This window comes from Brassica napus, chromosome A5 (genome assembly GCF_020379485.1).
Source record: "Brassica napus cultivar Da-Ae chromosome A5, Da-Ae, whole genome shotgun sequence".
NCBI lineage: Eukaryota > Viridiplantae > Streptophyta > Magnoliopsida > Brassicales > Brassicaceae > Brassica > Brassica napus.
The window spans coordinates 23030820-23263739 of NC_063438.1; the positions used below are offsets into that span (position 1 = coordinate 23030820).

The 232920-nt window shown below is 35.4% G+C and overlaps 33 protein-coding genes, 4 long non-coding RNA genes, 1 other non-coding gene and 1 pseudogene across 59 annotated transcripts; 17 read left to right on the plus strand and 22 right to left on the minus strand.

Annotated features, from left to right (window-relative positions):
* LOC106452215 (transcription factor KUA1) lies at positions 1-1459 on the minus strand. Its single transcript, XM_048779773.1, has 2 exons — positions 794-1459; positions 1-116 (listed from the first exon to the last, which is right to left on the minus strand). Exons 1-2 carry the CDS (start codon positions 1176-1178, stop codon positions 16-18), a joined length of 486 nt encoding a protein of 161 aa, XP_048635730.1. The 5' UTR covers positions 1179-1459; the 3' UTR covers positions 1-15.
* Positions 1460-2082: 623 nt separating this feature from the next.
* Positions 2083-9978, minus strand: LOC106454062 (ABC transporter G family member 29). The gene is made up of 19 exons (XM_048779772.1): positions 9440-9978; positions 8786-8995; positions 8616-8700; positions 8384-8543; positions 8171-8301; positions 7514-7604; positions 7126-7427; positions 6081-6679; positions 5477-5637; positions 5298-5407; positions 5063-5216; positions 4712-4878; positions 4289-4621; positions 3631-4005; positions 3424-3557; positions 3123-3350; positions 2883-3054; positions 2550-2804; positions 2083-2452 (listed from the first exon to the last, which is right to left on the minus strand). The coding sequence occupies exons 1-19, from the start codon at positions 9739-9741 to the stop codon at positions 2180-2182; spliced, it is 4242 nt and encodes a 1413-aa protein (XP_048635729.1). The 5' UTR covers positions 9742-9978; the 3' UTR covers positions 2083-2179.
* Positions 9979-31111: 21133 nt separating this feature from the next.
* LOC106345373 lies at positions 31112-32008 on the minus strand. The gene has a single exon (XM_013784575.3). It carries the CDS (start codon positions 31926-31928, stop codon positions 31305-31307), a length of 624 nt encoding a protein of 207 aa, XP_013640029.2. The 5' UTR covers positions 31929-32008; the 3' UTR covers positions 31112-31304.
* Positions 32009-32530: 522 nt separating this feature from the next.
* LOC106399782 (cell division cycle protein 27 homolog A-like) lies at positions 32531-37198 on the minus strand. Its single transcript, XM_013840235.3, has 16 exons — positions 36855-37198; positions 36546-36618; positions 36359-36456; positions 36242-36288; positions 35966-36063; positions 35576-35877; positions 35297-35416; positions 34950-35127; positions 34612-34790; positions 34426-34491; positions 34153-34272; positions 33894-33970; positions 33547-33666; positions 33242-33461; positions 32852-33133; positions 32531-32765 (listed from the first exon to the last, which is right to left on the minus strand). Exons 1-16 carry the CDS (start codon positions 37173-37175, stop codon positions 32709-32711), a joined length of 2358 nt encoding a protein of 785 aa, XP_013695689.2. The 5' UTR covers positions 37176-37198; the 3' UTR covers positions 32531-32708.
* A 600-nt stretch (positions 37199-37798) lies between these two features.
* Positions 37799-40169, plus strand: LOC106452216 (nuclear pore complex protein NUP35). Its single transcript, XM_013894273.3, has 4 exons — positions 37799-37953; positions 38214-38830; positions 39443-39554; positions 39658-40169. Exons 2-4 carry the CDS (start codon positions 38253-38255, stop codon positions 39970-39972), a joined length of 1005 nt encoding a protein of 334 aa, XP_013749727.2. The 5' UTR covers positions 37799-37953; positions 38214-38252; the 3' UTR covers positions 39973-40169.
* A 203-nt stretch (positions 40170-40372) lies between these two features.
* On the plus strand, positions 40373-41259 carry LOC106345375 (CASP-like protein 3A1). The gene is made up of 2 exons (XM_013784577.3): positions 40373-40662; positions 40745-41259. Exons 1-2 carry the CDS (start codon positions 40376-40378, stop codon positions 41094-41096), a joined length of 639 nt encoding a protein of 212 aa, XP_013640031.2. The 5' UTR covers positions 40373-40375; the 3' UTR covers positions 41097-41259.
* A 1078-nt stretch (positions 41260-42337) lies between these two features.
* On the plus strand, positions 42338-46324 carry LOC106452217 (probable inactive ATP-dependent zinc metalloprotease FTSHI 2, chloroplastic). The gene is made up of 11 exons (XM_013894274.3): positions 42338-43781; positions 44023-44195; positions 44328-44429; positions 44519-44683; positions 44764-44904; positions 45109-45267; positions 45345-45430; positions 45522-45600; positions 45689-45811; positions 45886-45942; positions 46027-46324. The coding sequence occupies exons 1-11, from the start codon at positions 42464-42466 to the stop codon at positions 46237-46239; spliced, it is 2616 nt and encodes an 871-aa protein (XP_013749728.2). The 5' UTR covers positions 42338-42463; the 3' UTR covers positions 46240-46324.
* Positions 46325-48081: 1757 nt separating this feature from the next.
* Positions 48082-49202, minus strand: LOC106345377 (ethylene-responsive transcription factor ERF036). The gene has a single exon (XM_013784578.3). It carries the CDS (start codon positions 49014-49016, stop codon positions 48294-48296), a length of 723 nt encoding a protein of 240 aa, XP_013640032.1. The 5' UTR covers positions 49017-49202; the 3' UTR covers positions 48082-48293.
* A 1242-nt stretch (positions 49203-50444) lies between these two features.
* LOC106452218 (protein MODIFIED TRANSPORT TO THE VACUOLE 1) lies at positions 50445-54369 on the minus strand. Its single transcript, XM_013894275.3, has 6 exons — positions 54163-54369; positions 53778-54085; positions 52302-53042; positions 51992-52147; positions 50959-51900; positions 50445-50846 (listed from the first exon to the last, which is right to left on the minus strand). Exons 2-6 carry the CDS (start codon positions 53982-53984, stop codon positions 50805-50807), a joined length of 2088 nt encoding a protein of 695 aa, XP_013749729.1. The 5' UTR covers positions 53985-54085; positions 54163-54369; the 3' UTR covers positions 50445-50804.
* A 1048-nt stretch (positions 54370-55417) lies between these two features.
* On the minus strand, positions 55418-59887 carry LOC106452219 (tRNAse Z TRZ4, mitochondrial). Its single transcript, XM_013894276.3, has 10 exons — positions 59401-59887; positions 59212-59301; positions 59099-59143; positions 58961-59015; positions 58842-58885; positions 58151-58767; positions 57915-58059; positions 57409-57459; positions 56309-57304; positions 55418-55897 (listed from the first exon to the last, which is right to left on the minus strand). Exons 1-10 carry the CDS (start codon positions 59776-59778, stop codon positions 55541-55543), a joined length of 2778 nt encoding a protein of 925 aa, XP_013749730.2. The 5' UTR covers positions 59779-59887; the 3' UTR covers positions 55418-55540.
* Positions 59888-62625: 2738 nt separating this feature from the next.
* Positions 62626-64186, plus strand: LOC106452221 (photosynthetic NDH subunit of subcomplex B 3, chloroplastic). Its single transcript, XM_013894279.3, has 6 exons — positions 62626-63100; positions 63295-63405; positions 63489-63545; positions 63694-63756; positions 63856-63918; positions 64011-64186. The coding sequence occupies exons 1-6, from the start codon at positions 62873-62875 to the stop codon at positions 64098-64100; spliced, it is 612 nt and encodes a 203-aa protein (XP_013749733.2). The 5' UTR covers positions 62626-62872; the 3' UTR covers positions 64101-64186.
* A 4610-nt stretch (positions 64187-68796) lies between these two features.
* Positions 68797-71101, minus strand: LOC111215512. 2 transcript variants are annotated; one of them, XR_002664410.2, is made up of 2 exons: positions 69688-71101; positions 68797-69491 (listed from the first exon to the last, which is right to left on the minus strand). It is a non-coding gene; the product is annotated as an uncharacterized LOC111215512 (long non-coding RNA). The 2 variants fall into 2 exon arrangements; XR_007339536.1 differs by having other exon boundaries at positions 68797-69494.
* A 7-nt stretch (positions 71102-71108) lies between these two features.
* Positions 71109-73577, minus strand: LOC106452220 (aquaporin TIP2-1). Its single transcript, XM_013894278.3, has 3 exons — positions 73318-73577; positions 72977-73227; positions 71109-71600 (listed from the first exon to the last, which is right to left on the minus strand). Exons 1-3 carry the CDS (start codon positions 73442-73444, stop codon positions 71232-71234), a joined length of 747 nt encoding a protein of 248 aa, XP_013749732.1. The 5' UTR covers positions 73445-73577; the 3' UTR covers positions 71109-71231.
* A 5085-nt stretch (positions 73578-78662) lies between these two features.
* On the minus strand, positions 78663-78769 carry LOC125609788. Its single transcript, XR_007339933.1, has one exon. It is a non-coding gene; the product is annotated as a small nucleolar RNA R71 (small nucleolar RNA).
* A 12689-nt stretch (positions 78770-91458) lies between these two features.
* Positions 91459-93244, plus strand: LOC106345378 (putative F-box protein At3g16210). The gene has a single exon (XM_048779775.1). The coding sequence runs from the start codon at positions 92069-92071 to the stop codon at positions 93158-93160; it is 1092 nt and encodes a 363-aa protein (XP_048635732.1). The 5' UTR covers positions 91459-92068; the 3' UTR covers positions 93161-93244.
* Positions 93245-95528: 2284 nt separating this feature from the next.
* On the plus strand, positions 95529-97913 carry LOC106452222. The gene is made up of 4 exons (XM_013894280.3): positions 95529-95967; positions 96537-96981; positions 97069-97184; positions 97274-97913. The coding sequence occupies exons 1-4, from the start codon at positions 95556-95558 to the stop codon at positions 97693-97695; spliced, it is 1395 nt and encodes a 464-aa protein (XP_013749734.2). The 5' UTR covers positions 95529-95555; the 3' UTR covers positions 97696-97913.
* A 79-nt stretch (positions 97914-97992) lies between these two features.
* On the plus strand, positions 97993-99508 carry LOC106452223 (probable inactive nicotinamidase At3g16190). The gene is made up of 5 exons (XM_013894281.3): positions 97993-98121; positions 98204-98317; positions 98575-98812; positions 98892-99008; positions 99229-99508. The coding sequence occupies exons 1-5, from the start codon at positions 98002-98004 to the stop codon at positions 99300-99302; spliced, it is 663 nt and encodes a 220-aa protein (XP_013749735.2). The 5' UTR covers positions 97993-98001; the 3' UTR covers positions 99303-99508.
* Positions 99509-103960: 4452 nt separating this feature from the next.
* On the plus strand, positions 103961-107986 carry LOC106452225 (protein NRT1/ PTR FAMILY 1.1). The gene is made up of 4 exons (XM_013894283.3): positions 103961-104221; positions 104318-104535; positions 106091-106653; positions 106980-107986. Exons 1-4 carry the CDS (start codon positions 104122-104124, stop codon positions 107878-107880), a joined length of 1782 nt encoding a protein of 593 aa, XP_013749737.1. The 5' UTR covers positions 103961-104121; the 3' UTR covers positions 107881-107986.
* A 422-nt stretch (positions 107987-108408) lies between these two features.
* On the minus strand, positions 108409-112413 carry LOC106452226 (malonate--CoA ligase). Its single transcript, XM_048779776.1, has 15 exons — positions 112114-112413; positions 111718-111887; positions 111450-111632; positions 111105-111276; positions 110893-110978; positions 110605-110727; positions 110408-110515; positions 109992-110090; positions 109771-109863; positions 109584-109661; positions 109295-109481; positions 109128-109201; positions 108838-109017; positions 108702-108755; positions 108409-108624 (listed from the first exon to the last, which is right to left on the minus strand). The coding sequence occupies exons 1-15, from the start codon at positions 112280-112282 to the stop codon at positions 108580-108582; spliced, it is 1821 nt and encodes a 606-aa protein (XP_048635733.1). The 5' UTR covers positions 112283-112413; the 3' UTR covers positions 108409-108579.
* Positions 112414-115031: 2618 nt separating this feature from the next.
* On the minus strand, positions 115032-116614 carry LOC106452227 (probable isoaspartyl peptidase/L-asparaginase 2). The gene is made up of 4 exons (XM_048779777.1): positions 116355-116614; positions 116052-116285; positions 115872-115958; positions 115032-115778 (listed from the first exon to the last, which is right to left on the minus strand). Exons 1-4 carry the CDS (start codon positions 116514-116516, stop codon positions 115287-115289), a joined length of 975 nt encoding a protein of 324 aa, XP_048635734.1. The 5' UTR covers positions 116517-116614; the 3' UTR covers positions 115032-115286.
* A 4408-nt stretch (positions 116615-121022) lies between these two features.
* On the plus strand, positions 121023-122275 carry LOC106452229 (photosystem I reaction center subunit VI-1, chloroplastic). The gene is made up of 3 exons (XM_013894286.3): positions 121023-121370; positions 121762-121888; positions 121976-122275. Exons 1-3 carry the CDS (start codon positions 121240-121242, stop codon positions 122153-122155), a joined length of 438 nt encoding a protein of 145 aa, XP_013749740.1. The 5' UTR covers positions 121023-121239; the 3' UTR covers positions 122156-122275.
* Positions 122276-122312: 37 nt separating this feature from the next.
* On the minus strand, positions 122313-124435 carry LOC106452228 (rop guanine nucleotide exchange factor 13). The gene is made up of 6 exons (XM_022719664.2): positions 124177-124435; positions 123726-123997; positions 123564-123638; positions 123231-123503; positions 122809-123138; positions 122313-122720 (listed from the first exon to the last, which is right to left on the minus strand). Exons 1-6 carry the CDS (start codon positions 124433-124435, stop codon positions 122313-122315), a joined length of 1617 nt encoding a protein of 538 aa, XP_022575385.2.
* Positions 124436-125059: 624 nt separating this feature from the next.
* On the minus strand, positions 125060-126202 carry LOC106452230 (dynein light chain 1, cytoplasmic). Its single transcript, XM_013894287.3, has 3 exons — positions 125665-126202; positions 125424-125567; positions 125060-125332 (listed from the first exon to the last, which is right to left on the minus strand). Exons 2-3 carry the CDS (start codon positions 125559-125561, stop codon positions 125189-125191), a joined length of 282 nt encoding a protein of 93 aa, XP_013749741.1. The 5' UTR covers positions 125562-125567; positions 125665-126202; the 3' UTR covers positions 125060-125188.
* A 2088-nt stretch (positions 126203-128290) lies between these two features.
* LOC106345379 lies at positions 128291-136212 on the plus strand. 2 transcript variants are annotated; one of them, XM_048779779.1, is made up of 4 exons: positions 128291-129001; positions 129124-129178; positions 134555-134593; positions 135811-136212. In XM_048779779.1, the coding sequence occupies exons 1-4, from the start codon at positions 128579-128581 to the stop codon at positions 135951-135953; spliced, it is 660 nt and encodes a 219-aa protein (XP_048635736.1). In that variant the 5' UTR covers positions 128291-128578; the 3' UTR covers positions 135954-136212. The 2 variants fall into 2 exon arrangements, with proteins under 2 accessions (XP_048635736.1, XP_048635735.1); XM_048779778.1 differs by having other exon boundaries at positions 128298-129001; positions 134555-134685.
* Positions 136213-137716: 1504 nt separating this feature from the next.
* LOC106452231 (60S ribosomal protein L37-2) lies at positions 137717-138848 on the minus strand. The gene is made up of 4 exons (XM_013894288.3): positions 138721-138848; positions 138482-138617; positions 138025-138126; positions 137717-137942 (listed from the first exon to the last, which is right to left on the minus strand). The coding sequence occupies exons 1-4, from the start codon at positions 138721-138723 to the stop codon at positions 137893-137895; spliced, it is 291 nt and encodes a 96-aa protein (XP_013749742.1). The 5' UTR covers positions 138724-138848; the 3' UTR covers positions 137717-137892.
* Positions 138849-140003: 1155 nt separating this feature from the next.
* BNAA05G23600D lies at positions 140004-140658 on the plus strand. Its single transcript, XM_013784581.3, has one exon. The coding sequence runs from the start codon at positions 140073-140075 to the stop codon at positions 140529-140531; it is 459 nt and encodes a 152-aa protein (XP_013640035.2). The 5' UTR covers positions 140004-140072; the 3' UTR covers positions 140532-140658.
* Positions 140659-140766: 108 nt separating this feature from the next.
* Positions 140767-144863, minus strand: LOC106452232 (kinesin-like protein KIN-13B). The gene is made up of 12 exons (XM_048779780.1): positions 144502-144863; positions 144141-144353; positions 143649-143825; positions 143418-143519; positions 143245-143322; positions 143067-143148; positions 142618-142777; positions 142226-142528; positions 141902-142120; positions 141476-141821; positions 141327-141392; positions 140767-141249 (listed from the first exon to the last, which is right to left on the minus strand). The coding sequence occupies exons 1-12, from the start codon at positions 144643-144645 to the stop codon at positions 141070-141072; spliced, it is 2070 nt and encodes a 689-aa protein (XP_048635737.1). The 5' UTR covers positions 144646-144863; the 3' UTR covers positions 140767-141069.
* An 890-nt stretch (positions 144864-145753) lies between these two features.
* LOC106452235 (G-type lectin S-receptor-like serine/threonine-protein kinase CES101) lies at positions 145754-152076 on the minus strand. 4 transcript variants are annotated; one of them, XM_048779784.1, is made up of 14 exons: positions 151245-152072; positions 150879-151101; positions 150645-150743; positions 149329-150510; positions 149122-149247; positions 148972-149028; positions 148654-148889; positions 148371-148581; positions 148061-148298; positions 147830-147983; positions 146725-147752; positions 146340-146395; positions 146110-146151; positions 145754-146003 (listed from the first exon to the last, which is right to left on the minus strand). In XM_048779784.1, exons 4-11 carry the CDS (start codon positions 150128-150130, stop codon positions 147432-147434), a joined length of 2145 nt encoding a protein of 714 aa, XP_048635741.1. In that variant the 5' UTR covers positions 150131-150510; positions 150645-150743; positions 150879-151101; positions 151245-152072; the 3' UTR covers positions 145754-146003; positions 146110-146151; positions 146340-146395; positions 146725-147431. The 4 variants fall into 4 exon arrangements, with proteins under 4 accessions (XP_048635741.1, XP_048635739.1, XP_048635738.1 ...); XM_048779782.1 differs by having other exon boundaries at positions 149329-150743; positions 151261-152076; XM_048779781.1 differs by having other exon boundaries at positions 149329-150743; positions 151245-152076.
* Positions 152077-152380: 304 nt separating this feature from the next.
* LOC106452233 (MAR-binding filament-like protein 1) lies at positions 152381-155278 on the plus strand. The gene is made up of 4 exons (XM_013894290.3): positions 152381-152734; positions 152833-152882; positions 152985-153128; positions 153345-155278. The coding sequence occupies exons 1-4, from the start codon at positions 152467-152469 to the stop codon at positions 155043-155045; spliced, it is 2163 nt and encodes a 720-aa protein (XP_013749744.3). The 5' UTR covers positions 152381-152466; the 3' UTR covers positions 155046-155278.
* On the minus strand, positions 155196-160322 carry LOC106452236 (probable sulfate transporter 3.4). Its single transcript, XM_013894293.3, has 13 exons — positions 159183-160322; positions 158717-158765; positions 158426-158633; positions 157848-158019; positions 157672-157737; positions 156968-157081; positions 156777-156893; positions 156561-156687; positions 156187-156473; positions 155924-156114; positions 155756-155841; positions 155596-155672; positions 155196-155528 (listed from the first exon to the last, which is right to left on the minus strand). Exons 1-13 carry the CDS (start codon positions 159507-159509, stop codon positions 155379-155381), a joined length of 1971 nt encoding a protein of 656 aa, XP_013749747.2. The 5' UTR covers positions 159510-160322; the 3' UTR covers positions 155196-155378.
* A 12721-nt stretch (positions 160323-173043) lies between these two features.
* LOC106345382 (TSA1-like protein) lies at positions 173044-178460 on the plus strand. 11 transcript variants are annotated; one of them, XM_048779786.1, is made up of 27 exons: positions 173044-173205; positions 173321-173372; positions 174018-174157; positions 174247-174316; positions 174439-174516; positions 174594-174641; positions 174743-174808; positions 174913-174960; positions 175047-175112; positions 175191-175238; positions 175286-175372; positions 175456-175503; positions 175587-175655; positions 175747-175794; positions 175871-175933; positions 176016-176063; positions 176157-176222; positions 176296-176343; positions 176446-176514; positions 176595-176642; positions 176754-176798; positions 176883-176933; positions 177037-177072; positions 177159-177218; positions 177302-177331; positions 177417-177520; positions 177598-178460. In XM_048779786.1, the coding sequence occupies exons 1-27, from the start codon at positions 173131-173133 to the stop codon at positions 178297-178299; spliced, it is 2313 nt and encodes a 770-aa protein (XP_048635743.1). In that variant the 5' UTR covers positions 173044-173130; the 3' UTR covers positions 178300-178460. The 11 variants fall into 11 exon arrangements, with proteins under 11 accessions (XP_048635743.1, XP_048635744.1, XP_048635745.1 ...); XM_048779787.1 differs by having other exon boundaries at positions 177162-177218; XM_048779788.1 differs by having other exon boundaries at positions 177040-177072.
* Positions 178461-180630: 2170 nt separating this feature from the next.
* Positions 180631-181652, plus strand: LOC106452238 (nuclear transcription factor Y subunit B-3). The gene has a single exon (XM_013894296.3). The coding sequence runs from the start codon at positions 180893-180895 to the stop codon at positions 181403-181405; it is 513 nt and encodes a 170-aa protein (XP_013749750.1). The 5' UTR covers positions 180631-180892; the 3' UTR covers positions 181406-181652.
* A 2497-nt stretch (positions 181653-184149) lies between these two features.
* LOC106406851 lies at positions 184150-187150 on the plus strand. 7 transcript variants are annotated; one of them, XM_013847588.3, is made up of 6 exons: positions 184150-184299; positions 184460-184545; positions 184731-185696; positions 185792-186606; positions 186680-186736; positions 186817-187150. In XM_013847588.3, exons 3-6 carry the CDS (start codon positions 184766-184768, stop codon positions 187057-187059), a joined length of 2046 nt encoding a protein of 681 aa, XP_013703042.2. In that variant the 5' UTR covers positions 184150-184299; positions 184460-184545; positions 184731-184765; the 3' UTR covers positions 187060-187150. The 7 variants fall into 7 exon arrangements, with proteins under 7 accessions (XP_013703042.2, XP_022575388.2, XP_022575387.2 ...); XM_022719667.2 differs by having other exon boundaries at positions 184161-184299; positions 184460-184534; XM_022719666.2 differs by having other exon boundaries at positions 184165-184317.
* Positions 187151-187749: 599 nt separating this feature from the next.
* On the minus strand, positions 187750-190186 carry LOC106405157 (annotated as a pseudogene).
* Positions 190187-192030: 1844 nt separating this feature from the next.
* On the plus strand, positions 192031-192859 carry LOC125609031. Its single transcript, XM_048779797.1, has one exon. It carries the CDS (start codon positions 192079-192081, stop codon positions 192577-192579), a length of 501 nt encoding a protein of 166 aa, XP_048635754.1. The 5' UTR covers positions 192031-192078; the 3' UTR covers positions 192580-192859.
* A 3831-nt stretch (positions 192860-196690) lies between these two features.
* LOC106405478 lies at positions 196691-198787 on the minus strand. Its single transcript, XR_001281365.3, has 2 exons — positions 197091-198787; positions 196691-196966 (listed from the first exon to the last, which is right to left on the minus strand). It is a non-coding gene; the product is annotated as an uncharacterized LOC106405478 (long non-coding RNA).
* Positions 198788-203196: 4409 nt separating this feature from the next.
* Positions 203197-203912, plus strand: LOC106405704. Its single transcript, XM_013846234.2, has one exon. It carries the CDS (start codon positions 203197-203199, stop codon positions 203695-203697), a length of 501 nt encoding a protein of 166 aa, XP_013701688.2. The 3' UTR covers positions 203698-203912.
* Positions 203913-210171: 6259 nt separating this feature from the next.
* On the minus strand, positions 210172-211584 carry LOC125609032. Its single transcript, XR_007339537.1, has 2 exons — positions 210810-211584; positions 210172-210685 (listed from the first exon to the last, which is right to left on the minus strand). It is a non-coding gene; the product is annotated as an uncharacterized LOC125609032 (long non-coding RNA).
* A 1719-nt stretch (positions 211585-213303) lies between these two features.
* LOC125609033 lies at positions 213304-219105 on the minus strand. The gene is made up of 2 exons (XR_007339538.1): positions 218791-219105; positions 213304-218220 (listed from the first exon to the last, which is right to left on the minus strand). It is a non-coding gene; the product is annotated as an uncharacterized LOC125609033 (long non-coding RNA).
* Between the last annotated feature and the right edge of the window lie 13815 nt (positions 219106-232920).

The window sequence follows — 232920 nt, forward strand, 5'->3', positions numbered from 1 at the left end:
TTGGTGTTCTTAAGTTCAAGTCACATAGTTTCTTGAAATACCACGCCAATCTCCTTTGCCTAGCTTCTGGAGACCCACTAAGAATAGCCTGTGCTCCTCCTCAGTCCAAGGAACACCTAATAAACCCAATGTAATATGCCAATTATATCCAATTTAATAAAAACCCAATATAACCATAGACTTAAGTTCAACACAAAGATCCACAATTAAGATAATGTCAAAACAACTATGCACCCATCTGAGGATGAATAAAACTCTGTAAAAACTCTTGTCATGCATAAGCTTTATCTAGTTCCCCCCACCCCAAACAATTTCAATAACCGGTAAGACCCAACCATCTGCAATAACCGGGATCAGTTTCAACAATATAAAAAATCTCATGTGAATAAGAAATCATCTCTTGTTTCACCAAAGGATTGAAACAGGTTCAATCCCAAAGTTTCATAACCTTGTAAAAAAATTCAACTCCAAAGTTCAAAACTTCATAACAATTTTAATTCCAAAGTTCAAAACTTTACAACAATTTTAATTTAAAAGTTCAAAACTTTACAACAATTTTATTTTAAAGGTTCAAAACTTCACAACAATTTCAATTTCCATTCCAAAGTACAAAACTTTATAACAATATCAATCCCAAAGTTCAAAACTTTATAACCATTTCAATCCCAAAGTTCAAAACTTTATAACAATTTTCAATTCCAAAGTTCAAAACTTTATCTATCTATTAGCAATCAGACTAACACAACACCAGATGAAATGTTAACCCCAATCAACAAAAGACAATCCCTTTTACCTCTCTTCCTCTCCACACGACGGTGGTGGATAGACCCAGAACCATGACCTGGATCATCCGACAAATACCCTCCCTTCTCTTGACTAGAGTACCTCCCATGATCCGACAACGGCGAGTCGTTATGATTCCCCGTCGCCAAAGGAGACGACGGAGACAAGCGGTGGTGCACGGCCAATGCCGAGAGGTTACCCATACTCGCACTCTTCTTGATAATCGACCCATCCGTTAACCTCACGCCGAACAGCTTCACGGCAGAGGAGGAGGAAGAAGAAGCAGAAGATCCTCCTCCGTTTCCACCGCACGTGCCACCACCACAACCCCCACGAGTCGGGCACGTGCGGGAGTTATGCCCATTATAGCTACAATGCGAACACCGACGAGTCATCCGCACAAACACACAACACAAAAAGCCAAAAACACTTTAATCTGTAATAAAAGCTCCTCCGTATATACACAACAAGTTCGATAGAGAGAGATGTGTAATTTTGTTTTTTGATTTTTATTATGGAAAGAAGAAGAAAGACCGAGAGGATTATGGGGGATCTTACGTTTTAATCCGTGTTTTAGTTTACTAATTATATACTACTAGCTTTTTATTTATTTATATCTTATCTTCTTACCTGGATATTTTCGTTTATGACAACAAACTAATCTTATACATACATACACTCATCTTTTTGTTTAGGATAATTTAAAAAATTATAAAATATGCTACCGACAAATACAGTTTTCATAACCAAGATAATCATATTAAATTATTTAAATGTTGATGATAATATTTTTTTAATATAAATCTGTAGTGAAAACGAAATAAGCAAATACATTTTTCTTTTGATCCACTTGTGAAGCGATCTATCCACATATGATAAGATACACGTTTTTAATATGAGATGGTGGATCAAGTGGTCTAGACGTAAAGAGGCTAAGATATTATCACAAAGATTAAAAGCATATAGACAATTTAGTCTCTTAGCAACCATAAAATGTGACGTGCATGAACAAGCTTCAGAGTGTTTTTTTTCTTTTTGTAAATATCTTCAGAATGTGTTGTTCCCTTGTTTGTTTGTGTATTTCAATTTTTTTTTTAATATGTAATATTTACTGATATTTAAATAACATATAAATGAATTAATATTAAAAATTTAGATATTTTCTTCAGATTTAATTCTTTGTATTTTTAACAAATAATCTTTTATATTTACTCACATCTATTTAAAATCAAATGTATTAACAAAATTTTCAGATTGAACATTAAACCAATAATACTTAATTTTAGCAAGAAATTTAAAAAGCATAAAACAAAGTAACACTGAATTTAGTTTGGAATTCCAGTTCTACTAAAATACACCAACAAAATAATTCTTTGTCATAATTCTTCCAAACACTCTATCTCTGCTGGAAGTTTAACATTTTGATGCCGAAGGCAAACATAAAAGCGAAAAACACAGTGAAGCCCACTAACACAGCAGCAATAGAGCCCATGAAATTCGGGTCGTACCCGTAATGATTCTCAATGTACCATTTTATCGTCGGATCTTCCATCATACCCGGGACTTTGATCGTATCCTCTTGGTCACCGTACTGTGAAACAATCAATCCATACACAGTCCATGCTACTGGACAGATCCAGTAGTACCATATCCACCATTTCGGAATCCTCTGCGGAAAAGTAAAACCAACTTATAACACAATCAAAAGATTAAAATAAACCCCTTAGGGGTTACGTTTCTTGCGATGGACGAAACAAAAAACTAACCGGTCTAGGGATGAGAAAACCAGAAAAGAGGTTGAAAAGACCGTAGAACGCTCCGGCGAAAATAGCAGCGACTTGCTGGTTCGGGGTGATGGCGACAGCCATCATCCCGTAGTATGTGAAGTAGAGGAAGGAGAAGAATGAGACGAAGAAGAACCAAAAGAACTTCACCACGGTCCATTCGAAACACATCATTGCGTATGTAATCAACGTATAATAAGTAGTCTGGATCAGCACAAACGGTATTTCACACACCACCTGAATCCAATGAATTTTTTTTTTTAATTAATTACCAACCCGAACACTTTCTTGTTGATCAAGAAAGTGAAATCTCACCTGTGCTAGGGCATAGGGTAAAGCCGAGTACATTTCAGCAGCTCTTTCTCTATAGAAGACAGTTCTTTCCACTGCTACGAGTGGCTGGACAGATGTGGCATTGTTTATTCCCACGAACAAAACAGCAGCATACATTGCTCCAATAACCTTTGTCAGATCATTAGCACTGTCCCTGTTCATACAAGAAGTTATATAGGGTTTGTGTAAGCACGAACTCATTTACTGGCTTTCAGGACAAACCTTGTTGTGCCAACTTTCCAGAAGATTGATCCAACCATGAGAGCTGCAAAAAATGTAAAGAAAAATCTGGCAAGATTGTAGTCTGGAGTTCTCCAGTAAGTTATCCACTGTTTCCACAGACAAGACTTGAATTGTCCTAAAAATGATTCTGAGAACTGCGTCGAGAAATAGAGATCTTTTGCTCCTCGTGGCGGTGTGCTTACTTCCTTTACAAGCTTCTTGTTTTGTCTACACCAATATTTGAGTTCTAATAATTAGCCTAAATTCTCGTGAATGATTTAGGTTTTTTTTAGAGTCTTACTGATATAAGGATGATGTTACGTAATGCTCAGCAAAATCTATATCAAGCTTAGCTTCTGCAGCCACTGAGCTCACTTCTAGCATCCATGTCGCCGGATTATACTTTTCTTTAATTTTCGGAACTCCAGGAATGGCCTGTAGTTTCTTTAACTGATCAGGAAGTTCCTATTTTCAATGTGAGATTCCTAAACAAAATTTAGAATCTAACCTGAAAATATTCGATAATCTTGTGGGAGTTTTGGCCTAAAGGACCAGCGTAAATAACTTGTCCTCCTCTCTTCATAAGCAGAAGTTCATCAAACGCTTCAAAGATGTCAATGCTAGGCTGGTGGATTGTGCAGACAACAGTTCTTCCTGTGTCAACTGTGTTCCTCACTGTCCTCATCACAATAGCTGCAGCCCTAGCGTCAAGCCCTGAAGTAGGCTCATCCATGAAGATTATGGATGGGTTTGCGACTAACTCAACTGCTATAGTAAGTCTCTTCCTCTGTTCTGTTGATAGCCCTGAGATCCCTGGAAGCCCCACTATCCCATCTTTTAGACTCTTTAGTTCTACTAACTCCATCACTTGGTCCACAAATCTCTACAAAAGTCGGTGTATGAGAGTTAGACTAGTGGTCTCATATGCAGAGCCGAGAGCCGGTTCTAAACATAGGCAAGTGAAACATTGGCTTATCCCCCCCCCCCCCCCCCCCCCCCCCCCCAAAAATAAAAATTTAAGAGGTAGTTTGTAAAAACATAGACTCCTAAAATTGTTTAAAAATAAATTTAACTAAAATCTTTACTAAATTTTTTATAGCCTTCAAAATATCACGACCGGCCCTACTCATATAGTTTGAAGTTGTGAGAAGAAGCATTAGTATTACCATTTTCTCATCTTTGGTAACTTCTTTTGGGAGACGAAGGAAGGCAGAGTAGATGAGAGACTCTCTGACAGTGACTTGTGGCGAATGGATATCATTCTGTTCACAGTAACCAGAGACTCTGGCAAAAGTTTCTTGTCTTTTGGGAAAACCAGAGATTCTGATGTCGCCTTCGATGTATCCACCGGTCTTTCTACCAGCCAAAACATCCATTAAAGTGGTTTTACCAGCTCCACTTACTCCCATCAGAGCTGTTAACACCCCTGGTCTAAACACCCCTGTCACTTCCCTTAGCAGCTGAAGCTTATCCGTTGCAACTTCTTGTTCTCTCATTTCCTATTTGTTGTGTTATAGTCATTTAACATTATTGTTGCAATTTCAACGTTCAACACATTTGATGTAATAAGGATTTGGATTTGGTGTTACCTTAGGCATGTCCACGTAGTAGTTGACCTTGTCGAAGGACATTGTGTAAGGAGTAAATGGTAGAACCATTCCTCTTTTCACGTAAGTGTTTTTACCCTCTGACCCATTCGTGACTATGTTTTCCTCTGCACCCTCTTTAGAAACGATGGCTTGAGGTTTCTCAAGTGCTGACATATCAAGAAAAGATGATGTTAACTTAAGAAGAAACCAAAAGAAATGTTGACGTTCATGTGTTTCCACATTAAAACTTTTTTCCACATAAAACAAATTTGGTATGACTATAGTTTTATATCGTTTATATTTTGAGAAACTATATGATAAAAACAAACAATGTATATAGATGACCCTTACGGTTTAGATATGCAAGAGCGAGAGTAGCTAGGATGTTAAAGAGAATCGTAAACCCGAGAACGGCTCCTACACCGATCCAGTACCAGCTTGGATCCGTGAACACATCAAAAATCTCAAGAACAGCCAACCCCAACCTCGTGGAGTTATCAGAAGACTGCAAGGAAATTTAAAGCATAGCAAGTCGTGTTACATAATCATTCGATTTAAATTACAAGATGGAATCTGTTAGAGTTACCAGTTGATCCATCCATCTAGGAGCAAGCATTTCATTGACAGTTAACGCGTCGTAAGTGTAAGTCATTGGTGAAACCCAATAAGCCCATTGCCACCATGTAGGAATCTCACCTGTTGACATATATCATCAAAACATGTATGTTTCTTTAAATCAGTTTCATAGTGTCTTTTGATGTATACCTCTAGGAACAATGAACCCTCCAAGTAAGAAGAGGAGGAGAACAACTAGAGATCCTCCCGTATTAGCAAGTATCATTGATCTACAAGTTGTTGCAATGAATCGGAAAATACTACCAGCCATTTGCTGTGTAAGAAATATCACCAGTAAATGCTTGAAGAACCTGCCACAAGCACACACACAAAAATTCAAGGAATTACTTTTTCATAATTAAGAAATTTGGATCCACTGGAAATGTTAATAGCATTGATTATTGAACTCTAACTTAAGTCTCTATTGATGTTTGGCATCTCAGATCACCAGCGTTGAAAACATATCTGGAGAAATATGCATTAAAATAAATAGACAACCCAAATATCATATCGAATATTAGACCCAAAAGAAGTCTAATATACAAGTAGAGTTGACTCTACTTAGTATGACGTTTTTTGGGGAGTAACTTTTCCAAAAACATCTATGCAAGTTTAGGCTCAAATCGAACAACATTTTACTAAACGAGGAAGTTAGACATCTGATGATGACGACGGACATCTGATTCTAGTAGGAGATTTGTCTAGGAAGGGCATTTGGTCCGTCACAATATATGGTTAAAGAATCATAAGTCACCTGCTGGGTTCTGGAGAAAATCCGATTAAGTAATACGTAATGCTGACCCAAACAACGGATTCGAAGATGGAGATAGGAATGCTCAAGAGAAACGTTGGAAGAGTGAAGGTCCAAGAAGGGTGAAACAAAAGGTCTCGTTGCTTGTAGAACACGGGAAGTCTTTGAATCATCAGAGAAAGCTCCGCGAACCCATTGAACATGTTAGCGATCATGGAGAACATCAGTGCACCGATGTAGACGGCTCCGTCATTCTCGTCCTTTGTTCCCATCCCTGTCCTCAAGTACACGGTTGACGCAATCAAGGCCATTATAATGATCTGAACGGTCTTGAAAACGTAGAAGAAAGCGTTGCGTTTAATGAGAAGCAGTTCCCTGTCCCAACAGATCTTGAAGAGTTGAGATTTGGGAACGGACTGTTTGTTGAATACGAGAGAAGCTGGATGTGATCTGAATCTGTCGTAAGGGACGGACAGGTCGTTTTCAAGTTTGGCTCCGACATGGAAGGTTCTGAATTGTTTGGAAAATCCAGAGACAGGAATGTATCTGTACGGTTTTGTCGTGTCTGCCCAATACTGTTCTTGGTCTTTCCTTGAAGTTACCTGTTTAACAAGGCAAGTTGGTCAGATCAATTTTCTTCTACAATATTATAATATTAAGTGTCAATTCTTTTGGTTAAATGTTGAAAGATAGAAACTAGCCGTTGCTGTGACAAAAAATAAAAAAACTAGCCCTGCGGTTTTGGTTTAATCTGGTTGGGTATTTTGGTTTCGGTTAGTTCGGTTCAGTCTCAATTCCACAGATGTAAACCGAAAAATTAGGTTTGGTTTAGTTTGAGTATATTTTGGTTTTTAAAAATCCATAAATAACCTAATTTTGGATTTAAGTTAGATTTAGGCTTCATTTTTTTAAAATACTTTCAGTTAAATTCATTTATTTTGGTTAATTCAGTTAAATCGGTTCAGTTATTTCATTTATTTCAGATAATACGGTGCGATTCAAATCCGCATGGCCAATGTAAACTATGCAAAAAGGATTAGATATAGACCTCTTGCAAGAAATCAGCGGTGCCTTTGCGCTCGGGACACTTGAAACCGCAAGTCTCAAAGAAGGAAAGAATATGGTCACGTGGACCTTGGTACACGATCTGGCCTTCCGATAATAGAATAATATCGTCGAAGAGCTCGAACGTTTCAGGTGCTGGTTGTAACAAGGACATTAAAACCGTTGCATCCGTGAACCGAACCATTTCTTTAAGGCATTTCACTATTTGGTACGTTGTTGAACTGTCTAGACCTGTAGATATCTCGTCCATAAACAATGTCTTTGTTGGTCCCACTATCATTTCTCCTGTTTTTTTGAGGGAATAAAAAGGTTGTATTAATCATGGAGTTATCATGGAAGTATAAGTAAGTAAAAAATGGTGAAAACTAGACCTGTTGTGACTCTTTTCTTTTGACCACCCGAAATTCCTCTGATCATTTCGTCCCCGACCACCGTATCTTTGCATATGTCAAGCCCTAATATCTGAAGAAAAAAAATAATTACCCAAAATTGGCAAGTAAAATCAAGTAAGTAAGTAAATTGCCAGTTACAAAAAAAAACGAGTAAGTTGCCTAATTTTGGAGCTATTGGGTTTGTTTGGTGAAAACTGCATAGAATCTTAACTTTTGGGTAGAAAGTAGAAGGGAGTAGGTAGATCTAAGGTCCACTAATTGCGTGAGTTGGTATTTACATGTGATTATTAGTTCTTGTTAAATGATTTTGTTTCTATTTTTCCTAACGGAGAATCTTGGGATTTCTAATATCTCTCTACTTGTTAGTTAATCATACAAAATACAAATATTGACAAAAGAGTTCAGTGCCATATTTGGCAAAATACTATATCAGTTAGGGGAAGACATTTACATAAAGTCTTAAACCCATATTTCCTAGTTTTTTTTCTTCTTTTTGTTAAAGGCTTTTTATTTATTTAAATTAAAACTAAAACTCTAAGTGATCACATTGTAACCTTGCACACCTATAATCATGTGATGTACATATATTAAATCTATATACCATGGTCTACTATAGGTTAAAAGTGAGGCCATTACTTTGAGAGTGTAATCTGTGATTAGACTGCTCTTGACATTCTCAGCTGCGATGGACTTCATGAAGAGATCCACTTCCGGTTCGGGTAAGATCCCTGCGTCCTTCTCTCTCCTCACCAACTCACTTAACAAATCTATTAAAATCACAATTTAATTTGATCTCCAATCTGAGTAACTTCGATTATAAATTACTATAAAAATGTGATAATTAGTTACCGTATCTAGTGCCGATGCCTTGGCACCTAGCAGAAAAATCAAGAGTCTCTTGGACAGTCATGACTCCAATATGAACATCGTTTTGGCTTATGTAAGCTGATGTTTTCTGTGGTACAATCTCTCCTAATCCATATCCATTATATGTTACTCTTCCTGTCACCTGTCCATTTCATTAATTACTATCATTGACTCCCTCTAATATGTAATTTATAGTTAATCATTGCTATCTAACCTTTAAGCTTGGGTCCAATTTTCCAGCTAACGCCAACAAAAGAGTTGTTTTCCCTGATGATGGTGGACCTAATAAAAGTGTCATTCTATAACCCACCAAAACCATACATTATATACAAATAATCAACACTAAAAAGATAGAAAACATAGATTGAAGTTTACATAATTTACCTTGAAGGTTTAATGATACCAGAAGCGTCTCTAAGGATAGTGAGTTTAGTGGTTTTAGCAAAGTTAAAACCAAATAAACTAAGGCCTCTCCCAGCAATGTTTAATGCAACGTTAGGTAACGTCGGAAGAGCTCTTTTTCCGATGTGACAATCCGCCTCTATTGTCAATTTCTCGAATCTCACTTCCACGGTCGGTAACTTTATTCCCACCCTGTCATAATAGTAATTATTAAATGTTTAGAAATTTCACATTTACAAGAAAAAAATGCAACTAGGACTTGAAATCTAGTGGTTGGTGACGCTGATGTTACTTTGTCACCATACATGTTCAAACGTAAAATATTTACATCCATGACTGGTTCTTGGCACTGTCTGGTGTAACTTCGTCTTACCTCCAAATTTTAAAGAGCTATAATTAATAGGACGTATGCCCTTAAGATTCCAAAATAATTATTAAAATTTAACTTTGAAATTTTTTAGCTTCTTAACTCCCAGACCCGGTTATCTTTAAATCAAAACACATATGTTAAACCGAATGTTTCAAGAAAATGGAAGACCAAGTTTACATAGTATTCAAAAAAAAAATCAGATTCGTAACACTTTGGTTGGATCGGTTGCATGTCTAAAACGTCGTGCCAAAGACTAAAATAAATACCTATCGATTCGTTTCCTCAACTTTTTCAAGAACTTCTCGTTGTCTTCCTCGGTGACTTTAAAGATAGAATCAATGAACTTCTGACGATCATCAACGCGGAGTTTTGTGACGTCAACGAGATCATGAGGTTGGATGATAGTGGTACGAAGACGAGTGAAGGTTGAAAGTTTCTCAAGAGCAGCCCATTTAAGAGCTTCCTCATCATGATCATCGATAGAATCGCTTCTCCTTGAGAAATGATTACTACTGCTTGTTAAAAACTCTCCTAAGCTCTTGCTCAGGCTTCTCGACAACGTTTCCATTTTCTTGAAGAATGTAGGGAAAATGAAGAAGGATTATTTAAACGATTTTGATTTGATAGTCGACGAAAATGTTTCGGGAAACAAAAAGAAAGAGTGGGGAATCTCAGCGGGTTTGAAGTGGGTGAGAGAGAGCAAGTAAATGTATACACAAAGGGCTAGTAAAGAGATCTATGTCTCTTTTTATATAAGAAAATTAAATTAGGAAATATATACTATGAAATTTTCTTCTAACTATACAATATATTTGTTTTACCTATACGATAGTCTGTATATTAAATACAAAAAAATAAGTAAATTAAGAAAAGTAAAACAGGAATCATATTACTAGATTATTTAGATTTTTTTTTGTTCTTGCGCTTTGTTTCTTTGCTTGTTCATAGGTTGGTTTACGTATACAGATATATTGAAGGATATATCACTTTAGTTTATTGATAAAATCCAAAACTAATTAAATAAGACCAAAAACCTATAATTGTACCATACACGCTTAATAATCAGAAAAGATGAGATAACTGATCAAAATTATTAACGCGTCTCTTTAAGCCCTCGAAAATCGACACGTGAATTAACAGAGCAAACTATGTCATCTTGAGAATATACATATTTTGGTCCAATATACTTCAATAGAACTTTAAACTCTATCCCTTTACGTATCCACTATGCTCTATGCACTACATAAGTTCCATCATATACCATAAGTTCCATTTATGTGGAAAGGAAGATGTTGACAAAATATTTGGAATTTTAATATCCAAAGAGCATGAGATTTGGAATTCTTAATTAAGAAACTAAATCAAAACATCTTAAAATTACAATAAATCTGCTTATAGATTGTGTGGGATAGATACATAAGTGAATAATAAGGATCATGGTGGCTTTGCTCATTACGTCTTTTCACATTCAACAGATCTCACAGTTTTTATGTATAGAAAATTTACAATTTTTAACTGTTTCCTGTTAGAAAGATAATAATAATAATATACTTTGGTTCAAATTCTTGTTTAACTTTTTAGAAGGGAAAATTTTGTTAACATTTCATAGAGAAATTTAACTCACAGAAGGTATTATTCATTAATATTGATAAAATTATAACTTTTCAAAATCTCAGTAAAAGGAAGTTTAGAAAATATAATTTTCAGAATCTTTTTATTATTATTTTCAGTGACAATATAAGATTTTAGAATCTTTCTTTATCTGAAAATTTCATTAAAACATAGAATAATTATATTTTAAAAAATTAAAGCATAAAACTTTTGGTATAGTAAACCCCCGACGGATAACTAAATATTTTCGGAGATGAAAGAACTTTAAATTACAACACATAAAAAGTGTGTTGGGATTGATCACAGAATCAATTTCAAGAGTAATTGATGATATAATTTCACTAGAGTTGGTATGATGGGATTTGCACTCACCAACTCCAATCTTTGCAACGTGTGTGGCGTTGAGCAAAGTAGACCAAACTTCCAAGGCTCAAATGTCAAAAGAGCGTGAAATTAATCTGTATGTCTTCGACCGTTCACGGACCCAACACCAACACTAACTACTTATTTCTTCGTTTTTTATTACTTTACTCAGCACGTAGCGTAGATGCTTGAATTCATTATGTCACAAATCCGTCATACGATCGTTAAAATTTAAAACTAGACTCTTACACAACAACGTTATATCCTACTATATAAAATAGACTAAATTCAAGGCTTTTGGGATTATCCACCTCAGCCAAAATATTATCATCCAAAAAAAATTAGAAATAGACATCATTTAGAAGATAATTAACTAACATACGACTTTTGATATTTCTAGAAATTTCAAATTTGTAACTGCTAATTTATTAATAGAATCATATATCTATATTGAATTATGTTCTATTTTTAATCGTTAGACTTCAAGGGTAAATAAATTATTAATTTATAATATATATAGTTTATAACTTTATATTATAGTTATAAATAAAAAGAAAATAACCAGGGAGAGTGAAGAAGCTCATGTAAAATTATGTAATTAAAATGATAAAATGATGAGTATAATGAGGTGAATCTAAGAAAATTTGTTGTACAAATTATGGTGCTTTCTTCGTCCACTAAAATGATTTAAAATAAAATATATATTCACATAAATAAGTCAATATTTGTTGTTGTTTTTTTGTAAGATGTTAAGATTATCATTTTCTGAAAGGTTACACTGTTGTTTTTAAACAATTTATTACAGCAAGGAAACAAAAACAACCAACAACAACTCAAGGTAAAAAAAAGCCTTAAGAAGATCTTATACAAGAAAGATAAAAAAAAAGTAAAGAAGATGAGAAAGAAGAACTTGCCGGGTAAGAGAGGAGACGGTCACGCATCATTACGCTCTTTCCACAGCAGGTAGATGGCTGACTGAAAGTAGAGCTTGATGACTGGAGTAGCATGCACATCTGTGTTGACGCAAGGTTGATTGATCCAGGCTGCAACAGAGTGTAGATCAGCCGGAGTAGAAATCCAAACTTCAGCAGCAAAAGGCTCTCATATCAAGCGAGAGAAAGAGCACTCAAAGAAGAGATGATGGTGAGTCTCTATTTCCAGATTACAAAGGACGCACGTTCCTGAGACATTTAACCCCCAACACTTCAAGCGATCCTTGGTTGGCAGTCTTCTCCGCAAAGCCAGCCATGATATAAACACATTACGTGGAATATATTCCTTGAACCAAATAGTCTTGTGCCAATATTTGTTGTTGATAGTGTTTATATTCTTTTCTGACATTTGTATCCATATTTTTTAGTAAACTGATCCAAAGAGATTAGTTTGTGGAGCTAACCAAACAAGGATTATAGTGTTTACTTTGGAAAAAGTAATAGGTTGAATGATAGATGGCGTGCGTGCTTTTTCACATGGAAATCTGCACATATATTAAAATTGTAATATTTGAATCATAGAGAAAATATAGTGTATATGACTGAAGTTGGTCCATTCTGAAACTAAAGATGGCTAAAATTCTTCTTTGTCAAAATGCATAGATGTGAATCTTATATGAATAGAGTTCTCCATTGCTTATAGCAGTGTAATAAACTTCGTGTGTAAAGGAGAAGAAATGTTATATAAGTGAAAACAAAATTATGATTTTTTTTCTTGTGCCTATAGGCTCTTCGCAATTTGAAGAAGAAAGGACATATTGTGTGAAAATCTTTGGTTCGGTCAAATTTTATCCAGTTGTTTATAAAAACTGTTGTTATCTGATTCATGTAATTTTTCAGTGTTGATTTAAAAGCCCAAAAAATCCATCTATACTGACTTTTTGATATTTTTTTCTGTGATTTGAATTTAAAAAGAGATAAAACTTTCGATGAGTTATGTAAACTCAGAACAAGTATTTAGCTTTAGAAAGCATTTACATGTTTCAAACTTCTAATATGTACATATATAATGTTTAAAATTATGGAAGCACAGGTGGGAAATGAGCCAAGGAGGGGGCTCTCGGTACAAACCATTCCTCCTTTAGAGACATCAGGTCGATGGTGTTTTATTGATGGTTCATGGAAGGATAAAGAATTAATGTCAGGGCAAGGTTGGTATAGTACTTTACCAGGATTTGATAGTCTACTGGGGGCAAGGAATGTACGGACATGCCTCTCTTCCCTTCATTCGGAGATAGAGGCTTTGATTTAGGCAATGGAATGTATTAAGAATTTAAGACAGGTCCAGGTTACGTTTGCAACGGATTGTTCTCAATTGGTGAAGATGGTTTCGGAACCAGAAGAATGGCCAGCATTTGAAAGCTATTTGGAAGATATCAAGCTTCTCAAAGGAAGCTTACTCAACTCAGACATCGTACATGTACCTCGGACGGCGAACCTTCGGGCGGATAGCTTAGCACGTAGTGCACGCAAGCAACTGTCATTTGTCGTTCACATGGATGCGGAGTTACCAACATGGTTTGCAGAGTCAACATGAGTCTGTAAATTTCTTGCTGAAAAAAAAAATGTTTAAAATTATGCATATAAAACATGTGTACAATGTGCCTGGATATGTTTATCTTCTGTAATATGTTAATCGTACTATATATAACATTATTTAAAATTTCAAAAAGCTTATGTCACATACAAAAAACCATCAATAAAAATATAATTCTCCATCTACAACAAGAAAAATAAAAAATATAAACATATAAATTTAAATTAAGAAAAACTAACATTGGAAAAACAAGAAGTTAATGTAAAAAAAAACTGACAAATAATATTATAAATAAAATAAATTTAAAAGACACAATCCGCGCGAAGCGCGGAAAAAATCTCTAGTTGATATAATTATGATTACGTTTTGTTGTTAGGTGAAAACGATTTATGAATTATCTTCTTCTTCGTTTTAAGAAGAGAAAATATAATTGTCACATGAGATGGGGTGACAAAACAACGTCAAAATAAATTTAGTTTTAAGTTAAACTAAATCTCACATGAGATGGGGTGATAAACAACGTCAAAATAAATTTAGTTTTAAGTTAAACTAAATCTAATACCTTACAAAAAGAAAATCCAATACCTTGTGAACCAGCAACGAACTAAAATTTGGAAAAGTGTATTGTAGTAAGCACGAAATGAATTAGTTTTTACTCTTTGTGTGAAAAAGGTTCCTTTTTCCTTTCTCCTATCCTATCGAATTGGTAACAGGAATTTCTAGAGCATTGATAGGGAAAAAGAAAAGTCTTCATCTCTTGGTGTTCTTTACTGAAACTCAGATCTCTTGCATCTCAAGCTCAGATCTGTTGCATTTCAGTTCTTTCGGGTGCCTCTGGATAATGGCAGGTCTCAACTAGTTTCTGGACGGATTAAATCGTTTATACAACTAATATAGTAGTGTATAATGATTTACAAATTTGTTTTAAAAACTTGTAGGGGACACTTCAAAGAATCAGAACGGTAAGAGGATGCCCAAGGCTCAATCATCTGCTGTTTGCAGATGACACAGTGTTCTTCTGTCATGCGGACACCTCCTCTTGCAACAAGATACACATCCTGCAAGATTATGGGAAAGCATCATGCCAAAAGATAAACAAGATCAAGTCATTGATCTCCTTCTCATCTAAGACACCTAGAGAGACTAAAGAAAATGCCAAAGCAGTGCTAGAAATTTTATAAGAAGGAGGAGAAGACAAATATCTAGATCTACCAGAACATTTCAGAAAGAGAAAAAAGGATATTTTTACCTTTTAGTGGACAAAACCAGACAACGTGCATCAAGCTAGCTGGGCCACAAAACATCTCTCCAAAGCGGGCAAACTATCAATGATGAAGTCTGTCTTGATGGCCATTCCTACATACACAATGTCGTGTTTCCAATTACCAGTTAGTCTTTGCAAAATTATTCAATCAGTCCTAACAAGATATTGGAGGGATGGCTCTGATAAAAACGTAAAATGTGCTAGATATTATGGACAAAACTAACAAAACCAAAAGCATGAGAAGGCTTAGGAGTAAGGGATATACAATTATTCAATCAAGCACTGCTAGCCAAAATAGCAAGGATCATCACTGTCCTAGACTGCCTACTCGCAAAGATACTAAAGGGCAAGTACTGTCACATTAGGATTTTATGAACGCAACAGTACCATCAGTATGTTCCCACAGATGGAGAAGCATTCTACATGGAGAGATCTACTCAAACAAAATCTCGGAAAGGCTATTAGAAATGGACCAACTACTAAAGTGTGGCAAGATAATTGGATCTCATTAGATAAGATGACTATGCCATATGGTCCAATTTCTGAAACCTATCTAGATCTAAAGGTTGCGGACCTACTCACTACTGATCTAAAGTGGAACATGAACATAATCGAGGAAATACTACCACAAATGGTTACAGAGATTCAGCGTCTACAACCAAGCAGAGAAGGAGCTGAAGACTCTTTCATCTGGCAACCGCTCCAATCAAGCAAATACTCCACACGTTCTGGTTACTACTCTGTACAATGGACAACGACAGATCAGTAAATGCTCCACAAGAAGAATTCAACTGGATCAAAGACATTTGGTCAGGTTCGTTCTCACCTAAAATGAAAACTTTCCTTTGGTTTGTGGCTCAAAATGCTTTACCCCTTGGAATAAACTTGCAACAGAGAGGAGTAAGTATATATGCAAACAACCTGAAACGGCAATCCACACTTTCCTTTTCTGCCCTTTTGCAAAGAAAGTCTGGGATAACATACCTCGATTAGAAACACTTCACATAGTTGTTGGTGAGACAGACTTCAAAGACTTCATAAGGAGATTCTGAAAGTCTACATGTCTACCTCCAACTGGAGTCACAACCCAGGTTCTCCCCTGGATCTGTTGGATGATTTGGAAAGCTAGCAACCTCCTAGTTTTTGAGGCAAAAGACTCGACAACTAAAGAAACTGCAAACAAATGACTGATGTTAGCTCGAGAAGCGATCCATGCACAAAACCAAATCAAACAACAACCACATCCCTTACCGAATGATGGGAACCGACGACTACCAACATCAACAATCGCATGATAGGTTCTCTGTAAAATGGATGCGGCATGGAACAAGGAACACCAAACAACCGGACTTGCATGGACAGTCACTGGCCTCCCAAGTACAAAATCACTTCAGGGTTCTTGGATTCAAGACGTCGTCAGATCCCCTCAAATCGGAGAAGCCTTCGCCGTCCGCTCAAGCCTTTATCAGGCAGCGGCTCTTGACATCACAGCGCTCAGGGTTTGCTCCGACAATTAAACGCTCATCAGAGCTATTAATCAACAGCATCATGCAAAAGAGATCATATGAATCTTCAGCGATATCCTCCACATCTCCTCTGCCTTTGTAGAAATCTCTTTCTCACACATCCCTCGTGATCTGAATCGGGAAACTGAACAGTTAGCAAAAACTACCCTACGGGGATTTATTGCTTCTTTGTAATGGTTCCGTGTTAATTGGGCCTTAGCCTTTTAATGAAACTTTCGTGAACAAAAAAAGTTTTAAGAACTTATAAATATTGTAAAATTTTAAACAATGCATAACCGATACTAAATATTCTTAATATTTAATATTTTTAGTGATAAAATTCTTTAATTATTTTTGAAGCGGAAAAATCACTTAATTAAGTTTTGAACATTATAAATTTTCAACTTACAAACTTTCAACATATGTCATCTTCCATTACCATATTTTAGACGGAGAGTGACAGACATTAACGGAATTAAAGTTTAGTGTTTCTCTCATTAAGCTTTTAGTTGAAAGGTTATATTACAATCCAGTTTTAGTTGGGGAGGGGTTTATTACTAAAAATTAAACTAAAATTAATACCTTACAAACCACCAACGAACTAACATTTGGAAAAGTGTATGCAGTACAAAATGAGCAATAATTTATTGACTAATGATATACATGTGATATGACTGATAGTAGATGTGTTCATAGCTGTGCTCACCTTATCATTTTTGAGGCATTGGCCTAAGGATCCGCTCACATTAGTACATTTTATGACATTCATATCCATAGCTAATCATACAACTCAAATGATAATATAATCACTCAAAACCATACTATTTTAATATTTTTTAATAATATGATCATTTCTGTTTAATTGTTGTGAACATTATTTTTATTTTTTTTATTTTAAATGTCGATAACTGTTAAGGATACCTGCAATACTATCTCCTTCTAGTTATAGAAGTCTTTGTAAATGCTTAACTTTCAGGGTATTCCTCTTCTTTGTATAAAGCTCATGTATTGCCTCTGTTAAGAATCAATATAGCAATATCATTTACATAGTATCAGGCAGGTTTAATTTTTTTCTCCTTTTCTATTCATCGTTCTTTTCTTATCTACCTCTTTCTTCTATCATGTATACTACTTCTGCTGAAATCATCAATGTTACTCCTCAAATTCTCCTTAATGTTAAGATGTCTAATGTTACCAAACTCTCTCTAAACAATTACCTAATGTGAAGATCCAAGCTTTGCTTGATGGCTATGACTTCTCGGGTCATCTTGATGGTTCATTGCCGCCACCATTTCCTACTATCACTACTGATGGAGTAACGACACCCAATCCAGCGTACACCATCCGTAAGCATCAGAACCGGCTTATATATATTGGTCTCATTGGTGCCATTAACCCCACCATCCAGCCGATGTTTCTACTGCAAAGACTATTGTAGACATCTGGACAACCCTTGAGTCGACGAATGACAAACCGACCAGGGGCCATATCCAAGAACTCAAACTCCAATTAAAGGCTGGACAAAACACTAAGACCATCGATGAGTACATCGAAGAGTTTATAACAAGATTCAATCAACTCGCCTTGCTTGGTAAATCGATTGAGCACGAAGACCAAATAGATTACATTCTAGGAGGCTTTCCTGAAGAGTACAAACTAATTGCAGATCAACTCGAGGGCCGTGAAAACACACCTATAGTCATTGAGGCCCATGACAAGCTTCTCAACAAAGTAGCTAAGCTGCTCACTGCTTCGACTGAAACTGCACCAGTTCCGGTTACTGCCAATGTTTCTTCCGCTCAGACACAATCAGTATCAACGCACACCGCAAAAACCGCAGCAGTGGAACCACAATCAACAACCAATAACATATATCAAAAATGAGTTCAAAGCGGTTACCAGGGACGATGTCACCTTTGCGGTACACAAGACCATAGTGCGAAAAGGTGTCCTTAGCTTGGCCACCAAGGATCGTCTAGCAGCAGCAACAACACCTACCCTCCGTGGTAGCCTCACACAAACCTTTCTATAGGATCCTCTCATCTGACCAATGCCTTGCTTGTTGACAGCGGTGCTACTCATCATATGACGAGTGATCTTGACAATTTCGTGTTGCATCAACCATACCATGGAAACGATGTCGTCCTCATTGGTGACTGATCTCGACAAGCAAGCGGCTAAAAGAATCCTATGATATCTTGTTGCCACACCTTCTCACGGTATATACTTCTCCGCCAACAATATTATGTCTCTGTACACTTTCTCGGATGATGACTGGACATAGACTCCGACGACTACGTCTCCACAAATGCACACATCGTCTATTTCGGCAAGTAAAGGTCAGTAGCTAACACGTCTGCTGAAATCCGATGGATATGCAACCTTCTAAGTGAGCTCCGCATCACCCTCCAGACTCCACCATATAACCTTGGTGCCACATTTTTCTGTGCCAACCCGGTCATTCACTCGCGGATGAAACATGTTTCTCTTGACTATCATTTCATTAGAGGACAAGTACAACATGGGATGCTCAGAATTGCAAACGTCAACACAAAAGATCAGCTCGCCGATGCCTTGACTAAAACCCTACCACGCCTCATATACCTTGAGTTAAGAAACCAAATTAGAGTTGCTGACACTCTTTCATCTTGAAGAACGTGTTAAGGATACGTCATATACACATTTATTATTGCAACAATATTTTCTCTTTCCAATTATGAAAGTCTCTATAAATGCTTAGCTTCTACGGTTCTTTGTATAAAACTTGTCGTCTCTATTAAGAATCAATATAGCAAAACCATTTACAAAAACAATTTTTCTATATAGAATTTGAGTATATATCTATAAAATTTACAATTGTAATCAAAATAAAACTTTTGCCATTAATTTTCATAAGATTATTTTTTCTTAAAATAATGTCAAAATCTAAGATAAGAAAATAATTTATTTTGTTGTTCATATTAAAAGCATATTAATATTGTGATATAAAATAAATAGTTTTGCCTCCGGCCCCTCGTAGCTTTCGCACGGTGCTGGATGTGCTTCTCACTCGATGCTAGAGGTAGGCCAAGAAAGTAAGATTGTGAGGCCCAAACTCCAAAAACAAAAGATAAAGCTTAGTTGAGCCTCATAGGTCGTATGCAACAAGAACTATAGAACCAAACTAGGTTAACACCTGTGCCTTGCGCGGAATGAACATTATATATAAAAATTATTTTATATATTATATGTTTATAACATATTATGAAAGAATAAATATATATTGAATAATTAAGAAGTCATTATCTACAACTTATAAAATTAAATTGGTGCGAACATATAACTAAATTTTATAAATCGAAAAAAAAATTATATTTGATATGATATATAATTAAATTTAAATGATAATAACATATATATGGTATATTTTAATATTAATATTTATTAGATGATGCTTTTTACTCATATTTTTTTTTATCATTTGTATCTGTTATAGCAAATGGTCTAAATTAGTAATAACAAAATTTTCAATGTGGGATTAATGGTTTAAGTAATTTATAATATTTTAAAAAATTAAGTTGTCAATATTTTTTCAAATTTTTTATCAAAAAAATGTTCAAAGTAAATTTCAAAATTAAGATATTTATGTATTTTTATATGGCATATAGTTTAATTTAAAATAATAAATATATTTATATATCTTTTATTTTTGATACTTATTAAATGAGACTTTCAACTTATTTTTTTTTAATTATTTGTATCATGTCATAACAAAAGTTTTAAATCATAGATCACAAAATTTGAATGTGAAACTTTTAACAGTTTTAGTAATTTATACTCGTTTTTTAAAATTCAAAATATAATATATAAATAATTTTTTTAATTTTTATTATATGGTTAATATGATTGTTTAATTTATTTTAGTAGTTTAAAATTAAACAAATATAATTATATTACACACTTATTTTTATCAAATCTTTATTATTCAAAATCATTAATTGTCATATATATTTTAGCCACATTAGGCAATTCCGTAATCTTATTTACGGAAATAATGAAGCACATTAATAATGTATTTATTGTGGTTTAATAAAAAACTTATTATATATTTAGATGGACCAAACTATTTTTCTAAAGATTCTAAAAATTATTCTAGTGATGACACGTGGCTACAAAAAGATGTTGGAATGCTTCTCAAATAATATATAAGAGATGTCTATCAATCATGTTTTGCTTTAATTGTCTATCAATCATGTTTTGTTTCACTTCACACATCTTCTACTAAATCAAACCTAAAAGGGCAGACACTTCGCAAGCTTAATTTAGTTTATAAATGTTCTTCGCGAAGAGCCCTACAAAAATAATTGCATAAGTTTAAATTAAGCAACGTTAGTCTTCTTTTTTTTTATCTTTTTCTTTTGAGAAATAATTTACAAGGCAATTGTTTTTTACATTTTCAAATCAAGCAATGTACAAGACATTTTCCTTTTTGAGAAATGTTTTATTTTTTAATGCTTGCTTTTATTCATCTCCTTCTCTGAAAGAGACATTGTTTCCAAATACAAGATTGACAAAATGAATAAAGATGAATAAAGACAGAGTACAAGTTGATCAGAGATGAAAAGAGAGAACCACATGTGAAGCAGAAAAGAGGGATGATGAGAATCCTTTTAGAGGTGAAAGTGACGAAACCAAAGATGAAGAAACGTTTCCCCACTCCGGTTGGAAGGGGAGGGCGAAACGAGCCCGGGTTTCATCAAAAGGTCTCTATCCATACCAAAAAGCTTTGCTTTTAAAATCGCGCGAATCTACTCGAACTATGCAATCTCAAATTTCTCTCCTTCCACAAAGCATGCAGCACAGCCTGAAAGATCAATTTACAAATGGTTTGAAGCTTACTATATGATGAAGCAGAATGAACTCAAATCACCGCCGCTTGGAACTTTCGAAGTAAGTAGGAGGGGTAAGAGATGGTATCTTCTTGATTCATCCAATGCATCACAAAGCAAATATTTTGAGGAGTTTTTTTTTTTTTGAGGAGATAATTAAACCCTAACTCCGAAGTCTTTTCCTTGCTGGTAACATGGTCTGACCGTTACACAAGTTAGAAAAGCATGTTCGGATTAAACCCGACTGATTTAAACCAAGGGACAGAAGGAGGAGTCAGGTGAAGCAAATCATTTTCTTTTTTGACATGAGAACTTCTGGTATAAGGGTTTGCAAGACATACTCAGCAAGAAATTTCTAAAATCTGGCACAGCCATCAAACATTCAACTTTTTGTTAAACCAGTTGAACCGTTGAAGTATATGACATAACCTCAACTTTAAATTATTTAAAATGACGGCTATTATATTTTACTTTATAGAACCTCAAGAAAATAATTTATCCAAAATATCATCATATTAGTACTCTGTGGTTTAGCAAGTTTTAAGACATTTCCCGAAACATACAAAATAATGGTTGGATTAGCTAAACAGTAAGTACAGTGTAACTTAGAGTTGTATGTATTAGACATATAATTGTGTCAAATAACATGCTTAATTAAGCCACATAAATAAGAAGGGAACATGCACAAACTTGCTTTCAGTTTTTTTTTTAAACAATTCTAAATATATTGCATTGAAATAGACACTTTTACCTAATGAAAAGTAAGTTCTTACTTGGCTCCTATTTATTTGTTGAAATAGACACTATTTACCTAATGAAATAGACACTTTTATGAGTTCAAATAGTGAACCCCAACGAAGAGAGTTTCATATCTCGGTGTTCAAATATTAAACATAAAAGTTGAAAAGGAAAGTTAAAGAAAAAGGTTGAAATGAAAAAAAAAAAAAAAAAACGTTTCTTTTTCCTTTCTTTTGCATTAAGGAAAGAGCCAAACAGCTTGCATGCAACAACAATAGTCATTGTTTGATAGAAGCTTTTTCTCTTGTTGCATGCACGGTTATATATATATCATTTCCACGTATATCAAAAAGAGGAATAAAAATCTCTTGCAACAATAGTAATTTGAGCAGCCTTCTTAACAGCATCTTTTTTTTTTTTTTTTTTTTTTTTCTTAACAGCATCTTTCACGCTCTTACATCAAAAAGAAGAAAAAAAACATTAAATGTGTTTTTACTCTCTGTGTAATAATCATATATCAAGAGCCAAGTGAATGGCCCTTTTCAGTAACCACTGGACCACTATAGAGATTTATAAGATATTAAGTTATACTAGATCTCGACCCGTGCAACCGCACAGATTTTTGTTTTCATTTATTTTTATATAAACATTTTGTTTTCAATTTTAAATTGGTATATGTTATAATATATAATTGTCTATCAATTTTTAAAACATAATAAGTTTACGGTATATTTTTTTCATTAAATAGATTATTTCAAACTTTCACATGTATTTGTATTTTCTTCTATATATAATTTTTTTAGATTATTATTTCATTATTAAAATCGTGACTATATATATAAAGATTAGTAAAATATCTTTATTGTCATATTCAAAGATATTGTAACATTTCACAAATTTAGAAAGTTTTTAAAAAAATTAAACTTTTCGCTTCATAGATTTATATTATCGAGTAAATAATTAAACATTTAGTTTTTGTTTAATTTTTAAAATAAACTATATAGTTTTAAATTTGTTTTCATTGGTTTAAGATAGTAAATATTAATCATTGTTAGAAATATGATTTTTTTTATTTAAAAAAAAATCTTTATAATTTTAAAAGTTGACATCGACAAATATTTAAATAATTAACATATGGATGTATAATATTACAACACTAAATTATATTTATTTAATTTGTACTATCTATAAATCCAACGGATCATCTATTGTTTAAATCCAATAGATTTAAATCCAATTATTGATAGCCCAATAAATGTTTTTGGTAGATCCAAAATTTAAATGATAAGATTAGAGATTAAATATAATATGATTTTCTATGAATATGTCTATTAGATTCATTTTTTCAAAAAAAATATACATAAATCAATATTGTGACTTCTATTTTAATATATAAGATATATGCAGACGAGGGTCCCGAAAAGAATATATAAACATCTCAACTATTTCTTATTTGGAAATGTTGAACACAGACAAACAAACAAACTAATAAACTAGTAAGAACACTCCGTCATAATTAATCTTTTTAGATTTACTATGACACAACGTAACATAACTATAAAAGGTAACATCGATCAGATTACCACCATTGTTTATTTATTTGTAAACAGCAAAAACTCTCCAACGCAATTTCTTTCTGAGTTATCATCAGTGAATAGATTTTGGGTTTGATTTTTGATTGGCCGAAATGTCTAAAGATTTCTATAAGCAATTAGAGGGATCAGCCCTTCGACAATAGCATCCATGTTGGTGCCCCCAAAATCCTGTGATGGTACATTTGCACTGACGATAGCGTATTGTTTTGTTCTTTGAACGCATATCTTCGAAGCATTTCTTATTTCCGTGGAAGCCACATTTTCCCTCAGGGAATGTGATATAATCCCAACAGTCAGTGTCTCTAGCGTCTCCATCTATTTATTTTTATCAACCAAAATATTTTGTTAGGTTATACAAAGAAATATATAGTAGTACAACTTTCTCTTGGGTTTGTTTCCTTTTTCTTCCAAACAACATTTTTACTGTTAGCAATCAATAATAAATAAAAAGAATATTATGTTACCTTTACCATGACTCAGAATGTAAAATATGAAAACACAAGAAACCATAAACAAAGTAGTACACCTCATGATTTCAAAATTTGATAAAGCTTGTCTCTATGTAATGGAGGAATGTATTAAAACTTTTTTGTTGTCAATTAACACTTGTACTATATATACTAAACCCAAAGTAATATGTATGTATATAAATATATATATATATATATATAATTTTCTTGATTAAGTTTGAGAGAAAGAAACACAAGGATAAGACCAGTCAACATGATCGGCGGAATAGGTACATTCAAATTTAGAATCATTATTTTTAGTATATTTGAATTTTTATTTCGGATTTTCTTTTAGTTTTATTTTTCATTTTCTATTTGAATGAAGGTTTAAAAATAAAATTATTATAATGCAATTAGAAAATGAAGCTTTTATTTTGAAACGTTGGTTGTATATCAAAACAAAATTGTTTTATTACGCAAAAAAAAAACTATTAGTTAGCTATTCCATTATTCTGTGCAAAATTTCTGATTTATTATATGTTATATCAAATCTTTAGATTCCACTAATTCTATCTTTTTTGAAACACTTCTAGTAATTCTATCTAAATCTCGATTTTAATTTGATACAAAATCATATATAATTCATTTTTTTCAACGAGAATGTTCAAAGTCCGAAGGTCCGTAATTACCTTAGAGCATCTCCAATGGTGTTACCACCATTGGAGTCCTTAGCATTATTTTAGTAATTTTTTTTTTGTTTGAATAGTTAAGAATTCTAATAAAAAATGTTTGTCCAATGGTATATCTAATTAGGAGTCCTTAGATATAATCTTGTTCCATGTTTCCTTCACCTGAAAGAGATTTACAAGATAGAAATTAGACATCAAAAGTAATCAACTTGTTCTCCTATACAATCGAACTTGTTCTCCTATACATTCACAACATTAAAGAATATGACTTATAAACAATCTGAAAAGAATCTGAAACCGTAAAGAATTCACAACATTAAAGAATTCACAGAGCACACAGTAGTAATACTAATCTATGAGAAGAAGATAGTACTTCTGGGTAAACAATCTAAAGAACACAACACTCCAATCGTAATGAATCACAGAGTCGAAATCTTAACAACACAACACAACACAACCCTCTTTGAACTAGAAACAAAAATCGTTTTCAAACACTAACTACAAACGAAGACTTTCCCAAATCAATTCAAACACAAATCGTTTTGAAACCTTAATAGATTGACTCTTTCAAAATAAGAGAAGAAGATAATCCCAAATCGCATGAAACCAAGATCGTTTTCAAACATTAATGTACCTATGTCCACAAATTTTCAAACTAAGCAGGTTTAAGAATCATGGTTAGAGTTTAAAAAGAATTACTAATCAGATTTAAGAATCATGGTTATAGTTAAAAAAATTACTAATCAGGTTTAAGAATCATGGTTAGAGTTAAAAATAAAATTACTAATCAGGTTTAAAAATCATGGTTAGAGTTAAAAAAAAATTAATAATCTCAAACCAATGAGACAGCGCCAACACATTAAGGACTTCATCCTTTTAATCTTTAGTTAAGGATTCATTCTTAACTTTTCTTAACTGTGCACAATTTTTTAATGTTTGTTTAATGATAAAGTGCTAAGGATCATAGCTAAGGATTTGCTATAATCCACCATTGTACATACTCTAGAATCAACATGCGCTAATACCCCTTTAAATGGCGTAAAGTATTCTGTGGCCACGCTATGACATTTGATATGGCCGACATTCGTACCCGTGTCCTCTTGAATGATGGATTTTGCAGGAGAATCGTTACCACTCGGCCACTAACGGTGGTTTAAAATCATAATTCATGTTCTCTAACCAAAAATGTTTTTGTAATACAAAAAATTGATTTCGTGATTCTATTATTTCAACTTTTGATTCATCAACAACGATACAATTTTTGATTAGTGTGATTAATTTCATTTGCACGTCACCATAATTTTCCTTTGAATAGTGATTCATCAATAACGATATATGGTGATGTGCAAAGGAAACTAAAGAAAGAACAGTTTCAAGCTTGATTGGACGTCGAGAAAATTTGAAAACGTTTAGATGTAAAATTTTCAATTTCATAATTAGATATAAAATTTAATTATATCCTCAAAAAACTGTGACAAATTTGGATGCCAATGTACTATCCAAAATTCTCCAATATTTAGAGCACGATTATATAGTTTTAATTTGATAGATGAATTTCAGCGTTTGAACGTATGCAATAGAGATACCTAAAATGATAAAGCACATCGAGTTATGTTTGGTTGTAAAACGATACCAATGATACACGTACTTGGAGGAACTTATTGTTTGCATTACTCGTAATTAATATTAACACTTGTTGGTTAACACTTTGTAATAAATCTACTAACCACATACAAAAAGATTGTCCGACTAGTAAATTTAACTTTTATATTACGTTAATAATTATTTATGACTATTTTATCAATTTTTAATGGACACAGAATTATCATCATAATTAATTCTTACAAATGTGACTCATGATTTAATAAATGAGTTATTCTTATCTATAAATTCACCAACTAATATGAATTAGTTATTTCATATTCAGTATTTTCTTTTTAAAAGAAACAAAATATTGTCAATTTATATCATGATTTGGAATAAAAATAATAATATTAGTTGCAAAAAAAGTTTTTCAAAAAATAATTTTAACGCCGTCAGCAAAACATTAAACCCTAAACTCTTGGATAAACCCTAAACCTTTGGGTAAACTATAAACTTTCGATAAATCATAAATTCTAAATAAAAAACAATAAACATTAAATCTTAAAAACACTAAACCCTTAATCCTAATCCTTAAACCCTTGGATTTAGTATTTTTAAGATTTAGTGTTTAGTGTTTTTGATTTAGGGTTTAGAATTTATCCAAAAATTTATCGTTTACCCAAGATTTAGGGTTTACCCAAGAGTTTAGGGTTTACGATTTAGGATTTATGGTTTATTGTTTTGCTGACGGTGTTAAAAATATTTTTTTTTAAACTTTTTTTTTTTGCAACTAGTACTATTTTTTATTTTTTTTTTACTTTTTTATTTTAAAATCATTATATAAATTGACAATATTTTGTTTATTTTTTAAAAATTAAATATTGTTAAAATATTGGTGAGCCTATAAAATAACTCTTAAGAAATGCTATTCAAAATCTCCAATATTTCCCATCAAAACATATACATGGATGTTGAGTTACAAATAATATATATATATATATGTATGCATGGATATCAAAGTTAATATTTTCACACATACATACATAAATGAATTCATATATAGTTATAATCTCAACATTCGCATCGTAGAAAGTTCAAATATTGACATGAATTCCTACTTTTTGGATTTAGGAAAATTTCAAAGCTTTAACTAAAACACACAAACTTCCACTAAAGATATTGATTAAACACTTTTTAATAAACCTAGTAAATTAAAGTTTGTAGCATGCATGAAAAAAATGACAAGACCGTGGTATCAAATAAAACAGACAAAAAAAATTACGGGAATCACAGTCAATGAATTAATACATTATAATGGTACTTTGATACTCAAACCATGCGCAGTGCCTTGCCACAGTATAAATAAATGAAACATTCGCTTAGGGCAGCAAAAAAAATATTTAAATTAGTTATCAAAAAAAAAAAAATTTAAAGATCAAAGGCATCATGTATTACTTCAGAGGCATGATAAATAAGAATTTGAGTTTATACATTAAAACACTATGATAATCCTCATATACATTAAAAAAGAAGTCACTTTAGTGATTTGTGCTGACATGGCATTAATATAGAGTTTCTCAGAAAAATTGTTATAATTCTATTGGTCGATTTTTTTGAATTTTATTTTTCATTTATTTTAGTCAATCGCTTATGTAGATAAGCCCAAAACTATTGTCGATTTCGTTAAGCCCATATATAGCTAGGAGATAATAATTATCGATTTACTTTAGCATTGGGCAAAATTTAGAACTAAGACAAATATTAAAAATTTTCATTATTATTCAAACAGTAAACTTGCGCATGTTGATATCATATTAATTACATTTGCTTAGAAACTATTATAATGTTTCTAATTACTGAACCCGAAGGGATGGCGTTCGGGTACCCGTTCGGGTTCGGGTCGGATATTTTAGATTTTTGAGTATTTCGGTATAGAGGTGTAGAACCCGTTCGGGTATTTCTGTACTTCGGGTCGGGTTCGGCTATTTTTAGTTCGGATTCGGTTATTTCAGATCGGGTTCAAATATTTAGATTTTGAAAAAAAAAATTAAAATTTTCATTTCTCAAGTTTCTTATATTTAAAAATATAACTTTCAGTTAACTAATTTTTTTTTAAATAGATTGAATGGTTAATAGATTTAGACATAAAAATTTAAAACTAAAAAGGCATTAATTTAGTTATTTTTTTAAAAAAATTGGATGTATTAATTTTTTAAATAAAAAACTTGACATGCATTTTCGGATCGGATTCGGGTGCCATTTTGGATATCGGGTAAAGTGTCCACCCCTACTATTAGGCTGTTTGTTTTTAATAACTTAATTTTCTAATATAGATTACTTACGCAAGTTGAAATCATTAAATATGCAAATAACTTATTGACAAAATTTGTTTTTAATAACTTACCTTTCTAATATGGATTACTTGCGCAAGTTGAAATCATTAAATATTAAAATCACTTATTCACAATATGGATTACTTGCGCAAGTTGAAATCATTAAATATTATCGATTTAGTTTACCCGTGGGCAAGATTTAGAATTAAAAAAAATATTAAAATTTTTTCCTTATTATTCAAACGGTAAACTTGCGCATGTTGATATCATATTTATTACATTGCTTACAAAATATTTTAATGTTTCTAATTAGGTTGTTTGTTTTTAATAACTTACCTTTCTAATATGGATTACTTGCGCAAGTTAAAATCATATCATATGCAAATCATTTTTTGACAATACACATTTAATATCTTTTTTTAAACGATTTCATTATTTATTGTGCAAAATATTGTGCGTCATTAATATGAGAAATAAATCGACTGTATATATATATATGAGACACCCAAGGTCTTAAAATACAAACATTCTCTTTTCATTATTTAAAGTATTATTCACAAATCTCTACTCTCATACTATTAAGGTATTACGACGATGCTACTTGTGTGCTAAGAAAAATGTGTTTAGACGCAAAAGCTCCTCATCTTTCATCGACTCTGCCACCCACTTTGCCTTGGAAGTATTATATGCTACTTGATGAATCGACTCTGCCATCCACTTTCATCGACTCTGCCACCCACTTTACCTTGGAAGTATTATAAAAAGATTAACAATGTTTTATTTATTACTTTTAATATTTATAAACTATAAAATACAATGAACGAAATTTTATATAAGATAATTATAATAGTTTTATACTCTACTTGATGAATTATATTCGAATATAAATATATAATAACTATTTTAAATATTACAAAATCCAAAAATGTTTATTAATATTATTTTTAAATTATTTATCGTTGTTTAAAGAATAAATTTATCATAATTTTAAAATAATTTATAAAATGCTTACAAAATGCTTACAAAATGCAAGGCAAAGTTTCACTTTCAAGAGTTAAGTCGAGATCTGGATTAAAAATCCTAATAACTGGTAAAGAAGGGAAGCCACAGACAAAAATATTGAATGTTGTCTACAAACAAGTTTTTCAGAATATTTCGTAGTCACGGTACGTAATTTTAATCTACTTTTTTTTCAAATACAAATTTTAAAATGAATAAACTGTTGCAATTATTTATTTTTTGTATTTGCTAGATGGGCTGTGATGAGTTAGGAGACCGATGACGGTATGTCAATTTAATATTATTTCATGTTCAATAAAATTTAGAAATTTATAAATCTATCAAATAATGTTAACCCGTCAAATTGCTTACAAAATTTATTTAATTTTTTACAAGTTTCTAATTGAATTTGCTTTCTTTATCGAGAAATGTACTTCATAATTTATATTATTTATGGATAATATTTTGATTTTTATTATATTTTCTTTTAATATGTCTACATAAATGTTTGTTTATTATTTATGGAAAAATAATATTATTCACCTAAAATAAAGAATTATGAAACATATACAATTCTAATTAATGATAATATAAAATTTGTTACTTCTAAAACTATACACTATTTATTCCATTTTTTTGAATGAAAGTATCTTCGTAAACACACAAAATATTTTGTGACGTTGCAATTATACATACACACAATATCTGCCTCTTTATACTGATGTTACTGTGTTCCCTCTCGTGAGGTACGGACCGAGAGAGAACACATGGTGCGGACCGATCATGTTTTTATGCCCGCACAAGGTGCGCACCGGTCACCTAGTTAGGATTAAAAAGTTGGGCTTATAATGAAAACATGGATTTTCTAAGTAACAAACAATGTAGATAATTTTTAATTGTTAAAGAATTAGAATAATTAAATGCTGGATATTATAGTTTTGAATGCATTTTTGAAATATTAAAAAACTGAAGTTAAAAAAAATTATCTTTATTCAATTATACAAAACATTGAGTAATTTGATTATCTTGTCTTAAAAATAGTTACAAAATTGAATGATAAATACTTGATGAATTTTTTTACAAAAATAAACTTGTTATATAATTAATAATTTTGTACGTTATATTATTTATGTGTCTTCTCTATTGTAATATGTATTATTGTTTTTATTGAAAATAATTTTATTATTCGCTTCGGTAAGACATTACGAAATGACCGGCATCAAGAATCTAAGATTGCAAAGATAGTCTTCGTGTGGGTAAAGAAAACAAAGATAACCAACAAAAGAAAAGCGTTTTAAAGCCGCATTGTTTTTTGTTACAAATGTGTTTTAACTCACTTGTTCCTAATTTTACAGTTATTTAAAGATAGTATTTTAAATGTCCATTACACTTTCCATACTAATGTAGAGAATGGTCACCTAATAACTTTTTTATTCATGATGCATGGTAAATCTAATTTCATCAAGAAATGAGAAAATAATCCCCAACCCTCGCACCAAAAATATTATTACACTTCAGAACCAATGTAGCAGAAAAGAGAGAAAATATTTAAGAAGAAAAATGAAAAATAAGTTTTTTTTATTATTTTTTAAAACGAAGATTTTTTAATTAGGTGAGAACTCAATCTTCTTTTGCTGATTCAAGTTCTTGTAAAACTTCATTATAAACTCCTCCGCTGCTTTGTCCACATGTCCGTTAGCCACGTCGCCATCTTCCGTTAATGGGAACGGTGAGTCCGTCACACGTAAAGGTCTCACTGACGGAGAACTCCGTCCAAACCCGGGCAAGGTATAAGGAGACAACGCCGTCAAAGCCTCGACCGACAAAGCCGGCGTCTTACTACCGTGTTCTTTATCTCCTACGCCGTTGAGCAGCTCCAGCACGGCTAAGGAGGCGGAGGTATCGTCGTCGAGGGTCGGTGGCGCTTGACCACACGCGAAGAGACTAATGTGGTGACTCTTCTTCTTGAAAGCGGCCATGCTAAAGGGGAACGAGTAGTTTGGAGTGTCGCTGCAGCTAAACTCGTATTCTTTCCGCGGTTGGGACGCGGCGGTGGAGGAGGCGGCTGGGACGCGGCGGCGGTTGTGGAACATGAGATTCTTGCCGCGTTTGAGAGTGGCGTTAAAGTCGGCGAGTAGCTTTTGCTTTGAGATGCCTTTGTGTAACATGTACATGACAAAACGTACGACGTTCCATAGCTTCTTGCTTATTGGTACGTTCTTCTCCATCTCTAGCGTTAGAGAGAGAATGTGAATATTATTTATTTTTTGGCTTTGATTTTTTTGCTTATGGACTAAGGATCAATGTGTGTGCAGTTTATAAAGAGGGAAAGACAGAGACTTTTCTGCAAAGTACATCAACGTGGAACATAACATAACACATTTTTTTTTTAATTATGTTGTTGTTAAATAGCTTTAGGTTTTAAAAAGCCAAATAATGGAAAAGAAGAAGAAAATTTGGATTTTTTTATCAACTTTTGTTGTACTTTAGATTGCACTATGAATAAAAGCCATCTACATATGGATATTCGGTCGTGATTGTGCTATATAAAATAAATTAACATACATACAAAGTTAAACAAGTTGGGTTGTATAATTACATGGTCTTCTAGTATATCGCTTTAGAACTGCATCTTTTTAAAAACATTTTACTTTCTTGTAGGAGTTGAATAAAAACTATATATTATATTGCCACTGTGGCTAAACCTTTTGTCTTCTAACTCTTTACACTTACTTTTAGTTCGTCTTAAAGGTTTAAATCCTTCACCAGATAGTTACAATTGGTGTAAAGAGTACCAAAAATTTTAGGCAAAGAAGAAAGACAAGTTTAGTTCAACAACCCAACTTTATACAAATCTCTAAAATTACCCCTTATTGCTTAACCAGTAAGTGAAATTAGCAAAGTTTTAGGAATATTCCTATCACAAGACTAATCGAATAAAGAAGACTTTGGGTTATACGAGAAACATAATTGGGTGTGTATATGTATTTTATACCTGCACAATGATTCTAGAGATCCTCCTCTGTCTCCAACTCGTTTGGTACTGTTAACCTCTCCATGCAAGCCTGTAGTCACAATAAAAAAACTTCTATTAAACCCTAAACCGAAAATGTGACAATAACATTCAGCAATATAGTGAAGGGTATATAACCTTGATTTTGACAGTATCAGATGGAGACGGGTTTAAATCCAACGCAGTGCCGAAATTTAACACGGCCTTGTCGTATAGCTTTACTTGTTTGTAGATTTTGCCAAGCAACGCATGGACACTGCTCTCATGAGGAGCAGAATCTTTGAGCTCTTCCAAAACTTCCAGGGCTCTGTGATAATCACCGAGGTCAGCCAATATGTTAGCCTTAAAGTACTTCGAGAGTGGATTCCTAGCATCAGCAACTATAGCCTTCTCCATCATCTTCAACGCCTCATCGTTCCTCTGCATAAACATTACTTCAACCTTAGTGTCTCATATTTTACCTAAGAAGCTTAAACTTCACAGCAAAATCAGAACATCACAGTGTCATAAAGAGTAGTATATTCCAACCTTTGACTCATGCAACGCGATTCCAAAGTAACACAAGATGACTGAAGATCTTGGGTTTATTTGGAGAGCCATTTGAAATTGATGCTGCGCAAACTCGAATTTCTCCTGATGAAGGTAGGTCATTCCAAGACCATACCATGCATTGTAGTGTCTCGTGTCTATGCTCAGTGCCTTCCGGTAGCATCTCTCTGCCTCCTCAAAGTCTTCTAATGCAGCAAGCCTGTGAAGCAACCGTATTGTGTTAGCGTACATGTTTGGTTATTAGCAAGAGTGAGAACCAAGAAAGGCATCGAAAAGAATTGTACTCGTGACCACAAAGGGTATGTGCATATGTGAATCTATCGTTCAGTTGGATAGCTCTCCGAAACATCTTAAGAGCAGCTTCGTGATCTTTGCGCAAACTGTAGTAGTTCCCTGAAGCACACCTGCCATTCGCATTGCTAACACAGTCATTACAGGGGAAAAAAAGAAGCCCAAGCCAAAAGAAAAACTTTGCAGTTTCAGCTTTTGAAATAAGGTAGTAATAAGAGCTGGTTCCTGTTTACGGTTGGTGGTTAAAAGATGTGGATGTCAAAGTCTGTACTCAGACGTATGTGGTTGATCATGTCGGTTTCTTGAAACTAAGCTTAAATGAAGATTCTAAGAAGGATACCATGATTCTGGGGATAGGCGGTCAACTGCAATTAGCTCTTGAGCCAGATAGCCCAGCCTCATCTCTTCTTTCAGGTGCTTCAAAAACAAAGACACGAAATCACTAAACGCAAAACACTAACATAGAAAGCCTTGCAGTTTGATCAAAATCAAGCTCTGAGTGGTGGTATCGCAACAAGACAATGTTGAGAGTCAACATCATGGGATAATGTCTATAATGATTAGCAGAAAACTTGAAGATACTGATAAAAACAGCTCACATAAAGAACAGTGGAGTACGTATCCATTCCTTCCAAAGCATAAGGAGACTTTTGATGAGCGAGAGTAAAGACAGAGTCAGCGTTGAAGTAGTCTTGTAGCTCAACATATGCTTTTCCAACCTATGTCAAAACGTATCTCATGTCTTTTAGTGTGCGAATAAAACCAACAAAATGAAATTAGAAAAACAGGCGTTAATGAACTAATATGTTCACTTCAAGCTGACTTAAATTTCCAATATAACACACAGAAATATCCAGTCAATTTTTATATACCTGCATGAGAACCCAGTGTGTATTGTATTGTTTCTCAGATAGCTTTTGATATATCAACAAAGCTTCCTGCAGTAGTAGCCAGTTTTTTTTCAGTTTTGGCATTGACACCAATAGTTTAACGTTTAGGCAGAGAATTCAAGTTGAAGAATATATAAACCACGTAGGTACATTTTCTTGAAACAGTACCTGACAGTTGTACATAAGTAAATGCCTGTGGCCATCTCCAAGAATTTTCAGAAGGTTTAGCACTTCTGAAATTCCAGACATGAGACTGAAAGGATTCGGGGAAGATCCACGAGGGTTTGAGTTTTGCTCATCATCAACAGAGCTTCCAGTGTCGCCTATAGACTGGCCTGATGTCGTTGCTGCATCATTTACAGTAAGGGTATCGGGAACCCGAAACATACATATGTTCTAAGTCTTAGTACCAGAGATCTCGCTCTTTCCTCAAAAGTTCTTCCGAGAATGATACTCTATAGCCAGGTTTAGAGGACAGAAAGAAAAATAATAGAAGGAAACATCACCTTCCTTGCTGCTTTGGATTCTGCATTTTCCAATCATCGAGGAAAGAGAAGGTACACCGTTTGACTCGGAAGGTGAATGATGTAACACATGGGAATCTTTTCCATATGAGTGAAACAGAGGAATCTTTCTCCTTGCTGCTATTCTGGCACTCCGGCGACGCCCAGATTCTTCTGGAGCCTTCAAGATAGATGATGGGGGAGATTAAGACCAATAAATCAAGTATCATTAGATTGTCACTGTAATAACACAACCAGTTTGTTCCAGCCGTAGAGCTGGAAGAAGAAACCAGGTGGAAAAGCTCTATATCAAATATATATGCACAGAAAGCTTATTGCAGATAGACAACCTCTAATGACTCTTCTTCACTCATAAACTTTCTTCGAGACTCTCCATGTACATACATCAATCCCTCCACTTCTGGACGACGCATATTCTTATAGAGCATTGGCGGTGGAGCATCCAATACCTGAACGATATGGATACTTAGAGATAAGAAATCAGATAATAAACTTCTCATTACCTCATCAAGGAAATATAGTACTTACAATCAGAAAACTGAGAATTTTGAGCTAGTAACATCCATTAACTAATGCGTTTTTAATATAGCTTGATTTAAATATATCACCTGTGTAAGCACTGGAGAAGGTGTTTTCAGGTCCCATCCATTTGTATGAGAACTACCGTTACATTGCTTGTCACTATCTGGCGGAATCTCTGCTCCAAGCTGCTTGACTTTCAGATCTTGTTGGTTCTCTCCTGAAACATGTTCTGTTTGCCATACACATGTATCTTTTGAGACCTTATCAGAATCTATAAGATGGTCCATGGTTTCTCCTCCTGAGAAGTTTATTCTCTGTGAGACGTTAGTTTTCTGAAGACGCTGGGCAGCGACATTGCCGAAAACTACTGAGGCTTCTCCAGCAGCACCTGATAAGGTAATGGCAAATCTACTGTCCCAGATGGAATTACCAATAATAAAATGAAATAACAAAACTAATAGAGAGCTTTCACTTACCTAAACTACAAAGTTCTGCATATGCTTCCCAACACAATGGATCACATGACAATGCCATCCTAAACTGTTGTATCGAACTATTCTTCCTCCCCGCATATCTGGTAGCATGTAACAGAGAGTAACACACATCAAACGAACTTCATTTGGTAGTAAGAGACGCAGGGAACTAATAAGCATCAGTATACTAATATAGTGATGTAGTAAAAATCTAAGCATGCGAGGGTAAACAATATCTCATATAGAAACTTGGAAAGTAAAATAGGCATCAGGAGAAACCTATATATAAGACCAAGAAGATAATGCCCAGCTGCACCACCAGGAACCTGCATGTTAAAGAGTATACTAGTTAGCACTTGCCATGTAAAATGCTCATAGAGAGAAGTAATAAAGTACTTGTTCAGTGGACAACAATGCTGATTCAGCCTCTCCAAGAAGATCCAACTTAAAGCATGAGAATGCAAAGAGATACCGAGATTCAGGCGTTTTTGAACCTTAATATCACAATTTGAAATAAATAAAAAAATTAGTATTTCAAAAGAGATGTTACACAGTGTGGGGGGGGAGAGTGTAGTAAGTGTACCTTTGAGGATGTAATAAGCGCTATAAGGTTGGCTGTTACTTAAGTAACACCTAGCTAACAATTGCAGGTTCACCTGCATCATGTTTATCACCATCACATTCACAGGCACAAGTAATAACCAATCGATGTGATATTTGTAAACAAAGCCCAGAATTCGAAAATCTCTAATCCAGAAAACGAATTAAAACACACAAATAAGAAAAGACGAAGATAGAAGATCGGATCAGACAAATGATCTCTAGTTAAAAAAAAAAAAATCAATCACAGGAGAAACTGAAATTGGAAAATTGAGAGAGAAGGATTCGAAACCTCAGAGGGGAATTGGGCGAGGAGACGTTCGCAAAGGAAGATCGCATTGGAGAACATGAACTGGGTAAGGTTTTTCTCCACACAATTCGCCAGTAAAGTCTCCATATTCTGACGACGAAACTGAACGAGAAGAGAGGGCGCTGTGGCGTTGGGAGAGCAAAAAGATGGATGTGTGTGTGTGAGATTGTCGCGTAGCAGCAAATCGCGCGCCGCTAAGGGAAATTTCAAAAGCCTAGCCTTCTCACGCGGAGAGCGTGCCAAGTCTCGCAATCGTATAAAACGTTGTCGTTCTGGGTTTTGCACAAAACCAAAGATAAGCATCAATAGAAACTACCAGTTTCCATCATGATGATGAATGATGATGGATTGAGGATTTAGGCTCAGGGGGTGTTAGTAGGACTTAGATTTCTATAGGGTTTGATGATTTTAAAAGTTCAGATATTTGTTAAATTTGGAAAGAGATGTAGAAAATTTTGTATATTGTGAAAATCTATGAAAATAAAGTAATGTAATGATTCTAAGAATTCAAAGTAAACATGTAGTATTCTCAAAATCTTAATTTGTGAGTTAAAATGATAAGAATTCAACTCCCAATAACACTTACTTTAATAGATTTGGAGAATCATTAAAATCTAAACTTTTTGAATAACAAATGATTTTGTATAGAATTATAGAATCATCAAACCAATAACAATAGATTTTAATGAGAATATGAAAATCTATAAACCAATAACACTAGACTTAGAAATTCTAAGACTCATTATAAATCTCATCCCAACTAACACCCCCTTAGTTTATAGTACTACCTAGTGTTATGCAATTTTAATTTATAGAAACTTATGGGCCGACTACTCTCAACTAGGCCCATTTTTAGCCCACATAAGATTCGGCGCCTGTTCCCTGTTGTTTAAACGAGAGGCTATTTTCGTAAATCTCTTGAATATTTTTTAATATCTATTTTGCGTTTTCATTACATTGTTGGCTCTATTACTCTAGGGTTTTATTTCCTTCCCTCCGCTCCTTCTAAGCTCGAGCTGAGCTGAGCTTCTCCGGGATTCCCAGATCGGAAAACTCGAAAAACCGCCGTCTGCATCTTCAGGTATATCTAATTCTCTCTCTATCGATTAATCCAATAGTATGATTGTTCTTACTTCGTTATCGTTTTCGAATGATTAGCGTGAATCTCAACTGCCTTCTCAGTCGCTAACTTTAGATCATTTCGTTCCACTTCTTCGATTTCTTCTCTTTAGGATAGCTTTAGTTTGTAACGAACACTTGAGCTTTGAAGTTTTTGATCTAACGGCGTGGATTAGAGTTGCTGTTGATGAGTTTTTGTTCACCAATTTGTTGCCTTTGCAGAGAGAGATAGTTTAAAGAAGACTCTGTTCAGTAGCCATCATGAGTGCTCACAGGACTCCTAAAACAGGGAGGCAATCTCTCCTCTTTCAAGATTTAGCTTCTCCTGTCTCAGCGCGCCGCGGAAAGTTCTCAACCCCGGGGCAAGCAGCTGCTGTATCTGCACTATGGCGTGAGAATCTCGGAGGCTCCGATCTTCCGCCGCCTCCGATGTATACTCTCGATGACCGGTCTGATTTCTCTCCGGAGTCTGGCATTGCAGACTACTCCGCGTCTCCGGATGTCAAATCCGTGAGGCGGACGCCTTTCCAGAGCTCTGGGAAGAACGTTGTGACTCCCGGTAAAGGGAAGTTGGAAGCGAGTCCGTCTTTTTCGCTGCTGAGTGGGCAGCAGCAGAGTCAGCAGGTTTCCGGGAGTCCGAGTTGGTGGTCGCAGTCGAAGGGAGGTGGGAGTAGTGCGGAGCAGGAGGATAAAGGGAAGGGGTCTCCTGTTGAAGGGGTGGTTCAGCCTGGTGCTTTGGTTACTCTTCCGCCACCGAGGGAAGTTGCTAGGCCTGAGGTTCAGAGGCAGGTTATACCCACAGGGAATGTTCAAGAGGAAGAGTGGGTCACTGTCTATGGGTAAGTTCATTCAAGCTTTCATTGCTTTGCTGGTGTAAATGCTCTTTATTTGTCAACCCTTATCTGTCTATGTAACTGTAGGTATGTAGTTTATGCTAATCAGTAATCAGATATGGCTCAGCCTTTGATTGTGATTTTACTTTTGAGCATTGTGAATTCTGACTCTTTACATGAATAGTGGGTACAGGGGTAGTTTTATTAAGTGCTTGTTTTGTGTTTGTCTCCCATTTTTCCGATCTTAAGAACTGATCTCTAGGTGCATGGTTGATAAGTGGTGTATTGGTAGTTTTATCAAGTACCTTATTGTGTCCTTGTCTCCCATGTGACCATTTTTTCAATCTTAGAGAACTGCTCATTTAACTGTTGCTGTTTTCGCTCTTTGTTTGTCAACTTTCATATATCTATGTAACTCTAGGTGCACCTGATACTTAGTTTATGCTACTCATTGCTCAGATATGGCTCACCCTTTGATTGTGATTTTACTTTTGGGCATTGTGAATTCTGACTCTTTACATGGATGATAACTCTGTGTTGTGGTACTGTTATAAAGTTCATTATTTTGTGTCTGTCTCCAACTTTTTCGATCTTAAGAACTGATCGTAATGCTTTCAGGTTTTCTCCAAGTGACACAAATTTGGTACTACGAGAGTTTGAAAAGTGCGGTATGATCGTGAAACATGTTCCTGGTCCAAGGAATGCCAACTGGATGCATATCCTCTACCAGGTTACTCTTCTTCTCTTCTAGGTGTATCATCAGACAAATATAATCGAACCTTCTGAATGAATCAAACTAAAAAATGAAACAATGGTGTGTGTGTTTGATGCAGAACCGGTCTGACGCACAGAAGGCCCTGAGCAAAACCGGGATGATGATAAACGGAGTGGTAATAGTAGGTGTAAAGCCAGTAGACCCGATACAGAGACAAGCGTTAAACGAAAGACTGAACAACCAAGGATTCATGCCTTTACCTCCACCATCATCCACCAGAGACACCGAGTTCAACGCAGCTAGGGGAGCCTCTTCTCGACCTCACTACTTGCAAAACGGAAGCGCCTTCTCCCCTCAACCAAATGGAGGTGCCATGGCCGTTCCATCAAAGTCGATGGTCTCAAAGTTCGTCGACCTGATGTTCGGTGTTTAAGGCCTGCTCTCCTTCGAAATTGGCATTTCACCAGTGATAACTTCCCATCCACAGATATTTCATGTTTTTGTGAGCAAAATGAGTGCTTAGGTAAATTCAGAGCGTGATCAAAAATTCAAATTGTGTCTTTGTATTGACGACAGCTATAACTGGTATAAATCCGATATTTTAAAAAAAATCATTTTTAGCAGTTTAAATTTTTGTTTGTATTTGAGAGTACACACTGATCATGCCTCGTGCAGAGCGACCACCACTGAGAAAACTTGAAAAGACACTGATTACATGGGAACCTGAGAAGCCTCACGGGTAGCGTTTTGAACTTCCAGTGTAGCCCGCCACGTATCCAGCAGCATGCGTGTTTATATTCCCCCTTTACTAGTAGTTTTGACTCTACAGAGACGCAATGGTGAAAGCAACAGAGCAGAAACAAAACTCTCAAACTGTGGAAGTCACGAAGCTTGATATCCGCGATGTGATTACCACAGCCACCAGGCCCACCACATACGGCGAGGTTAACCGTCACGGCGGCAAACGCAATGACGTGGCAATGTTTGTGTTACGAGCCATGTGCATGGCCGCATCCGCTGTGACTGTGTCGTTAATGGTGACAGCTCGTGAGACTAGCATGACAACTCTCTACGGTTTCGAGTTTCAGCTCCACGCCGTCTGGTCTCTCTCAGATTCCCTCATGTAAGCCACTTTCATAATCACACACGATACGTTACATAATATAACTAACTGTAAGAATCACGAGTGTTCGTTGATATTACAGTTATCTAGTGGCGGTTTCATCAGCAACGGTTATTTACTCATTGCTGCAACTGATTTTGAGCGGGACCAGACTAATGAGAAAATCTCCGGTGATTCCGACAAGAACACAAGCATGGTTTTGCTTCCTTGCGGATCAGATATTGGGATATGCGATGGTGAGTGGAGGATCAGCGGCTCTAGGAGTGACGAATATGAACAGAACAGGAATCAGACACATGCCTCTTCCCAATTTCTGCAAATCTCTAGGTTTCTTCTGTGACCATCTCGCAATCTCCGTCGTCTTCGCCTTGCTCTCGTTCCTCCTCCTCGCTGCTTCTTCTATTCTCGACGTTCTCCATCTATCCCGCAACTGATCTAGAGAATTATTACTGATTAACATTCCTGTTCTTTCTGTTTCCTACATCTCTGATGTTTAATCATCATACAATAATCATGTGTTGTTATGTTTTTTTCTTTTGGAATTTGTTTGTTTCCATCGATGTCAACGAATCTTCCAATTCCAAAGTTTTTCAATTTTGTTGACCGAGTCACAAATAAACGATAAAATTTGCCTCAAAAAAATATATTAAGTTATTCAAAAGCACCCTAAAAAATTCAAACCGAATCAAACAAAACTTACAAATATTCATAAAAATTCATACCGAGTTCGAATGGATACCCAAACGTATATACATAGCTTTTATCTCTTAACTGTGATGCCTTGCTCCTTGTTAATTCTCCAAGAATTGCTATGAAACCATCCACTGCACTACAAAGTTTTGGAGAAGAAGAAGAAAAGACACTTGTACATTTGCTGCGTTGAAAGAGGAAAATTAAGCCCAAAAATGCCCTAACTTGCGATATGAGTTGGTTTGCTATGTATACCATATATTCCAATAACATTGGTCAGTTTTCAACAAAACAAAGTTGCTATTATCCTACAACTTTGACCAGTATCCTTGTTTATTGGTACAAAACACTAGAGTAAACCAACTCTTACCGCAAGTTAGGGCTTTTTTTTTTAAGTAACAATCTATTTTATCATGCCGACCGATCACAAAGAGTAAAACTCAGAAACCACTGTGTCATATAATCACACACACACACATCATACTCAACTCCTTTGTATCACCACTAACCAATAAAAAAAACAAGCTACACACTAATGAAACAACTTAAAGGGACTAGACTCACACACACACACCAGAATCAACTCCTTTGTGTCATCAGTAGCCAATTTTCTTTAAAAAGCAAATGTCATGAAGGTAACTTAAAGACTGGACTTACACACACCAGAATCAAATCTTTTGTATCATCACTAACCAATAATAAAAAAAAACAAATGATACACACTCATGAAACAACTTAATGGGACTGGACTCACACACACCAGAATCAACTCCTTTGTATCATCACTGACCAATAATAAAAAAAAAAGCAAAGGCTACACAGTCGTGAAGGTAACTTAGACTAGACACACACACACACCAGAATCAAATATTGATGTTCCAAGTTTTGGTGTTAAGAAGAAAATGGGCCTGACTTCCTGTTATTGGGCTTTCAAGAAGCCCACTGATATCACAACTGTTATGTGTTTGTCTGCTGCTTCTATCCTCTCTAACCTGAGGAATGAGATTCTTTTCTGAGATTTAATGTTGCTCAATCCATCTCCTCGCGCTTGCTTTATCGCAATCCACTTCGTCTTCTTCATGTAAGTCTCCACCTCAATCAAATAACACCAATGGCTTATCGTTTCCCTCTACATTCACCATCTCCACACTTCCTCTCTCCCTCAAACCACCCTAGAAAACACCCCTCCTCAATCTCAATCTCATGCCACAACACAAACGATCCTCACCACGACGACGACGAAGAAAAATCCAAAATCAATCTCCTCGCAATACCAATCACACTCACTCTAATCTCCGCCTCTCTTCCCCAACCCTCCCTCGCCGCCGCCGCCGCCGCAACGAAGAAGAGATCCCTCAAGAAGCCTCAAGAAGCCTTAACACCCGAACAGCTCAAATCCTGGTCCAAAGACCTCCCCGTAGTCTCCAAACGCATCCCCTACACCGACCTTCTAACCCTCAAATCCCAAAACAAACTCAGACACGTCATCAAGCCTCAATCCTTAACCCTACGCCTAAAACCAGAGCCCGTGCTAATAGTCTTAGAAGACTCGCACGTGCTGAGAACCGTGCTTCCGTCAATAGACGGTAACAAACGGTTTTGGGAACAATGGGACGAGTTAAACATCGATTCAGTTTGCGTTAACGCTTACTCGCCTGCCGTTAAGAAGCCACCTGTCCCATCTCCTTACTTGGGGTTCCTATGGAGAGTCCCGTCGTACATGCTGACGTTAGCCAAGCCCAAGAAGGAGTCTAAACGGGCCGCGGAGCTGAAGCGGATGAGGGAGGATTTCAAGAGGCAGAGGAAGGAGGAGATGGAGAGGATGAACGAGGAGAGCGAGGAGATGGAGAAGGCCATCAAGGCGCAGAAGAAGATGCAGGAGAGGAAGAAGAGGAAAGCTCTCAGGAAGAAGAAGTACGAGGAGTCTTTAGTAGAAGCGAGGAGGAACTACCGTGACATGGGCCTTATGTGGGCCAGACTTGCTGAGGATTCGAATGTAGCGACTGCTCTCGGATTAGTCTTCTTCTACATCTTTTACCGTGTGGTTGTGCTGAACTATAGGAAGCAGAAGAAGGACTACGACGATAGGTTGAAGATCGAGAAGGCGGAGGCGGAGGAGAGGAAGAAGATGAGGGAGTTGGAGAGGGAGATGGAAGGGATTGAGTTGGATGATGAGGAGGAGGAGGAAGGAGGAGGAGGGAGTGGGGAGAAGAATCCTTACTTGCAGATGGCGAAGCAGTTTATGAAGTCAGGGGCGCGTGTGAGGAGAGCGTCGTCGAATAGGAGGATGCCTGAGTATCTTGAGAGGGGTGTGGATGTGAAGTTTACGGATGTTGCGGGGCTTGGGAAGATTCGTCTTGAGTTGGAGGAGATTGTTAAGTTTTTCACTCATGGAGAGATGTATAGGAGGAGAGGTGTCAAGATCCCAGGTTGGATGTTATACTCCCTCCGTTTTAGTTTTAGGTTTATACACATAGATTAAGAAAACATTAAATTTTTGCATATTTCTAAAATAAAAACACTATTACCTATACATCTGACCATATTTCAACCAATAGAAAAACAAATAGGAGAATGTTGTTTATAAATTTTGCATTGAAATTATAAAACGATATTTATTTTGAAACGAAAATTTTATGGAGGGAGTATAACCTTTGAAACTGTTTGCAGGTGGTATTCTATTATGTGGGCCACCTGGGGTGGGGAAGACGTTACTGGCGAAAGCTGTGGCTGGTGAAGCTGGAGTGAACTTCTTCTCTATATCTGCTTCTCAGTTTGTTGAGATATACGTTGGTGTTGGTGCGTCTCGTGTACGAGCGTTGTATCAGGAAGCTAGAGACAATGTAAGTCCTTGTTAACTTTGCTCACATGTGTTGAGCGTGGAGCTTAATTAAAGCAATACCTCTTGGTGTGTAGTTAGGATTCAGTTTGTTACTGTTACTGGATGCTAATTTTTAGGTATAATCTGACTGCAGGCTCCATCTGTGGTTTTCATTGATGAGTTGGATGCTGTTGGAAGAGAGCGTGGGTTGATAAAGGGATCTGGAGGACAAGAAAGGGATGCCACTCTTAATCAGGTTCCTGACATTATAGATTGTGTTATTGTTGTCTTCTTCGTTTTTTTCCATGGGATGAAAAATGTTTAATGGTTTTGTGTTTGTGTCAGCTCCTTGTTTCTTTAGATGGTTTTGAAGGAAGAGGAGAGGTGATAACCATCGCGTCCACAAATAGACCAGACATTCTAGATCCTGCGCTTGTGAGGCCTGGAAGGTTCGACCGCAAAATCTTCATTCCTAAGCCTGGTCTTATCGGACGTATGGAGATTCTGCAGGTAATGGCTTCGTGTCTGTAAAGTAAAGGGTTTGTCCTTCGGTCAAAGAGCTATATCTTTCGTTTGGTTTGTTTGTTAAGGTTCATGCTCGTAAGAAGCCGATGGCTGAAGATTTGGACTATATGGCAGTTGCTAGCATGACAGACGGCATGGTTGGAGCAGAGCTTGCTAATATCGTTGAAATCGCGGCTATCAATATGATGCGTGATGGAAGAACTGAGGTAGGATCTCTATTTTAAAGTCCATGTTACTTAAATGTGTATCTGCCTTTGGATGGTTTTGAGTTCAAATGATAGTATCACGTAGCATCTGGTTTCTGGTATGTGGTCTGTGTGAATTGGGCTAGCTTAGGCTTATAACAAGTCAAGAAGTTTGATATCAGCAAGTAAAGGACTAACAGATCATATATATTCTCTGTAATGCAGTTAACAACAGATGATTTGCTTCAAGCTGCACAAATAGAAGAGAGAGGAATGTTAGACAGAAAAGATAGGAGCTCTGAGACGTGGAGACAAGTTGCTATAAACGAAGCTGCTATGGCTGTTGTGGCAGTGAACTTTCCTGATCTCAAGAATATCGAATTTGTATGTTTCTTAAAATCTTTATTTTTCCCCTTCAAACCCCCTTAGTCTTTGACTGACATTTAAATGACTTTGATCAGCTGACAATCAACCCTAGAGCTGGTAGAGAATTGGGTTATGTCCGTGTGAAGATGGACCACATCAAATTCAAAGAAGGCATGCTTAGGTCTGTACCTTTATTAAAAAACAAATTTGATTTCTTGATTAAGCATGGGGTCTTTACGATCTTTGTCTCCTTGGTGGTTTATACTATGCAGCCGACAATCCCTGTTGGATCACATAACTGTTCAGCTAGCACCTCGTGCTGCAGATGAACTATGGTACGGTGAGGATCAGGTAAGACCAATATGATCTCCTTTAACATAGTAGATGTGACCTTATACTTTTTCTTTCTTAAAGAATCTTTGCTAATGATTTGTTCCAGTTAAGTACCATATGGGCTGAAACATCGGATAACGCAAGGTCAGCTGCTAGATCACTGGTTCTTGGTGGTCTCTCTGAGAAACATCATGGCTTGAATAACTTCTGGATGGCTGATCGAATCAACGTAAGACCACTTTATCTTGAAATGTCTAGAAACGAATATTATCATCATCTCATTTACTTTGATTTGATTTGCAGGATATTGATGTGGAGGCATTGCGGATATTGAACATGTGTTACGACCGTGCTAAAGAGGTATAGACCAATCTAAATTGACTTCTTTGTATCCTTTTTATATTGGTTATGTTTTAAGTGTGATTTACAAAATGCATACACCAGATTCTCCAAAAGAACCGGACGCTCATGGACGAGGTGGTAGATAAACTGGTTCAGAAGAAAAGTCTTTCGAAACAAGAGTTCTTCACTCTTGTTGAGCTCTATGGCTCTATTAAACCAATGCCACCAAGCATTCTTGAACTCAGGAAAATCAAACGGCTCCAGCTCCAAGAGGCCGTGATGAAACAGGACATGACTAGTGCAAGGAACAGTTGATAAGATGATTTGTGGCAAACGTAGACCTTGTTGTAATCTTAGTGGCATGTGAACGAGCTTCAATAAAAAAAAAATATTTTTTTCAGTTTTGAAGGAAATATCAATTTTAAATAATTTTGAAAAAAATAATCATGGATCTTTCTGACATGTGACATGAACGAGTTATGTAAAGCATGGGGTTATAAATTTCAATATAAAATAAAAAGGATTGGTTAAAAGACACTGAAAAATGACACATTTTCTTATGTATTTGATTTTTTTGGTATTTGTTTAGGTGAAATTGCAAATTGATTAGTAACCAAACCAAGAGTCCTAGGTTGGTCGGTTTACATAAAACAATTAGATTATATTATAGGGTAGATAACATTTGACTTACAAGATTCGACAACTATATGATATTTACACATTACCAAATTATTTACTTAAACCTCCTTATTGGTTAATTAGCCACCTTCATGACTTAATCTCTATTATTATTGTACCCACCCGATTCATTTATACTAAAATAAAATAGGATACCCTACCAGAATTATTTTATTATATGAAGTTCTTACATGCCTAGTTGTTTTATAGTATAGTTCACATATTGGTATATCAATCATTTGTTACACTAGATTTCAATAGTAATTAAGCACTAGACAACTAAACATAATTTTTAATTTCTTACTTATAATCTATGTAAAATAGTTCCACACGCTTCCTTCTCTTAGGTTCTTGTCTCGTATCAAGTGTCCAAAACTATTTATACAACGGTAAAATTTATATGAACTCGTGAAAGAAATTGACAAAAACAAACAGAAGTCCACAACGGCATTATTTGACTCTCCCCCTATCTGTTCATCGTTTCCCCCACTTCCCACGCCACCACCTTCTTCTGATTATCAAATGAAATTATTTGTTTAAGCTAAAATAAACACGTTAAAATACTATATATAAAAACACTCGTGTTTGAGAAGATTGATAACACGCTAACAACTTCAAAAAAAGAGATGTGAATATGGACTTTAAAATGCAATACCACTGTTCTTTTTTTTCACCATGTAATTGCACCTGTTCATGGAATATCCAAGTGCGTGTTTTATGTTCGAAGTATATATTATTTACTATAAACGATGAGCATGTCAATATATTTATTAGAACCAAAGAATCTGGAACATAGCAGCAGCGGCTACAGTCACTGTAAAACAAGAAAATAATTGACTTGTGATATGAATAATAAGATGGATTATTTAGGTTTGTTGGTGGAGACAACATACCGAAATAATATTGGGTATATATTGGTTTATAATTATTTGATCTTTGAAGATATCGAATGATAATAAAGTTATATAAAAGGTCAAAATATATTATTAGTGAAAAAAGAGTGGACGGTGCACCTCATTAGAATGTTTTAGCGTGTTCTGAGATACATCTCGTTTTAAAAGAGATTAGAAACATATATATTCCAACCTAAAATCTTAGAATCACCTAACTGTGTATATAAATGTTTAGCATCGAGAATCTTATCAACAAATGACATGGTTGATAATAATCTACAACCTTGTAAATTGGAGATAATATTGTAAGCTTATGAATATATTAGAATATAGTATCTCTGAAATTGAATTCTTAAGTTTGCCATGTGAGCATTGGAGAAGACTTGACTATTGAAAAAAAACAAAGAACAGCCATTGACTCCTTTAAAAACTATACGTTAAGAAGGAACACAAGAACATGTTTGCTTTGTTAATTCATAAACACAAGAACATGTTTGCTTTGTTTTTTTTTTTAAATGTTTGCTTCTTTTTTTTTTTTTTTGATAAAAAAAATGTTTGCTTTGTTCCATTCACAAACACAAGAACATTGCGTAACGATAGCTTTGATTTACCAAGTTACAATAATTGTATGATAAGTACAAATATAATTTAATTTTACAATAGTTGTATATTCTAGCCTTGGTACCGTATGTTACAACATATACTACCACTACAGTTCCTATACTACGTATCCGTACAAATAAAAACAACACAAATGTATTTATCAATACATGAATGCAACTTATTAATTAAACCTAATTAAGGATTAATCAGTTCCGTGTGAGGAAAGCTCCATAACTCCAAGAAATCGAACTCCAAGAACTCTTCATAAAGATCCATAACCGGAGGAGGATACACCCAACAATCCAACGGCTCAGAATAATCCAGGTCGGAGCGTGACTTCACGCTCATGTCATAACTCCCCTCTTCAATGTTAGGCAGCTCCACAATCTCCTCCAACCTCTCCTCCTCCTTAGACTCCGAAGATTCCGGCGACGGTGGTGCTTCCTTCATCTCTGTTTTAGCAGACTCTGACAATTTTCCGTCGACCACCATGGCGGCGGCTTCCGCAGCTGCTGCTTGGATATCATGCGGCGAAGATGACGCCGGACGAGGGAGGACAGAGGCAAGCTCCGGGAAGTTGATGACGGCGGAGGAGCCTTTGATGGCGAGAGCAGCGACGTCGTGAGCACGCGCCGCCATGTCTGCGGTGGCGAATGTACCGAGCCAGATTCTAGTCTTTTTGCGAGGCTGTCGGATCTCGGAGACCCATTTGCCCCAGCTTCTCATCCGTACACCTCTGTAAACAGGATGCTTAAGCTTTGAAGAAGAGGAACAAGAAGAAGAAGAAGAATCATTGCTTCTCTTTCTTTTGTTGTTTTTCGGTGAAGTTTCGGACAAGTGGGTGCTTGTTGTTGTAGTTACATCAGATTGGTCCGAAGACGATGATGTTGGTGATGAAGAACTGTTGGATGACGTCATTTTTTTTTGTAGTCGTTTGAGAGAAGAGAGACTATTTTGTTTTGTGTGTTTGCGGACGTGAGAGATGTATTTATAGACTGCAACATGATGTTCAATTCTTTTTTTCCTTCTTCTCACTTTTTGTTAATTATTAGAAAAAGAATTAACACGTTTTCTGGTATTTGGATCTCAGAATAACTAATAATATTGTAACCTTATATAAAATAGCAAAATAATTAATATAACAATTTCATGTTATAGAAAGAAAGTTTTTTCATGTTAATTTCAAAAATAAAATCATGCGTAATTAGTTTTCTTTTTGTTATGAAGGAAAAAAACCAATTATACACAGTTAAGTTGTGTTTCAATAATACATAACTGAATCAATGGTGATTGATTAGTGGGGGTATTATATCTCGGACTGTTCTTGTTTATTTAGACAATTCCTTTTCTTTTTTGTCAGCAAGTGGACTAGTATTGCTTATCTAGTTCTTGTTTCTAAGGTTTTATTTATTTTGGTGGAAATGTGACAAACAATCGAAGAAAATAAAATACCAAATTTGACTTATGGAAACTAGGCGCTCCATTTTAAGTGACACTTAGCCTACCCAATTTTCACATACCACGAAGCTTTTTCTTGTTTAAAAACAAACCAGAAAATTGCAACCATTAGTAGTTACATAAACTATCTAGAGATTTAATCACTCAGTAACCAAACTATTTAGGAACATAAGATAAAAGAATAAAAGGTTAAAGAAACAAGAGAAAAAGATTCACAGGAGAACGTTTCCGACTTTGTAATTATCATCTAAAATGCTATCGTTTCCTCTTTCAGAGAGACTAGAATCTAAAGTTACTCACGTGTGTCGCTATCAATCTTCCCGTTGAGATCATTTTTTATTTATTCATTTTCATATATACACAAAAAGAACACACCAATATTAATTACATTTAAACTTTTGAAGACGTCAATTCATCATTTCCGTTACCCATTTAAAAAAAATAAAAATAAAAGTAACTTTCAACCACTTTTTCATTCTTTTCTATCTTTACCGTTGGTAGAAAAGAAAATATCATAAAAGTTGGCACTCTTATCAAAAACATCAGTTAAAGACATCTACAAATGTAACATTGTGGTCCTATTCTAAGCCCTTTCATAAACTATGTAACGTCAAAACTAAATGAAACAAACGAGGCATAACAAGCAAAGCTGACTCAAAATAGACCAAGCCTACTTTCCCCAAAAGAAAGACCTAAACGTGTTAAAAACTATACAGTTAGGAGATATTGTAATGATTAAGTTGGCCATCAACAGGCGTCAGGAATCTGAACTGAGACTAGGCTGAGTAAGAAGCTGACTTGAAACAAACAAAAACATATACTTCGTTACATTCATTACAGGCTGTGCTCCCTCCAAGAAGAAATGGAGATTGTTAATGGAAAAGACTCTTTTGGTTCCTTAATTTTATTTCATTTCTTGTCTATTGCGATACACAGACCCAGTCTCTTCAGATATATATGTAGCAAACGAGAAGACGAAACACATTTAAAATCCAACAGGTGAAAACAAAAGCAATTCTAAAACTACATGTTCATTCCACATAAACAATGACTCCAAACATAAGACAACGACGACAAACAAAGAAGAAAAAGAGAGCAAAAAGCTTACCATATGATTCAAATCTATCAGAAAGTAAACCTCGTAATCTCCACATTCTCCTGAAGTCTCTTCCAGCTCTCATAGATAAACGCTTCCCTTTCTGTCCATATCTCATTAAATAACATGTAACACCGGATATAAGCAAAGCATCAAGATATTCTCTTTGTGTCGCGGGCAGATGAAAGATGATCCTGCACCCACATGAACATATATGTTGTTACTCTATATGTAAATCAGACAAGGGTGGCTGTAAAAGAAGATTTTTACAGCTCTATATTGAGTGAGATTGATTGTAAAACTTACGGAGATGAAGTCAAATGCTCTGGTATCTTCTTTTTTCGGACCATTCATTGTTGAGGTTGGAGCTTGATTAGCAAAACTTGGCTGGAATATATCAGGAAATGCTGACTGACTTCCTCCGCTAGTACCCATAGGGAGAACAGTTCCACTGCCCTGAGCGTTCATGTTGCTAAACTGCTGGAAGTTGGATAAATTACCAAGGTACTGCTGCTGCTGCTGAGCTAGCAAGCTTGCCATGGCAGCGTAATTCAAAGGTTGAGACGCAAAGGCTGGATTCATCATCATCCCAGGAGGGAAATTAAAGGGCATGACACCCCCAGGAACCATTGGGTTTTGAATAAACCCAGAACCTTGTGAGCCAAGAATGCCTCCAAGAGGATTTTCCGGTTCTTGGTGGCTGGTGGTGCTCGGCATTGCAAATATATTCTCTGGAAGGGTGCTTGATGACGAGCCTTTCTGACTTGATTTGGTTTCGTCAATGGAGAAGCTTCCCATTAGATCATTTATGCTTTTAGAATCTTTGGGCTCTGCTTCAAATGTTGTAGTTGAACCAAACATATCAAATAGCTCAGGCACTTGATTACCACCAGCAGTTGGATTTTCCCCAACATTCATTCCAGAGAAGAGGTCGTCTGCACTTTCTTTTTCTTCATTAGGATGAAATGATACATCTGCAAAAGGGTCATCATCATTTTTCTTCTCACTGCTAATCAATCCAGTGTCAGTGCTATCCCCAAACCAATCGTCATCCATCAATGGAGCTGCTGTCGTCACTGTACTGCCAGTATTAATAGCATTTGGCATGTTTAAAGTATCTTCTGTTGTATACTCTGAATCACCTGTATCGATCAAGTCAGGTAAATCAACAGCAGTCTCTTGCTTCACAGTATTCTCTGAGCTGCTCACAAAACCCTTTGACTGACCACCATTTAGAAGGCTCAGAACCTACACAAAGCCAGTATTCTGAGTTAACCATCATATGTAAATATACCAAAAACGAAAGCTTTGTGAATGCTTGCAACAAGGATAATCTTACCTTATTAGCCTTCTCACGAAGAGAAGACTGAGGAGAATCTGCGCATCGTTGTATGACATCTGTGTTTTCACTAAAATAAGTGTAAACAATTGACAAGTTACCATCTTCCTTCTTCCTCAAAATGGCCTCAAGGACACATAAAGCTTTCATTCGAACCTATCAAACGAATTTCAAAATGTCTTAATAAGTAAGCGTGGGAAGACCTTTTTAATACTACAGAAGGAACAAGCCAGGGAAGGAAAATACAAATGATAGAACCAATAAAAGGGCCATAACATTCGCATCAAACAGTTTCATATCATAAGCATACCTGCCACATTGGGGACTGGAGCTTCCCGTCAAGAGCAATGCTTAAAGCAACAGTGTCCATTTTCGCAGCCTCTAAAATGAATACATGAAGTGCATCCCGAGTTGGCTGCAGGCGTACACCACCAGATGTAACAACTGTTTCCAGTAGCTTTTCCTCACGGGTTTTGCTCTCAAGACGAACTGAACCCGAACTTTCACTTGCGGCCTCTCCAGAAACGTGCCCCCAAGATCCACCACTCGTGTTCTTAGACGCCCCATATTTACCATCACTCCCCAGCTTAACCGGATCATATCTACCCGAGTTCTCATTTTCCAAAGTTAAAGATCTGTGGAGATTCGGACCTCTGTAGCTGCTGCTTCCACTCTCATTCTTATTAGACAAATGACCTTGAGCAAAACTACTGATTCCTTGCTTTATCGATGCACTTCCAATACCAACCACCTCACTCAGGAACGACTTATTATCATTAACCGGCACCTGATAGTTAGTATTCCCGAATCCTTCTATGCGTCTGTTGATGCTTTCAGGAGCAGCTGGCTTACTACCATTCTCTTCCGAGAATATAGCAGAGATTGTCTCCTGAGCAGTATCTCGTACAGCCTTATTAAGCGCATCCCCTTTTAAAGGATCTGGATACCCCTTGTAATGAAATAGATTGCGAACTGCCACAGAGTTCCTTTGCATTTCTCTTCTGAACTCTGAGCCAGACTTCCCCACAGCATACTTTATCAGTCTAAGAGCCTGCATACATACAATTACAACAACCAGAATCAGCATAAACAGTCCCAAGAGAAATTTAAACCAGAAATAGACCATAAAGCTATCAGTTCTACGCCTCTTTATCAACTCTAGGCTATAATCAAAAAGAATAAAGAACTAAATCTAGATCTCCAAAGAGACATTAACCAGCAAACTAAATCAATACCTACAAGCAACATTCTCAACCAAAATCTTCACGGAGACAAACGATCTCACAAAGGAACAACAGCATAACAATCGTACGTTTCCCAATCAACTATATGCTATAATCAAACGAATAAAGAACTAAATCCTAAACTCCAGCAACCTAAATCAATCCCCACATGCAACATTCTCAATCAAAAACTTCATGGAGACAAACGATCTCACAAAGGAACAATAGCATAACAAGCAAACGTTTCCCAATCACCTATATGCTATAATCAAACGGATAAATAACTAAGATATGAATCTCCAAAGAGACATCAACCAGCAAACTAACTCAATCTCCACATGGAGGCAAATGATTTCACAAAAGGAACAACATTTTAATCAGTCAACCATCGGCTTAGCCAATCAAAACAGAGAAAAGGAATACAATTACAATAATCAGCAATAACAATCCTAAGCTTCCCTATCAACTCTAAGATATAATCCTAATCACAAAGCCAGTAAACTAACTCAATCCCCACCACATGCAACATCTACAAACGATCTAACAAAAGGTAACACCATCACCTTCTGCTTAACGATGGGGCTCTTGTTATCAAGACGTTTCAGAATGAACTCGGAAAACTCCTTGACGATGGAGACGTGAGAAGAACGAAGGAGGTCGCAGAGCTCTTCCAATTTGTAAACAGGAGCCACCTTGTCTTCGTCAGAGGTCACCGCATCGATCATCCGCGACCTCCAATACGATTCCACCGCTCTCCTGCTCGTGTCCATGATCGAGAATTCCCAAACGCACAGCAAATCAATCAATCAATCAATCGAAGGCTCTTATCGGATCAGGTCAGTTTCGCGATCGGGAGCTCGATTTCGCCTGCCTGCAATCCAGTAAAAGTAGAATCGGTTATGCAAATCGGAATCAGATCGAAGAGAAGCAGAGATCGTTGAAACTCACCGTCGGTGTGTGTACGTGACAAGGAAGGAAAGAAGGAGTCAATTACAGATCCAGAATGGAAGCGATTCACAACTTTCTTCCCAATTTTTTATTTTCTTTTTTCTCACACATGTTTTAATATTTATTACGTTTAATATATTTTTTATTTGTATAATTCTAACACCAACAAATTATATGTGAGGCTTTCTTAGTTGTCATTGTACAATCTTATCTGGCCTTTGGGCTTATAATTAAATGAATGATACTCTCTGGGTATCAGTTTAACTAGTGTTTAAGAATTTTAATTTTGTTTCAAAATAAGTGATATTTTCACAATTTTAAATAAAATTTAATATCATTTGAAATTTTTAACCAATTATAAAATACTACATCTTTTTTTTATTGGTTAAATTAATTTTATTCAATGTTATTTTCTGTAACTAAAGCTAATTACATAAAAGTTTATATTGTTTTAATATCTATGCAAAAACCTTAAACACCTCTTAAAATGATACAGAGGGAGTATAGAAAACGAAAGATTTATTACATGTTTTACTTGAAACACATCTTGAACCAATCCCTCTTTTTTTTTATACAATGTTTTAGCTTTAACACCATTTCCAACTCAAAACACTATTTCAGTGTTAGAATCACATTATTTTAATATAATTTTAGCATTAATTTTTTTTTTCCAACCATAACAACAAACTTTACACTAAAGATTATTTTATAATATTATATGTATTTATGTTTTATTTATAATTTATTTTATAATTTATTTTATTAATAAATTAACTGAATAATATTTTAGTGTGATGAATAATATGAAATTATAGCGTTGCACTAAATTATGTTATTTTTAGTGATGGACTGAAAAAAAATTTATGTCAAAATCACATAGAGTTAGGTTGGAGATTAATACACAACAACAAAAATAATGAAAAATTACTAATTATTGCTATTTTGAACTAATAAGACAAAAACAACATATTAACATTTAATATTTTAATAATTTTACATAAAAAGTTTCAAAACATTAAATACATTGAAACAAAAATATCTTCTAAAACATCGTATGAAAAAAAGAAGGGAGTATTTTACATCATCTTTGACATTCTATTATTAATGTTTGAATTGACTACTACACCTACGCCATTTTTAACTGTTTTATGAATATTCACGGTTGAGAACTTGAGATAATTCTATTTGCACCACATTTTTTATAAAGATTTTTTTATATTTTAATAATAAATCATTTTTCTACGAACTACTCAAATAAAGAAGCTTTCACATTCACATTTTATAAATTAATTTCTATTTATTTCTGCTACAAGAAAAATTCAATTAATTCGAATAAAAAATAACAAAGCAAACACCAAAAACTAAATAAACAAACATTCTAATTGCGGAAAAAGCTTGAGACTTTGTTGACACTCATCATCAAACCATCATCACTCTCTTCTTCTCCTTCATCATCTTCATCATCAACCACCACGTTTCTGAACAGGTTTTTGAAGTAAGGAACAACCTTTGGAAGCACATGCAAATCCGCCATGTTTATGCTCATCATATCGAAAGCAATGCATGTGTTGTGCATGTGAGACTCGTCAATCACCGGAATCTTCGGATACCTCTGGCTAAAATGAGTCAGTATGATCCGGTACACTCCTGCCGAAGATCCAACGTCGATTGCTTCTTTAGTCGTGCTATGGTTCTTTGCAACAGCTTCTTCTACCAACGCATCCTCAAACGTGGCCTGTGTAACAAATAGGAAGATGAAATTTAACTAGAATTGAATAAACAAGTCATGTAGGCCTGTGGTTTTGAACCGAACTCGCCGAACCAATATTTTTGGTTAGTTTGGTTACAAGTTCGGTTCTATTCAGCAGGTTTAGAAGAAACTTCGGTTTTCGGTTCGGTAATCAGTTAGCTCGATCTTTCAAAAAAAAATTGGTAACCAAATCTAGAACCGAATTAACCAAAATTTCGAACCAAATTAACCAAACTAACGAAATTACGGAATTTAATCAAATTTTTTAACTGAAATAAAATCGAAACCAAAAACTTCGGTTAGTTCAGTAAATTTTTTAAAAATCGAACTACCCAAACCCGCATGCCTAAAGTCATGTTTTAGAATAGTTATGGTTAAGTAGGAAGCTTCACTAACCTCATGTATAAGAACAGTTGCTCCTTTTGAAGCTTCAACCATTTGAGGACAAGGCCTTGTGTCGCCTGAGTAAACAGTTTTCCAACCCGGAATCTTATCTCCGGCCATGTTCTTTCTCTCTGCTGCTTTTAAAACAACCCCAAAGGCTTGAGGGCAATGCACAACAGGAAAACTAATCAAATCCTCTAAACCCATTTCTCCTAGAACCCTTTTCAGTTTCTTCAAGTACGGTAAAGCTGAAGCATTGTCCGTTACTGGGCTACTCGGTCTTTTGTATATACTCTGCATTGGACTTCCTTTACTAAACAAAGAACCTTCTGCACTACCGTTGCTGGTAGTTTTCTCAGGGCTGGTGGTTTCTAGAGAAGCCCAAGAAGTCGAAGTGGTGTTCCTACAATCAAGAAACTCCATATCCAAATCCTCAAGTCTTTGATACGCATCGAGAAAGTTCTTAAGCGGTCTTGGTCCAACCACAATCACCGGCTCACGAGCCCCTCCTTTCAAAAGCTCACGTCTACGAGCAAGGATTCTAGCAAGTCCCGTGTGGTGATCAGCATGGATGTGAGAGATCCATATACATTTCAATTTCTTAACCGCTTCATCAGCTCCTTGTAAACCGTATCTTCGTTTAAGCTGCCCCAAAGTGCCTTCCCCGCAGTCCAAGAGCATGCTACCTCTAGAGAACAGGTCGATGTAAACCGCACTGACGTTTCTGTATCTTGAAGGTTGGGACGAACCGGTGCCTAAAAGGACTATCTCCATGTCGTCTCGTCTGATGTTTTCAAGACAGCTTGGGACAGTGCTCTCGTTCAGCCACGGCTCTTCGATCATCATCTTGTTGTTGTGTGGTCCGTTCCATAAACGCTTGACTTCTTCGGTCTTGGAGCTGATCTCAGGAATCTCTGAGAGTAGCTCATCTATTACTCGTGAGGACGTTAATTGACTAGGGATACAAGATCTGTCTATCCCAAGGTTGACATGTGGACGCAGAGTGAACTGCGCACCATAAAACAAAGTTAGAGAGAGAAAGATTAAGAGCTAAACAAACCAGTGCACGAAAACAACAGGAAAGGAACCAAAAGCATGAGAAACTTCAATACCTTGAGAAGATTTTCAGCTGAAACGTTTTCACCAAGACTTGAACCAAAGCACTGACAAGCAAAGAAAAGAACACAGCTTGATTCAAAAATATCAGAAATTATCCAAAATACTTGAAAAGTAGCTAAAATTAAATATTCAAAAATACTAAATCTCCAAAAATAGGCTAAATTTCTATTGGTTCTCCAACCAAATATCTAAACTGAACCAATTTCATGTTAAATATGGATATTTATCATACACTAATCAAATTTATATGTTGTATATTATTTTTAGTTTTGGATTTTAAGGTATATTGAGATTTTTGAATTTGTTTACATAATTTAAATGGATATCCGACCCCCGAACCAAATATCAAATATCTGAACCGAACCGAACCCAAACCAAAATTTATAAATACCCAAATGGGGTTTAAATTTCTATCCCTTAAACCCCAAATAAATCTGAACAGTGGTACCGGAATGCCCACCCCTAAAAAAAATGTAGTATCAAGACAGCATTTGCCAACCTTGCTAGAAGAATCTGGATTTGTCAAGTCAGTTGCATGTTGAGGAGACCAAAATCCAGGAGCTGGAAAGAACTGTGGGCATAGATAGTTAAGTCTGGCCGTGATTCTAGAACTAGCTTTCAAGATGGGAAACTCCATATTCTTCCTGACCAAACACCAAAACAAACTATTAGAAAAATAAAAATCAACAACTTTTTTTGATAAGGAAAAAAAACAATTAACTGAGGAAGACTCACGTCTCATGTCCAGCGAGAATGTGCTGAGCAGAATGAAACCTCTTCATCCAGCTCTGGTAAGTCGCACTATTCGTCACAGAAGCTGGACTCAAATGTATAATACAATTAACAAACTTATCCCCATCTGTTGAATAATAACTCTTCATCGATGGAGTAGATAGCAGTTCCTCAGCGTGTGACTCCGTTGGACAGTCCACAAGCAAAACAACAGGACCAGGAACCGAAGGTCCCATCACATCACTCGGATGAACCGTGATATCTTTGAAATCTGACTTCACCGACTGTCCAGACTGAAGTTTACCGTACTTTGGACCAGCTCTAAGTCCAAGAGCCATGGCCTTGGCCGGATCAAATTTTCCATTGATTTCAGGTAACTCACAAACATACACAACCGACGTTTCACCAGATTTGCTTCCTGGTTCAAGGAGAATAGCGGAGATTTTCACAACTTCGTCATTAACAAGAACAAAGGGATCATCCTTGGCTTTACTCGAGCTAATCTGAGGAGTGGAGTCAGATGGGCCAAAACTTCGTGTGTGTACCATTGCTGCACGAGGGATGAATGACCTCATAGCATCAACTAAGTACTTGAGATCCGAAGGACCCCATACGTTCACCTTTTTTTAACACAAGAATCATTATAAGTTTTCAGCAATTCCATACAAAGAGATCATATGAGAAGAACACTCACGGATAAACCATCTTCTCCGATACCAGCTAGAGTGAGTAGAAGACCTAAAGCATTTAAAACATAAATGATTTAAAGCAGAAACACACATTGAAGCTGGTTCCAGGATCAAGAAAACAAACCTGGAAGTCCACCTGCTGTCTCTGAGCACACACGAGATAAAAATATATGATCCACCTGAAAAAAAAAGTTAACAAATCAAATCACATTTCAAAAAAATAACCTCATCATACACAAAAAAAAAGAGACACAAAACATACCTTTGATAACTTAATTTTATGTTCTGTACAGAAACGTTGCAAGCCCTACAAATTCAATCAACTTGCAAGTAAGAAGACTACATCTACTAACAAAAGCTGATCATAACACTAACCTCTCCAGCATTAAAGATGAATCTTTGTTTGTCAAAAAAGAGTAACACAGAAGGTGACGTGTCCTGTGTATCCATCCCCGTTCCAAGTATCTAAAATTTCAGACAGAACCGGAGAGAGAGAGAGAGAGAGATCAAGTTTCAAACTTTGAACAAAACCCACAACGGATTGAAAGTGGAGATTAAAAAAACCTGGACATAGGCAATGGTGTTGGTGGGATTAAGCGTGCGAGTGTTCCTCTTGAGACTCTTCTTAGGCTTATCGATCTTATCCTTTCCCTCAGCTCTCCTCTTGTTAAACTCGAAGGAATCTGAAGACGACGACATGCCTTTCCTCTGCCTACTCTTCTCCTCCTCGAAGCTGCTCCACTTGCGTCGCGGAGGGAAGCGAGGAGAAGGGTCGCTGCGTCGGTAACCGGCGGCGCGAGGACGGCGAGGAGAAGAGGGAGGAGGAGAAGAGGCGAGGATTGGGTAGAGAGAAAAGGGTCGGAGGAAGAGAGCGAAAGAGGAAGACTTTAGAGGAGAGAAGCCGAGGAGGGTTAGATTATGATGAGGCATTGAAGTTAACATCTTCGTACTGTTAATGTTAAGCTCCTTCTTCAGTTCCTCTTCTTCCTCGGAGTCTTCTCTCTGGATTGATATTTTTTTTTTCTCATGTTTTTACAAGAAAATGAAATCGTCACTTTAGCCCATGGGCTTTTATATATTATATACGGCCCATTAAGTAATCCATTGAGAGAGATCCCTTTGTACTTAAACTGCAGATATCTTCGGCCCATATCTGTACCCTTTTTCCAAATCTTTGGATTTAGTGATGGTTTATTTGTTACTGTTGAATATTTCCCTTCTACCATTTTGTCATCTTCCTATCACGGCCCAACCAAAACTATCTCTAAAGTATATTTTTTTTTTTTGGTAAAATCTCTAAAGTATATTTGTTACATGTAACGTCTCAATTTCTGGTATATAATAATTATGTATGATGTCAAAAAAAAGTTATGTACATGTAAATGTTAAAAATAATTGATTTTATTATACATGTCACTAAAATACATGTATCTCTCATTTGTCTAAATTTCATTTTAGAGTTAAAGACATATTTGAATTAGATTTCTTGAAAAATGGGTGCCCTTTCGTGAAACTAAAAATGGGTGACATTTTAGAGTTAAAGACTCATACAAAGATTATTTAGTGATTATAAAGTAAATAAAAAAGTTTTCGCATCTCTAAAAACTAATACAGTGAAATTTCTATAAATTAATAATGTTAGTACTACACCTAAACTATAATTTTTTATTAATTTAGAGATGTTATTAATTTATTGATATACTAATTGAATCAAAAATTCAATTTGAGACTATAAAATTATATTATTTTATAGAGATTTTTAGTGTATATTAATTTGTAAAGTATTAATTTAAAGAAGTTATACTGTACATGTGTAATTTACATACGTAGAACACAGTTGGATTATAGAATACTAGTATTATCCCCGGTGCTACGCACCTATCAATTTTAATGTCTTCTAAATTATCTGATCACAAAATAGCTATCAGAATAAATTATTATTTTGTTTATATATTTTTTTAACCTAGGTAAACATTAATACATAAACTTAGAAGTACTGAAACAATTTCTATGATGTAGTTTTGAAAAATATATACAACATACATGTTTTTGAAAGCTTGTTTCTATAAAAATAAGATATATGTTAACACATAAAAGTAAATATTAGAATACTGGTTTAAAATAATATATATTTTAATTATTTTCTTTATAAAATTCTAACATTCCATTTAATCAAAAATAAACATTTTTTAGTTAAATATTCTGGATTTAGATAAAATGGTGACGTAATATTAGAAGTGTTGTATTCAAACAAAATACTTAGAAGGGTTAAAACAATTATTATTATTAATATTTTACGAACATAGATAATAATTTTATAGAAAAAATAAATATAGTTAAATTTACTACATCTAATCCATTCACTTTTATCTATATTTGTTTTTAAAATAAGTCTTTAACAATATATTTTTGGAGTAAACATATCTATTTAAATATAATATTAGTAGGAAAAAAATTATGAAAGCATTATTATTTTATTAAAAGTACATATTGAATAGTTTAATATCTGAGATGCATGACAAAGATAAAAGGCCAAGTAAAAAAAAATACATTTCTGGATATTTTGTTTGAACTTACATTTTTAGATTCTACTCCATCGTTTTCCTTTTCCTCTGCAGTCATCAACAACCTGGAACTTCAATGATAGCAAAGAAAACATGTATAAAATAGTCAACTTGTATATAATAGATTCATAAACAGATATTTGAAAAAATAGTTGAATATGTTTTTTTTACTGAAAATAGTTGAATATGTTCAGTTATAAAAAAAAAGCAAAAATCTGTAATTAATCAATTTGTATATAGTAAATTAAGACATACTTACTGTTTACTTAAGTTGCTTACAAAGTTTTGAATTTTCTTTTTCTTCTTCTTTGAAAGAATTAAGTTTTCGAAATAGGAGAATACTTAAGTACCATCTTCAACCTCTCAACCTGAATCATGTAGAAAGAATTAGAGAGCACTAAAACTGAGAAGGAAACAAATAAATATGAATATAGGCAAGAGACATTTGTATAAATTTTTTTGCTACACTCGAGTACAAAATAAAAAATGAAGAAGAAAGATGAAAAACAAAAGAGAGATCTTTTGAATTGTGGAGTAATGGAATAATCCTATAAATAATAATATAGGACGTAAAACCTAAATGGTGATCGTGGAGGTGTTGAAAGAATAACGGACGGCTTGGTGAAGTAAAAAAAAAATATTTTTGATTTTATCTAGCAACTATGTAAATTGACACATAACTGTGAAACATGTTTCTTGCATCTTTCTTTTCTATTTTTTTCTTTTGTTTTTATTATTTCAAACTATTTTTATTTTATTTTAATGATGTTCATCTTTGATAGCGTAATTAAAATCATAACCATTGCAACAGATTGTGTTTTGCCTTTTTGATGTTGCTGTTGTATTCTTCGTTTTTCTTATATATTTTTTGAATTGGAAATTTTTTTTTTTCTTTGAACACCATGGATTGGAAATCTTCGTTTTTCCAGTTTGCAGTGTTGGTTACTTTAAACGTCTGGCAGTTAATGGAACGTAAAACTTGCGAAAGCAATGGATATTTTGTCTTTGTGATGAGGAAGTTATAAAAAGTTAGTAATTTGAAAATTTGAACTTCCCTCATATGCTAAACAAAAATTACGGAACGTGTTTTGCTTTTGCTATTTTTTTCTTTTCAATTGTTTTTATTTTTTTATTTTTTTAATAAAATTTTCCACATGTCATTTTTTAATTAGCTAGGCGACTTGCGCTTTAGTATATAAGGGATTTCCCTTTTATCACATTCCTCATTTCTTATCAGTCTATCATCCCAGCCAGAACTATTTGAAAGGTTTTTTGTACCATTTACTATTTCTCGTTTAGATTTCTCTTTTACCATTACCATTTGCTATGTCGTTTGGATAAGAGATAAGAGTAGGCACCACACACTTCCACATAAACCTCAAAAAGTGATATAAAACATTATCCCAATTAAAAGACCCAGCCCGTTTTTTGGTTCTGTTTTGACTTCTTTTATTTGTTAGGAGAGCAAGACTATGGGAAGTGTACAGTTGAGTGGTTCAGGCTTAGTAGCTTCTCTATCTCCAACTCATATCTTTAGCCACAAAACCAAACTTAGTAACCCAAAGTCATCTTTACGCTCAAAAGACAATGCTACCAGAACCAAAACCATCAGAGCCGTAAGCACCGCACCAGCGAGCCAGCCTCCCGTCGCAGCTGAGCCTGATGACGAACCTCCTGCTGTCGATTTTGCGTTCGTCCATGTAAGTAGTGATCTTAACTCAACGGTTATTTATACTCTTCTTAGTTATTATCGCTCACAAGGATAAGTCAAGTGATTAGAGAAATTAGTAGATTTTAATGTTGTTATACTGAAAAAAATATATTTAAAGCGAAACTTTGAACGGTTTTTTAATTAACAGAAAGTTACTTAATATGTGGATAATTTATTTGTTAGTCGGTGTTGTTACCGGACGGGACACCGGATGTGCATTGGAGAAGAGCGTGCGGTGGACAGAAACTTAGAGACATAATGTTGGACACTAACATCGAACTCTATGGTCCTTACGTATGATTTCAAACTCAGTTTGATAATTTCTCTTAATCAAAATAATTTGGAGTATCATTTTAATGTGTCATTTAACTTGGCAGAGTAAGCCCTTGTCAAACTGCGCAGGAGTAGGAACTTGCGCCACTTGCATGGTCGAGGTATACATATATCTTATGTAACAGTAGTAACTTCTTAATAAATAATCAACAAAACTTATAAGATTTTGATTTCTTCAATAAGCTTAACTAATAATTCAAGTGATGGTTTTTCAGATAACGTAATTTATTACCTGATCATTTTTGACAGATTGTAAATGGAAAGGAGCTTCTAAATCCACGAACTGACATTGAGAAGGAGAAACTCAAAAGAGTATATATTCTAATTTTAAACTACTAGAATTTAATAATCATCTATCATTTGTTTATACTTTATAGTACTCCTTAAGATTAAAAAGTGATTTTGTCACAGAAACCAAAAAACTGGAGACTAGCTTGTCAAACCAACGTGGGAAACCCAGACTCAACGGGATTGGTATTATAAATAACTCTCTCTTTACTCTTTATCTAGTAATCTCTGGTATAATGAACATGTGACTAATGTATATTTAAAAATGTACTGAATAGGTTGTCATCCAACAGTTGCCAGAGTGGAAAGCTCATGAATGGAACATCCCTAGGAATCTGCCTATTGATGATCCCGAACCTTCTACGTGAAACGATTAATTTGTATTATTTGTTATACTATATATATCATGAAAATGTAACAAACGATTTTTTATATATGTTGATAACTAGCCATACAACTACCTATTATTATTAATATAGAATGATTTTTAGACCAAAAAAAAAAAATAGAATGATTCATTATCAACCAAAGTAGCCTTCCATTAAATAATACTAGAGATTTTGCCCGGGCTACGCCCGGGTTTATTCAAATAACATTTAATTTAATATTTCTTACATTATATTACTAATATGTTATAAAAATTGAATTAGAATCGAGTAAAATTTACAATTTTTTTACTATCTAAAATTGTATGGAATTATCCAAAATATATTTTTGTATATCAATTAGGGGAGTTTTTAATATATTTTAGTCCAAAACTATGATCCAAAAACATTATTTTCTTATTACTTTTTTATTTCCAGTAAAAACATTCTAAAATCTTGTACTAATATCACAAATTGAAAATACAAATTATTTCTAATTCGATATAACCTTATTGGGGGTGACTGGTGACCAAGAGAATGAGGAGAAGAACACAACATTCCTTATAAAAATTACCATTTATGAGGTATAGCTGTGCATCTTCGCTCCTTTTCATTCTCTTTTTTTTTTTGTAGAGAATGATAATACAAAATTGTTTCTTGTTAATTTTGATAAAAAACCATCATTTCTCATCATTCTCAAAATTTTATTCCTATTCATTATTTTCTTATTCATTCTTAATGTTCTTGCGATGGTTACCAGTCATACTCATTATTTTAATTTCCATTGAAAAAATAGTGATTTAGTTTTTTTTCTTACTTCGTGTCTTTAATATTTTTTGTTAAAGTTCATACACTATATTACAAATAATGTTGTATTTAATAACTATATTACAATATATTACTTCTATGTTATAAAAATATAAATAGAAATTGAATCAGAAATGAGTAAAACTTACAATTTTTTTTTAATCCAAAATATTTTTTCTTACATATTTAGGTTAGTAGGAAAATATATTTGTAATCTCCACATCACATATTTCTTTGTTATATGTATTATTTATATCATATTTATTTTTTTTATTTTTATGTTATTTAATATTTTATAATATATTTTATTATTATTATAATCTATTTTTACAACTGTACTAAGTAAAGCTTATTTAAATACTCATTGCTTTAAATAAAAAACTTCTAAAATTTTTGCATGTGCTAAATACACTGAAAAATCTATGAAAATATTATTATTACTATATTTTTTCCAGCAATTATTATTACTATATTATTTGTTTAGTTATAAGCAAAAACAAATCTTAGAATCTAGCTATAGCTAAAATATTAATCTGGATTAAAACTCAATGTAAAGTGATAATCAAAATATTCTCAATATATATTCACAATTTATTTAAATTTTATTATTATATATTAGTTGATTTAAAATTACTATTTTTTTTAAATACAATCAGGTTATTACGCTGTTATCAAACATGAATTTTTGTATACTAATTAGAGGAGTTTTTTGTATACTAATTAGAGGAGTTTTCAATATATTTTTAGTCCAAAACTATGATCCAAAAACATTAATTTCTTATTATTTTTTCATTTCCAGTAAAAACATTTAAAATAGTGATTTTGTTTTTTTTCTTACTTCATGTCCTTAATATTTGTTTTGTTAAACTTCAAACACTATTTTTAAAAAACTTTCTTTACTTTTTATGAACAGAAATTTTAAAATGTCTGTTAGCCGTTATTGTCTAATGTGGTACACTATATCCCATTGTAAAATATATTATTAGTTAGGTGTATTACAAATATAGTTCGTGGAAATAAATCTATAAGAGTAAGCAAAGACTTATATAAAATTAGGTATGAATTTAAGATAAAAGTAAACATAAAAAATAGAATTATTGTTTTCATAATATAAATGATGAATATAAGATAAAACGAAACATAGGTGACATAATAATAAAATATAAAAGGAACAAATTCTAAGGAAACAAATCAGTTATTTATGATATATATAGTCATAACTGATAGGGTTTAGGCCACATGAATTGAGTCAATCAAATATATTCCATGGTGAAATTAAGAGGAAAAATCCCTACAATATCGTATATAATTTTAAATTGGTCATAAAAATTATCTATAAATTAATACTAACTTTTCTATATTAACCGAAACCAGATTGCACTAATTGTGTATATCAGTTTCCTAAATTTTATCTACTGCATAAATTACGGTCAAACGTAAAATTAGCAAAAAAATCAAATAAATTAAAGAAAAAAATATTATCGGATTTGATATTAAAAGACCCCATAAAGTCATATGATTTGATTGTATTTCTGTATATCGTTTCTCCATCCAAAACAACATATGATTTGTTGTATTTCTATATATTAAGAGGAGGATCAAATCATATGTTTCACCATTTACGTGTATGAGTGTATCCGAAGATACCTTTGACTAAACTTTAAGTTACGTAATCAAGCACCTCTTAATATGTCGAAATATTTTAGAACGAAAGGTTGAAATAATAATTATTTTCTACATTGTAAGAATACAACAAATCCATTAGAGCTCAAGTGAGGGAAAGCTCTCAGATGCCATAACCGAGTCTTCCTACGTGGAGTGTTAGTTAAAGAAGGGTTGAGCTTCTATCCTCTTTTTTTTTTCCTTCCCGTGAAGGTTTCTTGCTTGGCATCTACTGATGGTTTTTGCTTTCTCATTGTTGTTTTTCTCAAACTGGTACCTGGTTGTTATTTCCCCAGCAAGCTTTTGTCTTGCACGTTTGAATAAAAGTATTCATTGATAAAAAAAGAAGAATACAACAAATCATATGTTCCACCATGTACGTGTATCATTAAGTTTGTAACAGGGATTATACTATTTAGACGGCAGAAAAAAAACTATTTAGACAACCTTGATATCAAAATACCTATTTGACCTGCAAGAAATAGGTGAGAGTTTTGTTCTTGAGGAAGATAGAGACATTATATATATATGTAGACAAAGCAAGGATTATTGTTATTTAAGTGTATATATTTCAAGTATTTATAGTTATATAAGTAAACGTGTCCTTCAACTTCACATATTTTGAAACTATTTATTCAAAACAGTTTCAGAATGAGATATAATGATGAGGCATATAATATATGAACATTATAGTGGCATGAAAGGTAAATATTCTAGGCAAGGATGGACTTTTAAAATAATGCTCTAACTTTTAAATAATGCTCTGAACTGGAGTGTGAGGATGACACCTAAGCAATGGCATAGTTATAAATCACACATGAAGTTAATGTTTGTTTTAAAATGATCTCCTCAAATAATAGAAAGGGGATTCTGTCCAATTGAAGTATAAATATTTCTAACCTAATTCAACCAAATCATGTTTATTGTATTCATTGCATTATTTTGGTTTTCATCTTAGATGTGTATATATATATTTATGAATTGGCTAGTTGTAAATAGCCATAGGACTATGTCAATTTTATAGGACTTAGTAATTTGGTATATGTTAATTTTCAAAAATAAAATTATAAAAATAAAGTGATGACAACTACAAAATTGTATAAAAACATAATCGATACATTCTAAAAATGAATATTAATTCTTTACTTCAATATCAAGATTATTTTTCAAAACTTTCCTTTTTATGAAGTCACATTTTATATAAAAAATATTTTCGTTTTAAAGTTTTCTAAATATTTTATTTATCATATATGTTACTTGAAAAATATAAAGAGAACATAAAAATGATTAAATTAATTTTTCTTCATTAAAGCTATCTTAGTTTATGTTTTTAAATTATTTGATTTAAATAAAATGCTTAATATTTTATATTATGTTGTTTGAGATTATTTTTAAAAGGGAAGATTATTTCTTTACTTTAAAATCAATATTATTTTGTGAACTTTCCTTATTATGAATTACACTATATATAAAAGATATAATCATTTTTTAAATTTATAAATTTTCTTGATTATATAGGTTATTCGAAAAGAAAAAGAAAAAAGAAACCAAAATAAAAGGGAAAAATATAATAAAACAAATATCTAATAATAATAATTATATTTACAGTATATATATTTGATTCATTAAGGGTATCATCGTAATCAACCACCATGAGAGGTAACATGAACACGACACATAGGAAACTAACTTCTCAAATAATATTATAGAGATTTAAAAATAAGCGTTTCTACTGTTTTTATTTAAGTTAATAATCCTGATTGTTTTTATTTAAGTTAATGCTGATTGTTTACTATATCTGCATAATTTTTAACCACGTGTCTTTTAGTTTATCACTAGTGTTTGTAACACAACATATGATGCCCATTCACCCAGATCGGTTATGGAATATTTTGACTTTGTGTTTACATTGCAAATGCATGTCGAGATAAGAAAAACATAAATAATGGATAACAGTTAATGCTTTATTGAATTAGAGCATATAAAATCTTTCTCCTAGCTTCCAAGTTTTACTTTGTTAGTATTTGAAATGACATATATAGATGTCCGACAAAGAAATATAAGACCGCATATAATATGAACATATAATCTTTCATGTGACAATGATTTAACCAAAGAATCACTTTAGCTTAATCTTAAGACAAAATTTCCTTCATGTCTTCTTTCTTAGTCCCTATACCTCTTTCTCGTCTGTAGACTATCATTTTCAAGTCTGCATGTCAGACCAAAATTAGCTGAGAAAATATATTTTCTATCCAAATGAGAAAAGGATAAGTTGTTTAAAAGAAACAAAAAGAGAGTTTCATCAGTTCAAGAATGATTTATTTGTTCATGGCTTGGCTCATGTCCTCAGCCGTACTATGGTATATATCATGGAAACCTTGCTCATAGACACATGCATCTTCATAGATCTTTTCATCCTTATCTTAAGCATTCAAAACCTCTGGAGCTATAAGAGGAACATACTTCTTTAGTTCAGCTTGTATAAGTCTTTTCCCAGCTTAGAAGATGAATACACTGATCTCTTCGAAACCACTACATATGAAAACTGAAAAGAGGACTAAATGAGAAGTGATAGCCTTGGCTTTGCTAGTGTAATTTAAGATTAGCTTTGGCTTAGAGTTAAGCAACTTCTTGATCTTTACACAAACTTAAAGTTCCCAAAGCGCAGCTGCAATCCACATTGCTAAGACTGTCATTACATGAAAATATTAGTCCAAGACAAAAGAAAACTTTGCAGTTTCAGGGTTTGAAATAAGCTGATGCCAAAAACTGGTTCCTGGTCACGGTTGGTTGATTTTGATCATGTTGGTTTCTAACAAAGCTTGAAGAGCTAATAAAATTTTTAAAAGGATAATAGCAATGATACCGGAGAAAGGCGGCACACCGAAATCAGGCCCTGAGCCAGGTAGCCAAAACTCTGTTCTTCTTACATGTGAATCAAATACAAAGACACAAAATCAGTAAAAATAAACAATAAAATAGAAAGCATTGCAGGTTAAGGGGAAATAATAATCCGAGTGGTGGTACCGCAACATGACAATGTTGGGAGAATATGGGATAATCAATAATATTTATAACGATTAGCAAGAAACTCAGAAATACTAAGAAAATAGCTTACATAAAGAGAATCGGAGTACTGGAAGGAATTTTTTGATGAGCAAGAGTAAAGACAGAGTCAGTGTTGAAGTGTTCTTGTAGCTCAACATCTGTTCTTGCAATCTATGTCAAAATGTATCTCATGTCTTTAAGAAAAAGGTTACTAAAAAGTTGGACACGCACCTTCCTTGCTACTTTGGGTTCTTCATTTTTCTATCATCTAGGATTGAGAAGTACACAGTTTGACTCATAAGGTCAAAGATGTAGCCTATGAAATTTTTTTTTCTCTATATGAATGAATAAATGGGCTTCCTTGGTGGAAGTTACCTTTGCAATACAACCATCTCCGGCTGCAGAAAGAGAGACTCTTTTCATCTATCTTGCTCAGATTCTCATGCACCCAGTGTAGAACCGTCGATGCAGAACCCATCCGGTCAACCGATCATTTGTTTTTTTTTTCACGAGGTAAACAAACTCTTTCCCTGCAGAGAAAAATATATATCTTATTTCATTAAATTTGCATCCAGCCTGAGCTCAAACTTCCACTGCAAGTGACTTCTTTTAAAGCACATATTGCTATACACAATTAGGGCATGAAACAAAATATCCAGTTAGGTTAAACAATGAGGATCGAAAAGATAGAGATCATTGATCGTTACCCGAACACTCCTACATCGGACAATTTTACCAAAGGGAACCTAAAACAGTAGCATATGTTGTCAATAAACATATACAGCCATGCTATTCTTCAATAGAGGAACAAAAAACTATCTAACGAATCCATATATTTTCAGGAAAGCTAACCCTAAATTTCAATTCACAGCTTATATCAGCAATCCAGGAATCAAGCAAAAATTAACCAAAATGAGATTTTCTGACTCTTAAACTTAAAAATAAACAAAAGATGAAGAAAAAACAAAAGGAAGACCGACTCCGACCATAACAGCCGAGACAAAAGATCCAACATCAGTGAGAAAAAGCACAAAGATCCGATTGTGACAGTTTCTGAAACTCGGTTGATGAAGGCGAGAACACATGGGTTACGATGTGGTTGAGATTCTACGAAAGAAGGAGCGGCGGAGGGAACGGTTTGGGAAGTGGAGATTGGGAGGATATGAGAGTCCGTGGAATCCATTGTTGCAGAGTTTGCAGGTCTGAGAGAGAAAATATAGAAGATGAAGACATTTACATTAATTAAAGGAAATACAAAACGACGCAATAGAAATTTAACTCAGAGATTTTCCATGACGATTCGTTTCACTCCACATCGTGAAAGTCAATTGACCATCGATCGTTTGTTTGTGAAGAACAAATCGATCATCGGTGCAGAGCATGGAACCCAAACTACAAAACCAAAGACCACAAAAGCCCAAACCGCGATTCTATTGTCTGACGTGGAGGAAATGCTGCAACGTGATTGGCTGAATTTTCAGTCTGACGTGAATTCATACATAAATTGGATACAAGTTACAGTGAAGCCGGACCAAACTCCAAACAAAGCAACAGATCGATCGAGACCCAAAGAAACAAATTAAACACATAATATGAACCGTCACATTTTATTGCTTAGAAGTCAGAAGCAAGAGGAACATGTTCGGAAGTCATGAAGACATTTCCGTAGGTAATTCCAGCGAGTCCACCACCGATGAGTGGTCCGACCCAGTAGACCCAGTGACCAGAGAAGTCTCCTGCTGCAACAGCTGGTCCAAAGGAACGTGCTGGGTTCATGGATCCACCGGAGAATGGACCAGCAGCGAGGATGTTGGCACCGACGATTAGACCAATGGCCAGAGGAGCGATGGTTCCAAGAGAACCTTTCTTGGGATCAGCGGCAGTGGCATAGACGGTGTAGACCAAAGCGAAGGTGATGATGATCTCCATCACTACTCCTTCTATCGCTCCTACTCCAGCAGCAACGCTGTGGGTTGGAACAGCCTGCATTTTACCATAGTTTAAGTGTTTGTTAATTTTATGAGTTTCTACTAATTAAACAGCATCAGTAGTTGTATATTAGTGGAAAGGAAACCTTAGAAAATTCTAATAACGTTCATTTGAATTAGACAAAAACTTTAAACAAATCAGACAGAAACGGACAAACGAAAGCTATTAAATTAGAATATGAAGTTTTCTTTGTTGACCTTGTTAACTGTATATCTTCTCTATCAAAAGAGAAGTACCATTTTTATCTACTATAAAATAGTCATACTAGAAGTCTAGGTCTATATATTCAAATAACTTTTTTATTGTTTACATTAGTTTATTTAATGTATAACATTTCTAAATAATTATAAGGATATTAATAACAAATCCATTTTAACTATAAATTTAAATTTTAGTTTTAGGAATAACAAAATCTGTTGAGAAAAAATCTAACAAAATCTTTTAAAAAATTTAAATATTCTTTTAATTAATGCACTTATTAATTTCGCAATTAGTAGTATAATATTATTATAAATTAATTTTAATTAAATTTTTATTATAAACAAAATAATGAAATTATATGCTAATTTTATAAATTTTATAAGTATATTCTACATTATATTAAAATAGAAATAATTAATGAATTACATATTAAAATTATGTTGAATTGGTAAACCAATATATTTTGAAAAATAGTTTCATTAAGATAAATAAATAAAATATTATTCACCGTTTAAAGTGACTAAAATATCATTCACCTTTTAAAATGATTAATATTCATAAATTAAGTAATAATTTTTACAAAAAATAAAACTGTTAACATATGTTAAATTTTAATATTTAGAACTATATATCATGTGTTAAGTTATTTTTAAAATTGACAGCAATATATTATTATAAATTATTATATACAAAATAATATAAAATTTTATATCTATAAATGAAATGTTACCCGCACGGATGTGCGGGTTAGAATCTAGTTGTCATTATGTTGTAACCTAATTTATAAGATTGAGATTGTCTTCCAAAAACCTAGACTATGTTATTTTTTTTTTTTACAAAAAAGGGTGTTATGTTTTGTAGACCAACAACGAAGTTATTGAAGTTATGTCATTGTAGCCTTGTTAGTCTACAAAACATAACAAAAAGTCTACAAAACATAACAAAAAAAAAAATTAGAAGTTTGTTCAAAAAAATAACAAGGAAGTTATGTCATTGTAACTTTGTTGGTTTACAAAAGAAAATAATTTTTTTTTATTAAAAGGTTTATTTTGATAGAAATCATTAGTAGAGATTTAATTGACGCACTTCTTCTTCTATTAATTTTGACTGGTGGAAAAAAAAAAAAGCGATTTTATTGTCCTAGTAAGGACGTTGTGATGAGTACATACCAAACCACCGGTGACGTATTTAAGAAGGAAGCAAGCGGCGGTAGAGCCGAGAAGCTGAGCCACCCAGTAGAAAACTCCGGTGATTAGGGTGATTTGACCACCGACAGCGAGCCCAAAAGTGACGGCTGGGTTCACATGGCCACCGGAGATATTGGCTCCGACTGCAACCGCCACGAAGAGGGCGAAACCATGGCACACCGCGATGGCGACAAGCCCCGGGGTATCAAGAGCCGCATCTGACGTCAGCTTCGCTGTATACATAAATGTGACACATTCATTAAGAATAATGGACCCACTGTTACGGATTATGAAAGATTATTTAGATATGCTTAGTTACGAACCGTAGGCAATGGCGGAACCAACACCAGCGAAAACAAAGAGCAAAGTGGAGATGAACTCAGCCAGGTAAGCTCTTAGAGAAGCCAAGCTGAAAGAATCATCAAAAGAACCAAAGGCAAGTCCAGCCATTGTTTTAGATGAAAACTGAAGAAGAGGAAGTGTTTGAAGTTTTTTTTTTTGCTTAATGAAGAAGATGATAAGACTTTTTGCATGCCACTGTCTTTTTATATAGGCGTACCGTCATATATCCATGCATAATGTATATTTTAAAACTAATCTTCTATGAGTTTATTTTTGTGGTGGGTTGGATACAGATTAATAAATGATTTCATGTGTGTTTCCATTTTACTCTATAGTTGCCTAAAAAGACTAAAATAATAAAATTGATCTGGAATACTCTAGAGAAACAAATAGGAACATACATATTCACAGTTTCACACATAAATAGTAGTTCATTTTTATCAGAATGCAATCATACGATATAATTCATGACCTATTATTAGTCTTTACGAATTTTTCATTATCTAAACTAGCTACAAAGGAACATTAGTGCGACAAAAAGCGAATACTCAAGTTAAAATGAAAGTAGGGTTATCAATCAAATTGTTTCAAGTGATGATTGGTTCATTAGTTAAAATATATAGGAAAAATCTCAAAATACCAATTTTATGATTTAATTTACAAGATACCATCCAAATCCAAAATTTAGAAATATACTACAACTTTAAATTTATGATGTTTTAAAAAAAAATTCCAATGAGTTTCTAATCAGTTAGATCATGATTAATAGGGGTTCTTAGAATGAGGTTTTTAGGGTGGATTCTTAGCGGAATATAAAAAACTGTCTTTTAACTTTTAATTAAAAATGCTAAGAACCGGTTCTTAAATATCTTATTTAAAAATCGGTTCTTGGTTTTTTAATTAAAAATTAAGAGACGGATTCTTATATTCCGCTTAGAATCTCACCTTAAGAAACCCTCCATTAATCATGCTCTTACTAACTCTTTCTGAAGTTTTAAAATTCTTCTTAATTAGATTTAAAGTTTGTATGTTTTGGGAGTTTTTAAAATGTGATTTTTGGAAATGAAACTTATGTTATATTGTTTTCCGAATGAACTTTGAGCTATATATTAGTTTTTTTGTTAATAAAAATAAATTAACTGATAATGTTTTACATAGAGCGGCGGATGTCTCAAAAAATTAGTCAACAATTTGGATCAGATTTGTTCATTTTAGTAAAAAATGGCCGGTTTAAAATAGTGGCCGGTTTGAAGTGATTGAAATTAAGGTGGTGGTGGTGGACCTAAAAGACAGAGGAGCTTCAAAATTTGAAAAAGGATGTAGAACATAAAGATGAGATTGGACTCGAGGGACAAGAAAACAAATGGATACGAACGACAAGTATGAGCTGTAATCAATGTGTATGGGTGATAGATCAGCCAAAACATGATGTGGTTGCATGTGACATGCTACTCTTTTTTTCCCTGTGATTTGATCAGATTTTGAAGATGTGACCCATTTATGATTATATTCCATTTCACAATGTTATCTTGGGCCCCTCTACTATTTACCCATTCTATGAACATTCTCAATCATATTAATTGATTCTCCATCTTGTACATTCTTCACACTTATTGAATCCAGAGTTAGCTAGATGTTGTCGTTTCATCAAACTTAAAGATAAAATATATCTAACAACGTTAACATTCATTAACGTCAAATTTACACATTTTGGATTCTAAATTTGTTTAATCAGAAATTTTAGGTTTTATAATAAGAACATACGATAAATGTAAATATTTTGGTAATACAAAACAAAAAGTTGTTAGGTCTTTTAAATTATACGTTAGGGATGTACATTAGTCGCGACTATTTTAGAATATGCTATTTTCTTTATCATCAACTTTTTTTACTTCCTTTAGTTCAGAAAGAAGATTTTCAGCTTTCTCAAAAACAATCATATGTTATGTTTTACCAAGAAAAATCATGTGTTATGTTTTTTTGGTATGAATGTTAAGACAATATCATATGTTTTGTTGAGATGGGAATGGCATGTTTTGATTGTTTTACGTCTATATATACACTTTTCTTCAACTATTGTGGTTCTTACTACAAGAAACTCAAGACATCTTTGATTACAAAGTTCATTGCTGTCACCTTACCAAATATGCCAAGAGTCGTTAGATGGGATCATTATTCTCCTAATTAACTTTACCTGGATGTTAAGCTTGGTTAGTGGAATGATAACCCATTTTCAACTTATCATGACTATATATTATACTATATAACCAAACAATGATGGTTTGTGATTGGTTGTAGGCCGGTGGAATTATACGAATCTTAAGAGTTTAATAAGTTTGATTTTGGGTGTCTCGCCTCCATGCACATGAATCTTTCCAATTTTAGATCTGTTGACATGGTATGTAGCTCAATACTTAATCAACAGCTTTTAATAAAGCTTATTTTGATAAAGCTTATCTTAACAATACTATAACTAACCATTAGGTAATAACTCGCGCCTTGCGTACGGTGAGATTATCAATTTCGTTTTTCTTTTAGATATGAAGACATTAAATCTGACATCAGTTCGGCTTTATGTTGTTTTTTTGGTTTTTTATCTCCTAAAATATAATTATCATTCAATTTCATATTTATTTTGCTTTGTTCGGTTAAAATGATTGAAGTTTTTTCATTATTTTCGGTGATAAATCAATTTTTTTTTTGGTTTCATGTTATATGAATTTTAGACAGTTCTGATGTCGAATCAATGGTTTTGGTGATAAACAAAAAAACGTTGATATGAACTAAATGATAAAACAATCATGTTTAAAGTAAACAAAATAGGAAACTAATTTTTTTTCCTAAACAATTTTGTCGTGAAGAGCTCTGTCGAAATGAAGCGTCATCACACTAATTTTCAGAGTGCTGTGAAATTGTCACGTGAAAAATATAGTGTGAACGCATTAAAAATAAATGTTTCTCTTTTAATATATAGGAGATTTTTAACGAAAATGTACCATAGTTCCAATATGTTTCATTAATAAAATATATATCTCATAAAATGTACCATAGTTCCAATATATACTTTTAAATAAATAAACAAAAATACTTCGTTAATATATGATTTGTAAAGTATCATCAAACAAATTTCAACAAATATAAATTTTCAAAATAAAAATTATATACATAAAATTGATATTAGATATATATCTTTATAACATATTTTATATTTTAAATATTAATTTAAAAACATAAATATATTCGCACAGATGTACGGATTAATATCTAGTATATATTGATATCATGCATATTTCCAGTGTTTTATCCATCCATCCATATGCATTTTGATCATATAGATTAGGATTTAGTCATGTTTAGGTTGCATTTTGCATACATGAGTCCTTATCAGGTATTGGAGTATCACATGGAGTTCTTGGAGACGTTTGGGTGCATTTGGAGCTCAAAAGAAGTGTTTAAAGTGATCAGCGGACGAGCAACACACCGGAGCGACCTAACCGCAACGACGTCCTGAAGTCGCTGTGCCTTACCTCTCGGAGCGACCACGTTGGAGCGACGTCCTGAAGTCGCTCGCTCTTTTGACGAAACAGAGCTCAAAACTGAAGCCGGAGCGACCTCTCGCAGCGACACCCTGAGGTCGCTCCCGAAGCCCAGAGCGACGTGCTGGAGCGACTTGCCGAGGTCGCTGCGCGTCGCCTATCTGCTCGAATTCATGTTTTCTCAAGGGTCTTTTTGTCATTTTATTATGCACGTTTTTTATTCTGAAAACCTATGTTTTAATACTCTGTAAGCCACCAAGAGGGGATTATCTTTGTTCTTAGAAAAACCACCAAAAACCTTTGGAAAGTCATCTCTTTGAATCAATTGATCAGTTTATTATTGAAAATTCTGTGTTCTTATCTATTTCCTGTGTTTCTCTACATGATTAATCTGAAATCCAACATGGGTTTAAGAGGAATCATGGAGATTAGTGAGTAATCACCTTTTGAATTCATGGGTTAGGGAGATTGAGGGTGATTAGGTTAGAACTAGGATGTTTTAGTGTAGATCATTCATATTTCCTTGCTAGTTGAGTGAGCATAATGCATCTTCTGAGTTGGCCACTCAGTAGTTGAACCTTAGGCATTTCCCCCCGAAAGGTGTTCGAGGAAATGCCCGAGACAACTCTTCTTAGCTTTTAGCATACTTTGCCAAAGACATTTGTTGTTAGAGGTGCTAAGATAGCCATTGGACTTGCTAGTTATGATTGCTTTCATATTATTCAACCAAAGACATTTGATGTTTGAATTGTGTTAAGTAAATGAACATTCATCTAGACATAGAGTTTGTTTAGGATTGTGTCCAAGCTTAAGGTTAATAGATTGATTGATCGTTTGCCATCTTTAGTTCGAAACTTGATCACCCGAGGTCTAATCCCTATATCCATGAGTTCTCTTTTCCAATAGTTAAGAAAGTATCATTTAGTTATTTCTTTTAATTAGTCATAGTTTAAAAACCCATCTAAATCATTGATTGCACTTAGATTAAGTGATTACTTGCATTCTTGGTGCTTTGATATCTCTCAGAACTGGTTCGACAATCATTTATACTACAGCATTTGTCTTAGGAGCCTTGAAAACTCCTAACATTAAATTGGCGCCGTTGCCAAATTCTGAGTAGATTTGAACATTGAGATTTAGTCAATTGCTTGAGACTAAGTCATTTTTATTTTCTTTTGTTACTGACTCTTCTTCACCTCTCTTTAATCTACAGGTGTATGAACTTGAGGAGCAGGGGTCCATCAAACCTAGTTCCAAGAGCAGCAGACATCAGGGCTTTAGAGAGAGAGTGTGCTAGAAAGAGAAGAGAAGAAGAACATCAGGCTCAATTGCAGAGACTGAACACTGACATGGGAGACGTTCATCAAGAAGATGCAGGCGTCAATGGCGCTAACAACAATGGTCCACCTAACCAACAGCGAGCAGCTCGACCCATTGGCACTTACGACCGTCCAAACATTCATGGTCATAGATTGGGAATCCGAGCACCCGCTGTGGCAGCCAACAACTTTGAGATCAAGTCAGGACTCCTCAACGTGATTGAGAACAACAAGTATCATGGCTTGGCTCTAGAGGATCCATTTGATCACTTGGACAGGTTCGACAGCTACTGTGGGTTGTCAAAAACCAATGGTGTGTCCGAAGATGCCTTAAAGCTCAAGCTATTCCCTTTCTCTTTGGGGGATAAGGCACGTCAGTGGGAGAAGTCTCTACCCAGCGACTCCATTACCACTTGGGATGACTGCAAGAAAGCATTCTTGGAGAAGTTCTTCTCTACTTCAAGAACTGCTAAGCTGAGAAACGAGATTTCCAGCTTTCAACAGAAGGGCTTGGAAGGTTTCAGTGAAGCCTGGGAGAGATTCAAGGGCTACCAAGCTCAATGCCCACACCATGGTTTCTCTAAGGAGAGCTTGCTGAGCACATTCTACCGTGGTGCTCTCCCTAAGTACAGGGCCAGACTGGATACAGCTAGTAATGGGTTCTTCTTGGGGAGAACTGAGGAGGATGCAGAGGAGCTGGTTGACAACATGGTTAAGAGTGATGCAGTCTACAGTGGAGACCACGACAGAAGCAGTAGAACTGAGGATAAGCAAACGAGGAAGGAGTTGAAAGCTCTACAGGATAAGATAGACATTCTCCTTGCTGATAAAGCTACCCAAGAGCAGCTGCACTTTGTCGGCAACCCAAGCCAAGAGACACCAGTTGTTGTCCATGAAGTTGAGGGTTTGGAAGGTCAGGAAGAGCTGTGTTTCATCAACAACAATGGTAGCTGGTACAAGAAAGAACCCAACTTTCAGTACAACAACTACCAACAGAAATCCTATTCCAACAACCAGCAGAGTGGTTATCAGCCTCGGAACAATCAGCAAGGCAGCTATCAACCTCAGCAGAACCCTCCTCCTGGTTTCAACAACAAGGGCAACCATTCTTCCCAACAACAATCTAATCCCTCTACCTCCACTCCTCAAGTCAGCAGCACTGATGCTCTACTGAAACAAATCCTGGAGTCTCAAACAAGAAGTGAGAAGCATGTTGGCTATGAGTTGAAGAATCTTCACTCAAAGATTGATGGGAGCTACAATGAGCTCAACAACAAGTTCAGAGCTTTGGAGAACCAGTTTGCTGCCATGAACACTCAACAAAATCGCCAACAAGGTTCTCTACCTGGAAAATCTGAGCAAAACCCCAAGGAAACCATGAAAGCTATCACTCTCAGGAGTGGTAAGGAGTTACCTCAGAGAACTCTCACCAAGGATGCTGAGAAACAAAGTGAGGGGGTTGCCATCACCATAGATGATGAAGTGGTGATTGTTGATGAGAAGATCAATGACGAGATCTTGGAAAAGATAGTGGAAGCAAAAGGAAAGGAAAGGTTGGAGAAGAGAAGAAAACAGTTAAAGATGGTGAAGTCGTCACTCCTGCAAGTGAAAACTCTTTTGTTCCTCCTGCCTATGAACCCAAGCTTCCATTCCCAGGTCGATTCAAGAGGCAGCTGCTAGAGAAGTACAAAGCTTTGTTTGACAAGCAAATGAGTGAAGTCCAAGTCACAATGCCCATTATAGATGCTTTCATGCTGATCCCTCAATACAGCAAGTTCCTCAAAGATGCTGTAGCTGCAAAGAAGAAAGAGATGGAGGGCATGGTGATTCTCACTCATGAGTGCAGTGCTATCATTCAGAGGCTGGTCATTCCAAAGAAGCTAGAAGATCCTGGATGCTTCACATTACCTTGCGCTCTTGGGCCTATGGTATTTGATAGATGTCTCTGCGATTTGGGAGCTAGTGTCAGCTTGATGCCCCTATCTGTTGCTAAGAAGCTGGGTTTCACTCAGTACAAGAAGTGTAGACTTTCTCTGGTATTGGCTGATCGTTCAGTGAAGTACCCTGTGGGTATCTTAGAGGACCTCCCAGTGATGGTTGGAAATTATGAGATCCCTACAGACTTTGTGGTGCTTGAAATGGGTGAAGAAGCTCAAGATCCTTTAATCCTTGGAAGACCTTTCTTAGCCACAGCAGGAGCTATTGTTAATGTTAAAGAAGGCAAGATTGATCTCCATCTGGGTAAAGGGCACGTTCTGCATTTCGACATCAAGGAAGTAATGAGGAGGCCAACAGTTCAAGGACAAGTGTTCTACATCGAAGAGATGGATGCCCTTGCTGATGAACTCCTTGAAGAGTTGTCACTAGAGGACCCTCTACAGCATGCTTTAACTGTAGAGAAGGAGACTGAGGTGATTGAGAACCTGGAGAGTACTGCCTATGGGATGATGCTGGATTCACACCAGGCGTTTTTCAGTAAGGACCAGTACGAGGAGCTTCCACAGATGGTTCACCAACAAGTCTCAGTCACTCAACAAGAGGACAACCAGCAGGATGACTGGAGTGAACTTAAGGCACCTAAAGTGGAGCTTAAACCTCTTCCCCATGGTGTAAGGTATGCATTCCTTGGTCCTAATGAAACTTACCCTGTCATTGTGAGTAGTGAACTTACTGAAAATGAGCTATCTGAACTTTTGAAAACACTTAAAAGATTTAGAAAGGCAATAGGTTACTCACTAGATGACATCAAGGGGATATCACCCTCTTTGTGCATGCATAGGATACATCTTGAGGATGAATCAATGACTTCTATCGAGCATCAAAGAAGGTTAAATCCTAACCTGAAGGATGTTGTAAAGAAAGAGATTCTTAAACTCCTAGATGCTGGTGTTATTTACCCTATCTCAGATTCTAAATGGGTATCACCTGTGCATGTTGTACCAAAGAAAGGTGGTATCACTGTGATCAAGAATGACAAGGATGAATTGATACCAACAAGAACCATCACAGGTCATAGAATGTGCATTGATTACCGAAAACTAAACTCTGCATCTAGAAAGGATCATTTTCCACTACCATTTATTGATCAGATGCTTGAGAGACTTGCAAATCACCCATTCTATTGTTTCCTTGATGGGTACTCAGGATTTTTCCAAATCCCCATACATCCCAATGATCAAGAGAAAACGACATTCACATGTCCCTATGGTACCTTTGCATATCGAAGAATGCCATTTGGACTATGTAATGCTCCAGCCACCTTTCAAAGGTGCATGATGTCAATTTTCTCTGATCTGATTGAGGATGTTGTGGAGGTATTCATGGATGATTTCTCTGTCTACGGATCTTCGTTTTCTGCTTGTTTGTCAAATTTGTGCAGGGTCCTACAGAGATGTGAAGGGATTGTGCTAGGACACAAGATTTCAGAGAAGGGGATTGAGGTGGATAAAGCCAAAATCGATGTTATGGTTGGTCTGCCTCCACCAAAGACAGTGAAAGACATCCGGAGTTTTCTTGGTCATGCTGGATTCTACAGGAAGTTCATCAAGGATTTCTCCATGATCACTAGACCTTTGACCAGGCTTCTGTGCAAGGAAGCTACCTTCAGTTTTGATGTGGAATGTCTACAAGCTTTCAAGAAGCTGAAAGGTGAACTCGTTAGTGCCCCAATTGTCCAGCCACCTGATTGGGATCTCCCTTTTGAGATCATGTGTGACGCCAGTGACTATGCTGTGGGAGCTGTTCTGGGGCAGAAGAAAGATGGCAAAACCCATGTGATCTACTATGCCAGCCAAACCCTCAATGATGCTCAGATGAGGTATGCCACAACAGAGAAGGAGATGCTGGCAATTGTTTTTGCCTTTGAGAAGTTCAGAAGCTACTTGGTTGGGTCTAAAGTCATTGTCTACACAGATCATGCTGCCTTGAGACACCTTTTGGCCAAGAAGGATGCAAAACCCAGGCTTTTGAGGTGGATCCTTTTGCTCCAAGAGTTTGATATGGAGATCAAGGACAAACCTGGAGTTGAGAATGGAGTAGCTGATCATTTGTCCAGGTTGAGGGTAGAGTCTGGTATCCCTATTGACGAAGGACTTCCTGAGGAGCAGATCATGGCTATCGAAGCAGTGATAGCAGTTTGTGAGACTGGTAGGAAGCTGGAAGAAGTCAAAGCAACAGAGGAGAAAGAACCCTGGTATGCTGATTTGGTGAACTACCTAGCCACAGGAAGAGAACCTTTGAATCTTGTGGGCTATGCCAAGAAGAAGTTCTATAAGGATGTGAAAAGATACTACTGGGATGAGCCCTACCTCTACATTCTCTGCAAGGATCAGCTTTATAGGAGAGTGGTTGCAAATGAGGAGATTGATGGGATCCTTGCACAGTGTCATGGATCATCCTATGGAGGTCACTTTGCCACCTTCAAAACAGTTGCAAAAGTATTACAAGCTGGATTCTGGTGGCCACATATGTTCAAGGATACACAAGACTTTGTTTCGAAGTGTGATTCTTGCCAAAGAAGAGGAAACATCACCAAGAGGAATGAGATGCCTCAAAATCCAATCCTTGAAGTTGAAGTGTTTGATGTCTGGGGTATTGACTTCATGGGACCATTTCCATCATCTTTTGGCAACAAATATATCCTTGTGGCTGTTGATTATGTCTCCAAATGGGTGGAAGCCATTGCAAGCCCCACCAATGATGCTAGAGTTGTAATCAAGATGTTCAAGAGCATCATCTTCCCAAGGTTTGGAGTTCCAAGAGTTGTAATCAGTGATGGAGGTTCCCACTTCATTAACAAACTGCTTGAGGGACTTCTCAAGAAGAACGGTGTGAAGCACAAGGTGGCAACTCCTTATCATCCCCAAACAAGTGGCCAAGTTGAGATTTCTAACAGGGAGATCAAATCTATCCTGGAGAAGATTGTGGGGATTACAAGGAAGGATTGGTCTAATAAGCTTGACGATGCACTTTGGGCTTATAGGACAGCGTACAAGACACCACTGGGCACCACACCTTTCAACCTAGTGTATGGGAAAGCTTGCCATTTGCCAGTGGAGCTTGAGTACAAGGCACTATGGGCAATAAAGTTGCTGAACTTTGACATCAAGAGTGCCAAGGAGAAAAGGCTCTTTCAGCTACACGAGCTTGATGAGATAAGAATGGATGCTTTCGAGAACTCAAGAATCTACAAGGAGAAGACTAAGGCTTTCCATGACAAGAACATCCTGAAGAGAGAGTTTAAAGAAGGAGACCAAGTTCTTCTCTACAACTCTAGGCTGAAGTTGTTTCCAGGAAAGCTTAAGTCAAGGTGGTCCGGTCCTTTCAAGGTCAAGGAGGTTAGACCATATGGAGCAATAGTTTTGTGGAGCACTGATGGAAGAGACTTCACAGTCAATGGACAAAGGGTTAAGCTCTACATGGCTACTGCACCAGAGGAAGATGGGGTTTCAACTCCACTGTCTGATCCTACCCCGGCCTAATCTAAAAGGAGGCAAAGTCAAGCTCGGGACTTAAAACAAGCTCACTTGGGAGGAAGTCCCATGCGTATCCTTGTACATATTGCATTGGTATTTCCATTTTTCATCTTATTGCATAAAAAAAAAAAAAGAAAAGAGAAGAAGTTGTGTGCAGGTGCTTGATCGGTTCAGTTTTGAGCAGGAGTCGTGCGTGGGAGCGAGGTCTCACAGCGACACCTCAAGGTCGCTCCAGCTGGGAGCGAGGTTTCGAGAGCGACACTCCAAGGTCGCTCGCGTTTTCGTCGTCGGATCAAGAAAAATCGCCTCAGAGCGAGGTCTCGGAGCGAGGCCGAAAGGTCGCTCCAGCTGGGAGCGACATTATGGGAGCGACACCTCGGAGTCGCTCGCGTTTTCGACGAAACGGAGCTCAAAAACTGACCCGGAGCGACGTCCTAGAGCGACACCTTGAAGTCGCTCCAGCCCAGAGCGAGGTTTCTAGAGCGACACTTCAAGGTCGCTCGCGGTTTTGTCGAAACACGACGCGAGGAAACGACTCGGGAGCGACCTTTCCCAGCGACACCCTCACGTCGCTCCCGAACCGGTCCAGGTAAGTTTCCTAACTCTAAACCCCGGTTTAATTCAAGTAAACCGACCCTAACCACCCTAGACCGAACCGGACGACCCTAACCCTACCCCAACCCCCGCGACTCTATCTCTCTCACTCTCCCCTCCTCTCACAAACTCACAAACTCTCTCAAACTCACCCACACCAAAAATCCCAAAACCTTCTCAATTCTCACCCAAATCAACTAGTTCTTGTTTCTAAACCAAGCTTTCGCCCCTGTAGCCTATTCCTCACCACCCATTCACCATTTCCTTTCATCCAGAGCAAGGTATTGAGTTTTTAAATTCAAATTCGTAGGTCCATGAACCCTAGAATTTGAAAGTCGAAATTTGGTCACTTTCTTGCTAGATTGTGGTGAAATAGACTAGGGAAAGTTTATCTATCAAGTTGGGTTGTTGAATTAATGGTGAAATTGAGTTTAATTTGCACTTTGGCAAAATTAGGGTTCATGGAATTAGGGATTTTTCGAATTTGACCTTAATTGGGTGAGTTTGTGGGTGAACTAGATGTGTTAAGGTGTTACAAGAGTGAGAATTGTTGCATTGTGTTGAACTTGAGTTTAAATTGATAATTCATTTGTTAAGTTCACTTTTGCAATTTTCTCTTGCAAAATCCTGTTTTCTTTACTTCCAACTACTTATCCTTTTTCAAGTTTTTACTTCTTCAGGTGAAAATGGTTAAGAAGACAAAGGGAAAGTTGGAAGCTGAGAAGCAAGAAGCTGAAAGAAAAGAGTTTGCACTAAGAGGAAAAGCTTTATCCTGCGAGCCAACTGGGTCAGGGACGCAGAGAACCGTTCGACAGCAGACTTTGGCTGCAAGGAAATCGCAAGAACAAGAGAAGAGGGCTGGGAAAAGTGTAGCAGTTCCCACTCATGAGGAGAGTGAAACTGAGAGTGCTGATGAGCAGGCACCTACGAAGAAAGCCAAGATGTCCAAAGGAAAAGGGGTTGCTGTTGATCGAGACAGGGCAAAAACTCCATCTGTGGAGGAGCTGTATGATCACTTGAAGAATGGGGTCACTTGGGCTCCAACCAGGTTCGCCGACCTCGATTTGCTGAAGGAGTTGGGCCTAGAATCCGATATTGAGGCGATGCTGGGACATTTGAAGATGCCAAAACTCCTCACCATGGCTTATCCTTTCTACAAGGATGTCACTTGTCAGTTCCTATCCTCTCTTGTGGTCACTTACCACGACACGGCGCATGTGAGGCAAGGATGGGGAAAAATCACGTTCAAGGTCAATGGAAGAGAATACAACATGAACTTCAAGGACATTGGGAGGGTCATGGGGTTCCAAGACCTAGAAGACCACTCACTTCCCAAGTGTGAGAACCTCCCCACAGAGCTTTGGAAGTTGATCACTGGAAACAGGCACTCTACCGGGGCTGACAAGAACTCACACATCCGACACCCGTCTGTACGCTACCTCCACAGATTGCTAGTCCATGCTTTCTACCCACGGAAGCAAGCTGGTAATGTTACTGAGGAAGACATGCGACTGCTCTGTCCGGCTATCCGTCCTTACGCTCAACCTGGAGTGTTACCCCTTCCCAGCACTGATATCTATGCTACCTTTGGGATGGTCAGTTTCTTTGTGGGCCGTCTCGAACACTACAGAGACTGGGCGTGGTACACCACTGATTCGCGCCCAAAGATGGGGATAGGCGGAATGATCACACCACTGCTCCAATTTCTGAATGTTCCCTTGGGAAAGGACGCAGCGGGGCCTAGGTTCATTGATGGCACCTACTTGAGGATTGCCACCTATTTCAGTGGGATGTATGGGAAGGACTACGTCTACCACTACTACTTGCAGGGCAAGCCAGTCGAGGTGGTTCTTCCAAACCGGAACCTGACGAGTTTAGAGATACCAGGAGCTGTCAGCTTCAACATTCCCCAGGAGTACTTTCTCGGAGAACACGGGCCTCTCGATCCAATTCAAGCAGCTTCATCAAGGAGAAGGAGTGTCCCTACGCAACCTGACCCGCCTGTTGCAGACACGTCTGAGCATATCTATGGACCTCCGCGCTACTACTTCAAGCCCCATGACGGAGTCCTTCCCCCTGGAGCTCTCCGTGATGCTCATGACCACATTGGTCGTCTCCAGAGGTGGAACAAAGCTCAGGACAGAACGATAGAAAAGCTGAAGGATAAGTGCAAGGCGCTCAGCAAGACTGTGAAGAAGCAGGCAAAGACTTCAGCCAAGTTCATGAAGAAAGTAGCTGATGTCTTAACTAGGGGAGGAATAGCTGGATGTAGCTCAGCCGATTTCGCTTTCGCGAACACCTCAAACCCCCAGCCCCCACCCCCGCCTGATGCTCTTGGCTTCCCCCTCACTGCTGCGCAGCTTCAGCGTAAGTGGAGGAACCCACCCACTCAACCTTCCACTTCCGGCAACAAATCCCCATCCCTCGCTTCTTCTGACAGTGAGCACGAGATTGACGAGGTTGAGAGCCAGCCATGGTATGGAGGCTCCGGTTCAGCATCCGGTGGTTACTACACCACCTTCCCTCCTGACGACGACGATGCTGGGGCATCTGCCCCCACCTATTATCCATAGGAGGTACTTCTTTCTCTCCCTTGTATATACCATTTCATTTTTGCATATTAGTTTTCTTCTCGGTATCTCCTTCTTTCTTTGACAACACAGAGACTGTGTAACTCAAGTTTGGGGGAGGTACCAAGCATTTGATCATGTTTGCTTTGATTGTGTTTCATTTGAGTCATGCATTGCACACCTATTTGCATAAAAAAAAAAAAGATTTTTCATTTAGTTTGCATCATTTGCACCATTAGGAGAGTCTAGAGCATATAGGTTGCATTCACTTGCATTGGGAGCAATGATTTTAAATGCCTTGTAAAGAACACTACGTTGCACCATTGAGTAGCCATGCACCTCTCGAAAAGACTTGTATGTTTCGAGCCTTGAAAACTCTTCTTGAAACTTGTTGATTGCTGAAACTCAGTCTTTGAAGCCAACTACAACCTTATTAGAAATGAATGAACTTAATGCTTCTTGCTTAGGGTCCCTTGTGTAATGAGTCATGGCTATACACACTGGAGTTGTCACATCTTTTATGCCAATTTTTTTGACAAACTCTAGTGGTAGACCACTCCCAAAACCTTTCCTTCCTTTTAAACTTTCATTGTTTGATGAGTGAGGCCTTCTTCGGAAAGTCTTACATGCGCATAATGTTGAGAGTATCGGGAACGACAATGCTTGATCTTCATTTTTGCTAGATTGGACACTCTTTTGTCTAGCTATAGGTGGGAGGGTGAGTGTTGTGATCATGATTTGGGAGAAATGAAAAATAAAAAGGATAGACTCTTTGTGCTTAAGTGAATTGATTTTCTGGGATAAGTAGAGAACCTCTAGCTCTAGTTTTGAAAAGTCTTGGCCCCCAACCTAAAAAAAAAAAAATAAAAAAAAAAAAAAAAAAAAAAAAAAAAAAAAAAAGAAAAGGGGGCTAGCAAAGTTGTTAGGAGCTAAGAAATGTTTTGAGGTTGTAGAAAAATCCCTTGTAGATTTCAAAAAGAAAGGGTTAAAGTTCATAGGATCTTTTGGTGAGAGATGTGAGTTGGGTTTGACATTTGGGAATGATTGTGTAATTGTATGTTTGGGAAAAGGGTAGAACAATGGAGATTGAGCATTGTATGCATGAGTTGGTCCCTTTCTTAGATATATTATGTGCAATGTCAAGGCTACTTGTTTTGAGAGTAAACCACCTTAAAGATCATATGTTTTGAACCTCTTGAATCACTTGAATAAAAGCCTTCCCTTACCCAACCAAATGACTTGGACCAACGGACCATTTGCAAGAATTCACCTGATGTTTTGTGCTTAATGAATGTGAGAGTTGGTTGATTTGAATGTGTGGATGCTTGATGATGAGTGTAGGGACAAAAGGAGTTGAGATAGGCCTAGAGAAGCTAGAGTGTAATAAGAGAGTGTGCTAATTATATTTGCTAGTGGTGTTTCTTTTGGCTATGAGCTCCCACCTTCAAATCTCTCTCCCTATGAGTTCTAGAAAGTTCACTTGTGGACAAGCAAAGAACAAGTTTGGGGGAGTTGATATCATGCATATTTCCATTGTTTTATCCATCCATCCATATGCATTTTGATCATATAGATTAGGATTTAGTCATGTTTAGGTTGCATTTTGCATACATGAGTCCTTATCAGGTATTGGAGTATCACATGGAGTTCTTGGAGACGTTTGGGTGCATTTGGAGCTCAAAAGAAGTGTTTAAAGTGATCAGCGGACGAGCAACACACCGGAGCGACCTAACCGCAGCGACGTCCTGAAGTCGCTGTGCCTTACCTCTCGGAGCGACCACGTTGGAGCGACGTCCTGAAGTCGCTCGCTCTTTTGACGAAACAGAGCTCAAAACTGAAGCCGGAGCGACCTCTCGCAGCGACACCCTGAGGTCGCTCCCGAAGCCCAGAGCGACGTGCTGGAGCGACTTGCCGAGGTCGCTGCGCGTCGCCTATCTGCTCGAATTCATGTTTTCTCAAGGGCCTTTTTGTCATTTTATTATGCACGTTTTTTATTCTGAAAACCTATGTTTTAATACTCTGTAAGCCACCAAGAGGGGATTATCTTTGTTCTTAGAAAAATCACCAAAAACCTTTGGAAAGTCATCTCTTTGAATCAATTGATCAGTTTATTATTGAAAATTCTGTGTTCTTATCTATTTCCTGTGTTTCTCTACATGATTAATCTGAAATCCAACATGGGTTTAAGAGGAATCATGGAGATTAGTGAGTAATCACCTTTTGAATTCATGGGTTAGGGAGATTGAGGGTGATTAGGTTAGAACTAGGATGTTTTAGTGTAGATCATTCATATTTCCTTGCTAGTTGAGTGAGCATAATGCATCTTCTGAGTTGGCCACTCAGTAGTTGAACCTTAGGCATTTCCCCCCGAAAGGTGTTCGAGGAAATGCCCGAGACAACTCTTCTTAGCTTTTAGCATACTTTGCCAAAGACATTTGTTGTTAGAGGTGCTAAGATAGCCATTGGACTTGCTAGTTATGATTGCTTTCATATTATTCAACCAAAGACATTTGATGTTTGAATTGTGTTAATTAAATGAACATTCATCTAGACATAGAGTTTGTTTAGGATTGTGTCCAAGCTTAAGGTTAATAGATTGATTGATCGTTTGCCATCTTTAGTTCGAAACTTGATCACCCGAGGTCTAATCCCTATATCCATGAGTTCTCTTTTCCAATAGTTAAGAAAGTATCATTTAGTTATTTCTTTTAATTAGTCATAGTTTAAAAACCCATCTAAATCATTGATTGCACTTAGATTAAGTGATTACTTGCATTCTTGGTGCTTTGATATCTCTCAGAACTGGTTCGACAATCATTTATACTACAGCATTTGTCTTAGGAGCCTTGAAAACTCCTAACATTATATATTTATTTATAAATATTTTGAGACAGCAAAAAAACGTACAGTACGATGTAGATCGGTTTATTGAAGATCGCCGAGAAGTTAAACCGAAGTCAATTAGTTGGTTAACACAAGATGACCTACAACATAACAATTTGCTTTTCTTCTGAAAGTTGTGTAAAAGCTTTCTCTAGAACAAGACCAGCTTTCACAAATGCATAAATAATAATAACCTTCATCAGAATCATCAAATCAAGGCCTAGCGTAAACATCAATCATCAATTTTATTTCTTCAACTAGGATCTCAGAAACCCCAGTTGCTGTGATATATACCCTCACATATATTACATACTGACATTCCTATCGATCATAGACTCATAGTTAGCATGAAGGAAAAGCTGAGATATCTTTTTTCAAACATTGTCTTAATTTCTCCTAGTGGAAAAGAGATTTTTCAGTTTCTAGTCCAATACTCAAAGGCAAAAGAGTAAACAATAGGAGAGTTAAAAAATGTATTTACCTTGAAGCGTGATAAAGTTTTTCGAAGCCTCTAGCAAACCGAAAACAACTATGCTTATAGCAAAACATGTAATGCTCACGTTTTTAAATTCCAAGTCCAATAATAAAACAAGGCACAAGAGTAAAAACAAGCTCTTAGAGAAACTAGGATACAACAAGCACTTAGACCATCTCCAATAATAGATATTGTGTCAAAGTTCTAAATCAATTTTTTAATTGAAAATAATCAAATTAAAAAAATTTAGATACTTGTTTAGTTTTAACCCTTCCAATGGTAGAACCAATTAAAGGTTCTAAGTTTCACAAATTTGAAAGAGAAAAAGAAAAACAATTGGGTTTAATTTTTTTTCTTTAAATTACGCCATGTCAGAAAGTGACACCTATCACTTAGAATTGGTTCTAAAATATCTATTTTTAGAACCATATCTATCTATTTTCCTTCTTTTTGATTTAATTTTGAGTATAAAATTATTTAGAACCATGAAATAGAACTCTCATGGATACCCCATTGGATATGGTCTTAGGAGCCGAGTATTGTAAAAAAACTTTAGATATTTTAAACACTCTAAATTAATTAGTTTATTTTTGTTCTTGCTTGATCTTACCATCTAACGTACACTGAGATTTCAAACGCCTCCAATGTAAAATTCTATTTTTCCTTCTAAAATGAAGTAAAAGTGAATATGGAGTAAAAATACTTCAATCCTACTCTATTTGGAGTGATGAACAAAAAAAAAATAGATTACTCCATTTATGGAATAAACTCTATTATGGAATAAAATATGAAGTTGAGTTGGAACATTTCTTATTTTATGTTCACTTTTACTCTATTTTAGAGGAAAAAATGGAGTGCAAACGGAGATGACCTTACCCAATATAAGATTCCGAAAAACCTAAAACTTTTCTCTTCAGCTCAGTGTATATGGCTAATGTAAATGACAAAATGTGTACACTTTACCCATCGCGATTGATTGATACTCCTCGCTGTTTCCACATGTGATGGTGGGCAGTGGCGGAGGTGCTGAAGCACTAGGACGGTCATATATGACTCCTACGAAATTAATTTATGTTTTATTTTGTGTAATTTTGAATGTATAGTGAATATGAGTTCATTCTTCCAAATGCACCCTGCTATCTTTTTTATCCCATGATTTATACTGTAAATATATATATATATATATATATATATATCTCAAAAAAATTGTTATGACCTGCATAGAGTTTATTCCTACCTCCGCCACTAATGGTGGGCAATTATCATGGTCCTAATGATGATTATCATCGGATCACACACAGAAGAGGAGTATCAAGAAAGAAAGAAATACTTTACCGTTATCCCTTGCGCGATTTTGCCGGCGTTTGAGACTTTTCACGTTCAACGGTCATCTCTTTTTCTTTTAAACATATAAACGAAGTTACACGAGACTTGGTTCAATGCCACCAAAGCCTCTCTCATAAACCAACAGAAAACTCATAAAGTCGTAACTTTCGAGAAACCACACTACGTTTTGAACAATGTAAGCGCATTCAGTGCAACTTAATCAATGTTAGAAACTTAATCAATGTCAGAAACCAGTTGTAACTTTAAGCTTTACGTTAATCAATGATTACACGCATGCTTTTCTCTTGGGCGAGCCTTTGATTTTAATGCTTTTTTAACATAAAAATAAATCATTAACTTCATGTAAAGTTACGTTAGTGATTACGTAAACGCGCGGAATAGGTGTCCAAATCTTCCTTTTGGAGTAATAGTCTAGTCACATTTAAAACGCACGAAACCTTTTTCCTGTGCATTTACTTTTATAAAGAACCAACAGCAAATAACATCATCGGACAATCTTTAACAAACAGCAACAACAAACAAAAAAACAGAAAAATGTCGGAATATCTCTCCGAAGAACTAGCCCTCGAGATTCTCGCGAGGCTAACCATAAAGGATCTTGCTCGATTCAGATGCGTCTGCAAGACATGGAGAGACGTTATCAACAGCCGTGGCTTTACCGAAAGGCACCGTGACGTTTCTCCGGTGAAGTTTGTGTCGTTTTACGACAAGGGTTTCTACTTGCTTGACATGGAAGACAAGCATCCGGTTATAGAAACACCTCGTAAGCTTGATTTCCCTTTGGATCATCAGTCGATGATCGATGAATCCACATGTGTGCTTCATTGTGATGGGACGTTATGCGTGACCTTAAATAATCACACTTTCTTGGTTTGGAATCCATCTTCCAAGCGGTTCAAGATCGTACCAAATCCCGGTATATATCGAGATTCAAATATCATTGGTTTCGGTTACGATCCGGTTTCCAACGATTACAAAATCGTAACGTTTATCGACCAGGTTGATTCTTCCACGGCGCATGTTTTCGAATTCACAACCGGTTCTTGGAGAGAGAGCGTACGGATTCCTTGTCCTGATTGGTATTATAGAGAGAGAATAGGTACATTCTTGGATCAATCCCTCTATTGGATTGCGTACCGGTCTAATGTCGACCGGTTCATCCTATGCTTTAACCTCTCGACCAATGAATACCAGAAATTATCTCTCCCGGTTTACAATCAAGGTGTCACGTGTTCTTGGATAGGCGTTACAAGTCAGAAACTTTGCATTACTGAGTATGGACCATGCGAGGATATTTGGATTTCGGTTATGGAGAAAACCGGGTCATGGAACAAGATTGCAAGCCTTTCAATCTCGAATTTGATCTCTATACAAGATCATATATGCGATTATCAAGTAGAGTTCGTGTCGTTTACGAAAAGGAACGATATTGTTGTAACATTCATTGGGTATCATCATGATGATGGCGAGATGGAAGCTGAAGAACGTGTGAAGAAAAAGGTATTCTTATACAAAACCGGTGACAATACATTTCAACAAATCCGGTTCTGTAACTCTTTAGCCGGGTTTAGGTTTCTCAATAAATATGTGGAATCTCCTGTGATTACTGATCACATATTTATTTGAGACAAAGAAAATTTAACATTGGATCTGTGCTTATTATTTCGTTTAAAAAGTAATATTGCATGCAAGATTTTTTGTTTTTCAAAATGAGGATGAAAAGGTTGCCGAAAAAAGAGAGGATGAAAAGAGTTACAATGCCCAAGCCCATTGTTCTGTGGTGAAATGCAATCAACACAATAAAACTATTTTTGAACCAAGTAGGTAGGCCTCATTATCTTATGAGTAAAGATTTGACCATTAGCTTTGTGTTGCATTACACGGATAAAACGTATTATCATGGCAACTAGAGAAACTTATACTTCTAGGTAATATACAATTGCTTCAAATGGTGACCGAACATCTCTGTAATCACTTTAACAAAAAAATATGAATGACTACTAAAATTAATGACATAAGTTATGGCTAAATATGATATGGATAACTACATTTAGTTTTGATTTATTCTTTTAGTAAACTTTTGAAAATATAGTAATAACTCATACAGTACATTTATGTTAATTTATATTTTTGATAAACTTTTTAGAATATATTAATAACTCACACATCATCAGTAAAATAAATATATTCAAATAAAAAATTCTTCCGATATATCATTTCTCGGTCCAATGGAATTTATAGGTATAGGAATAAACCCTTTCAAATATAGATTTTTGCTTTCGACCATATTTCAATTGTTAATACAATATAAAAAGGCCGCCACTACAAATAGTACTACACCTTTGATCGTGAAATATCGATTGCTTGTTGAACCATTTGAATTGCACAAAAATAGGATACTAAATATTCGAGGGTCCAAGAATAAAATTACAAATTTCGAAATATTGTTAGTTCTATTTTTATAATTAAAAAAATATTATTAATTTTTTATACAATTTTTTTAAAAAATATAAATTTTAAATCGTAAATCATTGATTTCTTATATATCTACAAATTTTATAATCTGTTTGATTTTAATTTTTGATAATTACATAATTTAATATTATTTTATTAATTTTATACAAGTTGAGTTAATATATTTAACCAAAAGAAATAGATAGAAAATCTATATAAGATTATAATTTTAAATATATACATAGATATTCTTAAATATAATTTTAAATAAATAATATTTTTATATTAATTTTATGTTTAATTAAATCAAATTTATATTAAAATATTAGTAAAAATAATAAAATATAGAATATTAATAAAAATTTATTTTAAAATATAATATAAATATTTTTTTATTGCACATGATGCATGAAAACTAGTGTTTTGAAATCCAACCCAGACCCGCGGTTGAACCAGTAAACCAGGTGACCCAGAAAAAAAAATCCGGTTTAGATTTTGTGAAAAACCCCAATATTTAGAAACCCGCAAAAATCTGCAAAAACCCAGTAAAATCCGATACCAGTTAAACCAATAAATAACTTTTATTTCTTTTTTTAGTTATGTTTTTAGATTATATTTTGTATTCTAAGTTTCCAATTAAGAAGTTAAGTGTTGACAAAAAAAGTTAGGTTTTCCCTTTTCAGTTTTGTATTTGTATTTTTTAGATTTTGACGAAGATTTCACTATGCCACCTGAAGAAAATGAAATGAACGATGGTAGAGAGAACCAAAATTAGTTGATATGATTTGGTGTTAGTTTATTTCCGTTATTGATAATTTATTACAATGATATTTTATTTTTGGTTTATTTTGTGTCTGAAGTTTAATTTATTATTCACATTAGATATTTAAATATTTGTAAATTTTATGTCTTGATTTTTTTAGATATCATAACTCCTACCTTATTAGAGAAACTTTTAAATAGTTTAAACTATATTTTGATATTTTGTATGTCAAATGAAAATAGAAATATAAAAATTAAAGTTAGGTATTTTCTAAATATTTTTAAACATAAAATATATACATATATCCACACTATTATTTTATGTTTTGAAAATTATTTAGAAAATATTAAATTTTAGTTTCTGTATTTTTATTTACATAGCTGATATATTATTATATAATAAAATTAATTCATTTATTAACTTGCGGTTTGTCCGCGGCCGACCCAATGATCCAGCAACCTAGCAAGTCATCCGGTTGAGTGTCCGGTTCTGATTTTAAAACATTGACGAACACACCTAGTGACACACTAAATTCCTAATACTATAATAATAAGTCCGGAGAAAACTTATTAGTATTATTTTTTTTTGTCAACGGAGAAAACTTATTATTAATCACATAAACTCAAACCAGTTTGGTCCTTGTTAGATAATAATTTTCTTGAAAAACTTGTAAAACTCAAACCCGGTTCGGTCTATACTTGTGGTTGGTTCATAACTAATTACTCAGGAGAAGTCACTAAAAATATTTTGCGTGTGTAACTTTTTTTAACATTAACTTCGATAAGAGAAAAAAAAAATATAAAAATGGAAAGAGTAGGGATGATGAACAACAACAGCAGCAACGGCCAATCACTGTGGCACTCCTCATCTCAATCCCCCAAAACTCCCACCACCATGCTCGATCGCGCTCTCTCCTCTCGCCGTCCTCACTCCGACGCCGATCTCTCCGACTCCGGCGAATCCGGCACCGACGAATCCAAGACCAAGCGCCCTCACGTCTACCTCCTCGCCTCCAATTTCGTCTCCCGGATCGGGCACCAGTGGCTGCCTTGCCTCATCGTCGCTCTCCTCTTCCTCGTCCTTCTCTTCCTCACCTCATTGGCTTTCCATTCGAGTAGCTTCGTCTGCGTCTCACGCTTCGATCCCGCCGCTCGGATCGGGTTCTTCGGTTTCGACGGGCTCGAATCGGACTTTGGAGCCCTAGGTGTTCCTTGGTGTAAGCACCTCCAGATCTCTCTTATCTGCGTTTGACAGATTGTGCATTGGTTGTTATGTGTATAGGAGTGTGGATCTTGCGTTGGCGAGATTTGATTTTACATAGTTAGCATGTGATCTTGCGTACTACTTGATTCATTGTGTTAAGTAATGTGAAATTCGATTTGGTGGCTGTGGTTAAGAGCAATTGATTGTTTAATCTCTGACTAGTAGTGGCTGTAGTTACGAGTTTAATTACTAGTAGTGGAACTAGTAGAGAAGAACCATTTATTACTATTTAATTACGAGTTTTAATATTGTGAGATATATCTATGTTGTTCTTCTTGATCTCTTTGTTGCTTTAGTGGAGGAGGTCTTTGAGGTTGTTATTGCAAGCCTGTATCAGTTACAGAATCATGGATTTGTCTAGTGAAACTAGTAGATAAGAACCATTCATTACTCTTACTACAGTTTAGATTTACTGGTTTTATCTTTTGAGATAGCTATGTTCTTGTTAAACTCTTAGAACAGTTTAATTGAATTGGTGCTTGTTATGGTATGGACGTATTTAAATCTTTTCCTTGGCAAAAGGCAGATCGAAACACGGAAAAGAAGTTGAGTGGACCTCCAAGGATTTACTCAAGGCTCTTGAAGAGTTTGTGCCCATATACGAGACGCGGCCAATAAAGAATAACATGCATGGGATGGGTTTTGATCACAGCTTTGGGCTATGGTTCATGGCGCGTTGGCTAAAGCCAGAGCTGATGATCGAGAGTGGCGCTTTTAAGGGGCATTCCACTTGGGTTATGCGGCAAGCGATGCCAGATACACCGATTATCTCACTGACGCCAAGACACCCCGAGAAGTACTTGAAGAAGGGACCTGCTTATGTGGATGGAAACTGCACGTACTTTGCTGGCAAAGATTTTGTTGATTTCGGAAGTGTGGATTGGAAGAATGTGTTGAAGAAACACGGAGTAAAAGATCTCAACCGTGTTCTTGTCTTCTTCGATGACCATCAGAATGAACTCAAAAGGTAGTTTTTCCTTTTTTTCTTCTCTTGCCCTTATTGCATAAGCGAAGGACTCACTGGTTTGATCTTCTGATATACTCCCATGAGTAGGATAAAGCAGGCCCTGAAGGCAGGTTTCCAACATCTCATTTTCGAGGATAACTACGATACAGGAACAGGGGATCACTATTCCCTTAGGCAGATATGTGATCAGTCATATATAAAAGGTGGGTTCTGTAAAGTTCACACATTTAGATACAAAAGTTTGGTTCTTTTTCCTTTCTCTCATATGATTCGTTTGTTTTTCTCCCTCCAGGAGGAGGTCACAGCTGTTTCAAAGACGGTGATGAAGCCAGGATCAGATCAAACAGAAAGAAGTTCTGGGAGAAAGCAGTTGATACAGAGGAACTCTGTGGACCAGGTGAAACATGGTGGGGAGTTAGAGGAGAAATGAGAGATGACTTTAACCACTCAAACACACAAATCTCATATAATCAGCATTTTCAAAACAGCAGATACGTTGAATCGATTCTTGATGTCTACTGGGAGCTACCTCCGGTTGCAGGACCTTCATTGACACATCAGTCGCGATACGACCCTGCTCGTTCGACACCACCGGTGGTAGCAGATGGGAGGCGCCGTTTGTTCCAAAGAATCGGCTTAGGTCGGCTGGATAAGTCTGTGTTCAATGGCTATACTCAAATGGTTTACCTTCAGATATCCAAACCCGGGTCATAGACATTTGTGTGATTCCTGCAAAAGAAGAGCCACTCCTTTTTTTCTTACATTCCCTAGCTTCTCTTACAAAGTTACAACTAGAACTTAAGTTTGTTACTACAGAGAGTCTATTCCACTGTGGTTTTCGTGTAAAAGTTTCTAGATCACGGTTGTTATATGATACCTGAGTTGGTTTAAATTTAAAATAGGCAAGAAAACTCTGTCCGGTTCTTTCAGTACCATTCTGTTTACTCTAAACCGGTAAAATGTTGACCAAACCGGAATAAAGACAATGTGTTATCTATTTTTTTTTTTTTTTACAGGAATATGTTATCTACTTATCTTCGTTGTTGTTTACTACTGGAAAATCTTATCGTCGTCATTGTGGTTGTGGGAACCATGGCAGAGAGATGGACGAACACGGCTCTACTCGTTATCGATATGCAGGTCTCTCTATGTGCTGACTCAGTATAGATTCTGTGTATGTGTGTTTCCTCGAAGGATTGAATTGTTTTGTCCTTGTGAGCAGAATGATTTCATAGAAGAAGGTTCTGTGACGCAAGTGAAAGGCGGAAAAGCCATAGTTCCTAATGTTATCAGAGTGGTCGAACTCGCTAGGCAGCGTGGCATACTAGTTGTTTGGGTATTTCTTCCTTTTATCTTTTGCTTGCTCTTTTGATGGCAATGACCTTTGTTGTTTGGGAAGGGTTTGTTGAGAGATTAATGGTCAAAACGTTGGTAAAAAAGAGCTTGTTAGTTTCTGCTTTGCTGGTTTTGTCTGAATCTAGGACAAAAGGTTCCTGCTTTGAGTGTTGAAGGTTAAGTTTTATACTCAAATTTCTAGAAACTGACGAATCATGACAAGGGAACGCTGTGGATTTGGTGTTTTTGTTTTCATAGGTTGTTAGAGAACACGATCCTCAAGGACGAGATGTTGAGATTTTCAGGCGTCATCACTACCGTTCTGAGAAAGTTGGACCGGTTGTTAAGGGAACCTTAGGTTCAAAGCTGGTAGATGGATTGAACATGAGAGAAGAAGAAGACTATAAGATAGTGAAGACCCGTTTCAGCGCGTTCTTCGGCACACATCTCCATTCGTTCCTTCAAACTTCAGGGATTACCAAGTTAGTCATCGCTGGTGAGTAATGTTTGAGAGTATAATAAGAGTCCCATCATCAATGCTTCTTCTCTTTACTCTCTTTTGTGTCTTCTTGCAGGTGTTCAAACGCCAAATTGTATCAGGCAAACGGTATTTGATGCAGTGGAACTGGATTATCCAGATGTAACTGTTATTGTAGATGCCACGGCTGCTGCAACACCAGAGATTCATACCGGTAATGATTTTCACTGTTGGTTGTTTTATCTTTGTGGTTTTAACAAATTTATCTTTTAGAAATTAGAATCATACAGAATTAGAACGATGGTTGTCACTATGTGACTAGCAAATGACAAAAACAAACAAAGACCTTACTTATCAGCAATCATGATATTTTGTATTTTCTTTGAAAAAAGCTAGTAGTTATGATAACATTGTCGTAACATGTTTTGGAACAGCGAATATTCTGGACATGAGGAACATCGGCGTCAAGACTCCTACGTTACACGAGTGGTCTGAAGAATTTGCATGATGGATTTTCGGATGACAATATATCATCCCTTCTTCTATCTTCTTCCACCTCTTTTTCTTGTCTTTTTATATATTTGTAATCGAAAGTCTGAATGAAAATAAAGCTGAAAACATTACACTTATTACCCCGCCTCTTTGAGTTTGGGAGCTGTAAACGATTTAGTGTATGTTTTAATAATAATAAAAATTAAGATAAATTTGAGCGTTTATGATTATGAATTTTTTTCGAAAATTGTAAGAATTGCAAACTAATGTTTCACCTTTTTGGAAAAAGAACTAATGTTTCACTTGGCTATTAACCATGATTAGTTTTACATATTATGTTATATTTTTTTGAAAACTACATATTATGATATATTCTAATAAATTAAAGAGAAAAAGACTAGGATAGCACCAAACTAAGTTTATGTTCCCAAAGTAGCACTCAAGGTTCAAAGTCACAAAAATAGGTTTCATTAAAGAGGTAAATATACACTTATACCCCTTGGGTTAATTAATCCAAACCTTAGGGTTTAGAGTTAAGGAGTGGGTTTTGGAATTAGGGTTTAAAATTTTATAAAAAATAAATACTAAAATAAAAAAATAAAAATTTTAAAAACAGTTTCAAAAAGTATTTTTAAATTATAAAAAGAAAATTTGAAAAAAAAAATTAAAAAAAAAAAATTTCGAAAAAAAAAATTATAAAAATTTCGAATCTAAAAACATATAATCTGAAACTATAAAAAAAAAAAATCTTTTTTTCATTTTTTTATTTTTATTTTATTTATTTTTATTTATTTTAGTTTGTTTATTTAATTTTAAACCAAGGGTATTAGGGATATTTTACCCTTTAATGAATGTCATTTTTGTGACTTTCTCCTTCTAGTGCTATTTTTGAGACATAAACTTCAAAAGGTGCTATTATTGACAATTGCCCTAAATTAAATCATGTATCCCTTTATAATGTGGAAAGTCATCATCGGATTAAAATTGTGAAAACTTTTTTATCAAAACATATCGTTTGCTAGAAAGTGATGATGCATTGAATCTGAAACAATAAGAGTTGTTATAAAACAATAATTGTTGCTTGAAGAAGAAAGAAACATGATTGATAATCTAAAGGAGATAAGAAAGGGAACGTGGAGAGAATAGAGGAATGGAGGGTAATGGTTTATCCTCACCTCATTGTCCTCTCTTTTCCCTTTATTGCTTTCGCATCTTCACTTTGTTATTTCCCTCTAATTGTGGGGTCATTCTTTCATCAATCACATTATATTCTGATTTTTCCACTTATCTAATAATACCCCAGTTTGATCTTTACTCATCTTAGTACACTCCATTACTCATTTTTCACCAACTCCTTGTAATTTCTAACATTGAAAACCAACAATATTTAGACACCTAAAGCTAGCCATCAAAAGAATAAAACTTTTTCATGTTATTGAGTTGTTAGTTGAGAGAGACTCAACAAACATTGATTATCAGCAGACATATTTTTCTTGTTTTTACACATACTTACGGAGGAGTGCATGTACCTGAAATAATGATGCCTGATTTATTGTTCTATGAATAAAAGAAAAGTAAAAAGTGAATACTAATGGAGTAGAAAAGCAAATACTTGAAGGGACGTATGTGATTAAAGAAAAATAAGGTAAAGAGGATTACGAGAGTGATGTAACACAGCTCATTTCATGATTACGAGGGACATTCTTTTGTGCAACCCTTAAAACAATGGGGTACTTTACGAGACAATCACCTCTTTCAATTTCCACTTTTTAAAAAAGGTTTTGATAAAATTGGAACTCAAAACATTTTAATTCCATTAATCAATAAATTGACATACAATTATGTCTTGTTAAATGAGACGACTAACTATCAGGTTTTATGAGTTTTTTTGGTGGGGGGGGGGGGGGGGGGGGGGGGGGGTGGGGGGGGGGTAATGTATATTCACCATAACAGTTTTGATAAATCAGTGTATAGAATGAGTGGAATACATATTTTCTTGTTTCTAAATGATGATTTAACGTTTGATTTTAAAATCTTGTATTCCGAGGATAGGATATAAAAGTGCAAATAAATGCCAAAAGAAATATTGCAATAGATTGATTTGACTCATGAAATGAAAGAGAGACTTGAAAAATCAAAAACAAATTGATAAACAACCCAACTACTAAACTTCAGTAGACACAAGGAGAAAAAGACAAGATAAATAGCGTGTTTGTAAATGGAGAATGGTTTTTGAACAGAGTAAAGAAGAAGAGAACATTGAATAAGAAATAGAGTAGGTAAGAAAATGAGCCTGACAAAATAATATATGTCTTTTCTTTTTGAAATTGAGGAGAAAAATCAAGTCTGAAACCTGACACAAACCTCAATAGACCTTTCCTTCTTGAAGTAAGAAATGGAGGAAAAAACTGAGAAGTTGGCGTGTAAGTCAAGCAATATTTGAATAATAATAATGTTTCAGACTACATATTCACTTTCTACAGTCTTCTTCTTTTGGATGTGTCCCAGAATTATCTTCTTCCACAATAGACATTCACTCTTTCACACCATTTTTATATATCGAAAATAACGAATTAAATAAATTAAAACATGTTCTGTAATGTTTTCACTCGTTATATTCGTCAAACTCTATGCATTATGTCATATGGACCATCCCTTTCGACCCTATTTTTGACAAGACCTTTTTAATTAACGTTGAAGACTGAATAGTGAAAAGAAAATATGTTAGTACTGTAAGTAGTTTAATCCACAGCGGTATGTATGAATGTTTTTTGTTTCTTGATTTTCATTTTATAAGTAAGTCTCTTGTCCCTATCATCCAAAGAAGCTTGCTAAACTTTCTTTAACTAGGTTAAAATAAACGTTTTTTTAAGTAACTTCTTTTTTTCATTGTCATCGAGGTTAGCAACTTTAACTATCAGAATATAACTAGTTATGATGATAAAATAACATAATGATGCAGTAGATTAATAAGTTTGTCAAAAAGGAGATTGCAGAGTATCCAACACCCACGTGCAAGGCAAATGACAATGTCACTCTCATCATTATGGCTTTTTGTTCACTTTTATAAAAAAATAGTCCCGATATTATAACTGTATAAGCATAACTTAAGAAAATATTTAGGGAAATTAATGTCTAGTCTAATTCCAGATTTTCTTTTAAAATTTCTAAATGCTAGTGTTTGGTCGAATTATTCGTGATCCGTCTAACAATTGACCAAAAGCTATTAAGGGTTGTGAAGAGTGATCTATTACTACGGTTTCTGTTTTGATTTTGACGGATGCAATGTCACATTAATAGTTGTTAGTATGTATGTGCCAACAGTTTTTTTCGTTTGACAATTATTAGTTAGTTCACTATATTGATTGGTTGCATTGGTGTGGCCATTAGAAAACAAGTTGAACTTTGTTTCCTCCATTCCGGTGCCAAACTTTGTTCGGAGTATCCAAGTTTTATAAAAATAAGATTGTTGAAAAATTTGAGTAAACTTAGATCTCAGAAAAAAAAAAGATTTGAGTAAACTATGCTTTCAATAGATTATGATTTTTCTTGGGGCGACTCTTTGGAGATGTTGACTTATTAGTGAGATGGAAAAAAGTGAAGCAAATGCTTTAAATATGATTGCACTTACTTTCATGATTCCATTTCTTTTGAAGTATAAAATAAAATTACCAAAAGTTGTTCGAAAAATAAAATAAGATAAATTTGCCGAAGTGACAATTTGTCAAGAAAAGAGGAAGAGAGACAACCAAAACAAAAGTTGTTAACCTCATGGGATGTCTTCGTAACTCAATTATTAATAAAAAAAATTTGATGAAATTCTAAATTTATTTATCATCGCAAAAAATATGTGTGCAATCCTATTTGTTTATAATATAAAAATGAGATCAAAATAGCAACCATTAAAAAACCGTGACTCAAACCACCTGCACATCAAGCCTTGTAACTTAGGCTTTAGAAAGTAGTCATTCCAATTCAAACTGATTATCTAGTCTTCCGATCAACTATTTTGATACAGTTTTGAACATTGTAATCGTTCATCTGATAAAAAAGGCTACATTCACAAATCACAACAACTGCTCTAAAACATAATATTACTTGTACGGAGAAATGAACTGTGGTCTATTTTCACGATTATACCCTATCGTTTTAAATTAATGCGAATACGGCATGGTCAAAGTCTTTTAGCCATCGCAAGTACTTCAAAGAATTATTTTCCTGAAGACTGAACAAACTACTAGACTAATATTGATTGTGATAGGCCATTAACTGCAGTCCGGTTCGTGTTCAACCGTCTATTATTTTATTTGACGTCAGTAACATAGAACATTGTTAGTAACATGTAAATTATACTGTTTCTTATGAAAAAAACTACATGAAAATGTGCACCCACCATTTATATAACTTTTCATATACATTTAAAATACGCACATTTTCCTAGCATTTATGTTTCAACTACAATTTAGCTTAGACTATTAAAATGACGTTTTTCCTACTGCTTTTTCTGTTGGTTCTGTTTCCAGTTTAATTGGATTTTCTAAGTATGAAACCACAATAAAAACTCCATTCTATTAATATACAAAAATTACGATAAATTGATATAATATCATTTTAATGTGTGGGTCCGATAATGATAAGAGTAGATTATTTTATTTAATTAAACCTTGAGAAATCTATATTTAAATAGCGCCCATTTATTATTGCCCACTCGTCGCAGAAACAGAGATTCCTCGCTGTCTGAACTGAAAAATAAGATCGCATTAACTCAAAGCTCTCACAAAGACAAAGATCTTCTTCTTCTTATTCCTCTTTTCTCATTCAACTGAAAGGTAACAATGGAGAACCCTCCGGATCAAACAGAGTCAAAGGAGATGATGCTTCCACCCAGAACCAGAAGACCAAAGGGCGGACTTATCACTATGCCCTTCATCATTGGTAAACTACATCTCTCTAATTTGTCAGCGCAAATCTTTAAGTTACTCTGCTTTCTTGATGGATTCTAACTCTTCTTGTTGTTCTTGATGGATTAAGCAAACGAGGGGTTTGAGAAAGTGGCGAGCTACGGATTACTACAGAACATGATACTTTACCTGATGAGTGATTACGGTTTAGGAGTTGTGAAAGGACAAACCGTGTTGTTCATGTGGGTTGCTGCTACTAACTTCATGCCTCTCGTTGGAGCTTTTCTCTCAGATTCGTATTTGGGTCGCTTTCTCACCATCGCCATTGCCTCTCTCTCCAGTTTCCTGGTAAACTTTATTTTTTCTTATTAATCTCGCATAACCAGTTCATGCTTCTTCTCCGGTTTACTCTGAAAAAGTCCTCCGGTTTACTCCCGACAGTTAGTTCGTTGACATTAATAAGTTACTAACCACTTAGCTTTCGGTTTGGAAAATGGTTTGTCTTTTATTTGTATACGGTTTCTTGTACATACCGGAGAGGAATTTAAGGTTGGTTTTCACTAAAATTGGAAATCGTAACCCGGGATTTTCTGATTTAGATTGATTTGGGTGAAAGGAAAAATTATTTTTTCACAACAAAGAGAATTCAATAAAAATCTAACAATCATAGAATTAAGGGCCTGGAAGTAAATGGTACGAGGTTTTTAAAGTTGTTTTTTCCTATTTATTAAAAATCTCAGTAGGGTGATTTTTTGTCAAATAATTTATACTATTATATTTTTACTAAATGTATATCTTATTTTCTTCCATTTCCTCAAACATTAATAGCTGTTTATTTGCTTAAGCATAAAACTCTTAGGGTCATGTACTATATAGTCTGTGGTAATAAACACGTACAGTAAAATTTCTATTTTAAGAGTTATGATTAAGCTTTGTAGAAGAAGCCTCTTTCCATTAAGAGTCAAAACTTTCACATGTTGCATGTGCAACCCTGAAACTGCTGTCCAATTAATGAAAACTAAAGCACTTTATTTATTTTATATCTGTTTTCATAATAAAATATATCAAAGTCGGTAAAAAAAATTAAATACAAAAGCCAGGTATTCTGAATTGTCCATGTGATTATATAACAACATGTCTTAAAAAATCATAAAGTATTAAATATCATTATTATCAAATATTATTTTAGTCTTTAAAAATCTGGTTACTTACCTTGTTGTTGTGGCCTTTCTCTGGCAAGTAGTGATTGTGAGTGACCACACTACTCAATCTCTATTAAGAAAAATACATTTCTAAATATGAATTTATAAACTATTTGTTTAAATGAATTTCATTATTTATAATCCATATAAGCTGTATTTCTGACTATGAATTTAAAAGCTGACGTGGACCTACTTAGGCCACACAATTTAAGGATTTGACATTAGTTTTGGCAATCATAGAAGCGTTGGACAGAAAGTTAATATCGACTGGTGACCCATGTTTTTGTACTATCTTGTCCTATTATTAATGATCATACTTTAACCTCACCCACTTGAAAAAACCTTATCGATAACTATATCGTGACATCAATTTGATTTTGCAATCATTCATCTCGATCAATCATTTTCCGTTGAGAACAAAATGTTTTGGTTTGAATATGACAACTGACGTATAGATCTGATCCTAATATTCGGATTCTTGTTCTTGGAAGTATATGTTCTGTAAATATATCTACAAAATTTTACGAAAGATTCAAACACAAAATTTCTATTAATGTTGTCCTGCAAAGAATAGTAAATAGGTCAAAATATTAATAATGCTAATCGCATTTACACTAATTATTTATGTATTTTAGTACTTGATTATATAAAGTATCTTAAAATTTATGTTCCTAATGAGTTGTCAATATTAAACGTTACAGGGGATGGTGCTTCTATGGCTAACGGCGATGTTGCCACAAGTGAAGCCATCACCGTGCATAGCATCAGCCGGAACCAACTGCAGTTCCCCAGCAGCCACATCTTCTCAACTGGCTCTTTTGTATTCCGCATTTGCACTTATATCGATCGGATCAGGTGGAATCAGGCCGTGTTCTTTAGCCTTTGGTGCTGACCAGTTGGATAACAAAGAGAATCCCAAGAACGAGAGAGTTCTTGAGAGTTTCTTTGGTTGGTACTACGCTTCTTCATCGGTTGCTGTCTTGATCGCTTTCACTGTCATTGTCTACATTCAAGATCATCTAGGATGGAGAATAGGGTTTGGTATACCAGCTATTCTCATGCTACTCGCGAGTATAGTGTTTGTTTTCGCGTCTCCTCTCTATGTTAAACGCAGTGTGACCAAGAGCCTGTTCACTGGTTTGGCTCAAGCGGCTGTTGCAGCTTACGTGAACAGGAAGTTAATGTTACCGGGTCAGAGTGACTCCTATGGTTGTTATCACCACTTGAAAGATTCTGAACTCAAAGCTCCAAGTGACAAATTGAGGTAAATTAAAATATACTTCATATATGTTCCTCGTTTTCTAAATGATGCATATTTTGTGTTCACGCATATTTAAAAACATATTAAAAATCGATTATAAATTCATCATTTTCTGTGTTTAGTTATTTTTCACAAGTTTAAACAATGGTATTTGAATAAATACCATTATTTTAACTTTTTTAAAAAATTACTATTATTATCTAATAAAATGTAAAACATATTTTTTTAAAAATAAATTTTTATTTTAAAACATTTATATTTTATAAACAGAGGGAGTATATATATGGATTTGGTTTCTTTACTTTTGACAAGTTGTTACAAATGATTAGGTTTCTGAACAAGGCTTGTGTCATAAGAAACCGCGACGAAGACATTGGTTCTGATGGTTTGGCCTTAAACCCATGGAGGCTCTGCACAACAGACCAAGTTGAGGAACTCAAGGCTTTGGTCAAGGTGATACCGGTTTGGTCCACAGGGATAATGATGTCAATAAACGTGAGCCAGAACTCGTTTCAGCTGCTGCAAGCTAACTCAATGGATAGACGTTTGAGCAACGATTCAACCTTCAAAATCCCAGCTGGATCTTTTGGCATGTTCACAATCATAGCCCTAATCTCATGGGTGGTTCTCTACGACCGTGCCATCCTCCCATTAGCTTCCAAGATCCGAGGTAGACCGGTTAGGATCAACGTCAAGATCCGAATGGGGTTAGGACTGTTCATATCATTCCTAGCAATGGCTGTTTCCGCAACTGTTGAGCATTACAGAAGGCGAACCGCGATAAGCCAAGGACTCAGAGACAACGCAACTGCCACAGTCAACATCTCAGCCATGTGGCTTGTACCACAGTATGTCCTACACGGTTTAGCAGAGGCCTTAACCGGGATAGGGCAGACAGAGTTTTTCTACACCGAGTTTCCTAAAAGCATGTCGAGCATCGCAGCTGCGCTGTTTGGTCTAGGAATGGCAGTGGCTAATATATTGGCTAGTGTGATACTCAATGTGGTTAAGAATAGCTCGAAGAAAGGTGGAGTGAGCTGGATTGAAGATAATATCAACAAGGGTCATTATGATTATTACTATTGGGTTTTGGCGATCATGAGCTTCGTTAATGTTATCTATTACGTGGCGTGTAGCTGGTCGTATGGTCCGACGGTTGATCAGGTGAGGAATGATAAGGTTAATGGCGTGGGAGAGGAGGAACAAGAAGAAGTTGTTAAGATAAACTAAATATTTTTGTTTAGTTTCTTTTCTCATGATTCGTGGTGTGTGGTTATATAATCTTTTATATATTTGTATGTATGTAATTAGATTTATTATATATAGTTTTTATGGATTTTGGATTTAGGAAGTAGAGGATTATATATTAGTAGGTGTGCTGATTATTATTCTTCTTCTTACAGAAGCCATTGTTGGTGTGTGTGTGATATTTTGATTAAAGATAATCAAAATGTTCAAAATGGTAATTTTATGTTATGAATGATTTTTAATTTTAGAAATTCAAAGCTTATATTTTGTCAAAAAAAAAAATAGAAAATCAAAGGTTTCTAATACTAGAACCATTGTGTTTGATTTTGACTTTGAGTGGAGCCATCTACAAACTTTTTGGCTATGATTTCTCCATATCAATCTCTTTTAACCTCAATCACAGCTGATTTTGGCCCTACACTGGTTCCCTCTACTCTTTGCTTTTCTACCTCTACCTTTGCTTGCAGTTTGTTCCCTTTAAAAACATTTTTTCTTCATGATGATGAGCAGTAACAGAGGAAATAAAATTAAGATTTACTTTCCAAATAGTTGGTCTTGGTTCTTGACCTTGTTAAGTCAACCAGATGATATAGAAAATATTATTTTATGCATCTATGTATTACAATCAAAGAACAAGATGCAAACAGAGAGAGGGAGAGAGATCCATGGTTGTCTGAGAATTTACTCTTGATGATCCAGAGATTTCTTTAGCTCTTTCTTGTTTACCTAAACCACATTAGAAGAATATGAGAATCGATTTTTACACCAAACAATCACCTTCAGTAAAAAGCCTCTTTTATTACCTTTCCCATGGCGTTGCGGGGTAAGCTCTCCCATATTATCAAACGTGTTGGCAGCTGAAAAAAGACAAAGGATATTATCAGCAAGATGGTGAATAATTTCACAGACTATGTTTGTGTTTCGTCTGGTCAAGGTTACCTTGTAAGGAGCAAGCTTGTCTTTAGCCCAACCGCAGAGTTCTTCTAAGGTCATCACAGGTTTTGACTCATCTTCTCTTTTCCTCTTTGCTCCAGCCTCAGCTACAATTATCGCTGTAACCGCTTCCCCATAATCGTTGTCTGGTAACCCCAACACACAACATTCTGCAACCGTAGGGTGCTGGCAGGCAGAACACACAAACCAGATATTTCAGTTTACAATTTACTTAGTTAAGAGCTTGTGACATCTTCAGTGACCCAAAAGTAAACTCAAGTTGATGTTAGTGTTACCTCGAGTAGGGTAGATTCGATTTCTAAGGCAGACAACTTGTATCCTCCAACCTTCATTATATCAGCGCTAGTACCTAATACACACCAGAGAAAGAGAACATATCAAGAGATGGAACACAAAGCCACTAATAAATTGTGTTTGGATGTAGTTTATGGTTTCTGCTTACGTCCTAGAATCACGAAATATCCATCTTCATCCACTCTACCAGCATCTCCCGTCTTGAAGTATCCATCTTCCGTGAATGATTCTTTAGTCACTTCTGGAAGATTCCAGTACTCCTTGAACAAAGATGGGCTCTTTACGCAAATCTCGCCCACTCCATCAGCATCATTCTTATCTTGTACAATCTTAGCCTATAATGTTTACAGACATTCTTTTTATTGTCAGCATCACAGCTTCGTATCTGAATATTAGTACTGTGTGGCATTAGTTAAAAGAAGGAAGATCTTACTCACCTCCACACCGGGAAGCGGTTTGCCTACAGTTCCTGCTTTCCGTTCACCCCGTAACGGGTTTGATATTGCCATTACAAACTATGAATGTTGAACAGAACTACTAAGAACAAGTTTCTTAAAAGGTATTTGTGTATTCCGGGGAACAATGACATAAAGGTAACTAAAAGAGACAGGAGAATCTACTTACCTCAGTCATGCCATATCGTTCCAAAAGACGATGGCCTGTGATACTTTCCCACTGATGCATCACCGGTCTAGGAAGAGCAGATGAGCCAGACATCTGAAAAATATATTTCATCAGCAAACATGTTAGCACTACGTGCACCAGAATTTGAAGACGGAATAGCCAAGGATATAAATGATATTAATTAAGCTGGATTTGTGCTTCTAAGACATTTGGTTGCTTACCATTAGGCGAAGCTTCTGCGCAGCAAAGGCGCTAGACTCTTTCGTTTCTTGATCCATTGCTTCGTAACCTTGTATCAACCGAGTATACATGGTTGGAACCTGTATATCACAACGTTTCACTTTTACCAATTAAATCTCTCTCTCAAACTCAATCTCTCTTAAAATAAAACGAGAAATATCTTAGGGCGCCAGACAAAAAATAAGAAACTGGTCGAATCAGCCACAAGACTATCATTATGTTACATAATATTATTGAGAAATTTGGCTCTGAAAACTTCAACCAACAGTATAAACCTATAATAAACTTCCTATATCAGATTCAAGAAAGGGCTCACGCAACATGAGTTTCTAGAGGCAGGGACATGCTAAAGCTTGAAATGGTAGTGCTAAAGGAAGCAAAGACACAAAAGACTTACGCCAGTAAAGACAGTTATGGGGTTATCGGTTTTGTCATCATTCACCGGATATGATTCACGCCATCTGCGCCAGATTCCACTAACACTAAATTTGGGCAAAAACTCAACCTTCAAGGAGGAATGTAAACATCAGTAACCAGCCTTGAGAAGTTATTTTGGAATAGCTAAAGCGAAACATATATGGATATATAAATTACCGAAGATCGCGCGTAAAGAGGAGCAAATAAAGCGTTAAAAAGGCCATGAACATGATGTAGTGGGAGGCAGTGGAGAAAGTGATCAGCAGATGTGTACTCCCAAGCTTCAGTTAGCATTCTAACCTGCACCATTTACAAGCTTCTAAGTTACATCATCATTTTTCCCTTACCCACTGGAGAGACAGAGGAATACATCTAATGCTCTCAGAAGAGATCACACTTGCTAATGCATGTTTTGAGTGGATTTAAACATGACGTTAGCTGCATGTGGAGGTTGAATATATATACCTGGGAATTTATGCTTTTGTGAGTATGGACAACCCCTTTTGGTTTACCAGTTGTACCACTAGTGTAGACGATCAATGCTGGATCATCTGTTAAAACAAACACTGATGTGATTGGAATGGACAGACTAATAATTGACTGAATGTATGGTGGCAGAATTTAAAAGAGCAGGCTTTATATATAGTTCATGAACTCCAGTATATTCAAAATCTTACCTAGAAGCTTTCCGTCTTCTTCAAAACTGTCATCTTGAAACTGATTGCGTGTAACAGTTTCCGAAGTTGAGTTAAGAACAGAAGGAATCAGATGAAATCGAGCGTCACTCTTTGCTGCTATAGTTTTCATAGTTTCACTATGGTCCTCCGTGCTCAATAACACAGATATGTCCTAGCCACCAAAGAAAACAAGATTATATTTTTTTTTTCTGAAGATTGTGATAAAGCCGATCATCCCTATACTAAGGACTACAACTAGCAGGAAGGGTCAAAATCTCAAGGAAAATATACAAAGCATTTAAAAGCAAAAGGAAAAAAAGGAAGGCAAATAGATTTTCAATATACCGAGTTATTCATGACATATAAGAGTTCAGCCTCAGGATAGCTGAGCGCAAGTGGAACTGCGACGCCACCACTAAACCAAGTCCCAAGGACTCCAGCAACAAACTCAGCTGAAGGTTTCGCCACAATCCCAACTCTAGCTCCTTTAAGACTACCAAACCCTTCATACTTCTTACTCTCACCTCCCTACAGAAAATGTAGAAAACAGAAAACCTGTTAAAGAGCCTTTGTCAAGAGCAGAAACTACGCTAGATACAGTTTCAAACCATACATTTGTGGTATCCTCGCGGCAGAACAGTTTAGATATTGTCAAGGCAGAGGATGTAAGCTGGCCATAAGAGTAACTCTTCTCATCGGCTTTAATCGCTATCCTATCACAGGCGTTTGACCCTTCTGACAAAACCGCTTTAAACACTTCCATGAGGGAACCAGACTGTGTACCTGCATCAATTGATTACATAGATGATCAGATCATTTAAGGTTATACCAAAAGCACAGATCTTTAAGACATATTTAAAATAAACATATTGTTGAGTTTCGAAGGGTGATCAACGTTATATACCGGAAAGCACGGATCTTTAAGACATTTCGTCGAACAGGTAACATGCGTTTAAGAGAATTTAAAACAAACAAAAGAACAGCCAGATCATATGAAAAGAAAACTTACAGAAGAGATGGTTTGGTCGGAAGAATCGAAACCCAGGATTCAGACACGAAGTAGGTGGCTGTGATCGAGGAAGACGACGACGACGACGATAGGACAGAATTGGGGAGTTGTGGAGCCGAGAGTTAATAATGTAAGAGAAGTAGTTGAAACTCTTTAAAGTAGCTGTCATTTTGTAGGTTTGCAGTAATATGTGTTGTTGTTGTTCGTTAAAAATAAAACGTTGAAAATTTTCGATCAAAGATTTTGGCTTTTTTTGTTTTGTTTTGTTCGTATTCGTTGTGTCAAACAACGTAGCCGCTCATGTTGGGTAGGTTGCAATCGCGCAAAAAAATTAAAAAGCCTTATTTCGTTTTCGGAATCATCAAAATCGCGACTGGAAACGTTGGTGACGCGTCTGGCTTCTCCAAGTTTTCGACAAGTGGAAATTCGGCACGTGCATGTATCTGCGATGGAAAATAATGTGGAAAGTGACAAAAGCGTTTATGGTTTTTGTTTTCGCTGTCGTTTTATCTCTTGGGAATTTGGTAATCCTCCTATATATCAAACGAGGAGTCACTTAATTGAATTTTGTTTTGCTGTAAATCATTAAAAAAGTTTAAGAAAATTGTTATAATTTGATTAATTGAAAATATTCAATTTTTAATTATTTTAATTAGATCTAAAATAAATAGTAAATTTAAAACTAATTAATATCACTTACAAAATAGTTTAAATTATATTACAAATAATAATTTATGGTAATTAATTGTTAAAATTATAGAAAATATAATAATGTTTGAATAATTATTTTATATTTATACTACCTAAAATAATTAGCAGAACATAATTTATAGAAATCGATATAATGATTTCATATGATTATATAAAACATTATATTCGTATATAAAAAATTATAATAATTATTAATTTCTTATAATGCTCATATATGCCTTATAAGCCATTTATAAAAAAAATTAAAACATTTATAAGATCTATCATGGCTTACAAAATTATTTCATCTTAATTTTAAATGATTTAAATGAGTTTATAAAATATTTATAAAAAAATAAAAATTCTCCTATATATTAAATGAGAAGTCACTTTAGTGAGTTTTGCTTACATTTCGATCATTTGTGTAGTCTTAAAAAAATTGTTATTATTTGCTTGGTCGATAAATTTTAATTTTTTCTCTTTTAATTTATATTTAAAATAAAAAATTAATTCTATAACCAATTAATATCACTTGCAAAATAATCTAAATTATATTGCAAATAATGATTTATGAAACTAATTGTTGAAATTATATAAAGAATAATAATGTTTGATTAATTATTTTTTATATTTATAAACTAAATAATATAATGAACGAAACTTTTATAATTTTTAATTATTTTAATTAGATATAAAATAAATGCTAAGTCTAAACTAATTATTATCACTTGCCAAATAACCTAAATGATATTAAAAATAAGAATAATGATAGCTAATTTTGAAAGTTATAGAAATTGTAATAATGTTTGATCGATTATTTTTATATTTATATATAATAAAATATTGAATAGAAAACAATTTATAAAAATTGATATAATGATTTCATATTCATATAAAAATATAGTCGTATCTATAATACTAACAAATCTCTTACAATGTTCATATATGCTTTTAAATCATTAAGCTTTGAAGATTGGACGGATTATATTTAATGAACCATGAGAGAACTTTGATTTAATTTTTGTTTTTTCGCATTTTGAGTCAAATAATATAGTGAATAAGGTAATGTTATGATTGAAAAGAATAATGTTATGATTGAAAAGAATTCTAAGATAATTTTTTGGTTTATTGGTTGTATGTTTTGTATTACTAATTAGAGAGAGAAGTAAATATTTGGCAAAAAAAATATGTAAAATATAGTTAGGATAACATTAGCAAAGATTAATAAAAAGAACGAAATGATAATAATAAAAATAAGAAAAAACAGAGGAAGATGCATAATATGTGTCGGTGAAGTTAATGTGATAATTACATATATAAATTCATAAGCATTTGTTATTACTAAATATTCCTCAGTTATTCTTACATCAAATTTATAGAAACTTTACGATTAATTTTCAAACTATTTGACGTTAAAAATTATATTTTTAATATTTCAAACTATATGATATTATATACGTAATATATATTTTTATACAATATTTATATATACGAATTCGCGAGCAAAACCACCTAGTTAGTAATTACTATTGATTACTGATTAGTGGTCAAGCACCCTGCCACTTGTCTTTTTATTTATCAGAAAATTTCAGCTCCAATGTTCTCAATATTTTCAATCGTGGTAAGTAGCTAACATCTTACGCACATTGATGCCTTCAATCACTGTTATCCACCCAGTCTAACTTCGATTTAGAAAAATTCTACAAAAAAATAGTTTTCATTTAGCTATGATATTATTTGACTGAATTTAAAGTTATGTAAGACTTTTAAAATGAGAAATAAATCTTGGATGCGTTCCAAAAAAAGATTAATATTGGATATGTAGTTTGACATACCATGACGTGTTTATTTAGGTGATAAAAAGGTTATGGCTAGAACTACCGCCAAATAGATTCGATTCTCGTTAGAAGAAATTATTTACTGGATTTCCGGCAAAAAAGTGAATGATCTATGATTTGTATGGGTGTAGTCTAATGCTGCACCAGAACATAAAATCTTCTCGAAAGGTATGAGAAGCGTGGTCAGCCTCGGCTGACTGTATGAATTATGCTTCTTAATGTTTTGTTCTATTTTGTGTCAAACGTATAAGACTGATTCTCACCATAGTCAGATGAATCATTTCGTTTTAACTTTCAAATTTTAAAGGATTATTGTAGATAGGTTTGATGACCCTCAAATTGTGAAACTTTTGTTTTGTCCATGAAATTTTAGAGCCGGCCATAGACATAAGTACAAATCATTACTGAATTGTAATTACTCATGAAGCAAATACTACCGCTCAAGAAATCTTAAACAAGAAACTGACAAATCGAAACCACAATAAACACACATTAATAATGGACTGAAAATATCAAATACCTAAATTTGATACTCCAGGATTATGTTAAGCTACCAAATCGATAGAGATATGATGAAAGGATCACACTGATCGAACACTAAGCCATTTAAAATAAATAAATAAAATACAAAGCTCTCTCTCTCTCTCACTCCCACATAGCAACTTCCATGAACCCATCTTCAGTTGCACATCCTCTAAACATCCCATTACAGTTAAAACCACAAACCACCTCTCCTTTATTCGACACAGCAATAAGTCCAGCGAACCCTTCGTCCAGTCGATGCTTGATAACATAATCAACCGCTTCTTGAAGCCCAACACCTTTATACTCCATTACAGCCGACACGTCACGCGCTAGCGTCGACCTTATGATAGCTTCTCCTTCTCCTGTACACGACACACCACAAAGCTCAGACGCATACGTACCGGCTCCTATCAACGGCGAGTCTCCTATCCTTCCCATCATCTTGTTCATCAGACCACCCGTTGATGTTCCCGCAGCACAACGTCCTTCTCTGTCAACCACCACGCATCCCACTGTCTCCGGCGCATAAATGCTGATCGGAAGACCATTCATCACTATAGGACTGTCGGTTACGGCTGCACCGGCGCATCCTAGCGGGATACGGTAATCAAACTGTAAATAAAAAACAAGAAAAACACAGACCACACGATTAAAAACGTGCGGTGAATAAATGAACGGTGGAGATTGAGTCAAACCGTATATTACCAAGATGGAGTTGGCTTCTTTTGCCAGCTTGAGCATCCCCACGTTGTCGTCCGTGACAAAGTAATCGTTGTCCACAATTTCAACTCCCTATAAACCGAACGATTCCGGTTAAGCGATAAAATTTTAACCGAGTGGTTAAGAATAAAAACCGGAGGGGTAAATAGTAAAATAAAATAAAACCTGTTTGCGAGCGAACTCCTCCGCGCCTGAGAAGGCTAGGTAAGAGTGGGGAGATTTGTCCATGACGAGACGAGCGAGAGAAATAGGGTTCTTCACGGTGGTTATCCCCGAAACGGCGCCGCATCGTCTCTTCGTACCGTCCATAATGCTTGCTTCCATCTCCACCGTTCCTTGTTCCGTCAAAGCAGATCCACGGCCTGAGTTAAACAGAGGATCCGTCTCTAATTCTCTAATCTGCATGCGTCAATCGTTTAGACCAAAATAAATGTAATAATAAAATATTGAGACAAGAGAACTACGTACGACGAGCTCAACGACGTCAATGGCGGAGACGTTGGAACGTAAAGCTGCTATGCCGAGGTTAAGACAGCGAGTTAAAAGCTGTTTCGCCTGTTCTTGTCTCTCTACGGGAAGATTTGGGTCGATTCCTGCGCCACCGTGTACTGCGATTGCCCATCTACCCATTATTTTTATCTCTTTTCTTTCTCTTAATGTCTCTCTCTTTGTGTTTCAGAATGTATCACACAGTTTGATTGATTAAACTAAATTTGATGGTAGAAAGAGAGAGACGCATGGGATCCTTTATATAGGCCCTAACGCGGAAAGGATGACCCACATTTAAGAGAGTGGCGTCAGCATCTGCTCATTGTATTTATCAGTTTACGTTTTTAATTGTTAAATAATCTTTTTTTAATTGCGTCCATCTGGTTCTTAATTTTCTCCGTATCTCTTATTTTGTTTGTAAATTTTTCAAAAAGGAAATTTCGTTTAAAAAAATTCATTTATTTTATGTCAATTATTTACTTTTAATCAAACAAAATTAACCACCAAAAATATAAGAGTAGATACTATGAAAACAAGAAAAAAATCTTCATAAAGAACTATAAAAACAAGAATAGTTTAATTTTATGACATAACTCGTAGTAATATTATTAACAAAAGTTGTCCTCGGAACTTGAATTCTTAAAGCTGGATTCCACACCAGTTACATTTGTTACATGCATGAAGAGAGCCAAGGCTATTGGAAGAAAAAAAACAATGTTAGATCATATAATTATTAAATTTTAATATTTAAATATGATTTAAAAATATTTAAATTATTTTAAATATTAAATTATTTTTGAACAAATTAACTTATTAAAAAAAGTGTTCTTTAAAGCGTTAAAGTAGCTTATATTATTACATTTTATAACACTATCTAGTTTAAAATTTAATATTGTATATTAACAAAGTCTTTTTTTTAATACTAAATTTTGGAAGATCATGGACCGGTTGTACTGACCACCCTCCACACTTAGACCATAACTATCGCAGGGATTTTGAGGGTTTTTTTTTAAAAAAAATATGTGAGCCCCATTAAACCATAAAAACTAGTCCCAAAAATCATGAAATAAAGTTCGATTTTGAAGGGGTTTTTGGACTGTTCACGGGTCTCATCAACATGTGACGGTTCACTATTAGCTTATTTTTTAATTTTTTTTAGACAAAAAAAATTTCTTAAAAACCAGAAAAATAGTTTTACCGTTAATCATGCTCTCAGCCGGCACTGTATCCATTTTTAGTATTATTTTCATTTTGTCTTATTATTCTAAGTATCTTTTTGGTCTAAATGTTAATATATTCTACAGTTACAAAAAAAAAAATGTTAATATATTCTACGTACGTGCTGAACATGGATCGATATTTAATACTAAAATCTGTCAATAACAAACTCTCACACAAGTTGTGAAATATTTGTTTTTTGAAACTCCAACCTGGCACGCAATTTCCCAATTTGTTTGAACAACAGCCTTTCTTCACCCGTGTTTCCGTATGTTTATCGTCAATGTTATGTTAATCAACGTCAAACCCTCGTAGCTCAAGATTATGTGTAAAGTCTATCTTGTCGATTATTTAGGTCCAACTCGACAGGTTTATCAGAAAACTTAGTGTTATAACAAAACTATAACGTAATCGTACGTAGCGTATGTATCATAATCTTTACGCTAAGATGTATTAAATCTTTCCTTTTCCAGCGTATATACTGTTATACAGATGCATCAAAACGTTCACTCTAACGTCACGAACCGAAATATTTTGGTATTTTTCTGTCCTTATATACATATACAAACCTTATTTGGAAATATAATAATCTCTATAAATAGTGTTTCATATTCATGGTAGGCATGAGAAAAAGTTGATGGCACTATATTTTAGTAACCCTCGTGGTTTACTATATTACATATATTCACTTGAGTTATCCCAGGGTTTAAGGTTTAGAGTATATGATTTAAGGTTTAAGAATTAGGATTTAGGGTTTAATTTTTTGTTGATAACGTTAAAAATATTTTTTTTTTTAAATTCTTTTTCTGTAACTACTATGTTTTTTTTTACTTTAAAAAAAAACATAATATAATTTGACAATATTTTGTTTTCTTTTTAAAAGATATCAAATTTAAAATAATGAAATCCTATTAGTTGATGAACCCAAGAGTAACTTTTTGTTATGTTCAAATTGCATGATCACGACGAAACAAAAATGTTTTATAAAACCTCATTTAGAAGCATCATATACATTTGCATAGGAACTATACTTTACATAAACCAAATTTGTAAGGAAAAAATGAAGACTATATGTTTATTTTACTAAGATTTTATAAATTGTTTTTTTTTTTTGCTAAAGGAAATGGTTAAACCTGGATCTATTAAAGACACATACCTAACCCCGGATAGAAGATGCAGTCCACAGACTCCCGAATATTCAAATGGACCGTAAGCAATGGGCTATATCCGCGTGGCCACATATGGAACTAATAATTTCGCACTATCTCTGACTTGGATCATCAGAGAAATTCCTCTTCTAATGGAAACCACTAGACCACCACAATGTAGTTAATGATTTTATAAATAGTTGAAAGTTATATTCATTGTACACGACAAAAAATGACATTGTATATCATTAATTAATATTTAATACTGAACATCACTAAAATAAAATAAAGGGCATGCAAGTGTTGGTTAAATGTGAAGATGGAGTTGGAAAGTAGATGTTGCACGCACTTGCTGGCAATTAGCAGGATCATAGTATGCATAGAGGAATGGTTATTTACCTCAGGATTCGTGTCTAATTTGTTGGTGGCTAGTCACATTTCTCTTCTCTCTCTCTCCACAGGTTTGGAATCTCCGTGATTTTGGTAAAAAAAAAAGGGTTTGGAATCTCCGTGATTTTCTATTTCATGTGTGAAAGGACAGAGCCTAGTGGCTTGAGTTGTGGATTCCAATAGATTCCGTCACGTGACAAACTCCAATTAGAAGACGTCTCTACTCTTCCCTCTTTTGTTTGCCTCTCCCATGTCTTAGGGTCAATTCAATTAGATTCCCCACTCTCGTGGGATCTTGTCCTCTCATTCATGTTTTGAAGATCCCACCTCTGTCGTCTATATTATGTGATTTACTGCAAAATGATTAAAAGTATTCTGAAAATAAAGAACAAAATCACAACCATTGTTTATCAGCAGAAATATCTACTAGATACGGCATGAAAATGATATAGTTAAGTGCATCAATAGTTGAATGATTATAAGGAAAAAACATAACTTAAAAGTTATTTATTTGTATTTTCATTTACATCGATGCTGCTGAGTCCGAGGATTTGAACCGCGAAAGTCTTCAGACACAAGGACGTCTCTTACTATTCGGCCACCATAAATCAAGTGGAAGTTAATAATACGTTGTCTATTCAAATTAAAAAAATAGATTTTAGAGTTGTTTTCAGATGAAATATATATTTTTGATGGTGATGCAAAAGGCGATTGTCTTCTTTCTATTTTCCACTCAATAGTTATGATCAATTTGATCAGACTTTCAATGATTAAGTGTTTTTTATTCTTCTCTTTTCTGAAAGAAACTTTTATTTACAGCAGATTGAAGGTTAGTCTCTCTTCTTTTCAAAACGATGTTTCAGTTTCTAACATGTATGTTATGGCCATAATCGATGAAAAGATAATCAAGCAAATTGTGTCGATTTTCTGACTCAAGTGATTTGTTATGAAAAAAACATCCACCTATAAAATCCGTCATGGATTCGAGATGCAGAAAAAGATCTAGAGAGTAAAGCAAAAAGTTTAGAGAGTAAAGCAAGAAGTTTGATGTCCAGTAATGAATTTTCCATAACTTATATTTTGATACAATGCTAAAATCATCGATCACATTATGGACGAGACGACAACATCAATATAAAAATTTAGTCTCTTTGTTGTATGGCGATATTCGTTCAAAATTGGTCTTTTCAATCTTTATTTCTTACGGTTGAATCAATATATTAGATTCTGAACCAAAGAATATGTATAGATCTAAACCGGATTAAAACCAATATAATACAAAAAAAAATTGATGTTTCTAATGCGACAAAGATTTAAAGATCGCAAAAAATAAATCAATAGAATTGATGTTCTATTAACAAATACTTCTCAAAAGAGAATCATCTTAGCACTCTATTTCATGGATCATCTTGTTTTCTGTCATTTTGGCTATGTTATTTGTTGTGTTTTCATCGTTTATGTATTTCTAAAGTTTCTTTACATTATTATTATTATTGAATTTATGTTGTTAAAAAGAAATATATAAATATGTGATATCGATTAAGAAAGCTCTTTTCCACCTTGTACATTCGATATAAATAGATTGTGACAGAAAGTATTATCATAAGTTGTAGAAAACAAAATTATTTTGCCATTCATAGAAGCCAACTTTGACTCAATGTCATTTAGCTAGCGTTTTTGAGGTAACGTAAGTATTTATGTTTTGATTTATAATGTTTTCTCGAGATCAAGATCAGAGCCCAAAATAAAACTGCTAGTTCAGAAAACTTGCGAGCGGCTGGATTTTTACTGAACCGAAAACTATTTGGGCCTTTTACAAAGTTAAAAAAAAACAAGGGACCTACAGCAAAACCTATAAACTGTAAAGGCGCACTCGCGCTCCCAGCGTCCAAACAAGAAGTGATGAACTATTTTCAGTTAGAACATAGAAGATAGCATTATCTTAATAGGTTCCACGTGGCATTTCCTAACTGGCACAAGAAAATCTCCAAGAGGAGTTCTCAGTTTGCCACGTCAGACGAAGATCAGAATCCACTCATTTAGGCTAAAGGCTATCTCTTCAAACAAATTTCAAATCACCCAACAACACAAAATAGTGATCAAAGCTCATGGCGTCTCTTGCAACTGTCGCCGCCGTGAAACCATCCGTGGCCGTAAAAGGCCTTGGCGGAAGCTCACTCGCCGGAGCCAAGCTCTCCTTCAAGCCTTCCCGCCTAAGCATCAAAACCAAATCAATCCGGTAAACCAAACCTCTTTATTTATCTACTAACTTAGTTAAAATGCTACTGAAAACTACAATACAGATTTGCAATTTACGTTTATAGTTTGTAACTTCATATATGAAGACCAAGTGTATGGAATAAATAGTGATGAAAATGTTAAAGAAAGATATATGATTGGACCAATGCTGAGTTGGGTTAGTAAATTATCACAAGAAAATTAGTTCCACTGTGAGAGTACGTCATGTCATCATTTATTAGCAACAGCTAAACTCGGGTCTCGAGGTAGATTAGAGCCTGGTCTGAACTCCTCCGGTTTAATAAAAATAAATAAATATATATACATGATTGGCATTTCATCTCTTGTGTATGTAATCAATATTAGCCTGAGGTTGTTCTTCATTTTGCTAGGTCTGGTGGTGTGGTGGCTAAGTATGGAGACAAAAGTGTCTACTTTGACTTAGAAGATTTGGGAAACACAACAGGTCAATGGGATCTATACGGCTCTGATGCTCCTTCTCCTTACAACCCACTTCAGGTCTACTAATCTCGAAAACCTAAATAGATTTGTTATACTTTAGAACAATATTGTGAAAAGATTCTTTTATTCTCTGCTAACTTGTAGAGCAAGTTCTTTGAGACATTCGCTGCACCATTCACAAAGAGAGGACTGCTCCTCAAGTTCTTGATCCTCGGAGGAGGATCTTTGCTTACTTACGTCAGCGCTTCCTCCACCGGTGATGTTCTTCCCATCAAGAGAGGTCCTCAGGAGAAGCCTAAGCTCGGTCCTCGCGGCAAACTTTGATTTAGATTCATGCATGTTTGTTACCTTCTCTCCCTCTTTATAATCCCATAAACATTTCTCAATATATACTACAATCTCTTCAAATGATTTTTGATTTATGTATATTATGTTTCTCTTTTACATCTCCTTCCCTAATTTTACAAAATAAATATTCTTCTTAAGAGTATTGACCTGCTCTTGGACTCCTTGTGGTTCCTAGAGATTCAAGATATGAGGTACTCTTCTTGTTGTTAGCCATGATCATGGTTGACACTCTGGTCAACAGCTTCTTGCCTGAATCTTTGAGTGGTGCATCGTTCTTGTCATCCATATTCCATTGCATTACCTCTGACAGTGAGATGGGAGCCTTCTGTTTTATCGGTCGCTCCTCTAAAAGACAAAAGTTTCTTTCTTCCTCCTTCTTAGGACTCTCTGTCTCCTTCACTATATATCTCTTACAAAGTAAGCTTTCAGGGTCCTGAGTTAGCTGATCAGCCACAAGGACATCTTCTATTCTTGACAGTACCGTGTGCGCCAAGCTTTCAAGAACTCTTGAATAACTCTCCATTATAGCTAATCCTATATCCTACAAAAAAAAAACAGTTTGTTTAAGACAGAACATTAAACAAGTAAACTCCTAAAATGTGGTTTAGTAGATGTTTTTGATTGATTACTTTGTTGAATTGTATCTTGCTGATGTCAAGTGTGGATTGAGAGATTCCTGGGAATCTTAGTTTGATAAGAAGCAAGATGGTTTCTGCTCTTTCTTCTAGCAGTTGTCTCTTCTCCATACTCAGATTAGTACTAAATGGAGATGAAGACTTGTTGTTGTCTTTCTGCACTATCTTTCTCTTCCATATCACAACCGAAGCTTCAATTTTGTCCTGAAGATCAAGAATCTTGTGCTCAGATGATAAGTCCATTTCAAGAAGGAACTTCTCTACATCAAACATGTCTAACGTTATCATTCTGTAGATCATGTCTCCAAGACTAGCTTTCCCATTCTGTAAATACAAACAAAAAGAAGAAGAAGGCATTGACAAAGGATACAGAATCAAAAGGGCTCTTAGTTCTTAGTGTTTAAGTTTTATCATACCTTAGGAAGTGAGTCAATGTAGCTCTCAGGGGTCTCCATTTGAGACAAAACTTCGGCGTTTATGGCCAATGCTGATTTAAGCACTTGGCTCACACATTCTTTCTGACTCAGTAGAAACCTTTTCGACGTTTCGGATAAGCCATTAGGTGGAACTTTCACTGTTGGTAGCCACCATTTATCATTGTTCCTGCTCGAGTTACTGTTTAAATGTTCAGGAGAATCGCTTGTGACGTAATAGAACTCATCCTGATCCTTGAATTTATCAAGACAATCCTACAAAATAGCAACCTTAGATCTTGTTGATACAGATTCTAAGTGTATATTTTGACTTACTGTGAGCATCACATCGAGGTTCTTAAGAGCAGGGATGTTGGAGACAAGATCTGTTCTCTGTCTAGTAGTCATTACCTACATCAAAAAGATCCATATTCAGACACACACACACACACAGAAACAAGAACTTTAACTAAGAGAAGGGAGAATGTTTTCAGAAACCTCAATGGATGAACCATCTTTGTTTGTTTGTTGTGTTGGAGAGAACTCAACTATATGATCAGTAACAGAGAGAAGCCATCCCATTTCTCTTCTCCACCGTTCTTTTCTATCCTCTGACATTGGCTCTAAACGCCGTTGCTCTCCAAACGCTGATGCTGAAAGATTTGTGACTGCGTTTGATAATGCTAGTGCTGATGAAACACCTTTGCCTCCTCCTGACATGTCTTCTCCTAGAAGCAGTTTCGCAAACCTTTCTTTCATCTGTTCCCTTTCTGTAACACATATAGATATATAAATCAATAACATGATTTTTTCTGTATAAAACTTACCACCACAGTGATAACGTAAACAACAAGAAATCTCTAATTATCTTAACTTGTGATCCAAGAAAACCTAAAAACTCATTAATCTAAGTCATTTTGAAACATTGAAACATATGTTTTTTTCTTGCCTGCCTCTTCCTGTAATTCATCACCGGTTGCTTCACATGTCTGAGGCGGTCGAATAGGTAACATTGGTAGGAAGCTCGAGACAGCAGTTCTTTTGAAAACAGTGTCATCATCAATGTCTGGATCTTCAGTTCTCAAGGCAGAACTAGAGTTCCATCTCTTGACGTTCCGAGAAGATGCGTTTTTCTCCTTCATGTTCTCGAAATCGTACAATCCGAATTTGTGGCTTCCTTTGTCTTCTCTCTCAACCGCTTTCACCATTTCCATAATTTTCTTAAATCTAAGGAGAGGTTCTCTGTTTTTGAACCCTTCTGTTTTCTCCTCTTGAAACAAAGAGGAGTTTTTAGGCGGGAGAGACATTAAGAAAGATGAAAGAACAGAGCAGAAGGAGTTATTTGATATGTTCTTGTAGAGAATTGAGAGAACAAACTAATGAAACTTGTGGTAAATAATAATACTCAATAGTATGGCAAATCCAGAATAGGCTTCTTTTTCTCTCTTTGCCTCATTAGATTACTAACTAACTAACTAACCGATTGATTTATCATTACAGTTATTATATAAACAAATTTAGGATTGAAGTTTATATTTTAAGATGATGTGTGTTTAAACATTTTTACTTTACTATTTATAAACTTTAAACACAAACGCAGACATTGATGCACTTTTTTCAAGAATGATTATGCATATGCTTTTCAAAAATGATTTGTTGTAGACAGTATAGCTTTGCATCATTGCATGCTGTGTAGTTGTATTTATAAGTATTATACTTAGCTAGCACTAAATTACTTTATTTTTCATACTTCTATGTAAAATTATTTTAATCTGTTTTATACTGTTCTTAATTTATCTCAAAAGCCATATTATACAGGCACATGACCTCACAGTTTACATGAAAAAACATTATCTATCTACAGAAAGGGAAAGGGAAAGAACAAAACCACAGTGTCCTACACAAACAAAAGCTACTTCTCGGTTTACAAGAAAAAGAAAATTAAAATATGGGGTAAGAAGCTAAAGGGTGGCGCCTTTGAAGATGAGGAAGTTGAGGGTCCCCAAATGAAAATAGATGAAAGTTCCTTTAGAGTGTGTGAAGAAACACCCAAAGTTTGATCCCACCACACATTGCCATCCACTTCCATATCTCTCATCAAACTCCTGCTTTTTGACCAAAAGAAAGTTAGCCAGAGAAGAAGAAACAAGACTCTACAAAAACCATCCTCAGAGAACTAAAAAAGATATATATAACCTTCTTGATGTGAGCAGCGATAGGTTGACAGTCAGATACATCAAAAAGATCGAGAGATTGAGAAGCAATGTTCAATGCTTTCATTTGCATCTTCACTGGCATATCTGTGTCTTCCACCTTTGCTTTCCCTTCCAGCATCTTTAACTAAACAAAGTTAAAGAGATTCCTTTAATATCACAAGAGCTAATCTTTTGATGATAACTCGTAAAGGAAATTTAAGAACAAGTGAATCGTACGTCACCTTTTCCGACAGGTTTTAAGAGAATCTCACATGTTCTGTCGTTTTATCTTCCTGTGTTTAAGTAACTGTCTTACCTAAGTACCTTACTGCTTACGTAATCTTTTGTCTTTTCTTTTTCCCTCTCTTATCTTCAACATATCTTTTGTGACAATCTTTTTGTTACTACTCTAAGAGATAATAGTAATCGTGAGAATCATAAATGGACCGGTTTTGATAAGAATAAAAAGAAAATACAAAGAGCTTGCAGTAAGAAAAATAGGGTTTGATGAGTCATCAGAGTTGTAGTAGAGATTTCTCTGACGTGTGTCCACGTCGTTTTCAGACCTCTATTGATGGGAGATGGATAGGCTCATATCTCAATTTATTCCCATCTGGAATGTTGTTGAAGCTGTGACCTTTAGCTTCAGAATGATCTCTCTCATTTTCGGTTTGCAGCTAAATGGGCCGAGAGAAAAAGAAACTTAGATTTTAGGGCTCATGGTATCGGCTCAAAAAAATCATTTTGGAGGAAAGATTAGTATTTAATCAAGTAGTCAAATACCATCAATTTTATTTGAGCAAAAAAAAAAGTAGTCAAGTACCATCAAATTTATTTCTCAAAAGTTGTTTCAAGTTTTTAAATGTTACAAGAAATCAAATTTCCATAGTTTATTCAAAAAAAATGGTACGAAGTATTTGTATAGAATTTGACTATTTCTGCACGTTGACCGTAGTAAGTTCGGAATACAATGAATGTGTAGCTTGTTTTTTTATTTCATATAAAGAATGTGTCGCTTGTACATGCATAAATATCATATCTTCTTACAGAAAATCAATAATATAAAATCATCAGAACTTTTATTAAAAGAATCTTTAGAACTTCAAGTGTAAAGGTAAAACTAATACGTAACATGATGGTTGGTCTAAAAATTAGGTTTTGTCTCCCTTGTCAGCAAATCCCTTATATACTAAAGCGCAAGTCGCCTAGCAAATCATAATTAGACATGTGGCAAAACAAAAATTTACAAAACAAATAAGATTGATTAATAATGATTTTGGAATTTCACGTGAAAAATTGAAAAAAAAAACTAAATCCCTAAATTATCTCACCCACTTACAAAATAAAGATCACGTTCTATAACTGTGTTTCTGTTTTACCTTTCTATCTTATTTAATTTTACTTCCTTCTTCATTGTTTCTTCTCCGGTTGATAATCAGTTCTCCCACTGATCAAAATAATTCCATACAAGTTATGATTACTCCTAACTGAAAGTTAAAGCTCTATCAGCAACGAAAGTAACCATAATCATCTCAACTCTTTTATATGTCTTATCTTTGTGAAACTACATACATTTATTTCATCCGATATAAACAGAAATGAAAAGGAAAGAAGAAAAAGTCAAGCGAAAGAACCCAGCAAACATAAAACACAAGCAAAACCGTAAACAAGTGGTATCTTCTATCTTTAGTTATTCTCTGGCTCTCTCTCTCTCTCTTATGTTACACTTTAAGAATTTTTTTTTTTTTGAACAAAACACTTTAAGAATTTCTATTTTGTTTTTGTAACTTTGAAATCAAATCTCATGGCTAATGATGCGATGCGAGTCTAACCGAGGGAAAAAAAATATCAATAACTATGATGATCCAATTTAGGTATTTACAAATTTGTTTGTTATAGTTTGACTATTTAACAAATCCTTTTTTTAATGTGACATAGCATATTCTTACAAAAATTTTGCTTGAAAAATAAGTCTATTATATTGACTATTTTGTATGCATGTTAGTTTTATATTTTTCAATATTAATTCCAATAAATTTATTTTAAAGAAGAACTATTTACAAAACAAATACAAATAAAACTGAATATAGCAAATACGATATTTCTAGGTGTTACCTAGCTTCAGCAAAAAAAAAATTTAAAATAAATTCAATTTTGATTTAAAACATTACAATTTTATTTTTTAAATAATTCAAAAGCCACCAAAAAGTATACCCGTGCTTAGCACGGGACAGTAATACTAGTATATTATAAATCTAAATACCATACACATTTTTTGTTTTTGTTTTTGCCAATAACAAAGTTAGAAAAACATTTTTTACCAAAAAAAAAGTTAGAAAAACACATTACATATTCTGAAAACACATGACCGCCAATACCAAACTTATCCAATCATCACGACTTTAAAGCGATTGTGTTTTTGCTTTCAGCCTAGTGATAGTGAATATCATCATAGAGAAGTGGAGATGAGCACCATCAATGCATCCTCACTGAATGCATCAACATTATAACTCATTTTCCATAAATACACACATAAATAATAATTAACACAATACAAACAATACACAAATTAAGGACGGACTTTATGAAGTAAGGTTTTGCAGGCAGCGCACTGATAATTTACTTCTATTTTTATATAAAGACACCTCCCTAAAAGTTAACCAACCTTATTTCCATATTAATCAAAAGTTCAAAACGGACGGACGATATAAACTCTAAGAGTTAAGACTAATAAATTATTCCATGATACCTTTACAGCTCACAGATGTAGAACTACTAACAAACGAGAACTCGACAAGTAAGCTCAATCCACCAACACTCAGTTGCTCATACACTCCCAAGTCCCAAACCTAAACCAAACAGGTTCGGATATCCGTCTGGACTCAGCCGCGGTAATACCTCAACCACAAGAAACTGGTCACCATCTCACTCTTAGTTGATTTCCTCGTAAAAAAAAATCAAAACTATCTTCCGTGTTCTGTCTTATTTCCACGTAACAAAATGTCTTTAAAACACCACATTCCTCCTCTTTTTTTTTTTTAAACACCATATTTCTCTTTTTTTCTTTTAACTATGTTCTTGATGAGAAAGTTTAGAGTTTCCTCTCTCACGTTACCTTGCTGGTGATCCACTAGGTCAAGATATAAGTAAACCAAGATGTCCGACATGACAAGTCTAGCGGCTTCGCCTTCACGATCTTCAAAACGCGCCATGTACTACGTGCAAAGTCCTTCACGTGACTCTTACACGTCAGTTACACAGCCTAGTACAATGATGGACTCTCCCACACACGATTCATACTCCTTTGGCCGCCACTCTCGTAACTCATCAGAGAGTAGATTCTCCGGGATATCCCGATCATCATCATCAGACAGAAAAAACGTCAAAAAGTGCCGATCTAACGAGAAAGAATATGAGACTATACTTGAAGAAGGTTCGTATGAAGAAATGGACGATGTGACTTCTATAAGGAGGTCTCAGGCCATACTTGCCGTTTTCATTTTTATAAGTCTCTTCGCCTTCTGTTGCTTAATCACGTGGGGAGCTAGTAGACCTTACAAGCCTCAAATCTCTGTTCAGGTACTAATAATAATTGTTTTTATTTCTTTAAAAACCTTTAATATATATATATATATTGATATAGACCACTTTTTTTGTTTCTTTTGAAAATGTTTGGTTAGTGATGGTTGAATGTGATGCAGACATTCGAACTACGCAACTTCTATGTTGGTCAAGGATCAGATTTCTATGGCATGCATACTGATAGAGTGCGGAAGCCGTGTAAGTCGAAGGTCTAGGGTTTAGATCTTGACTTAAGTAACTTGTTAACGAAGGTAGCTTCGATAACAATGGACGGGATGCGAATACTCTTCGCAGTGCTTGTTTAAAGCTCTTAGGGGTGGCGAATACTCTTCGCAGTGCTAGTTAAAGCTCTTAAAGAAACTCAATGTCTTATAAAATCAATCGTATCTCATACAAGCTAGCAATACCTATATATATATGAATCACATATTCCTTTTTTAAACAAGAAAAGGATATATGTGTAACCTAAAAATAAAAGGAAAACTCTAATACTAATCCGACAAGGAAGAGGACGTCGGTCTATGCTGCATCAGGTCCCTCCGGTTGAGAAGGATTCGTCCACGAATCAGGAGGATCATTGTCGCCTTTGAAAGGTGAGAGGTGTTTAATGTTGAAGACGTCCGACGTACGAAGGTGAGAAGGCAACTTAACGCGATAGACATTTGGGTTGATACGCTCCACGATCTCGACCGGACCCAATTTCTTAGATTTTAATTTGTTGTAGTCACGAAGAGGAAGCCGTTCTTTTGTAAGATAAACCCACACAAGGTCACCGGGTTCAAAAATCAGTTCCCGTCTCTTAGTGTCAGCTGCAGCTTTATACTTTGAAGTCACTGTTTCCAAACGAGACTGAGTGATTTTATGGATACCTTGAAGGTCAGTTATAAAATCAACAGCCTCTCCATGATGGCGAGTCAAATCTGGCGTAGTAGAGAGGTCTAAAGGCCCACGAGGAACCAGACCAAAGACCACATGAAACGGAGAGAAACCCGTACTGCGGTTTGCAGCATGATTATGAGCAAATTCAGCCTGACAAAGCTTAGTGTCCCAAGTCTTAATGTTATCACCCACAAGGCAACGTAGTAAATTTCCAAGGGAACGGTTAACGACTTCAGTTTGGCCATCAGTTTGGGGATGATACGCGGAACTCATGTCAAGAGAAGTACCTAACAATTTCCATAAGGACCTCCAAAAATGGCTGAGAAACCGTGTGTCTCGATCAGAAACAATAGATGTGGGAAGACCATGCAATCTATATATTTCACGAAAGAACAGACTTGCAACACTCACGGCATCAGTCGTCTTCTTACAAGCTATAAAGTGAACCATCTTCGAAAAGCGGTCAACGACGACAAATATAGAATCATGGCCCCTCTGCGTCCGAGGAAGTCCCAAAACGAAATCCATGCTAACATCAGACCAAGGTTGCGTCGGGATGGGAAGGGGCAGATACAACCCCGCGTTGGAAGCTTTACCCTTCGCGATCTGACATATACGGCAACGTTCAACGAACCTCTCGACGTCACGCCGCAAAGTAGGCCAAAAATACGACTCCACAACCAGCTGTAGCGTCCTATCTCTTCCCACGTGTCCCTCATTATGGATCTCGCTTATTATCTTCATACGGAGACTGCAATCTGGAACGCAAAGACGTAAGCCCTTAAAAAGATATCCATCCTGGACGGTATAGTCGCTACGCAACTCCTGTTCTGCTTCACCAAGAATGCGAGAAAAGAAAGGATCCGTAGGATACATATCGGCAAAGGAAGCAAAACCCGGCACAGTGGAATGCATGGTAGTTAATAAACTATGGCGACGGCTCAGCGCATCAGCCACACGATTGCTCTTCCCGGATTGATGCTTAATAACAAAAGTAAATTGTTGTAAATAAGAAATCCAGGAGGCATGACGGGCAGAGACTTTAGCTTGACTGTCCAAGTGGCGTAATGCATCATGGTCAGTATAAAGAATAAATTCCCGATGAACTAGGTAGTGACGCCAATGCTTGATAGCTTGTACGATAGCATAGAACTCAACATCGTACGTACTATATCGCCCTCGTGCTCCTGCGAGTTTTTCACTATAGAAGGCCACCGGTCGTTTATTTTGACTTAAAACGCCACCAATGCCAAGTTTAGAAGCGTCACAGTGCAATTCGAAAGGTAAAGAGAAGTCTGGGAGGACGAGAATGGGAGCCGTAGTGAGCTTCTCCTTGATCAAGTCGAAAGCTACTGATGCATCCCCTGTCCACTCGAACTTGCCTTCTTTCATACAGTTTGTAATCGGTGCCATAATTGTGCTGAAGTGGTCTACGAATCTCCGATAGAATGATGCGAGGCCATGGAAGCTTCTAACCTCAGAAACTGTCTTGGGTATAGGCCACGATCGGATCGCTTCGACCTTAGAGTGATCAACGGCGAGACCCTGATCAGAAACCACATACCCGAGGAAAAGGACCTTGGAGACACCAAACTCACATTTCTGCTTGGCTGCAAACAACTTCTCCTCGCGTAACACACACAAAACTTTGCGGAGATGTTCTTTATGGTCGGATAATGATGAGCTGAAGATAAGTATATCATCGAAATATACTACGACGAAACGTCCAATGAACGGTCGTAATGCTTGGTTCATGATACGCATGAAAGTACTTGGTGCATTAGAGAGACCGAAAGGCATCACTAACCATTCAAAAAGACCTTCTCTCGTTTTGAAAGCTGTTTTCCACTCATCTCCAGGTCGTATACGGATTTGATGATAGCCACTTTTTAAGTCGATCTTGGAGAAAAATTTGGCTGAACCAATTTGATCCAAAAGATCATCCAAGCGCGGAATAGGAAAACGATACCGAATGGTAATCTTGTTGATTGCGCGGCTGTCAACGCACATGCGCCATGATCCATCTTTCTTTGGTATCAAAAGAGCTGGGACTGCACATGGACTTAGACTTTCTTTGATGTGTCCTTTGCGGAGAAGATCTTCGACCTGTCGACGAAGCTCCTCGTGTTCTGATGGACTCATACGGTAATGTGGTCGATTTGGCAACGTTGCACCTGGAACCAAATCAATTTGATGCTGGATATCTCGAAGTGGCGGTAGACCTTCTGGAAGTTCATCCGGAAAGACATCAGCGAACTCGGTTAGAACGCTGCTCAGAGCTGGCGGTAGAGGTGCATTAAGTTGACTTTGTTCGCTGGTTGGAAGGAGAGCCAAAGCAAAACCTTCCGAGCGGAATTCAGACACAAACTTTGCATAGGAACAGAGTAACGTAGTTGGTGACGAAGATTTTTGTGGTGGTGGGGACGGCGTCGCTGTTGGTGGGGTTGGTGATGGCGTGAGGGTTGGTGGTGTTGCGGCTGTTTCCTTGGATGGAAGGAGGATGATGTTCTGAGTGTTCCAGAGAAAGCTGTAGGTATTTTTAGCTCCATCGTGAATAATCTTTCGATCAAACTCCCAAGGACGTCCAAGAAGAAGATGACAAAAATCAATCGGAGCGATGTCAAAGTACATACGATCCTTGTAGTGTAAGCCAACGGAAAACGGGACGATCGCACGTTCTGTGATACGAATGGTTGCAGTGTCGTTGAGCCAACCGAGATTGTAAGGTGACGGATGCTTCTCCCGGGTGATGCCAAGTTTAGTGATGGCTTCTTCGGAGACGACATTGCGACAACTGCCCGAGTCGATGACAAAACTGCATATGCGGTCTTTAATTGTACAGGTGGAACGAAAAATATTGGTTCGTAACCACTGATCATCTGGCCGCTGCGGTGTCAAACATGCCCGACGTAGAACAAGTAACCGACCGTGATCCCCTGTAGTGGGGTGCGTTGTCTCGTCGTTGTCACAGTCATCCTCGTCTTGTGAATCATACACTTCTTGCTCGTCGATTGTTTCATCGATCAGTAGCCCTCTACGTGTGGCGTGTGGACAGGCTGTTTGTCGATGACCTAGTTCACCACAAGAGTAACAACGTAATGCATTAGGACGTGTTGAACGCCGTAATTGTTGTTCTTCTGGTGTCGCGGGTTTAGTCGACGAAGCTGCCGCATCGCTGGTTTCCTTTGTGGCCGTCGATGGCGTGTTGTTGCTAGCGGAGTCTTGACTACGCGTCCGTGAAGAGGACTGATTCCAGTTAGACGTTCGTGACTGTTGCTCGAGAGATGCTGCGCGCCGCTGTGCCTCTCCAATTGTGGAAGGGTCAAATTGTGCCATTGCCGTCTGAAGTTGTGCGCGTAACCCTCCAATAAAGCGGGAGACGAGCTGGACTTGGCTGTCATTAATCTCGTTGCGGGTTAACAGCAAAGCAAATTCTTCTGCATATTCATCCACGGTACGACTACCTTGACGAAGATTTTGTAATCTTGTATACATGGTACGTTCATAGTTATGTGGTAAAAAGGTTTGCCGAAGATGTTTAGTTAACTTCTCCCATGATTGGATCGGAGTTTTACCAGTGCGAGACCGAGTGGTTTTGAGTTGTTTCCACCAAGTTGCTGCATGTCCGCGAAAACGCGTTGCCACGAGTGAAACTCGTCTGGTGGCCGGAACCTGTTTAAATTCGAGGATTTCTTCGACTGAAATCAACCAGTCAACGAGATCATCTCCTTTAAGGCCACCATGGAATTCAGGGATATCCACTTTAAAGCTTTGTTCCCAACGGTTATTGACGACGTGTTGCTGTCGTAGATCGTCATAATAGACACGTCGATGCTCGTCAGCTTCGTCTTCGTCTATGTCATGAGCTCGTGCGTCACCGAGTTGTTGAGGGCGACGAAAGTGTTGCTGGTGTTGATTGGGAGGTAGGTTTTGTTGCTGTTGTTGCAAGGGTGGGAATGGTGGGAGCTGTTGTCGATGGTGAGGGTTATGTTGCTGTAGTTGAGCTGGCGGTAATGGAGCATGGGCGATGGGTTGGACTTGTTGGTCCAAACGCGCCGTTAATGCTGTTGTTAAGGCGTCAAGGCGGGTTGCTAATGTTCCCACTGTGTCGCTGAGTTGTTGGATAGATGTTTGTGTCACCTGTGTGGACACCTGTGTTGCGGACTGCATCTCGAGTAGTAAGGTTTTAAGCTCAATTATTTCCGGCGTGGCTCCCTCCGGGTGTTGGTCCCGAATGTCACCACCAGCGCCTCCTGTTTTCTTAGTCATTAAAACAAGAAGTTCTTTTCCCGAAACGTACTGAATCTGATACCAACTGATAGAGTGCGGAAGCCGTGTAAGTCGAAGGTCTAGGGTTTAGATCTTGACTTAAGTAACTTGTTAACGAAGGTAGCTTCGATAACAATGGACGGGATGCGAATACTCTTCGCAGTGCTTGTTTAAAGCTCTTAGGGGTGGCGAATACTCTTCGCAGTGCTAGTTAAAGCTCTTAAAGAAACTCAATGTCTTATAAAATCAATCGTATCTCATACAAGCTAGCAATACCTATATATATATGAATCACATATTCCTTTTTTAAACAAGAAAAGGATATATGTGTAACCTAAAAATAAAAGGAAAACTCTAATACTAATCCGACAAGGAAGAGGACGTCCGTCTATGCTGCATCACATACCAAGTTGCTGACTTTGAATGGAACATTAAGAATTGGTATATACAATCCTGCCCCAACATTTGGTATTCATGTTAGTTCCAAACCAGTCAGTCTCTTCTATTACCAACTCCCTATCGCCACCGGTCAGGTACTTATTTTGTTTGTAGTTAAAGAATTTTTATGTGTTTAATCACACACGTAAAACTTGACAAAAATATTAATCTTGGGTCAACGGATCGGCCATGTACTATTCAGCAGGGCGGCTTATATATGAACTTCATGCTGTAAACTTTTTTTTCCAAAATTTTAGTTATGCTATTATAATTTAAAAAATGAATACTTTTTTTGTAAAATTAAGATTTTAAACTGTGTTTCAACAAATCAGGAATCTAGTTTCTCATGGAAAGTTGAAAAAAAACACTAGTGCAAATTATTAACCACAAGCCCAAAACAAATGTCAACTAGCCCATTGTTATGTTAAGCCCATGTGTGTTAGGGTTTTATGGAAGTAGATGTGTATAAATACGAATGTTAAAGAACCTTGTCTTATCTGTTAACCTTCGGGTATTGATGTTGAGAGTAACTCTCTTCTTCAATCTCAATATTGTCATATAATCATTTCTCTTGGTGATTCTTTAGTTTCGTCTTATATATCTTCTGTTCTACAATAAAGTTCTTCATGAGCTTATCTTTCACCTTAAATTTCTATTATGCTAAGCTCATTTGAGCACATATTTATCTTGGTTTTGAGATCTTCTACATGGTATCAAAGCCATGTTATCATTGATAACCTGGCTCTGATACCATGAAGTAAATCTTAAAACAAGACTTGCTCAGTTTTTTATTTATTTTTAAGGAATTAAAGAGAAGAAAAAACTTAGATCCAAGATGTATAATTATTTCGATTGTATTTCATAAAGAGGAAATAGTGTGCAACTATGGTACCCTGTAAGATAGAAAAACAGCATTCATATATATATGCACTTGAAAAGAATCCTAAACTTGTAGGCTATGAGATAATTTGGTCTATTTACCATTGGTCTGGGATTGTCCTTAATACAAATGCACTAATGAGCACATACTTAGAATTGGAACTTACTGGTTTTTGGTTAGATTGAATGTACAAAAATATAGTAACCGAATGATATAAGATAAGATTTTGGACCTAACTCTTTAATTCTGAGATCATCGAGTCATAAGCATATATGTTTTTTGTTAGTGTAGCTTTTGATATAATTTAAGGCTTTGGTATGACAAAATTTCTCATTAGCAGTTGAAGGAACATTATCAACCGAAGAAGAGTCAATATACGGAAGCAGTGGTTATAGAAGGAAGAAGGATCCCATTATACGGTGCAGGAGCAAGCCTAGAGGCCACAGAGAGAGGCGGAAAGATTCAGGTGAATCTGAGATTTGAAGTCAAAACAAGAGGAGATGTGGTCGGAAGATTGGTTACAATAAGGCACAAAAAGAGAATCTCATGCTCATTTGTCATCGATGTTGCCATTAGTAAGCGCGTACCGATCGATAAGAGTGATTGCAGCTATTCATGATCAATCTCATGCTCATTTGTAATCGAGTGATGTGTAATAATAATAAGAGGTTTGTCTTGAATAAATAAATGTTAAATGTGGTCAAATTAAAAAGTCAAAAAGAAAAAAAAGATTAAATATTTATTTACTTTCGTATTAAATGATCTGAAGGCTGAAGACATCACCTTCTCCGGTCTCTCTATTTATTACAGAAGGATCAAATGAGAACCTCGAAATGCCATTCTTAACCTTATTTGGGATTGAAGATACAAAGAAAACTGTTGTAAGTTTTCTGAACAAGCGATTACATATACTTGTAGGCTATTGACAAAGCTACTAGCTACAGTGATTAATATCGAGTTCATGTAATAGATTGCTGCGTTGACTTGAACTCCAAGTTTTTGCTTGAGGCAGATCCTTCCCCTAGCAATAGAGAAGTACAAAATTTCTCAGAACTCTTTTTCTTTCCTTCACAGATAAGTAGAAAACTCACTGAAGTTAATCGATGTTGAGTTTTTGCAGTGTAGGAGTTTTCTTTAGGACTTGTGCATGGAACTGTGACACCTTACTACAGGTCAGAGCCAATTCCAGATAAAGTGAGTATCAAAAAAATACATTCTCTCTTCTGAATGTTATTTGTGTGGTAATATGGCTAAACATTGATTCTTCCAAATCTGCAGCAAAATGGAAATGTAGTGACTGTGGTCGGCAGGACTTTTGATGAACTGGTCTTGAAGAGCCATTCTTCTTGAGGTAAATGGAACCAAAACTCTTGTTAAAGGATGCAACATTGAGTTTTATCATGGAGACAGGTGCACACACCATGGTGTCATAACTCTCAGGCGATGAGCAAACAGGTGGAGAAGTTGTCAAAACACTTCAAAGGGTTTGAGAGTCTTGTCTTTGCGAGGATAGACGCTGCTGCAAACGAGCGTCCTAAACTAAAGGTCATAACTTCAAAGAGATGTAGAGTGGTGATTATAATGGTATTTTATGTGATGGTTCTTTTGTTTTCCTCCAGGAAGGTTTTTGGTCTCACACTGTTGTTTTGTTCTGTGCAGTTAAAGTTGTTGGCGAAGTCTAGTGCTAAGGAGACGGCTGTTTTTATCAATGAAGAGTTAAAAGTCGAAGGATCAGTTTGCTAAAGATGAGTTGTAGATGCGGAATCTGCCTTAGGGATCAAATTTGTTGTTGTTTTTGATACCATATGAAGAAATGTAATGGAGGTTGTGAGGAGAGTAGTACACAGCAGAAATCATAGTGTTGTGTAACTTTAGTTTACAGTAATGTTAACAGCTTGCAAATGAAGGTGTACCACAAACTGAAGAGATTAGTAATAAAATCATTTATCAAAATTTTTTATGTAACAACTAAGAAGATAATGAAACCAAGGTTGATTAAGCACATCATAATGCCAAAGAAGCAAAAAGCTCTCTCTTTTACTTTAACACGTTGGTTAAGCATTCACAACCGGTTGATGATCTTTGTTGCCGAATCCCGGCTATATAAATGGTGTACCAGAAATGAACAAAGGTGGTGATAAGTTCAAGGTGGTTTGATAAGATAAACTCAATGTAAAGGTGGTTTTGCTAATGTTTGGGACTTTATACTTGGTTCATTAGAAATCATTTGGATGAATGTGTAAAAATAGCAAAGAAAGTTATAAAATTGCAAGATGAAGGGATGATATATCAACCAGGTTCGAAAACTTGAAACAAAAACATAAATAGTATTCAGGAATAGGAAATCTCAAAACTAGATAGAGCGAGAGAAAAGTGCTAAATTTTAGTCCCTTCCTGCCTTTAACACCAAGTGAGGTTTCTTTTAGGCTGATGAAGCAGCTGCTCCCTTGTTCCTTGGCTTGGCTTCAGTACCTAATGTAAATAAATAAAATGTGTGACATCATTAGTAACCCCATTTTGGACTTCTAACAAAATCATTAATCAACGTTATTACCTTCTCTGAAACCGGTCTTGAAACGGCGGGGAACATTTTTGAGATACCTCATCCTTCCGGTTCCGGTTGTCTTCCTCCTGATTGCCTTCACACTCCAGTTGTCTAATAAGAGATACATTTTCATTAATATATGATAAAGACGCAATACATTTCTCCAAACTCAAAACGATTGTTACAATTAAACAACAAATCAAATTGAGCTAGATACTACTAAAACAACATGTAAAGTTACATCCTATTGAGATTATATTACAACTACACGACAAATCAGTCGAGCTAATATACAGTTGATTTGTTAAATTAAAAACATTCCTTCTATAAGAAAAATTAATCCAAAACGTAACACTACACAACAACAATACCACTCTCTTAAGGATTATCAAGAATCAATAAACAAGATTGATCGGTAAGAAAATGGAACGGCGTGAGAATTTAAAAAAATGAAGAAGAGACTTACAGGTCCTCTTGCGAGCGGCGGGGTAAGCGCAGGCAGAGCAGCGACTCTTCTGGATGTGGAAGCTACGACGTCCACATCTCACACATAGTGTGTGACTCTTGTTCCTCCTCTTACCAAAACTCCCTGTTCCCTTTGTCTGTATTACTCAACAAAAAAAAACATCACACAACCAACATCAGAAAATGGTTCAATACAAGAGAGAACGTGTGGAGGAAGATAGAGAGAGAGAGAGAGTTCACCATTGTAGCGAGCTGCTTGCCACAAAAAACCTAGGATGATTGATTATTCGGCTTCAGGGGGAGGAAGAAGATGTGGAGCTTATAAGACGGCCACTTATATGACTTCTGACTCTAGGGTTGGAAGTGATATCATGGGCATTTATGTTTATAAATGGGCCTCAGTTTCTATTTTGACAAATGGGCCTTATTCCAGTTTCTTTTGCCCATTTTCAGTTTCAGACACAATTTTTTTTTTTCTTTGGTTTCATTGCATCTAGATCACAGTCCTAAGTCAAATCATGTGGTTGAGGATCTGTCATGGCGGCACTAACGATTCTTCTGATTGCTGAAGAGCAAAATGCAACACATGAAGTTGGTTTCCACATTTATTTATGCTCTTGCAAGAAACATCATTCAATACCTATGGTGATTTATGTAGACTTTGCTGCATGTGTGCCATGGTACATTACATTTTAGATTATAGTTGGTTGCATATTGCTGAATTTGTGCTAGCTGAATAAGTAACCAACGAGTTTAAACAAGCTAGTTTTAGCTATATACAATGAAAATGCTTTGACGTGATAGTAACTCTACTGAAGCAAGTGAAGACAAGAATGGTACACATCAAGTAGATGCAATATCATTTGACCAACCTTTGTGAATGTCTCTTAGAGTTTATGGAGTTTCCAAACTTGATGTTAGAACATTGTCCTTTACAGTTTCAACAGACCTAATTTGTTTTTCTCTGTACCAAATAAGCCTCTCTACTTGCATAGGTTTGGTCATTAATACGTTTAAAGTAGTTCCCCCAAAATCATGGATTAACGTTGGTATGTAGGTCCAAAGACAGAGCCGCTTTAGCTTTGCATCTTAACTAAGGAATGTTACACCGTGCTTTAGACAACAGTTAGTCAAACAACAATAGTACGTAGTACCTTCCTATACAAACATACTTAAAATATTTCTCTCTCCATCCTTTTTATTGAAACCGTACCAACTATTTGATATTTATCCAATAATAAAGTTATAATACCCTACTATAATTCAATGAATAAAGTACATGCACAATTTGAAATCGTGCATCCATCACTATTAACCTTAATTTTAAGATCTTCAAATCATCAAAAAAGACAAACATGAAGAAAAAAAAAAGTGAAAGGTGACATTCCACGACAAAGACAAATTTTCACTTTAGCCTTTTTGATGCAGAGTAATAAACACTAAAGATACATTGGCAAATACTATGAAACTAAAGTAGCCAATCAACACCTTAATATACTACATATTTAATTCGAATTTAGTAACTACAAATATATGTGAGAGAACATTGATCTCCCCTCCCGACAAGAACATATCAGTTACAGTGTAGAGAGATGTTTCAGAAAACAAACAGTTTCTTCCACAGAACACTACACAGTCTGAAGTCAATCATTCTTAGAGCAGGTAAGAAACTCTCTAAACCAAAAACTCACTTCTCATGCACATTTTGTAGATCAAATTCTCTCGATGGCGATGATTTCTACGCAAGTTTCCTCAACATCTGGGAGTCTGATCTTAAAAACAGCATTGGAGGAGGAGGTCCATTAAAACTGGAGCAAAAGACTCAAGAGCATGTACAAGATCACCAAGAGAAGAAAACAGAAGCTTGCTCTTCTCGTTTATCAAGAGACTGCGATAAAATGGAGAAGAAGATTAAAGAGATGTATGTGATTGAGACAGGAGATATAGAGCAAGCCCTTGACGTTGAAGAGGCACTTCATTACTATTCTCGTCTTAGAAGCCCTGTGTATCTCAACATCGTTGACAAGTTCTTAAATGATCTCTACGCCTGATCCGAACACTCTCGAGCTATTATAGTTTGTGATTTTCAAATTCTTGATTTGTTTTGGTTTACTACAAGTCTTTCTTCTTGTATGTTTGAGTCATGCTTGTGTATCAACACCATCCTTTGACAGTGAACTTTAAAGCTCTCTTCTGGCAAAGATCTAGAACCTGTATTGCCAAACCATGCACATACTTTAGATACTTTGTTATAACTTCCCATAGCTCGATTCAATTGGACTAGTATAGGGAATAGAATATTGTATATAGTACAAGGCAAGCTCATTAATAGCACAACAGTAAATATTATTACATAGTATGTCATCTTCTGCAACAAATCCAGTACAATAATATGATAGAATGCAAAAAGCGGCAGCAAGAACAGATGTAAAGCTCTGTGATCATCTATAGCTCTTCCCTGTAAAGCTCTCGGAAGGCGGTAAATGGATAAACTTCTCATCTCCAGTCCAAGCCAGTAGGGTGGCACAAGTGCAATACCCAGAGATGAGGTCGATAAAAGAAGGACCAGTGTTTACTCGAAGTGAGAGGTCAGTACCCAGTGGAAGATACCAATACATTGTGCTCCCTAAGGCGTTTCTGGAAATGAGCAAGACGGTTCTGAAGTTGGAGTATACCTGCAGCCTTCTGAGAGAGGATTGTGTTCAGTCTTGAAATGTAACCATCTAGCTGGTTTCCTGGCTGGTCTGCTTCAACCAGCAGATTCATCTCCTGCACATGTGATTGCAGAAAGGGATTAAGAGGTAGAATCGAAACAAGAGGTTTGGTAAAACTGAGAAAATTCATACCTCTTTCACGATGTTCATGGTATCCTCAACTTGTTTACGGTGAGCATTCACAAGGTCTTCTTCTTCCTGTAAAAAACAAATGCATGATAAATGGTCCTTGCGTTAAGGCTGACAAACATGTATGACCTAAGCGTTTAGCTGAATGTTACCTGCAGAAGTGCATTCAGATTGTCATCGGAGTTTGACTTCTTCATATCGGGCCTTGGCATGTCTCTAGACTTCATCGGAATACTAGGTTTCGGGATTCTCTCCTGTGCCATAACGTTATAGGATGGCTCTGGCTTCACGTTTTTCTTCCACATTTGTTTCTCTTGCTCGTAATCCGATGCATCAAACTCATCGTTTTCTTCATTCCACATCTCATTCACGTCATCCTCATAGTTAGATGGAGTCGGGAGTGCGGAAGACAAAGGAATTTTTGTTGACTCCCTTAGGTTCATGGTTGAAGATGATACATCTTTCTTCGAACCGTTTCCCTTTGAGAGACTCTTAACCCTACAGTTCTCATAGTTTATGGGATGCACATATGACCAAAAAAAGAAAGGAAGATATAACAGCGAGCGAGTAAAACCAACCTGTCCGCGTATCTTAAGGTGTTAAGGGTGTGCTCACATGATCCAGAGCTTGGAGATATGCAAGATATCATTACAGTACGAGAATTTCCCATGAAGGAGTCCCTGAGAACTTCAGTCAACTTGCTGCCTCTAAAAGGGATGTGACCTTGATCATTATCCAGAGCTCTAATACACTCCTTCAAGGCCAGTAAGCTCTTATTGATTTCTGCTCCTTCCAATCTGTGTTATATGATAATACCAATAAATATCGAAGCAAATAGCCAGAAACAATATTCACACCAAAAGAATTTAAAGAGTAATCAGGGCCCGCAACAGAGATGTTACCGGGTCTGTTTGTCGTTGTCTGTTGTGTCTGCACCACGTTCACTTCCAGCAAGATCGATGAAAGAAAGCTTGCCAACGAGCCGAGGGGGCTTTGACTGATTTCCCTCTGCTGATTTTTTAATAGCGAGCTGAAGTATAGCATGTGAGCGGGAGGATTCTTCGTTTGCACCAGTGGTTCCAGTACTTCTTGTTGCACTTCCTCTCTCGATAAGCTCCATAATCGCTTCTGTATCAGATACTCTGTATTCTTGCAAACCAACGATGCACACTTGCTGCTTACCATCCTCTCTCATACACAGCTTCCTATAAAAGTAAAACGGTTTTGTCTTTCAGCTTAATATATAGGCATTGCAGTCAAGATAAGATAACAACATGAGGTGCTTTGAACTTACTTCCTCTCACTGAGGAGATCATAAAGCTTTCCTCCATAGATTTCAAAGAAGCTGACAAACAACTGAAACCCTTGGTTTCTGTATGTATGGTGCATCAACCTTAAGATGTCCCTTGAAGCCTTAAGAGGCAAAGGCTTCATAGTATAGGTTTTACCACTACCTGAGACGCAAACATAAACCAACGGGGGTTTACATTGAGAATATAAAATCCTAGAAAATGAGCCAATTATAGTTATAGCAGAGTATTATTTGTTTCTGATATGTGGATGTTGATTATTACCTACTAGATTCATACAATTTTTAAAAATAAATTGACGAGGCTATATTCATGCACGGGTTGATAATGAGTTAGAATATATGCCGAACACTTTAGACGTTAGGATCTATGGTCTTGCTATTTTTTTGGAAAGTGACCCCTTGTATCTATGCTTCTTTTGGAGACTGTTTACCTGTCTGCCCATATGCAAAGCAAGTGGCTTTGATGCGCTGAAAAATTAAGGGAACAACAGGCTCCACTGTCTCACGATAAACCTACAAAAGGTGGCATAATAACTTGAGAAATAAGCACCACTACGGTAACTGATTATTTGTAACAGTCGATCCTGTGTAATTTCAAATAGCAGTCACCTCATCATTTGATACTTCCTCATCTAGCACGGCATCAAACACAAATTCATGCTTTTCAACATAGGCTGTCAAGTCAACCTGCAATAATTGAGTCAAAGATCGCTCTTAGTGTCTTGCTAGAGTGATGGCTCAGACAATTGAGGTTGCACGAATCCAAACCATCAGATACTGACCTTAAGTTTGGTTTCATGAACTGTTAAGCAATTGGAATGAGTGTCAACAATGTCTTCCTCGTTTTTTGCCGACTCCTTTTTGTTAAGTGGTCTCTTACGCACCTGTTCTCAAACAATCAGGTTGAGGTAAGGGATTAGCATTCACAATGCAAATGCCATCAACATTTCTCAATTCAAGGGTTAAAATAAAGTGATTCGTGATAGGGGCAGAAGTGAAGGAAGAAAACGTACAACAACTTTGATCTTTGCAACAGCATTCATCCTTTCCTTCTCAGCAGCCAAGTTATCAGCCAAAACGCGACTACTACGGTTAGTCTGCTGCTTGTTGTAAGCCTCAAAGTCCTCAAAGCTTTGGCTTCGACTAGGATTGAACATTGAGGGGCCATCTAACTGGCTAGAGACCGGAATCTGCAGATGAGATAACAAGTTAGAAGCCTACGTAAATACCATAGCTGCCAACGCAACGAAATTCACATATTTATCTTACGTTAAACATAGAATCAAATAACCAGATGGTATCATATGAAACTCTATCATACACTTTGACTTACGGATACCAAATTGGTCACAGAAAGAAAAAAACCAGAACTTTCTTTTACTAAAAATAGTCTAATGAACTAAAAGAGCTGTGAAGGAGTCCACTTTATGGGCAAGCAATAAATTTTTACAGATGGCCACCTAAAAGCATTAACATTTTAACCAGAAACCTTCTGGAATACTTACCTCGGGGAGAAGCTCAGTATCAAAAGAATGCAGATCTAAGAGCCCGGGACTGAACTCAGATTCATCAGCAGTGTTCTTTCTTTGGCTCGAAGGACGAGAACTGTACTGAGGAGTGGTGGGTTCACCAAAGAAGTCGTTTCCTCTCTGAGCATTCTGATGATGATAACCTCTAGTTGCTGCTTGTCCACCACCACCAGCATAGTATCCGTAATCCTGTGTGTTAGTCACTCACATTCACACCATTAGATTTAAAGACTGAATCCAAAAACACCAGATCTTTTCTGGAAATTTAAAAAAAATTAAAAATCGGATTTTTTCAAATCGCGATGGAGAAGAAAAGGATCAAGATGGTGGGATTTACATTGGCGGGTGGGTGGAAGTTGGGGAGACCAGAGGATTGGAGCCATCTGTTGCCATTGGAGGAAGACATGTCGAGAAGGTTATCGGAGAGCTGCCTCTGGTGGTGCACCGCCGCTGCTGCGCCAGATCTCTGTCTCCCGTTCATCGCAAATTCTTCTCTCTTATTAGCTCGAATCGGAGCTCCAAACAAATCCTTTAATCGAATCTCTCTTAAACCACAGTTTGCTCTCCTTCTCGCTATCTATCTATCTATCTATGAACCTTTTCTCTCTCTCTCTCCACACAAAGTTAAGTTCAAATTAAAGCGCAGAAAAGCATTGGTCGCTGTTTCTTTCTTTCTCTCTCTTTGAAACGCTCCCTTAAATGTCGTTTTGGTTCATATAATCAGTGTTTTTAAACCCGGACCGAACCGGTGGTCGGACCGAGTTGAACCATGAACCAGAAATAATCCGGGTTGGGTTAATGCTACAACCCAACTAAAATCGAACCAGTTAAAAACCCCTATCGAACCGTCAAAAATCCGGGAACCGGCGACCCAATGAACCAGCCAAACCCAAGTTCGTATATAAGCCAAAATTTTTATTTTAAAATATAACTTTTACCTAATGTGTATATAACTTTTTTTAAAAAAGATGAAGATTTAGAGTGATAAGATCTAGAATAAAGTTTAAATGTGCTATTCATATTGATTTTAGATTTTAATTATTATTTTAAAAAAATTCTACACATTATGGCTATTTAAACATTTAATTTCATATGATCTATTTAAAAAAATATGCATATTATTTATAAAATATCATTAAATTTAGTTTAATCTAAGCAAACCCGATCGAATCCGGTTCAGACCTGATCGAACCACAATGACCCATGATCCAAAAAAATTTCAGATTCGCTAGCCTGTCCAGTTTTAAAAACACTGCATATAATCTATTAATATGAGATTTGTGGACCAATTCATATGGTTATTTAACATTAGTCTATGTATGTATTTCTTGTTACTGATTAGTATGTTTCTCTCAAAGATAACTTTTGTCTTTGTTTGTGTTAACTTTGCAACATGATGTTAATTGTTATAGACCAAAGCATATATGCATACAGATTTTTTTTTCCTTTCAGATATGAGTTCCCAACAAGAAGGGAGATTTGAGCTATTTTTAAATTGAGGAGGAGATTATAAGTTTTGCATAGAAATTTGGAAACACCATTTAAATTAAAACAAAAAAATCTTAAAACATCAATTAAAATGAAACATGGAGAGTAACTTTTATGTGTGTTTGTTAACTTTGCAACACGATGTTAATTGTTATAGAACAAAGCATATGTATATATAGATTTTTTTTTTCTTTCAAATATGAGTTTCCCAACAAGAAAGAGATTTGAGCTATTTTTTTTACAATTGAGGAGGAGAAGAAGGGACTCTTATTATTTCTTGCCACTTTTCTTAAGACCTGCACCACCGAACGATCCCTTTTGTGATGCCTTGCTCCTAAGTTCTTTAAGCGCCTGTTTCCATCAACACAACACAACAGAACAAGACAATCATTCCATCTTAAAATTGTTCAATCAATCAAAACTATAAAAGTAGAAAAAGAAAATAAACAAATCTTACCTTCTCTTCATCCTTCTTTTTCTGCATTAACTCCTTATCGTGCTGCATTCGGACACATTGTGTTAAAGCAGTTAAAAAGATTGTCCTAAAGATTGGAATATAATACTTGGAGCTGATGTTTATGATCATCATAGCTCAGATTTTCAGGCAAAACTCATGCACAAGATACATATAAGCCAACCAACAATTTAAAGATAAAAAGGGTAAGTTGTAAGGAAGATCATACATACCTCATCGTATTCCTTCTTACCAGACTTGGGCTGCTTCAAGGGTTTCAATTTCCCTCCTGAAACACCAACCAAACATAGAAACAGATCAACCAAAGATCCATATTACATATCCAATAGAAAAGGCTGGGGTTTTACAAAGACCCATGCCAAAAAAAAAAAAAAAAGAATTCATTGCGTTAATAGCTAGCACAAAAGATCAATATACCAGCAGGTTGATGATGAATGAACTCATGAGATCAAATTTGAAAGCAAACAAATCTTAACAAAACATTTGAAGCAAAATTTATATCAAAATGATTTTCCATATATATCAAAAACCTGTCTTAGAGGACAACCTGTCTTAGAGGATATTAGCAGAGTTGAGAGAAAGAAGGACAATGATTACCTTGCTTAGAAGACATGGCTGAGTTCTACGGTTAGGGTTAGACCTGAAACTCGAGGAGAGAAAAGATATATAAAGTTTTCCCTAATCCCCCAAAACACAACAAATATCTCTGTTCCTTCGAGTTTTAGATGATTTGGTTCATGTTCTGCCGTCATATATATATATGAAAAATGGCTTCTTCTTTTACTTCTTCTCGATAAAAATAGCCAAGTTATATATAGCGAGAGAGCTAACGAATATCATTAGCAAATTACAAAACAAGAAAACGATGTAAAAGCACCAAGGATTATGCTATTGCATTGATTCCAAGATAACAAAGAAACAGGGAGAGTCAAAGCAGTAAAATATACTGTTTCATGGAAGTTCAGTTTATTTTCAACTCACAAGCAGATAATGATGCGTGTTGAATTCCAAGGTGATGCTATTGCGTCGCATTCCAAGTTGAGCGTGTTGGATGTTTGTCACCGGCCATTATCTGGTTAAAAAGACTAAATAATGCGAATTCCGGTCCACACAACATACTGAATGGTCTGTAAATTTGAGTCTGAATATAAAAGACAATGTGTATACATGTATTACATCCTTACATGACAATATAAGGGCTAAGTTACATGTTAACCCCACATACAGAAACATGGGAGAGTCGAAGAAGTAAAACTATATCATGGAAGTTCAGTTTTATCTTTACCTCACCAGTCACCAGCAGCTCACCTTGGGTCCATCACTGTGATAGTGACCCTATTTGCCGATACATTTTCTGGCTCCGGTGTCTCAATATCAATTTCCGGCGAGCTTCTCCGGGGACCATCATAGAAAGCTGGCTCTTTAGGCGAAGTAAGAGCATTATTTCCTTCGCCGTAAATCATGGACACAACATCTAACATACTAGGTCTATCCTCTGCGTTTTGCTGTACACACAAGAGAGCAACTTGAACGCATCTCAACACTTGAGGGCTGTCAAGTGCAGAATCTCCCAAGGACTGATCTATCACCTCTCTAATTCGGTTCTCTTTAAACAGGTTCCACGCCTGAAAAAAAAAACAGAGTTTCAAAAAGGTCCAAAGATGCTATCAATGAAACAAGAAGAAGAAGCTTGGCTCTTAACATGAACTATGAGATTCAGAGGCCCTTCTGAGTCATGGTGGAAACTGTTGTTCTTCCTTCCACAGATGATTTCGAGCATCAGAACACCGAAGCTGAACACATCTGATTTAGCCGAGAATAGTCCTTCTCTAAAGTACTCTGGAGACATATAACCACTACATACAACACAAGAAACCCAATTAAAATATGATCAGAGAATCTTCTCCTTGTTTCTAGTCACTACTTTACTTACAACGTGCCAGCAACTCTTTTGGTGTTGGCTCTGGATTCTTGGGCTCCAAATATCCGAGCCATCCCAAAATCAGATATTTTGGGATTCATATCCTCGTCTAGCAAAATGTTACTGGCTTTGATGTCTCTGTGTATCACTTTCAATCTTGAGTACTTGTGAAGGTACAAAAGACCTTGAATGATCCCTTCCATGATCATGAACCGCAGCGTCCAATCCAAAACGTTTTTCCTCAATGGGTCTGCAAGGCAGATTTGGAGACATAGTTTCAGATAGGTTTCTACAGATTCTTAGCTTCTTATAGAAAGCTCACCAAAGAGGAAGTAGTCAAGGCTCTTGTTGGGCATGTATTCGTAAACCAACATTTTCTCATCCTTCTCGATGCAACATCCTAGCAGCTGAACAAGATTTGTGTGTTGAAGTTTGGCGATAAGCATAGCTTCGTTCTTGAACTCCACTAATCCTTGCCCTGATGCTATTGATAGTCGCTTAATAGCCACTTCTTCCCCATCTATTAATCTCCCCTTCAAGAAAGTAGAGGAAACATCAGAATCTGCTCTTTAAGTTCATGTCATAAGCTGAAGAATCAGTCGTACCTTATATACAGGACCAAAACCACCTTCACCAAGCTTGTTTGCATCGGAGAAGTAATCTGTTGCCAACGCTACAGTTTCAAAACTAAAGATCTGAAGCTCATTATTACTATTCTTCCTTGCACTTCTCCTGTGCCGGCGGCCTCTCCTATCAATTCCGAGTTCACGTAGTAGCATTTCTTGGTCTATTGTTGAACCAACCCTCAGTGTTTGAAGCCTCCTTCGTATGCAACCAGTCACTAAATGAAGGCACACACAATTCTCAATTTCGACGAGGAAAATTTTCATACATACGAAAGTTCAACAGCTGATGAGACTTACTTTGTGGAATAATTTCCCCCCATAAGAAGTAGAACATTCCACGAAATATGATTGTTACTGGACCAAATAGAAACAAAAGTGGTGAACTTGTTGTAAGAAAGAATACTCTTGATAAGGAAGTGTACGAGTGATTCTGATACAGTTCGTTACCTTTTACTTTAAATTTCCTAAGAAAAAGATAGATGATGAACCAAGTTACAGGTATCATTAGGAACAGTGATGCCACAACAACTAGCCAAGTCGGCGCCCTTTCGTTCTCTCGGTCTACCACATATCCTGTATTATATAAAACTTAGTGCCAAAATATTAATTCTGCAGTTATAGCTACACTTCAATAAAACACAGATGATATAGTACCTTTTACAAGAACATGTATAGTTCTGGGACTATGAGAAGACGACCTTTTGTTGGTAGGATCAGTATTCCAGATCTCGCAGCCCGTACCATCCCCATTGGTTGAAGCATAAGCAAGACAAGAACAGTTTTGTATACACATAGCACGGCAATCAGCTGAACTGAGCCTTCCACCAGTCTCATTAAGTACAAACCCATTGCTTGAGAAGGCTGATACTGTCTCTCTAAAATAGGTATAACCAGAGGGCGAACAGTTCCTGTGCCCCGATAGCATATCAGGGACTATGCAACCTGCGTTCAAACACATCCTCGGATCCTTCCTATAACATTCATTATCAACCTCTTCACCGATAGTGAAAGGAGAACAGCGGACATGAGTGACCTCTCTATCAAGCCTGTTTATATGCAAAATGCCCTTTTGGTCTATCGTTATCGTGGGGAATACTGTATCACTATAGTGGCGATCCACCGATAACATAAAATAGTGTTCACTCTCGGTTGAAACATAAGAGAAGACGAACTCATAGCTGTTAAACTCCTCCAAGGAGAACCGATCCTTAAACCAAAGCCCACTTGCCCAATACATGTTTCCACGCCACAAGATGATCAACCGGTTCGTAATGTTAGCATCCATTCCAAAGACAAAAGATCCAGAAGCAGGTAAAGTATCACCTAGCCATGACGTCAGCTCCCATCTCTTTCCAGTCTTGACATTGAAACCAAGTTTCATTCCAGGGAGAAAGGTATCCGTCGGATAATCAAAACTTTCCCACACAATCCTCCTCACCGATCCATCAGAATCCATCTCCTGAAGCTGAAGATTTCCTGTATCCAACAGCTTAAGCGTCGTGTTTCCAGTGGTTTCCGTGGAAGTTATCTCAAGCAGGCTTTTTGAAGCTCCTCCTAAGATCTTCAATCTGCCGAGTGAGTCAACCGTGAGGCTTCCAGAACGCCCCGGAATTGGACTGTTACGGTTAGCAATCCAGACAGCTCTGTCCTGGATATGAGCATACTGCTTATTACCATTAAGATACAAATCGTTGTACCAGATTCCAAGATACAAGTTGCTTGAGTTCTCGAAGCTGAAAAACTTGAGCTTGAAGATGTTGAAAGCTGAAACGAGCTCTTGCCCATCTTTCAAGTACTGTCCCTGCAGCAGCGTGTCGGTTGCACAGCATGATCGTCCTAACAAGAAGGATAAAGTTAAAAGAGTGATAAAGATGCCGTGTGGCCACAACATAGCTTCAGGAATTAGGCACTTGGAAGATGGATAGTTTAGCAATAAAAATGTCTCTAAAGTTGTTCTGAGGAAGTATCACCTTATCAAATTCAATGTAAATTAGTGGTTAAGGTCAAGTCTTAACACAGAGAAGTCCAAGTCCACGCTGGTGGGAGCCAATATGAAAAGTCGTTGTCCACTGACATATTCAAATACAGATGTTGTTGTTACATGACTGAATAGGTTATTATAAAAGTGACGGTGAGAAGTGATAATGACACATTAGAGTTGACTATTTCATGCAAAACTGCACCGAAAAGAATAGACAAGTAACCTGAGTAAGCTGCCACAAAGCGTAGCTACTTCAAGCATAGTATGAAGGTGTGATGTAAGTGGATGAACCGTGTTGAAAGTTTCTTCTTTTACCAGCCCACTTGAAGAGGAAAAAAAAAACTAAATCTTGACATCAACTTCAACGTATATCTCCAGAATTGAACGAAGGATTCGATGATCATATCCCTTTTCAAAATCGTTATGAATCTGAATAATCTCATTTTCTGCGAAACAAATGTTGGAGTCAACACCGTGAAAGTGAAACCATTTTCTCCAAATGAGAGTCTAAATTAGACTTATTTCAAATCCAATTTCTCCTAAAACACTAAAACCATCAATGCGTGAGAGATCGTAATGTGCAGATTACCTGTTCGTTGAAATACCTGAGAGAGATGAGGTAGCGTTGAGCCGCCTCGCTTCGTAAAATTGGATCGAGACGATAAGTACACCACCCTTTATAGACGAGTGACATGTAACAACTCTTAGACCATCTCCATCCATTAGGACCCATTAGAGGTCCTAATGATTAAATTAAGAATATTTGATGTGAGTTGGTAAGTTTAGGACCTTAGTTAGTGGCTCTATAGTTTTCCTCCTCCAATGGGAGAACTCCTATGGAGTGCTTAAAATCATTTGTTTTCTTATGAATCATGTTTCAAACGGATCACATTCATACGGATCAAACACACATGCAAGTTTCAGACAACAACCACGAAACAAGGATCAAACACAGACAAGTTCTAAAACACATCTCTATGAGATAACAACAATTTCAGAAAAACCCAAATGGCAAAAAATATTTTTTTTGAAAAATAAGCAGACCCTTACGGATGAGAGACGTCGGCGAGAAGATACGTAAAAGGGGAGGACTCTGTCTCGGAGAGCTGCCGGAAGAGAAGCTTCGGGAGGAAGTGGAACCGTTTCCGATCACCGATTGACAGAGAAGACACAGGGACGGAGCGAGAGAGAAGATGGAGGGACGGAGAAGCCGGACCGAACGAGAGAGATGACGGACTCAGACACGCGACGGACTCATCGAGAGAGACGCAGAAGCCGGCATCGTCGAGAGAGAAGATAGAGAGAGAGAACATCGAGAGTGTTCGAGAGAGGAGAGTCTTAGGTTTCGTCGAAACCCCGGAGAAGAGAGAGAGAGAGAAACAATAAAAGAGCGGTCCAATGAGAGTGCGCCACGTATGGGTTCCTTACCATTCCTTTAATTCCTCAATTAAGGCGCGTTCCTGCCTTTAATTAGCCTTTTTTATTTTTTTTTAATCCCATTTACTTAGGAACTCAGGCTTAGGAACCATTGATGGAGATGCTCTTAAGAATTTCACTCTTCCAGCGCGAGAACGTCACGTGATAGGCTCACGTGTTTTCTTAAAAATTAGAGGATAACAAAGGCGGTAAAGTCCTAGCTGGCGACTTCTCATTGGTTAGTAAATATATTCAGTATTCACAAAGCAACCGAAGTTATTTAACTACTCGAAAACTGCACGTGAGCCTCACGTGTTAGAGTAGACAGTGATTTTTAGAAATTGCGATTAGCCACCACACATTTGCAATCTCTCAAAGATACTTTGCCGGAGAAGATGGGTTTCCTCGTCGGAGCCACTTGCTTCGCTCCGTCTCCTCCTCTACCGACTCTCCATTCTTCTTCTTCTTCTACGTCGCAGTTCCTGCTTCTCCGCTCCAACAATGTCGCTATCTCCAAGCGTCGCCGACCACCACCATCGGCTTCTCTACGCCGTCAAGATGCAAACGACGGCGATGTTTCCGTCAAAAGAAGAGATTTTGTCCTTATGGGTGTCTCTGTTCTTCCGTTTTTGCTGTTCCGATCACCAGCTATGGCTGATGAAAGTGAGTTATCAGTTCTCCTATGCTGCTACTGCATTGGAGACTTCTCCTCAAGTTCTAGGGTTTTACTCTTTTAATTGTTTTTGTTTCATTCCTTTTAGGAGGAGACAATGAGATTAAGACATCATCGAAGCTTAATCAACAAACTGAGGTTTTTGTTTTTTTTATTAACTCTCTTAGACCTTCATTGAATCAAGAGACCTCCTTTGCCCCCCACAAACTAAACTTTGATCGTTCTGTTTCGATTTATTAGGTTGCAGTAAGTGAAGAAGGAACATCCCCAAATCCGTTTCTGTCTCTCTTAAACGGTCTTGGAATCTTCAGCGCTGGTGTTCTTGGTGCCCTCTATGCCCTGGCTCGGCAAGACGCACAAGCTGCTGAAGAAGCAATCGATTCTGTAAGCTCCTCTGCTAATACTCTTTAACAACTGTTGTGAAGTGTTCTTGTCGGCCTTTGATTACTCATAACAGTTCTATCAGCAATAAGCTATTGTTTAGTCCCATGGAGAAGTTTCAAATGGTTTTAAACATTTAGTTTTGAGCTTCTCCTTTTGTTTGTTTCTTTAAGATTTGATTTTTTTCTTACTTAAGCTACCAATGACCGTTAAATACAGCTAAAGAACCAGTTGAAAGACAGAGAAAGAGCATTGATTACCAAGGAGAAAGACTTTGAAGCAAGACTGCAGTGTGAACAGGAAGAGCGGAACAAGGAGCGTAAAAAGGCACAAGAGGATCAGTTGTCATTGATCAGCCAGTTGAATTCTGCAAAGGAGGTGGTGACAGGATTAGGCCGGGAGATAAGCAGCGAAAAGAAACTATGTGAGGAGCTTAGAGTTCAAATCGAAGGTCTGCAAAGTAATCTATCAAAGGCTGGTGAAGACAAAAAGGCACTTGAAACAACGCTTAGTGAAAAGCTTGATTTGGTTAAGGAGCTACAAGATCGGATCAACTCACTTAGTTTGGAGTTGAAAGATAAGGAAGAAGAAACTCAACGCATTAGCACATTACTGGCTGCAAAGGAAGCAGAACTGGAGAAACTCAGCTCTGCTTACACTCAAACTAGCCGAGATCTTGCTGGAGCAAGATTAGAGATCAAACAGCTTAAAGAAGAAGTCACAAGAAGTCAAACTGAGTTGGACTCAAAGAACTCTGCCATTGAGGAGCTGAGCACTAGAATAAGAACTTTAGAGGCTGAGAAAGAGAGTTACATCCAAAAGCTTGATGAAGTCTCAAAAGAGTACAATGCTTTGAAATTGACTTCTGAAACGCGAACAGCTTCCGATGCAGAGGTCATTAGCAGGAAAGAGCAGGAGATTCAGGACCTAAAGGAAAAGCTGGATCATGCGCTAAAGGCTGTAAATGAGAGTAAAGACAAAGTTGCTGACCTTACTGAGAAGTACGAAGACTCTAAGAGAATGCTGGATATAGAAATGACTAGTGTAGAAAACTTGAAACATGAGCTTGAAGGAACCAAGAAAGCACTCCGGGCGTCGAGAGATCGTGTCTCTGACCTGGAGACGCTGCTGGATGAGTCGAGAGCTTTGTGTTCAAAGTTTGAATCAGAGGTTGCTGTTATTCACGCAGAGTTTCATAAAGCTAAGGAAAGATATGAAGAGAATCTTGCCGAGGAAAGAAGAAACAATGAGAGTTTGGCTAGCAAACTTGCAGTGGAGAAAGATCATCTGAAGAAAGCTGGAGAAGAGCTTGAAGAACTGACACGTGAAGTGGAAGAATCTTCTGTCAAGAACCAGAGCCTCCAGAAGGAACTAGTGGAGGTTTACAAGAAGGCCGAAACCACTAAGAAGGAACTGGAAGAGGAGAAGAGGACGGTTTTGGCATTAGACAAAGAGGTGAAAGCAATGGAGAAGCTGATGTTGATGGAGAAGGAGGCGAGGAAGTCCCTTGAAACAGAACTCGAAGAAGCAGTCAAGTCCTTAGATGAGATGAACAGAAACACATCGACGCTGTCGAAGGAGCTTGAGAAGGTGAATAGCCATGTCTCGAGTTTGGAAGACGAGAAAGAAGTGCTTCAAAGATCACTAGAAGAGGCGAAGAAAGCATCAAACGAAGCTAAGGAGAACGTGGAAGACGCACATAACCTTGTGATAAGTCTAGGAAAAGAGAGGGAAGCGCTAGAAAAGAAAGTGAAGAAACTAGAGGAGGACTTGGGCTCTGCAAAGGGAGAGATACTGCGTATGAGGAGCCAACAGAGTTCTGTAAAAGCTGTGAATAGTACAGATGATGAAGAGAAGAGTGATGATAAGGTTACTGTGAAGAAAGCTGTTAGGAGGAGAAAGAGCAGTACCAGTTCTTGAAGAGACAAGGTTATAATGACCAGAGCTTGTATTATATCTTTTGTGTAAATTTTGACAAGAGGCAAGTGGCTCCAGAGTTTCATCATTGAGATCATTTCATCAATGGTGTTACGGAATATAGAGTGAGAAGATCAAATGCTTTGTGTCAGATGTCTAAATTGTGGTTTCATAAAATATTTTAAAGATGAAAATTACATTTTATTGTATAATTAAAACCGAAACCTATTCAAGGAGTTAACAGCTAGCACCAAAAATTGTTTCTAAAGAGGCAGGCCTTGTCTTCAGAAACAACCATTAAGGACAAGTTCACAAATTCTCCTTTAGAAGTTTAAATCATGGCTGGCCATGAGCTTTCCATGTTGATGAGAGATCAGAAACAGCTTCACCAACTGTTAGATAAAGTCCACTCAGCCCCAATGACTCAATGATCTTGGACTTGTGTAGCTTTTCCATAACACTCCCCACAGGATTCACCAGCACAAGCTGTTTAAACAAGTGAAAGCATAAGTGTTCTACTCTCATATGTATGATCTTTGTTTAGAGGTCAAACCTGAAGTGATTGCTTCTCCAGCCGCCTCCTAAGTTCAAACACCGCTTCAATCCCACTTGTGTCTATGGAAGACACAGCTGAAACAATTCCAAAAAGGCATAAGCTAAAGAAGATTGGTCGAAAACTCATGATCATACCTTCAGATGAGAACAGAACTTACCTGTCATGTCAAGAATAATGCACTTTAAGTTTCTATCATTGTTTTCCTTGATCCGATTTTCCTCTTCCCTGGTCCATCTCAAGATCCTACACAACCATAAATTCATTTCGATAAGAACAAAACACAAAACCATAACAAGAAATAAGTTATTTAGTTATTTTGACTAACCTTTCTTGTAAGTAAGTGCAGTTGGCGAAGTATAATGGAGATTCAACAGCAAGAATTAAGAAACCAGGGACTCTTGAGGCTTCTCTGTATCTTTTAAGACTCTGATATATCTGAGTCCCAGGGATGTTTCCGAACTCTAAAGTGTTTGGCCTTGTAACATGCAACAAGATCTTGATAATTGAAACTCCCACCTGCAACAAGAAGGTATCAAACTTAGTAACAAACAACCTGAGTAATACTATGAAGAATAGGTGTGTACTCACTGCTATTGCTAAGCCAAGAGGCACAGAGACAAAGAGAACGCCAAAGAAGGAACACATGCAAGTGAAGAAATCGAATTTGTCAACTTTCCAGAGCTTGTAAGCCGCTTGGTAATCAATGAGGCCTATCACAGCGGTTAAGATGATGGCGGCTAGGATCAGATTAGGAGTGTAGTAGAAGAGTGGCATCAGAAACAAAAGGGTCACAAGAACTGCTGATGCCATCACAATGTTTGAAACTGCTGTTCTCGCTCCAGCGTTGACGTTTACTGCAGATCTTGAGAAAGACCCTGAAGAAAACAAAAAGGTGTGGTAAAAAAACTTTGTTACTTGAGCCACAAGGTGAATGAGCTTGGTTTTCAAGTTAGGTTTTTAACCTGTTGTAACATAGCAAGAGGTGCAAGAACCAGCCATGTTCATAAAACCTATAGCCATCATTTCTTTGTTCCCATTAACTTGATAGTTCTTTAGAGATGCAAAGGTTCTCCCTACAGCAATCCCTTCCTGAAAAAATCAATCAAGGCCAAAAGCTTAGCACTCTAGTACTTAACTCTGCAATTTACAAAGGAGGCAAAGATTTTTGAAAAGCTTACTGTAAGGGAGAGAATCCCTGTGATGATACCAGTCTTGATGGCAAGAGCAAGATGAGCAGCACTAAAGTACAACATGTTTACTGAAGGAGGATTCAAACCCTTTGGCAGATGGCCAATCTGCATCAAAGATTGAATCTCTGTGAGTCTTAGTCTTCCCAGTCTCAACAAGTCTGGTTAAAAAATGTACTTACAAAAGAGATGGCATGAGTCTTGTCTCTGATGAGGTATACAAGAAAAGTTGAGATAACAACTGATGCCAATGGTGATGCAGCTGATATCCAGAAAAGTTTTGGCTTCCTCATGCTCTATATAATCACATAACAACAACAATACAGTAAAAACTCTGTAAAAAATAATTGATTTTACCGTATACACTAATTAAATTTTTGAAATTCGACTTTCACGTTAATTTAATTGTATTATTTGGTGTATATAAAATATATTTTATAAAATTTAAAATAATTTTACTAATTATAAGCAAAATATATTGAAATGTTAAAAAAATATTGAGATAATTATATTGTAAAATAAATCAAATAATAAAAAGCAAAATATATTGAAATGTTAAGAAAATATAGACATAATTATATTGTAAAATAAAGAAAATAATAAAAAAATTTGTTTGTACTTATAACAAATATATATATATATATATATATATATATATATATATATACAAAATTTATTAATTTATGATTTCAACGGAACCATATATTTCATAAGTTTTTAAAAATATTATTATCTTATTATTTTAAAGATTTGTGTCATATTTTGGACCGGAGAAATTTATTAATTTATAATGTTTATTAATTTATCGAATATTAATTTATAGAGTCTACTGTAATTGCTAAATATTCGATATTGCGAAATGCCTAAAAAAATTTCAAGTACTTACAATGTGTCTTGTGGTTAAGAGAATGATCAAGAAGCCAAGACCCATCACAATAGTTTCCCATGACCACTGTAATTGTAGTAAGTAGCTTTATTAGATAAGGATCTTGAATTCTAGATGATGTTTTTACTTTTAGTAGTTAATAATATTTATAAAGAGGAAAGCAATGGTTGACTTACTTCGGATCTAGTGTTGATAACAGAGGACATGACAGGAACAAATTGCATTTTGCCAGTGAAGTGAACGATTCCAAGAAGACCCTTAAGCTGTTGAAGTGACACAATCACTGCAGCACCAGCAGTAAAACCAACCAATGTTGCCTTTGACAAAAAGTCAATCACAAATCCCAGCCTGAAAAAATAAAAAAATTAAGAAATATAAAATATTAATCAAATTTGCTGACCAGGAAAAAATGAACAGTGTGAAACCACTGATAAGTAGAAGGAAGCATCATGGAGAGTAGGACATTAGTACATGTCACTTGTCACTATCAAATCAAAAATATATAGAATCTTGGTCTTTTTACATATAAAATGTTATAAACTATATGCATCATGACAAATTCCCCTTTCGTTTTCAGTAATAATTCAACAAAAGTGGCTCAAGCAAAACTCTGAATATATTCTACACTAAGAATACTAAACTCCAACAAGAGGCTAAAACTACATATTCTTTCACATGACGATTACATATTCCAAAGATTAGTTTAGCGTTTTCGGTTAAAAGAGTGTGAAATGTTTGGGGGTAAGATTCGTACCTGAGAAGGCCAAGGGAGGCTTGGAAGAGGCCAGCAAAGAAAGTTGATGTGAAAGCCAGTTTGAGATATAGTATTGAGTCTTGTGTTGGAGAAACACTTTCACTTAGCATTGAGCCCATGACAAGTGATGCTATAGAGACAGGACCAACTGCCAAATGCTTAGAACTCCCAAGAACCGAGTATATAAGTGGCGGCACGAAGCTTGAATCTGCATGCAGCCACAAGAATGATTAATTAAAACGATTTAGTTAATCACACTGATTAGTCTGTAATTAGATGATCGATACTTACAAAGACCAACAATGGGTGGTAAGTTTGCTAGCTTGGCATAACTGATTCCCTGCAATATAAATTTCAAAATTAACACAATTTTTTTTGTAGAACCAAAAAGTTAAAATAATATTTTGGAAGATTCTAAGAGAACCCATTATGAAATTAACTAGATTAAAGGACTGTTTACTTAAACTTATTAAAACATTGAATAAAACATGCAAACAAACAAAAAACTATTTTTTCTTTCCAACCAGTCATCCCCACACTAGTCAAGTAGTCAACGATTATATGACAAAATATTTTTAATTACGCCTTTTTATTATCTTATCACAACATATAGAAAAATTCTATTCTTTATTTTTTTTTTTTCAAACTTTATAAATTGGTAGAAAAAAAGGAAATAAAATATTCACATCAAAACCAGCAAACAAAACAAAAGAAAAATCATATTCCTAATAGAAAAAAGATGTTCCGAGTTGTAAACCTGAGGGATAGCGAGACTGGCAATGGTGAGTCCAGAGATAACATCAGACCTAAAAAGCTTGAGATCGTACTGAGAACCCCATGTGAATATAGGAAACAAGCTTTGTAGACCAAGAATGACTTTGTTTCTCCATGTCTGGTTTCTAAACCTCTCTAAAGGATCATCAGGGAAGAAAACATCACCAAAACGCTTTTTCAGTTTCTGAAACGTTGTTTTCTTAGGTGGTAGACATACGCTGTGTATCTCCACGACAGTTTCTCTCGCGTTTGCAGCGGTCTCGTTGTTGGGAGATGACATGTCTTCTATTCTGTTCGTGCCATGACCCATTGGTTAATAATGATAGATTTTATATGAAGGATTTTTTCTGACTGAATTTTTTATACGAAGGGTTCTTGAAATATAGAGACGCAGAAAACACTTTTGGTGTGATTAATGTTTTGGGATTGCGTTGTTGTAAGATTTTTTGTGAGGGAAGATGTTATAATTGTTCTCTGTATTTATAGACACTTGGCTGTCAAAGTGGGGGTAAAGCGGTTTTTGTTTAATGTTTGAGATTACAGGGTAAATGCGTCATTTATCCACTCAAGTGAGTAAAATACGAAATATTATAACCGCGTGAAGGAAATACAATCTTAAATAAATCTCAAAACAGATCATATTTTCTGTAGAGCCATTGCATATGAACGAGAAAGAATATGAAGATTGAGACAAGGTGGAATCAATGGGATTAAAATAAAGTATATAATGAAACTTGATTCAGAGAGGATTGTTTTTGTCTGACCTGGAGTTTATCAAGAGTGATCGATGACAGAAAAAAAAAAATCTTCCACTATTTTGATTCAAAAAGAGTTTATCATTTGCAAAATTATTCAGAGGTGGAGATTTTGAGGTGTGATATACATATTGTTAATATATATACTAATAAGACTAGTAAAAACATACATATTGTTAGTATATATAGTAGGAAGGAAAAAAATATATTGTAGGAAGACCCATATTGAAAATATAAAAACATTCCGTATGTAGCATTTTGAATATTATATATTTCCAAATCATTTATATTTCTTGATTTTTCATCATTCAAACAATTGTGTATTTGTGTAAGTCAAAGTAATTCAAGCACAGTTATGGTAGTTAATGTATATACATGTGTATGGTGTTTAATTTTTGAAGGACTTTCTGGCAAGTGTATGTATGCATGTCTGATAGTAACTTATAGTAATTTATGGTAGTTAATGTATTCGTATTTTGGTCAACGTTTGTTTGTAAATAAGCAACTCAGTATTTTGGATTAGATTTCTTATGAGAAAAGGAATTGAAAATGTAAATAATTCAGAGGGTCATTCTTTCATGTTCGTCAGAGAAAAATGTTTCGATGTGTCTTTCTTTACACAATTCAGTATCAATATTTTTTCTAAAAGACTTATCGGACAATAGTGTTTGCGTGGATCAAATCTGAACGTTGATGGGGGGGGGGGGGAGGGGGGGGGGGGGGGGGGGGGGGGGGGGACGGACAGTTGACTTTTGCATCAATTTAACTTTTAAGAAGAAATAATATTTTTCTTCTGTAGTTAATGATATCGAACGTTAAATATTATAGAGCTCTTAAACAAAAAGAAAAAAAGAAAAAGAGACACTGGTTACAGAGATTCCAAGTTTTTTTTTTTTTTTTGTCAACTGAAGTTTTATTAAAAAGTCTATACAAACCAGGTCCAACAAGACCCAAAGAAAACAACAACAGAAAAATAACATAAAGGTCCAAGAAGGGTAAACCTAGATAGAAAGAAAGAGATGAGTCGCTCACTATCCACACGTCAAAATACGAACAGTCGAAAACACGTGTTGCTTTACAGATAACCCATCACCAATCTTCACCGACGGAGAGGTCTCTCGACTGAACTCCGACAAGTCGCCGGAAGTCAATCAAACTGATGGAAGAACCACTCAACAGAGCAGCCAACCCAAAAGGACCAATCTTCAACGCCATAACACATAACCTCACCTACGAGAATAGAAACAACCACAACCAATTGATCTCCAAAATCCCATTATCCTGCTTTAAAAAATCAGTCATCTTTAATGATAAGAAGAAGCTTGAAGATGAGTAAACCCTAAACAAAGGGAGGATGAAGCAACGGGATCCAAGATCAAAAGAGGGCTGAGACTTTAGAGAAACTACTAGAGGCGAGGACAAAAAGAACATAAAAAACTCCGGAAAAGACCGGAGAAGAAGCCGGCCGACGTCACCGAGGAACTAGTCAACGTCGCCAGAGTCAAAAGCCGGACGACAATCTCCGAGGATATGGAGCTTCGCCGGAGTCGGATGCCGGTCGGATGAACCGAAACCGGAGAACAAAAAAGACTATCTCTCTCACTCTCAAAACGAGCTCTAACCCATCTGAAAGATTTTTAATTGGTAAGAGGGGAAGAGAGTTCGAGAGAGATTTCTCTCTCTAGGAGAGGAGAGAGATCGTATCTTTTTTTTGTATGATTTCAAAATTAGATTCCAAGTTTATTCAAAATTACTTTTGCACCAATTAAAAGTATATGTGTTCCAATACTATAAAAAAATTAAACGCACCTAATTCATTCTTCTTTTGGTGTAATCCTAATTCATTCTTATCTTCTACTCCCTCCGTTTTTTTTTAATATAAGTCGTTTTAGAGAAATATTTTTGTTCCAAATTATATACCGTTTTCGGTTTTTATGTAAAACTTATTAATAATTAATGTTGTCTGACCAATGATAATATATCCTCTATTTTTTTATTGGTTAAATTGTGGTTAGGTAAATAATTAATGATGTTTTAGAAAATATAAGAAATTAATGATTTTCTTAATCTATGTGTAAAACGACTTATATTAAAAAAACGGAGGGAGTATTATTTATAAAATTAATAGTAGCTAGAGCCATTAAGCTCTTATATCTTTAAATATACATGCATACATATTCAGATCCCTGCTAATATATATGAGATCTTATTATTGACATGAAAATGTCAAATGTTTTGGTATCAATTTTTGAATTGATCACTACCTGAGCCTTTCTAACTTTCATGTTACTAAGCAGTCATTGAACAAAGCATTAACGATAGATACAGTTAATTTATCCCCTAATGACTTGGTCTTAATAGGTAAACCTGCTTCCTCGTTTACCACTCTGACTTGTAGTTGAAACAAAAAGGTTAAAGGTGGCGCAAATAGATCGTAGAACACATGATTAGAACTTGAAAAATCATAGATAGTTTATAGTCCCCCATTGTTGATTTCTTGTATATAAATTTTTATATTGGAGGTGATTGGTAGTTGCTGTAGATGCTGTCCACAGCCCTATTATTTCTACAGCACCAAATTCAGAGCAATCAAGCTTTAATTTTTTTTTTTGAAATGACAGCTTTTGAAATAACTTACAGCTGTACAAGTGCTCTGCAGAGCCAAATATCCAAAGCAATTGTTTACTGCTTTCCATAAAATTTTACAGCAATAAAATCTAAAGCCACAGCAAAAAGTCTACATATTTTTTTCTACAGCAAAAATTTTAAAGCTACAGCTATTACCAATCAAACCCATTGGGAGTGATTGGTAGTTGCTGTAGATGCTGTCCACAGCCTTATTTATTTCTACAGCACCAAATTCAGAGCAATCAAGATTTAATTTTTTTTTTGAAACTACAGCTCTTGAAATAATCTACAGCTGTACAAGTGCTCTGCAGAGCCAAATATCCAAAGCAATTTTTTAGTGCTTTCTATAAAATTTTACAGCAATAAAATCTAAAGCCACAGCAAAAATTTTACAGATTTTTTTCTACAGCAAAACTTCTACAGCTACAGCCATTACCAATCGGATCCATTATCTCTTATTTTTTTCTAATTTTCAAAGTTACAAAATTATTAATGTCTTTCCTGGACCGTTTGTATAAAAAATATTATTAAAATCACCCTTTCAGTAAATTGTAGTCTTTCTTACTTCTAGTTGATGTTTTGAGATTTTATCGAGTTTCAGAAAAAAAATATCAGTCCGAAATGTTGAGCCAATAATAATGTAATGGCCGGGTGTTCTTTTTACCAATACTGCTTTCTACTCAACATTGGTCAAAATTTCTTCGTGTATAAATAGGATTAAAAAAATTATAATGAATTAGGCCTTGATTAAACTTTGGTTGGTAACTTCCGTTCATGTTTTGTCTTCTAAGCACACTGGGTTATTTCAATAACGAATGGAGTTTTAAGTTAATCATGTAAGAAATATCGGTACAGAAATATAAATTTATTAGAATGGATTAGGAAAATCAAAGAAAATCCGATTAAGACCGACATCTACATGGATATATATAAGATTATAATAGATATTTGTAATCTAAGAAAACGTATCTTCTAAATAGAATTTGACTGGTATGATTTGTATGTCTCAGTCTGTACATATAACAACATAAATAAATAGCGAGTGGCATAGATACAAAAATATGAACCACTGGGAGAGCTACATCTGGATTTGTAAGATTCTTTCTCTCTATTATATCTTGCTAAAGCTAATACACACTTTAATTATCATCAGTATCTACCCTTCCAATCTCTGTCGCTCTATCATGCGAGTTCTTACTTCTTTTTTGGTTAAGAGTAATCTATTACTCGAGATTCGATTCAGTTAGTTTTAAACTATATTGATCATTATCCATCGATATGAACTTAGGCAATATACGTAACATCACATGAACTCTGGGTATTATCTATCTCATTATTGTGCAATATTCGTCGTGTAGTTATTTCATCTTTATAGTGCGCTCGGTTGCAAAATAAATGGCCTGGTGAAAAAAGTTACGGTAATTAGTACTGATGCACTTTTTGCAGGGGCGGTCCTGGGCACAGCGGACTGAAACACCGGCTTAGGGCCCCCAAAATTTTTAAAAAAATTTACATAAGAAGGGGCCCCTAAATTTGTAAAAAAATTTCTTTTTTTAAAACTCTTACTAAACTGTTTTAGGCCCCCAGCATCTCAGGGACGCCCCTGACTTTTTGGTTTTAGTCACATATCTAACATGTGCTAATTAATTTTGCTAACTGTTTGGATCGTATTATAGTTGACATTAAGCTAAATACAAAAAATAAGGGGAATCCACTACATCTAACAAAGGCACGAGTCACTCGACACGTTACAATTTTAAAAGCATATCAACTAAATTAGTAGTGAACAAAATGAGACTTGGAAATTAGAATAAACTGCATATATAATGCAAAGGGACAAGGTGGAAGAAAGAAGAAGGCCAAGAAGAGAATCTAGAAGAGAGCACGAGGACGCGACCTCTCTCGCCACGCGGCAAGAAATAGAGGCGCCATTATTCCCATTTACTTGTTAAGTTAGATTCTTCTTGCTTTTTTTTCTATTTATTTATTTCTTCTTTTGGAAATTATTGGAAAAAAAGTTAAATTCTTATATCTTTCTCCCGCTGCGTTTCTTTTGGTATCGTCTCATATTTTGAAAAAAAAGATCAACTGTTAATTTCTTTTGTTTTAGACTTTTAGTGCTTTGTAAATTTTATTTGTTTTTATAAAATATTTTTTTATCAAAAGCATTTTCAAAAAAATAAATATCGCTTAACTCTACGTCTTTTCTGTTAAAATAAACAGTAACTAGATAACACTTTCCATGTCAAAAATTTGAATTCTCGTTATACTTACTCTATATATATAGTAAAAAGAATTGTTGAGAAACTTCCAATTTGTACGTCTTAATGTTAATGTAGAGAACTCCGATCTCTATCCAGAGCCAGCCCTTGGACCAAGCCCATCAAGCACTGGCTTCCGGCCGCCAAATTTATCAAAATATTTCGGCCACAATTTCTTAGGTGTCTTTGTGGTATAGTGGCTTAATGTTGACATTTAAATGTGGCTGGTCTCGGATTCGATTTTCTTAAGTCACAATAATTTTTCTTTACTTTACAATAAAGTTAAATTAAGTAAACAAAAAGAAAATTCTCGTTAAACCTAAATTAATCATTTTTTTCGTTACTGTTACCGTAAAGCTCTAAACTCTAAACATATCCTTAATTGATACTATCATCTTCCTAATTCCTATCCTATAATCCTATTACTTGAATCGTCGCTTATTTTGTAAACTGAATTGTCATCTCCTCTAGTTCTCTTCTTCTTGATCCATCGTGGTAAATTCATTATTTCATACTTACGTAATAGAATTTTGTTTGTTACTTTTAAAACTTGTCAACTTCTGTTGGCGTTGTAGAGTTAAATATATATATATATATATATATATATATATATATGTATATATATATATATATTTACTCATGATTATTTATAGCATAGCCATTGATTTTTTAATCGTTGCAGAAAGATGGGTCCTAAAAGAATTAGAAAAGAGATGGAAGATGCTGTAAAAGAAAAAATAAAGAAAAGACAAAAAACATTAATAAGATATGAGAAATATCATTTATTAGTAGACTTTTTATTTAGTTATTTAAAAACAATTAGTAGAAATTATTTTATGAACCAGCTTTTTTTTTTACTCGCTTCTAGCCACCAAAAACTCAGGACCAGCTCGGTCTCCATCTAGTTTAAATCAGCTGTTAGTTCACTGTCGATTAGACTTATAGTTGTGTTCTTGTGCATATACGCAGACAATATAAAATTCACAATTTGGTTACAATTTAACACAAGACTAACTTGCGTTTCCTAATTGTTTAGTGGCTTTTATTTTTTCAGGTGGAAACAGGTACATTTATTCTCCATCATGCTCAAAAATATCATATGAATAAAATCATCAATATCTTTTTTTTTGTAACTGTTTTTTCTTCGTATATCAAAATAATGAACATTCATGCCAGTTCTCAAAAAAAAAAATACTGAACATTTGAATAATACTATCAAATCAATACTATTAAAACAGAAGCAATTTTTATCTACTTACAAATAGTTTAGGTTGGACCATTACATTTAATTATATTTACTATTATTTCTACTCATATCTAATTTAATTGTTAAATATACATCATACCTAAAATTAAGGAACTAACTAACTAATCTATTATTTTTTAAACTAATAAATTTAATTTATATTAATTCGAAATTCAAATAACTAATCAATTATATTTTAGTTATTAATGTAATAAATAATTATATATATATATATATATATATATATATATATATTTTCATTCGTATATATACAACTATATATTAATCCAAATGCCAAAAAAAACAAATTGTTCAAAACCCTCACCAAATACATAAAAATATAATTCTTATAGTTAGAGTATTAAAATATATATAAATATATATTATAAAATAAATATTTATAGTAATTATATGATGAAACATGTTACTATTGATAGTTTTATGAATATATTTTTTACGGGTTACTCAAACAGACATGTAATACATTAACAAGATGGAATTTATTTTTAGTATGCATCCACTCAAATATTAATCCATTAACAAGATGGAATTTTAGGTGGACTAAAATTGTATTAAAACAATTTCATAATATATTCACTATTCATCTAAACGTTCATGAATATATATATTATAATACTCTAAATATAATAATAAATCAAACCAGATTACATATTGGGTCATCTATCAGTTCAACCGAGAACCAAATCTCGGATTTTAGCGGTTGTTACGGGTTTTATAGAATTTTTAAATAACAGTTTTTTTTTTTTGAAAACTAAAATAGATTACATATGAACCATCGAATTTGGCAATTTAACTACGGGCCGGATCGGGTTTCAAAACATTGAATATAATGTTTCATTTGTAATATCTAAGTGTAGATACAATTAAAATACAAATTTATAATTTTTCAAAAAATAATTCCGTGCTTTGAAAGTGCGGATCAAAATCTAGTAACTGTTACAATGCGTACTTCTCGAAGAAAATAAATTGTGAGAAAATACATAATTGACCTCTGCGTTGGCAAATGGCAATGTATATACAGTTTATGTGGGACTTCCGTTTATGTGTGCTTTATTTCTGTCCTGGAGCAAATCTATGGTTTTGATCCTATCTCGAAACTACGTACACTACAAAAATTGTTGAAATTGCATAACCTACTAACTGAATTACATCTATTAATTCAAAATTCATTGATAGTGGGTAGGAAATTACTCTGCAAATACCTCCATTTCCAAATTCCAATGTAGACATTCTAAAAGCAAGAGTAGTTGAAATGAAAGTTTCTTTTTGATAAAAGCTCTCAAGTCATTTACTCTTAAGTTATCGATTAAATTAGTTATTTTAATAAAAAGAGTTGAATATAACACATAATCACTATTTTATCAGAGTATCGCCTTTAACGTTAAATTATTTTCTTAAAGTAATTGACATTTTTCAAAAAGCGATGATGAATCACATTAACTGCACACGTTTTATAGCATCATGGGTGATGAATTTTATTTTAGGAGATGATTTGAATATACTTAATCAAACAGTGCTTTTCAGATACGACTAAATGCGGTATATTATGTAGCATATGAAAATTTTCATCATACGGTTGCCCGATGTTGACTTATAAAATGATGGCAAGGGAGACAAAGTCCCCATAATACATAAATAAACATGCATGCGTAAAATTATGCGTTCTATACACACGATTATCTTACAGACATTATACGTATTAGATTATATTCATTATTAATACAAAAAAATATACATCTTTTGACTATTGTCCCGCGCATGGTGAAACAAAGATCAGGATGCACCAAATGAGAAAGTAACATCGTGGAATGAACAGAAGAATTAGAATTAGTTTGGAACAATTAGAATTGATGTTACACTATGAAGTCCCGACCACCGTGCCTCCCAATCTTTTCACATGTGACTGATTTCTTCTTGCCTCTTGTTTGATTTGCTGTTAGATGTTTAGATTTGTTTATGCAACCTAGAATTACTGTTTCCCGGCACATCGGCCGATCTGTACTCTCTCCGACTCCCGTTTGGGTTGAAAATTAATTAATATATATATTTAAAAGATGGTAATTTGAGTTTCTCTACCATGATTTCAGTTACATACTTATAATAGACGTATTAAATGATAAAACGATTTGATTTTCGACAAACTCCAGTGACTAACCAAACTATTTGGTTATATACACGGTCCGGAATCTTCCCACTATAACAAAACTAGAATCTATGAAACAAGGAAGAACATATATACATATATTGAATGAAGATTCTAAATAACTACTAGTATATAACAAGCATTCCACGACAGAAAATGAGATAACCCGCATGCCACACATATCACATTGTTTTATAATCACATTCTTTATAGATCAACCGCTGAAAACAAATATTAAAAGGTGACAAAATACATTTGCTGCTACTGTACTACACAGTCTACACTACTACTCCAACCACACCGAACGCATTAGATTCGTGAGCTAGTTGGCGTCCACCCTTGGCACATCCCACTTTTGGTAGCCTTTAAACTGAAAAGCAAGATCATGAACAAATGCGAAGATAACTTGAACTTCAATAGTCCATTGATCTATCCAACGGTAGATAGCTCCTTTGTAAAAACATGGAATGTCCAAGTTTTTAGTTTTGATTGGTTAATATCATTTTTATTTTCAAAAATTTGTAAGTGGAAAGGAATATTATTTGGAATATACTAGTTTCATTCTCTTTCGACCTTTCTTCCCTTCGTATGTGCTTCAATCATTTCGCTCTTAATTTTGACTTAATTTTTTTTAGTTCACTAGTTTTGACCTGGTTTAATTTCTCTCCTGTCGACGGCCAATGTAACACCATCCCATTAAAAAAAACATACATTAGACATAAGACATCATTATAGTCAAACTTTTCTAATAAAAATATAATCACCAGGGGTTTATTTACCAAATCTGCATTAATATGACGAGTTAAGAAAAATGAATAGAATGGGACAACAAGCATCTAAACAACTAATCTCTTGATGTGTGATGCGTCGAGTCGATATATACAACAAGTAGAAGTGAAAAGAATAAATTGCTGTGCAACAAGTAATGCAAATATATATTCATCAAGGTCTAATCATGATTATTCTTTAACACAAGTAATTTTATAAATTACTATTTCAGATCATTCAAGTGGGTTAATCCTGTTGATAGGTATTTCTAAGATTTTCGCCATTTGTTTGCCAAATTTTCAGCCACTAGTTCTAGCATTAGGTCTATAATAATATATTTACTAAAAACTTTTTATAGATGCCAGTTAAAACTAAACAATTTTCAATAGAATGACCATATAACAATATATAATATATATTCAGATATTCTTCTGAAATGCCATATATAAACATTGTGAACTTATTTGTTTTATAGATACGCTAACTTCCGATGATATATTTGCAAGTTCATGTAGTAGGTTAATTAATTAAAGAAATATATATGATGGTTTATCTTAAACCAAGTGAACTTGTTTCTAAAACTTGGTAGGAACCATGAAGGTTTATTTTCATTTCCAACAACCAATTTCAAAATATTTTAAAGCTTCTAATGACCACATCTTATCATCTTTTCCGTTAATTTGTAAGAAAAGTTGGTCCTTCTACCAAATACATTGTCTAAAAAAACTTGGTAGGGAATCACGAAGGTTTATTCTCACTTACAACACGGCCTTTTCGTTTTCTTAAATCTTCTAATGACATCTTGTCTCACTTTCTATCAACTTTGTTTGGTCTTAGACTTGATTATCTATGATTAAATTAGGGTAATATGCCCATTATAATTCCATTCCAATAATAAATCATCGTAAAAAGATAAGCTACAAAGAGTATGAAAAGGTTAAGGAATCGATAGACTAATGATGGTATAAACACGAAAATGATATAAGCGGCAGAAAGTGCCTACTTCTATCGGTTTCTTTTGTTTAACTTGCAAGAGTGAATGAGTGATACTTATTTAATTACTAAATTCGCACAAATCTAACGTTCATTTGTATTTTATATGCTAATTTTCAACATGTCCAGTCTAACTTGTATTTTTATTGAATATTGATTGATTCCGGTATATCCTAGTTAGTAAGGATATTTCATATATTTATATATTGGTCATATTTTACATCATTATTATTTTATAACTTAGTTGTAAATAGTGATTTATCAGCAAATCTAGTGTTCTTTTTGCAGTATAAGAAAACACGATGGACTCATACTACCATCATCACCACATTCATCTCTTCTGAATAGCGAATCGTATCACCAAATGCCTCCTCTATGAAGAGCATTTTTCCTTCCGATCTACTGTGAAGGACTATCTATTTTCATAACTGATTTGTTATTCGATACCTAATAGTATTAACGAATTCCGTTTTCACAATATTTTGGGGTGTGAATTGGGTGTTAACATCATATTTCAAAATAACTAAATCTCAAATTTTTGGCATTGTTGTGAACCTTGTTTCGATGCATTCGAAATTTTGCTCTTAATTCACTGTTTTCTTTTATTTTAGAAATCTCTTTACATCTATGTTTTATGTTTTTAGAAATAATAAAAATTACGTTTCAAAACAAAAATGAAAAAGCAATAGACATCTTCATGAACCACTTTAATATAAACGATTTTATATGTATCATATGGTACCGATACCTGTTCATTTATCATTAATAAAGTGAAAGCTGTTTTAGCAGGCTTCTTAAAGATCGGGCCTAAAGTGTTCGTTTATTAGTCTAGAGCTTTGGGCTAAAATAAATAGGTTTTTGTTTGTATTGGCCTACTTTGCAAGCTGGAAACAGGAGTAAATATGAGACATATCTGAAATCGAAGAGCAGGAGACTGAAAACGCTAAAGGTTACGACAAGAAAAACAGCAACACTAATACGGGGGAAAGAGGGGGAGGGCATGCTGTGTTGACAAAGTTCCAGGTGGTGATCAGACTGAGAAAGAAGGAAAACTGATGGAAAGGAAGACACAGATAAGAATGGAGATAGTAGATTCAAGCAGCAAAACCGCATTCACAGGACTTACAAGTGTATTGTTTAAAACATATTGTTTAGGAGAGGACCATTTCTCAGTCATCATCACTATCAGTTTTGTTTTATCACTCTACGTTAGCACGTTTTAGGAAACTATTGTTAGAATAAAGCAATGTTTTTAAACCCGACCCGAACACTGAACCAGACAACTTACCGGATCACTGGATTGACCAAGGGTGAACCGTGGATAATAAATAAATAAATTTTATTATATAATAATATATTAGCTATGTAAATAAAAATACAGAAACTAAAGTTTAATTTTTTCTAAATGTTTTTTAAAACACAAAATAATAGTTTGGATATGTATATATTTTATGTTTAAAAACATTTAGAAAATACTTAACTTTAGTTTTATAGTTTTATTTTCATTTGACATACAAAATATCATAAAATAGTTTAGACTATTTAAAATTTTCCGTAACAAAAGGTAAGAGTTATGACATCTAAAAAAAATCAAGACATAAAATTCATAAATATTTAAGTTTCTAATTTGAATAATAAATTAAACTTCAAATCCAAAATAAATCAAAAGTAAAAGATCATTGTAATAAATTGTCAATAATGGAAATAAACTAACACCAAATCATTTTCTTCAGGTGGCATACTGAAATCTTCATCAAAATCTAAAAATCACAAATATAAAACTGAAAAGAGAAAGCCTAACTTTTTTTGTCAGTACCTATTTTCTTAATTGAAAACTTAGAATATAAAACCTAATCTAAGAACATAACTAAAAACTAAAAAATAAATAAAGTTATTTATTGGTTCAACCGGTGGTTTAATCGGTATCGGGTTCCGGGTTTTACATGGAGTTTTCAGGTTTTTGTGGGTTTCTATATATTGAGTTTTTCACAAAACTAAAACCGGATTTTTTCTGGATCACCGGATTTTCAAAACACAATAAAGTAATGAAATGAAGACATGGGCGATACATGGGAAGGAAGCTTGGTGGCAAATTTTCCGGGGAAGTAATGAGATTGATTATGGTCTAATACCTCTTATTTGATTCTCACGGGGAAGCTGTTGTACTATTTTCATACGTTATATTTATTTATAACATTTTTAAGACATGTTATTGTGGGAAAAAAAATATTACTGACGAGTTGATAATTTTTTAATATAAAACGAAAAATTAACTGAAAGCTAAAATAAAATTATGTTACAGCAGGCTGCCTTTCATCATTCATTGTACATCTAAACTTTTCTTTCATACTTAATAGCTAAACTAGTATAAGACTAGATCCCAAAAGAAAAGTGTTTGATGGCTTTAACAAAAAAGTGTTCGAAGTAAGAAAAGAAAAGTGTTGATTATTAATATTGGCTCTTGTAGGGTTAGATTAATATGGTAGATGAAGAGGGAGTGTTTATTGGACTTGCAGATTCGTTAAGGAGTATTATATGAACTAAGAAATGTGGATTGGTAAAAAGCACAATATAAATTATAGTCGACTTCGTTGTCAAAAAAAAAAATTATAGTCGATGTCCTTGAGATCTGAAAGTCCGATTTCGAATTTAATGCTCTCGTTAAGAAATACTCCATAATAAGTTTTTAAATGTCTCATGTTCCACGCTAGTATTATCTTATGCTAGTACAGATTTCTCCGCCAATGAGTGTAATATAAAACACTGATTGGCAGCAATAGTATATCTGAAAGATACGAGTTGGTAGTTATGACCATCGCATTATTGATCTGAATCAGCAAAGAAGGTTCGCAATTAGTGGACAAGCTTCTTTTTTCTTTTTTTTTTTTGTAAAAAGACAAACGTAGACAAGATTAGAGGCAAAAAGGTTCGCAATAAGTCAGTTCTGTTTTTGGTAAGCAAGTGGAAACTATATAAAAAGAAAGCCACGTGAATTTCTATTATTAAACAAAAAAACCACGTTGAGTTCTCAGTGTTTTAATTGAAGTCCTCTTATGCGTTTCCTCTCAAGCTTCAGAGACACTGTCATTTGACATCTTGTGATAACATTCTACGCCATGGGAACCAAGTTCTTATCTCTGTGTTTGTCTCTGTGTCTCATCCTCTCAAGCTTTTATAAAGTTTCTTGCCAGGTACGTAACTCTCATAAACACCTTTTCTTTAACCATATACTAACTTTATCAAACCAAATATATGATGATATCAATTGGTTTAATAAACGTATTGACTTTTGCTTTTGGCTTTTAGGATGAAGGAACTACAGGTTTGAATTTAGATCTGATTGAGCGTGAATATCAAGGTAATATTAATATATTATTTAAGCTAATTTAAGAGAAAAAGACTATGATAGCACCAAACCAAGTTTTTGTTCCCAAAGTAGCACTCAAGGTTCAAAGTCACAAAAATAGGTTTCATTAAAGAGGTAAATATACATTTATACCCCTTGGGTTAATTAATCCAAACCTTAGGGTTTAGAGTTAAGGGGTGGGGTTTTGGAATTAGGGTTTAAAATTTTATAAAAAATAAATACTAAAATAAAAAATAAAAATTTTAAAAACAGTTTCAAAAAGTATTTTTAAATTATAAAAAAAAATTGAATAAAAAATAAAAAAAATTCGAAAAAAAATTTCAAGAAAAAAATTATAAAAATTTCGAATCTAAAAACACATAATCTGAAACTATAAAAAAATTTATTTTTTTTTCATTTTTTTTATTTTTATTTTATTTGTTTTTATTTATTTTTGTTTGTTTATTTAATTTTAAACCAAGGGTATTAAGGATATTTTACCCTTTAATGAATATCATTTTTGTGACTTTCTCCTTCTAGTGCTATTTTTGAGACATAAACTTCAAAAGGTGCTATTATCGACAATTGCCCATAATTTAATCTGTTATGAACACAAAATCTTAAAAAGAACAAACAAATGAATTTTGTTGGTTGCAGCTTCTCTCCAAGGCAACGAAGGAGTTGACCAGATCAGTGGTCAGAAAAACAGTACAGTGACTGATAACAACACAATCTCTCTGTCTCTATCAGAAGAATCTGTGGAAACTACTAAAGATTCTGCTGATACCTCGTCTCAGGTCAATTACTGTTTATTATTTATCTTCCTTGGACTCTGCTGCTGATTCTTGCAAAGTAATGAACTCTTAATTAATCTCTGGATGTATAGTTAGGACCTGTTACTGATGAAGTCGTTACACCTTCGAGTATGTTGGACCATATCGAACTTGAGTTCCAAGGCAAGTCAAGACTCTGTTTTGATCTGTTTTCTTTTTTAAAAGATTATTATGTTTCTGGAAGAAGCTTAAATCAAAATGTTGACATGAACAGTTTGTTTTCTTTAATGTTACTTTGATTACAGCACAAATCAATGAACTTAAACAAGCTGGATCTGATGGTATCAACAAAAATGATGAATCTAAGGATGATCAAGAACTAGGTTAAGAAAATACTAATCTTTCATCTATAACCCTTATTGCTAAAAGAGTCTTTCTTAAGATGCCTTTGTTGTTTCAGCTGCTCAGAGGAAGAAAATGTTGGAAGAGATTGAACGCGAATTTGAAGGTATCTTTCCATGTAGTCTGTCAAACTCCACATATAGTTCTTGAAGCCACTGTTGTTGATAGATTCTTACTCTTCCTTCATTGTCTCATAATTACTGGCAGCTGCTGCAGCTGGATTTGAACAATTCAAGATTGATGATTCCACTCAAGGAGAAGATGATGAACAATGTAAAACACACACACACTCTTCCTCTAGTACTTTTTGCCATCACATTTGGTTCTTCCTCATAACATTATAAGTCCAAACTCTGTGTTATGTTCTTGTGTTGCAGCTGCAATGAGAAAAAGCATGCTGGAAGAGATTGAACGCGATTTTGAAGGTCTCTTGAGATTACTCAATATAACTTAAGTATTTGATACTCTAAAAATGTTAGCTAACATTTTGTTTGTGTCTTCCTTCTTGAAGCTGCTACAAAAGGTCTTGAACAACTAAAGGCTGATGATCTAACCGGAGTCAACGACGCAGAACACGGTAACAAAACATATTTTTTTGATGTCTTGTTCTTGTTTACAGTATTCTTGACTCATATTTTGTGTGTGTTGTTTATAGCTGCAAAGAGACAGAAGATGTTGGAAGAGATTGAAAGAGAGTTTGAAGGTAAGTATACTGTTTTTAGTTAGGTATCTTTTACAATACCATCTTAGACCTGTTTTTAAATCTGCTTGTAGAAGCTACAAAAGGTCTTGAAGAACTAAGACATTCAACCTCAAGCACAGATGATGAATCTCACTGTAACATTTTTGTTTTCCCTCTACTTTCATGTTACCTTTAATATCAACTAAAGAACTCATAATATTTCATTGTCTTATTATAGCTGCAAGGAGACAAAGTATGCTAGATGAGATCGAACGTGAGTTTGAAGGTATCTTAACATTATACTCAATGTCTGTTCTAATTGGTTCAAAATTAGATCAAAGCTTTTGTTACATCTTCTTCTACTTGCAGCTGCTACAAGTGGTCTTAAACAGCTTAAGATTAATGCTTACACTGTCGAAGATGATGACAAAGAACAAGGTAAGAAACTATTATCTCTATCTCTACTTTGATAACTTTTCTCACTCATTCAGTTTTGTTAGATTGATATATTGTTATGTCTTGTATACAGCTGCCAGGAGACAAAGTATGCTAGATGCAATTGAGCGTGAGTTCGAAGGTATATATGCAGAGAGAATCTTTAACTCTTTTCTTGGTTCAAGAAGTTCTGAGAGTTTTGTTTTCTTCTCTTGCAGCCGTTACAGAAAGTTTTAAGCAGATTGATGATCTTGCTGATAACAAAGATGAGGGAGACGAATGTAAGATAAACACATTTTTGCAGGTTCCTTTACCTTTGTTGTAGTGTTAGTCTAAGACTGGTGTTTTTGTCTTTGTTATCAGCTGCAAAGAGACAAAGTATGTTGGATGAGATCGAGCGTGAATTCGAAGGTACTTTCAACATATTAGTTATAATGAGATCTTGTGGTTACAATATCAAATATTGAATCGTTTTCCTCTGTTTTGATCAAAACTACTATGCAGCTGCTACAAGTAGTCTTAAGAAACTAAACCTTGATGATTTCACTGAAGGAGATGACAGTGCACAGAGTAATAACTTTTCTTAACTTCTTTGTCTCTGATCAGTTTGTATGATGAAGAATGGTTTAACGTTTTGTTATAGATGCAAGGAGAAATAGCATGCTTGAAGCTATCGAACGCGAGTTTGAAGGTTACTTTCACATAACACTGAACTTCTTAGCCTGAAAATGTAAACCTATTAAAACATATCAAGAAGATAAGTTTTTTTTTCTTTTAATGTTCTTACTTGCAGCTGCTACAAAAGGTCTTGAAGAGCTTAAGGCTAGTGATTCAACCCAAGGCAATGATGATGATGAACACTGTAAAAATCATTTCCCTTGTATCTTTTTTCCATTTTTTGTTTCTAATGTATCCTGGATCGTTTTCAACTTTTTGTTACAGCGGCAAGGAGAAAGAGTATGCTTGATGCTATTGAACGCGAGTTTGAAGGTACCTTTGAACCATTCTTAGCGCAATAAGTCTTGTTAATTTGATGAATCCACATAAACTTGTTACAAAAAGATTGTGCTTACATATCTTATTTCCTATTCAATGTTTCAGCTGCCACAAGAGGCCTTGCAGAGATCAAGAATCATGAAGAACAAGGTAATAATAATGATCTGCTACCATTGTTCCTCTCAAAGCCTTCTGAGATCAAACGTAAAACTTGTTGTCCCTTTTTGTTAACAGCTGAAACTCAGAGAAACAGTATGTTGGAAGAAATCGAACGCGAATTTGAAGGTAATCTCGAGAATCAAACACAATAGTCCATAATGAAACAAGGAGATTACCCAATATAATCTAAGAGTTTGGTTTGGTTTTCTTGTTCACTTCTAATGTGCAGCAGCTGCAGCAAGTGCAAAGGCTGCTGAAAAAGACTGTAAGAAACTCTTTCTCTGTTTATGTCATGTCTATATCTTTGATTCTTTTTTTTTTCTGACATTGCACTAACATTTATTGTAACAGCAGCTGCAAAGAAGCCACCAACCATAAGTACAGTGCAGAAAACTTATGGCGGATTCAATGGTAAATAAACTTCAGATTCTCACAAACATATTTTTCTAAAATGAAATTATGTCTCAATATTTATAATGTTCTTTATTCAACAGGTGGGTTTGACAGTCTTCTAAAGCCATCAGGTTAGCTTTGGAGCTTTCTAAACCAAATAAACTCACAAGAGAGCTACTCTTAATAGTCTTCTCTCTCTGTATGTGTTTCTTGCAGATGGTGTCTGTGGTTGTTTCAACAAAGACAAAGATGGTCTTAAGGCAGACACAGATTCTTCCATTAACCTAGCAGAGATACTCGCTGAAAAATCAAAATCCCAGGTTTGTTAACTAGATTTTACTTTCAAAACATCTAAAATCAGTTTCTTGACTTTTGTTACATGTTTTGATTTTGGTAGGACTCAGAGACCTCTAGCCTCACCACATCACTGACCAATCTTGTTCACACCCATAGAAAAGAAACAACCTCGAAGGTAAGCACAGTCCTTGGCTCATCAGTTACTTCCACCACAAGCGAATCATCCGCTACATCAGAAACCCTAGAGAGCTTAAAGCAAACCCTAAAGAAGCTACGCGGTCTAACCGCACGTGACCTAGTACACCACCCGAACTTCGACGAGATTATAGAAGCCGGTACGCGTTACGAGGTACTCAGCTCAGCTTCCATTGGTTACATCTCTTTACTAGCCAAATACAAAACCGTCATTAAAGAAGGACTCGAGGCTTCTCAGAGAGTCCACCTCGCTCGAACCCGCGCCAAAATTCTCAAAGAAACCGCCGTGGAGAAGCAGAGAGCCGTGGACGCGGAGTTCGCGCTCGCTAAGAGTCTTGCTCAGGGAGGAGACGCGCTGTCCATCAAAATCTTCGCCATCAAGAAACTGTTGGTTAAGCTTGAAGCGGAGAAAGTGAGTGTTGATCTGAAGTTCAAGTCGACGGAGACTAATCTGGGGCGGCTTCTTAAGGAGGCTTCACAGGCTTATGAAGAGTATCATGCGGCTGTGCGTAAGGCAAAGGACGAGCAAGCTGCTGAGGAGTTCGCTCTTGAGACGACTAAGAGAGCAGAACATATTTGGGTTGAGTTTCTTAGTTCACTTAACTGATGAACTAATGAGATTCTTGCTTGCTTAAAGCATAGTTGTGTTCTTGTCTTGTTTTTATTGGTGTTGTTTTGTTACAGACTTTGTTTGTTGGTTATATCAGAAAGAGGTTGAACACAAATCATGTATTAGTCCTCTAATAAAATAGTTCTACTTCATTCTTATTGATCGTGACTAGGACTGGACACATTTACCCATAACCAAAAACTGAACCTTATTGAACCAAAAAAGGAAACCAACCCCATTTTCATAAATATTCGAAGGATCCTAGAGTTTTAGAACCAAAAAATCAATCTGGAACGAAAAGGATAACCAAAATTTTAAAATATAAATTATATAGCTAGCAATATTAATTATATTTATTTTTAAAATAATCAGATATTTTAAAATTACAATTTATAAACCAAATTATTCGAATGCTTTTTATTAAAAATATTTTCAATTCGAACTACCCAATGTACCTAAAATATCTAAATTATCCAAAAAATTTTCTTCTACAAACTGGAATTACCCAGAAAAAGTAACCCAAATTAACTAAAATTATTCGAAAAACCGAAACCAAATTCCAAACTTTTATCATGTATCACCCGAGTCCTAACATTACCCGAACTGAATCAAAAATTAAAATAACCACACCGAATTTACTAAATATCCGAAAATATCCTATATACATCTCTAGAATCGAAAAATCAAAACAAAACCGAAAAAAACCCGAACTAAAACCGAAATACCCATAACAATTGTATAGGCCACAATTGTTAAGAAAGAAGAGTTCGGTGGCCATAATCACAAATTCAGATTCTTTATCTTGTAACTGAAATTTATTACTAGTAGAGTAATCACGCTAATATGATCAGTTACTAGTAACTAGGCTTTCATTAGACTTAATCAATGGAAATACCTTAAGATAATTAATACTTAGAGCCTTATTACGCCTATTTTCCTTTTTATTGTTTGAGAGAACTTGTCTCCTAAACTTAATTTAATATTGCTTTTAAAAAACTTAACTTAATAAAACAAATCTACAAATTAAGATCGGAAACCAATGCTTTTTGTGTATTCATAAGTGATGAGTGTAACCATTTTCATATTACTGTGTTACCTATACTAGATGGTTGCCCAAATATATATTATGTATACAATGTTATATAGTTTGAAACATTAAAATATAATTTTTAATTTTAAATAGTTTGAAAATCAGTCATAAATTTCTATAAATTTGATGTAATAACTTATGAATATTTAGTAATAACAAATGCTTGTAAAATTATATAAGTAATTATCACATTAACTTCACCAACATATATTATGCATCTTCTTATTTTTGTCATTATCATTTCGTTCTTTTTATTAATTTTTTGCTAATATTTTCCTAAATTTTTACATATTTTTTTGCCAAATATTTATTTCTATCTCTAAATAGTAATACAAAATATACAATCAATAAACCAATAATTCATCTTAAAACTCTATTCAATCACAACATTATTCTTTTCAATCATAACATTATCTTATTCACTATATTAATCGACATAAATGCAAAACATTTTTTAAATCAAAATTTTAGTATGTTCCGTTAAATACAATCCGTCCAATCTTCAAAGCCTAATTATTTATAAAGTATATATGGACATTATAAGAGATTAGTTAGTATTATAGATACGACTATGTTTTTATATGAATATGAAATCATTATATCGATTTTCTATATGAAATCATTGGTTAGTGAATTCTCATGAATTTTGGAAATTTTGAAATTCCGTCGTTATTGGTTCTTTGATTTCAAAAGTCTTAATATAATCCATTGTTATTGATTTAAGAATTTTCAAAATTCATTCAAATCTCTTGTTATTCAAAAAAAAATTAGTTATTATTGATTCTCTAATTTTAACTAAATCTAGTGTTATTGGGAGATAAATTTAGTTCATTTTTACTGATAAGACTCAACTTTCAAAATATCAAATGTATCCATGTGATTTTCAAAATCCATGTGATAAAAAACTAGAAAACAAAATAGTTATTCTTACCAAATATCTTTTGCATTTTAAATCCAAATTATATGTCCAAAACTATAATTCATTACAATTTATATACTTTTACATTTTAATATATAATTATATTTATATTGTTTTATCATTTTTAATATATAATTATATTTAGAAATATTAAAAATAATTTATAAACATATAATTCGAAATTAAAAAAAAACTTTTATTTTATTTTTATTTATATATATATATATACATATATATCGTTTTTTGCTTTTTAATAAAAATAATTTTAGTCATTTTCCTAGATTTTCTTATGACAAAAAAAACTATTTAAGATAATTTCCCAATTTTGTATGTGTCACTATTATTATTATTTTTTAATTTGAAGATAAGGTAAGGATCGAAGCCAAGGGCTCAAGTCTCTCTTTCGATCTAACGGATATGATCAAAGCCACGTGTAACAAATCTTATCGACAAACGAACGACCAATAACTACTCACGTGTCACCACGATCCGATTATTATCCTCTCGATCCAACGGACCCAATACACTCTCTCTTCCTCTCTCTCTCTAGCGGCGACCTCCGATTTACCGTTAGATCTGAGATGGCGGACTCCGACAACGATTCAGGCGGCCACAAGGACGGAGGCGGCGCGTCGTCGCGTGAGCAGGATAGGTTTCTGCCGATCGCGAACGTGAGCCGGATCATGAAGAAAGCATTGCCTGGGAACGCGAAGATCTCCAAGGACGCGAAGGAGACCGTGCAGGAATGCGTATCGGAGTTCATCAGCTTCGTCACCGGGGAGGCGTCCGACAAGTGTCAGAGAGAGAAGAGGAAGACGATCAACGGCGACGATCTTCTCTGGGCGATGACGACGCTGGGGTTCGAGGATTACGTGGAGCCGTTGAAGGTGTACCTGCAGAAGTACAGGGAGGTGGAAGGGGAGAGGATGACGACGGGGAGACAGGGGGATAAGGAAGGTGGCGGCGGAGGAGGAAATGGAAGCTCCGGGGGATCCGGAGGAGGATACAATGGAGGAGGAGGGATGTACGGTGGGATTGTGACGATGGGGCATCCTCATCAAGGACACGTGTACGGTGGAAGTGGGATAAATTAGAGAATCAGCAATCTCTCTCTGTCTCTGACTCGGTTAACTCGAAATGGCTCTCACAGGAGAATGCTATATGCAATGTAAATGTATTATCTTTCTATCTCTGCTTGCTATGTTCTTTTGCAAGCTTGTGTTGTTAATTCGTCTTTGTTATTGATTTTAGCCCCTCATGGTGCAACAAGTGTATGTTCTTAGATGATTCTAAATCATTTTGTATATAATTAAGGTATTGCACACAAAGAGTTTCTTTTTACCGTTTCAGCCACGGGAAGAGGCCTTTTAGAAATCTGATTCCTTTGTTTACTCTCAAAGCCTTCTTAAGTCGTGGGAGTCTATTGTAACATTTTGGTCTATTCTAACTTTAGCAGCAGCTACAAGTGCAAAGGCCGATTGAAAATACTGGAAGAAACTCTTTTTTTACGTCTCTCTGTTTATGTCATTTCTCTATCTTTGTGTCATGTTTTATCGCTGCGGAGGAGGGTAGTCTATTAAAAGGAAGATTAAATCTCCATGTTTCTATCTATGTTCTTTCTTTTATAGCTGGTGTGGGTCTTCTAAATCCTTCTGGTTCGCTTTGACGCTCAATACTTGTGAATGTTATAACCAAAGAAACCTCGCAAGAGAGCTACTTTTGAATTGTCTTCTTTTTGTTTTTTGTTTCTTGCAGATGGTGTATACGCCATTTAATAAGAGCCCATGTACTCGAAAACTATTATAATTTCGGTGAGATTACACGTTGCTAGGTTCTCAGCTAAGGTTATATTGGTCGCATCTCCTTGCTAGCCAAATACAAAAAAGAGTCACTCAAAGACTAGTGTCATCTCACTCTCTGAGAATGCAAACCCGTGATAACTTCCTCAAAGAATCTGTAATGGAGAAGCAGGGAGGCGTGAGCGTTGAGTTTGCGTTCGCTAAGACTCTGGCTCAACGAGAAGATGCGCTGCGTATCAGAATCTTTGACATTAAGAAACTTTTGGTAAAGCCTGAAGCAGAGAAATGAATGTTGGTTTGAAATTGAAGTAGTTGGAGACGATCTGGCACGACTTCATAAGGATGTTACTCAGTTAACAATGGTAGAGCCAATAATTGGAAGTAAATAAGAGTTTAGGGCGCCAAAATCAGAAATCCAATTTTTTCCTGTAACTAAAAATTTATTAAATAAATCCACATTATTATATAGAGATTAGTTCACATTTTTCCTGATTATTCAAATGAATCGCGGCAAAAAGGACGTTGGAACTTTAAACAAAAAAAAAAGGACGTTGGAACTACTTCAAATAGATTTTGTTTGTTTGTGTCGGCTAAATTTATCATTAAAATTTAGCAGATTAAAAATAATTAAATTGAGTGAGAAAATGTTTTTTATTTACCTTGTCAGTTAAACTTTATCTATTCCTTTCTTTTTCAGTTTACTCCTTACTTACATTTCATAAATTTGTACAATTCCCGAGAAATAATGGAACAGGGATTAAGAGCTTTTGCAGTGTAAAACACCGTTTTTTTCCTCTAAAATAGAGTAAAAGTAAAAATGGAGTAAAATTATTCCAACCCTACTCTATTTTCCACTCCACAATAGAGTGATGAACAAACAAAAAATAGATTACTCTATTTATAGAATAAATTTTATTATAGAGTGAGATATAGAGTTGAATTAAAACATTCATTACTCCATATTCATTTTTACTCCATTTTTTTTACTTTATTTTAGAAAAAAATAGAGTAAGGATGGAGATAAGCTAAGAGAGCATTTGCGATTCCAGAGGAGTTGCTAGCACGTGTGAACCGTTTCATTATTGGAAAAGCAAGCAGCCGTTTAATTATTGACTTGACGTCAGCTAACAATCATTAATTAAAAAAAAGAGAAAAAGACTAGAATAGCACTAAACCAAGTTTTTGTTTCCAAAGTAGCACTCAAGGCTCAAAGTCACAAAAATAAGTTTCATTAAAGAGGTAAATATACACTTATACCCCTTGGGTTAATTAATTCAAACCTTAGGGTTTAGAGTTAAGGGGTGGGGTTTTGGAATTAGGGTTTAAAATTTTATAAAAAATAAATACTAAAATAAAAAATAAAAATTTTAAAAACAGTTTCAAAAAGTATTTTTAAATTATAAAAAGAAAATTTAAAAAAAAAAAAAAAAAATTTAAAAAAAAATTTATAAAAATTTCGAATCTGAAAACATGTAATCTGAAACTATAAAAAAAATTATTTTTTTTTTTTATTTTATTTTATTTTTTTTTTTATTTTATTTTATTTATTTTTATTTATTTTTGTTTGTTTATTTAATTTTAAACCAAGGGTATTAGGGATATTTTACCCTTTAATGAATGTCATTTTTGTGACTTTCTCCTTCTAGTGCTATTTTTGAGACATAAACTTCAAAAGATGCTATTATTGACAATTGCCCTAAAAAAAGAGAAAAAGACCAAAATAGCACTAAATCAAGTTTTTGTTCCCAAACTAGCACTCAAGGTCAAAAGTCACAAAAATAGCACTCAAGGGGTGGGGTTTAGGGTTTAAAATTTAGGGTTTAGGATTTAGAGTTTAGGTTTTAGGGTTTAGAGTTGAAAAGTGAAGTTTTGGGGATAAGATTTCAAATTTTGAAAAATAAAAAAATTTAAATTTTTCAAAAGATAAAATGCTATTTTGGTCATTTTAGTTTTTGAGTGCTATTTTTGTGATATAAACTTAGAAAGGTGCTATTTTGGAGATTTGCCCTAAAAAAAACCAACAACCATTGGGAAAAAAAAATCAATTAATAAGAAAAGAATAAAAAAAAATTAAAATCAGCCAGTTGTGCAGCAGCTCTGACTCAGTTACCTCCGAGTCTCCGAGCTCTCTCTCTCTCTTTCTCTCCCGGCGGTTCTGTTCAGCTCTTGGCTCAACCTTAGATTCACAGGTGAATACTATCTGCATTGTAATCTCTCTCTCTCCTTCGTCTTCGTTTCTGCTTCTTCTTCAAGCTTTTGCGTTGTTTCTCCTCTCTTTGCACCGTATGACTTTCGTCTAGCTGCTTCGTTGATTGAACATTGACTTTACGTTTTCTTTTTCGATCGCAGATTTCTCAAGATTCGCCTCAATCTTCGTTTCTCTCTACTTCAGAGCAAGCAGCTTCATCATTCGTATCATCGAAGGTTCGCCGATAGTAAGTTACTCGCTGCTAAGATCTCGATCTTGAAACTGGATTCGATTTCTCTCGAACGAACGAACAAATTCGAATTCGCGATCCTAGCAGTTAGTTAGTTTCTCCAGATTCACTTCGATCACAACAAGTGATACTATACTATATATATAGCTGATGATTTAATTTCTAATTCTTGCTGTGTTTAGGATACTGATGATGCTATTGTTGTAATCAAGAAACTATGGAGGATCTACGTCTATCACCACTGAGACTAGGCAGCTTCAAGTCGTCACCTCCAAGGGGCTCACCTACATTCAGGAGAGTACACTCAGGCAGGACTCCACGTAGAGAGGTCAAAGCTAATGGCGGAGCTCTTCAGTGGTTCAGAAGCAACCGGCTGATCTATTGGCTGCTTTTGATTACTCTTTGGACGTATCTTGGATTCTATGTTCAGTCTAGATGGGCGCATGATGATGATAACAAAGTTGAGTTCTTGCGGTTTGGAGGCAAACTTAGGGAAGATGTTTTGCATGTGGAGCAGAATACACGAGTGGGTTCGGTTGTTGATAAGACTACTCATTTGGTAGTGGATGGTACTAATGTAGTACATGTGGATGTTAATAAGAGGATGCATGTGGCTCTGGCCAAGAAAGAGGATGCCACACCTCGGCGAAGCTTGAGTGCCAGGAGGAGGAGGAGGAGAAAGGCTGGTCGTAGCTCACGTAGTAAGACTCAGAAGGTGAGAAAAGTGGTGGAGGACTTGGATGAGCAAGATCCAGAGCTTCCAAAGACGAATGTTACCTACGGCAAGCTTTTTGGTCCTTTTGGATCGATAGAGGATAAGATTCTTGAGTGGAGTCCGCAGAAGCGATCAGGGACGTGTGACAGGAAGTCAGATTTCAAACGCCTTGTTTGGTCAAGGAGATTCGTCCTGCTTTTCCATGAACTGTCAATGACCGGTGCTCCAATCTCGATGATGGAGCTGGCTTCCGAGCTTTTGAGCTGTGGGGCAACGGTCTATGCGGTGGTTCTGAGCAGAAGGGGTGGTTTGTTGCAAGAGCTCATAAGGAGAAGGATCAAAGTTGTTGAAGATAAAGGAGAACTCAGCTTCAAAACCGCCATGAAAGCAGACCTTGTCGTTGCAGGATCAGCTGTTTGTGCTACATGGATTGGTAAAGTCTTTCACGAACTTATACTGACTTTATATGTTTAGAAATGTGTACTAGCTCATTCAATACATGTTTTCTTGAATCTTCTTTTCTCCCAGATCAATACATGGATCACTTTCCAGCTGGTGGAAGTCAAATCGCTTGGTGGGTAATGGAGAACCGGCGAGAGTACTTTGAACGGGCCAAACCTGTACTTGACCGAGTGAAGCTGCTTATTTTTCTATCTGAAGTGCAGAATAAACAGTGGTTAACATGGTGTGAAGAGGAGCGCATAAAGCTTAGGTCTCAGCCAGTTATCGTTCCGCTCTCTGTTAATGATGAGTTGGCTTTCGTAGCCGGGATTTCCAGTTCGCTGAATACTCCAACACTGACCACAGAGATGATGAAGGCGAAAAGACAAGCACTACGAGAATCAGTCAGAAAGGAGTTTGGTTTGACAGATAAGGATATGCTTGTGATGTCTCTTAGCAGCATTAACCCGACGAAAGGACAGCTTCTTCTCCTTGAATCTGCCGCCTTGGCACTAGAGAAAGAAAAGGAACCAGAACAAGTCGCTAAAAGTAATCACATCAGTGGCACCAAGAAAGAAAAGATTAGTCTTTCAGTCAGACATCGGTTAAGAGGTTCAGCAAGGAAGATGAAAATCAAGTCTCGTGTTGTTGATAATCCGTCTGTTCTGTCTGCCACCGGTAAAAGGAAGCTGTTGTTCTCTGCCAGCGTAACACAGAAACAAGACCTTAAGCTTCTTCTTGGATCGGTTGGGTCTAAGAGCAACAAAGTTGCATACGTTAAGGAAATGTTGAACTTCTTGTCGAAGAATGGAAACTTATCGAACTCGGTTGTGTGGACTCTAGCGACCACTCGTGTTGCCTCACTATACTCTGCAGCAGATGTCTACGTAACAAACTCCCAGGTAACGTTTCTTATCTTGATCCTCTTATGGCGTTGTTCTACTCTCGTTTTACTTTAGTCAATCTGTGAAACAGGGAATTGGTGAAACATTTGGGAGAGTGACTATCGAAGCAATGGCTTATGGTCTTCCGGTGAGAACAAACGCTTTTGATAGACGAAAATGAAATGTTGTTCATCCTAATCATTGTTTTTTTCTTTTTCATGGGAGCAGCTGCTTGGAACAGACGCAGGAGGAACAAAGGAGATAGTGGAGCACAATGTGACAGGGCTGCTACACCCAGTGGGGAGGCTAGGTAACAAAGTGTTAGCTCAGAATCTCTTGTTTCTGCTTAGAAACCCATCTACAAGGCTACAGCTAGGAAGCGAAGGACGTAAGAAGGTTGAGAAGATGTACATGAAGCAACACATGTACAAGAGATTTGTAGATGTTCTAGTCAAATGCATGAGACCCTAAGTCTGTACTTGCCCTCGTTTATTTTGCTTTAATTGTTCATGATCCAGGATAAATAAAACCCAATTCTTATCAAATTCCATGATATTCTTTAGTTCTGTAAGATTCTATATTCTTTTGTTTGTTACCATTGTCACATGATATTATATTTTCCTAAAGGAAAGATAAGCAAAAACACTTAAATCTTGTAATTGACAAAAATATAGAAACAGTACTGTATTCCATTAATAAAACAGTACTTAAATCTTGTTTTGTTTATAAAATTGTTTCTTTTGAGTTTAAACTTATCTTTTTTCTTTTTCTTTTTTTTTTGAAAACATAGTTTAAAGTTTAAACTTATCATCATAGTGTTTTCCTTCCCAACAGTCTGTTTTTTAGATTCCGTAGTTTGTACTTTGTGGAATAGAATATTGGCCTCAAAAATGGTACTGCCCTTGGACCACACCAATGATAGTCAAAGTTGCATGGAAATCAAGGTACTGAGTGATGAGAGAAGATAAACTAGTGACTATTCAAGTTTCTTCACACTCATTTTCTTCAAATAAGGAATTGAGTGATGAGATAAGACCACATATTCTATTTTTATTTACCTTCCGCTAGTAGTAAGTTAAGGTCAACAAACACTTATTGACTAGAAGTGTTGGAAATTAGTAGTCTCTTCTCAATTTTAAAATTCAGGTAACTTACTACGAGTTGGACGGAAAATCAAAAAGTTGAACATATCCGAATAGCTTACATTATGACCAACTTATATATTATACTGAAAACATACCGATAAATATAAAACAGTGCATGCTTAACTTCTCATATTAATATAGTACATACATGGTATTGTATCGATCGTATTCCCTCAAACGCACATCTTCCCTTAACTTATTACGTGAAGACTTGACCATGCATGTATAATATTCATCCATCACAAGTGAATCTCTGTTTGTGAGCTTCGGTAACTAACTTAACATTTGTGGCCAGTCCAAGAGCTTGGAGTAGACGAATAAAGTACCAAGTAATGTCAATCTGCCACCACTCAAGTCCATGTCTAGCTGAGAACTCGAATGCATGATGGTTGTTGTGCCAGCTCTCCCCTAGCGTTACTATCGCCAGCCACCTCCATTTATTTTTTGCGACATTCATTTTTAACAAAAAGTATAAAAACATAATATATAAACATGTTTATGAATTACTTCTTAGTTCTTACCAATTGTTCTTGGAGAGATCTCCGGTTTTCCATGGCTGCGTTCCCCATGTATGCGAAGCGGCGGTCATCAGAAATGTGGAATGTAGCACGAATACAGTTCTAACTCCCTGCCACATGTAATTATATTAAGATTTAAGTAAAACTATTCATTAATTTATGTAAGAATAAAAAGAGAGAAAAGGTAAAAAGTTACCACTCCCCATACGAGGTAAGGAAAGCCACCGAGGATGTAAAGGAGAAGGGAAAGTGCAAGGTTGTTCAAAATCCATGTTCTTTGTAGAAACCTATAATAAGGTTGTCTCACCAAATCAGCTGCGTTCTCTTCTCCTCCACACTGTATACAACTCATGATTTAGGCCTACTTTTTGTTTCAAGTAATGATAGAACATGTGGATTACTGATTTAATTACATTTTGGAGAATAGAACCCGTGTCAAAGATCCACAGGAAGTAACTAAACCAAAAACCATGGCGAGGAGTATGAGGATCACGATCTGTATCACTGTATTGGTGATGGTAACGATGGTTGCTCACCCACTCTATTGGATCTCCCTGTACATATATAACCAATGTAATATTAAGCTATATGCTCACAAAAACCCTAGCTTCAATTCATGTGAGTTTAATTATTTTTGTTTATTTTTTTTTAACCTGGAAAGCAAGTGTGCCACACCAAGCAAAGAGATATTCTAGCCATTTAGGCAGAACAAAACTCCGGTGTGATAGATTCCTGTGATAAGACAACGTGATCCCGGTTCCAGCAATGACACTGAGACCAACCGCTACACGAAAAGCCGACCAGTTGCAGTGAAAAGGTGCATATAGGCTGAGAAGATGAACACCAAGTATCCCTATTGCTCTACTCACATCCCAATAGTTCCATCTCCTTTCCCAAAATACTCGCTTCTTTCTCACAACCTCTGAATAGGGTACTTTCGGGTGGCTTTCCTCCGTTATGGTTGTTTCTCTCAGTACATCCTCGGCAGTGAAGGTTGGTTTCTTGCAAGCAACAACTAATCTTTTGGTAAAATGGAGTTTTGAGTTAGGTTTGTTATAAGAAGTGAAGATGAGATTGTTAGGGTTGTGTTTTGATGGTGGTCTTGTGGAAAGTATCGCTGAAGAAAAGGGAGATAGTGATTTGAGTGAAGTCGATAGAGAAACCATTGCGTAAGTGCATGTGAGTAATCAACCAATCGTATCCGTTTAAATAGGCGTTTTGAGGTGGAACAGTAGTATTCAACATTGCGTGAGAAACAAGATATTAAAAATGATGAAAGATACTAGTGACTTTTCTTCAAACACTTAATATCTCTCGAGACCAAAATTTTCGTTCTAAGTTAATATTTACCTACCCACTCGTAGTAAGTCAATGTCAACACAAACTATTTGATAAGATGATAGTGTTGGAAAATTAGTAGTTTCTTCTCAATGCCGGTCGTCCAAAGAGTTGATATCAACAAATTTAGACGTGACATTTAGCCCGTGGAACAATACGACATAGACAAATGTTGGAAGGGGACATCAAAGCGCTTCACGTTGGAAGTGGAAGAATGTAGAGTGATAAAGCGGAAGACCTTGGCTATTGACCAGTAATACTCAACATTTAATGCGTGGAAAAACTAGGAATCAACTGATGGAAGATAAACTAGTGACTTTTCTTCAAACACATTACCGCTTAAGAAGTTTCATTCTAACTTCATAACATCCGCACTCGTACGTAGTAGGTCAGTGCCAATAGAGACATTTCGATTAGATGATTGAATTTGGTAGTTTATTCTCTGCTTGTTGGCCGCCCAAAGATTTAAATAATGAGAATAATTAATAGGGAAAATCGCATAAAAAACCTTCAAGGTGCCAGCCACTTACACTTTAAACCTTGAAAGTATTTCACAAGCACTTTAAATCTTCAAAGTGACACTTTTATCAAAAGAAACCTCCAACCTGGCTTACTTGTACATCAAGTCAAAACGGTAACCGGTATTGTTCAAAAACGATGACGTGTCGGTTTTTATTTATTTTTTTATTTTTTTAAAAAATTATTTCATTAATAAAATAAATATTAAAATAAAGAAAATATTAAAATTCATAAAAAAATTCAAAACAGATCATAAAAATCACTAAAAATTCACAAAAAAAATCAAAATATTCACCAAAAAAATTTAAATTATTTTATTAATAAAATTAATATAAAATACAAAAGTATAAAAAATTCATAAAAAATTGAAAATAAATCATAAAAAGTCAATAAAATTCACAAAAATTCATAAAATTGACAAAAAATATTTTAAATTAAATATAAAAATAATCATAAACTTTTACAAAAATAAAAGATTCACAACAATATTTATATTATTTTATTAATAAAATAAGTATAAAATACAGAAAATATAAAAAATCATTAAAAATTTGAAACAAATCACAAAAATTCACAAAAATCAAGAATACAATTATATGTGGTTTTATAAAAGCGACTAAGGAATAACGTGCATTGAGTGCTATAAACTGTCTACCCTCAAGCTATCATTAGTATACATTCTTCCCTTTAATAATCCTGAACTTTTTCAAATCCAACCAACACACACATAGAACATAACAGATTAAAAAACCAAAATAGCAGTCAGTCTCCGGGTTATGATTACTCTAATTCAGATTAGAAAAAAATCATTATTTTATATTTATTTTATTAATCATAACCCAGAGACTGACATAATTTTTCTAATCTAAATCAGAGTAATCATAACCCAGACTACTATTTTGGATATTTTTTAATCTGTTATGTTCTATGTGTGTTGGTTGGATTTGGAAAAGTTCAGGATTGTTAAAGGGAAGAATGTATACTAGTGATAGCTTGAGGGTAGCCAGTTTATAGTACTCAATGCACGTTATTCCTTAGTCGCTTTTATAAAACCACATATAATTATTAATAAAATAATTTAAAATATTTTTTTTGTGAATTTTATGAATTTTTGTGAATTTTATTGACTTTTTATGATTTGTTTTGAATTTTTTATGAATTTTTTATATTATTGTATTTTTTATATTTATTTTATTAATAAAATAATTTTAAAAAATTTTGGTGAATAATTTGATTTTTTTGTGAATTTTTAGTGATTTTTACGATTTTTTATATTTTTTTTTAAATATTTATTTTATTAATAAAATAATTAAAAAAAAAATCGACACGTCATCGTTTTTGAACAGTACCGGTTACCGTTTTGACTTGATGTACAAGTAAGCCAGGTTGGAGGTTTCTTTTGATAAAAGTGTCACTTTGAAGGTTTAAAGTACTTGTAAAATACTCTGAGGGTTTAAAGTGTAAGTGGCTGCCACCTTGAAGATTTTTTATGTGATTTTCCCATAATTAATATATTCTTCCAGTCCATAAACTCTCATCGTTTTATCAGCCCCATTCGGTTAGGATCGTCTTAGACTCTCAAGTGTCGAAATCAATATTGCTACAGTTTAAAAAATAAGACTTTTTTCTTATCAAAGATGGTTTAAACCCGAGTTGACGCTCAAGAGCTGAGTCTCTGCCGAGATTGCTTAAAAGAACCCCAAACAATATCGAACCGACAAAAAAGCTAACATGAGAGAGCTTAAGCATTGGCAGTTTTGTTATGATTGATTATCCAAAACTAAATCTTCATTTTTAGCATATGTAACCATTTGTTTGTATATGTGACAGGAAAAAAACGTTTGTTTGTTTGTTTCTTTCCAAAAAAAAAAAATAAGAACAAAAGTTCAACAGCTTCGGTTTCAGGTAAATCATGGTATTTTATTTATGAGAGAGCGACTAACGAAAAATCAGAACACAAAAAGAAGAAGATGGATGATAACAAAAACATCATCAAAACCCTAGCTCGGTGGTGTCTTGTTCTACAAGCCATCATGATATCTTCCAACACCGTGGCTCTCAAGGAACCAGACTACGTAAACATGAACATAACAATCCGCAATGCAATGACCGGGCTGCTCCGCCCGGAAATCGTCTATCGATGCCAGTCCAAACGCAAAGATTATGGTTGGCATCGATCTACAAAACCAGGAACTCAGTTTTCATTTCCAATCATTCTCATTAAAGGTGAAAGCAAGATACCGGCTATTCACATCTGCCGTTTCCGGTCCGCTTTAGGAACCGCCACACTCGTGATAGAAAACACTTATCTCGACGCCGAGATGTGTCCTAAATCTTCATGTGCTCACGAAGCGACACCGAAAGGGATCTTGTTTAGAGGCCTTGAATGGGATTTCAAAACCGTGTTTCCAAAGCTCAAACCAGTTGAGTATCTTGAATTGCCGTGGACACCTTGGCCAAACAGAACATGAATTTTTCATCATATTTTTTTTTTCTTTCCTTTTGTATTCATTCTAATTATAGAAGTTCAAAATTCATAATCATAAGCAGTTTGCCACATACTAACAGCTTTAGTTTAAATTAATTCCCTACATTTATGCGTTGGAGAGACAATTGCTCGGGAATAAACCTTAGGTTCACCCTAGGATGAACATTTAAATTCACTCATTTTTTAAGACCAATCAAAGTATTAAGTAGATAATTAATTAAAAATATAAAATTTATTTAAAAATAACTAAAAAAAAAGCAATGCCAATTTTAACAACGCTAACACCCTAAATCCGAAATCTTAAATCTCAGCACTAAACCCTAAACCGTAAATCTTAAACCCAAATCCTAGACCCTAAACTCAAACTGTACTCTAAACCTAAATCCTAGACCCTAAACCCAAACCCTAAAACTTTAAATTCAAACCCTATACCCTAAACCAAATCCTAGACCCTAAACCCAAACCGTATACCCTAAACCCAAATCTTAGACTTAAAACTCAAACCGTAAACTCTAAACCTAAACCCAAAACCTAGGCGCTATAAGGTTTGGGTTTAGGGTCTAGGATTTAGGTTTAGAATATATGGTTTGGGTTTAGGTTTTATGCTTTGGGTTTGGGTATACAATTTGGGTTTAGGGTATATAATTTGGGTTTAGGGTCTAGGATTTGGGTTTAGGGTCTAGGGTTTGAAATTTAAGGTTTAGGGTTTAGAATTTAAGATTTAGGGTTTACGGTTTAGCTAGCGGCGTCATCGTCGTTAAAATTAACGTTATTCTTTTTTTAAGTTATTTTTAAATAAGATTAATATTTTTTTAACTAATTATCTACACGGCGTTTTGATTGGTCCTGGAAATAGAGGTGAATTTAAAGGTTCACCCTAGGGGGTGAACCTAAGTTTTGTTCTTTTCTCGGGAATTTGCCAAATATGACTCAAAATTTGATTTTAGCCCTAAAAGTATCAAAAACTTGAATCAAATGCAAAATTAACCCAAAAGGTTAGTGAAATTACAACCAGCCCCTTATAACTAAACAAAAAACTAAAATTAGTTTTTACGAATATAACACTGTAAAGTTTTCTGAGATTTTGTAAGTCCTCCGAGGTTCTGTAAGTCTTTTGGTAGACTTCCAAGAAGTCTTCTCATATAGTAGATCTTAAAAATAATTTATCAATTTTGCAAAAAAATATTTTGATAGAAAAAAAGTTGAATTCATGTAATTATAAACAGTCGTAAGTGATATAAATTAAAATATAAAAAATTGAATTGTTTTCAACATAGATTAGTGAAAGTAGTGGGTCATGATATTCTTTGGATTAGAGTTTGACAACATATATTGTAGTATTGTATGTATTTTTAAGATTAGATTTTGGAAGCTTAACATTTTTTTTTGAAAAATTAAATTTTGACATATATATGTGCAGTTTTGTGTATATAAAACACTTTTTAAGTTTAATGAAGTTTTTGTTTCTATCTAATTAGTTATTTGAGTTTAGGATTTATATTTGGGGTCTAGACGACTTCCAGAAAGTCTTTTAGTGATTAGTATTTTATCAGTTAGAAAATTTCCATGAAAGTCTTCTAACTCCCGTTAAAAATATTTTAGTTCCCTGCTAAAAATATTTTAGTTTCTAGAAGAATTTCAAGTAAGTCTTTTAGGAAGTCTTATATTCGAAGACTTATTTGAAGTCTTCTAAATCGAAAAAAATTAACCTTATTGGAATTTTTGTCTTCCTTTATAAAGAAAATTTTCACATTCTCTATCTTCCTCTCAAATATCTGCAACAAAAATGTAATGTTTCTCATTCTAAAACTCTCCAACCTCTCTTTAATCCTTTTGAATTTAAAGACACCAAACTTTATATCAGTTTCATGTCTTCTCACTGATTTATTTTGTTTTGCAGGTTTTTCATTACATGGTTCTCATCTTCCACTCCTTTAAAGGTAGATCTATAAATCACATTTTCTTATTTGGTAACCTATAAGAAATTTCACTTTTCCTAGACGACTTACATGGAAGTCATCTAAGATAAACATGTTAGTTTTGCATTTGACCGGATTGTGTCCGAAATTTAATTTTTTCTAGACGACTTACACGGAAATCGTCCAACAAAAAAATAAAATTTAAATATTTATTTTTTCTAGACGACTTCCACGTAAATCGTTTCAGGTTACTTTTCAAAATTGAAAAATAAAACTTAAATATTTTATTTTATCCGGATGACTTACATGTAAGTCTTCCGGCATACGACTTATACAGAAGTCTTTTGTAGTAACCAACGCTTGAGCAGAATCTCGGAATAAATCCTGGAAGACTTCCTTGTAAGTTGTCTACCAGAAGACTTACATGGATGTCGTCCGGATAAAATTAAAATTAAATATTTAATTTTTATTTTTCAATTTCAAAATTACAACCTGTAACGACTTATTTGGAAGTCATCTAGTAAAAATTAAATATTTAATTTTTATTTTTCTGTTGGACTACTTCTGTGTAAGTCGTCTAAGAAAAGTCAAATTTTTGACACAATCCGATTAAATGCAAAACTAACATGTTTATCCTAGACAACTTACTGGGAAGTCTTCTCTAATTTTCGTGAAAACAAAGAAAACTGGAAGACTTCTTGAGAAGTCATCTTCAAAAGACACATAAAGTCAATTGCGAAACTAACATATCCATTGACCAAAAGACTTATGTGTTAGTCTTCTCGTCGGAAAAGACTTACACGGAAGTCTTCTGACGGACAAATGTGGAAAAACATTGGTTTCATAGCTTTAACAAGTGAGATAACTTGTTTAGCTTCTCCAACCACAAAATACTTCACCACCAAAGCTACCTACTTGCTAATGACCACGAATCATGAGCTTGAATGATTCTATGAACCTTAAAAATTTAGAATCAAAATCTAAAGTTTTTTTGGATGAATATAGAGAAAAAGTGAAAGATATGTTGTGATTAGTTCATAAGAAATGAGATAGAAGGAGTCAAAATCGTTTTTTGGTGCATTAAGAGCTTCAAATTGATTTTTCATGGTGGTTGGTGTATTGATGGCAGTGAAAATATTGTAAATACTTGAAGAAGATGATGATGAGAGAGTAAAAATCTTATTTTCGAAAAAATAAAAATAAAAATAATAATTGCATTTTCGTAAATAATCCGAACTTTTATGGTGAGCAGGACAAATGAAAGTTCCAAAAGCATCATGAGTTAGTTTTGTGTTTGACTTTAAGTTTTGAGTCATATTTGCAAAAATCCCAATTTTTATTTTATAAATAATATTATTTTAATTAAATAAGAATATTATATGATAGATTTCAAAAATTAGTCTATTATTAATTTATTACTAAATTGTATTGGATATGCTATTTAATTAGTCAAAAATATTCTGGAAATGCACTAATTTCAACTAATTGTTGAAATGGTTGTATAATATACTTATTAACATTTGAGACGACAACTAATTGTAACCAACAACATTAATCTCTGTGTTTAAGACTATCATGTCCTAAAACTAAGGCTGGGTGAAATCACCTTAATTCAATATGAGAATAAGTATATTAGCATTCATGTTTTTATAAGGTGAAGAAAAATATGAAACGGCATACTTTGTGGCTAAGATTTCCATCAAAAATATTGGAGAATAAAAGTTATCATAAAGGTTTTTCATCCCAAGGTTTCATAAAGGTTAGATCAATCATCAAAGTGCTATATAAAGCATGGATGGTATAAGATTACCATTTTTATCTATATTTTGCTTTTTGAATTTTAATCCCAGTTGTACTAAGATTTTCGACGTGATCGGTAGAAAAAAGTACATAAATGAGATTGATGTAAAGAATTGTCATTGTTTTTAGACATATAATTAAAAAAATTATATTTTTTATTTTTTTATTTTTTTCTTTACCCACAAGAGGTATTGATTCGGTGTAGAAAAACATAGATAAATTATACAATTTACTATTAAAGACATCTGAAGTTATAAAACTTATATTTAGTTATTATCCAGAAAAAATATTTTTTAGAAATTAATAGAAAATCCAAAAGAAAAGGTAGAAAATAGGTTTAACTAGTGTGCATTACGTACAATAGGCATAATTATATTTGTTGGGCTCCAAATAAGCTTGTATTATTCATATAAAACGAAGGTAAATATAGGAGTTATTAAATAAAAAGGTTATTCATAATTTGTTTTAAATCATTGATGTAAGTCCTCGAGATAACTTATAATATGTTGCAATTGCGCATACAGTCTTGTTTCTTCGAGTAACACTTGGGCTCAGTAATAGCGTTGGGGACCAAACAACAAATACATTTGCGTAAATGTTTTTGGGCGACTGGGCATATTATTTGCCTGCAATCGTTTTGGCCATCGACAACTATATAAACAAAAAAGTAATAACAATATCATTTGGAGGAAAAAATAATTATTGATGATATTAAGTGATTTCAATGGTGAAAAAAATAGATGATGAACAAAGTAAAACTCTTATAAATACATACATTCATGAAGAGAGAATAAAGCAGTCAAGATGATGCAAAAGATAGCGAACTGTGATGACGACATATTATTCTTACGATACAAACATCGTTTATTATTATTCTTTTGAATATTATACGTTTACTCATTTTTGGTGTAATTTTTATTTAGATTAATTTATAGGTAGAAGTATGTAAACTAGCAATGCGTCTTGCATGGAGATCCATAAAAATTGGTTAGATTTGTTTGACTCGTTTTTTTCTAATTATTGTTAGGTAATCATATTATTGTTTAACTTTTTTTTAGTTGTTTATAGAAACAGTCAAACTATTATGTCTCAACTATATTAGAACAATACATATGAGTTATTAACTTACATCTGATCACTATACAAAATACTATTTTTTATTCAGATCACACCAAAAATTATGTATTGAATTAGAAATAGTGATTAAAATGATCTATTTTCATATATTTTCTGTTTGTTACAGATTGTTGATTTGTTGTGTGTCACCTGATAGAACCCTACCCTATAGTTTTAACGTGGATTGTTTTATTATTACGTATTCTATGAGATATATCGTGGAAGTGTCATGCATCAGCGCTTAAGAAAAGTGATAGAGAACCGCAGTACACTTGATTCAGACCAGAAATGGTGACACATAGAACTATAGTGATAGGGCCTGACGGGTCGAGTCAAATGGGACCTGAAGTGATAAATATATTTTCTTTATAACACTTCAGGTAGACAAACAATAGACAATCTTACATAACAAAATTGAATAAAATATTTTATTTATTTGTTTCTCACCAAAACTAGAGAATGATATATCTTTACGAAAATGAATAAACCCATATATCAACAGTTTAATAAAAAAATAAAAATAATTGGTATACAATTTAAGCAATTAAATTTCTTAAAATATGACCACCTATTATACTATTAATCCAATAAAAATATTGTAAAAAAAAAGAAATAGAAAGAAGATGTCTTGTTGGATAAGCCAAGGATAACTATCTCTTTCATCTCCCTTGATTGTCCTTAGGGTAACCGGCATCTGTCCGGTGGTTCCTTTCCCTTCTTTGATTTTTCTTTTTCAAACATGTAATTCCACACAAAAAAAATTCAAAAGGTGATTGTGAATGCAATACCAAAATTAAAGTGTGTATCCGTGTTTCTATACAATTTATTTTTTCATCTCTCATGTTTGTTTTTTCAACTTTCATTGTGTAATTTCTAACGATTACACAGAATTTCCTCCGGCAAATTTTGCTGAGTCCTTAACAAATCTAACACATATTGTTAATTTTGTGTTCGTTTCCGGTGGTTCTCGTTAATATGTGATGACTATCCGATCTTTAAAACAAATCTTATTTGATTTTCCATGGAAACAACGTCCACCAAAATTAAAGTGTGCATCCCTGTTTCTATACAATTTATTTTTCATCTCTCATATTTATTTCTTCAACTTTCGTTGTGTAATTTCTAACGATTACACAGAATTTTCTCCAAATTTTTTTGTTGAGTCCTTAACAAATCTAACACATATTTTTAATTTTGTGTTCGTTTCCAGTGGTTTTCGTTAATATGTGATGACTATCCGATCTTTAAAACAAATCTTATTTGATTTTCCATGGAAACAACGTCCACCAAAAAAAATGTCATGGACTCAAAAAGCGGAAGAAGATCTAAATATCGAGAGAAGAAGTCTGATGTTGTCCAAGGCATTCATATGAGACTACAACACATAACAGAAGATGTATTCTCTTCGTTGTATGTGATATCCATACAATCGTTGAGAATCGGCCTTGTCAATTTTTATTACTTACAGTTGAATCAATACATTGAATTCTAAACCAAATAATTTACATATATATATATATCTAAATTTGAACAATATGAATATAATACAACAAATAAAATTGGTGTTCATAATGCGATAAAGACTCAAGGATCGCAAAAACTGTAATTGGTTATTTTTCTTATCATTTTACTTATGTAATTTGTTGCTTTTCATTATTATGTATGTATTTGTGAATCTTTTAATTATCTAATAAATAAATTTAAGTTGAAAAGGTCAAGCTTTTAATTTATAAGGCGGCTTATTTGCGAATGCTCTCATCAATGTTTTTAAAACCGGACCGACAACTGAACCAAAAAAGTTGCAGGTCATGAGTTAATATTGTTTGACCGGGTTCAATTAGGTTCAAACAAATTTATTTTAATAATATTTTGTAAATAATATACATATTCTTTACCAAAAAAATCATATCAAATAAAATGTTTCAGCAATCAAAATGTTTTAAAAAATCTAAAAACAAACTCAAAATGTAATTAAAAGTTATAAGATAATTTAATAGTTTAAATCTAAAATCAATAGGAAAACACATTTAAATTTGAAGTTTTGGTCGAATTGTCCCTGAAAGTGCAAGCATTGGAGCGAGTAGACCATTGCAGGTTGGACAAGTCGCTGAATATCATGCTTGTCTTGGAGCAGATTCTTGGAGCAAGAATGATCACCTGCTCAAAAAGCTTACTTTTCTTACACCATCAGTTGAGGTTGAAGTGTTGGAGCGGGTGTACACAGTGGCAAGGAGCATCAGAGCGATCGTGCAAAGCGACTAGGTGAAACCGCTATGGATAGGATAAGGCCATTTGAGTGAGACTAAGGTTGAAGTGTTGGAGCGGGCTGATAGAGTGATGTTGTGGGAAGATAAAACCGCTCCCAAAGTTGGACACTTTCGGACTCGAACTCAAGACGAAGAACTCAGGATGACGACCAAGTGCTGGAGCACGAAGAGGCAGTGACTAGACGAAGCTGTTGTGTTTCAAGCGAACTTCACAGCGGGTTGTTTGAGAGGGTAGAGCTAGTAGTCTACTCTTCTGTAATAACCAATGTTTGACCAAAATTTCGGAATAAAATCCTGAAAAACTTCCTTGTAAGTCGTTTACCGGAAGACTTACATGGAAATCGTCTGGATAAAATTAAAACTATTTAAGTTTTATTTTTCAATTTCAAAAATAATCTGAAACGACTTACTTGAAAGTCGTCTAGTAAAAATTCATTTTTATTTTTTATTTTTCTGTTGGACGACTTATGTGTAAGCCGTCTAGGAAAAGATAAATTTCTGACACAATCCGGTCAAATGCAAAACTAACATGTTTATCATAGACGACTTACCGAAAAGTCTTCTGTAATTTTTTTGAAAACAAAGAAAATCGGAAGACTTCTAGAGAGTCGTCTCTAAAAGACACACATAAAGTCAATTGTGAAACTAACATATGCATTGACCAGAAGACTTATCTTCTCGACGAGTGAGATAACTTGTTTAGCTTCTCCAACCACAAAATACTTCACCACCAAAGCAATCTACTTGTAAATGACCACGAATCATGAGATTGGTTCTATGAACCTTCAAATTTTTAGAATCAAAATCTTGGATTTTTTTAGATGAATATAGAAAGAAAGTGAAAGAGATTTTGTTTTTAGTTCATAAGAAATGAGATAGAAGGAGTCAAAATCGATTTTTAGGTGCATTAAGAGCTTCAAATTAATTGTTCATGGTGGTTGGTGTATTGATGGCAAGGACAATATTGTAAATACTTGAAGAAGATGAAGATGAGAGGGTAAAAACCTTATTTTCGAAAAAAAATAAAAAAAATAATGGTATTTTCGTAAATAATCTAAATTTGTAGGGTGAATATGGTAAATGAAAATTCAAAAAAATAATCATGATTAGTTTTGTGTTTGATTTTGAGTTTTGAGTCATATTTGCAAAAAGCCTACGATTTCTTAGGTAATTTGTGCCGTTAATAATGTTAGTGTTCATATAGAGTCACCTCAAAGACAAAGCTCTATCTATTGAAAAGAACTTTAGGTTAACTCGTAGTAGGATACGTAGGAGGACTGGAGGAGCAGAGTTTGAGAGAATTATTTGAATTCAAGAATATAATTTATGCAAGGAATTAACTATTAAGGATCAGATCAAAGCCATTCTTTTCTTTTGAGCTTCAGTAGGTAACTTTACGTTAGATGATTGAATTTGGTAGTTTATTCTCTGCTTGTTGGCCGCCCAAAGATTTAAATAATGAGAATAATTAATAGGATAAATCGCATAAAAAACCTTCAAGGTGGCAGCCACTTACACTTTAAACCTTGAAAGTATTTCACAAGCACTTTAAATCTTCAAAGTGACACTTTTATCAAAATAAACCTCCAACCTGGCTTACTTGTACATCAAGTCAAAACGGTAACCGGTACTGTTCAAAAACGATGACGTGTCGGTTTTTATTTATTTTTTCTTTTTTTTAAAAATTATTTCATTAATAAAATAAATATTAAAATAAAGAAAATATTAAAATTCATAAAAAAATTCAAAACAGATCATAAAAATCACTAAAAATTCAAAAAAAAAATCAAAATATTCACCAAAAAAAATTTAAATTATTTTATTAATAAAATTAATATAAAATACAAAAGTATAAAAATTCATAAAAAATTGAAAATAAATCATAAAAAGTCAATAAAATTCACAAAAATTCATAAAATTCACAAAAAATATTTTAAATTAAATATAAAAATAATCATAAACTTTTACAAAAATAAAAGATTCACAACAATATTTATATTATTTTATTAATAAAATAAGTATAAAATACAGAAAATATAAAAAATCATTAAAAATTTGAAACAAATCACAAAAATTCACAAAAATCAAGAATAAAATTATATGTGGTTTTATAAAAGAGACTAAGGAATAACGTGCATTGAGTGCTATAAACTGGCTACCCTCAAGCTATCATTAGTATACATTCTTCCCTTTAATAATCCTAAACTTTTTCAAATCCAACCAACACACACATAGAACATAACAGATTAAAAAACCAAAATAGCAGTCAGTCTCCGGGTTATGATTACTCTAATTCAGATTAGAAAAAAATCATTATTTTATATTTATTTTATTAATCATAACCCAGAGACTGACTGAATTTTTCTAATCTAAATCAGAGTAATCATAACCCAGACTACTATTTTGGATATTTTTTAATCTGTTATGTTCTATGTGTGTTGGTTGGATTTGGAAAAGTTCAGGATTGTTAAAGGGAAGAATGTATACTAGTGATAGCTTGAGGGTAGCCAGTTTATAGCACTCAATGCACGTTATTCCTTAGTCGCTTTTATAAAACCACATATAATTATTAATAAAATAATTTAAAATATATTTTTGTGAATTTTATGAATTTTTGTGAATTTTATTGACTTTTTATGATTTGTTTTGAATTTTTTATGAATTTTTTATATTATTGTATTTTTATATTTATTTTATTAATAAAATAATTTTAAAAAATTTTGGTGAATAATTTGATTTTTTTTGTGAATTTTTAGTGATTTTTACGATTTTTTTTGAATTTTTTATGATTTTTTATATTTTTTTTAATATTTATTTTATTAATAAAATAATTAAAAAAAAATCGACACGTCATCGTTTTTGAACAGTACCGGTTACCGTTTTGACTTGATGTACAAGTAAGCCAGGTTGGAGGTTTCTTTTGATAAAAGTGTCACTTTGGAGGTTTAAAGTACTTGTAAAATACTCTCAGGGTTTAAAATGTAAGTGGCTGCCACCTTGAAGATTTTTTAAGCGATTTTCCCATAATTAATATATTCTTCCAGTCCATAAACTCTCATCGTTTTATCAGCCCCATTCGGTTAGGATCGTCTTAGACTCTCAAGTGTCGAAATCAATATTGCTACAGTTTAAAAAATAAGACTTTTTTCTTATCAAAGATGGTTTAAACCCGAGTTGACGCTCAAGAGCTGAGTCTCTGCCGAGATTGCTTAAAAGAACCCCAAACAATATCGAACCGACAAAAAAGCTAACATGAGAGAGCTTAAGCATTGGCAGTTTTGTTATGATTGATTATCCAAAACTAAATCTTCATTTTTAGCATATGTAACCATTTGTTTGTATGTGACAGGAAAAAAACGTTTGTTTGTTTGTTTCTTTCCAAAAAAAAAAAAATAAGAACAAAAGTTCAACAGCTTCGGTTTCAGGTAAATCATGGACTCATGGTATTTTATTTATGAGAGAGCGACTAACGAAAAATCAGAACACAAAAAGAAGAAGATGGATGATAACAAAAACATCATCAAAACCCTAGCTCGGTGGTGTCTTGTTCTACAAGCCATCATGATATCTTCCAACACCGTGGCTCTCAAGGAATCAGACTACGTAAACATGAACATAACAATCCGCAATGCAATGACCGGGCTGCTCCGCCCGGAAATCGTCTATCGATGCCAGTCCAAACGCAAAGATTATGGTTGGCATCAATCTACAAAACCAGGAACTCAGTTTTCATTTCCAATCATTCTCATTAAAGGTGAAAGCAAGATACCGGCTATTCACATCTGCCGTTTCCGGTCCGCTTTAGGAACCGCCACACTCGTGATAGAAAACACTTATCTCGACGCCGAGATGTGTCCTAAATCTTCATGTGCTCACGAAGCGACACCGAAAGGGATCTTGTTTAGAGGCCTTGAATGGGATTTCAAAACCGTGTTTCCAAAGCTCAAACCAGTTGAGTATCTTGAATTGCCGTGGACACCTTGGCCAAACAGAACATGAATTTTTCATCATATTTTTTTTTTCTTTCCTTTTGTATTCATTCTAATTATAGAAGTTCAAAATTCATAATCATAAGCAGTTTGCCACATACTAACAGCTTTAGTTTAAATTAATTCCCTACATTTATGCGTTGGAGAGACAATTGCTCGGGAATAAACCTTAGGTTCACCCTAGGATGAACATTTAAATTCACTCATTTTTTAAGACCAATCAAAGTATTAAGTAGATTAGGGGTGTTCAATCCGGTTATCGGTTCGGTTTCGGTTCGGTTTTTTTTGGTTTTCGGTATTTCGGTTAGTAAAATATAACTACCATTCTAAATTCATATTTACTTCGGTTCGGTTCGGTTTATATACCGTTGGTTTTCGGTTTATTCGGTTTTATACCAAAAAAACATAATTATTTTGTTTGAGATCATATTATATGAATTTTAGAGTCATATTGTCAACACCGTCATTTATTAAAAATATATTACATGTTCAAATAAATGAACAAAAAAGTAAAAATGCTTCTACCATCAAATAAAATAATCAAATTTATAACTAAAATCAAAGTTTAAAATTTTGAAAATAAAAATATGAAACAGAACAGAAACATGAAAGAAAAGTTTTTCCACTCTTCCATATTTAGTGTTCATTAAAGTCATGCTTTTTCAATTGAAAAATTTCCATTAATTATTATCCATCAAATTTATAATCTTAATATTCATTTAGTAAAGACTAAAATAAAGCAAAAAAATAAAAAAAAGACTTAGAAAATAAGATGTCTGAATTGCGATATATTGTTATTTCGTTATAGTTCAAGTGTTTTACAAATTAAGGCTTTTTATTACTATAAAATTATGGTAATAGTTATTAACACAAATTTAACTTATGTAACAAATAGATTTTCATGTATTATTATAAAATAGATACATATTTACATGTTTCTACTTTTAATCGGTTTTGTTCGGTTTATTCGGTTTAATCGGTTATATACCAAACCATATCCAAATCCTACGGTTTCTATAAAATTATATCCATTCGGTTTATATGGTATATACCAAAACCAAACCATATTATCTATTTCGGTTCGGTTCGGTTCGGTACGGTTCGGTTTTACCATATTGAACAGCCCTAAAGTAGATAATTAATTAAAAATATAAAATTTATTTAAAAATAACTAAAAAAAAAAGCAATGCTAATTTTAACAACGCTAACACCCTAAATCCGAAATCTTAAATCTCAGCACTAAACCCTAAACCGTAAATCTTAAACCCAAATCCTAGACCCTAAACTCAAACTGTATACTCTAAACTTAAATCCTAGACCCTAAACCCAAACCCTAAAACTTTAAATCCAAACCCTCTACCCTAAACCAAATCCTAGACCCTAAACCCAAACCGTATACCCTAAACCCAAATCTTAGACTTAAAACTCAAACCGTAAACTCTAAACCCAAACCCAAAACCTAGGCGCTATAAGGTTTGGGTTTAGGGTCTAGGATTTAGGTTTAGAATATATGGTTTGGGTTTAGGGTTTATGCTTTGGGTTTGGGTATACAATTTGGGTTTAGGGTATATAATTTGGGTTTAGGGTCTAGGATTTGGGTTTAGGGTCTAGGGTTTGAGATTTAAGGTTTAGGGTTTAGAATTTAAGATTTAGGGTTTACGGTTTAGCTAGCGGCGTCATCGTCGTTAAAATTAACGTTATTCTTTTTTTAAGTTATTTTTAAATAAGATTAATATTTTTTTAACTAATTATCTACACGGCGTTTTGATTGGTCCTGGAAATAGAGGTGAATTTAAAGGTTCACCCAGGGTGAACCTAAGTTTTGTTCTTTTCTCGGAAATTTGCCAAATATGACTCAAAATTTGATTTTAGCCCTAAAAGTATCAAAAACTTGAATCAAATGCAAAATTAACCCAAAAGGTTAGTGAAATTACAACCAGCCCCTTATAACCAAACAAAAAACTAAAATTAGTTTTTACGAATATAACCCTGTAAAGTTTTCTGAGATTTTGTAAGTCCTCCGAGGTTCTGTAAGTCTTTTGGTAGACTTCCAGGAAGTCTTCTCATTTAGTAGATCTTAAAAATAATTTATCAATTTTGCAAAAAAATATTTTGATTAAAAAAAAGTTGAACTCATGTAATTATAAACAGTCGTAAGTGATATAAATTAAAATATAAAAAATTGAATTGTTTTCAACATAGATTAGTGAAAGTAGTGGGTCATGATATTTTTTGGATTAGAGTTTGACAACATATATTGTAGTATTGTATGTATTTTTAAGATTAGATTTTGGAAGCTTAACATTTTTTTTTTTGAAAAATTAAATTTTGACATATATATGTGCAGTTTTGTGTATATAAAACACTTTTTAAGTTTAATGAAGTTTTTGTTTCAATCTAATTAGTTATTTGAGTTTAAGATTTATATTTGGGGTCTAGACGACTTCTAGAAAGTCTTTTAGTGATTAGTATTTTATCAGTTAGAAAATTTCCCTGAAAGTCTTCTAACTCCCGTTAAAAATATTTTAGTTCCCTGCTAAAAATATTTTAGTTTCTAGAAGAATTTCAAGTAAGTCTTTTAGGAAGTCTTCTATTCGAAGACTTATTTGAAGTCTTCTAAATCGAAAAAAATTAACCTTATTGGAATTTTTGTCTTCCTTTATAAAGAAATTTTTCACATTCTCTATCTTCCTCTCAAATATCTGCAACAAAAATGTAATGTTTCTCATTCTAAAACTCTCCAACCTCTCTTTAATCCTTTTGAATTTAAAGACACCAAACTTTATATCAGTTTCATGTCTTCTCACTGATTTATTTTGTTTTGCAGATTTTTTATTACATGGTTCTCATCTTCCACTCCTTTAAAGGTAGATCTATAAATCACATTTTCTTATTTGGTAACCTATTGTTGCTTAAAGCTATAATGTTTTGAAAACTCTTTTGGTTGTTTTAAGTTCGTACCTTATTTTTGAAGTTTTTCTATGTTTTGAAGCCATTTGTATACTTTTGGATACGTAGGTTTTTCAGATCTGACACAGACGTGGAAGACTTCAGGCAGACTTCCCTGAAGTCTTCTTGGAAGTGTTCTAACATTTAATGCACTAGAATACTTCCTGCCTGGAAGACTACTGGTGGAATCTTCTCCCATGTCTCCTCTTTTATTTCATATTTGAGTGTTTTGGTAAGTTTATATGTCTGATTTTTTTTTTTAAACTCTTATCTTTTTCACAATTTATCATTTTTTGCAAACACCAAATTTTATAACAATTTATCATTTTTTGTCTCATGTCATTCTCACTAATTCATCTTGTTTTGTAGGTTTTTCATTATATGGTTCTCATCTTCCACTCCTTTAAAGGTAGATCTATAAACCATATTTTCTTATTTGGTAACCTCTTGTTGCTTAAAGCTGTTACTTTTTGAAAATTCTTTTGGTTGTTTTAAGCTCTTACCTTATTTTTGATTTTGTAGGTTTTTCATTACATGGTTCTCATCTTCCACTCCTTTAGAGGTAGATCTATAAACCATATTTTCTTATTTGGTAACCTCTTCTTGCTTAAAGCTCTTACTTTTTGAAAATTATTTTGGTTGTTTGAAGCTCTTACCTTATTTTTGAAGTTTTTCTATGTTTTGAAGCCATTTGAATGCTTTTGGATATGCATGTTTTCCAGATCTGAGACAGACTTGAAAGACTTCCAGGGAAGTCTTCTAACATTTAATGCACTAGACGACTTCCTTGAAGTCTCCTGACAAAGTGTTTTTCAATGTCAAGTGGAGTCTAAGGTTGTCTTTGTGGAGGAATAAGCTATAATAGTTTTTTTATGGTCTGTTTTGTAATTTGTCTGTGTACACTTTTAGTTGTGAATTCTTTTGTAAATTTGAAAAAATATTAATAAAAAAATTTGGTAAATATTTTCATGCCTACAATATTATTTTGCTAAAAGTATTTGACATTATTGAACTTATTGATACAACTTCAGCATCAAAACACAATAATACAAAAAAAATAGTCAAACTTACTACAACTAATGGAGAAAACTTCTCAAGAAAACTTAGTCAAATTCCCAAAAGATTAAACATTACATTAGTTCAAACCTATAACAGTTTCACTAGAAGTCTTCTGGGAAGTCTTCCGAAAGACTTCTTCTCAGAAGACTTTTCGGAAGACTTAAATTTTAAGCGGAAAATTTAAATATAAGGGGAAAGTTTAAGCGGGAAATTAAAATTTAAGCGGGAAACTCAAATTTTATGTGAAAACTAAAATTTTAAATTTCATGAAAGGTAAAAAGTATATCTTATGATCTGAGAAGACGCCTTAAACTATATGACTTAATATTCTTGAAGTTACTTAACACTTTTGAAAGTTAAAAAATATATATCTTAAAGTTGAAAATACAAGTTTTACAAAAACTAACGTAGAAGACTTCTGCTCATTAGCCAGAAAAATTAATAAGCATGAATGTTGTTAACCTCATAATTATCATCAATTAAGTTATGAATTTTATTTAGGAGCCCCAATATTGATTAGTATACATGAATTAACATGAAAATGTTTATAGTTTTAGAGAAAATAAATATTTTATTAAACGTTGACGACTTCCACGGAAGTCGTCCGGAAAACTTACACTAAGTCGTCTGGAAGACTTACACTGTAGTCGTCCGGAAGACTTACACTGAAGTCGTCCGGAAGACTTCCACCTAAGTCTTCTGGTCAATGCATAAGTTAGTTTTGCAATTGACTTTATGTGTCAGAAATTTCACTTTTCCTAGATGACTTCCATGTAAATCGTTTCAGGTTACTTTTCAAAATTGAAAAATAAAACTTAAATATTTTATTTTATCCGGATGACTTACATGTAAGTCTTCCGGCAGACGACTTATACAGAAGTCTTTTGTAGTAACCAACGTTTGAGCAGAATCTCGGAATAAATCCTGGAAGACTTCCTTGTAAGTTGTCTACCAGAAGACTTACATGGATGTCGTCCGGATAAAATTAAAATTAAATATTTAATTTTTATTTTTCAATTTCAAAATTATAACCTGTAACGACTTATTTGGAAGTCATCTAGTAAAAATTAAATATTTAATTTTTATTTTTCTGTTGGACGACTTTTGTGTAAGTCGTCTAAGAAAAGTCAAATTTTTGACACAATCCGATTAAATGCAAAACTAACATGTTTATCCTAGACAACTTACTGGGAAGTCTTCTCTAATTTTCGTGAAAACAAAGAAAACTGGAAGACTTCTTGAGAAGTCATCTTCAAAAGACACATAAAGTCAATTGCGAAACTAACATATCCATTGACCAAAAGACTTATGTGTTAGTCTTCTCGTCGGAAAAGACTTACACGGAAGTCTTCTGACGGACAAATGTGGAAAAACATTGGTTTCATAGCTTTAACGAGTGAGATAACTTGTTTAGCTTCTCCAACCACAAAATACTTCACCACCAAAGCAACCTACTTGCTAATGACCACGAATCATGAGCTTGAATGATTCTATGAACATTAAATTTTAGAATCAAAATCTAAGGTTTTTTTGGATGAATATAGAGAGAAAGTGAAAGATATGTTGTGTTTAGTTCATAAGAAATGAGATAGAAGGAGTCAAAATCGTTTTTTGGTGCATTAAGAGCTTCAAATTGATTTTTCATGGTGGTTGGTGTATTGATGACAATGAAAATATTGTAAATACTTGAAGAAGATGATGATGAGAGAGTAAAAATCTTATTTTCGAAAAAATAAAAATAAAAATAATAATTGCATTTTCGTAAATAATCCGAACTTTTATGGTGAGCAGGACAAATGAAAGTTCCAAAAGCATCATGAGTTAGTTTTGTGTTTGACTTTAAGTTTTGAGTCATATTTGCAAAAATCCCAATTTTTATTTTATAAATAATATTATTTTAATTAAATAAGAATATTATATGATAGATTTCAAAAATTAGTCTATTATTAATTTATTACTAAATTGTATTGGATATGCTATTTAATTAGTCAAAAATATTCTGGAAATGCACTAATTTCAACTAATTGTTGAAATGGTTGTATAATATACTTATTAACATTTGAGACGACAACTAATTGTAACCAACAACATTAATCTCTGTGTTTAAAACTATCATGTCCTAAAACTAAGGCTGGGTGAAATCACCTTAATTCAATATGAGAATAAGTATATTAGCATTCATGTTTTTATAAGGTGAAGAAAAATATGAAACAGCATACTTTGTGGCTAAGATTTCCATCAAAAATATTGGAGAATAAAAGTTATCATAAAGGTTTTTCATCCTAAGGTTTCATAAAGGTTAGATCAATCATCAAAGTGCTATATAAAGCATGGATGGTATAAGATTACCATTTTTATCTATATTTTGCTTTTTGAATTTTAATCCCAGTTGTACTAAGATTTTCGACGTGATCGGTAGAAAAAAGTACATAAATGAGATTGATGTAAAGAATTGTCATTGTTTTTAGACATATAATTAAAAAAATTATATTTTTTATTTTTTTATTTTTTTCTTTACCCACAAGAGGTATTGATTCGGTGTAGAAAAACATAGATAAATTATACAATTTACTATTAAAGACATCTGAAGTTATAAAACTTATATTTAGTTATTATCCAGAAAAAATATTTTTTAGAAACTAATAGAAAATCCAAAAGAAAAGGTAGAAAATAGGTTTAACTAGTGTGCATTACGTACAATAGGCATAATTATATTTGTTGGGCTCCAAATAAGCTTGTATTATTCATATAAAACGAAGGTAAATATAGGAGTTATTAAATAAAAAGGTTATTCATAATTTGTTTTAAATCATTGATGTAAGTCCTCGAGATAACTTATAATATGTTGCAATTGCGCATACAGTCTTGTTTCTTCGAGTAACACTTGGGCTCAGTAATAGCGTTGGGGACCAAACAACAAATACATTTGCGTAAATGTTTTTGGGCGACTGGGCATATTATTTGCCTGCAATCGTTTTGGCCATCGACAACTATATAAACAAAAAAGTAATAACAATATCATTTGGAGGAAAAAATAATTATTGATGATATTACGTGATTTCAATGGTGAAAAAAATAGATGATGAACAAAGTAAAACTCTTATAAATACATACATTCATGAAGAGAGAATAAAGCAGTCAAGATGATGCAAAAGATAGCGAACTGTGATGACGACATATTATTCTTACGATACAAACACGTTTATTATTATTCTTTTGAATATTATACGTTTACTCATTTTTGGTGTAATTTTTATTTAGATTAATTTATAGATAGAAGTATGTAAACTAGCAATGCGTCTTGCATGGAGATCCATAAAAATTGGTTAGATTTGTTTGACTCGTTTTTTTCTAATTATTGTTAGGTAATCATATTATTGTTTAACTTTTTTTTAGTTGTTTATAGAAACAGTCAAACTATTATGTCTCAACTATATTAGAACAATACATATGAGTTATTAACTTACATCTGATCACTATACAAAATACTATTTTTTATTCAGATCACACCAAAAATTATGTATTGAATTAGAAATAGTGATTAAAATGATCTATTTTCATATATTTTCTGTTTGTTACAGATTGTTGATTTGTTGTGTGTCACCTGATAGAACCCTACCCTATAGTTTTAACGTGGATTGTTTTATTATTACGTATTCTATGAGATATATCGTGGAAGTGTCATGCATCAGCGCTTAAGAAAAGTGATAGAGAACCGCAGTACACTTGATTCAGACCAGAAATGGTGACACATAGAACTATAGTGATAGGGCCTGACGGGTCGAGTCAAATGGGACCTGAAGTGATAAATATATTTTCTTTATAACACTTCAGGTAGACAAACAATAGACAATTTTACATAACAAAATTGAATAAAATATTTTCTTTATTTGTTTCTCACCAAAAATAGAGAATGATATATCTTTACGAAAATGAATAAACCCATATATCAACAGTTTAATAAAAAAATAAAAATAATTGGTATACAATTTAAGCAATTAAATTTCTTAAAATATGACCACCTATCAATACTATTAAAACAGAAACATGCCCCATTGATAATAGTTGAGTCCAATTAAAAAAAATATACATCATCTACATAAAACTGCTTATATCACTTTATCAATACTATTAAATTTTCACGGCAGTTCTAGCAATTCTAAAATCCTACTTTTCAGGAAAATTTGATTGCCACTTTTTAAATAAAACGTAAACAACAATAACAAAGCAGTTCCATAACCACTAATGTCCTATTTTTAAGGACTACAAACATATAAAACTTCTATTTTTCAATTAAAAAATCTATTCTACTAAACTCAATTAAGAATTTTACGTAACCACCTTACACAACCAATTAAACTCCTATTATAAAGGCAACAAATTTTATAAATGACAACAAATTTCGTGAAATATATATACAACTCCTATATCTAACTCATTATCCTGAAATATATGTACTCCTGTGACCCCAAAATTTAAAATCAACAAACTTCCATATCTAACCAAAATCCAAATTGTCACTATTTATTTAAATCCAAACGCAGCTTTTGCGGTTGGTAGCGGTTGTCGGCGGTTTGCAACAATCACTCAAATCGCTATAAACCGCTTCAAACCGCTTCAAACCGCTTCAAACCGCTTCAAACCGCAAACGTTAGCTGGAGGGTAAAATTTTTTTTTTAAAACAATATATATACAAAAGTAAAATTATTTAATAAAAAATTTAAAATTGAGATTATGAAAATATTAAAATATATCTATTATATTTTAATTAATATTATAAAATTTTATAATAAAAAAAATTTCAATAAATTTTCAAAAATTAAAATTATAACTTCCTAAATATAAATTTTATATTTATTATAATTTTATGATTTTTGATATTTTTATAATTATATTAAATGTAAATATTGTTAATTTATTATTTGACTGTTACCACATTTGGTAGTTAACCAGTCATAAGTCACCCGCAAACGCACCAATTTTTAACCGCAGTACCAATCGTACAAATCTCTTAAAACCGCTAGAAACCGCAACCGTCCGCATCCACAAACTCCCACAACCGCAACCGCAACCGCTGCGTTTGAACCAATTAAGCCAATTAAGACGTTGTCGCGATTTTTAACAATTCACGTGGCCCTGGATCAAAATTTACAAAATTCATATTTAACGTCATGGCAAATTATTATGTATAATTATAACATTATTATAATTATACATGAAATAAAAAAAATGAAAACCATATAATTTTAACGATAGCACATGTAGAGTATCCAACATCACAAATTCAATCAAATTATCAAAACCTCTTACTAATAGTAATTAAAAATTTAACACATATGATTACAGAAAAATACAAATATCATTACAAAGAAAAATATGAGACAGAAAATTAATATTTTACAATAAAATAAAACAAAAAATATACCCGCCCTTTTAAGGGTGGGTCAAAATCTAGTTATACTATTAATCCAATAAAATTATTGTAAAAAAAAAAGAAATAGAAAGAAGATGTCTTGTTGGATAAGCCAAGGATAACTATCTCTTTCATCTCCCTTGATTGTCCTTAGGGTCACCGGCATCTGTCCGGTGGTTCCTTTCCCTTCTTTGATTTTTCTTTTTCAAACATGTAATTCCACACAAAAAAAATTCAAAAGGTGATTGTGAATGCAATACCAAAATTAAAGTGTGCATCCGTGTTTCTATACAATTTATTTTTTCATCTCTCATGTTTGTTTCTTCAACTTTCATTGTGTAATTTCTAACGATTACACAGAATTTCCTCTGGCAAATTTTGCTGAGTCCTTAACAAATCTAACACATATTGTTAATTTTGTGTTCGTTTCCGGTGGTTTTCGTTAATATGTGATGACTATCCGATCTTTAAAACAAATCTTATTTGATTTTCCATGGAAACAACGTCCACCAAAATTAAAGTGTGCATCCCTGTTTCTATACAATTTATTTTTCATCTCTCATATTTATTTCTTCAACTTTCGTTGTGTAATTTCTAACGATTACACAGAATTTTCTCCAAATTTTTTTGCTGAGTCCTTAACAAATCTAACACATATTTTTAATTTTGTGTTCGTTTCCAGTGGTTTTCGTTAATATGTGATGACTATCCGATCTTTAAAACAAATCTTATTTGATTTTCCATGGAAACAACGTCCACCAAAAAAAATGTCATGGACTCAAAAAGCGGAAGAAGATCTAAATATCGAGAGAAGAAGTCTGATGTTGTCCAAGGCATTCATAATTTATATTTTGATACAATATACTTGGTATCAAAATATTTTACGTATGAGACTACAACACATAACAGAAGATGTAGTCTCTTCGTTGTATGTGATATCCATACAATCGTTGAGAATCGGCCTTGTCAATTTTTATTACTTACAGTTGAATCAATACATTGAATTCTAAACCAAATAATTTACATATATATATATATATATATATCTAAATTTGAACAATATGAATATAATACAACAAATAAAATTGGTGTTCATAATGCGATAAAGACTCAAGGATCGCAAAAACTGTAATTGGTTATTTTTCTTATCATTTTACTTATGTAATTTGTTGCTTTTCATTATTATGTATGTATTTGTGAATCTTTTAATTATCTAATAAATAAATTTAAGTTGAAAAGGTCAAGCTTTTAATTTATAAGGCGGCTTATTTGCGAATGCTCTCATCAATGTTTTTAAAACCGGACCGACAACTGAACCAAAAAAGTTGCAGGTCATGAGTTAATATTGTTTGACCGGGTTCAATTAGGTTCAAACAAATTTATTTTAATAATATTTTGTAAATAATATACATATTCTTTACCAAAAAAATCATATCAAATAAAATGTTTCAGCAATCAAAATGTTTTAAAAAATCTAAAAACAAACTCAAAATGTAATTAAAAGTTATAAGATAATTTAATAGTTTAAATCTAAAATCAATAGGAAAACACATTTAAATTTGAAGTTTTGGTCGAATTGTCCCTGAAAGTGCAAGCATTGGAGCGAGTAGACCATTGCAGGTTGGACAAGTCGCTGAATATCATGCTTGTCTTGGAGCAGATTCTTGGAGCAAGAATGATCACCTGCTCAAAAAGCTTACTTTTCTTACACCATCAGTTGAGGTTGAAGTGTTGGAGCGGGTGTACACAGTGGCAAGGAGCATCAGAGCGATCGTGCAAAGCGACTAGGTGAAACCGCTATGGATAGGATAAGGCCATTTGAGTGAGACTAAGGTTGAAGTGTTGGAGCGGGCTGATAGAGTGATGTTGTGGGAAGATAAAACCGCTCCCAAAGTTGGACACTTTCGGACTCGAACTCAAGACGAAGAACTCAGGATGACGACCAAGTGCTGGAGCACGAAGAGGCAGTGACTAGACGAAGCTGTTGTGTTTCAAGCGAACTTCACAGCGGGTTGTTTGAGAGGGTAGAGCTAGTAGTCTACTCTTCTGTAATAACCAATGTTTGACCAAAATTTCGGAATAAAATCCTGAAAAACTTCCTTGTAAGTCGTTTACCGGAAGACTTACATGGAAATCGTCTGGATAAAATTAAAACTATTTAAGTTTTATTTTTCAATTTCAAAAATAATCTGAAACGACTTACTTGAAAGTCGTCTAGTAAAAATTCATTTTTATTTTTTATTTTTCTGTTGGACGACTTATGTGTAAGCCGTCTAGGAAAAGATAAATTTCTGACACAATCCGGTCAAATGCAAAACTAACATGTTTATCATAGACGAAAAAAACCGAAAAGTCTTCTGTAATTTTTTTGAAAACAAAGAAAATCGTAAGACTTCTAGAGAGTCGTCTCTAAAAGACACACATAAAGTCAATTGTGAAACTAACATATGCATTGACCAGAAGACTTATCTTCTCGACGAGTGAGATAACTTGTTTAGCTTCTCCAACCACAAAATACTTCACCACCAAAGCAATCTACTTGTAAATGACCACGAATCATGAGATTGGTTCTATGAACCTTCAAATTTTTAGAATCAAAATCTTGGATTTTTTTAGATGAATGTAGAAAGAAAGTGAAAGAGATTTTGTTTTTAGTTCATAAGAAATGAGATAGAAGGAGTCAAAATCGATTTTTAGGTGCATTAAGAGCTTCAAATTAATTGTTCATGGTGGTTGGTGTATTGATGGCAATGACAATATTGTAAATACTTTAAGAAGATGAAGATGAGAGGGTAAAAACCTTATTTTCGAAAAAAATAAAAAAAATAATGGTATTTTCGTAAATAATCCAAATTTGTAGGGTGAATATGGTAAATGAAAATTCCAAAAAATAATCATGGATTAGTTTTGTGTTTGATTTTGAGTTTTGAATCATATTTGCAAAAAGCCCACGATTTCTTAGGTAATTTGTGCCGTTAATAATGTTAGTGTTCATATAGAGTCACCTCAAAGACAAAGCTCTATCTATTGAAAAGAACTTTAGGTTAACTCGTAGTAGGATACGTAGGAGGACTGGAGGAGCAGAGTTTGAGAGAATTATTTGAATTCAAGAATATAATTTATGCAAGGAATTAACTATTAAGGATCAGATCAAAGCCATTCTTTTCTTTTGAGCTTCAGTAGGTAACTTTACGTTAGTGGCCAAACCAATAGCCTCGAGAAACCTAATGAGATACCAAGTAACGTCGAGCTGCCACCACTCGAGTCCATGCCTAGCCGAGAACTGGAACGCATGATGATTGTTATGCCAACCCTCGCCAAGAGTTAAAATCGCTACCCACCTGATTTATCACATTATTAATTTTCAATATTAATATTATTTATTGAAACTATTCCCATGTATGTATATCTATAGAAATTATACCAATTGTTTCTGGAGAAGTCAGGTGTGTTCCAAGCTCGTGTTCCCCATATATGGCAAACTGAGTTCACCAGAAAAGTCGTGTGGAGTCGAGCCACGGTTGCCACACCCTGCCATTGTGACGGAGCGGAAGTACCGTCTAGTAACCGATAATGCAGAGATATCGTTGAATTCTGAGAATACCCGCTATCTAAGCCTTCTTAAAGCCGTTGAATTCTTAGAGAAGGCCCGGAAGTAAGGATTCAAGAGTTTGTTAATACCAAAGCTCTAGTTTATTAATCAATAATTCAAAAATTGTGACTCTTACAAATCAATAGCTCACTATTTATACTAATAAGAAAAGACCTAAGTCCTTAAGGATTAGGATCTAACCTTCTATCCTAAAGTCTTTAATCATTATCTTTAAGAATAATAATGTTTATTTAGAACAAGAATAAAAAGGAAACTATAAAACTAAAACCCAATAGAAATAGGATGCTACGCTGCATCAGGTCCCTCCCCCTTTGAGAGATTCGTCCACGAATCCGGACAGTAACACATCACCTGGTTCAAATTTGAACAAACGGTTGACGTTAAAAACGTCAGCTACATGCACATGCGGGTGCAACGCAAGGCGATATCCGTTTGCATTGATTTTTCCAAGAATCTCCGGTGGTCCCATCTTCCTCGTCTTTAGCTGACAGGAAGAACCTTCAGACTCCTTGTCATGCGCTCTATTTTTTGTGAAGTCCGGAGCAATCCCAAGAGTGAGTGGTCCGACTAAAAATGTAGGAGATTCTTGAACATGATAGGCCACGACTAGCACTAGCTGTAGGTCCCCATTGTTAATGGTCAATTCTCTGGAGAAAATAAGGTTGTGTTTCCACAGAGCACATGAGAACAAATAGCCTTCCTGAAAAACATGTTCACGAGTACGCAAGTAACAAAATGTGTGGTTGCTATTCGTCAGGACGTTCACCACATCGTCTAAGCTGAAGTCTTGTTAAATCCTGGATAAAACAATAAAGAAGACATGTCGGTTGCACAAGACACAGCTGAGCATGACTTAGGGCCACTGCCATCAACACCGTAAGCCTCTCGGATCTTGTGTCTAAAAATTCATCAACGTCCTTTAATATTTCGCACAGCAGCAGAGACCATTGAAGAGAAGATGGTGACCCAAGGATAACAGCTCCATGCACAAAACGAATGACATGATGGAAGAATGAACAAATCACCCACTTGCTTGGGTCACAAGCAACATCAGTCCACTCCATTGTTGTTGTGGACGTGTAATTAGAACCATACTTGGTACAAACCACAACTTCTATTCCCTTCTTACAAACGTCATAGCATACCCCAACTTGTAATGAAAAGGTATGAACAAACACCAAAGACACAGTTATGAATGTGGGAGAAAAAGGCCACAAAGCCTTTGACCTTATGAAAAGCAGAGCAACTGGACGTAGACGTAAATACTCAAAAGTATCGAAGGTCCTATCCCCAAGTATCTTAGCAAATTGCATTACCGTTGTGTTGATGATGATAGAGAATGAGACAAGGCAGATTCGCAACGCCACAGGTGAGATCATAAGCGGGAATGGCAGAAGCGCCCAAACTGTTAGAGTCCCTGGTGGCCACAAAAGCTTAGAGCCATCTAAGACATTGGCTAAGAAACAATCAATTTTAGCGACCAGGCACTTGATGTCAACCTTATACTTCTCTCTGTCCCCAAAACTCTTTTGATCAATGAGAAGATCAAATATTGGGTGGTGGAGTGATATTTGGGCTATCCGCACGAACTCAGAAAATAGTACGGCACCAAAACCAGTCATGACCAATTTCTCACTAAACCAAGGAAGAAACAGAGCAGGTCTATCCCTGAAACTGACGACCACATGAATCCTTATTGTCACCACCAGTATCATTCTGATATGAAGAAACCCAGGTAAGGATGTGTGCGAAATAGTAGAGCCGGTAAAGAACACCAAGGTCTCCTTGATAACCAAGACCCATTGTTGACTTCTCCAGTCTTCCCATGCTTAAAAATCTTGTCTAAACTTGAAGATCCCTTATTTAACATGCGGATTTTCTTATGTGTTTCGTTCAATATAGACTCCAAATTTTTGTTCTTCTCTTTCTCTAAGACAAGAGATTCCCGAAGATAAGTTATCTTGTTTTTCAATGCATGTTTCCCAATAAGAGATAGTTCACTGAAACAATCTTCTTGATCATGCATCAACTTGAGATGACGCCTTCTTTCGTCCAACACCTTCGTAAACTGAGAACTATTGGTTAGTCCTTTATGTATGGCAACAAGATCTACATATGCGTGTCCTTTATCTCGACAGCGATCTGGTGGCTCATGATGAGATTGTCGATGAAAATCCTTGTCCCCCAAACCAGAATTCATATATTGCTTTGTAACACCAAAATATGCATCATCGACTAACACTTGCACCTCAAAATCATGGTTAAAGCCTTGAATTTCATCACCAGAGACATCAAAGAGGGGCTCCTCTGCAAAATATTTGATTGGAACATCATATTTTCCCAAGTTGCTTGTGAAGGTAGGTATCTCTGTTATTTGAGAAAACGGGTCTGTTGGAGATAAGCTTGAAGAAAGCTTGAGGAGCAAGTAATCTATTTCCTATTTGGTTTATGATCCATTTGAGATAAGGATCATAATATGATTTATGTTTATCTATTAGGAATAGGAATTATGAGTTATATATAAAGCAATGTCGAATGAGACATATAGCTACGATTATTGTGATTGAGTTTGTGAGTTGTGATATTGAGCCTTGAGGTGATTGAATAAAGAAAAGGGACTTCCCGTTGTGATTTACTGTGTTGCTAGCTTGATCTTCTGTTTCTATATTTAGTATCAGAGCAAGACATTGAAAGCATAAGATTATAATGGCAGACATAAAAGATGAACACGAACTTGGCAACAAAGAGGCTCGATCCTCATCCATTAAGTTTCCAATGTTAACATCTACAAACTATACGGTGTGGGCTATGAGAATGAAGATTGCGTTGAAGGTTCACAAGGTTTGGGAAGTTATCGATCCTGGAAACAAATCCGAAGAAAAAAATAACTTAGCTATCGCACTCTTGTTTCAATCAATTCCGGAGGCATTGACTTTACAAGTAGGAGACCTAGACACGGCAAAAGCCATGTGGGACGCTATCAAAGCTCGCCATATAGGAGCCGAGAGAGTACGAGAAGCTAGGTTACAAACACTGATGGCAGAATTTGAAAGAATCAAGATGAAAGATGGTGATACGATTGATATGTTCGTTGGAAGATTGTCTGAAATAACTTCAAAATCTGCATCTCTGGGAGAAGTCATTGAGGAACCAAAGCTGGTAAAGAAGTTTCTGAAAAGCTTGCCGAGAAAGAAATATATACACATGGTTGCTTCTCTAGAACAAGTCCTGGATCTTAATGAAACGAGTTTCGAGGACATTGTTGGTAGAATGAAAGCGTATGAGGAGAGAGTTGCTGAAGATGAAGAAGACGACATAGCAGCTGATCAAGAGAAACTGATGTATGCAAACATGGACTATAGTCAAGACGGCAATAGCGGGAACTATGGCAGAGGCAGAGGACGAGGTGGTCGCGGCTCATGGAGAGGAAGAGGTCGTGGCCGCTCTGGATCTTTCCAGCAACAGAGAGATGCATACAAACAAGGAAAAGGTCGTGATCTCTCTCATATTACATGTTTTCAGTGTGATAAACAGGGCCACTACGCGACTGAGTGTCCAGACAAAGTACTAAAGCTTCAAGAGACCACTGAGAAGAAGGATGAAGAAACTCAAGAAGCAGATGAACTAATGATGAATGAAGTTGTCTTTCTCAATGAAAACAGAGTGAACCCTACTATTTTTGAGGCTGAGACTGATTCAAGTAATGTTTGGTATCTCGACAATGGAGCGAGTAACCATATGAGTGGTCATCGTCACTTCTTCTCAGAATTGGATGAGACTGTTACTGGTAAAGTACGGTTTGGCGACGACTCCAGAATAAATATAGAAGGAAAAGGCGCAGTATGCTTTATCTTCGATGGAGGGGAGAAGAAGATACTAAATAATGTTTACTACATTCCTAAACTTAAGAGCAACATTGTGAGTCTAGGCCAAGCTACTGAGGTAGGCTGTGAGGTACGAATGAAAAATAATACACTGCTACTCTATGACCGCGTGGGACAACTAATGGTAAAAACAACTCGGTCAAAGAATAGGCTATACAAGGTCAATCTACAAGTCGACCTGATTCACTGTCTTCAAGTAAAGTCTACAACAGATTCAACTAAATGGCATGCTCGGTTGGGTCATATTAATAGAGAAACGATGAAGATGATGGTAAGCAAGGATCTTGTTGTTGGGATACCGGAGATTGAAGTTAATAAAGAAACGTGTGTGTCTTGCTTGAGGGGAAAACAAACTAGAATGCCATTCCCACGAGCAACGTCCTTTCGAGCAACTGATCTACTTGAGCTGATTCATGGGGATTTGTGTGGGCCTATTACACCAGCAACACCAGCGCACAAACGGTACATATTCGTACTCATTGATGATCACTCCCGTTACATGTGGACTGTTCTGTTAGGTGAAAAAAGCGAAGCCTTTGAAAAATTCAAAACGTTCAGATCACTTGTTGAACAAGAAACAAAGACAACGATAAAAACGCTCCGTACAGACAACGGAGGTGAGTTTACCTCCCACGAGTTTCAAGCGTACTGTGATAAGAATGGGATTAATAGACACTTGACGGCTCCCTACTCGCCTCAACAAAACGGAGTTGTGGAGCGACGTAACCGCACGTTGTTGGAGATGACAAGAAGCCTGCTGAAACACATGAACATGCCAAATGCATTGTGGGGTGAAGCAACGAGACACGCTACCTACTTGATTAACAGAGTGGCAACAAGATCATTAGAAGGAAAAACGCCATACGAGGTCTTGAGAAGTCGAAAGCCTAATCTATCTCACTTAAGAGTATTTGGTTGTGTGTGTTATGCGAAAACAGATACTGCAGGACGAAAGAAACTCGATGACAGGACGAGGATACTTGTTCATCTTGGAACAGAACCTGGATCAAAGGCGTATCGCCTAGTTGATCCGGTAAGCAAACGAGTTGTAGTAAGCCGGGATGTTCTGTTCGATGAGGAAAAGGAATGGAGCTGGAGTCGTGGAATAAACTCTTTAAACACTGATCCAGGAGAGTTTAGAGTCAACTTAAAACAGTTGAGTAATGGTGAAGAAACTCCAGTGGAGTTGACTGATAATGGTGAAGAAGATGAAGAGGAACAGAGCAACAGCGATGAAGAAGAAAGCGTGAATCAACCAAGAAGGTCATCTCGTGTAACCACTAAACCTTCTTACCTTGATGATTACGTTATGCTTGCAGAAATCGAAGGTGAACGTTTGTTGGTGATCATAAATAATGAGCCGTGGGACTTTAGTGAGGCTAAAAGTTTGAAAGTCTGGATTGAGGCTTGTAAGGATGAGCTTTACTCGATAGAAAAAAATAATACATGGACTCTTGTGGATCTACCCGAAGGAGTGAAGCCAATCGGATTAAAATGGGTATTTAAAATCAAACGTAATGCTGATGGAAGCATCAGCAAGTATAAAGCTCGCGTAATGCTTGATGAAGTATTCGCTCCAGTAGCTCGTATTGAAACCATAAGATTGATCATTGCACTTGCAGCCTCGAGTGGATGGGAGATACATCATCTCGATGTAAAAACGGCCTTTCTCCATGGAGATCTAAAGGAAGAGGTATATGTTAATCAACCTGAGGGTTTCGTTGTTGCAGGACACGAAAGGAAAGTTTACAAGCTCAAGAAAGCTTTATATGGCTTGCGTCAAGCTCCTAGGGCCTGGAACATTAAGTTGAACCAGAGCCTACGCGGACTAAACTTCGAGCGATGCTCGAAGGAACCATCACTCTACCGAAAGGTAGTGAGTAAGGAGATTCTTGTTGTAGTGGTGTACGTAGACGACCTGCTTATCACTGGATCCTCACTGAAACTAATTCATGAGTTTAAACTTGAGATGGCGGCTAAGTTCGAGATGAGTGATCTTGGTAAATTAACATATTACTTGGGTATTGAGGTTCATCAACATGAGGGAGGCATCATACTAAAACAAGACCGTTATGCGCAAAGAATACTTGAGGAAACTGGTATGAGATCTTGTAATCCGACACATGTGCCGATGGAGATGAATGCAAGATTCTCTAGAGCGCTTAAAGAGAAGAGCATTGAAGAAACAGAGTACCGCCGCAGCATTGGTTTTCTCAGGTACCTACTACATACTCGGCCTGATCTATCATATTCTGTTGGGGTCCTTAGTAGATATATGCAAGATCCAAGGGACTCGCATGGCGCAGCCTTGAAACAAGTTTTAAGGTATCTACGGGGAACATGTTCGCTTGGCCTCCACTTCAAACGCAACCTGAGTGTGAAGTTGACAGGGTTTAGTGACAGTTCTCATAATGTTGATGAGGATGATGGAAAGAGCACAACTGGCCACATCTTTTATCTTGGAGAGAGCCCTATCACCTGGTGTTCGACCAAGCAAGAGATAGTAGCATTGTCCTCTTGTGAAGCTGAGTTTATGGCTGCAACTGAAGCAGCTAAACAGGCCATTTGGCTCCAAGATCTCTTAAGTGAAACCGTAGGAAAAGGAAGCAAGCGTGTGGTTATAAAAGTTGATAACAAGTCAGCAATTGCATTGACAAAAAATCCACTTTCACGGACGGAGTAAACACATACACCGAAGGTTTCACTTTATTAGAGAGTGTGTTGAGAATGAACAAGTGGAGGTGGAGCATGTACCTGGAAGTGAACAGCGAGCTGACATACTGACGAAATCTCTTGGAAGGATAAAATTCAAGGAAATGAGAGGCGTGATCGGAGTGAAGGATGTGAATGAAATTGAGTTCAAGCTTAAGGGGAAGATTGTTGGAGATAAGCTTGAAGAAAGCTTGAGGAGCAAGTAATCTATTTCCTATTTGGTTTATGATCCATTTGAGATAAGGATCATAATATGATTTATGTTTATCTATTAGGAATAGGAATTATGAGTTATATATAAAGCAATGTCGAATGAGACATATAGCTACGATTATTGTGATTGAGTTTGTGAGTTGTGATATTGAGCCTTGAGGTGATTGAATAAAGAAAAGGGACTTCCCGTTGTGATTTACTGTGTTGCTAGCTTGATCTTTTGTTTCTATAGGGTCTCCCTCTTTTGTCATCACGTCTGATTTGTGATGTGGCTCCCCGCAAAAATCATAGACGAGCGTTGTAGATAGTTCATCGTCATAAACGTCATATATGGGCATACCGTCGAAGTCTCCAACCTGATCGTGAGGATCCTCTAATGCATGAACTTGTATCTGGTCGTGATTTCTATTAGCCCCCAAACTTTCACTAACATCATCTTCGCCGTCCTCTTCAAAAATTTGAGTAGTAAGTTGTTGTTTCTGTTGAATAAAAACACGGGCAGTAGTGTCACAGAAGTCACGTAATAACCGTCGCAGCTCATGTTGGGATTTTGCTAGTACGCCATCAACGGCAGCTGTAATAGCTTGTGCTATTATGGTGTTCGTAGGATTAGGAAGTGTCATCGTATGAGATGACCTTGGATCGAGCCCTAATTAAAAATTAAAGCTCCTGGATTCTGATACCAAATGACGGAGCGGAAGTACCGTCTAGTAACCGATAATGCAGAGATATCGTTGAATTCTGAGAATATCCGCTATCTAAGCCTTCTTAAAGCCATTGAATTCTTAGAGAATGCCCGGAAGTAAGGATTCAAGAGTTTGTTAATACCAAAGCTTTAGTTTATTAATCAATAATTCAAAAGTTGTGACTCTTACAAATCAAGAGCTCACTATTTATACTAATAAGAAAAGACCTAAGTCCTTAAGGATTAGGATCTAACCTTCTATCCTAAAGTATTTAATCATTATCTTTAAGAATAATAATGTTTATCTAGAACAAGAATAAAAAGGAAACTATAAAACTAAAACCCAATAGAAATAGGATGCTACGCTGCATCACATTGCCAATTCTCTCATACTTTAATGTATTCCTTTCTAGTTTTTGGTAAGTAGAATTTTCTAACACAGTCCCATCCTGTTAGACCGTATATCAGATTCTCAGGTGTCTCTATATATCAATTTGCTTAAATTATATCTATCACTAAATGAAATATTTATCACAATAATAGTAATAATATTATAAGTGAAATTAAGAAGAGGAGTATTTGTTCTCTTACAATTCCCCAAACGAGGAATGGCATGCCTCCACATAAATAGAGCAGAAGCGCATAAGCCATTAGATGCAAAATGAAGGTTCGGTGAAGAAACCTATAGAAGGGCTCCCTCGCAAGGTCATTTACATTCTCATATCCACCACACTGCATCCAATGGTTTAGTCAGTGTTAGGTGTGTCTCCCCTCTCTGGGTTTGTTACTTGGCACTCAGGGAACTCATATGTTTTATTTTGTAACAATTTATGATTTCAAAGTACCTGGTTGAAGATAGAACCGGTATCAAATATCCAAGTCATGTGACTAAACCAAAACCCTTGTGTCGGGCTGTGCGGGTCACGTTGTGTATCACAATGCTTATGATGGTACCGATGGTTGCTCACCCACTCAATTGGGGCTCCCCCTGCACACACAATTTACAACTTATGACTACAAATATGTTATAGTGTGAATATCAAATATTCATCTTCATAAAAGTGAAACCTGAAAAGCCAGAACGCCGCCATAAGCAAATAGATACTCAAGCCATTTCGGTAGATTGAAACTTCGGTGAGAAAGATTCCTATGATAAGACAAGGTGATGCAGATTCCAATAATCAGACTCTAGTTTCAAGGTCTCACGATCACTCTTATGTAAACACAATCAATAAGACTAACTCTCTTATTAATCACCTTAAGAAAACTCACTTAAAACCTTAAGTTCTCAATCACAACTCTTAAGTTATGCAACATACTTGTATCTCCTTATATAACACTATAATTGTCCTAATTTCATTAGGATAAACATAACTTAAATATTTCCTATTCTCTCTAGATAACTATAACTCAATAGTTTTAGGAAACTTGCTTCTCAAGCTATTTCAAGCTTATCCAACATTCTCCCTCTTAAGCTTGAAACCTTCTTGTGGCAACTCTTGCATTCCAATGAAGTCCCTCGTTTTTTTGAACTTGATACGTCCCAATGTTTTGGTGAGAATATCCGCCTTATGTTCGTTACCCGGTACATGCTCAACTTCTATAAGCTCCCTCTCAACACATTCTCTTATAAAGTGATACCTAGAGTGTATGTGTTTACTTCTTCCATGGAAGACTGGATTTCTTGTCAAGGCAATTGCAGATTGATTGTCAATTCTGATGGTGATCTTCTCTCTAGCTTGGCCGGTGACTTCACTCAATAGATCGCGCAGCCAGATTGCCTGTCTCGCAGCCTCTGTGCCGGCCATGAACTCGGCCTCACAGCTTGACAGCGCAACCGTATCTTGCTTCTGTGAACACCATGTTACAGGACTCTTTCCTAAGTAGAAGATGTGTCCAGTCGTGCTTCGTCCATCATCTGGGTCAACATTATAGCTGCTGTCGCTATACCCAATTACCTTTGATATCTTCTGTGATGATCTTTCGAAGAACAGACCGAACCTTGTGCTTCCTTGTAAATAACGCAAGCACTGCTTCAGTGCAACCCCGTGTGATTCCCTTGGGCTATGCATGTAGCGGCTTAACACTCCCACGCAGAATGCTAAATCAGGCCTTGTGTGGAGTAAGTACCTTAAGCAACCAATATTCCTTCTGTAGTCTGTCGCATCAATCTCTCGTTCTTCTTCCGCCTTTGATAAGCACAGACCGAGCTCCATGGGAGTTTGAACTGAGTTACACTTATCCATCCCTGCATTCTCAAGTATTTTCTTAGCATACTGACTCTGATCAAGCGTAATCCCTTGATCATCTTGGACCACTTCCATTCCTAGGTAGTATGTTAATCTCCCAAGGTCGCTCATGTCAAACTTACTCGCCATGCCTCTTTTGAAGTCGTTTATAAGCTTCTTGCTTGTTCCAGTTACGAACAAGTCGTCCACATAGACAGCCACTACAAGTAGATCACCTTTTATAGTCTTGCGATAGACTGATGGCTCTTTAGTACACTTACTAAACCCAAGCTCCATGAGTATTTGGTTAAGCTTGTTGTTCCAATCTCTCGGTGCTTGTCTCAATCCATACAATGCTTTGTTGAGTCTGTATACTTTCTTCTCATATCCTTTCTTCTCAAAACCCTCTGGTTGGCTTACATAGACAATCTCTTTTAGCTCTCCGTGCAGAAAGGCAGTTTTGACATCGAGATGGTGGATTTCCCATCCGTTAGTCGCCGCCAAACTAATCAGTAGCCTTATGGTCTCAAGTCTCACAACTGGTGCGAAGACTTCTTCAAAATCGACTCCATATTGTTGTACGTAACCCTTCGCAACCAATCTTGCTTTGAACTTGTTGATACTTCCGTCGGCATTGCGCTTGATTTTAAACACCCACTTCAATCCTATAGCCTTTGCACCAAGCGGAAGTTCTACAAGCTCCCAAGTTCTGTTTTTTTCGATAGACTCTATCTCATCTTCACAAGCTCTTGTCCATTCCTTAGAGTTTTTAGCTTCCTCAAAGTTTCTTGGCTCATTGTTTAAATATAACAAGACGTCTTCCGCAAGTTCCTCTGCTAGTAGAACATAGTCTTCGAGATATTTTGGTTGATGAGTCTGTCTTTCTGACCTCCTAAGGTATTGTGGCTGATCTTCGGTTTCGCTAGTGCTCTGTTTCGAAACAGAGCCTGTCGGATCAGGAGCCTCCTCTGTTTCTTTAACGTTCTCTATAGCCTTTGATAACGTGTTGTCTTCATCATTCGTTTCAAACCTTCCTTCTGAGATTACAAAACTTTCGGTCTCTTGTTTATCTTCCTTACTCCAGTTCCAGCTCTTTTCTTCGTCAAATACGACGTCTCGGCTAACAATGACTCTCCTTGTATTTGGATTATATAGGCGATATGCCTTTGATCCGGGCTCCGTACCGAGATGAACCAGCATAAGAGACCGATCATCAAGTTTCTTTAGCTGTGCTCCCTCTATCTTCGCGTGTTGGGGTCAAAAACGGTTACGACGGAATTACCACCCGAAAATCCTCAGAGATCGTATTTCCGAAAGAGTTAGTAAAAGAAGGGATGTAATTTTCGTAAAAATAACCTATACGAGGTTATTTCTACGAAGAAGTATTCTTTGGGATTCAAACCGAGCGATCGTCCCGCTCGGTCGCTACGTAGCGACCGAGCTCAGCCAAGCTCGGTCGCTACGTAGCGACCGAGCGATCGTCCCGCTCGGTCGCTTTGTAGCGACCGAGCTCGAGCCAAAGCTCGGTCGCTACGTAGCGACCGAGCGATCGTCCCGCTCGGTCGCTACGTAGCGACCGAGCTCAGCCAAGCTCGGTCGCTACGTAGCGACCGAGCTCGAGCCAAAGCTCGGTCGCTACGTAGCGACCGAGCGATCGTCCCGCTCGGTCGCTACGTAGCGACCGAGCGATCGTCCCGCTCGGTCGCTACGTAGCGACCGAGCTCGTCCCGCTCGGTCGCTACGTAGCGACCGAGCTCAGCCAAGCTCGGTCGCTACGTAGCGACCGAGCGATCGTCCCGCTCGGTCGCTACGTAGCGACCGAGCTCGAGCCAAAGCTCGGTCGCTACGTAGCGACCGAGCGATCGTCCCGCTCGGTCGCTACGTAGCGACCGAGCTCAAGCCGAAGCTCGGTCGCTACGTAGCGACCGAGCACTCGTTTCGCTCGGTCGCTACATAGCGACCGGGCTCGAGCCAAAGTTCGGTCGCTGTGTAGCGATTGAACCTTTCCGAACATCGATACGACACCAGTCCTTGCATTCTCGTCAAACCTTCGAATGCTATCTCCCGAAGACCGTAGCAAGCTCAGTCCATGTTTCCCGTTATTCTAATTCATCGATCAAACTTCGCGGATTAGAAACCGCGGAAAACTCGTAGTAAACGTGTCGAGTCGGAAGACGGCCCAAAGGGACCTAAAACACGACTCGAGGCCCATCCTACGATTTTTCTTAACCAAAGCCCGTGAACCACAGCATGGTTCGCGCTTGGCCCACGAGGAAGGATAAATGTCAAGTTTCCGCGGATAAATACGGAAGTTTTGAAGATAATTGTGAAGATCGGGAAAAATGGAATATCTCCATTTTTATATGACGGCTTAAGGGCAGAAGAGTAAAAGCGTAAACCGACCTTGGAGCTAGTATATAAGGAGTCCTAGGCGAGGAGCAGAGAGGAGAACTTTTTCAGAGCAAACTTAGCACTTAGAGCGATTTAGGCAACTTTCCGTTTTTGTTATTTCGAGCTGCGACTCAATTAGGTTTAGCCGTCTTAGGGTTGCTAGAACTAGGAATCTCGCCGACAGCTCTCGAGCCCAGGCTTATACCTTGTTGTAACGCTCATACGCAGATTCGGAATAAGATCTACTTTGCTCTCTTTTCGATTTCTTATTTTTATCGTTGTTATTCTCGTGTTCTGATTGCTTGACGTGTGGTAATTAACAGATATCCGGGTCCTCTGGGAAACTAGGGTTTTCTTAGTTTCCTTATTTAAACGGAAATCGACAGTGCGAATTTCGGTTCCCACAGTTTGGCGCTAGAAGGAGGGGGACTTACGGATCAATCTAACCCGCAAAAGCCACACACAGTCAGACATGTCAACCAACGACGCGGATAACGTGCAAACTCCCCTTAACGGAGGCAGCGGCACCGATCTCCACACTCCGGTAGCGGACGTATCTGCGGCCAACGCGCAAGCCAACGCCGCGACTCTCGAGGAGTTTAAAAAGATGTTCGCCACCTATGAAAAAAGGTCGGAAGAACAGGATAAGCTCGTGAATACCTTGACCAAACAGGTTGAAACCTTAACGGCAAGGACCCAAGCTATCCGTCCCCGCGGAACCACCAAAATCCGCGGGAAGAGGCTCGATTTCGCCACCCCACTCGATAGAGCAGGAGCCGCGCGGGAACGACCTTCCGGTCAAAACCCCAGCGAGAAGTCTCCCATCGAGAAGGGGAACTCTGAAAGTCTTCCGCTCCCTGCAAAGGACTCGGAGGATAACGAAGCCGAACACATTGACCTGGATCCTAGCGATGTCTCCAACGACACCGACGAGGATGTCGACAGACATCCAAGAAGGACCAGAAGCCGATCCGCTCGGGAAGGCTCCCCGTTCGAAAAACCAATGACGGAAGAAGAAGAAGTCGCCTATTGGAACGAACAAGAGGAGCTGGCCGAAAGGCAAACCGAGCTCACTCGCAGTAAGCGCCGACAGGCTCGGAAATCCACTGACGAGACATCGGATATCCGCGATCTTCGCGACTACATCACCAAGACTGCGGCAGAAGTGAGAGCCGTAAAGTCTCAAATCCATCATGCTACTAGTGCTGCCCCCGAGATCGATCGACTGCTGGAAGGAGCTCGAAAGACCCCCTTTACCAGTCGCATTTCGGACATGAGGGTGTCCGATCCGGGAAAGATCAAAGTACCGAAGTACGATGGTACGGCCGATCCGAAAGCGCACCTTCAGGCTTTCCACATCGCGATGGGAAGAGCAAGACTGAAGGACGGCGAAAAGGATGCCGGCTATTGCCGCCTGTTCGTCGAAAATCTTGAAGGAGCAGCGCTCGAATGGTTCGCACGCCTTCGTCGCAACACCATCGGGAGTTTTCGACAGCTCGCATCGGAATTCCTCAAACAGTACTCTGTATTCATAGACAGGGAAACCTCCGATGTTGATCTCTGGAGTCTCTCCCAGAGGGAAGACGAACCCCTCCGCGAGTTTATCAGTCGGTTCAAACTGATAATGTCCAGGGTCAGCGGGATAAGCGACAAAGTGGCCATCGACGCGCTGAGAAAGACGCTCTGGTACAAGTCGAAATTCAGAAAATGGATAACTCTCGACAAACCGCGAACGATCCAGGACGCCCTCCACAAAGCAACGGACTATATCATAGTGGAGGAAGAAACTAAAGTCTTATCGCAAAAACATAAGCCGGCAAGACCATCCTCGAAAGACGCAGATCCGAAGGGGAAAAAGAAGAACTCTCGTAACGACAAGTACGTCCATCACGAGGGGGAAGATCTCCAAGGGGCGCATAACTATGCGATCAGTTCGGATCAAGGCCGGACCACGGGCAACACATGGACTCGCAATCAAGGGTATGACGAGAACACCTTCTGCGAGTTCCACCAATCCCGAGGACACTCCACGACTAATTGCAAAGTCTTAGGAGCAAGACTGGCCGCGAAGCTGCTCGCTGGAGAGCTTTCGGAAGTAACTAGCGTCAAGGATCTCATCCTCGATTCTGATCGGCCTCCAAAGACGGACAGAAATCCGCCCGCCGAAAAATCTCCTCAACGAAACCAACCTGGGGATAAACGCGGTAGGAGGCCGGATGACAAAGGGAACGATAACAATCGTCGCAGAGTCAATATGATCATCGGAGGATCTCAATACTGCGGCGATACCGTGTCAGCCATCAAGGCTTACCAACGGAAGGCAGAATCAAGCGCAAATTGGCCTACATGGTCTCCTCCTCGAGACGGCCAAAATTGCTCGATCACCTTCACGGAAGAAGAAGCCGGCGGTATCGACCAACCTCACTGCGACCCGCTCGTCATAGATCTCGTCATACGAGATTTAGAAGTCGGAAGGGTACTCGTCGATACGGGAAGCACGGTCAACGTAATCTTCCGCGACACTCTCAATCGGATGAGTATCGAACTCGGAGAGGTAATTCCGACGCCAAAACCACTCACGGGTTTTTCAGGCGAAGTGTCGATGACTCTCGGATCAATCCAATTGCCAGTCATGGCCAAGGAGATCACGAAAATCGTCGAATTCGCGGTAGTCGACCATCCCGCTATCTACAACGTGATCATGGGAACCCCATGGCTCAACGCCATGCAGGCAGTTCCGTCAACTTACCACCTGGGTCTCAAGTTCCCAACGCCGAGCGGAGTCGCGGCCATCTGGGGATGCCAAAAACAGTCGCGACTATGCTTCCTCGCGGAGCATAAGTTAAGGCAAATCACGGCTTCTGCAAACGGCAAACGCGCGAAGATAGATCGATCTTCGGCCAAAAGCGCCCCGCACAAGGACGAAGTAAAATCGTCTGTCAACGCAAACGCATCGGACGTCGAAGCTCGACATAAATCCGAAGCCCACGCGACAACTCAACCGGAACATCCGGAAAATAGCGTCGACCCAGCCACGATCGACACGGTCAAGGCGGACATCGCGACACCAACCGCCGAGTAAGAACACTCGCGGCATGAAACAGAACTACGAGATGGCTTGATCCTCGAAAGGGGTACGTAGGCAGCTTGTCAAAAGACGAGTTCAGCTATCCCCCTCTCTAAAAAGGGGGGGGGGAGTGGGTGCGTATACTCGTATACTCCCACAATCGCCATTATTGTAATCGAGTTTTTAGAAACATAAAAATTTTACAATATACACTGTCTTTTTATCGAAAACGCTTACGCTTCAGTTTACGCTCGTCTGCGGCCTCATCCGGCCCAAAAATCGTAAAGATTATCACCTTTCAAACACGCATAATCCTCGAAAATAACTGCGAGACGTCGCAAAAAGTTAAAATTCGAGGACAATGCTAAACAAATTGTCCGAACGCGACCACCAAAAACCTTACACCCCGTTCGTCGATTGGCCCCGACGAACACGCCAGCCGTCTTAAACAAACGCAATCCGATCACTCTTTTGATCTTTAAAAACGTCCAGCACAAGGACAAAAGCGCGCTACAACAAAAATCCGAAATTTTGGTTTAGCACTTCCAGTTGATTCTGAGAAGATGCTCGATTCGTACCATACAAGTCATATAAGCCGAGAACATATCGCGGACTTTAAACCGGTGCGAGTCAGGAAGAAATCGCAACAGGAAAAACGATAGCCGGCTAGTCACCGCACAAACCTTAACCGAAAGTAAACCTAGGTCTTGCCCTAAACCCAACGCTCTGGTCTCAAACATCTCAAGGCATGATATCTAAAAGATACGAGATCATAAACCATGCCTCTCCGTTCGTATCTCAATGTTCTCGAAAATCGTAAAGACAGATAAATTTTTACGAAAATCACGAACGAACCAACAGATTGAACGTCTAATTAGAACTACATACGAGACGACAACTCGTATTTACTTCAACCCTACTCAGGAAAAACTCGAAACGAAACATTTATCATATAAATAAACCGCGTAAAGCGGCAAGGGATTCAAAGCCACCAACGGCCAGTCCCGGAAATACAAATA

What these genes read in the sequence shown, in the direction of transcription:
- LOC125609031 (XM_048779797.1), top strand. Translation starts at nt 192,079, where the DNA reads ATGGATGATAACAAAAACATCATCAAAACCCTAGCTCGGTGGTGTCTT.
- LOC106345375 (XM_013784577.3), top strand. Translation starts at nt 40,376, where the DNA reads ATGGTGAAAGCAACAGAGCAGAAACAAAACTCTCAAACTGTGGAAGTC. An exon ending in TCTCTCTCAGATTCCCTCAT is followed by an intron (nt 40,663 to 40,744) that starts GTAAGCCACTTT and finishes TTGATATTACAG; the next exon opens with TTATCTAGTGGCGGTTTCAT.
- LOC106452229 (XM_013894286.3), top strand. Translation starts at nt 121,240, where the DNA reads ATGGCGTCTCTTGCAACTGTCGCCGCCGTGAAACCATCCGTGGCCGTA. An exon ending in ATCAAAACCAAATCAATCCG is followed by an intron (nt 121,371 to 121,761) that starts GTAAACCAAACC and finishes TCATTTTGCTAG; the next exon opens with GTCTGGTGGTGTGGTGGCTA. An exon ending in CTCCTTACAACCCACTTCAG is followed by an intron (nt 121,889 to 121,975) that starts GTCTACTAATCT and finishes GCTAACTTGTAG; the next exon opens with AGCAAGTTCTTTGAGACATT.
- LOC106345379 (XM_048779778.1), top strand. Translation starts at nt 128,579, where the DNA reads ATGTCCGACATGACAAGTCTAGCGGCTTCGCCTTCACGATCTTCAAAA. An exon ending in AGCCTCAAATCTCTGTTCAG is followed by an intron (nt 129,002 to 129,123) that starts GTACTAATAATA and finishes AATGTGATGCAG; the next exon opens with ACATTCGAACTACGCAACTT. An exon ending in ATCAGATTTCTATGGCATGC is followed by an intron (nt 129,179 to 134,554) that starts ATACTGATAGAG and finishes ATGCTGCATCAC; the next exon opens with ATACCAAGTTGCTGACTTTG.
- LOC106452221 (XM_013894279.3), top strand. Translation starts at nt 62,873, where the DNA reads ATGGGAAGTGTACAGTTGAGTGGTTCAGGCTTAGTAGCTTCTCTATCT. An exon ending in TCGAACTCTATGGTCCTTAC is followed by an intron (nt 63,406 to 63,488) that starts GTATGATTTCAA and finishes TTAACTTGGCAG; the next exon opens with AGTAAGCCCTTGTCAAACTG. An exon ending in GCGCCACTTGCATGGTCGAG is followed by an intron (nt 63,546 to 63,693) that starts GTATACATATAT and finishes CATTTTTGACAG; the next exon opens with ATTGTAAATGGAAAGGAGCT.
- LOC106345382 (XM_048779786.1), top strand. Translation starts at nt 173,131, where the DNA reads ATGGGAACCAAGTTCTTATCTCTGTGTTTGTCTCTGTGTCTCATCCTC. An exon ending in AATCGAACGCGAATTTGAAG is followed by an intron (nt 176,934 to 177,036) that starts GTAATCTCGAGA and finishes TCTAATGTGCAG; the next exon opens with CAGCTGCAGCAAGTGCAAAG. An exon ending in AAAGGCTGCTGAAAAAGACT is followed by an intron (nt 177,073 to 177,158) that starts GTAAGAAACTCT and finishes TTATTGTAACAG; the next exon opens with CAGCTGCAAAGAAGCCACCA.
- LOC106452218 (XM_013894275.3), bottom strand. Translation starts at nt 53,984, where the DNA reads ATGGACACGAGCAGGAGAGCGGTGGAATCGTATTGGAGGTCGCGGATG. An exon ending in TTCGTGAGAAGGCTAATAAG is followed by an intron (nt 51,901 to 51,991) that starts GTAAGATTATCC and finishes GGCTTTGTGTAG; the next exon opens with GTTCTGAGCCTTCTAAATGG. An exon ending in GAGCATTTGACTTCATCTCC is followed by an intron (nt 50,847 to 50,958) that starts GTAAGTTTTACA and finishes ATGTGGGTGCAG; the next exon opens with GATCATCTTTCATCTGCCCG.
- LOC106452238 (XM_013894296.3), top strand. Translation starts at nt 180,893, where the DNA reads ATGGCGGACTCCGACAACGATTCAGGCGGCCACAAGGACGGAGGCGGC.
- LOC106345373 (XM_013784575.3), bottom strand. Translation starts at nt 31,928, where the DNA reads ATGGAGAAGAACGTACCAATAAGCAAGAAGCTATGGAACGTCGTACGT.
- LOC106399782 (XM_013840235.3), bottom strand. Translation starts at nt 37,175, where the DNA reads ATGCTTATCTTTGGTTTTGTGCAAAACCCAGAACGACAACGTTTTATA. An exon ending in AATCCAAAGCAGCAAGGAAG is followed by an intron (nt 34,791 to 34,949) that starts GTGATGTTTCCT and finishes TAAATGATGCAG; the next exon opens with CAACGACATCAGGCCAGTCT. An exon ending in CGCCTATCCCCAGAATCATG is followed by an intron (nt 33,667 to 33,893) that starts GTATCCTTCTTA and finishes TGCGAATGGCAG; the next exon opens with GTGTGCTTCAGGGAACTACT.
- LOC106345377 (XM_013784578.3), bottom strand. Translation starts at nt 49,016, where the DNA reads ATGACGTCATCCAACAGTTCTTCATCACCAACATCATCGTCTTCGGAC.
- LOC106452230 (XM_013894287.3), bottom strand. Translation starts at nt 125,561, where the DNA reads ATGCTGGAAGGGAAAGCAAAGGTGGAAGACACAGATATGCCAGTGAAG. An exon ending in TCGCTGCTCACATCAAGAAG is followed by an intron (nt 125,333 to 125,423) that starts GTTATATATATC and finishes GTCAAAAAGCAG; the next exon opens with GAGTTTGATGAGAGATATGG.
- LOC106452220 (XM_013894278.3), bottom strand. Translation starts at nt 73,444, where the DNA reads ATGGCTGGACTTGCCTTTGGTTCTTTTGATGATTCTTTCAGCTTGGCT. An exon ending in TGGTTCCGCCATTGCCTACG is followed by an intron (nt 73,228 to 73,317) that starts GTTCGTAACTAA and finishes TTATGTATACAG; the next exon opens with CGAAGCTGACGTCAGATGCG. An exon ending in AATACGTCACCGGTGGTTTG is followed by an intron (nt 71,601 to 72,976) that starts GTATGTACTCAT and finishes GGTAAAATGCAG; the next exon opens with GCTGTTCCAACCCACAGCGT.
- BNAA05G23600D (XM_013784581.3), top strand. Translation starts at nt 140,073, where the DNA reads ATGTTTCAGAAAACAAACAGTTTCTTCCACAGAACACTACACAGTCTG.
- LOC106454062 (XM_048779772.1), bottom strand. Translation starts at nt 9,741, where the DNA reads ATGGAAACGTTGTCGAGAAGCCTGAGCAAGAGCTTAGGAGAGTTTTTA. An exon ending in AATTGGACCCAAGCTTAAAG is followed by an intron (nt 8,544 to 8,615) that starts GTTAGATAGCAA and finishes TGAAATGGACAG; the next exon opens with GTGACAGGAAGAGTAACATA. An exon ending in TTTTCTCCAGAACCCAGCAG is followed by an intron (nt 5,638 to 6,080) that starts GTGACTTATGAT and finishes TGCTTGTGGCAG; the next exon opens with GTTCTTCAAGCATTTACTGG.
- LOC106452232 (XM_048779780.1), bottom strand. Translation starts at nt 144,645, where the DNA reads ATGAACGGGAGACAGAGATCTGGCGCAGCAGCGGCGGTGCACCACCAG. An exon ending in GATCTCCTCAGTGAGAGGAA is followed by an intron (nt 142,529 to 142,617) that starts GTAAGTTCAAAG and finishes TTACTTTTATAG; the next exon opens with GAAGCTGTGTATGAGAGAGG. An exon ending in ATCTGAATGCACTTCTGCAG is followed by an intron (nt 141,393 to 141,475) that starts GTAACATTCAGC and finishes TGTTTTTTACAG; the next exon opens with GAAGAAGAAGACCTTGTGAA.
- LOC106452216 (XM_013894273.3), top strand. Translation starts at nt 38,253, where the DNA reads ATGAGTGCTCACAGGACTCCTAAAACAGGGAGGCAATCTCTCCTCTTT. An exon ending in GAGTGGGTCACTGTCTATGG is followed by an intron (nt 38,831 to 39,442) that starts GTAAGTTCATTC and finishes TAATGCTTTCAG; the next exon opens with GTTTTCTCCAAGTGACACAA. An exon ending in GGATGCATATCCTCTACCAG is followed by an intron (nt 39,555 to 39,657) that starts GTTACTCTTCTT and finishes TGTTTGATGCAG; the next exon opens with AACCGGTCTGACGCACAGAA.
- LOC106452223 (XM_013894281.3), top strand. Translation starts at nt 98,002, where the DNA reads ATGTTATCTACTTATCTTCGTTGTTGTTTACTACTGGAAAATCTTATC. An exon ending in TACTCGTTATCGATATGCAG is followed by an intron (nt 98,122 to 98,203) that starts GTCTCTCTATGT and finishes CCTTGTGAGCAG; the next exon opens with AATGATTTCATAGAAGAAGG. An exon ending in TACCAAGTTAGTCATCGCTG is followed by an intron (nt 98,813 to 98,891) that starts GTGAGTAATGTT and finishes GTCTTCTTGCAG; the next exon opens with GTGTTCAAACGCCAAATTGT.
- LOC106405704 (XM_013846234.2), top strand. Translation starts at nt 203,197, where the DNA reads ATGGATGATAACAAAAACATCATCAAAACCCTAGCTCGGTGGTGTCTT.
- LOC106452227 (XM_048779777.1), bottom strand. Translation starts at nt 116,516, where the DNA reads ATGGGTAGATGGGCAATCGCAGTACACGGTGGCGCAGGAATCGACCCA. An exon ending in AGGAGTTCGCTCGCAAACAG is followed by an intron (nt 115,959 to 116,051) that starts GTTTTATTTTAT and finishes TTCGGTTTATAG; the next exon opens with GGAGTTGAAATTGTGGACAA. An exon ending in AAGAAGCCAACTCCATCTTG is followed by an intron (nt 115,779 to 115,871) that starts GTAATATACGGT and finishes TTTTATTTACAG; the next exon opens with TTTGATTACCGTATCCCGCT.
- LOC106452228 (XM_022719664.2), bottom strand. Translation starts at nt 124,435, where the DNA reads ATGGTGAAAGCGGTTGAGAGAGAAGACAAAGGAAGCCACAAATTCGGA. An exon ending in ACCTCGATGTGATGCTCACA is followed by an intron (nt 123,504 to 123,563) that starts GTAAGTCAAAAT and finishes GCTATTTTGTAG; the next exon opens with GATTGTCTTGATAAATTCAA. An exon ending in ACATTGACTCACTTCCTAAG is followed by an intron (nt 123,139 to 123,230) that starts GTATGATAAAAC and finishes TTGTATTTACAG; the next exon opens with AATGGGAAAGCTAGTCTTGG.
- LOC106452236 (XM_013894293.3), bottom strand. Translation starts at nt 159,509, where the DNA reads ATGGGTCATGGCACGAACAGAATAGAAGACATGTCATCTCCCAACAAC. An exon ending in ACCACCCATTGTTGGTCTTT is followed by an intron (nt 158,634 to 158,716) that starts GTAAGTATCGAT and finishes GGCTGCATGCAG; the next exon opens with ATTCAAGCTTCGTGCCGCCA. An exon ending in TTATCAACACTAGATCCGAA is followed by an intron (nt 157,738 to 157,847) that starts GTAAGTCAACCA and finishes CTACAATTACAG; the next exon opens with TGGTCATGGGAAACTATTGT.
- LOC106452233 (XM_013894290.3), top strand. Translation starts at nt 152,467, where the DNA reads ATGGGTTTCCTCGTCGGAGCCACTTGCTTCGCTCCGTCTCCTCCTCTA. An exon ending in ACCAGCTATGGCTGATGAAA is followed by an intron (nt 152,735 to 152,832) that starts GTGAGTTATCAG and finishes CATTCCTTTTAG; the next exon opens with GAGGAGACAATGAGATTAAG. An exon ending in CTGAAGAAGCAATCGATTCT is followed by an intron (nt 153,129 to 153,344) that starts GTAAGCTCCTCT and finishes CGTTAAATACAG; the next exon opens with CTAAAGAACCAGTTGAAAGA.
- LOC106452226 (XM_048779776.1), bottom strand. Translation starts at nt 112,282, where the DNA reads ATGACAGCTACTTTAAAGAGTTTCAACTACTTCTCTTACATTATTAAC. An exon ending in CCGACCAAACCATCTCTTCT is followed by an intron (nt 111,888 to 112,113) that starts GTAAGTTTTCTT and finishes CAATTGATGCAG; the next exon opens with GTACACAGTCTGGTTCCCTC. An exon ending in AACCGCTTCCCGGTGTGGAG is followed by an intron (nt 109,482 to 109,583) that starts GTGAGTAAGATC and finishes TAAACATTATAG; the next exon opens with GCTAAGATTGTACAAGATAA.
- LOC106406851 (XM_013847588.3), top strand. Translation starts at nt 184,766, where the DNA reads ATGGAGGATCTACGTCTATCACCACTGAGACTAGGCAGCTTCAAGTCG. An exon ending in TGTTTGTGCTACATGGATTG is followed by an intron (nt 185,697 to 185,791) that starts GTAAAGTCTTTC and finishes CTTTTCTCCCAG; the next exon opens with ATCAATACATGGATCACTTT. An exon ending in TCTACGTAACAAACTCCCAG is followed by an intron (nt 186,607 to 186,679) that starts GTAACGTTTCTT and finishes TCTGTGAAACAG; the next exon opens with GGAATTGGTGAAACATTTGG.
- LOC106452222 (XM_013894280.3), top strand. Translation starts at nt 95,556, where the DNA reads ATGGAAAGAGTAGGGATGATGAACAACAACAGCAGCAACGGCCAATCA. An exon ending in AGCCCTAGGTGTTCCTTGGT is followed by an intron (nt 95,968 to 96,536) that starts GTAAGCACCTCC and finishes CCTTGGCAAAAG; the next exon opens with GCAGATCGAAACACGGAAAA. An exon ending in TGATCAGTCATATATAAAAG is followed by an intron (nt 97,185 to 97,273) that starts GTGGGTTCTGTA and finishes TTCTCCCTCCAG; the next exon opens with GAGGAGGTCACAGCTGTTTC.
- LOC106452225 (XM_013894283.3), top strand. Translation starts at nt 104,122, where the DNA reads ATGGAGAACCCTCCGGATCAAACAGAGTCAAAGGAGATGATGCTTCCA. An exon ending in CACTATGCCCTTCATCATTG is followed by an intron (nt 104,222 to 104,317) that starts GTAAACTACATC and finishes TGATGGATTAAG; the next exon opens with CAAACGAGGGGTTTGAGAAA. An exon ending in GCTCCAAGTGACAAATTGAG is followed by an intron (nt 106,654 to 106,979) that starts GTAAATTAAAAT and finishes ACAAATGATTAG; the next exon opens with GTTTCTGAACAAGGCTTGTG.
- LOC106452219 (XM_013894276.3), bottom strand. Translation starts at nt 59,778, where the DNA reads ATGTTAACTTCAATGCCTCATCATAATCTAACCCTCCTCGGCTTCTCT. An exon ending in GACAGCAGGTGGACTTCCAG is followed by an intron (nt 58,886 to 58,960) that starts GTTTGTTTTCTT and finishes TAAATGCTTTAG; the next exon opens with GTCTTCTACTCACTCTAGCT. An exon ending in ATTCTCGCTGGACATGAGAC is followed by an intron (nt 58,060 to 58,150) that starts GTGAGTCTTCCT and finishes GTGTTTGGTCAG; the next exon opens with GAAGAATATGGAGTTTCCCA.
- LOC106345378 (XM_048779775.1), top strand. Translation starts at nt 92,069, where the DNA reads ATGTCGGAATATCTCTCCGAAGAACTAGCCCTCGAGATTCTCGCGAGG.
- LOC106452231 (XM_013894288.3), bottom strand. An exon ending in CGCCGCTCGCAAGAGGACCT is followed by an intron (nt 138,127 to 138,481) that starts GTAAGTCTCTTC and finishes ATCTCTTATTAG; the next exon opens with ACAACTGGAGTGTGAAGGCA. An exon ending in CAAGACCGGTTTCAGAGAAG is followed by an intron (nt 137,943 to 138,024) that starts GTAATAACGTTG and finishes TATTTACATTAG; the next exon opens with GTACTGAAGCCAAGCCAAGG.
- LOC106452217 (XM_013894274.3), top strand. Translation starts at nt 42,464, where the DNA reads ATGGCTTATCGTTTCCCTCTACATTCACCATCTCCACACTTCCTCTCT. An exon ending in ATCTCAAGAATATCGAATTT is followed by an intron (nt 45,268 to 45,344) that starts GTATGTTTCTTA and finishes GACTTTGATCAG; the next exon opens with CTGACAATCAACCCTAGAGC. An exon ending in GGATGGCTGATCGAATCAAC is followed by an intron (nt 45,812 to 45,885) that starts GTAAGACCACTT and finishes TTTGATTTGCAG; the next exon opens with GATATTGATGTGGAGGCATT.
- LOC106452215 (XM_048779773.1), bottom strand. Translation starts at nt 1,178, where the DNA reads ATGACTCGTCGGTGTTCGCATTGTAGCTATAATGGGCATAACTCCCGC. An exon ending in TCGTGTGGAGAGGAAGAGAG is followed by an intron (nt 117 to 793) that starts GTAAAAGGGATT and finishes TGGGTTTATTAG; the next exon opens with GTGTTCCTTGGACTGAGGAG.
- LOC106452235 (XM_048779782.1), bottom strand. Translation starts at nt 150,565, where the DNA reads ATGTTGTGGCCACACGGCATCTTTATCACTCTTTTAACTTTATCCTTC. An exon ending in GTTTTGGTCCTGTATATAAG is followed by an intron (nt 148,582 to 148,653) that starts GTACGACTGATT and finishes ACTTTCTTGAAG; the next exon opens with GGGAGATTAATAGATGGGGA. An exon ending in AAAAGAGTTGCTGGCACGTT is followed by an intron (nt 147,984 to 148,060) that starts GTAAGTAAAGTA and finishes TGTTGTATGTAG; the next exon opens with TGGTTATATGTCTCCAGAGT.